The 284,175-nt window shown below is 49.2% G+C and overlaps 6 protein-coding genes and 1 non-coding gene across 26 annotated transcripts in view; 2 read left to right on the forward strand and 5 right to left on the reverse strand.

Annotated features, from left to right (window-relative positions):
• Nucleotides 1-203: 203 nt before the first annotated feature.
• On the forward strand, nt 204-41,046 carry PLA2G4E (phospholipase A2 group IVE). The gene is given in 20 exon segments (XM_059915569.1): nt 204-299; nt 6,651-6,723; nt 12,305-12,441; nt 16,036-16,167; nt 17,206-17,246; nt 19,178-19,220; nt 19,725-19,785; nt 20,777-20,937; nt 21,028-21,114; nt 21,536-21,573; nt 23,444-23,579; nt 24,882-25,018; nt 27,381-27,603; nt 30,049-30,163; nt 30,707-30,844; nt 32,285-32,392; nt 32,939-33,142; nt 34,684-34,850; nt 40,968-41,017; nt 41,019-41,046. Coding segments are annotated over 20 exon segments (2,175 nt in total).
• A 12,473-nt stretch (nt 41,047-53,519) lies between these two features.
• EHD4 (EH domain containing 4) lies at nt 53,520-146,583 on the forward strand. 2 transcript variants are annotated; one of them, XM_059913531.1, is made up of 7 exons: nt 53,534-53,602; nt 53,734-53,864; nt 86,501-86,677; nt 96,924-97,021; nt 125,609-126,021; nt 135,321-135,485; nt 142,485-146,583. In XM_059913531.1, exons 2-7 carry the CDS (start codon nt 53,815-53,817, stop codon nt 143,019-143,021), a joined length of 1,440 nt encoding a protein of 479 aa, XP_059769514.1. In that variant the 5' UTR covers nt 53,534-53,602; nt 53,734-53,814; the 3' UTR covers nt 143,022-146,583. The 2 variants fall into 2 exon arrangements, with proteins under 2 accessions (XP_059769513.1, XP_059769514.1); XM_059913530.1 differs by having other exon boundaries at nt 53,520-53,864.
• LOC132361831 (U6 spliceosomal RNA) lies at nt 75,447-75,553 on the reverse strand. The gene has a single exon (XR_009502097.1). It is a non-coding gene; the product is annotated as a U6 spliceosomal RNA (small nuclear RNA).
• A 48,061-nt stretch (nt 146,584-194,644) lies between the features above and the next one.
• Nucleotides 194,645-205,639, reverse strand: PLA2G4B (phospholipase A2 group IVB). The gene is made up of 21 exons (XM_059913532.1): nt 205,569-205,639; nt 204,193-204,241; nt 202,911-202,983; nt 202,478-202,614; nt 202,257-202,388; nt 201,879-201,919; nt 201,654-201,696; nt 201,330-201,384; nt 200,879-201,009; nt 200,552-200,635; nt 200,212-200,249; nt 199,253-199,388; nt 198,537-198,673; nt 198,060-198,282; nt 197,778-197,895; nt 197,323-197,460; nt 197,038-197,142; nt 196,715-196,894; nt 196,197-196,363; nt 195,429-195,615; nt 194,645-195,308 (listed from the first exon to the last, which is right to left on the reverse strand). Exons 2-21 carry the CDS (start codon nt 204,199-204,201, stop codon nt 195,097-195,099), a joined length of 2,346 nt encoding a protein of 781 aa, XP_059769515.1. The 5' UTR covers nt 204,202-204,241; nt 205,569-205,639; the 3' UTR covers nt 194,645-195,096.
• Nucleotides 205,640-205,767: 128 nt separating this feature from the next.
• Nucleotides 205,768-212,527, reverse strand: JMJD7 (jumonji domain containing 7). 3 transcript variants are annotated; one of them, XM_059913536.1, is made up of 9 exons: nt 212,434-212,506; nt 208,702-208,771; nt 207,958-208,111; nt 207,629-207,882; nt 207,233-207,289; nt 206,633-206,728; nt 206,330-206,406; nt 205,947-206,106; nt 205,768-205,856 (listed from the first exon to the last, which is right to left on the reverse strand). In XM_059913536.1, exons 2-9 carry the CDS (start codon nt 208,715-208,717, stop codon nt 205,768-205,770), a joined length of 903 nt encoding a protein of 300 aa, XP_059769519.1. In that variant the 5' UTR covers nt 208,718-208,771; nt 212,434-212,506. The 3 variants fall into 3 exon arrangements, with proteins under 3 accessions (XP_059769519.1, XP_059769518.1, XP_059769520.1); XM_059913535.1 differs by lacking the exon at nt 208,702-208,771 and having other exon boundaries at nt 212,434-212,527; XM_059913537.1 differs by lacking the exon at nt 207,958-208,111 and having other exon boundaries at nt 212,434-212,527.
• Nucleotides 212,528-212,759: 232 nt separating this feature from the next.
• On the reverse strand, nt 212,760-265,357 carry MAPKBP1 (mitogen-activated protein kinase binding protein 1). Of its 2 annotated transcripts, none has more exons than XM_059913539.1 (31): nt 264,942-265,357; nt 264,184-264,406; nt 241,436-241,527; nt 229,712-229,774; nt 229,088-229,145; nt 228,175-228,345; nt 227,654-227,791; nt 227,213-227,395; nt 226,472-226,632; nt 225,493-225,682; nt 224,772-224,918; nt 224,380-224,555; nt 223,515-223,606; nt 223,123-223,248; nt 222,670-222,740; nt 222,377-222,498; nt 222,028-222,103; nt 221,806-221,917; nt 221,569-221,632; nt 221,177-221,311; nt 220,833-220,969; nt 220,573-220,628; nt 219,279-219,515; nt 218,642-218,808; nt 218,266-218,411; nt 217,947-218,099; nt 217,727-217,811; nt 217,147-217,430; nt 216,328-216,924; nt 215,803-215,888; nt 212,760-215,181 (listed from the first exon to the last, which is right to left on the reverse strand). In XM_059913539.1, exons 2-31 carry the CDS (start codon nt 264,298-264,300, stop codon nt 214,954-214,956), a joined length of 4,470 nt encoding a protein of 1,489 aa, XP_059769522.1. In that variant the 5' UTR covers nt 264,301-264,406; nt 264,942-265,357; the 3' UTR covers nt 212,760-214,953. The 2 variants fall into 2 exon arrangements, with proteins under 2 accessions (XP_059769522.1, XP_059769521.1); XM_059913538.1 differs by having other exon boundaries at nt 217,947-218,144; nt 264,942-265,356.
• A 3,313-nt stretch (nt 265,358-268,670) lies between these two features.
• The window catches only part of MGA (MAX dimerization protein MGA), a 161,372-nt gene continuing 145,867 nt past the window's right edge, over nt 268,671-284,175 (reverse strand). For 14 of the 16 annotated variants that reach the window (XM_059913543.1, XM_059913542.1, XM_059913541.1 and 11 more), the window contains 7 exons: nt 282,017-282,147; nt 279,224-279,275; nt 276,649-276,855; nt 275,346-275,457; nt 274,829-275,062; nt 273,522-273,698; nt 268,671-272,634 (listed from right to left, as the gene is read on the reverse strand). In XM_059913543.1, the coding sequence (XP_059769526.1) occupies nt 271,358-272,634; nt 273,522-273,698; nt 274,829-275,062; nt 275,346-275,457; nt 276,649-276,855; nt 279,224-279,275; nt 282,017-282,147 (2,190 nt within the window). In that variant the 3' untranslated portion in view covers nt 268,671-271,357. Of the gene's footprint in view, nt 272,635-273,521; nt 273,699-274,828; nt 275,063-275,345; nt 275,458-276,648; nt 276,856-279,223; nt 279,276-282,016; nt 282,148-284,175 lie in introns of those variants that run through there. The other 2 variants (XM_059913550.1, XM_059913557.1) reach the window with 2 other exon arrangements.

Raw genomic sequence — 284,175 nt, forward strand, 5'->3', positions numbered from 1 at the left:
ACCCTACTGGTCCCTGCATTTCCAGGATCTGAAGACCTGAGGGTCCCTTGATACTAAGAGGCCTGTGCCCAGGAACCCCATCTGTCTTCCCACCTAAACCCCTCCCCGGGCAATCCCAGACACTGCCAAGAGTCTTCCAGAGGGCGGAGCTCTGAGTCAGAGTATAAGTTCCCCATCTCACTACCCTACGGCAGAACCACACAATGCTCCAGACGCAGATGCTCGTCCCAGTCTCCCACTACCCGTCACACCCAAGCCAAATGGAAGATGGCAGGCCCTCCACCACCTGCACCTTGGAGGTGAGGGAGCAGGGCTGGGTGGGTCCGGAGCTGAGAGCAGGAGATGGGTTCCGGGAGGGCTCGGGGCACTGCAGACTCCAGAGACATGGAGCACCTCGGCTAGGGCAGCCCCTGCCTGGCACCAGGGGACACAGTCTGGCCCAGTTGGGGCTGGGTTCCTGGGTGGCTGGCCCAGCTGCGGGTACCCACGGTCTTGACAAGACTCTATGGAGTGGCTCAGGGACGTCCTGGGCCCAGCAGCACCCAGGAGGACAGTGCTCAGCACTGCTGGGCGTGGGTCACATTTGGCCTATCCTAACGGTGAGCAGGCATTTACCTTGTGGACGTCTTGAGCTGCCTGCTGTGAGAGTGTGTGGTGTGGTGTCCGGTGAGGATCGGTGCCATTGCCAACCTGTCTCCATTGGCCATGAAACACCGCTACTGGGTCTGTGGTCCAGACTCCTGGGTCTATGCAGCCCCTCACGGCCTTGCAGAGACACCCCAGGTTCATGGGTCAGGTTTCCAGGGCTCTAGACCAGCTCTGCCTTGGCTTTCCCATCGTCTCTGTCTTCCAATTTGCTGTAGGCATGCCATGGCAAGGGCTGTCAGCAGCAACATCTTCCTCCTTACCTTCCCCCGGCCCACACTAAATCATGGAATGAGATGAGTGATGCCCTGAAAGTGTCTTGTCCCTGTGGTGTGGGAGGTAGAGACCCTGCTCAGTCTCCAAGGAGCCCAGGAGGGAAGCCCCATGCTGTATGGTGCCTGGTGTCCCGCTGCCTGGGCCAGGATAGACGTCGCCTTCTGGGCTGTGTTTCTCCACAGCCCTCAGGGGGCTGAGATAGCCTCTGGTCCACACGTGCTCCTGCCTCTCCTGTCTCATTGAGTCTCCAGGAGCTTGGGCAAGGAGAAACCTCCACAGAGGGACAGGGCTTACCTTGAAGCGGGAATGAAGCAATTGAGAGCTGTGCCCATCCCTCTCAGGTCCTGGAGGGTCCATGACTCAGAGCTGGGATTTCTTGCCCTGACCTCTCACCTAGCCTGGGTGATAAAAAGGAAAACAGCCATAGTGGCTCCTCCCAGGTGACCCCTGGTCTGGGGTGCTGCTCAGACTAGCAGGGAAATACTCTGGGATCCCACAGAGTTCCCATCCCAGTGCTCTCCTTTTAGGGAGGGCCCTTGCCTCCTGGAAGCTATCGCCAGGCTGGTCTGAGGTCTGACACAGGTGTTGCAAGGAACTGATGGATACACCCAGCTCTCTAGGGAGGAGGAGGTGGCATCGCCAGCCGGGCCTGCCCTGAGAAGCCCCGTGGAGGGGAGTTCCCACAGGTTCCCCGGGAGTTGTCCTCCCTCGTCAGCACCCAGACCTCATGCACTGGTGTGGATAGGGTATGTCTGACCCTAACCACTTCTGAAACAGGGTTGTCAGACCCTCCTCCCAACCCTCACCCGCACCTGGGAGCCAGGCCCCGGGAGCCCATCTGTAACTAAATATTCTTCTAATTTGTGATGATAGCTAGATTCTTGGGGTGTGAGGACAGCCCCCAAAATGGGAGCTGAGGGTTTTACTCCTGCCTCTGCTATTAACTAGTCTAGTGCATGACCTGGAGCAAGCTTTTAACTGAGTTGGTTAATTCATGGTGAGAGCCAGCCTCCAGGTGGACGGAAAGGGCTCGGCCTTGCAATCAGGTGGATCTGCATCTGAGTCCTGGCCCCGCCCCTTCTGGGCTGCGTGACCCCATGTGAGATGCAAGCTCTCTAACCTCGGTCTTCTCCTCTGCAAAGCAGGATAATAGTACCTTCCTCAGAGTCTGGTTGGGATGGGGGGCGGTAGTTTAGAACAGATCCAGCAACCCCAGGTAGAGCAGAGCCCAGCGCACTGGAGGAGGGTAATGAGTTGTATTCCCAACTTCCCCGCCAAAGTCCTATCTCTAAAGTGAGGGTTTGGGAAGGGGTAATATTGGATTGCACAATAGCCAGTGCTGAGAGTCAAGCTCTTTTCCATATGAGCTGGCAAGATGCCCCTGTCCTGAGGAGTTTTCGGGGGAAGTGGAGTCCTGGCAAGTCCAGCCCCAGGGACCGAGGCGGGGGAGGAGGCTGGAGCCAGATGTGTCTGCAGCCTGAGCAGTGACTTCCCAGCAAACTGCCATCCAGCCACCCTCCCTGCACAGCTGTTCTGGTTATTAAAGTGTCTAAATACACTTCTCCACTGGTTGCCAAATAATCCCTGCCTTCAGTTCTAGCCCCCTGAGTGCTCCCTGGTCCTTATCCCAGGACCCTCCAATACCCCCATGAACTGGAGGATTACTGCCCATCCCAACTCCAGGGCCGCAGCCTGGCCATGCCTGTTGTTCAGCTTTCACCCTGATACCCAGCCAGGGCATCCTATTGGAGGGATGAGCTTGTCCAAGTCCCTGAAGTTCTTACCTGGATCCCGTAAGCTACCCCGTACACTTGGGTTCCGAAAGCTCACTGGTTTCAGGTTCCCATAGTCACAGACGCTGTACTTTGATCTATTATGTCTTTCTACTGTATTACGTCTTTCTACGTCTTTCTATTCGTTACCTCTGGGGCCATGAAGTTTTGCTTATGTCTAGCACCACTCCAACTGAGCTGATTATATCAGGAGCAAAATATGTACACTCATGTTAATCCCAGAAGGTCATTTTTCACAGACCTCATTTCTGGAATCATCTGGGCCCAAGATCTGAGTCCCATGTTCGCACGGCCCCTCTGGGCTCTCTCTCAAACCCTCCAGGCTCTGGCTCCCTGCTGGCAGATGTAGGAGTGCTTTGCAGAGTGCTTTGCAATTGGGTGTCTTCTGCAAATTTTTGGGCTAAAGATGTAATCTGAGGCTCCAGGCTGACCACAAAGGAGCCATCTGTGGCTGCTAGAAAGTGAGAACTTCTCCAAGTACCCTTACAGTTCTGATGTGCTCTGGCTGTTTAAAAAAGAGAGGTGATGAGATGTGTCAGAAGAGCACTGTAAATAGAAGGACTGCCAGAGTGTGGGGATTATTTGGGGGCTTTGGGGGAATGAAGGGTGAAAAGAAGACTCTGCCAGGAAAATAGATTTTCAGAGGACAAGACCAAGCACGAGGAGATCAGGGCAAGCAGCACCTGTCTTCGTGTTTCAAGTAAGGTGATAGTATAATTGTGGTTATGAACATGGGCTTAAGAATTAGAACTGGATTCAAACTCAGTTTCCTTTGATTCTAGCTGAGTGCCCGAAGTCAAAGGACTTAGGCTCAGATTCTCTATCTGTAAAGCAAGGCTAATAGGAAGATAAAATGTAGAGATTATATACACAACACTTAGCATTTGGAAGACACTCAGCAGATGGTCTCTGTGTTGTTAATGGGGCTGAGTTAGAGTAGAAAGAAATGGTCAGCCTCATCGGAAGGTATCGTGTTAGGTGACAGCAGAGAGCTTTTCCTGGAAGGCAGGGAGACCTCAAGTGAGGTCCTGCGGGAAGCTGTGGATGCTCTTTCTCTCCCAGCGAAGACACAAGGGAGCTGGACAGGGCCAAGGGCAGCCCCTCCTGGAGGCGGGAGAAGACCTGTGATGGCCAAGAGGGTCGTGACCCTGGGTTCAGAGACATGAGGAGTGACCCCTGCCTGGGCTGAGGCCTCAGGCAGCTCCCCACTTGTAGCCCTCTAGCTGCCTTCTGAGAAAGTGGGCCAGGGGGAACAGGTTTCACCAGAATTGCTCTCCTGGACGAAAGCTGACTCCTGCCTCCTCACCAGATCAAACCAGGACACATGCTCTGCCCAGGTGGGGAGTGAGAATGAGGAGCCCACGTGCCCAGAGACTGGCCAAAGGCTGAGCCGTATTTCCAGAACCAGAAGAGAAACAGTGTGTGCGACCTTCGGCCCAGTTACAAAGCTCAAAAGGCAATCCCATTAGAGCAAGTTATTGACCATGAATATATTCAACATTTCAGAGTTAATCTCACAGAAGGAATCCTCAGACCTGTATGTGTCTGCCAGTGTGGCTTTTGTTCCGATTTTGAGGCAGCTGCTGGGGAGAGAGGAGGAAGAAGCCCTAAAACTGACGTATGTATCTATCTCAGGGACTAAACAACTGTCTTCCCAGCCATCGTCCTATTGTTCCTGGTCAGAATTAAGCCCCAGAAGAGGCTGGAAGGACAGCCATCAAAATAACAGTTCTCATGACAAGGAAAAAAAAAATTTTAACTATGTGTGATGATGGATAACTAAACTTCTTGTGGTAATCATATGGCAATACTAAATACATATATCAAATCATTATGTTGTATACCTCAACCTTATACAATGTTATATGTCAATTAGTTCTTAACTTTTAAAAAGGTGGCAATACCTCTATTATAAAGGTTTTATGAGGATTAGAAACTATAAGAGAAGTGTCTAGCAAATAGTAATGTTACCAAACGCAAGTCCGTGTACCCGATGCACAAACAATACCAAAACGTCGGAGTTTGGAGCAGAGGAAAGTTTATTGCAGGGCCATGCAAGGAGACTGGTGGCTCATGCCTTCAAAATTCCCAAACTCCCTGAAAGCTTTCAGCAAAGCCCTTTTATAGGAAAGGTGAAGGAGGGGCACAGTTAGTTGTTACAGACTTCTTGGTGTCCGATCCTTTGTTCTTGAGGTCAGGTCACAGTCAGGTCACGATGTTCCTGTAAACCTCCACCAAAACAAATGTTATTCTCTCTTCTGACAAGAAAGGGCAAGGTCCCAAGGTTCAACTTTTGCCCTCCGAGGTCCAGGCTCCAGTAAGAAGAGGGGGGTCCCTATGTGGGCTGGTTCCCTGCCTGGGAGCGTTGGACCAGCCTCCAGTCTAGGTCCTCCCGCCAGTGCCCAGGCCCGGCTGAGGAGGCAGATCTCAGCTGGCGGCGCCCTCAGGGCCAGATCCCCAGACCCTGCCCAGCTCTCATCACTGAGGAAGCCAGGTACCCAGGAGCCAGCTGGCCCTCGGGCTCCTCAGGCCACCCAAACAGGGGTGGGTCCCGCGGACTGTGACCCATGGAGACCCCGCCGCCATTAGGTCGCAGAGGCGGGGACTGGGGAGAGGTTCGCTGCTGCTTCGAGGCCAGGGCCCGGCCAGTGGGCAGCCATGGCGAGGGTTCTGGAGCTCTGCAGGACCCAGCCCTCAGCCTGTCCCCCAGGCGCCCAGCTCACCCGCTGGCCTGAGGCTGGAGGGCCCTGGGGAGAAGGCCGCTGTCCGCCTCCACTGCACTCTCTGCCCCAGGACCCCTGCGAGGCTGACTGAGTGGGACCTCTAACCCCTGAGCTCAGGGTCTCGCGCTAAGGGTCGGTGCCTGCCCCGCCCCGCCCCTACTGCAGTAAGTGTTCAGTAGATGCTATTACAAATAGTATTATCTCTGATAACAGCCAAGGCAGATGAACTATCTGTGGACAGTCTGAGTTGAAAATTAAAATAATTATAAATAGTGACCTTCTCTGAGTGGTGGCATTATGGGGACATTTTCCCTTCATACTCTCATGTTTTTCCCTAAATGCCAACGTTATATTTTTTTAAATTTTTATTTACTTATTTATTTGGCTGCGTTGGGTCTTCGTTGCTGCGCACGGGCTTTTTCTAGTTGCGGCGAGCAGGGGCTGCTCTTCGTTGAGGTGCACGGGCTTCTCATTGCCGTGGCTTCTCTTGTTGTGGAGCACGAGCTCTAGGCGCCCGGGCTTCAGTAGTTGTGGCACGCAGGCTCAGTAGTTGTGGCTCGCAGGCTCTAGAGCGCAGGCTCAGTAGTTGTGGCGCATGAGCTTAGTTGCTCCGCAGCATGTGGGATCTTCCCGGACCGGGGCTCGAACCCATGTCCCCTGCATTGGCAGGCGGATATTTAACCACTGTGCTACCAGGAAAGTCCCCCAATATTATTTTAAATAGAGAAGAATTGCATCTTCTTTGAAGGGTAGAAAGTGATTCTAGTAACATGGAGTGGACGATGTGGAGAGTAAAGGGTTCCAGTTCAGAGGCCTCTATAAATGTTGGTGGGTGGGTTGGAGGAGTCCGATGGTGTCCGCCATGAGCGTGGGCTGGGAGTGGACAGTAAAAAGACTTGTCTAAGCCTGGGTAAAATGCTCAGGAAAAGGGCTTCCAATTCCAAGATCCAAGCAAGCGAGACAGGGACGGAACAGGCATGAAGCTGTCTCTCTTCCCGGGTGTGCTGGCTCAGAGTGGGGTGAGGACAAAGCCCCTCACGTCCACAGCCTCGGGCCCCCTGGGGACCAGAAGCATCCTCCAGAGCCCAGAAACACCGATGGACAGTGGGGAGGTTACTTGAGCCTGGGCAGTGGGGGCCTGTGCTGCTTTCTCCGTCAAGGCCACCTGCCACGATCGCCCAAAGAGTGAGTCCACTGTCCTCTCAATCCACAGGAGGAGCTGTCTCCATGCCACCTGCTGACAGTGAGGGTCATCCGGATGAAAAACGTCCGACAGGCTGACGTGGGTAAGTATCCCCCTCCCTCTTCCCTCCTTCTCTGCGTCTGGGACCAGGATGGAGACAGGCCCCGGGGGAGAAAAGGTCAGGTGTGGCTGTGTGTGTGCGCATGCGTGTGTGTGCGTGCACTCTATTTTCAAGTTGTATTTCAGACTTCGGGGTTTGTATCATTTTCCCAGGCCCCTCCCTCTAGCTGCACCCTTGGCACGACCGGCCTCTGCAGTCGGTCTCCTCCAACGGCTCACTTCGCTCTCTCCTCCCCACTCTCCCCTCCCTGGGATCCGTTCCAGGAGTAGCTTCTCCCGCACTGGGCACTCCTTGCCTCTGCATGAGTTTAGGGGCTGTTAGGGGTGGCGGGGAAGGAAGGGCCCTTGAGTACCATGGCGCCGGCTGCCGGCCAGCCCCAGTGCCCTTCTCAGGACCTGGATCTCAAACGGGTTCTACAGTGCATGCCAGGTGCCCCATAGCGCCGAGTTCCTCAGTTCAGGCCATGGATGTGGTTTGACTCACCAGGGCTCTTTGTGCAGTGTCTTCTTGCAGCTTTGATGTCCCTTTCATCCCAGCCCCTGCTGCATTCCCAGACCATGGGGGCCCAGGGAAGTCTTTGGCTTCAGGAAGAAATGAAGGCATCTGGGTGGGCAGAACAAAATCCCCTCCCTATGCTGCCCTCATCTCCCCCCACCCCATTCAGGGAGGAAGCTTGGCCCTCAAGGAGGAGAAAGCTCTGTGTCAAGGCCCATGGCTGAGGGGGTCCCCACTCACTGGCGACCACACAGGAATCGCCCAAGGGCTCCAGTTTCCCCAAAGCTCTGTTATACTGCCCTCACCCCAGGATTCAATTAGCCTGGGAGAGACTTGACACACGGGGAGGTGTCTATGCCCAAAGCAATTATAGAGTAGTAATAGAGGATGGCATTCTCATCTTGTCACCGCAGAATTTAGAACTGGAGGAGGACACTGAAAGCTGGGAGTAGCTGAGGAGAGCTGCTTTGAGGGGACAGGATGTGAGCATCCAGAGGCCTGGGAGCCCAGTCTGAGGGAGAGGAGCTGCGTCCCCTCAAGCCCCTGCTGGGGGCCACCTGGGGCCAGACATCCAAACACCATTCATCCTCCGCACAATCTGAGGGCAGGGCTGTGGGGCCCATTTCGCACATTGAGGATTAACTGCCGAAAGCAGAATCAGTATTTGATGCCAGGTCTGGACTGCTGGGGGTTAGGGGATACAAGCCAGGAGGAGGAGGCCAGGGCCATTCAGAGGGTGGGCAGGAATCTAAGTGATGGGCACCTGAGCTCTTGAGGCAGGGATTGCATGACTTCCCGAGGGCTTATATGCAGATTGTGCAGGAGCACAGGTGGGAGAGGCTGACAAACCTTCTGGGAAGCTGCCGCTGCAACACTGCAATGTAAGGATGAGTGTGGAGGGCGGAGGAAGGAGGGCCCTGGAGCCCCAGAGAGAACAAAGGGATCAGGCAGCATTCAGACTGGGCCCCTGGGAGGGTGAGTGTCCAGAGCCCATGCCAGGGAAGCAATTGCAGCCAGCATCACTTTGGGCCTGGCTCTGTCACATGGCCAGCCAGAGGGCCACGGACTTCTTGGGCTTCTCGGGACCTCTCAGGCCACCAGTGAGTGATCTGAGGAGCCTGGAAGTGTCCGCTGGACCCAGGACCTGGCTGCCTCTTTTGCCTTTCTTGCCGTGCCAACGTGGGTCATCAGACACCTCACCCCATTTCCCTCAGGGACGGCCACAGCTCTCACATGCCCGCAGCTGCCTCGCCTGCCTCAGCTCCTCTGGAGGCGTGTCTGTCCCAGCCCTGTGTGTCATGCGGGCCTCACACTCTCATGGCATGCCTACACCTGTGCGCTCAGACCTTCCCCCCCACATCCAGTCCCCTTCCTTTTGTCTTCTCCCTGCTACACCCGTCACCTACAAGCCCTAGAGGTGGGGGTGGGATGGGGAGCAGGAACCAGAGAAACAGGCTGAGGTCTGCTCCACCACCCTCCTCTCCCCCTTCCCCACGCATGCCTCTGGCACACAGGCTGCCCTTTGGGGACACCCTGGCCCCTTTGGGAACCCCTTTTTATGTTTTCCTCATTTCCCTAAAGAACAGCATCCTGGGGCAGCCATGGTATCTGGGGGTGTCAGCAGCCCAGGTCACGTGTCTGGATCCACAGTTGTCACAGGCTGGGCTCTGTTGCTGCCTCACCTGGGTTGAGTCTATCCGAACCTCTTGCAGGTCCTGGGTTACCCTCGCCCCACATTGTGCCTTCCAGCTTGGATCAAAAACAAGTTCCTCTCTGGTTCAGTCCTGTAATGGGTGCCTGAGTTTCTAAGATTTCCAGGAGACTGAAAGGGATGAGATTCAGGGATGAGATTCAGGGGTGACTGCCCCATCAAGGAGCACACCACCCAGCCCTGGGCCAGGGCTGGGAGAAAATCGGCCCGGAAATCTCCCCACTGTCAAGAGTTTTTATTCCTCTTGGGAAAATAAACTCAAACCAGCACTCCCAGGGGGTGTGAGGCAGGTGTCTCTAAGGTATTAGGAAGATAATGTTCTTGACATCTGTAGAGATCATTGAGTCATTTTGGCCACCCACATTCTGGGAAAAGAGACATGTCATTCTGATGACCAAGCCCTCTGTCACTTCATGAAGAACAAGGGTTAGAACCTATCTGTGCTTAGGAAATTCCCTGAAGTCCCTGAAGTTCTTAGAATTGGGTCATCCTTGCTTAACCACTCTTCATTGGCAGCTCAAGGGTCACTGCCTTACAGTCAGCTAATGATGCCCCAGATCGTCATCTGGGCCCGGCAGCTACCTCATCATCCCTCCCTCCCCAGGATTATCCCCTCTTGGGCTGCACTCTCCTTCCCAGCCTTGTGGGGGAGGAGGTAGAACGGCTCCCTGCAAAAGAACTGGGAAATAAATTAATGCTTGACATGTGGGTGTCTGATCAATCCTGGCTCTTCCAGGAGTCTTTTTATCTTAATTAGACATTTAAGCCTTAGGCCAAAAATCCTGAAACTTTATTTAGTGGATTTAATGGGACAATTTTAGGCATGGACTGATGATAGGAAAGGGATGTTAGAGGGAAAGGGGCCTTTACAGGGCCCTTCAAATCATGCTAAGCAAGTGGGTGTAGGGCTGGTGGGTCCCTGCCTGCAGGCTCCTTGTGCACAGGAGGCAGACCAGCAGGAGGTGCCCCAGAGCCCAGGAAAAGCCAAGGAAGGGGTCCAGGAGGACTACGCAGGTCCCCAGGGAGTCTCCCTCAGCAGAGCCATTAAACATGCCAACTTGCCTATCTATATCTGTGGTGACTCAGCCCAGAATTTCTTGGGTACTGATACAGCCCAATAGCAGGAAGTTGGGCTTTTCTATCATTCATTTATTCAACAAATAACTAGCGGTGCCAACATGGGTCTCCTGAGCTTCCCAGGGTGCAGTGGGCGGTGGAGACAGATGCACCGACCTGCCATTGCAGTGAACTGTAGCCAGTGCTCCAACGGGAGGAGAGCAGAGGGCCCTGGGCTACAAGGGACACCTGGCCCAGACTTGGAGGTTCAGACGAGGCTTCCAGAGGAGGTCTCTTCTGCAACCTGAAGGGGCTAACCAAGGAAGGGTGGCGTGAAAGAGGAAGAGAAGGGTGTTCATTGCAAGATGGCATGGCCTTTGAGACCTACAAGGGACTGGGTTTGGCTGGAGTCTGGAGTGTGAGTGGTGGCACATGTGTGTGAGTGTTTACGTGCGTGCATGTGTGCACGCACCTCTGTGTGTGTGTGTGTGTGTGTGCGTGTGTGTGTGTGTGCGTGTTTGGGGGCAGGGCAGGGGCTGGGGTGATAGGGAAGCTGGAAAGATGAAGCTGAGGCTGGGGAAGTGGGAGGGGCAGGCATGCTGAATGGGTGGGACTCCTTCCTGAAGGCATATGGGAGCCACTAAAGGATCTTAAACTGGAGAGTGACATGGTCAGATGGGAAAAGAGCCCTCTGGTTTCTCTAAAGGGAAAAGTGTAGGGTGGGGCAGGACAGAAGACAGGGCACCCATTGGGGTGGTGGCAGCAGAGATGAAGGTGGCTTGCACCAAGGCAGTGGCCATGCGAGTAGGGAGAAGTGGATAGGCTGGAGAGCTCCAAGGAGTTAAGTCGACTCAAGGTGAGAGCCAAGGGCGATATTTGGTGTCTAGTCAGGACACCTGAGTTGCGGGTGAGGTAGAACAGGTTGGGTGTGGAAGGAAAGATAGGGATGATGTCATCATTTTCTTTTGATTCTGTTGGGTTTGGGTCATTCTTTGTGTTTGGATTAATGATGATTATGACATCTGAAGGACAGTGTCATCTCACCTCTATTCAATGGGAGGAAGGCCATGAATTCCAATTCATTGAATGGTGAGCCCTCACACATTAACCTGACAGCGGGGATGAAATCAGAAACTAGGGATGCTTGTGATGCAAACCATGGTTATTAAGTCTGATAAAGTTCTCAGTATAGAGACGATATAGGACTAAGTCAGTCTGGGGAGGGGGGTCACCTCTGGTTCCACTCTCACAGGACATTATTAATTATAATTAGGAGGTAGTTTGGATGAGTCTTATCAGTACAGAACTCTCATCCCTGCCCAGCTTTACTATCTAGAAGACTCTCTGACACTGGAAACTGTATTGACTGTTCCCGTTCTCTACGAATTGGGTGGGTACCCTGGGAATGACCAAAGCAGAGTGCCAGAAGAGTGACAAGGGCAATCGTGGCACCTCTTCCTCCCTCCTCCCAGGTAGAATGGAGGGAAGGAGCTGGGCTGGGCTGCCACTTTTCACCATATGCCTTCTGCTGCTCCAAACAGAAGACCCAGGAGGCCTTCTTTCACTTTAGGAGGGCCTGTTGAGGTCACAGCCTTTGTCCTTCTCCAGAGTACTTACAGCAGCATCAGTTGGGTTGTTCTTTCAAATGAAAAATAAAGTATGTGGTCTTAGATGTGAGGGCTTCTTGGGTCACACACCGCATGTGGGGAGACCAGTAGAGATATGAAAAGCCCGTTGTGGTGTATCTGAGACGTTAGTCATGTGTGGATGGTAGTCCCTACCCCTAGATCCTGCTGAATAGCTTGTTCCACTCAGGCCCTTCCCCGCTGGGGCCCTCTACGCTGACTCCCAGCCGATGGTGTCCCTTCTAATCCTTGCTGCTCCTCAGCCCAGAGGAAGAGCTGGGCCCTACTGTGGTTTCCCTGGTGCCCTGGGCTAAGGCAAGAGATAAACTGGACCCCTGGGGGCTAGTCCTCCAGATCTTCCCCTGGCAGAGGGAAAATTGTGCAGCTGTACCTTGTCCCAAACCAACAGGTGTTTGCTCAGAGAGCCATGGTGCTGCTGAGAAGAGCCAGAGGCCATCTGTGTCCACGAGAACAGTCAGTGGGACCTGGGTCCCCTCTGTGAAACCTCTAGCCTGCAGTCCGTGACCTTCTCAGGGTTCTGGGACAAAGGTCTCTGGAGAGTCAGAGCCATGAGTCAGGAGGGGACCAGAAGCTGGCTTCTGCCTCCACACTCTTTCCTCTCTGGACCTGGGTTGGCTCCTCACGCTCCCCTTCCACCCTTGTCTTCCTCGGACAGCAAGCCAGACAGACTGCTTTGTGAGCCTCTGGCTGCCCACCACCTCTCATAAGAGGCTGAGGACTAGGACCATCTCCAACTGCCGAAACCCAGAGTGGAATGAAACCTTCAAGTTCCAGATCCAGACCCAAGTGAAGGTGAGACGTGGGGGACAGCACCTGCCTGCCCTGCTTGCTATTCCCCTCCTTGCCGGCTTGTCCTTCTCTTTGATCATGTGCCCTTCTTATGACTATTTGTCTTTCTTTCTTTTTTTAAATTAATTTTTATTGGAGTACAGTTGCTTTACAATGTTGTGTTAGTTTCTTGCTTTACAGCAAAGTGAATCAGTTATACGTATACATATATCCCCTCTTTTTTAGATTTCCTTCCCATTTAGGTCACCACAGAGCACTGAGTAGAGTTCCCCGTGCTATACAGTAGGTTCTCATTAATTATCTATTTTATCTATAGTAGTGTATATATGTCAGTCCCAATCTCCCATTTCATCCCACCCACCTTCCCCCCTTAGTAACCATAAGTTTGTCCTCTACATCTGTGACTCTATTTCTTCTTTGCAAATAAGTTCATCTCTACTGTTTTTCTAGATTCCACGTATAAGTGATATTATACGATATTTGTTTTTCTCTTTCTGACTTCACTCTGTTTGACAGTCTCTAGGTCCATCCACGTCTCTGCATATGACACTATTTCATTCCTTTTTATGGCTGAGTAATATTCCATTGTCTATATGTACCACTTCTTCTTTATCCATTCCTCTGTCGATGGACATTTAGGTTGTTTCCATGTCCTGGCTATCGTAAATAGTGCTGCAATGAACATTGGGGTGCATGCATCCTTTCGAATTATGGCTTTCTCTGGATATATACCTAGGAATGGGATTGCTAGGTCATATAGTAGCTCTATTTTTAGTTTTTTAAAGAACCTCCATACTGTTCTCTATAGTGGCTATAGCAATTTACATTCCCACCAACAGTGTAGGAGGGTTCCCCTTTCTCCACACCTTCTCCAGCATTTATTGTTTGTAGATTTTTTGATGATGGCCATTCTGACGGGTGTGAAATGATACCTCACTGCAGTTTTGATTTGCATTTCTCTAATAATTAGCGATGTTGAGCACTTTTTCGTGTGCTTTTTGACCATCTCTATGTCTTCTTTGGAGAAATGTCTATTTAGATCTTCTGCCCATTTGTTGATTGGGTTGTTTAGTTTTTTAGTTGTTTTTGGTTTTTTTCTTTCTTTTTCTTTTATTGAGCTGCATGAGCAGTTGGTATATTTGGGAGATTAATCCCTTGTCAGTTGCTTCATTTGCAAATACTTTCTCCCGATCTGAAGGTTGTCTTTTCGTTTTGTTTATGGTTTCCTTTGCTGTGCAAAAGGTTTTAAGTTTAATTAGGTCCCATTTGTTTATTTTTGTTTTTATTTTCATTACTCTAGGTGGTGGATTGAAAAAGATCTTGCTATGATTTATATCAGAGAATGTTCTGCCTACATTTTCCTCCAAGAGTTTTATAGTATCCAGCCTTAGGTCTTTAATCCATTTTGAGTTTATTTTTGTGTATGGTGTTAGGGAGTGTTCTAATTTCATTCTTTTACATGTAGCTGTCCAGTTGTCCCAGCCCCAGTTATTGAAGAGACTGTCTTTCTCCATTGTATATTCTTGCCTCTTTTGTCATAGATTAGGTGGCCATAAGTGCATGGGTTTATCTCTGGACTTTCTATCCTGTTCCATTGATCTATATTTCTGTTTTTGTGCCAGTACCATACTGTTTTGATTACTGTGACTTTGTAGTATAATGACTATTTGCCTTTTTTTTAAAATAAATTTATTTATTTATTTATTATTTTGGCTGCATTCGGTCCTCGTTGCTGTGTGCAGGCTTTCTCTAGTTGCGGTGAGTGGGGGCTACTCTTCATTACGGTGTGCAGGCTTCTCACTGCGGTGGTTTCTCTTGTTGCGGAGCATGGGCTCTAGGCACGTAGACTTCAGTAGTTGTGGCACGCGGGCTCAGTAGTCGTGGCTTGCGGGCTCTAGAGCGCAGGCTCAGTAGTTGCAGCACACGGGCTTAACTGCTCCATGGCGTGTGGGATCTTCTCAGACCAGGGATCGAACCTGTGTCCCCTGCATCGGCAGGCAGATTCTTAACCACTGCATCACCAGGGAAGTCCCTATTTGTCTTTCTTTCTACCAACTTCTTGTCCTCTTATCGACCTGTCTCCCCACTCACCCACTCCTTCCTTCTGCCTGTCTCACGCTTGTCCCTCTAGGCATACTTATCCTTCTACCCTCTTTCCTGTCTCTCTTGTCCTTCTACCTAATTGTCACTGGAACTGGATGTCTCCTGCCCCAAAATAGAGTGTGTTTCCAGTATCTTCCAGAACATACTCCAAACAGGAGAATGTAGAGAAGAGCCATTCTACTCACTAGGTCTGAGACCAGTCTAATTCCGGCCAGAGGGCTTTCTCTATCTTAAATCCTTTTTAGATGGCTTTATTATTTCTAATTCCGTGGGTGTGTGTTCTTCATTTGCTGAGTTGCTGTTTCATGGTATTTGTCTTCTTCAGATATATGGTGACTCTAAGTTGAGCTCATATCTCCTGAGGGAGAATCCTCTCTTGAACATCCTGAGTTGTGACAGCGTCAGCAGGGTGCCCTTAAGACAAGCTTGGCCTCATCATGGAGGCATCAAACCCAGTCTTGAGGCATTTGAGGCTTGACAGCTCCATCAAGCTTACTGCTTTCATTTTTAGGGATGCTTCTCCATTCCGAGTTAATGACATATCCTTTTTGTTTTCAAGAAGGGCTTTATATTTATTGTTTTAAAAATATCTTTTCTATCATATATATGGTTTTTGGTGAGAAAGGGGGATTTCAGTTTGGGCTCAGCCTACCATCTTGAAACCAGAATTTGTGTTTCTTTTGTCTGAAGATCTATGGGGCTGCTGGGTTGGTTCAGGGACACACCTGGTTTCTAGTCATTACAAAGTCAACAGGTCTCATTCAGCTGGGAACCCCCAGAACCACCTCATGTCCACTAGATAGGGACCAAAGAGGCAAACCCAGCCCCAACCTACATCTCCCAGGATCCTTGGAAAAAGTGGCCTCAGAGGCCAATCCATGTCACCTAAAATCATTGACCTTAGAGTTCAGCCAGATGACAGGGCAGCTGCTCCATCCTTGACATACTGCTTTGGGACCATCCATGAGACCTCTTTAGGGGCTGATGAGCCAAAGGATAGAGTTCCAATATGTCATCCCAACCCAGTCAAACCCTCTATAATCTTTGCCACATCACTCCCCTGGAGTGTGAAGATGTTAGCTTCCCTTGGCTCGGTTTTCTAGTGCCAAAGGAACTGTCTTCAGCTCCTGGGTCCAATGCTGGATACATTCTATGTCTTGACAGGGTTCTTGTCTGCTGTGCCCTTCCATCTCTCCCCCAGGTGAAATGAAATCCCTCACACTTCACAAGCCCCTGCCAAGCTTGCAAAAGAGCAAGATTCCCCAGTAGGAGAATCAGAGAAGAAGGGCAGGAAGGCTTCAGAGAGTTGCAAAGAAGGGAATAGACACTTTCCTCTCTTAATTCATGTCCCTACAGATGTCCCTCACACCTGAGCTGTGCTGGTCCCCATCCCTCAGACCCACCTCCTCACTAGGACTGAGGTCAGGGCCATCATCCTGGGAATGGGTTGATGCAACCTTGTTAACCAGACTTGCACCCTCCGTTCTCCCCTAGAACGTGCTAGAGCTGAGCGTCTGTGATGAAGACACAGTGACACCAGATGACCATTTCTTGACAGTTCTCTATGACCTCACCAAGCTCTGCTTCCGAGAGAAAACGCACGTGAAGTTCCCACTCAACACAGAGGTGGGTGCAGGTGCCCCAGCCCTCAGCCTCCTGCTTCACGAGGGGCAGCTGGTTATTCCTATGATGCTGTTCTAAGGGATCCTCTCTCTGTAGCCAGGTCAGGAGAAGACAGCACTGCTGTTCAAATCCCAGCGCTTTGGCTTACTATCAATAGCTCTGTGACCCTGCAGAAATTACTTAATTCCTCTGAGTTCTGTTTCCTCGTCTATGCAATAGTGATAATAATACCTACCACACAGGGTCACTGCGAGGCTTAAATGAGAATACATAATTAAGGCATCTAGCACTGTTCACAGTACAAAATGGAGACAGAATAAGTGTTGATTCCCTTTCTTCCCTCAGAGTCCTGCTTCTGGGACGGTCCCAGGGGACAGAGGACAGATAAGGATAAAGGAGTGCAAATCTGCAAATCAGAAAAAGTCAGAGCTGAAAAGACCCAGGATGTTATCAATTCATTCAACAAGTATTTGAATGCCCTATGGGCCAGGCACTGTTCTGTGCACTGGGGACACCTCAGGGACAAGCATCCCTGCCCTCACCTGGCTTATACTCTGTGGGGAAATTAAGGTCCAGTGAGGGAGGTCATGACTTCCTGAGGTTACACAGCAAGAGATGCAAAGCAGTAGCTGAAGGAAGGGGCTCCTAGCCTTCAGAGTTGAGCTTGCTGGGGGCAATATCTCCCTTGCCCCAGGCCCTGAGCCCCTTGGGGAAGAAGGAGAGCAATGGAAGCTGGAGGGAGAAGATGAAAGGAAAATGTTCTGGGGCGGAGAGAGTTACCTGCTGGGGCTAGGGGTCACCTCCACACCCTGACCCTCCCCTGGGTGGTCAGTGATGTTCCTGATATGAAAGACTTGGGGACAGAGGGAGGCAGAGGGGACAAAAAGAGCCAGGAGCAGCTGCCCCCACTCCAAGACAGCAGGACAGCCGTGTGCGAAGGACAGGGGCAGGTCCACAGGGTCTCCTGGGATGGCACAGGATCCTGGTCTGCAGAGAGGTGTAGACACAGCTCACAACTGCAGTCTCTTCCTCCCCCTGCAGGGCATGGAGGAACTGGAGGTGGAGTTCCTGCTGGAGGAGAGGTGAGTAGGACCCAACCCCCCAGGATTCCACCAAGGTCCTGACCCCAAAGCAGTTTCTGGGCACAGGCACTGTACAGCTGGGTCCTCCTTTCTGCAGTTCCCCACCCCCACTTCTACGCCCACCCCTGACGCTCCTCACTGTGCATCAGAATCACTTGGGAACTTCTAAATTCCGTAGGTGCCTGGGCCCCACCCCTTCTCATCCAGGTCTACCGATGTCAGTATTGCTTTAAAGATCTAGTACTCTGGCCAAATCACCTGCCTCAGCTCCCCAGCATTTCTGAGAGTGGCCTCTGGGAAGACTTCCTGCCACCATGGGGATAGGGCCTTCTTGAGGCCATGCTGAGAAAGAGGTCAGGACCAAGGCGTCTCCTCCTGGACCCAGGACTGTTAGAACAAACTCCCCCAAACCCTGGCCTGAAGCAGAGGCCATGCCCCTCTGCAGCCAACTCTGGAACCGAGTCAAGGGGAGGCTCAGGACAGAGATGTGGGGTTATTTCTCATCATGTCCAATTAAGAAAAAGATCCAGGGTCCTGGAGATATGACTATGCCGTGGACTCAAGTGGAATTGGGTCACAGAGCTGGAGTTTGGGGAGAAGAGGACACAGAGAGAGAAAGGAAAGGAAAGGGTGGTGAGAGAGGGGAGTAGGGCCCCTGCCGGGAGGGGACAAGCCTGCCCTGGGGCAGCAGTGTGCCTTGTGATTGGGCAACCAGCTTCTTAACCCTGGCAGAACTGAGTCCCCTGGACTTATGATCAGCCCAGGGACAGGGGGACAATGAGAGGCAGGAACTAGAACAAGAGCGCTTGTCAAATTCCACCCAGAGAATCCTCTGCATAGGGGGTCTTGGAACTATTGGAGGTGCCTCATTAAAATCAACTTAAATTAAAATTTAAATTAAATTTGACAAATTAAAATCAACTTTATTTGTTTCACATTAAAGAAAATCTGGGCTCTCTCCTTCAGTTCTTGGTTTGACAGGACTTTTAGGGGGAAAAACATTCCTTGGGTGAATTAGAAAGTGGCTTACAAAATGAAATATGTCAGCACTGGTAATCGGAGTTGATCTGGAAACACAGTCATCTTGGGCTTAATTTTGACAAGGGAGGCTGTGGACTCCCCTAGGTGAATTGCAACCTTGGAGGTTTTCTCAGCTTTGTAACACAAGGACATATCACGCTCACCAGGCCCCTCTCTAGCTGGGTCAAAACTATTTGTTAAATGCACAAATTAAATAAAGCACAGAAGGGAGGATGAGTCCGTTTTGCTACCAGAACTGTTACATCTGCTCGAGATGGTGGGCTCTGGCCTTTTCTTGCAACCTGTTTATCCTCTTAACTCCATGCAGTTGCATCTGGTTGGACATAAAGAACAGCTACCCTTTAAGGAAGAAAAAGAAAAGAAACTCTTCTACTCCCTCTAACCTATAAATCTTTTTTTTTTCCTGGACATTCTATTTAAAATGTATGCCAGTTTTCCCCTTGACAATCTGCAGATCTAAGGTTTCTTAAGCCAGTATTTTTCACAAGGATTAAGAAGGCTCTGCTATCTCCTTATTGACCCTACGTAGGCTGTTTGTCACCTTTGTGAGAAATCAGTCAAGAATGATATGACTTAGAGAATAGACTTGTGGTTGCCAAGGGGAAGAGGGGGTAGGGGAGGGTTGGATTGGGAATTTGGAATTAGCAGGTGCAAACTATTGTATATAGGATGGATAAACAACAAGGTCCTACTGTATAGCACAGGGAACTATATTCAATATCCTGTGATAAACCATAATGGAAAAGAATATGAAAAAGAATGTATATAACTGAGTCACTTTGCTGCACAGTAGAAATTAACACAATGTTGTAAATCAACTCTACTGCAATAAAATAAATTTTTAGAAAGAACGATATGACTTGACCAGGAGTTCTCATTTTATTTTTCAGCCCCTCTCCACCTGAAAGTCTCATCACCAATGGCGTGCTGGTGGTAATTGTCCTTCCAGGCTCCTGTGGCTCCAGAGGCCACCTGTGGCTGCTGCTCTTGGGAACAGAACTGTGGGAGGGAAAACCAGGCCCAACTTGGGCCCTTGTCCCAGAGCCCGCTAGGAGTCAGACTAACTGAAGCCAGACAAAGGGGTTGCAGGCAGTGGTGGGGGCAGCAGCTGGGCTCCTGCTCCTGGGGAGGAAACACCTGGACCAGCATCCCATCTCCCAAAACGACGACCTCAGGAACCTCCCTAATAAAAGCACCCACTCTCAGAATCAGTCCCGCCCCATTTTCCCCCAACTCCAATCTCTCTATAAGCACAAGTTCAGAATTAAAAAGATTTTCATAATTAGGCTGTTGGTACAGCCATTTCAATTAGATGCATCTAAAGCCTCAGGATTCAAGGAAATCTCTCCCCCGAAAATCAGTCTTTGGGAGTTTGTGGCCTGGTAGATCATCCCGGGCAGCTTGTGCTCAAAATGACCTCCCCTTCCTTTGTTTCAGTCTCGACAAGTGTCCTGCCTGGAGGTTCATGCAGAATCCAGGAGACAGAAGAATAGGAAAAGTGAGCCCTTTTACTACCTCTGCCTGCTGGGGGGTGGCAGTGCCACTTCCCAACCCTGTCAACACCAGAGTTGGCTGCTCTATGGCTGCCCTGGGCTCCATGGGAAACCAAAAGCTTGGTTGACACTCCTTGGGATCACTTCACCCTCAGGGGTCATTAACCACTGTCCTCCCCCTGCTCTAAGAAGGGCCTGCTCTTCAGGTCCCCACAAGACCCTCAGAGCTTCCCGGGCTTGATGAACGCCCTGGACCACGGGTCAGTGACACAGTACTGCTCATCTGTCCACACCAGTCTTCGCCACACGCCTGCCAGATGGGGGGTTCCCTGGGTCTAGAGCAGTGGTCAGCACCCAGGGCAGGAGGGCCCCGACAACACCCAAGTCCCCTCTAGCTGCACCCTTTCCTCTAGTCAGACTGCAATTAATGGAATCCTAGCATTTTATAGCTGGCAGGGACCTAAGAGATCCGCAAATACACGACTCTCCTTCTCACCACTCCACCCCATCCCCCCCATGCAAGGCTTCCAGCCCTGTCTGCAGAGAGGAGAGCGGCACAGAGCCCCACTGGCATGGGGGAGGGAGGCGGAAGGAAGAGGCTCTGCCCCCAAACTGGCAGCAAGGAGAGGGCCTGCTTTCAGTGCAGTGGGAAGGTAACTTTGGGGCACCTTGTGGAGGAGCAGAACCTAGGAGGGCTAGTCCAGAAAACTCAGCCTCTCAGACCTCACACACACACACACACACACACACACACACACACACACATACATACACACACACACACACACACACACACACAAAGCCTTGTAAAAACGCAGATTCCTGGGCCCCGCCTGGCCCTTCAGAATGAGACTCTCTGGGGCATTTTAACCAGTGCCCTCGGTAATTCTAAACCCCTGTCCTGGGTGCCTCCCCTAAGCCTTTTACTGGGCTGAGTTGGGGTGGGAAGTGGGAGGCTTCCCAGGGGTCTCAGCTCTCTCGTGTCCTCTCTTCCAGTGAAGGGCCTCCTGGTGACAGTGACGGAGTCCTTCGAGCACACCCAGCACATCTCACACTGCCTGGAGCCCTGCCGCCCAAACCCTGCCTGCTTCCACTTCCCCAAGTACTTCCAGCCCCAGGTCCAGGTGGAGGTGCCCAAGAGCCAACGGAGCTCTGAGGTAGGAGGCTGCGGCAGTAGGGGGTTAGGGGCTGGTTCAGGCGGGCGGCGGGAGGAGCCCCTCCCCTCACAAAACGGCCCATCCTTCCAGCTTTCCTGCTGCGGTGCGGGCAAGAATGGCCCTGTGTGCCAGCCCCTGGATTGCCTCCGTGACGGCCAGGCGGTGACCCTGCCTGTGGTGAGGGCCTGGGTCTGGGAAGGGATCCCTGAGCAGCATAGCCTGGAGTGCCTGTGGAAGGGAGACGGGGCGAGCCTGGGGGGCCGGGGTGGGGGCATGGCTCGTGGTGGGTCTGTCAGGCAGGGTAGAGGAGTCTTGGGGGGTAGGAGACTGCTGAGCTGCAGTGTGGAGCCAAAGACAAGGTGTGGAAGGTGAGCCAGGTTGGGGGCGAGGGACTTCCAGAAGAGAACATGTGTGCGCATGCGCGGGCGGGGGCGCTGCATGCGCTAAGTCAAGTGCCGGCGGCGGGGGGCGGCGGGGGGCGGCGGGGGGCGGCGGGGGGGGGCGGGGGGCACCGTGTGGTGAGTCTCCTCTTACTTGGTTGGGAGCACTTGGCTCTAACCTGTCATCCCTGACAAACTTTTCATCTTTCAATTCCCAGAACAAGAATTGTGAATTACACATGAAGTCTACACCCTGGTAAAGTGCCCTCTTTCGGTCTGTCCCTCTGACTTATTTATCTTTAGGGACTTAAAGTGGTATCTTGTTGTGGTGTTGATTTGCATTTCCCTGATGGCCAGGGATGTTGAGCATCTTTTCACAGGCTTATGGGCCATTTGTATATCTTCTTCGGAGAAATATCTATTCAAATCCTTTACCCATTTTTAAAGTGGGTGATTTGCCTTTTATGGTTAAGTTGTAAAAGTTCTTTGTATATTCTAGATACAAGCCCCTTGTCAGATATATGATTTCTAAACATCTTTCCTGTTCTGGAGACTGTCTTTCACATTCTTAATGGTGTTCTTTGAAGCACAGAAGTTTTCAATTTTGGTGAACTTCAGTGTATGTATATTTTTTCTTTTGTCACTTGTGCTTCTGGTGACATATTTAAAAAACCATTGCCTAATCCAAGGTCATGAAGATTTACTCCCATGTTTTCTTTTCAGAGTTTTATAGTTTTAGCTCTCAATTTGGGTCTATGATCAATTTTGAGTTAATTTGTATATACAGTGTGAAATAGGGGTCCAACTTCATTCTTTTGCATGTGGATATCCAGTTGTCACAGCATCTTTTGGTGAAAAGACTGTTCTTTCCCCCTTTGCATTGTCTTGGCACCCTTGTTGAAGATCAAGTGACTGTAGTTTCCATTTACAATTTGATAGCTGTTTGTCCTTGGTCAAGTTATTAAGCCTCTCTAAATCTCAGTTTTTCTCATCTGTAAATTAGAGCAATACCAAGAGTACTGTCTATCACTGGGTTGCTTTGAGGATCCAGTGAGATAACACATGTGAAGAAATCAGTGATCTGCGAAGTGGGAAACTCAGAAAATATCAACAAATGTTATTATTATTGCTGTTTTATTATTCATTCCTTTTGAGGCCAAGGGAAGATTTCCTCACAGCTGTGTCTTCAGGCCTATACCAGACATGAAGGAAACATAACGGGAGAGCTCCCAGGCTCTGCCTTCAAGAAGATGTGACCTTTATAGTTACTCGGGTCACTAAGACTCAGGCTGGAAATTGTCAAGGTCCATTCTCCTGGAGTCACTGGGGAGCAGGGCCTTGGAGGATGCAAGGGATGTTGGTGGGCAGAGGGAGGAGGCTCAGAACCCAGACTACTCCTGGGCTCTGAGAGCCGATGGACCCTTCCAGGAAGTAGCAGGAGGTAAGGCTGGACAGATCAGGTCGGGGCTTTGATGCCAGGCCAGAAGCCTGGACTTGCTCACATCAGGGATGTGATAAAAAGAGAGCAAGTGTTGGGCATGCTCTTCCTGCCCCACCCACCTTGCAGACCTGTGGGGGTGACAGGGTGAGATCAGGGATGTGAAGGGTTTTTGTCACACAGGGTGATTTTTACTCTGGGAGCAGGAAAAGCTCACCAAGGAATATGAGCTCCATGAGAACAGGACCTTGTTTATCCAGCTCAGAAGAGCCCTACTGTAGAGCCTTATTCAGAGGGACTGGCCAAAAGGATCTCAGGGCCTCTTGTCACCCATGTCTGGCCTTGGGCTCTAGAAGGTGCCTGGGGGAAGCCTTTCAAGACTTTCCAGATCTCGTTGAGGAGGCAGAGGGTTCAGTGCGTCCCTAATTGTGTTAAGTACCTGCTTACAGTGCACCAGCTAAGGCTTTGGGGCTTTACATTTGTTATCTCATTAAGTGCTGAAGACAGTGCCAGGAGTTAAGCACGATTAGCCCCATTTTACAGATGAGAAAGCAGGGGCCCAAGGTCACAAAGGTGATTCCTGGCAGAACCAGCCTTCGAGCCTAGGTCCAACTGACCCTAAAGCCATGTCTTCTCCATGGAGGTGGCATCTACAGACCCGCTCAGCCAAGGTCCTCTGTCCCCACAGCTCCCAGGCACTGGACGTGCGGCTGGGCTTCAGCCTGTGCCAGGCAGAGCTGGAGTTCCTGCAGAAGCGGAGGGTGGTGGTGGCTGAGGCGCTGAAGGAGGTGTTGCAGCTGGAGGAGGACCTGCAGGCAGACGAGGTGGGTGAGCAGAGGTCCGCTCAGAGCCAGGCTTGTCCTTCGAACACTGTGCCTGCCAGCTGCCCCCTGCAGTCCCTCCCTTGGCCCAGGGCAGCCTCAGCACTGCCTTTCCTGGTGGCCCTTACTGCTGAGGTTCCAGGTGCCCAGGTGAGGGCTGTGCTGGATGTGATTCAGTTGTGCGTTCGCAAGGGGCAGGAAGGGCAGAGTAGAGAGAAAGGAAGGAGCCCCAGCTGCTGCTCCCCGTGCACTAACAGATCCTGAGATGATGAATGATGTCTTACCTACACGGGACAATGTGGCATCCTTTCCCCAGCCACGAAAACACTGGAAGCTCCACCACCTCCCACATTCTGCACACCTCCACCCAAAAGGCCCAGGGCCTTTCATTCTTCAATTCTCCCTTCCCCCAAATATATGCGCACGCGCGTGCACACACACGGACACACACACACACACACCCACCCCAGAATGAACAGCACTGGGGGGCTGGAGAGAAGCAGCTTCCTCACGCAGGGCCAGCTTCTGCGCACAGCGTAGATGATGGTACCTTTGCCAGAGCCCTCTGTCACCTCCCTGCTAGGGGCTGAGGCTCACACTCCCCTGAGCAGCAGGTCAGCCCTCGGAGAGCCCGCGCTTCAGAGGCCGACCACAGGTGTAGACAGAGACCTCGTCCCTGAGGAGGGCTGTGATGGGGGCTTCGGCCGACAGTAGGTCTTACAGTCCCCACTCAGATGAAAACAGAGTGAGTCTTGGCAAAGACTCCACGCGTCGCTCTCCCGTCTATAGGGAAACACACTGAGGACACCTTAAACCTAAGTAAACCCAGAGGGGACAACTGTGCTTCCCACATCAAAAATCCATTTACTCCTGCTTTTACACATATGGTCTCTAGGGACCACATATCATGTGCCCTGACATCAAATCCCTCTACAGCAGGTGTTGATTTGCAGCCATTAGGGAATCACACACTTAGCTGGGTTCTTGAGCGAGCCACCCAGCCCTCTGGCCCCAGTTCATCATCTGTTAACTGAGAGCTCGATTAATAGTGCCAAGAACTCTTCCAGCCACGGCTTTCTAATTTACCAAGCCCGACACCGACCATTGGGTTTGGAACTAAGGTCCAGTTCTAGACCTACCAGGCGGCTTGACACTCTGTGAAAGGCAGTTTTCAGGTCACTCAGTCCCCACTCTCTGCTCTCTGTAGCCAGCGCTTCCTCTTCCACTGTTCCTTCTAAGCGCCTGTCACTCCAAGTCTTCCCCTACCCAGCATTGCCCCAACAGTCTGCCTCCATGTGCCCCCAGGTCCCACTGATAGCCATCATGGCCACTGGGGGTGGAATAAGATCCATGACTGCCATGTATGGCCACCTGCTGGGGCTGCAGAAGCTGAACATCCTGAACTGTGCCAGCTACATCACTGGCCTGTCGGGGGCCACCTGGTAAGGAGCCGGGGGCCACTGTCTGGTGAAGCCCAGAGCAAGCAGCCAACAGACTGGCCGGTGGGTGGGGGTGGGGTCTCTGGTAAAGCTCATCCGCCCCAAGTTAGAGTGACTCATGACACCTGGGCAGCTCTACCCCTCACAGCTGTGTGACCTTGGGAATGCAGCTGAACTTCTCTGAGTCTCATTTTCTGTATCTGTCAAGTGGGGATCGTAATAGCCCTGACCTCATGGGGTTGTCGTGAGATGCTCTTCCAGTACTGGGTACACCAGGGACACGTGTTGGTCATTACTCCATTACTATGGCAGGGTCCCAGGAGCGTGGCAGCCAGTTATGAGTGAACCACTGGTGCCACTGGCGCATCTCCCCAGCAGCTGCCCTCTCTCAGACTGTGCCAAGTCTCCTGGGGTGGGTGCAGCTGGCCCGCTGCTCTGGCTGCCACGTTCCAGCCCACCCCCATCCCTGCGTGCTCCCTCTGCCCTGCAGGCATCCTCGGGCTCCCCGTCCTCACTCTTGGCTGGTGAGCAGGGAGAGTGAGCCCTCAGCTCCCCCGACAGGTGAGGCCAGCGCGAGGCCGGCTTCTCCACAGGAGCCACGGCGCCTGGGATTCACGATGCCGGTGGCGGCCCACAAAGATGTTGTAATTTCTTTTAAGTTCTTTAAAAAAAACCTTCTAGGTTGAAGAGAATGTTTTAATATATAGTAATAGATCACTATATTTGTCTTTATACAACAGTCATAGAAGATCATTTTTAATATTTTTATGGTGGAAGGGGCCCACCAAAGTCATAATGCAGCCCTGGTCTAGGGTGACCCAGGCCTTGTGACCACCCACATCCTCTCAGCCAGGGCTGCATCTTATTCTGTGTGTAACTAGTGGGCCTCAGAGCCCTCAACGTCCCAAGCTGTGTCCCTCATCCTGGAGGGGCTCTGGGTAACTTTCATTTGAGGGGGTGGATGTGAGGAAAACCAAGGGTTCCTGGTGCACCAGAGGCCCCAGGGCTTCAGCCCAGGTGGGACAGAAGGATAGCTGACAATTACCGGCATTGCCTCTGCACCAAGCACTGGGGTGACTGCTTCCAATGGACTATCTCATTTCTTCTTCACAAGAAGACTATGAGGAAGATGCTGTCATTATGCTCATTTTACAGCTGGAGAAAGAAAGGAATTTGCCCAGGGTCACTCAGCTAATGAGCGGTAGAGCTGGGATTTCAACCCAGGCTGTCTGAGTCCAGGGCCCACATTCTTTTTTTGGGGGTGGGGTGGGGTGGGGGAGGGGCCCACATTCTTAATCTCACCGATAAACCGCTGCCCATGGGAAGTAGGTTAAGGAGATAAACCTGCTTGCATCAGGGTAGAGGGGCACCTGCATCCTCCTGGCCTACCTCTGGGCCAGGCAGGAAACTGGGAGGAACTCAGACCCAGCTAGGGTGTGGGTAGGGTGTCTCCTGGCCTGGGGAAGCACTGGGAAGGAGTTTTGTAAAATCAAAATCAATCATTTGTAATGTTTTTTTAAAGCTTTTTAAAGGTATGAAAGTAACAGCGTGAACCTTATGCAGAACAGGGTACTTTTTGTTGAAGAAATCTCCTGAAGGAAGAGGCCGCTGCTCAGACAGCTGTGCAGCTGTAGACTGGGTCCACTGTGGGGAGGGGGATTCCTGGGTGCTGTCCTGACCTAGACTGAGAAAAGCCGGGTCCAGGCCAAGCAGAGGCAGACAGAGGGAAAGACCCAGGGCTAGGGGGATCTCTATCTTTGTTTTACTCCTCCCCACTGCCCACATAGAAGTTAAGAAGAAGAAGGGGAAGTAAGTCTTTAGCTGGCATCACAATTATGGGAATTAATGTGGCAGAGTGGGAAGAGTCCAGGATTTGGAATCAGCAAAGCCTGGGGTCAAGTGCTGGCCCCAGCACTTACTTCGGGCCGGGTACTGTCCTAATCCTTTTACATTGACTCACGCCATCTTCACAATAACGCTGTGAGGTAGGTACAGTTATCATCCTTCTCCCCATTCCACAGATGGGAAAACTGAGGTGAGGAGCAGTTAGGTACCTTGCCCAGATCACATGGCTGGTGCGTGGCAGAGTCTGGTTTTGAACCCAGGAAGATCTGGGTCCAGAATCTTCACTGTTAAGCAATGTACTCCACCTGGCACACGGCAGGCAGTCAAGAAACGGCAGCAATTGTGACTTTGAGTAAGAATGTTCTCCCCTCCCCGACCAGGCCTCACCCCATTTGCTCCAGGCTCCTCTCCTGGCGGGTGAGGGTTTCCCATGACCTGCCCACCTCCTTTCCTGCCAAGGTCCAGGGTCGATCAGACCAGGGCTGGCTCAGCTCTCTCAGCCACGCCTGTCTCTCTCCAGGACCATGGCTACCTTGTACCGTGACCCTGACTGGTCCTCCAAAAACCTGGAGCTTGCCATCCACGAGGCGCGGAGGCACGTAGTCAAGGACAAGATGCCCGCTCTGTTCCCAGATCAGCTCCTCAGATTCCAGGAGGAGCTGCAGCAGCGCAGGCAGGAAGGCTACAAAGTCACCTTCACAGACTTCTGGGGCCTGCTGGTCGAGGCCTGTCTGGCGGACGAGGTAGGTGCTCAGCTTCCCCTGGGGCCCAAGCCGCCCAGGGCTGATGCCCAGCCCTCTGCCTTCACTGGGGCCTCGGGAGGTACATCACAGCAGGAGGGAGTTAGGTTAGACCTGCAGATGCACCCTTGGGCCGTAAGAAGCATGAGGCATCAGAACGCATGATGCAGGCAGATGGTGGGATTGTCTTCCCGAGTCCCTTTAGATTATGACTGAGACCCTCACATCAGGGGTGGCTTAGGTGCAACCTTTCGGAGAGGCAGCGGGCCCTCTGAGAACCTGTGAGAGAAAATGGGGAGGGAGCCATCAGACTGTGATGTAAGCCTGACCCCAAGTGGAGGAGAGAGGGAAGGAAAGGCCGGGTGGAAGCATCCTAGCCCACTGTGCGGTCTGAAAGGTCAGCACAGTGACCCTTGGAGAGTCCCCCAGCCAAGTTGGCCATCAGAGGAGTCTGGCACCGCCCCCTCCCCTCCACCACAGTGGGCCAGCCTCAGGATCCCTGCCACGCTCAGTCATGGGCTGGGACCAGCCCAGCGGGAAGTGTGGCCTTAGAACAAACTCAGCCATGGATTTCGGAGCATGGTAGCTGGGCTGTCAGCCAATTACACTCCTGTAGTTGGAGGTCGGCTGGGCCCCTTCTCATGGCCACCACACGGAGGATGAGCCCAGTGAGGTTCCTTCCAGCTCTGATATCCAATGATCTGAGCAGCGTCTGCCCAAGAAGAGAGGCAGCCTGTGTTGGGACCCAGCTGCTGTGAGAGCCATGTGGGCCGTGGTAGGGCAGTGGGATCCCCATGGGATGCTGCCATCCCAGACATCAGGGTGAGCTCAGATAACACCCGGACCCTTCCGACTGCCCACGCCCCAGGGAGGAACCAACTTTGGCTGTTGCTTGACCCCAAAGCAGGGCTTCCCATCTAATTTCTATCCAGGCCTATGGCTATCTGCCCCACTCCCAAAGGTGTCCGAAGAGTTCTGAATTCAAATCAGAACTTACCAGAAGGAAGAGGGACAGCAAATTATTTTCTAGTAGATCTCCTCTTCCAGAAAACACAGACAATTTGAGCAACCAAGGATGGACCAAACCTCATCTTCAACATTCATTCATTCCCTCATTCATTCTTTCAACAAAATTAAGTAACTCCTGCATGCCAGGAACTGTGCTAGACAGTGGGGATTCAAACGCGGGCACGCACAGCCTTTGATGGATCCCTGCCCCTTCTGATAACCCACTGTCTACTCTGTCCACATGATGGAGCAGGGCAGGGAGAGGCTGAGGGTGTTGGCTTTTGGATTCAGGCAGGACAGGGTTTGAATTCTGGCTCTGCTCTGTGCTATTCCTTAAATGGGAATTTCGTCAACTATTTCGTCAACAGTTAATATTTCTAACAGTAGTTAGTGCTCCATGTGGTGAGGAGGAAAGCTTTTTTTAACATTAGAGTCTGAGCATTGCCCAGGGTTTGGTGTGGGAAGGAGCCTAGGTTCCTGGGAAAGCAAGTCTAGGATTGATGGAAGGAGGCCTCTGCTCTTCCACTCTGGCCAAGGCAGGAGCTCCTTTGCCTCAGGCCCCCTTGACAATGAGTGTGGATTGGGCTCTTCCCTGAGTCTGCAACTTCCTCTCCTTCCATGACGGTCATTGCTGTGGTGCCCATATCTCTGGGCCCAGTTCTGACAGGCATCCTGTTGGCCTTTCAAGGGAGGCCTAAGAGTTGTTTGACCCACACGTGTTTACCATCCCACACAGGTTCTGTGGCCTTTACATGCTCGGGCACTCATGGATGTCACCCACCAGGCAGCTGCTTGGCCTAGAGTCAGAGCCTGGTCCTCTGAAACCTCCACTGGCCTTGTCTACACTGTCTGATTCACTTTGGGAGGTGGCCTGTGGTCCAGGCTGATCTGCAGGACTCCCACTTTGATTACACCACTTAGTGCTCTGGGGACTTAGAGGGAATTTGACTGCCATCTGGTGCCAAGTTTCCAAATCTTTTGTTAAAAAAGAAGAATCTTTTTTTTTCCTCCCAAATGAATTTATGAGAGAGCCCAACATGCAAAGCAGATTTTTTTAAAATGGAGCTGCTCTGGTTTGATTAGGGGGGAAGATGATGAGGATGAAGAGGGGGCAGTGGTGGCCTCCTCCACCCCCGCCTTTTCGTTCTCTGGTCCCTGGGACTCGAGGAGAACCCCAGGACTCTGAAGGACAGCCCTAAACTGCAGATCCAGTCCCCACCCTGTCCATGTGTCTGGGGTGATGAACGGCCCAAGGATGAGTGAACATTTTCTGGGTACATTTTAAGAGCAGCTTTGCCTGGTGTCAGGTGAGACCTCCAGAGCAGCCTGGTGGGCTCAGGAGCCTGGTGGGCTGCCAGAGGTCCAGACTGTCCTCTTATTCTGCACCGCTTCCTGGCTGCTTGTCTGCTGCTTCTCCTTAACCATTATTTTTCCACACAGAGAAATGAATGCAAACTGTCAGATCAGAGTGCTGCTTTGTGCCAGGGCCAGAACCCCCTGCCCATCTACCTCACCATCAATGTCAAGGATGATGTAAGCAACCAGGATTTCAGAGGTAACACTGGTGGCTAGAAATTTACCCAGGGCGGGGTGGGTCCCTTCTCAGCAGGCAAGGGCACTCAGTACCCCAGCGCACGAATCCCGCCACCATACCTTTGCCAGCAAGAGTGTGCTGACAGCCGAAGAAATCCACTTGGCTACCCCCTTCTGCCCAGATGTGTGTAGCCGGTGGGCAGCAGGGGTCCTGTGGCTCCCCTGAGCAGAGACTTGATGGGACAGAGGAAATAAAGCTCGTGAAGGGAAAGAGTCCTAGACATTTCTTAAGCTGCCAGGATGGAAGGACTCTAGAGACCTGCCCTGCTTTGGGGTCTGGTTTTGGTCCGGGTTTATGAGGCGCAAACGAGCCTGTGCAGCTTGCAAAACTGTCTTGCCGGGCCAGCAGAAGCCGGTCACGGGCGCCCCCCAGTGCCCTGCGGGGGAACTGCGGCCTCCCCATCCCAGGCTCCTCGCGGCCGGGGAGACAGCGCCAGCAGGGAGAAGGGTGGGCGGGGCCGTCCCGGCCTGAGACTGATACCCTGCCCTGCTGCTTCGTGTGCAGAGTGGTTCGAGTTCTCCCCCTACGAGGTGGGCCTGCCGAAGTATGGAGGCTTCATTCCCACCGAGCTCTTCGGCTCCGAGTTCTTCATGGGGCGGCTTATGAGGAGGATCCCAGAGTCGCGGATATGCTACATGCTAGGTGATTCCTGGTTGGGGGAGGCCCCTGGGAGCCCCGCCCCATGCGGAACAGGCTCCGCGTTTGATTAGAGGAATGACGAGGAGACACGGTCTGTTCCCCCAGGATCATGTGCCAGGTGCTGGCGCTGGTTTGGGTTATCCCTTGGGCATGTGACCCTCCTGGCATTTGTCAGCGTACCCTCATTCCAGGAGAGGCTCCTGCGCCTCCCAGCCTCCCAGACTGCCCTGATCTCCCTGTGACCCTGTGGGCCCAGAAGGACCTGACAGGGGCTCCTGGGTCACTGGGGAACAAAGGGGACCCTCCCAATGTCCTGGTCTCCAGTCGTCTCCCTGGTGTCCATTCAGAACCTGACTGGGAGTTGCAGGCTGAGATGGAAGCTTCTGGAACTTCTACCCCCTTCCCCCTGGTTCCAGGAAGCAACATGCCTGTCTCCGGGGGTTGAACCAGCCCCTGGGATCCAAGGGGCCAGAGGGGACCTCAGGGTGAAGACAGAGTCTCTGGGGAAGCCTGGCCCAGCTCCCAACACTATGTTCCCTGGTCCTCCAGAAGCCAGGCCCACTGAGTGCAGGGGCCTGACTGTGATGTCCACTCGTAGAGTTTTCCCCTTCAGAGCCCGAAGTACATCTGTCAAAGGGCAACCGCAAAAAACGGACCCATCTTTACAGCCTCAAAAACAGTTATGCCCTTATTTAAACCAGTTGTCTGCCTCCCCCTCCCATCCATCTATCCCAAATCCAACCCATCCCAGAAAGTCCCACTTAAGCCCTATTTCTTCTGGGAAGTCAGCCCCGAAGCCCACAGCCCCCAGCAGCCTCTCCTTCCTCTGAACACGTATGCTGTTGAGCATGTGGCTCAGAGATCTATAGGTGAGACACTCGGACTTGAACTCTGGCTCCTCATTTATTAGCTGTGCAAAGTAGGCCAAATTACCTAACCTTCCTGAGCTTCAGTGTTCTCATCTGTAAATTGGGCTTAAGAGTAAAACCAACCTTATGGAGGATTCAAATGGGTCAATGTATGTGAAAGATTTCACATGAGTATTATTATTACTGTGTTGCATTTTTTAAATCATAATAAGAGATGGTGTTACATTTATCAAGTGCTCACCATGTGCCAGGCACTGTCCTAAACTAGTGTATTAACTGATGCAAGGGGTGATTTCTGGACTTGAACTTGAAGCCTGCACTTGTCAGCATTAAGTCTCTCCTGGGGCTGTGCCTTATATGCCTTCATACCCTCTCCCAGTTCCAAGAGGAAGGCGGAGAAGAGCTGAGTCACTTATGTCGAGCTGCACCGTGGGGAGAGGGAAATGAAAACCTGTCCCACTCCCTGAGCAGCTCGACTTGGAGGGGGCATCAAGTCCAAGGCAGAATCAATCAGTGTTTGGGTGGGCCTGGAGGCTCTTGGGCAGAGCCACTCACCACTGGTCCTGCTCCCTAGGTTTGTGGAGCAGCATCTTCTCCCTGAACCTGCTCGATGCCTGGAATTTGTCCCACACCTCGGAGGAGTTTTTCCACAGGTGGACAAGGGAGAGAGTGCATGATATCGGTGGGTGACCCACCGGCTTCCCCTCCTGGCTGGGAGATAGGGGGGTGGGGAAGGTGGATCAGTAACTGAGGACCGGTCGACCTGCCACGTGTTTCAACATCATCCCTATGGCCCACAGAAACAGGAAGGCAACTAGGGGGTCTTCCCTGCCTGGAAAGGAGGGTGATTGTAGTTGGACACGCCTTTGCCAGCTCTGGCCTGGCCGGGGGGAGTGGATGCACCGTGTGGTAGGCTTGGAAGAGCTGCACGGCGCCCAGGAGAGCTGCAGAGGGTGGGGATCTATGAATGCAGTTAAAGGTCACCCTTGTGGACTCTCTGTTTTCTCTGGAACCCCTCCTTGCCTGTCACCCCACTCCTTCTCCTCTACCCTGCCCCTGTTCTGTGTCTCTCCCCTGGGTCCTCCTGGCTCCGAGAACTAGACAAGGAAGGTGTGCACTGCACTTACAGGCTGACCCCTGGGTGCAGGGCAACCATGCGGTGCTTCACCTGGGCCATCTGGGGACTCCAGCTCTGTGACCTGTCCTCCATGCCCCCCCTCCCCTGCAGAAGACGAGCCACTCCTACCTGAAATCCCCAAATGTGATGCCAACATCCTGGATACCACCGTGGTGAAGCCAGGGTCATGGCTGTCCAAGACTTTCCGCAACATCCTCACCTACCGGGGCTTTGTGTCTGAGTTCCACAACTTCCTGCTGGGGCTGCAGCTGCACACCGACTACCACCAGAATGGCCAGTTCTCCACATGGAAAGGTAACCCTACCTGCTGCCCCTTGAGGCCTACCTCTGTTTAGAGGAAGGGGAAGTGGATGTGGAGGGAGAAAGGATGAGAAAACTCCTCTGCCCATGTTCATTGGGCCAAGTGGCAGACTCTCCCCACAGTGTATTCTACATCTGGTGAAGCCTTGAACAGCGGGTGGAGTGGTGGTGTATTTAATTAATTGAATCTGTACAATGACTCTATACAGCATCTGTATAACAATCCCAGCAGGTAGAAGTTGGCCCCATTTTACAGTTGGGGAAATGTGGGCCCTGACTTTCTACAGTTGTGTTCTGGGGACACCTTTTTTTTTTTTTTTATTCTTCATTTAAAAAAAAAATGGGGCTTCCCTGGTGGCGCAGTGGTTGAGAGTCTGCCTGCCAATGCAGGGGACACGGGTTCGAGCCCTGGTCTGGGAAGATCCCACATGCCTCGGAGTAACTAAGCCCGTGTGCCACAACTACTGAGCCTGCACGTCTGGAGCTTGTGCTCCGCAACAAGAGGGGCAACGACGGTGAGGGGCCCACGCACCGCGATGAGGGGTGGCCCCTGCTCGCCGCGACTAGAGGAAGCCCTCGCATAGAAAGTGAAGACCCAACACAGGCCAAAATAAATAAATAAATACATTTTTTAAAAATGTATTTATTTTATTTTATTTATTTTTGGCTGCGTCGGGTCTTCGTTGCTGTGCGCGGGTTTTCTCTAGTTGCGGCAAGTGGGGGCTACTCTTCGTTGCAGTGCGTGGGCCTCTCGTTGCGGTGGCTTCTCTTGTGGCAGAGCACAGGCTCTAGGCATGCGGGCTTCAGCAGTTATGGCGTGTGGGCTCAGTAGTTGTGGGGCAAAGGCTTAGTTGCTCCGCGGCATGTGGGATCTTCCCGGACCAGAGCTCGAACCCATGTCCCCTGCATTGGCAGGCGGATTCTTAACCACTGCACCACCAGGGAAGCCCCTGGGGACACCTTTTAATGTAAGTGCTGCCCCCGGAGTTGGGCAGGGATGGCCCAGCCCAAGCTCCTCCAAATGGTGAGTGGCAGACCTGGCTCTTAAACTGTGGTCTTGCAGTTTCAACTCAGGACTTCGTCCCCACCCTGCTGAGGCTCTAAATTTGACTTTCCACCATCTTTGGTATTTTACTTGGCCACAGCCTGCAACGGCTGCTTGAGCCTGGGCTAATAATCTTTGTCCTCACTCTCTGGGGCAGAAAAGGCAGCTGGCTCTGGGCCCACGGTTTGCACTAATTTATAGGATAGTCTTAAGCCCCTGCTACACCACAAATTCTGTGGCTGAGCGTTAGTGGGCTTTCTGTGCATGTTCCATAAAAGACTTGCTAAACCCCCCAGGTAACGCAGTTCTTCTTCAGCCTACCCAGGGGTACACTGGGACTCACCGGGCACCCTGACCAAGGGGCAGGCTGGAGGCCAGGCTGAAGTGGATGAGCTCCGGGCAGAGCATCCCATCCCCACCAGGTGCCTCTGACCATCTGCTGAGATCAGGGCGCCAAGGAGTAAGGATAACCACAAGCCTTGACTTTCAGACACGGTGCTGGATGGCTTCCCAAACCAGCTGACAGGGTCCGTGAAACACTTGTGCCTGCTGGACACTGCATTCTTCGTCAACTCCAGCTACCCGCCCATCCTCAGGCCGGAGAGAAAAGCTGACCTCATCATCCACCTCAATTACTGTGCTGGGTCCCAGACAAAGGCAAGTTTGGCAAAGAAAGGCTCCCGCCCCACTCCCCACAGGCTCCTAGACTTAGCATCAGAGAAGCTCAAGCCACTATCCCTGATGGAGGTTAGACGTCCAAACCTCAGGGGCGTAGCCCGCTGGCCCTCACGCAATGGGTTTACTAGATTTACTGAGCTAATTCCAATTTTATTCTTACATTTGAGCATTTCCCATATTTGGCAATTCTTTAGCTGCAAAGAAAAAAAGAGTTTAAAAAGTAACCTTAGGGCTTCCCTGGTGGCACAGTGGTTGAGAATCCACCTGCCAATTCAGGGGACACGGGTTCGAGCCCTGGTCTGGGAAGAACCCACATGCCGTGGAGCAACTAAGCCCGTGTGCTACAACTACCGAGCCTGTGCTCTAGAGCCCGCGAGCCATAACTGCTGAGCCCGCAAGCCACAACTACTGAAGCCTGCGTGCCTAGAGCCCGTGCTCTGCAACAAAAGAAGCCACCGCAGTGAGAAGCCCACACACAACAATGAAGACCCAATGCAGCCAAAAATAAATAAATACATAAATTTATTTAAAAAATAATAATAATAACCTTAATAGAGCCCAGTCAATTGTAAAGTTTTGTACCACTTCAGGAGCTTGTAATCCTATTTTCAAAGTGATCACATGGTCTCCCCACTTCCAGGAAGTATGAGCCTCCATGTAATTACACCGAAGAGTTAGAACCAGAGATTTTTATTTATTTTTATTTATTTCCTTTTGAAAAGTTCTGGATTTTCAAGGGAAAGAAATTGGTTTTTGGTCTACTTTATTTATTTATTTTATTATTATTATTTTTTATACAGCAGGTTCTTATTAGTCTTCAATTTTATACACATCAGTGTATACATGTCAATCCCAGTCGCCCAATTCAGCACACCACCATCCCCACCCCACCGCGGTTTTCCCCCCTTGGTGTCCATACGTTTGTTCTCTACATCTGTGTCTCAACTTCTGCCCTGCAAACCGGTTCATCTGTACCATTTTTCTAAGTTCCACATACATGCGTTAATATACGGTATTTGTTTTTCTCTTTCTGACTTACTTCACTCTGTATGACAGTCTCTAGATCCATCCACATCTCAACAAATGACTCAATTTCATTCCTTTTTATGGCTGAGTAATATTCCATTGTATATATGTACCACAACTTCTTTATCCATTCGTCTGTCGATGGGCATTTAGGTTGCTTCCATGACCTGGCTATTGTAAATAGTGCTGCAATGAACATTGGGGTGCATGTGTCTTTTTGAATTATGGTTTTCTCTGGATATATGCCCCATAGTGGGATTGCTGGATCATATGGTAATTCTATTTTTAGTTTTTTAAAGAACCTCCATACTGTTCTCCATAGTGGCTGTATCAATTTACATTCCCACTGACAGTGCAAGAGGGTTCTCTTTTCTCCACACCCTCTCCAGCATTTGTTGTTTGTAGATTTTCTGATGATGCCCATTCTAACTGGTGTGAGGTGATACCTCATTGTAGTTTTGATTTGCATTTCTCTAATAATTAGCGATGTTGAGCAGCTTTTCATGTGCTTCTTGGCCATCTGTATGTCTTCTTTGGAGAAATGTCTGTTTAGGTCTTCTGCCCATTTTTGGATGGGGTTGTTTGTTTCTTTAATATTGAGCTGCATGAGCTGTTTATATATTTTGGAGATTAATCCTTTGTCCTTTGATTCATTTGCAAATATTTTCTCCCATTCTGAGGGTTGTCTTTTCGTCTTGTTTATGGTTTCCTTTGCTGTGCAAAAGGTTTGAAGTTTCATTAGGTCCCATTTGTTTACTTTTGTTTTTATTTCCAGTACTGTAGGAGGTGGATCAAAAAAGATCTTGCTGTGATTTATGTCAAAGAGTGTTCTTCCTATGTTTTCCTCTAAGAGTTTTTTAGTGTCCGGTCTTACATTTAGGTCTCGAATCCATTTTGAGTTTATTTTTGTGTATGGTGTTAGGGAGTGTTCTAATTTCATTCTTTTACATGTAGCTGTCCAGTTTTCCCAGAACCACTTACTGAAGAGACTGTCTTTTCTCCATTGTATATCTTTGCCTCCTTTGTCATAGATTAGTTGACCATAGGTGCGTGGGTTAATCTCTGGGCTTTCTATCTTGTTCCATTGATCTATGTTTCTGTTTTTGTGCCAGTACCATATTGTCTTGATTACTGTAGCTTTGTGGTATAGTCTGAAGTCAGGGAGTCTGATTCCTCCAGCTCTGTTTTTTTCCCTTAAGACTGCTTTGGCTATTCGGGTTCTTTTGTGTCTCCATACAAATTTTAAGATTATTTGTTCTAGTTCCATAAAAAATGCCATTGGTAATTTGATAGGGATTGCATTGAATCTGTAGATTGCTTTGGGTTGTATAGTCATTTTCACAATATTGATTCTTCCAATCCAAGAACATGGTATATCTCTCCATCTGTTGGTGTCATCTTTAATTTCTTTCATCAGTGTCTTATAGTTTTCTGCATACAGGTCTTTTGTCTCCCTAGATAGGTTTATTCCTAGGTATTTTATTCTTTTTGTTGCAATGGTAAATGGGAGTGTTTCCTTAATTTCTCTTTCAGATTTTTCATCATTAGTGTATAGGAATGCAAGAGATTTCTGTGCATTAATTTTGTATCCTGCAACTTTACCATATTCATTGATTAGCTCTAGTAGTTTTCTGGTGGCATCTTTAGGATTCTCTATGTATAGTATCATGTCATCTGCAAACAGTGACAGTTTTACTTCTTCTTTTCCAATTTGGATTCCTTTTATTTCTTTTTCTTCTCTGATTGCCGTGGCTAGGACTTCCAAGACTATGTTGAATAATAGTGGTGAGAGTGGACATCCTTGTCTTGTTCCTGATCTTAGAGGAAATGCTTTCAGTTTTTCACCATTGAGAATGATGTTTGCTGTGGCTTTGTCGTATATGGCCTTTATTATGTTGAGGTAGGTTCCCTCTATGCCCACTTTCTGGAGAGTTTTTATCATAAATGGGTGTTGAATTTTGTCAAAAGATTTTTCTTCATCTATTCAGATGATCATATGGTTTTTATTCTTCAATTTGTTAATATGGTATATCACATTGATTGATTTGCGTATATTGAAGAATCCTTGCATCCCTGGGATAAATCCCACTTGGTCATGGTGTATGATCCTTTTAATGTGTTGTTGAATTCTATTTGCTAGTATTTTGTTGAGGATTTTTGCATCTATATTCATCAGTGATATTGGCCTGTAATTTTCTTTTTCTGTAGTATCTTTGTCTGGTTTTGGTATCAGGGTGATGGTGGCCTCATAGAATGAGTTTGGGAGTGTTCCTTCCTCTGCAATTTTTTGGAAGAGTTTGAGAAGGATGGGTGTTAGCTCTTCTCTAAATGTTTGATAGAATTCACCTGTGAATCCATCTGGTCCTGGACTTTTGTTTGTTGGAAGATTTTTAATCACAGTTTCAATTTCATTGCTTGTGATTGGTCTGTTCATATTTTCTATTTCTTCCTGGTTCAGTCTTGGAAGTTTATACCTTTCTAAGAATTTGTCCATTTCTTCCAGGTTGTCCATTTTATTGGCATAGGGTTGCTTGTAGCAGTCTCTTAGGATGCTTTGTATTTCTGTGGTGTCTGTTGTAACTTTTCCTTTTTCATTTCTAATTTTATTGGTTTGAGTCCTCTCCCTCTTTTTCTTGATGAGTCTGGCTAATGGTTTATCAATTTTGTTTATCTTCTCAGAGAACCAGCTTTTAGTTTTATTGATCTTTGCTCTTGTTTTCTTTGTTTCTATTTCATTTATTTCTGCTCTTGTCTTTATGATTTCTTTCCTTCTGCTAACTTTGGGTTTTATTTGTTCTTCTTTCTCTAGTGCCTTTAGGTGTAAGGTTAGATTGTTTACTTGAGATTTTTCTGTTTCTTGAGGTAGGCTTGTATAGCTATAAACTTCCCTCTTAGAACTGCTTTTGCTGCATCCCATAGGTTTTGGATCGTCAGGTTTTCATTGTCATTTGTCTCTAGGTATTTTTTGATTTCCTCTTTGATTTCTTCTGTGATGTCTTGGTTATTTAGTAACGTATTGTTTAGCCTCCATGTGTTTGTTTTTTACGTTTTTTTCCCTGTAATTCATTTCTACTCTCATAGCGTTGTTGTCAGAAAAGATGCTTGGTATGATTTAAATTTTCTTAAATTTACTGAGGCTTGATTTGTGACCCAAGATATGATCTATCCTGGAGAATGTTCCGTGCGCACTTGAGAAGAAAGTGTAATCTGCGGTTTATGGATGGAATGTCCTATAAATATCAATTAAATCTCTCTGGTCTATTGTGTCATTTAAAGCTTCTGTTTCCTTATTTATTTTCATTTTAGATGATCTATCCATTGGTGTAAGTGAGGTGTTAAAGTCCCCCACTATTATTGTGTTACTGTCGATTTCCTCTTTTATAGCTGTTAGCAGTTGCCTTATGTATTGAGGTGCTTCTATGTTGGGTGCATATATGTTTATAATTGTTATATCTTCTTCTTGGATTGATCCCTTGATCATTATGTAGTGTCCTTCCTTGTCTCTTGTAACAGTCTTTATTTTAAAGTCTATTTTATCTGATATGCGTATAACTACTCCAGCTTTCTTTTGATTTCCATTTTCATGGAATATCTTTTTCCATCCCCTCACTTCCAGTCTGTATGTGTCCCTAGGTCTGAAGTGGGTCTCTTGTTGACAGCATATATATGGGTGTTGTTTTTGTATCCATTCAACAAGCTTGTGTCTTTTGGTTGGAGCATTTAATCCATTCACATTTAAGGTAATTATCGATATGTATGTTCCTATGACCATTTTCTTAATTGTTTTGGGTTTGTTTTTGTAGGTCCTTTTCTTCTCTTGTGTTTCCCACTTAGAGAAGTTCCTTTAGCATTTGTTGTGGAGCTGGTTTGGTGGTGCTGAATTCTCTTAGCTTTTGCTTGTCTGTAAAGCTTTTGATTTCTCTGTCGAATCTGAATGAGATCCTGGCTGGGTAGAGTGATCTTGGTTGTAGGTTCTTCCCTTTCATCACTTTAAGTATATCATGCCACTCCCTTCTGGCTTGTAGAGTTTCTGCTGAGAAATCAGCTGTTAACCTTATGGGAGTTCCCTTGTATGTTATTTGTCGTTTTTCCCTTGCTGCTTTCAATAATTTTTCTTTGTCTTTAATTTTTGCCAATTTGATTACTATGCGTCTCGACGTGTTTCTCCTTGGGTTTATCCTGTATGGGACTCGCTGCGCTTCCTGGACTTGGGTGGCTATTTCCTTTCCCACATTAGGGAAGTTTTCGACTATAATCTCTTCAAATATTTTCTTGGGTCCTTTCTCTCTCTCTTCTCCTTCTGGGACCCCTATAATGCGAATGTTGTTGCGTTTAATGTTGTCCCAGAGGTCTCTTAGGCTGTCTTCATTTCCTTTCATTCTTTTTTCTTTATTCTGTTCCACAGCAGTGAATTCCACCATTCTGTCTTCCAGGTCGCTTTTCCGTTCTTCTGCCTCAGTTATTCTGCTTTTGATTCCTTCTAGTGTAATTTTCATTTCAGTTATTGTATTGTTCATCTCTGTTTGTTTGTTCTTTAATTCTTCTAGGTCTTTGTTAAACATTTCTTGCATCTTCTCGATCTTTGCCTCCATTCTTTTTCCGAGGTCCCTGATCATCTTTACTATCATTATTCTGAATTCCTTTTCTGGAAGGTTGCCTATCTCTGCTTCATTTAGTTGTTTTTCTGGGGTTTTATCTTGTTCCTTCATCTGGTACATAGCCCTCTGCCTTTTCATCTTGTCTATCTTTCTGTGAATGTGGTTTTTGTTCTACAGGCTGCAGGACTGTAGTTCTTCTTGCTTCTGCTGTCTGCCCTTTGCTGGATGAGGCTATGTAAGGGGCTTGTGTAAGTTTCCTGATAGGAGGGACTGGTGGTGGGTAGAGCTGACTGTTGATTTGGTGGGCAGAGCTCAGTAAAACTGTAATCCTCTTGAATGTTGATGGGTGGGGCTGGGTTCCCTCCCTGTTGGTTGTTTGGCCTGAGGCGACCCAACACTGGAGCCTACCTGGGCTCTTTGGTGGGGCTAATGACAGACTCTGGGAGGGCTCATGCCAAGGAGTATTTCCCAGAACTTCTGCTGCCAGTGTCCTTGTCCCCACAGTGAGCCACAGCCACCCCCTGCCTCTGCAGGAGACCCTCCAACACTAGCAGGTAGGTCTGGTTCAGTCTCCCCTGGGGTCACTGCTCCTTCCCCTGGGGTCCCGATGCACACACTACTTTATGTGCGCCCTCCAAGAGTGGAGTCTCTGTTTCCCCCAGTCCTGTCAAAGTCCTGCAATCAATTCCCACTGCCCTTCAAAGTCTGATTGTCTAGGAATTCCTCCTCCCATTGCCAGACCCCCAGGTTGGGAAGCCTGACGTGGGGCTCAGAACCTTCACTCCAGTGGGTGGACTTCTGTGGTATAAGTGTTCTCCAGTCTGTGAGTCACCCACCCAGCAGTTAAGGGATTTGATTTTACTGTGATTGCACCCCTCCTACCGTCTCATTGTGGCTTCTCCTTTGTCTTTGGATGTGGGGTATCTTTTTTGGTGAGTTCCAGTGTCTTCCTGTCAATGATTGTCCAGCAGCTAGTTGTGATTCTGGTGTTCTCGCAAGAGGGAGTGAGAGCACGTCCTTCTACTCCTCCATCTTGGTTCCTCTCCCTGGTCTACTTTAATACAGTCCTATCCTGAGGCCAGGGAAAGGGGAGTGTAGACAGATGACAAGGATGACACCAATGATAATGGCCTATGTTTGTAAACAAGGGACAGCATACTTTCCTACACATGATCTCACTTGATCCTTATGCCATGTCTTTGAGGTAGATGGCACAACTGCTATTATTCCTATGTTATAGTTGAGGAAGGTGAGGCACAGAGAGGGTAAATGGCTTGCTTAAGATTGCACAGCTAGTGAGCTTAGAACGGGGAAGAACTTAGGGGATTCTGATACTCCAAGTCTGCTGCTTTTTGTGTTACATCATGTTTATAAAGATGCCCTTTCAGAGTCCTTTCTGGCCCTGTCACTTTCCAAAGCCCATGCATGTCCCGCAGGAGCCTGGCCAGCCATGGCTGTCACCCTCTTAGGGAGCCACCCACATCTCCAGGTCTGTGGGTGAAGCATCATCAGAAGGGCTTCTGTCCAGTTTACTTGGGGAAGGAGCTTGCGGTTGGACACACACCAGCCTACTGACTCAGGCTCTTCATCCTGATCCAGCTTTGTCCTAAAAATAGCACAAATAGGCAAAGCAGTTGGAGACCCGAGTTGTTAGCTGGGGAAATCAGAAAGCTGGACCTAAGAATTCTGTGTTTCTTGCCCACCCTCACCCCTCCTGATACTCAAACATGTCCTCCTGTGATGTTCCAGCCCATGAAACAAACCTGCAAGTACTGCACCGAGCAGAACATCCCCTTCCCCAAATACGAGGTGCAGGAGGAGGATGATAAGCTCAAGGAGTGCTACCTGCTGGAGAACTCCCAGGAATCCGATGCCCCCATTGTGATTTTCTTCCCACTCATCAACGACACCTTCCAAAAGTACAAGGCCCCAGGTAAGTCGCCGTGAGCTCGGGTCCCACCCCAACTGGCCTTGGATGGAGAGCTCCTGTTCTTAGATGTGTGCAGTCTTCCGACAGCACTAATGGGGAAGCCTGGCATAGCTCCTGTCTGAGCCAAACTTGGCTTCGGTGAGAAAGAACAGCCCCCCCATGCCCCTGTGCACCGCCGATGTCAAGCTCTCCTCTTTCAGTCATTCACAGCCTGGCGCTGTGCGGTGCCACGGAGGTCCTGAGATGGGCAAGCTATGTCCCTGCCCTGGGGGGCTAGGAGGTGTGCGTGCGCATCTGCATGTGTGAGTGTGCACATGGGCACGTTTTCTTGTGGGTGTGCAGGGGTGGGCCTCGGGGAGAGGGACAGAAACAAACCATTACAACCTCACGTGATAAGGGGCTACAGCAAGTCCTTCTGCTCCTCCAGGTGTGGAGCGAAGCCCCGAGGAGCTGGAGCAGGGCCAGATTGACATCTGTGGTCCCAAAAGTCCCTACGCCACCAAGGAGCTGACGTACACGGAGGCCGCCTTCGACAAGCTGGTGAAGCTCTCCGAATATAACATCCTGAATAACAAGGACAAGCTCCTTCAGGCCTTGCGAAAGGCAGTAGAGAAGAAGAAACGCCTGAAGAGCCAGTGTCCCCCTAAAGTCCCAGGACACCCCTAAAGAGTCCCCCTAAAGTCCCAGGACAATCCTGTGTCTGCTTCTAGCATCAGAGGCGCAGAACCCAGGGCTGACTGGCCCTCACAGCCAGCTCCGCTCTCTAACAAGGGCTGCAGGCAGGCTGGCCTGGGCTTTCTATCAAAAAATTAAAATTAAAAAAAAAAAGTTGAGGGAGAAAGAGAAACAGACAAAGGAAAATAACAAGGGGATGTATTTGGGGCTTTATACCCACTGGAATTTTTTTTTTAAACATCTTTATTGGAGTATAATTGCTTTACACTGTTGTGTTAGTTGCTGCTGTATAACAGTGAATCAGCTATACGTATACATATATCCCCATATCCCCTCCCTCTTGCACCTCCCTCCCACCCTCCCTATCCCCCCCTCTAGGTGGTCACAAAGCACCGAGCTGATCTCCCTGTGCTATGCAGCTGCTTCCCACTAGCTATCTATTTTACGTTTGGTAGTGTATATATGTCCATGCCACTCTCTCACTTCGTCCCAGCTCCCCCTTCCCCCTCCCCGTGTCCTCAAGTCCATTCTCTATGTCTGCATCTTTATTCCTGTCCTGCCCCTAGGTACATCAGAACCTTTTTTTTTTTTTTTTTTTTTTTTTTAGATTCCATATATATGTGTTAGCCTACACGTATATTTTGTTTTTCTCCTTCTGACTTACTTCACTCTGTATGACAGACTCTAGGTCCATCCACCTCACTACAAATAGTTCAATTTCATTTCTTTTTATGGCTGAGTAATATTCCATTGTGTATATGTGCCACATCTTCTTTATCCATTTGTCTGTTGATGGACACTTAGGTTGCTTCCGTGTCCTGGCTATTGTACATAGTGCTGCAATGAACGTTGTGGTACATGTCTCTTTGAATTATGGTTTTCTCAGGGTATATGCCCAGTAGTATACCCACTGGAATTTTTTTAAACCTTCCCTGCAGGGAAGGGGATCCAATAGCCACAGGCTCCCACACATGCCTGAAGTGTGGAGAATAATAGCACGGCCCAATTTTATTTATATAAGAGGCTGGTTCTCCAGAAACCTCGGACTCAGAGCTGGAACTCAAAGCCCTCCCCTCACTACTCCTCTCTGCTCGGGAAATGCACAAGAGGACCTGAGAAGCATTCTGGGTTCTCTGGAAAAATGCTTTTTAATTTTTTTTATTTCTGAAGGTGGTCTTTATTTTTTTTTATTTTTTTTAACATCTTTATTGGAGTATAATTGCTTTACAATGGTGTGTTAGTTTCCGCTTTATAACAAGGTGAATCAGCTGTACATATACATATATCCCCATATCCCCTCCCTCTTGCACCTCCCTCCCACCCTCCTTATCCCACCCCTCTAGGTGGTCACAAACCACCAAGCTGATCTCCCTGTGCTATGCGGCTGCTTCCCACTAGCTATCTGTTTTACATTTGGCATTTGGTAATGTATATATGTCCATGCCACTCTCTCACTTCGTCCCAGCTCCCCCTTCCCCCTCCCCGTGTCCTCAAGTCCATTCTCTATGTCTGCGTTTTTATTCCTGCCCTGCCCCTAGGTTCTTCGTAACCATGTTTTTTTGTTTGTTTGTTTGTTTTTAGATTCCATGTATATGTGTTAGCATACGGTGTTTTTCTCTTTCTGACTTACTTCAAATGCTTTTTAAATTTAAGGCAATTGTATTCTTGTGATTTTTATAGGCAATTTTTTTATTTTTATGAATCAGCTTATTAATAGGAAGCATAATGCTTGAGGATCTAGATGGAGCACTAGAGACATCCTGGTCTCTTCAACAACAAACACAAACAGGTGATGGGGTTTCAGCAGCCCCTCTGCAGCCACTCAAAGGCCCAGGACAAGTGATTCCTTTGATCCCCACTGGGCAGCCTCGACTGAGCATCCAGCTCCGGCGAAATGCCAGGCGAAGCCCAAGTCTGCAGCTCCGGTTCACCGAACAAGGATCTGGGATGCAGCTCTGGGACGTCTGGGCAGGTACATCGGGCATCAGGTGAGTGATGCTGCCTGGTGCCGCCACTCAACGGGGCCACCGCTCGCTGACCACCCTGCTCCAGGAGCACTTCTCCATCCTCTTACCACCTCCTCTCTGGTTTCCAGATGGTATTACTTATTTCTAAGCAGCATTTCTCTTATTTATTATGTAAACACTGTGGCCAGAACATCCCAACTCTTGAAGAGTCACCCTGAGATAACACAACTGGAAAGGATCAACCCAGAAAGGACTAGGTTAACCCTGAGGAAAATGCTCATCTTTGGAGATGGTTTCCAGATGAATCTCTGGGAAAGCCCTGGGACACAAAAGCTCAAAGTATCCACATCTCCCATCAGGCTGGGAACTTAACTAAAGAAATGTGTAGGACTTCCCACTGTGGCGCAGTGGTTAAGAATCCGCCTGCCAATGCAGGGGACACAGGTTCGAGCCCTGGTCTGGGAAGATCCCACATGCCGCGGAGCAACTAAGCTCGTGTGCCACAACTACTGAGCCTGCACTCTGGAGCCTGCAAGCCACAACTACTGAGCCCGCGTGCCACAACTACCGAAGCCCACGCGCCTAGAGCCCATGCTCCACAACAAGAGAAGCCACCGCAATGAGAAGCCCACACACTGCAACGAAGAGTAGCCCCCAGCTCTCCACAACTAGACAAAGCCCTTGCACAGCAACGAAGACCCAATGCAGCCAAAAATAAATAAATAAATTTATTTAAAAAAAAAAGAAGAGGGCTTCCCTGGTGGCGCAGTGGTTGGGAGTCCGCCTGTCAATGCAGGGGACACAGGTTTGAGCCCTGGTCCGGGAAGATCCCACATGCCGCAGAGCGGCTAGGCCTGTGTGCCACAACTACTTAAGCCCGAGCACCTAGAGCCCGTGCTCTGCAGCGGGAGAGGCCACCGCAGTGAGAAGCCCACACACCACGCAGCAATGAAGACCCAATGCAACCAAAAATAAATAAATTAAAAAAAAAAAAAAAAGAGGAAAGAAATGTGTAACCTGAGCCATTGAGATGCCTGTGCTGATGAAAGGTGTGACCAGAAAGGCATGTGGTCTACATGAAGCCCAGCAAACCTGGAAGACATGACCCTCTGTCTGGGCCACCATGCTCCCTAAGCAGTCCTTTGGATGTTAGGAGATGTGCAGTGACAGGTGTCAAAAGTTTACCAAAATTGTCCTCTGATTTACATCCTTGCTACCCAAAGTGTGGTGTGGAACTAGTTAGAAATGCAGAATCTCAGGCCCCACCCCAGCCATACTGAGTTCAGAATCTGCATTTTAAGGAGATTTTCACCTCCTCTCCACTGCCTTCAGGTGACGCTTATGCATATTAAAGTCTGAGAGGAGAGGGTGTATGCCATGCTCACTCATAAGCTGGAAAGCATGAAACCATCACTTCCCCTGAGCCACTGATAAACTGGACTCCTGGACCTGCAAAGCTGGTCCCCACCCAGAGAATGCTGACTTGGGACCCCACCCTGCTCCAACACCAGAGCAGCCAGCTGCCTCCACTTTGCCATCTTTTCTTTCCATCTGCAAGAAACAGGTTCTCCTTAAAATGATCAGAGTGAGCCACTGGGCAAGACCTGGGTGTTTATTGTAAGGTGAAGGCAGCCCTGCCTTGGATTCATCAAAGCATGTAAAACGAGTTTTATAAAATCATTGTATTATTTGAGCACAGAATAAACTGGCCATGTCGGTAAATGCTGTCGACTCATCAGCTTTCATTATCTGGTGCTGCAAAACCTGCATAACTCCTGCCCTCATCCCTGCCTGGGCTTCCCACATGCACTGCCAGAGGTGTGAGAAGGCTGTTTTCGTCCCAGCCCTCCTCTCCTCCTGCAGGGGTTCCCCCTTTCTTGTGTGGCAGGGTGCCCCTCTGTTTTTATGAAGCCGTGTCAGCGACTAGTGGAGCACCAGCCCTTGCTGACTTATGCTGTTTGAAGCTCGGATGGTTTTCACGAAGCACCGATTGATGGAGAGGAAAGAAGGGCGGCCAGCATCAGCCTAGCGCCTACCTGATATATAGCAGTCTGTGAACAGCCTCTGCTTTCCAGGAACTTGGATTTGGGTTGGGGGGTAAAACGTGAAAAGATTTGTATACAGACTCGAGAAGTTAAATAGTGACTTAGCTTCTGAAACAATGCTGGCAATGTCACAGAGCAGGAGATGAGTAAGGGCCACACGAGGGATAAGGACAAAGTGTCATCAGCTCCGAGAGGGGCAAGAGCATAGGGTCCGGGGGAGGACAGGGATTCTCCCTCCTCAGGTTCCCTGCTCTCCGCCTATAACATGATTTAATAGAAAAATTAAATAAAACTCCTTTCTCCCCCGATGTCCCTCCCTCCCTGTCTCCCCTTTCCTTCCTGAGAGCAGCCAGCACACCACACTGCCGCACAGCCCCATCACCCTGCCCCACAGTGGATGTTTTCTGCCCCTATGTCTCCATGAAAACACTTCTCCCCGAGGTCACCAATGCCCTCCTAATTGCCAGTACACTGAGCCAAACGGCACCAGCCCTTTACAGGCCTTATCTTACTCGATTGTTCACTGCATTTGGCCCTGCAAACCACTCCCTCCTTCCTGAAACCCTCCCTTCCCATGACTTCCATGCCAACAGCAAGCAGTTCAATTCAGTTCCGCTTGCAAATATTTATTGCCTTCCCACTACGTGCCAGTCACTGCTGTAGGCACTGGGACAACAAAAAAAGGATGAACAATTGACCCCACACTTCAAGGAGCTTCCTTCTGGTCCCACGCAGGAGACCTCCATGGAAACAGAGGCTTGCAATCCGAAGAGGAAGTTCCATATTAGCTGTGTACACAGGGGCACACATTAGGGACTGCCAACCCAGCCCTAGAGGGAAGGGGCCAGATGTGCTTGGACATTTTCAAGCCCCTTCCCTGGCCTCACCTCCCCTCTCTCCTTTAACTGCTAGTATTCCTTGAGGCTCTTTTCTTAGCTCTCCCTGCTTCTCACTCTATACTCTCCTTAAGCAATCTCATCTACACCCAAGTCTTCTACTACTGCTTCTATTTTGAAAACTCACAACCCTTTAGTTCTAGCCAAGGTAATGTCCTAAGTTCTTGATTCATGTATTCAAATTCTATATCAGTTAACATTGCTTTTGCTACATAACCAAAAAGGATCTAAAGAGGCTTAAACAAGACAGAAGAAGTTTATTTTTCTATTTCTTATCAGAGACCCAGTCTCCTTTCAGCTCTTGCTTCTGCCATCCTCAAGTTTTCCTTCTGGTCCAATGTGGCTGTTGGAGCTCCACCCATCATGCCCACATTCCAGGCAGCAGGAAGGATAAAGGGGTTTCAGCATATTTCATGTAGCATAATGTTTTCAAGTTTCATTCAGATTGTGACATAAGACAGGATTTCCTTCCTTTTTAAGGCTGAATAATATTTCATTGTATGTATATACACATATTTTGTTAATCCATTCATCCATCAATCGACACTTAGGTTGCTTCCACCTCTTGACTATTGTGAGTGGAGCTGCTATGAACATGAGTGTGCAAATATGTCTTAGAGACCCTACCTTCAATTCTTTTGGATATATACCCAGAAATGGGATTGCTGGATAATATGGTACTTCTATCTTTAATTGTTTGAGGAACTGCCATACGGTTTGCCATAGCAATTACATGGATTCACTTCTGTAATCTGCTTTTTTCCACTTAAAAATATATTCTGAGCATTTTCTCAGGTCATTAATACTCTACTTATATAACAATTTTCAGAGACTGCATAGGAAGCCATCATCTGCTTAACTAGTCCTTCATGGGGGGACAACTAGTCACAGCTTTTCACTATTATAAATGATATGCTGATAGACATTCCTTTGATAAATCTTTACATTCATTATTCCCTCAGGATAAAATTCCTGAGAAGTGTGAGCATTTCTAACAACTAGTAAAGGTATAATTGACATACAATAAACTGCACATATTTAAGGTACACAACTTGATGAGTTTCAACAGATATATCCAGCTGTCAACCATAACCACAATCAAGGTAATGAGTAAATCCTTCATGCCAACAAAGGTCTTCTCATGCCCTTTGTAATCCTTCCCTCTGCTCCTCCCCTGCTGGGTCACGTGGTAGGTGTATGCTTCACTTTTTAAGACACTGCCAAACTGTTTTCCAAAGTGGTTGTACCATTTTACATTCCACTGGCAAATGAATGAGGGTTCCAGTTGTTCCACATCCTCACCAACAACTGATATGATCAGACTTAATTTCAGACATTTTAATAGGTATATAACAGTATCTTGGTGTGTTTCTTTTTCTTCCCCCTGCGCCGCCTGGCTTGCGGAATCTTAGTTCCCTGACCAGGGGTTGAAGCCGGGCCATGGCAGTGAAAGCGCTGAGTCCTAAACACTGGACTGCCAGGGAACTCCCTGTCTTCTTGATATTGAGATTTAAGAGGTCTTTATATATTCTGGATACAAGTCCTTTATCAGATATGTAATTTGCAAATATATTCTCCTAGTCTGTGATTTGTCTTTTCATTCTCTTTACAATATCTTTCAAAGGCCAGGAGTTCTTAATTTTGATCAAGTCCAATTTATCAATTTTTTTCTTTTATGGGTCATGCTTTTAGTATCATCTAAGAAGCCTTTCCCTACATAAGGTCACAAAGGTTTTCTGCTATGTTTTTGTCTAGAACTTTAAGTCTTTCATTTATGTTTATAATCATTTTGAGATAATTTTTACATATAGTGCAAGGTATAGATCAAAGTTCATTTTTTCACATATGGATGTCCAACTGTTCTAGCATTATTGGTTGAAAAGACTTTCCTTTATCCATTGAATTGTCTTTGCACTTTGTCAAAAATCAATTGATCATATATGTGTGGGTCTCTTTCTAGACTCCATTTTGTTCTTTTGATATATTAGTCTATCTCTATACCAATACCATGCTGTCCTGATTTCTGTAGCTTTACAATGAGTTTTGAAATTAGGTAGTATGTTTTCCAACTTTGTTATTTTTCAAAGTTGTTCTGGCTATTTTAGGTCCTCTGCATTTATATGTGAATTTAGAATCAGCTTGTCAATTAACAAAAATAAAAGCCTGCTGGGATTGTACTAAATCTATATATCAGTCTGGAGAAAACTGACATCTTAACAATATTGAGTCTTGTGATCCACAAGCATGGTATATATCTCCATTTATTTAGACCTTCTTTATTTGTTCCAGAAATGCTTTGTAGTTCTCAGTGTATAGACCTTGTACATTTTTTAAATTAGATTTATCCCTAAGTATTTAATATTTTCAATGCTATTGCAAATGATATTGATTCTTTTTTACTTCATTGTCCAGTTATTCATTTCTAGTATATAAAAATACAGCAGGTTCTTGTCCTATACCCAGAAACCTTGCTAGGTTCACTTAGTTCTACTAGCTTTTTTTGTAGATTCCATAGAATTTTCTACATAGATGATCATATTTTCTGCAAATAGAGTTTTACTTCTTCTTATCCAATCTAGATACCTTTTCTTTTACGTGCCTTATTGTAGTGACTAGAACCTCTAGTAGGATATTAAATAGAAGTGGTAAAATCAGACATCTTTACCCTGTTCCTGATTGTAGAGGGAAAGCTTTCAGTCATTTCACCTTAAGTATGATGTTGAGAAGCAGAAGTTTTGAATGTGCATTTTCAAGATTTTGATAAGTATGGACTCCAGAGAAGTTCCAATTTACACCATCTCCAGCAATGTATGAAAAGGTGCCTTTTCCTACACCCTTGCCAATATTAGGCATCATCTTAGAAAAATAAAAGTCTGCCATTCTTAATGTTATCTGTTCATTTTAAATTTGTTTCTTTGATTATTAATGGAGATCAGCATCATTTAATGTTTACTAGCCAGTTGTATTAGATTTTTTAGTTGTCTGTGTCCTTTGCTCATTTGTCTAATGTGGTGTTCAATTTATTCATTTCTTTCTTAATAACTTCATAGTAGCTTTTTAAAGTTCTAATGTCCTTAATTAAATGTGTATTTCATATATGTCTGTAATATTTTACCCAATTTGTCTTTTGCCCTTTACTTTTGTTTATGGATTTGTTTGGTTTTTTATATATACTATTTTTAATAGAATTTTTTAGAGCAGTCTTAAATTCACAGCAAAATTGAGTATAAAGTACAGAGAGTTCCCATGTATCCCTTATCCTTGCAACACAGCCTTCCCACTATCAACATCCCACACTATCAACATCCTACACCAGAGTGTTACATATGTTACAATCAATGAACCTAACCTACACTGACACATGATTATCACCCCAAATCCACAGTTTACATTAGGGTTTCCTCTTGGTGTTATAGATTCTATGGATTTGGACAAATGTATAATGATATGTACCCACAATTACATTATCACACAGAATAGTTTCACTGCCCTACAAACCTTCTGTGCTCTTCCTACTCATCTTTCCCTCCTCTCTAACCCCTGGCAACCACTGATCTTTTTACAGTCTCCATAGTTTTGCCTTTTCCAGAATGTCATACAGTTGCAATCATATAGTATGTAGGCTTTTTAGACTGGCTTCTTTCACTTAGTAATATAGTTTTAAGTTTCCTCCATGTCTTTTTCTGGCTTGATAACTCATTTCTTTTTAGCTGAATAATATTTCATTGTCTACACGTACCACAGTTTACTTACCCATTCACCTTGTTAAGGACATCTTAGTTGCTTCCAAGTTTTGGCAATTATCAATAAAGCTGCTATAAACACTTGTGTGCAGTTCTCCTGTGGACATAAGTTTTCAACTCATTTGGGTAAATACCAAGGAGAGCAAATTCTGGATCACATGGCAAGAGTATGTTTATATGGGTTTGTTTGTATGTATTAAAAAAAAATTGAAGCCTTTACTTTTTTGTTGATAAATCTATCAACTTTTTTTTTCATAATTTCTATCTTTGATTTTGATTAGAAAAGCTTTTCCCTTCCAAATTTTACAAATCTTCGGTAGCTTCTGAAGTAGTAGTTCTTCTTCTAGTAGGTCTATGGTTTCATTTTATTTTTACATTTCAATCTTTATTTTGACATGAGGCAGATATCTAACTACATTTTCCCTTGGCTTTCTTTTCACTTCCTTAGTCACACATAGCTCCCTCTAAATACTTTATCCACACAACTGCAAAGGAATTCCCAATTTACAAACAAGAAAACTGAGGCAGAGAGACAACTCATTGCATTTAAGATCACACAGCCATTAATTTATATAGTCAGAATTCAAACCCAGGTCTTTTGATGCCAAATCCTGTTCTCCCCACCACAGCCTTGGTACTCAAATTATGATCCATGAACAAGCAGATCCATCACCTGGGGGCTTGTTAGAAATGCAGTCTTGGGTCCCATCCCATACCCACTGAATCAGACTCTGCATTGCTATCAAATGTGAGAATTCTGTTGTGATCCTATTACCTCACATTTAGGATACATCAGAATCACCTGGGGGTAGTTGTTGAGCTCCATCCCTCTTCAATATTTTAATTCAGTAGGTCTGGGGTGATGAACAGAAATCTGCATTTTTAACAAGTATCCCAGGTTATTCTTATGCAGGTGCCCCCCTCCACCACACGTGAGAAATGCTCTGAAACAACTGAGACATTTTAAAACTGTAACCTAGGACACCAAAAGTGATGGCTGATTATTTCTCCCAATCTCAATTTAGATGTATCCTTTTCACCTGAAAAAGAGACAGCTAGGAGGTAACAGTCTTTTTATGTTACTCTGTGGCAATGAGGTTGTAATAATGAGGATTTAAACTAAATCTTCAAATTTACAGAATATCAAATAAAGAAAACTAAGGGCAAAAGGTCTTCAATCGACCCAGAATTTAGTGGAGGCAGTGTGTAGAAACATATACCCAAGTAGATTGAAGTCTACTTCCCCTACTTCAAATGTTGTCAATTGTGTCCGTGAGTCAGGGTCTCTTCACCAATAAAATGAGTGTAATAACCTGCCAGTAGGTAGAAAGAACCTGCCTGTCAACTTTCTGAACATTTGTCCCCAGCATCGACGTCCATTGGGCTGGAACGAGTAAACGTTCCCGGAGACTAAGCAGCCTCCGGAGGCTCTTTTATTACCAGCTCAGATTTGCCCGGAAGCCGACGCCACCTGGCCAGAGGTGCGGCCGGTTAGACCAAACAGGGCCCCTCCGTTGGCCGGTCTACGCTGGTGGGTTCGAGAAACACCCTCTTCCCCGCCCAGTCCTCCAGAAGGGCTCCGTCATCAATAATTCATTAAGAACCTCCTCTCCATTGGTTGGCGCCTCCACCAGCGCTGGCAGCAGCCCAATGAGGAAGGCCTTGAGAGAGCCCTTCTGAATAGTGAACGAGCTCCCGTGACGTAGCGACTGGGGATTGGCTGAGACGGCGAGAGGCGGGGCCAGCTCGGGCGGTGGCTAGGGCGGCCTGGGCGGCTCAGTGCCAGCTGGGGAGGGTCGAGCCTGGAGTGGGGACGGTTCGCTGGACCTGCACTGAGAGGGCGAACGCGGGGTGCGGACGGGCGGACCGGTGGCAGGATGTTTAGCTGGCTGGGGCGGCAGGCGGGCGGGCGCGAACGCGCGGGCGGCGCGGACGCCGTGCAGACGGTGACTGGCGGCCTGCGCTCGCTCTACCTGCGTAAGGTGCTGCCGCTGGAGGAGGCGTACCGCTTCCACGAGTTCCACTCGCCCGCGCTGGAGGACGCCGACTTTGAGAACAAGCCCATGATCCTGCTGGTGGGCCAGTACAGCACGGGCAAGACCACGTTCATCAGGTAACCCTCCCCGCCCGCTCCTCACCCCTGCCTGCGCACCTGTCCCCACCACCTAGGTGGAGGCGGTCCTCCCCACGTGTGTGCGTGTTGTCACTAGCCTCCCGCCCTCCTCGGACTTCCTGCAGCGCCCACTTCCCCTTGGAGGAACCCCGTCTCCGCTGCTTCCTCCTCCAGTATCGGCGTGACCTCTGGTTCCCCGTCCGAGCGCGGTGCCGGGGTGTCTGAAGCCCCACCCGGGGCGCGGCCGACAAAGTAGGGGCTGGCTCTCCCTACGCGGCCAGGAGGGTCCTCGAAACCGCCCCCCGCCCCTGTCTGCGTACTCCGAGCCCTCCTTCCTTGCTTTTGGAAAGGCACTCCTCTGGCTGGCATTATCTTGTCACCCTAGCCTGCGAACCCGGGGAAGGGAGGGGAAGCGAGGTTATAATAAGCACCTTCTTGATGAGCGAGTGAGGGCTACGGCTGGAAATGGGGACAGAGGTGTGGGGTATCAAAATGGGTTATTGAGTCAAAGTTGCAAAGTTAAGCCCCTAGCACAGTGCCCCGCGTATAACTATTTGTTGAATGAATGAAAGAAAGAAAGAGTGAATGAATGAATGGCAACAGTAGAGGGTATTGCCCACTCCCCCTTCCCTTGCGGTCCTTGCACGCCGCCTCCACCTCTGTGTTCGGGGGACAGGGTAGAGAGGCCGCCTTCATTCAGTTCTTGCACAGCCTCCCTTTACCCTGCGTTAGGAAGTTAGCTGTGTGTAGCCGCCGCACCAGCGGAAGCCCAGTGGAACTAAGGGGGAGTATCATATTGCTTTTCGTTAGTTTCCATTTCTTAGTTGGGTCAGCCCCTCCTCCCTCACCCATGACAGATGAAAATATTGTCATGCTCGCTGTGTCTCCAAAAGCAAACAATTACTGTGCATGCCTTGACATTCGTATAGCTCCTTCCTAGTGATTTTTTTTTTAAAGACTATTTTTCGAGGGGATGATTTTTTTTTTTTATAGCTACTTTATTATTTATTTATTTATTTATTTTTGGCTGTGTTTGGGTCTTCGGTTCGTGCGAGGGTTTTCTCTAGTTGCGGCAAGCGGGGGCCACTCTTCATCGCGGTGCGGGGACCGCTCTTCATTGCGGTGCGCGGGCCTTTTCACTATCGGGGCCCCTCCCGTTGCGGGGCACCGGCTCCAGACGCGCAGGCTCAGTAGTTGTGGCTCACGGGTCCAGCTGCTCCGTGGCATGTGGGATCTTCCCAGACCAGGGCTCGAACCCGTGTCCCCTGCATTAGCAAGCAGATTCTCAACCACTGCGCCACCAGGGAAGCCCCTTCCTAGTGATTTTTGATGGGAAATCATTTACATTGTAACAGCTTTTTGAAGAAGCTATTTTACTTTTAAAGCAGCTGGCATATTAAGACTCACTTTCTTTGGTTAGGAGACTTGTTTTCCTGGGTTAAACTGTGTCAGTTGAAACAAAGTAATCATTTAAGGTTTTGATCCAGGGTTTTGGAAATTGTAACAGTCTCTTCATCATTGATGTTCAACAGGTGTTCAGGAAACTGCATCGGTATTTGGATCAATGCCATTTCTATTAAGTAGTGACCTCTTTTTCTCCCTTCCAGTGACCTAAATAGTTCCCACAAATAGAGTAGTTGCCACTACAGAAAGTACAGGCCTGCAGATACTCTATGAATGAATTCAACAAAACAAATATACTATATTGAAATATAGTTCTAGGCAGTAAATTGAATGTGAAGGAAGATGGAAGAAAATAATTTTAAATTGCTCTATTTGGTGCTTATTAGTAAGCTGAAAACAGTATTAAATATGTCACCTAAGACACTCAAAATGAACCATAGAAATATTACAGTAACTGATACCTTGAAAGATGAGGCACAATACATTTAAGGTCTCAGTAATACTAACCAGTTTTTAAGTATATGGGACAATGAAGCATTATGACCAAGTGGTACAAGAGTGGTAGGTGGACTTTTTTTTTTTTTTTTTGAAATATGCAAATAAAGGATAAGAGGGTAAGCATTGTTATAATAGTCTCAGACATTAGCGGTGGCATGTTCACAGCACCCTGGGTAGTTCCTCCCATCTGTCCTTGCCATGAGAGCTTTATTGTGTGATTAGGGAGCCACGGTTGATACTATGGCAACCCGGATGTGATGTGGCCCTCTCTCTGCTCCCACAGCCTGGATAGTAAGCAAGCCAAAGGCAGGAGAACAAACCCACAGGAACATGAATTGATCTTTTTTTCAGTTTACTGTTTTTCTGTTTCATCATTTGGGGGGAGCTTTGTGGAATAGCTAAGCATAGTTTAAAGAAGGATTTTGAGGTCTGGCAACTCCATCCAACTGAACTACTTCTCAGGAGGCACTGGAGCCCCATGTGCAACACCAGGGTGAGGAAGGAGTCACCTTATCAGGAAGTCACTTGCTCTTGAGACCTTCCCTAACGACAAAGTGACTTTGTCGTTAGGCAGCAGGCACAAAAGTGGACCTGTGAGGTCAGAAGAAAATCAGGGTAGACAGGAAGGTTGGTGAGCACCGGAGACCTGAGTTTGGTTTCAGAGTGGAGCTAGGAGGAAAAGATGTAGCTTCTGGGAGGAAAGCCCCAAACAAAAGGGCAGCTGCCCTCTAGAGTCCTGCACTGGAACTGGGGGCCAGAAGTGTTGGCCCAGGGTGCTGACAGTCCTGGAACATGCCTGCATCCGTGGCTGTCTTTTCTCAGTGCCTGGGTGGTTTGCTTCTAGCCAGTGAGCACTGGAAGCTCATACTTGGCTATGGGGTGCACCTATCTGCATAGTCAGAGATTCTTATCTACCTGGCTTCCTGCATATCCCAAGAGGTCACTGGTAACACAGAACCTGCACTGATATGGAGGGAAACTTCTCTCCTTGTAAAGCCACTCAGCAAGACCTTTGGTGTACATTCCACAGCTTTGATGAAACCTTATTCTTTCTTCCTTTTGTCCCATAACTGGGAAGAACTAAGAGCCCCACTGAAACATGGTGAGCCAGGACATTCACCAAGAGTGAAGAAATTGTGTACCATGTTCTAATGAAGAGGTCTCCTAAATGGGGTGGATGGAGAACCTGAGTGTCAAGAAGTTGTGCTCACTCCTGCATGGAAGATCACCATGAAGGACTCAAGTGTGAGGAGGAGGACAGATAGAAGGAGAGTCTTGGTGGACTCTCCTCACATGGGTCACAAAGCTGGCCCAGAACTTCCGGAGATGTTTGTCAAAGTCTTTTGGGGGTAGAAACAAACAGCCTATTGTCTCGTTGACAGTTTTATTTCTCAGAAGACAGAGGATGCAATGGGAGGAAATGTTGGTGGTCTGCCTCTGACCAGCAAGAAAGAACTGGCCAGAGAAGGAGAAGAGATGGGCATGGGGGAGGTGGCCATATCATGGTAGACTCTTTAACAGCCAAGGAAGGCTGGATATTGGGTTCAGCCAGGCTTATGTCCAAAACCTGAGGAAAACAGATTTCAGAGATTCCCACAGAAAGTCCCTGGGCCCAGGTGCTATGAAGGAAGACATTTCCACTGAAAGGATGTGAGGTTCACCAAAAATCCATTCAAACCACACAACTGCAACTTCTGATTTTTAAGAGCTCCACTTTCTCTCTTCCTCCTACACCCTGTCCTGTTCTCTCAAAAAGTTTATTATAATGAGGAAAAAAAAAGGAAGTCACTCAAGAAGCTATATAGGCTTTTAAAGGGTAGAAACCAAGGAAATTAGGCAAGAAAAAGAAGTAGAAGGCATGTAGATTGGAAAGGAAGAAGTAAAACCATCTCTATTCACAGAGGACATGATCCTGTATATAGAAAAATCCTAAGGATTTAGGAAAAGCCTTAAAAAACTCTTAAAACTAACAAACAAGTTCAGCAAGATGTCAGGATATAAGATTAATATACAGAATCAATTATATTTCTATACACTAGCAATGAACAATCTGAAAATGAAATTAAGAAAATTCCATTTATAATAGCACCTTAAAAATTAAAATACTAAGGAATAAATTTAACAAAAGTAATGTAAAACTTATGCACTGAAAACTATAAAACTTTGTTGAAAGAAATTAAAGAAAGCCTTAAAAAAAAAGAAAAGGAAAGACATTCCATGTTCATGGATTGGAAAACTTAATATTTTTAGAATGGCAGTAGTACTCAAAGTGACCTGCAGATTCACGGCAATCCCTAGCAAAATCCCAGTTGCCTTCTTTACAGAAATTGACAAGTTGATCCTAAAATTCACATGGAAATGTAAGGGATCCAGAATGGCCAAAACAATCTTGAAAAAAAAAAATTGCATTTCTCATACTTCTGATTTCAAAACTTACCACAAAGCTACAGTAAACAAGACAGTGTGATACTAGCTAAAGATAAACATGTAGATCAACTGAATAGAATTGAGAGTCCAGAAATAAACCCATACATCTGTGATAAATTTGTTTTTACAAGGGTTCTAAGACAATTCAATGGGGGAAAATATTCTTTTTAACAAATGATGGTGGGACAACTGGACATCCACATTGCAAAAAAGAATAGGAAGTGACTTCTAATGGGTACAGCGTTTCTTTTTGGGTGATAAAAATGTTCTGAAATTAGATAGAGGTATTAGTTGCACAACTTTGTGAGTATACTAAAAACCACAGAATTGTGCCTTTTAAAAGTGTGAATTTTATGGTATATGAATTATATCTTGATAAAAAATATAAAACAATTCAGTCTTTCAGTATTAAGCATCCTATGATTTATTTACTTTCTATAAATTCTGCAGTTAGTGCTAGTCAAGTAATTTCTGCATTTGTGTACAATAATTTAAAATAAAAATGGATGCCAGAAAGAAAACAAATGAAAAAAAAAGTGGAAGTAAGCTGAAAGAACACAAGGACAGAAGGAACTAAGGAGTAGACCTGAGAAAAAAGGGAGTACAAATAGCCATCACACAATCCCTATGTTTTTTCCCTTGTATGGTCTTGTCAGTGTATACACGTGCATTCTTCATAACACTCAAGTTAGTAAAATCAAGGTATGATGTTTTCCTATAAAATGCTTGATAAAGTAATTATGTTTTAAAACTTTAAATATTAAATATAGCATTAATAGGGGAAAAGGGAGCAGGGGTTCCACACACAAGGGTGAAAACAAGGTTTATGGACAGTACAAAGCACTAAGAAGCTGGAGTGAGTGGGCTGAGAGGGCAAAAATGCCTCAGACAATAAAAAAGCCTTTTTAGGTATGATTAGAACAAGAAAAAGAATCAGGAAGTGATAGGCTCACTGTTTGGAACTCTTGCTGTAACATTAACAGAAAGCAGAACTACTCAGCTATTATTTTGCTTCCTCCTTTTCTCTCAAAGAAAATGCTCCAGGGATGGTAAAGGGAGCCCAGCCATGTTTGAGAGGGACTCAAACCCAGACCGAGAGGAGCTCTCCAGGGCCTGGCACAGGCAAGACCGAGTAAATACCCGGGTGGATAGATAGATGGGAAGCCCTTATAGGACGAACTTGCAGTTGTGCTCAAAGAACTGTGTTTGGTGATTTGTAAGAAATTATGAAGAATGTGCAAAGTATCAGAAAATTGGAAGCAGACAAATGTCCCAGTTTTCAAAAATGGGGGGAAATAGATTTTGTTTAAGGACAAAGCTCTGCTCCGTTCCTTTGATAAGCTCTAGACTCAGTTATTAAAGAGAAGCGAAGGCACTCACTAGGAGGCAGTCTGGTTGGCGGTCCGGTGGTTAAGACTTCGCCTTCCAATGCAGGGGGTGCAGGTTCGATCCCTGGTCAGGAGCTAAGATCCCACATGCCTTGGGGCCAAAAAAACAAAACATAAGACAGAAGCGATATTGTAACAAATTCAATAAAGACTTTAAATGGTCTACATCAAAAATAATCTTAAAAAAAAAGTTGCTTTAGGGAAACACTGTGGGTCCAGTTGAGTGGTTCTCACCCCCATTCAAGTGCTGGACCCCTGAAAATCATAGTCTTGTGTGTCAAGTACCATACCTTTTACAGATCTCGTCAAAATACTGAAATATTTAATTTTCACCAAAGAATAGACTTTATTTACAATATACAATATAAGATCATACCTACACAGCCTAGTGTTTCTTTACTCAAATAATACTGATTTCAGGGATGGGCCCAGCTATCACAGACTATGGAAAAGAATCAAGCCGTGAGAGTTCTGGGTGGTAAGAGCCGTGACACTAAAGCACAGTGTGGGATGGGAGTATAGGAGGGACCCTTCCTGCAGGTTTGGACATTGGAAAAGGCCTCCCTAAGGATACAACCTAAAAGGTGAACCCTACGGAATGAGCCAGATTTCACTGCCCCAAGGAGACGGGGAAGGGAAGGTGAGAAAGTGTCGATGATGAGGCCCAGGTTTAGGTAACCGGGTGGGTGGTTGAGCTATCCGCTGAGATGGAGACACAAGAGGAGGAAGAGTAGGGGCATACTTAAGAGTTTAGATTTAAGCCTGTGCGTAAGTGGACACCCAGGTGTAGAGTCCGTGAGGGGTCAGACATATGGGTCTGGAATGAGAGGAAGAGGAGCTTGTGGAGACGCTGGGGAAAATGTCACCAGGTAGGTGGAGTAATGCTAGGGAAGGATGATGGTTCAGAGCCATCTTAGGGCTCATTTGGTTGCAAGTGACAGCAATTCAACTAAAAAAATCTTAAGTAAAAAGGTATACCTTAGCCCATAGAATGTACATCACCAAGAGTGAACCCTAATGTAAACTGTGGACTCTCGGTGATAATGCTGTGTCAGCGTGGGTTCATCAGTTGTAATAAGCGCACCACTCTACTGGGGGATGTTGATAATGGGGGAGGTGATGCATATGTCAAGGCAGGGGGTGTATGGGAAACCTCTGTATTTTCCACTCAATTTTGCTATGAATGTAAAACCGCTCTAAAAAATAAAATCTATTTTTTTATAAAAAAGGGTATACCTTTTCTCACAAAACCGTTTGAACCAGGGTGTGCTGGCTTCAGGCCTGGCCTAGGACCCCACGTGGTGCCATCAGGACTCGGTCTCTCAGCTCTGCTGCCTTCCTCACGCTGGCTTCCTTCTCAGGCAGTAGCTCGTGGGGTGGGCACACCCTCTCTAATTCCAGACTCACATTCTGCCAGCTCAGCAACCCCAGTAGGAAAAAAGAGAACCCCTTTCCCCATAGTTTCACGGAAAAGTCTCAGGTTTGAGTTTCATTAACTCAACTTTGGCCGTCTGCCCATCCTTGCACCAGTCTCTTGAGCCAGGGGAATGAAGTACCCGTGCCTGGAGTGGGGTGGTCAGCCCCCAGACCTCATGGACTAAGGGTGGGGAGAGGCAGCTCCTCAGGGCACGGCTATCAAATAGGGGAAGTGGACGCTAGACAGGTGAAACAGCAGACGACCCCCACAAAAGCCAGGGAAAGAGGGCGGGGTGGTCAGCAGCATCGGCTGCCTCGGGGAAACGGAACCAGTGGATTAGCCACCAGGAGCCAGGGTGACCTTGGTAAGAGTCAGTAAGTGGTGGTGATGGAAGCCAGGTGGCAGAGGGTTGAGGGATGAGTGGGAGGTGAAGCGTCAAATATAGAAAACTCTCAGCAGCTGGGCACTGAAGGCGAGCAATCGTGCCCTGGTCACAGGCATTCCAGAGGTTTGGTTGATGAGCATGACCTCAGCAGAGTTAGAAGTTGATGGAAGGGGCCCGTGGAGGGGGAGCAGCTGGCATTTCAGAAGCCCAAGAGGAGGCAGGACTTGGAGCAAGGATTCTGAGGGGTGGGGGGCCGTACTGGCCAGGTTGAGTGTGGCATTGCCGGCATCAGTCAGCTCGGCGAGACACCGTAGGTTGGCCTCTCATCCACTCATTACATCGTCTACCTGACAAAGGGCAGCGGTACCCGAGGATTAGGAGAAGTGACATCTAGAAGCTTACTTCTAAAAGGCATTCAATATACTTTTCAAAACCTTGGAAAATTGTGAACTAGAAAGCTGTGGTTCCTGGATCTGTCTGCGGGTCAGGATCACCAGGACACCTTCTGAAACAGATTCCAGGGCTTCATCCCAGACCTTATGAATTGGAATATCTGTGGATGAGACTGAGAAATCTGTTTTTGTTTTTACAAACTACGTCTCAAGATGATTCTTAGGCAACCTCCCCCAGGAAACATTAGAGAGCCGCTGCTACATGAAGATTCAGTTGATGGAATCATGACACTAGAACCATCAAGCCTGAAGAGAGAGGCTCACTGTGGTGGACCTTCCATGGCATATGGTCCAAGCTCCATCTGTTCACATTTTAGCAGATGACGTAGAAGAGGACATAGAAGTCATGACTACAAAACTGGGGATTATGCAATAAATGCAATTTAATAAACAGCCTTTTTCACTTAATACAATATGATGAATTTTTTCTCGTGTCATTAAGTAATCTTCAAAAATAACTAATGTTTGCATCATATTCTATCGTAAAGCTTGGAACGTTGTTTTTAATATTTTTCCCATTTTTTAATTGAAATATAGTTGATTTACAATGTGTTAATTTCTTTTTATTTTGATATGTTTTTATTTCAATCCCAATATTCAAGTTGGAAAATCCAGTGAGTTTTTTTTCTTTTAATATTTATTTATTTATTTATGGCTGTGTTGGGTCTTTTTTTTAATTCAAACAGAAAGTCACAAAAATTATAATCATCCTCATCAGTTCACTCAGTCCCATGTAATTAATTTTTTTAATCTTGATCTTTTGTTAGCACTTTTATGAATTCATCAGTTTTCCATTAGAGTTCTGAAAATGCTTATTCATTCAGTTCAGCAGTATAGTCAGTTACCAGAAACCTGTACTTGTCAGAGTCTTTTCCATGAATCCCTTGAAGATGAAACCCTTTTATAGGAACATTTTTGCAAAAGCATCAGAGTACACCCAGAACTGTCCGTAAATGACAAAAGACTTAAAAATGACCATGGTTAAAGATTTGATGAAAGTTCATAATAATGCAGTTGACAAGGAAATTTAGTTATTTCTGAGATACACATTTTAAAGTAATAGCTAGAATTATGACTTATAACATTATACCAGAACATATAAGATTTTTAGAAATTTCATGTAATGTCTGAAACAGTTATATTAACATATTTCCATACAAATAACCCAAAGAAAGTTTAGTATTAGTTGGTGTTTTGTTTGTTTGTTTTTTTATACTGCAGGTTCTTATTAGTCATCAATTTTATACACATCAGTGTATAAAATCCCAGTCGCCCAATTCAGCACACCACCATCCCCACCCCACCGTGGTTTTCCCCCCTTGGTGTCCATACGTTTGTTCTCTACATCTGTGTCTCAACTTCTGCCCTGCAAACCGGTTCATCTGTACCATTTTTCTAGGTTCCACATACGTGCGTTAATATACGGTATTTGTTTTTCTCTTTCTGACTTACTTCACTCTGTATGACAGTCTCTAGATCCATCCACATCTCAACAAATGACTCAATTTCGTTCCTTTTTATGGCTGAGTAATATTTCATTGCATACATGTACCACATCTTCTTTATCCATTCGTCTGTCAGTGGGCAGTTAGGTTGCTTCCATGACCTGACTATTGTAAATAGTGCTGCAATGAACATTGGGGTGCAAGTGTCTTTTTGAATTATGGTTTTCTCTGGGTATATGCCCAGCAGTGGGATTGCTGGGTCATATGGTAATTCTATTTTTAGGGTTTTTTTTTTGTTTTTTGTTTTAAATTAATTAATTAATTAATTTATTTATTTATTTTTGGCTGTGTTGGGTCTTCGTTTCTGTCTGAGGGCTTTCTCTAGTTGTGGCGAGCGGGGGCCACTCTTCATCGCGGTGCGCAGGCCTCTCACTGTCAAGGCCTCTCGTTGCGGAGCACAAGCTCCAGACGCGCAGGCTCAGTAGTTGTGGCTCACGGGCTTAGTTGCTCCGCGGCATGTGGGATCTTCCCAGACCAGGGCTCGAACCCGTGTCCCCTGCATTGGCAGGCAGATTCTCAACCACTGCGCCACCAGGGAAGCCCTATTTTTAGTTTTTTAAGGAACCTCCATACTGTTCTCCACAGTGGCCGTATCAGTTTACATTCCCACCAACAGTGCAAGAGGGTTCCCTTTTCTCCACACCCTCTCCAGCATTTGTTGTTTGTAGATTTTCTGATGATGCCCATTCTAACTGGTGTGAGGTGATACCTCATTGTAGTTTTGATTTGCATTTCTCTAATAATTAGTGATGTTGAGCAGCTTTTCATGTGCTTCTTGGCCATCTGTATGTCTTCCTTGGAGAAATGTCTATTTAGGTTTTCTGCCCATTTTTGGATAGGGTTGTTTGTTTCTTTAATATTGAGCTGCATGAGCTGTTTATATATTTTGGAGATTAATCCTTTGTCCTTTGATTTGTTTGCAAATATTTTCTCCCATTCTGAGGGTTGTCTTTTCGTCTTGTTTTTTTTTAAACATCTTTATTGAAGTATAATTGCTTTACAGTGGTGTGTTAGTTTCTGCTTTATAACAAAATGAATCAGTTATACATATACATACGTTCCCATATCTCTTCCCTCTTGCATCTCCCTCCCTCCCACCCTCCCCATCCCACCCCTCTAGATGGTCACAAAGCACCGAGCTGATCTCCCTGTGCTATGCGGCTGCTTCCCACTAGCTATCTATTTTACATTTGGTAGTGTATATATGTCCATGACACTCTCTCACCCTGTCACATCTCACCCCTCCCCCTCCCCATATCCTCAAGTCCATTCTCTAGTAGGTCTGTGTCTTTATTCCCGTCTTGCCACTAAGTTCTTCATGGCCTTTTTTTTTTTTTCTTAGATTCCATATATATGTGTTAGCATACTGTATTTGTTTTTCTCTTTCTGACTTACTTCACTCTGTATGACAGACTCTAACTCCATCCACCTCATTACAAATACCTCCATTTCATTTCTTTTTATGGCTGAGTAATATTCCATTGTATATATGTGCCACATCTTCTTTATCCATTCATCCGATGATGGACACTTAGGTTGCTTCCATGTCCTGGCTATTGTAAATAGAGCTGCAATGAACATTTTGGTACATGACTCTTTTTGAACTATGGTTTTCTCAGGGTATATGCCCAGTAGTGGGATTGCTGGATCGTATGGTAGTTCTATTTGTAGTTTTTTAAGGAACCTCCATACTGTTCTCTATAGTGGCTGTATCAATTTACATTCCCACCAACAGTGCAAGAGTGTTCCCTTTCCTCCACATCCTCTCCAGCATTTATTGTTTCTAGATTTTTTGATGATGGCCATTCTGACCGGTGTGAGATAATATCTCATTGTAGTTTTGATTTGCATTTCTCTAATGATTAATGATGTTGAGCTCGTCTTGTTGATGGTTTCCTTTGCTGTGCAAAAGCTTTGAAGTTTCATTAGGTCCCATTTGTTTATTTTTGTTTTTATTTCCATTACTCTAGGAGGTGGATCAAAAAAGATCTTGCTGTGACTTATGTCAAAGAGTGTTCTTCCTATGCTTTCCTCTAAGAGTTTATAGTGTCCAGTCTTACATTTAGGTCTCGAATCCATTTTGAGTTTACTTTTGTAGGGAGTGTTCTAATTTCATTCCTTTACATGTAGCTGTCCAGTTTTCCCAGCACCACTTGTTGAAGAGACTGTCTTCTCCATTGTATATCTTTGCCTCCTTTGCCATAGATTAGTTGACCATAGGTGCGTGGGTTTATCTCTGGGCTTTCTATCTTGTTCCATTGATCTATGTTTCTGTTTTTGTGCCAGTACCATATTGTCTTGATTACTGTAGCTTTGTAGTATAGTCTGAAGTCAGGGAGTCTGATTCCTCCAGCTCCGTTTTTTTCCCTCAAGAATGCTTTGGCTGTTCAGGGTCTTTTGTGTCTCCATACAAATTTTAAGATGATTTGTTCTAGTTCCGTAAAAAATGCCATTGGTAATTTGATAGGGATTGCATTGAATCTGTAGATTGCTTTGGGTAGTATAGTCATTTTCACAATATTGATTTTTCCAATCCAAGAACATGGTATATCTCTCCATCTGTTGGTACCATCTTTATTTTCTTTCATCAGTGTCTTATAGTTTTCTGCATACAGGTCTTTTGTCTCCCTAGGTAGGTTTATTCCTAGGTATTTTATTCTTTTTGTTGCAATGGTAAATGGGAGTGTTTCCTTAATTTCTCTTTCAGATTTTTCATCATTAGTGTATAGGAATGCAAGAGATTTCTGTGCATTAATTTTGTATCCTGCAACTTTACCAAATTCATTGATTAGCTCTAGTAGTTTTCTGGTGGCATTTTTAGGATTCTCTGTGTATAGTATCATGTCATCTGCAAACAGTGACAGTTTTACTTCTTCTTTTCCAATTTGTATTCCTTTTATTTCTTTTTCTTCTCTGATTGCCGTGGCTAGGACTTCCAAAACTATGTTGAATAATAGTGGTGAGAGTGGACATCCTTGTCTTGTTCCTGATCTTAGAGGAAATGCTTTCACTTTTTCACCATTGAGAATGATGTTTGCTGTGGCTTTGTCGTATATGGCCTTTATTATGTTGAGGTAGGTTCCCTCTATGCCCACTTTCTGGAGAGTTTTTATCAGAAATGGGTGTTGAATTTTGTAAAAAGCTTTTTCTTCATCTATTGAGATGATCATATGGTTTTTATTCTTCAGTTTGTTAATATGGTATATCACATTGATTGATTTGCGTATACTGAAGAATCCTTGCATCCCTGGGATAAATCCCACTTGATCATGGTGTATGATCCTTTTAATGTGTTGTTGGATTCTGTTTGCTAGTATTTTGTTGAGGATTTTTGCATCTATATTCATCAGTGATATTGGCCTGTAATTTTCTTTTTTTGTAGTATCTTTGTCTGGTTTTGGTATCAGGGTGATGGTGGCCTCATAGAATGAGTTTGGGAGTGTTCCTCCCTCTGCAGTTTTTTGGAAGAGTTTGAGAAGGGTGGGTGTTAGCTCTTCTCTAAATGTTTGATAGAATTCACCTGTGAAGCCATCTGGTCCTGGGTTTTTGTTTGTTGGAAGATTTTTAATCACAGTTTCAATTTCATTACTTGTGAATAGTCTGTTCATATTTTCTGTTTCTTCCTGGTTCAGTCTTGGAAGGTTATACCTTTCTAAGAATTTGTCCATTTCTTCCAGGTTGTCCATTTTATTGGCATAGAGCTGCTTGTAGTAATCTCTTAGGATGCTTTGTATTTCTGTGGTGTCTGTTGTAACTTCTCCTTTTTCATTTCTAATTTTATTGATTTGAGTCCTCTGCCTCTTTTTCTTGATGAGTCTGGCTAATGGTTTATCAATTTTGTTTATCTTCTCAAAGAACCAGCTTTTAGTTTTATTGATCTTTGCTCTTGTTTTCTTTGTTTCTATTTCATTTATTTCTGCTCTTGTCTTTATGATTTCTTTCTTTCTGCTAACTTTGGGTTTTGTTTGTTCTTCTTTCTCTAGTTCCTTTAGGTGTAAGGTTAGATTGCTTACTTGAGATTTATCTTGTTTCTTGAGGTAGGCTTGTATAGCTATAAACCTCCCTCTTAGAACTGCTTTTGCTGCATCCCATAGGTTTTGGATCGTCATGTTTTCATTGTCATTTGTCTCTAGGTATTTTTTGATTTCCTCTTTGATTTCTTAAGTGATCTCTTGGTTATTTAGTAATGTATTTTTAGCCTACATGTGTTTGTGTTTTTTATGTTTTTTACCCTGTAATTCATTTCTAATCTCATAGCATTGTGGTCAGAAAAGATGCTTGATATGATTTCAATTTTCTTAAATTTACTGAGGCTTGATTTGTGACCCAAGATGTGATCTATCCTGGAGAATGTTCTGCGTGCCCTTGAGAAGAAAGTGTAATCTGCTGTTTATGGATGGAATGTCCTATAAATATCAATTAAATCTCTCTGGTCTATTGTGTCATTTAAAGCTTCTGTTTCCTTATTTATTTTCATTTTGGATGATCTGTCCATTGGTATAAGTGAGGTGTTAAAGTCCCCTGCTATTATTGTGTTACTGTTGATTTCCTCTTTTATAGCTGTTAGCAGTTGCCTTATGTATTGAGGTGCTCCTATGTTGGGTGCATATATATTTATAATTGTTATATCTTCTTCTTGGATTGATCCCTTGATCATTATGGAGTGTCCTTCCTTGTCTCTTGTAACAGTCTTTATTTTAAAGTCTATTTTATCTGATATGAGTATAGCTACTCCAGCTTTCTTTTGATTTCCATTTGCATGGAATATCTTTTTCCATCCCCTCACTTCCAGTCTGTATGTGTCCCTAGGTCTGAAGTGGGTCTCTTGTTGACAGCATATATATGGGTCTTGTTTTTGTATCCATTCAACAAGCTTGTGTCTTTTGTTTGGAGCATTTAATCCATTCACGTTTAAGGTAATTATCGATATGTATGTTCCTACGACCATTTTCTTAATTGTTTTGGGTTTGTTTTTGTAGGTCCTTTTCTTCTCTTGTGTTTCCCACTTAGAGAAGTTCCTTTAGCATTTGTTGTAGAGCTGGTTTGGTGGTGCTGAATTCTCTTAGCTTTTGCTTGTATGTAAACCTTTTGATTTCTCCATCGAATCTGAATGAGATCCTTGCCGGGTAGAGTAATCTTGGTTGTAGGTTCTTCCCTTTCATCACTTTAAGTATATCATGCCACTCCCTTCTGGCTTGTAGAGTTTCTGCTGAGAAATCAGCTGTTAACCTTATGGGAGTTCCCTTGTATGTTATTTGTCATTTTTCCCTTGCTGCTTTCCATAATTTTTCTTTGTCTTTAATTTTTGCCAATTTGATTACTATGCGTCTCGACGTGTTTCTCCTTGGGTTTATCCTGTATGGGACTTGCTGAGCTTCCTGGACTTGGGTGGCTATTTCCTTTCCCATGTTAGGGAAGTTTTCGACTATAATCTCTTCAAATATTTTCTCTGGTCCTTTCTCTCTCTCTTCTCCTTCTGGGACCCCTATAATGCGAATGTTGTTGCATTTAACGTTGTCCCAGAGGTCTCTTAGGCTGTCTTCATTTCTTTTCATTCTTTTTTCTTTATTCTGTTCCGCAGTAGTGAATTCCACCATTCTGTCTTCTAGGTCACTTATCCGTTCTTCTGCCTCAGTTATTCTGCTATTGATTCCTTCTAGTGTAGTTTTCATTTCAGTTACAATGTGTTAATTTCTGCTGTACAGCAAATTGATTCAGTTATACATATGTATACATTCTTTTTTATTTTCTTTTCCATTATGGTTTATCGTAGGATACTCAGTATAGTTCTCTGTGCTGTACAGTAGGACCTTGTTGTTTATCCGTTCCGTATATAATACCTTACGTCTGCTAACCCCAACCTCCCACTACATCCCTCCCCCAGCCCCCTCCCCGTTGGCAACCACAAGTCTGTTCTCTATGTCTGTGAGTCTCTTTCTGTTTCGAATATAGGTTCATTTGTGTCATATTTTAGATTCCACATATAAGTGATATCATACAGTATCTGCCTTTCTCTGACTTCACTTAGTATGATAATCTCTAGCTGCCTCATGTTGCTGCAAATAGCGTTATTTCATTTTGGCTGAGTAGTATTCCATTGTATATATGTACCACATCTTCTTTATCCATTCATCTGTCGATGGACATTTAGGTTGTTTCGTGTCTTGGCTGTTGTGAATAGTGGTGCTGTGACCATGGGAGTGCGTGTATCTTTTTGGATTAAAGTCTTGTCTGGGAATATGCCCAGGAGAGGGATTGCTGGATCATATGGTAATTCTATTTTTAGTTTTCTAAGGAACCACCATACTGTTTTCCACAGTGGCTGTACCAACTTACATTCCCACCAACAGTGTAGAAGTGTTCCCTTTTCTCAGCATCCTGTCCAGCATTTGTTATTTGTAGAGTTTTTAATGATGGCCATTCTGACCGGTGTGAGGTGGTACCTCATGTAGTTTTGATTTGCATTTCTCTAATAATTAGTGATGTTGAGAATCTTTTCATGTGCCTCCTGGCCATTTGTATTTCTTCTTTGGAGAAATGTCTATTTAGGTGTTCTGCCCATTTTTCAATTGGGTTGTTTGTTTATTGTTGTTGAGTTGTATGAGCTGTTTGTATATTTTGGAAATTAAGCCTTTGTCAGTTGCATCATTTGGAAATATTTTCTCCTGTTCCGTAGGTTGTCTTTTTGTTTTTTTATGGTTACCTTTGTTGTGCAGAAGCTTATAAATTTGATTAGGTCCCATTTGTTTATTTTTGTTTTTATTTCTGTGGCCTTGGGAGACGGACCTAAGAAAACACTGGTACAATTTATGTCAGAGAATTTTTGCCTATGCTCTCTTTTAGGAGTTTTATGGTGTCATGTCTTATGTTTAAGTCTTTAAGTCATTTTGAGTTTATTTTTGTGTTTGGTGAGAGGGTGTGTTCTAACTTCATCAGATTTACATGCGGCTGTCCAATTTTACCAACAGCACTTGCTGAAGAGACTGTCTTTTTCCCGTTTTATATTCTTGCCTCCTTTGTCAAAGATTAATTGACTGTAGGTGTTTGGATTTATTTCTGGGCTCTCTATTCTGTTCCATTGACCCCTAAGTCTGTTTTTGTTCTAATACCATGCTGTTTTGATTACTGTAGCTTTGTAGTGTTGTCTGAAGTCTAGGAGGGTTATGACTCCTGCTTTGTTCTTTTTCTTCAAGATTGCTTTTGGCAATTCAAGATTGCTTTGGCAATTCTGGGTCTTTTATGGTTCCATATAAATTTTAGGATTTGTTCTAGTTCTGTGAAAAATGTCATGGGTAATTTGACAGGGATCACATTAAATCTGCATGGGTAGTATGTCCATTTTAACAATATTTGTTCTTCCAATCCAAGAGCATTGTATATCTTTCCATTTCTTTGAATCATCTTCAATTTCCTTTATTAATGTTTTATAGTTCTCAGCGTATAAGTCTTTCACCTCCTTGGTCCAGTTTATTCCTAAGTATTTTATTTTGGGGGACACGATTTTGAAAGGTATTTTTTTTTACATTCCCTTTCTGATATTTCATTGCTATTGTAAAGAAATGCAATTGATTTTTATAGGAACATTGTTTTTAATTTTATGCTGTCATGCCTAATATTGCAATGAATATTCTTGGCTATAAATCTTAGTATATCTAGCTTTTTTCTTAGAATAGCTGTCTGAGCATGAATTACTGCATCAAAAGTTATGAATATTTTTCAAGTTTATATATACTCTTTTTTATATAAATTTATTTATTTTTGGTTGCATTAGGTCTTGGTTGTGGCACACAGGCTTTTTCTCTAGTTGCAGCGAGCAGGGGCTACTTTTCGTTGCAGTGCAAGGGCTTCTCATTGTGGTGGCTTCTCTTGTTGTGGAGCACGGGCTCTAGGCACGTGGGCTTCAGTAGTTGTGGTGCACAAGCTCAGTAGTTGTGGCTTGTGGGCTCTAGAGTGCAGGCTCAGTTGTTGTGGCACACAGGCTTAGGTGCTCTGTAGCATGTGGGATCTTCCCAGACCAGGGCTCGAACCCGTGACCCCTGCATTGGCAGGCGGATTCTTAACCACTGCGCCACCAGGGAAGTCCCTATATATACTCTTGACAAATGTACGTGTGTGTGTGTGTGTGTGTGTGTGTGTGTGTGTGTGTGTGTGTGTATATATGCTGTATATATTAAATATATATATAGATATATATACACACACACAAAGGAGTGTATGTGTGTGTATATATATTCCTATTCAGAAAAGTTATTTCAAATTAGACTCCCATTAGGGAGTCTAATATAAGGATTATTATTTCATTAAACCATTGATAAAACTAAGTATTACTATTAAAAACAAATAAATATGATAGGAAAAAGTTTCTTTTCTTTTTTTTTTAAACTAGTGAAGCTGAACTCATAAACTATATAGCCAACATCTATATTTCTTTTTGAATTGTAATATGAACTTGGACCAATTTTCATTTGGAGTATTAGTCTTTATCTTGCAGATATTTAAATATTTTATTCAATAATGGCTGTCAGTACTTTGTCATAGTTATTTAAGTTTTTTTTCCAGTTTGAGGTTTGCCTTTTTAATTTTTATGACAGTTTTTGACGTGCAGAAATATGTAACATTTGTGGTCAAATCTAGCATTTTTTTCCTCCATAAAATATGTCTTTTATCTCTCTTATGCCTAGAAAATCCTTGTTTATCCTAAGATTTAGAAAATATTCACCTGTATTTTCTTTTTTTAAATAGATTTTTAAAAATATTTAACTCTTTAATCCACTTGGAAGTAAAATCTGTTTTGAAAGTATTCTTTTTTTGGTTTTTTATTTTTTAACCCTATTTATGGAATAATCCTATATATTCTTTTCCATTTTGGTTTATCCCAGGAGATTGGTTATAGTTCCCTGTGCTATACAGTAGGACCTTGTTGTTTATCCATTCTAAATGTAATAGTTTGCATCTACCAATCCCAGACTCCCAGTCCATCCCTCTCCCTCCCCCCCACCGCCCCCTTGGCAACCACAAGTCTGATCTCTATGTCTATGAGTCTGTTTCTGTTTTGTAGATAAGTTCATTTGTGCCATATTTTAGACTCCACATATAAGTCATATCATATGGTATTTGTCTTTCTCTTTCTGACATACTTCACTTAGTATAATAATGTCTAGTTGCATCCACGTTGCTGCAAATGACATTATTTCATTCTTTTTATGGCTGAGTAGTATTCCATTATATATATGTACCATATCTTCTTTATTCATTCATCTGTCAATGGACATTTAGGTTGTTTCCATGTTTTGGCTATTGTGAATAGTGGTGCTATTAACATAGGGGTGCATGTATCTTTTTGAATTATAATTTTGTCCAGGAATATGCCCAGGAGTAGGATTGCTGGATCATATGGTAATTCTACTTTTAGTTTTCTGAGTAACCACCATACTGTTTTCCATAGTGGCTGTACCAACTTACGTTCCCACCAACAGTATAGGAGGGTTCCCTTTTCTCCATACCCTCTCCAGCGTTTGTTATTTGTAGACTTTTTAATGATGGCCATTCTGACTGGTGTGAGGTGATACCTCATTGTAGTTTTAATTTGCATTTCTCTAATAATTAGTGATGTTGAGCATCTTTTCATGTGCCTGTTGGCCATCTGTATGTTTTCTTTGGAGAAATGTCGTTAAGGTCTTCTGCCCATCTTTCAATTGGGTTGGGTGTTTTTTTGTTGTTGAGTTGTATGAGCTGTTTGTGTATTTTGGAGATTAAGCCCCTGTCAGTCACATCATTTGCAAATGTTTTCTCCCATTCCTAGGTTGTCTTTTCGTTTTCATTTTTGTTTTAATGATTTCCTTTGTCGTGCAAAAGCTTGTAAGTTTGATTAGGTCCCATTTGTTTATTTTTGTTTTTATTTCTATTGCCTTGGGAAACTGACCTAAGAAAACATTGGTACAATTTATGTCAGAAAATGTTTTGCCTGTATTCTCTTCTAGGAGTTTTATGGTGTCATGTCTTATGTTTAAATCTATAGTTTATTTTTGTGCATGCTGTGAGGTTGTGTTCTAACTTCATCAAATTTACATGCAGCTGTCCAACTTTCCCAGCAACACTTGCTGAAGAGACTTTTTCCCGTTTTATATTCTTGCCTCCTTTTTTGAAGATTAATTGACTGTAGGTGTGTGGGTTTATTTCTGGGCTCTCTATTCTGTTCCATTGATCCGTATGTCTATTTTTGTACCAATACCACACTGTTTTGTTTATTGTAGCTTTGTAGTATTGTCTAAAGTCTGGGAGAGTTATGCCTCCTGCTTTGTTCCCACCCCCCCAGGATTGCTTTGACAATATGGTTTATATGGTTCCATATAAATTTTTTGATTATTTGTTCTAGTTTTGTGAAAAATGTCATGGATAATTTGATAAGGATTGCATTAAATCTGTAGATTCCTTTGGGTAGCATAGCCATTTTAACAATATTAATTCTTCCAATCCAAGAGCATGGTATATCTTTCCATTTCTTTGAATCCTCTTTAATTTCCTTTATTAATGTTTTATAGTTCTCAGCGTATAAGTCTTTCACCTCCTTGGTCAGGTTTATTCTCCTAGGTATTGTGTGTGTGTGTGTGTGTGTGTGTGTGTGTGTGTGTGTGTGTGTGTGTTTGTGATTTTAAAAGGTATTGTTTTTTTGCATTCCCTTTTTGATATTTCATTGTTAGTGTAAAGAAATGCAACCAATTTCTGAATGTTAATCTTGTATCCTGCTACTTGACTAAATTCATTTATTAGATCTAGTAGTTTTTGGGTGGAGTCCTTAGGGTTTTCTATATACAGTATCATGTCATCTGCATATAGTGACAATTTCACCTCTTCCCTTCCAATTTGGATACCTTTTATTTCTTTTTCTTGTCTAACTGTTGTGGCTAGGACTTCCAATACTATGTCAAATAGAAGTGGTGAGGGTGGGCATCCTTGTCTTGTTTCAGATTTTAGCGGGAAGACTTTCGGCTTTTCACCATTGAGTATTATATTGGCTGTGGGTTTGTCATAAATGGCTTTTATTATGTGAGATGTGTTCCCTCTTTACCCACTTTGGTGAGAGTTTTTAATCATGAATGGATGTGGAGTTTTGTCAAATGCTTTTTCTGCATCTATTGAGATGATCATGTGGTTTTTGACTTTTATTTATGTGGTGTATCACATTGATAGATTTGTGTATGTTGAGCCATCCTTGTGAACTTGGGATGAATCCCACTTGGTTGTGGTGTATGACCTTTTTTATGTGTTGTTGGATTTGTTTTGCTAATATTTTGTTGAGAATTTTTGCATCTATATTCATCAAAGATATTGGCATGTAATTTTCTTTTTTGGTGTTATCTTTGTCTGGTTTTGGTATCACGGTGATGGTGGCTTCATAGAATGTCTTTGGGAGTGTTCCCTCCTCTTCAGTCTTTTGGAAGAGTTTGAAAAGAATCTATATAAGTTCTTTGTGTGTTTGGTAGAATTCGCTCATGAAGCCATCTGGTCTTGGACTTTTTTTTTAATATAAATTTATTTATTTATTTATTTATTTATTTATTTATTTTTGGCTGCCTTGGGTCTTCGTTGCTACACACGGGCTTTCTCTAGTTGTGGCGAGTGGGGGCTACTCTTCATCTCAGCGCGTGGGCTTCTCATTGTGGTGGCTTCTCTTGTTGTGGAGCATAAGCTCTAGGCACATGGGCTTCCGTAGTTGTGGCACGCGGGCTCTAGAGCACAGGCCCAGTAGTTGTGGCACACAGGCTTAGTTGCTCTGCGGCATGTGAGATCTTCCTGGACCAGGGCTTGAACCCATGTCCCATGCATTAGCAGGTGGATCCTTAACCACTGCGCCACCAGGGAAGTCCCTGGTCTTGGACTTTTGTTTGTAGGGAGTTTTTTTAAATTACAGATTCGATTTTACTTTTAGTGATCAGTCTATTCAAATCATCTATTTCTTCTTGATTCACTTTTGATGGGCTGTATATTTCTAGATAGTTGTCCATTTCTTCTAGGTTGTCAAATTTGTTGGCATATAATTGTGCATGGTATTCTCTTATGGTGTTTTGTATTTCTTTTTTTTTTTTTCACACTTAATTTTTTTTTTTTAAATATGGAACGCTTCACGAATTTGCGTGTCATCCTTGCGCAGGGGCCATGCTAATCTTCTCTGTATCGTTCCAATTTTAGTGTATGTGCTGCTGAAGCGAGCACTGGTGTTTTGTATTTCTTCGGTATCAGTTGAGATTTCTCCTTTTTCATTTCTTATTTTGTTTATTTGGGTTCTCTCTCTTTTCTTGGTGAGCCTGGCCAGAGGTTTATCAATTTTGTTTACCCTTTCAAAGAACCAGCTCTTGGTTTATTGGCTTTTTCTATTGTTTTTTAAATCTCAATTTTATTTATTTCTTCCCTGATTTTTATTATTTCCTTCCTTCTGCTGACTTTAGGTTTTGTTTGTTCTTCTTTTTCTAATTCTTTTAGGTGGTAGTTTAGGTTGTTTATTTGAGATTTTTCTTTTTTTTTGAGGAAGGCCTGTATCACTATGAACTTCCCTCTAAGAACTGCTTTTGCAGTATCCCATAGATTTTGTATAGCTGTGTTTTCATTATCATTTGTCTCAAGGTATTTTTTTAATTTCCTTTTTGATTTCTTTGTTGACCCATTTTTTTTTTAGTAACATGTTGTTCAGTCTCCATGTAGTCATCTTTTTCTCATTTCTTTTCCCATGGTTGATTCCTAGTTTCTTGTCATTGTGGTCAGAGAAGATGCTTGAAATAATTTCTGTACTCTTAAATTCGTTGAGGTTAGTTTTGTGCCTTAGTATGTGGTCAGTCCTAGAGAATGTTCCATGTGCACTTGAAAAGAATGTGTATTCTGTTTTTTGGGGACGTAATGTGCTGAAAATATCAATTAAGTCTAACTGTTCTATTGTATCATTTAGGATCTCTGTTGCCTTATTGATTTTCTTCTAGATGATCTGTCCATTGATGTGAGTGAGGTGTTAAAGTTTCCTACTATTACTGTATTCCCATCAATTTATGTCTGTTAGTATTTGTTTTATGTATTTGGGTGCTCCTATATTACATGCATATATGTTGACAAGTATATAATCCTCTTCTTGTATTGATCTTTTTATCATTACATAGTGCCCTTCTTTATCTTTCTTTATAGCCTTTGTTTTAAAGTCTTTGTTTTCTGATATGAGTATTGCAACTCCTGTTTTTTTTCATTTCTATTTGCATGAAATATCTTTTTCCATTCCCTCACTTTCAATCTGTGTGTGCCCTTTGCCCTAGGGTGGGTCTCTTATAGGCAGCATATTGTAGGCTCTTGTTTTTTTAATCCAGTCTGCCATTTTATGTCTTTTGATTGGAGTATTCAGTCCATTGACATTTAAGGTAATTATTGATACACACATACTTATTGCCGTTTTCCGGTTGATTGTTTCTTCTTCTTTTCTTTTTGTTTTTCTTTTTGTGGTTTGATTATTTCCTTTTATTTTATGGTTGTGTTCTCTTCTTTTTGGTTTTTGTGTATCTGTTGTGTGTTTTTGATTTGCAGTTGCCCTGTTTTTCAAGTATGTTAACCCCTTCCTATATCTGCTTGCTTTAGACTGATAGTCATATGGGCTCAAACACATTTTAAAAAAAAAAAAAAATCTGCATTTTCTTACTCCTTCCCCACATTTTATGATTTTGATGCCCTTTTTTACATCTTCATGTTTCTCCTTTTGATGTTCCTTGTGTTTATCATCGTTTTCACAAATAGGTTTTTTTTTTCCTTTTTGATCTGTATACTGGCTAATTTAAGTGATTTACTTTCCAGTTGTGATTTCCTCCTTCCTATATCTTCCTGCTCCTTTTCTGTTTAGAGAAGACCTTTCAATATTTCTTTTAGGATAGGCTTAGTATTGCTGTATTCTTTTAATTTTTGCTTGTCTGAAAAATTCTTTATTTCTCCTCCTATTTTAAATGATAATCTTGCTGGGTAGAGTATTCTAGGTCACATATTTTTCCCTTTCAAGACTTTGAATATATTTTGCCACTCCCTTCTGGCCTGCAGTGTTTCTGTAGAGAAATCAGCTGATAGCCATATGGGTGTTCCCTTGTAATTAACTCTTTGTTTTTCTCTTGCTGCCTTTAGAATCCTCTCTTTAATTTTTGCCATTTTTATTATAATATGTCTTAGTGTAGGTCTGTTTGGGTTCCTCTTGTTTGGGACCCTCTGTGCTTCCTGTATCTGGATATCTGTTTCCTTCTTTAGATTTGGGAAGTTTTCAGCCATAATTTCTTCAAATACATTTTCAATCCCCTTTTCTCTTTCTTCTCCTTCTGGAATCCCTATTATGCATAGACTGACCCACTTTATATTAGCCCATAGGTCTCTTGTATTGCTTTCATTTTTTTTTTAATTAGGCTTTTTGTCTGCTGTTTTGATTGGGTAGTTTCCATTATTCTATCTTCCAGATCACTTATCCTTTCTTCTGCATTATTCATTCTGCTATTCAGTGCCTTTAGCTCAGCTTTCATCTCAGCAAATTAATTTTCTAATTTTTCTTGGCTCCTCCTTTTAGTTTCTAGTTCCTTTTTACAGTAATCTGCATTTTTGTCGATAGCCTTTCTTAATTTCTTCAGTATTTTCATTGCTTCCTTTTTGAACTCAGTGTCTATTAGACTGAAGAGGTCTGTTTCATTGTTTGTTCCTTCAGGGGAATTCTCTTGGTCTTTTAACTGGGAGTGGTTCCTCTGCTTCTTCATTTTGCTTTTATTTCTCTTACTCTGTGAGTTTAGGAGAAACAATTATCTACTGTAGTCTTGGAGGGCTATTTATATGAGGGAGCATCCCTGAATAGCTTGTAGGGGTTTAATATATTTTTGTGCGAGGGCTGTTTTTGGTTTGGATGCTTGCTATCTCTTTCCTCAGCATGTGCTGGCCATTTCCCCTTGATAGCAGGTGTGCAGGTGTGGGGCCTGCCCACGGAAGCATGCTGCTTTTGATTCCTGTAAACTTCCTCTCCCTTTGTTCTCCTTTCCTTCCTTTCCCTTTCTTCCACCCTCCTTCCAGAGCAGCGTGGAAGGTGGAGAGGAGCAGCTCCAGATGATGACATAGGTTAGACAGCACTGTGCCTTCAGCATATCCCAGCCCGATGTAGTTTAAATTCCACTCATAGCTGGAAAAATAGAGATATGAAAGGCTTTACCCAGCAAATTCCAAATACTTGGTCCAACAGGCCATTCCAGTTTTTCTTGGTCCACTCCCTTAGTACGCAGAGCAGTTACAAGGATGATGTCATCTGAACAAACAGTCCTGGTGATAATATGTCAATGATTTAACTAAGGGAAAACAAAAATGAAAAGAAAAGTTAGATTTCACACTTGAGGAAGACATAGAGTTTTAAAATGGAAGTGAAGCTTGGCCTGACTTAGTTTTTCAATAACTCAAAGAAGATTAAATATTTAAAGTAATCTTTTAATAACTTTTAATAGAATATAATATGTAAAAATACTAGATCACTATGCTGTATACCTGAAACTAATATAATGTTGTAAATCAACTATAATTCAATAAAAATAAATAAATAAGCTAAAAGTTTTTTAAAGTAGATGTTTGCTCAGAGATATTTATCTCAGCATTATTTATTTATTTGAAGTATAGTTGATGTACAATGTTGTGTTAGTTTCTAGTGTACAGCAGAGTGAGTCAGATATATATATATATATATATATATATATATATATATATATATATATATATACACATACATATATATAAATTCTTTTCCAGATTCTTTTCCATTATGGGTTAATACAAGATATCAACTATAGTTCCCTGTGCTGTACTGTAGGTCCTTGTTTATCTATTTTATATATAGTAGTGTGTATCTGTTAATCCCAGGCTCCCAACTTACCCTCCCCCCTGCCCTTTCCCCTTTGGTAACCAGAAGTTTGTTTTCTATCAGCATTATTTTTCATAGCAAGAAACGGGAAGCTATTTCAATGCCCAACAGTAAGGACATGGCAAGCTAAATTGATGCATACTCACCTCAGAATAGTATGCAGCCGTTAAAACTTGTGTTTTCAAATAATTTTTAATGGTGTGAGGAAAAACTAATGGTGAAAAGGCTAGATGCAAAATTGTTTAAATGCTTTGATCCCAATTGTATAAAGAAAAAATTATACCTGCAGAAAATGACTGGATGGAAGTATATCAAAATGTTCACATTAGTCATTGTCCTGTATTAATGTGGTCCTGTACAAGCTGCTTAACTTGTCATAAGCGCAGTTTTCTCTTCTATAAGCTAGGGATAAAAATACCTGCTCCAGCAACAGGGAGGGTGAAAGGATAAAGCCTATATGTGAAATGCCTTATAAACTGTTGTTTGTAAGATTATTATCATTATTATTAGTATTTCATCATAATCTGTTGTTTGGTGGTGTCTACAAGCAGTGGTGGTAGTGGTGGTGGTACTCATTGCTAGGAAATAATTATATATTCTGGACCATTTTTATAAGACTTTTGTGATAATAAATGTTTGATTCTTCTGGCATTTCCATTTCTTGGTATTAAACATGAGGATAAACAAAAGAAACTGCTTTAAAAACATCATTTCCAGATTTAGGACAAATCAGAGTTGAAAGACTAACACTTTCTTTTCAGTCCCTTTCCTAGTGAAATGGTGGGTCAGGTATTATCAATCAAAAATACATTATGTAAAACCATCCAACACATTATAAATTGAAATGTATTTAAACTCATAGCCCTGGATTTAAAAATCAGGAAATAAAACTGTTTCTCTTGCTGAGCTCAAAATTTGTACTTTAGATACTTTTTTCACATCTCTATGGTTTAAAACTTTAGTAATGCTCAAAGGAACAAAATGACCGTTGGAGTTAAATGCTCTTTTAAAAAATGTCCCAGACCACAGCAATGAATTAAACCTCTAAACTCTCTGCACAGATGCCAGTGTATGCACAAATATTTAAAAATCTCATTTAGCATTACACAAGCCATTTCTCTTTCTCATTTCTGGCTTGAGAATTTAAAAAATAATGCTCATAAAACACCCCAGATAGATGTGCCATATTGCTTTTTAGAGTGCTTACTTAATGATTGAATACCAACTAAAAAGTCTTAGATTTGTATATTTGTTATGATTCACAAAACCCATTCCTGTAAACACGCCTGTTGGAGGTTGATAGCCTCCTAAGCTCTGATTTAGGGCAGGTAGTGCTCTCACAGGACTAATAGAAATCCTACGTTCTAATAAACAATTTAATCTATTTGAACCTTTGTTTTCTCATCTGTAAAATGGGGGATAAAAATAGTACCTACCCCATAAGGAACTTAGGATGAAATAAGTTTATTCATATAAAGACTTCAGTACATAACAAGTTCTCAAACGTTAGGTGTATTACTAAAATAATTAATGCCTTTTCCATTATTCCAAGCACAAGTGTGACAGACAAAACCCAGACAGAACGCATGGGTGGATACCCAAGGGAGACGAGGTTTGCAGCTGGAATTTTGGATGTCTATCATTGAGTAATGTGCCTTTTCTAGTTTGTTTGTTTGCTTGTTTTTTAGTTATTCTTAAGCTCGTCTTTGAGAGGATGGTGCTTGGGTATGTTGAGGGACTTTTCATTGTCTTGAAGATTTTTGTTCTCCCCCTGTCACAAATGACAATTTTTTTTTTTAGCATCTTTATTGGAGTATAATTGCTTTACAGTGGTGTGTTAGTTTCTGCTTTATAACAAGGTGAATCAGCTATACATATACATATATCCCCATATCTCCTCCCTCTTGCATCTCTCTCCCACCCTCCCTATCCCACCCCTCTAGGTGGTCACAAAGCACCGAGCTGATCTACCTATGCTATGCAGCTGCTTCCTACTAGCTATCTATTTTACATTTGGTAGTGTATATATGTCCATGCCACTCTCTCACTTCATCCCAGCTTACCCTTCCCCCTCCCCGTGTCCTCAAGTCCATTCTCTACATCTACATCTTTATTCCTGTCCTGCCCCTAGGTTCTTCAGAACCTTTTTTTTTTTTTTAGATTCCACATATATGTGTTAGCATATGGCATTTGTTTTTCTCTTTCTGACTTACTTCACTCTGTATGACAGACTCTAGGTCCATCCACCTCACTACAAATAACTCAATTTTGTTTCCGTTTATGGCTGAGTAATATTCCATTGTATATATGTGCCACATCTTTTTTATCCATTCATCTGTCGTTGGGCACTTAGGTTGCTTCCACGTCCTGGCTATTGTAAAGAGCTGCAGTGAACATTGTGGTACATGACTCTTTTTTTGAATTATGGTTTTCTCTGGGTATATGTCCAGTAGTGGGATTGCTGGGTCGTATGGTAGTTCTATTTTTAGTTTTTTAAGGAACCTCCATACTGTTCTCCATAGTGGCTGTATCATTTTACATTCCCACCAACAGTGCAAGAGGGTTCCCTTTTCTCCACATCCTCTCCAGCATTTATTGTTTGTAGATTTTTTGATGATGGCCATTCTGACCGGTGTGAGGTGATACCCCACTGTGGTTTTGATTTGCATTTCTCTAATGATTAGTGATGTTGAGCATCCTTTCATGTGTTTGTGGGCAATCTGTGTATCTTCTTTGGAGAAATGTCTAGGTCTTCTGCCTATTTTTGGATTGGGTTGTTTGTTTTTTTGATCTTGAGCTGCTTGTATATTTTAGAGATTAATCCTTTGTCAGTTGCTTCATTTGCAAATATTTTCTCCCATTCTGAGGGTTATCTTTTTGTCTTGTTTATGGTTTCCTTTGCTGTGCAAAAGCTTTTAAGTTTCATTAGGTCCCATGACAAATGACAGTTTTTTCTATGAAGTCAAAAAAGAAATTTTCTAACCTAAGCAATGGAAGAAGAAAGACGCTGTCTACATATAGCCTTGCATGAAAGCAGCTCCTTGACCTGGGCTGAGCACAGCAGCCAGGGTCCCAGGAGCCACTTGGATGCAACCGAACCATGGCCCTCAGCGGACAGGGACAAAGCAATGTCAGGTCCCACCACCCCCTCTGTCCAGCTGCTTGGAGTCCAAATGTCTGTCCCTTTTTTCATTGATGACTTGGCTGGAGACTCTTGGGAGCAGTCGCCACTGGAGTTAGCAGCCCTCTCTGAGAACACAGGAAAAGGAGAGTGAGGTGGAGCCGGGGACAAAACCCAGCCCAATGCACAGGATGCTCGTGCAGTGGGCTCGCCGACTCTGAACTGCAGGGGAGTCTTTTTTGCAGTCTTCCTATGGCCTCTTGTTCCTTTGAATTCTTGTTATTGCAGATAACACCACAAAGTCTCTGGAACTTGTAGCTTTGGGAAAGCCTCTGAGGTGTCCAAAAAAAAAAAAAAAATAGTATCACAGTTGATCAGTCTCATGCATGTGGCTGGGTGGGTAGCCCGTTTTGGTGCATCACACCTCAGGATCCACTCAGACTCTTCCTTTCAACGTTGCTGGGTTTGAACCTTATCTCTTCATTCTCACTTTGTTCACATCAGATAGTTTGTGTCCTGGCTGTTCTTAGTTCCCTCACCGCATGTGACACATGCCTGCCTGCCCAGGGGTGTGACTGAAGTATATCTGAGTTTCACAATCCCCCAACGTAGCAATGCATTTGTTTTTCATTTTGGGGGTGTCTTTTTGGCTGCTCCACGCAGCTGGGATCTTAGTTCCCAGACCAGGGACTGAACCTGAGCCCTGGCAGTGAAAGCGCTGAGTCCTAACCACTGGACCGCCAGGCAAGTCCCTCAATCCCCCAGTGTAAAGACTCTCTGGGCAATCAGCTGAGAGTGTCATGTATTAACTCATGTATCTGACAGGTCCTATTTGGGGTCCCAGAAGCTGGGCGCTGTGTGGAACCCCACGGCTATGGGGCTGAGCCTGGTATAAAAGCAAAAGCCTCCGGCCAGGAGGGAGGAGCTCCAGGCTCCCAGTCCTGCATGGCCACTCATGAGTTTGACCAGCAACAAGCCCCTTTTTTGGCTATCTTGGCAAGCCAGCCATTGCTGTTAACATTGACTCTATGGGAAAGTGCCTGTCAGGTTTCAAACCAACACTTGGACCTAACCTTTTTGTGAGGCGTGCTCTGCAGGAAGCCTGGTGACATTGGCTGCTGACATTGGCACCTCTCCCCAGTCGTCCCCCTTCCTCCGTGTCTCCCACAGGCCTCCTGGCACTGCCTCATCCAGGCAACGGGGTATGGAAATCTAACTGCACGTGGGATGGGTGTGATCTGGACTTGACTTCTAGCTTTGCTGTTGAATGGTTTCAGACTTAAGATCTCAGAGTGGCTGTAAAACTTAAATTCCTAAATTCATACGTGTATGTGAAATCCACACGTTCTGCATACGCTCTATAAGTGCTGGAGTTTCACAAAATGTGTGATGCTCTCACTGTAGCTTTTATCAGTATTTCTAAGATTTGTGTGGAATTTCATAAGAGATTATAAACATGGACCTTTCTGCTCCTAAGAATATTTACTAGTCTACTAGGTGCCTGAAAAAGTTTTGAGATTTTTTAAAAATTAAGTTTGAATATGTTTTGAAAAATAGCATCTTCTCTCCCCAGCTTTTCTCCAGGGAGAATGGGGAGAGCTGGCCCCTTGTTGTTAGGGCAGCCCAGGGACCATGCAGGAGGACGGTTTGGAGAGCTCTTTTCCCTCACTTTGGAGGAAATAATTGGGCCATAGTGCCTTATGGAGGCACCCTGAAACTCCCCTTGTGCTCCTCATCTCTGAACAAACTACCAACTGAAGCCCAGGTTTAAACATATCTGGAGACAGCACAAGACCTAGAGTCTGACTGCCTGCATTCCATCTCCACTGAAACACTTACTGTGTGACCTTGGGCACGTTGCTTAGCCTTTCTGGTGCCTCAGTTTTCCCACCTGTAAAGTGGGGATAATGTTAGTATACACCAGGTAGATAGTGTATACTACCCCAGAGTACTGTACTACACCAGGTAAATAGTGAGAACAGTTGACCCTTGAACAACACAGGTTAGGAGTGCCAACCCTCTGAGGAGTCAAAAATCCACATATAGCTTATGGTTAGCCCTCCATACCCACGTTTCCTCTGTTTCCTCAGTACTTCCACATCCACAGATTCAACCACCTGTGGACCATGTAGTACTGTAGTATTTACTACCAAAAAAAAAATCCACATGTAAGTGGACCTGTGCAGTTCAAACCCATGTTGTTCAAGGGTCGACTGGACTTGGTGAATGCTGGGTGCTGTTATCTGATTTTTTTCACATTTACTCTAAATGTAAGGGACATATTTAAATGCTGTGTCTATTCCGGTGCTCTACAAGTTCATAGAAATGTAGAAACTTTAGATTTAAAAAAAAAAAAAATCAAACATTTAGAGTACAGCCTGCTAAGAGTGCTAAACAATTTCAGTTTTATTTACAGAGAAAAAAATGAGTCTAAAGGGTGGCTTAACTTCTTATTCTTAGAAAAATGGCAAAATGGTGTTGGATGGTTGGTAGTTCGTTCTTTCCCTCTAACCCTGGAAATAAAATCATAGGTTCTGGGCTTCAATTTGATCAGTCAAGACATTTTAGAAACAAAAGAAATGGTTTAGGACCAAACAGACTGTAAGCTGCAGGAATGGGGAGTTGCAGAAAGTTGTGCATGTTTCTGCCCTGAGCCTCCTCCCAGGGCAAAGGATCATCTCCCTGGCAGGGCTGGGACAAGGCTCTGTCACCTCAAACAAGCATTCTCTTCCACCGCCCCCCTCCCCCAGTTGCCGTTCACTGTCCCTGCCAAGTGTTCTCTGAAGGTGCTGCGTTTCCACCTGTTGCTTGGTAATTAGTGAAAAGTATTCCAAAATACTCCCTCCTTATGTTCCCCTTGGTTGCAAAGGAAGGAGGGAGTTGTCTTTGCATCCCCCATCCTATTCCATCCATATAGGCCTACATATACCTAAGTGTGTCCCTACATCCTGGAAAGGAAATCTTGGTGGGGAGGAAGGGAGGGGCTCTGAGTGGCTTCAGCTGAATGATGTGCTGGTGGAGGTAAGGGGGAGCTAATGTTAGGACACAGCCATTTCCCACAGAGAGCAGACTTTCCCCATAGCTCTACCTCTGGCTCCCTTGCCCCATGCCAGCCATGCCACTGAGCCAGTCCTATGCCCTGTAGCACATCAGTTGGTCTCCTCAGCCCCCTGGATGAACATCCTCAATGACATCTGCTAGGGCCACTGTATGCAGGTTAAACTACATGAGGGCACCTGGGCAACGGGGCACGTGGGGGTAAAACCCAGCGAGAGTCCTGCTCACTAAGCTGTGAGCCCTGGCACAGGGCTGGGTCTGCCTAGAGGAAGGGACATCTTTTTCCAGTTTGCACAGAAAGCTAGGGATGGCCCTGGTGATATCTAATCCGAGCCCTCCCCTTAGCAGTCTCCGTTGCTGCTCAATTCTTTGGCAATCATCTTCCATGGCCATGACTTCCAGGATCCCAAGGGAGCTGTAAAATGCTCAAGGGAGGCTTTTGGGGCCACATTGACTGCCAGTGATCAGGAAGGAGATGGTTCATCATTTCATTCACTACACTGGGTGCCCTCTGTGGGCAGGCATGGTGCTGGGTCCTGGGAATATACATCTGGCCATAGATATGGGCCTGCCTTCAAGGCCCACAAACAGAGAAGTGCAGCACCCACGGTGAGCACCACGATGGCTGCAGGCACAGGGTGCCTGGGGCCCACAGAGCAGGTGTCCCCAACATGCTGGAGGGACGGGGACACTTCCCTAAAGGAGGTGGGCCTGAGCAGGGTCTTCCAGGATGCATAGGAGCTGGCTGAGTACTCTTCTCTGGGGTAGTGTCTATTGTGCCAGTGGAACCGTGACCGGGAATGGCTGTGCTGAGCTAAGGTCCACTTTGAGAAGGCCCAGCAGGTCTGCAAGATGTCTGCCTCTTTCACTAGGCTCCTTACACTGGGGGGAAAAAATAGGTCTATAGATTCTAAGCTTTGAAAATTCGTTATTAGCAAAAGAGTACAATGCCAATCATTCTCTTTTTCTTGGGGGTTATATTCTAGGTTTTCAAATGATTATGTTACAAATTGGTAGCCCCAGGAAGCTTTCTGGCCTCTTGCTTTGTGACCACATGCTAAGTTTCTTTTCTTTTCCCCTCTCCCAGATACTTACTGGAGCAAGATTTCCCAGGCATGAGGATTGGTCCAGAACCCACCACCGACTCCTTCATCGCCGTGATGTATGGGGAGACCGAGGGCAGCACCCCAGGGAACGCTTTAGTCGTGGACCCCAAAAAGCCATTTCGAAAGCTTAGTCGCTTTGGAAATGCTTTCCTCAATCGGTAAGGACCAGCAAACTGCAATCTTTGGTCAGGTTGTTTAAACCTGTTCTTGGAATTCTTGCCCATTACATGTAAAGGTCCAAAACCAGAAGAGCAGAGCATGTGTGTTCTGAAAGAGAGAAGTTATGAGAAAAGTTGCTATCATATTCAAATACTAGAAAATTCTCTTAGGAAGTGATCATTTATACTTACTCTGGGTGACTTCAGAGGGCAAAGCTAAGGCCCTGGTTTGGACATTATAAGGCCACACAGTATACGGAACAAATTTCTAATAATTTGAGTCTCACAGAAATAGATCAAGTTGCCTTGCGACGTAGTGAGCTCCCTGTGGCTGGCAATGTTACATGGTAGCTGGATGACCGCATCTCAGGCATCGTGTGCTGGGGCCTCCTGCACAGAGAGCTGAGCCCAAAGGACCACTGAAGTTCTCCTGACACCCAGACTTAGTCTTGGTTTTTCCAGGACTTGTCACCCCACCTCCCTGGCTGTCCCTTTTGCTTCTCAGTCCCATGCTTTGAGCTGCTTCCTCATTCATTAGAGCAAGGCAGTGGAGATAGAGTCAGAATACACAAAACGTTAATTTTGTTGCATAGTCATTATTTCACAGATGTGAAGTTGTAGGATAGCTGAGGTTCTGTCTTGATTGGAGATGTGTTTTATTTGTACTACCTTTCACCAGAGTTCCCAATGACACAGTGGGGTACAGGACAGAGGACAAGCTAGGTTGTCCTGGATGCAGCTCTGCACTTTCAGGCACCACCTGCTCTTACCTTCCCTTCCCTCTTCTTCTTTGACACTCCTAGCCTATTTTTTTAAAATTAACTAATTAATTTATTTGTTTATTTTTGGCTGCATTGGGTCTTCGTTGCTGCGCGCGGGCTTTCTCTAGTTGTGGCGAGCAGCGGCTATTCTTCGTTGCGGTGTGCGGGCTTCTCATTGTGGTGGCTTCTCTTGTTGCGGAGCATGGGCTCTAGGCGCGTGGGCTTGAGTAGTTGTGGCACGCAGCCTCAGTAGTTGTGGCTAACGGGCTCTAGAGCACAGGCTCAGTAGTTGTGGTGCACAGGCTTAGTTGCTCCGCGGCATGTGGGATCTTCCCGGACCAGGGCTCAAACCTGTGTCCCCTGCATGGGCCGGCGGATTCTTAACCACTGCACCATCAGGGAAGCCCCTAGCCTATTTTTAAAAACGCTTTTCCCTTTCTTCTTTCTTGTGTTCCCCTCAGCCCTCCCTTCCCCTCTTGTAGGAGTCTACTGCTTTAGACTGGTTGGTTGTGGGGAGTGGGCTATGGGAGTGCAGAGCCAGGGAGGGGTCCTCCAAACCCCTTTAAGGAGGCATGGAACTAGAGCTGACAGATAAGAGACTTGAACTGCACTTCTACTTTTTAGATTAAAAAAAAAAAAAGGAACAGATCCTCCCCGCTGACTGCTGTCCTCCCAGAGGCTGAGGTGCCTGATCGCACAACTCCAGGGTGCGCCATTCACAAGGACTGTGGAATGAATGACGTGCCCGGGTGCTGTGCAGTGGCTCTGATAAGAGTGGCCCAGGCGACCTCCACAGGTGCCTCTCTAGGAATCTGTACTCTCCTCTAAGAGCTTGTTTATGCTCCCAGAGCAAATCAAAGAAGGCATCCAAGGGGCACCAAGGGAACTTGGCCACGGGATAAATAGAAATGTACAGATGATGTAGATGGAGTCGCAGAGAAATTCCATCTTGTTGCTGACGGTGATTGGCAGAATACTGTCCAGATGAGTTTTTTCCACCTGCAGAGTCTCTCCTCTAGCAGAAGTATCCTCCTCAACTCCAGGGCAGCCTTGGTTGGCACCAGCGTGCCTCCTTGTAGGAGAAGTAAGGGTTGAGCCCAGGAGGGAGAACACCAGAGGGTCTCTCGGGACAAGTGGACCACAGCTGAGGGGAAGTGGGACAAGAAGCTCCCCCAGCAGGGCCTCCCAGGAGCCGTGGTCCTGGGGCAGGCAACAGCCGGGCTTCCTGTCCCAAGACTGGCCCTGGAAGGTTCCGGAGGCCCTGGAAAGTGCAGGGCACAGGATCCTCCTCCATGAAAGGCTGCCTGGAGTCCCTCGATTTCATTACCACTGTCCTTAGTCTTATTTTCTTTTTGCCTGACAAAAGCTTAAAAAAGAAATAAGCTGCCACCTTTTTCGAATTCCCATGTTATAAAGTCTGTATTCACAAGGGAAAAACTAGAGAGAGTGGCTATTGGCTTCTTTTATTTTGGCAGATGATTTACTTCCCTAACAAATTTATTTTTTCTCAAATCCCAAGCATACAGCAGATGAGAGTGGAGAAGGAGCATTCAGGAAAGACTTTGTTTTTTGTTTTTTGGGGTTTTTTTGATGTGGACCATTTTTAAAGTCTTTATTGAATTTGTTACAATACTGCTTCTGTTTTATGTTTTGGTTTTTTGGTCACAAGGCTTGTGGGATCTTAGCTCCCGGACCAGGGATTGAACCCGCGCCCCCTGCATTAGAAGGCAAAGTCTTAACCACTGGACTGCCAGGGAAGTCCCTCAGGAAAGATTTTGAATGGCAAGGTTCTTTATCTCAGAATTTAAAACTTGCTGAAAATAACCCATGCTTTATATAATCGTGTTAATTGAATTCAGAATACATAGAAAAGTAATAGCAAATATTTATATGGCATTTACTATGTGTCTAAACTTTACTTGTAAATTGGCTCTAAATTCTCACAAAAACCCTGTGACATAGGTGCTACTATTATCCCCAACGTAGAGAGGAGGAATTGATGCAGAGAGAGGTTCACTTAACTTCCACAGGGCCACTCGGCTGATAAATGGCAGTGCTGGGATTGGAACCCAGGCCATCTGGCTAGAGTCCTGCTAGTGAGTGCTGTACTGAGCTGCCCAATGGGAGGACGTTTGGACTGAGAATCACTGCCTGCTGCCCTCTATCTAACATTTAAGGCTGTCCTCAATCTAGCCTGCCAACAATGATGATGAAGATGATAATGATTATGTCCTAAATTATAGATTAATAATTTCACATACACCCTCTTTTCAGGGCTAATAAGACAGATGATACTAGGGCCATTTTACAGGTGAGAAAACTGAGAGCAAATAAGTAAAATGACTTGCCCAGGAAGATGCAGAGACAGGGCTAGAATTCAGGCTCCCTCTTCCCTTTTACCTATTGCCCTGCACCTCACGAAGCACCAGCAAAGAAGAGTTCCTATCCTTCTAGCCACCTGGTGGCCATGTATACCTGAAGCTCACATGTTAGGGATGTACCACCTGGAAATCGATAGCGTACTTAAGAGTAAACAGCCTGCTTAAGTTGTATCTACACGGCAGTGCTGCCGTTTCACCCAGCACTAACACAAGGAAGAGGGTCAGTTAGCGTGGAGTGCTCAAATGTGTGTATGTAATTATAGCATCCCTGTGGGAACAGCAGCAGGCTTAGCTCTAAAGGCAGGCAAACTTCTTTCTACATAGCATACTTTCTGGGAATTAGGTCAAAATACAATACTTAGTAGGGAGGAGAACTGGTTGTCCGCTGTGGAGAACTTCCACCCCCCACCCTACTGAGCAACCTGTCCCCCCCTACCAGTACGGGATAGGTCTCATTATTCTGCCCTTCCCGTTACAGGGTGTGGGCTTGGGCATCTGCCCCCTGGGGCGTCTTTAAAAGAGTTTAGTACTTCGCAAGATGGTACCAGCCTCAAAGCATTAAACAAACCAGTGGAGCTTAAGCCTCAATCTCTAAGGCTGGTTTCTAAGAAGGTAACCGGGAGGTTTACAGTGCACTTCTGAGGAACGAAGACAAATTCACAAAAAGACAGCTTTGAATGATAGAAACTCCACACCTGAACAATCGAAAAAGAAAAGGAGTTGAGTCTGGAACAAAGAGTTCTATGGAAAATACCTTACTGCGACATTCTGAGACTCCACCGTGCTGCTCTACTTTCTAGAGGAATCCCACAGGCAAGCCTGTCTCGGAGTTGCTCCATGGGAATGTGGTTATTGAGGTTCCAAAGTCTGTTGTCAGGAGGCAGTTCCACCTCACAGAGGGGAGGGGCAACCCAGCAGCACACTGAGGGCACACACTGAGGGCACACACTGAGGGCACACACTGAGGGCACAAGCCCTGGGGGACACCAGCGTGTTTTGGTCAGTTCAAGAAACGTCAGGAGTTGGCCTCGCACACTTCCCCCTGCAGCCTGCATTTGGATCGGACGTTAAATTTTTCCCTCAATCTACTTTTCTGAAAATGGTAATCTTTTTTTTAAAATCCAGATAGCTACAGACATCATTTTCAGTTTAGGGTCTACAATTTAGGATTAAATAGTAGACTTCCACAGAAGAAATTATTAATCTCATTTACTTCTCTGTTTCTCTTTGAAAGATAACTTTAATTGCTGGCCCTAGGGCTTGACATTTTGAAACTTCCTTTTGAGCTGAAGGAATCTAAACAGTACTTCCAATGCTCCTGTCATTTTAGCCAGGCCTGATGGTGGTGATGGTGTGATAAAAACAAACCAATGAAAACAACAACACAAAAAAACTCCACTGTCTTAAATTTGCATAATGATTTAGCAATAATAGAATATATATATGTATTTTTGGACTTATACTCTATTCGTTACCTCTGTGTTTGTAACTGAATGAGGCTTCATTCAATAGACTTTTTTTAGACTGTGAATATTACGTAGTCACTTAGTACCATTGGGATTTTTTAAAGAACTGATTTTTTTTTTTAATTATTTTTATTTTTATTTATTTATTTATTTATGGCTGTGTTGGGTCTTCGTTTCTGTGCGAGGGCTTTCCTCTAGTTGCAGCAAGCGGGGGCCACTCTTCATCGCGTTGCGTGGGCCTCTCACTATCACGGCCTCTCTTGTTGCGGAGCACAGGCTCCAGACACGCAGGCTCAGTAATTGTGGCTCACGGGCCCAGTTGCTCCGCGGCATGTGGGATCCTCCCAGACCAGGGCTCGAACCCGTGTCCCCTGCACTGGCATGCAGATTCTCAACCACTGCGCCACCAGGGAAGCCCCTAAAGAACTGATTTAATGCAAGTAAACAGCATCGGTCCACACACATGCTGGCTCCACCAGATAATTTAGCCGCAGAAATTAAGGAAAAATAGGCTCTTGCCAAGAATCACTCTTGATTCACTAGCAAAACTAATTTTTTTTTTTTAAACATGAGAGATTAACTGGTTAGGGTGGAGGGTGGTTTGTTTTGGGTTTTGTGGTGTGCTTATCCATAATAAACTCCCTGAAGCCCTTCCCGTTAATCTTTAACCTCAGGATTTGTGGTGGCTCCTGGATCATCAAGCCATTGTTCTTTGTTGGCAGCTGCCTGCACAGCCCTGGTCCTGTCATCCCAGAAAACCAGCTTTTTTCCCTGTGGTGGCTGGGAGAGGGAGGTTTGATTTAGAAAAGTCTATGTTTAGGTCGAACTGCATGGAATTGCCAATATTCAACCATCTTTTTGCTTGTAAAAGTGGTAGTTCCAACTAAGACTCAGTCTAAGGGATAACCATGGACTTTTCATAGTCTGGATGTGAAATTAAATTCCTGTTGGGCAGTAGAAGTTTAGATCAGGTCTTTGTGGTAGGACCATGTAATAACAATTGGTTATTAGAGGTTAGTTGTCAAAGTCTTTTTGCATATTGGATGCTATTCACTCTGCCAATTTAGGAAGTCGTGTAATCTCTCTGATCTTACTCTTATCAGTAAAGTGAACTGGGGCAAAAACAGCTCCATACTCTCTTCCATTGTAAGCTTAGGTTTATTTGAACCTAAAGACAACCTGGGAGTCCTCAGGCTGGTAGAATTGCTCAGAGACCTGACCAAGGCCAAGAGGTGAGTGAGAAGGAAGACGGCCAGAACCAGATCTGCTTCCCTGTCACTGCTCCGCCCTCCACCAATGGATTGAGAGCAGGTCACACAGAGGGGCCTCTTTGGTGGGGAATTCCAGGGCTATGGCATGTCACTCCTTTATTTTAGAATGTTGCCTTCTGTTGATAAAGATAAACAGCGGTGATTCAAATGCATGAAATGGCAGTAGCAGCCTAACAGTTAAGAGCCGGACTGGGGTCAGAACTGCCAGGTTTGCATCCAGCTCCATCACCTCCCAGCTATGTGACTTGGCAAGTTATGGCATGTGACCCTTCTGTGCCCTTGTTGGGGAGGAAGAGATTTTCCTCTACCCTTCTAGGTTCTTCTGGCTGGTCCAAGAGTTAAGTTGACATGAGCCAGATTACCAGGAGAAAATCAAACAAAAATTTAATTACGTGTATACATGGGAGAGATCCAGGAAAACCGAGTAACTAACTCCCCCAGACGGCTGAAGCCCTCACCTTAAATACCATCTTCAGTTAAAGACAAAAGAGGATGTTGGAGGTAGTGCTTTGGAACCTGTAAGGGGAAGAAGGCAATTGACACAGAGCTGGAAAGTAATGTTCGGTAAACAAATGTTCGCTGGGCCATGCAGAGACAATGGGACACAGAGAGGAGTTTTAACAAACGGACTTTGCGAGGTTCCCCCCATATACGCAGCTAGTTCATACTGTGTTTATCTCTGGTGACAGCTCCCTTCCTGGAACAGGTCCTCTGTCTACATTCCTTAGGCAGTGAGAGGGGAGGTCAAAGATTCTTACTGAGTCTTTCTGGGCCTTAAAAATAATCAGCCTAAATTAATCCTCATGCCAATGAGACACATTTTCGGGGTGGCCAGATTTGCTCCCCTCCACCCCAGTCTCATCCTTTGTAGAATGGAGGCACACAGCCCCACTGCTGAAGGTTGTGGCCATGATTGAGTGCGTTAATGGAAAGTGCTTAGGACAGTGCCTGGCACACAGTAAGTGGTCAGTGGATGCTTGTGCCGTTTGATTATTGCTGCAACTACTGGGTATCACTGCACTGGAGATCACATCACTATTAAGCTACTGCCTGGCTCTTTTAAAATATTGATCATTGAATTGGAATGTTAGTGTTTGGAGGTGATTTTAGGAACTGAAATCCCCTTACCTCCTTGTCTTACTGTGCCGCAGGACTTCTAGCCACCGGCCTGAGACCTTATAGCCCAGACCATTCCTTTACTCACCCCCTCTCTGCTACCCCTAAGCCTTCCTTGGTTGTGGGGTGACAGGGAGTTCGGGTCCAATGTAGGGTTTGATCCCCTCCTCCTCTCCTTTTATCAAAAATAAAATATATCAAGCCAGCCCTGGGTGAGGGACATATTTCATAAAGCTTACGTGAGGCTCCTGGGCTTAACTGGCACATGTGCGTATTTCGCGTGAAATGTAGAAGGCAACGCATGGGTACACTTTGTGCTTGTTAGTCCCTCTGAAAGAAGTAGGAAATCCATCTTGGGACAGCAAATCTGTGCTTGGAAACATTGCAGCAGTCATATCAGTGGGAAAGGCCTGACCCAAGGCTGACTGTGTTATATCCGATAAATAACCCACTTTTCACCTTCCTTTCATGGAACATCAAAGGAAGACAAGATTGCTCTAACAGCATCGCATTAGGGTTTTTTCTGATTATAGTACAACCATTTAAGAAAACACATGCGTGGTTCTAACCCCTAGAGTGTGGGCCATGCCCCCACACAGGGGTCTGAAAGCTGACTGTGCCCTGTGCTCCTTTGCCCACCTCCCCACCTCCCCCACACACATGCTGGGCAGGCTGTGCAAAGTCCAGCTCTGCACATACAACCCCTGTCACCCTCTCTCGGGGTGCCCCTGGAGAGCTCCCCTCCCCTCCCCCTCCCCTCCTCCCCCCTCCTCCTCTCCCCCTCCCCTCCTCCCCCTCCTCCCCTCCCCCTCCCCCTCACCTCCCCTCCTCCCCCTCCCCGACCCTCCTCCCCCTCCTCCCCTCCCCTCCCATCCCCCTCCTCCCCCTCCCCTCCCCTCCCCCCCTCCTCCCCCACTCCTCCCCCCTCCCCCATCCTCCTTCCCCTCCCTCTTCTTTTCTCCCCCCTCCCCCTTCCCCTCCCCCCTTTTGTCTGCAGTCATCCCTCCTGGCCTTGGGCCTGCTTCCTGTATGTTGCGTGGCGATGTCACCACATCAGACCATCTTGTTTTGTGGCTCACACATTTTGTCTCTGCTGTCACGTCAGGAGGCATGGGAGTTGTTGAAACCTTGTCTCTTTGTACGGAGGGAGTGGATGGTTTCTAAATTTTGAATCCCTCTGTTAACTTCACATTAGAATCCAGGGGTTCTGTGTTTTGGAAAAATTGGTATCAAGTGTGAGCTTGTGGTTCTGGAAAAAGGTCTGCCTCTCACAGGAATACTTTATGTGAAAAAGTTTCACATATGTGCAGTTTTCTTATCATTGCCAGATGTCTTGAGCCGTCTGATAAAAAGGATGGGACTATGATAAGAGACCGAATTACCACAGGAAATGCAGTCCACCACAGATGTGCTCAGAACTCTGTTCCTACCCCAGTTCTAGAGACTTGAATATGGCATTTTTGCTCTGTGAACTTACAGAGAATGTGTAGTGACCCCGGTGCACTTTATTCTCACAGATCTGCTGTCTGAGTGTTGGGCAGTGAGGTTTATAGAGGTGGAGGGGCAGGAGAAAATCAGAAATGAGGGGCTTCTCATAAATTAACTTGACCCCTTATTTTTAATGTTATGAGGTTTTTAACTTTACAGGTTGAGTTCTACTCACCTGACATCAGAAATTTCAGGCTGCAGTCCCCAGCCAGCCACGCATTAGCGGCATGGCCTCGCATGTCGTAACTGCTCTGTGCTTCAACTTTTCCAGCTGCAAAATGATCATAGTTATCATTCCTACATCTTCCTGGGCTGACTTGAAAATGTGGGAAACAACGTCTGAGAAACTTGTCCCAAGCACCTTCAATGAAAGTTCATTTGCAATGTCAGTAATTGCATGTTTCTCTCAGGGCTGCCCACGCATGCCCACGCCTGCCCACGCCTGCCCGGGGGCTGTGCTGTCCACGTGTGCGCTGTGAGGGCTGGGCAGGCCTCCCTCTCCTGCATTCCCAGCATATTTACTTTCTGAGTAATCCCACCTTCTCCACTGAATGGAAGAACTGAGCTTTCCCCAAGGATTTTCAAGCCTTCTGCTCACACAGATACCAAAGCTAGCCATTTACAATATAGGAGAAGGAGAGACACTCTAGTTTCTGCCTTAAAACATACACAGTGCCTAACGGAGATCCCCCCAGGTTGCCTGGGGTGGAAGTAACAAAGCATTTCCCTCTGGTCCTCTAGAGTTACACCGTGTTAAAGCTAAAAGAATCTCGCCAGCCCCTGGTCCAAGTGTCTCCATTGACACATGAGAAAACTGAGGCCCAGAATGGGGAAGCCCTTGCCCAGGGTCCCAGGCAAGTTATTGGCAAAGGATGAGCTGAACCTGAACCCAGGTCTGCTGACACACAGCCCACAATTTTCCTGCCACTTCACTCTGCTTCCAAGGCCAACACCAGGGCAGCCGACTGGAACCACAGCAGAGGGATGGGGATGAGAAGGAGGAGGTGGTATCGGGAAGGTGATGGACAAGGAAGGAGGCTGGGAGATGCTTGGCCAGGGCCCTGCCCACCCCTGCCCCTTCGTCCACTCTTAGGGCACCGAAGCACCTGGAGGATTTGGGGTGTTGCCCACAGGTGCTTGCCCCACCCTGAGCCTGGAGCCGTAGCATGTCCCTGGGGCATCAGGCAGTGAAAACAGGCCCTAGCACCTCTGCTGTCACATTTGGGAGTGAGCAGGGGCTGGACAGAGCTTGGGATACTCCAGCCTAGTGGGGCAGTGACCCTGAAGGAAGCATGGGATTCCCGGGGAGGAAAAGCCTGGGACGTTTGTCTAAGGAGCAGGATAGAGGAGGGGTGGGTGGGGCTGGTGGCCTTTGGAGTCACACCGACCTGGGTTTAAAGCTTAGCTCTGAGTGACCCTGAGCAAGTTACATAACCTCCCGGAGGTAAATGGTAATGTCTTCCTCATGAGATTAATATGAGGAACAAATGAGATGATGTTTGTAAAATACCTGTGTTCAATAAACGTTAGCTAAAATAAAATTAACAGTAAGGGATCTGGTGGTAGGGAGCAGCCGGTGCCAGGCCACCCTCCGATAGCTGCCCTGTGGACCAGCATCTAGTCTCCAGTGGAGGGGCCATCAATCTCCTCCAAGCCCCCGCTTTTCAGAAGATGTCAGTAGCCAGGAGAGGCCAAGGAGCTCCGAGGACAGAGCACTCTGCAACGTGCAGGTTCTGATCCCACCTTTGATCCCTTTCTTCCAGATTCATGTGCTCCCAGCTGCCCAATCAGGTCCTGAAGAGCATCAGCATCATCGACAGCCCCGGCATCCTGTCTGGGGAGAAGCAGCGCATCAGCCGAGGTCAGTGCCCACCCTGCCCTTCCGTGCCCCCCACTCCCCACCTGGGGCTGGCTGAGTCTTTCTCTGATGTTGGCAGAGGATTTCTGCCCCTGTTGTATTCTATCCATCCTCCAGGGCACCCCCAGCATCCCTGGGCAGCCCCAGGGTCCAGAGCTGAAGAGGTCCCAGGAAATAACCAGTAAGTCATATGGTCAAAGGTTCTGCTCTTTCAACTGTGGAACTTTCTGGAGCCTTAGCCATAACCTCTTAATTCCTTTAAACACTGTCATGTAATACTAGTACCCACCTCACATAAATCTTCAGACTTTAAGAGGGGACCACTTGCTGACCACTCACTTGGACACATGACAAAAAATAAAGAAGGCCAGCTAGTGACAGCAAGGGAGAGAGCCCTCCCAGCTGCTCTTCCTCCCTCTACCATTGCCGTGTATTCCACCCCAGTCACCTCTGCAGAAGGCTTCTATTTTTTTTTTTAATTAATTAATTAATTTATTTTTTGGCTGTGTTGGGTCTTCGTTTCTGTACGAGGGCTTTCTCTAGTTGCGGCGAGCGGGGGCCACTCTTCATCGCGGTGCGCGGGCCTCTCACTGTCGCGGCCTCTCTTGTTGCGGAGCACACGCTCCAGACGCGCAGGCTCAGTAGTAGTGGCTCATGGGCCTAGTTGCTCCGCGGCATGTGGGATCTTCCCAGACCAGGGCTCGAACCCTTGTCCCCTGCATTGGCAGGCAGATTCTCAACCACTGCGCCACCAGGGAAGCCCAGCAGCCTTCTATTGAGTGAGCCTTTATTGCTATCTGCTTGGTGCCAGACGCTGTACTGCACACTGGGGATGCAGAAAGAACAGGTGCAGTTTCTGCCCTGGAGGAGCTTGTGTTCTAACAAGGAAGATGGACATTAGTTTCGTTATCACAGAAATAAATAGAGAACAAGAGCTGGGATACTCACTCTTCGATGGGGACTGTCTATCAGAGTGTAAGGAGGATATCTGGCCTTGGCATGTTGGGAAGGGCTCTCCAGAGGAAGAGACATTGGAGCCGGAATCTGGAGGATGAATAGGAATTACCTAAGGGAAGCTCTGGGGTGGGAAAGGAGAGACAATAAGGCGCTCAGAGGAGATTTGTGGAGAACGGAAAACGCTTGTGAAGAACAGTGACGTCTGGGCTTCTTCAGCCTTCACAACACAAGGCTGAGGCAGTACTGTTTCCAGACCCGTGCACTGTGGTTAAACAGACGGGCCTGCGGTCTCCCCCCACCCTCCCGGTAAAGGGGCTATCGGAAGCAGACCAGAGGACTGTTTACTTACAGAGAGGAAATTCCTGACAGGGAGGGCACTAGGATGGATTCCTGTGGTCCCAGAGGCAGGTCAAGTTCCCTCGCCCTGGCCCTTGAAACAGAGGACAGTTCCTGGAGGCTTTGCTGGGAGGGAGAGGCTGGAGTGGATGCGTTGCTGCTGTTACTTCTCACTGGTAACTCTTTACAGCCCGTGAACAGGAGCAGTGGGGTTATGGCCAGCCAGTGAACTGCCCCACTCCCGAAGCTGAAGAACGTTACACAGGCCCTGGGACACACCTGGGAGCTAGAAAGCGAGGGTCCCGTGACAGGGTTAAAGAAAGGGCTCCCCATGTCTATAAGCCCTCTCTTCTCATGCCGTTTGAGAAATGCTGATTTTGCAGCCTCCGACTGCCTTGCTGTGCCTTCACCCGTTCTTTCAGGGACTTAGTGGGCCTCCCTGAGGCCTCCAAGAACATTGCACTTGTAGAAAAAGCCGCAAATAACAGTTGTTAATGGTTTTCTCCAGCTCCTTAGTGACTTTTTCTTCTGCATATACAAACATACCTTTTTTAACAGAAATGTGATTGCCATGCACATTTGCTACAACTTGATTTTTTGCCATAACAGCTATCGCGGATCATTCTATGCCAGTATATTTAAATTACTTTATTCCTTTTGACAGCTGCTTAGGTTCTATCAAAGGGACATACGTCATTTATTTAACTGATTTGTGGATGTCGTGTGGTTAATAATTTTTCCCTCTTGCAGACAGCACTCCAGAGAGACATCTTTTTTGTATCTTTACACCTCGGTGCCAATAGATTTTTTTTAAAAACCAATTTAGGACCATTAATTTGGCCCCATTAAACATTGCTCTGCAAATACAATGTCTTGTTTTAAAAGGAAAGTAAAGCAAACCCACGTCCCACAGCTTTTTCAAGCTGCCTATGTTTCCACTGCTTCTGCGTGTCTGACGGAAGTATGCCAGAGATATATGTGGTCCTGGAAATTTTCTTTTTGCCTCTACATTTTAGGACCTCTGGATTTTAGCTTCAGCCTTATCCATTCCTTTTCATTGGCAGGACTTTGACCAATGCTAATCATCCATGTTCTTCAGGGTTTCTCCTGGGCTTAGTGATTCTAAGTGTCTTTCAACCTATAGCTCCTAAAGAGTAGTTAGCGTGGTGTAATGCTTTCAGGATGCTTTGAAGACAGTTCTTTTTAGCACTTTATAATAACTGACTCATATCCTGACTTACTGTGGCTTGTCCTTCTTCACATCCTATGCCCAGAAATAGCACGTGTGGTTCCAACCAGTCAGCTGGTCCCTGCCACCCTGACAGACAGCAGCTGATGGGGAAGGACCCAGAGCGGCAAACCGGGCACTGTGGCCAGGGTCCCCAGGCTTAGGTGCCATACCGTGTTCGGGCACCGTGGCTGGTTGGAGTCACTTAGCTGACAGTTTCAACCCCAAAGAATGTGTACTGTTTTAAAGCTGCTTCAGCTTAAACTATTGCAAACAGCGCTGCCTTCTCACACACGCTCCTGTCTGCTTCCATCCCTCCAGCTCCTAAATCACAGCACCACCTTCGCCGGTCATCTGTGTCAACACTGGATGAGGCACGGGGACAAACTGCGACCCCACAGAACATTTGAAACATCCGCCATTGACCTTATTGGTGGGGCTTTGCCTCCCTGATGGGTGTTTCGTCTGTGAGAGAGGAAGGGGGCAGCTGCTGTCCCTCCTCCTCGTCCCTTAGTGCAGTTGATGGATTAACCCTCAGCAGGCAGAGTCTCATCGAGCAGGTCCCTCTTACACGTGTAGTGTCTCCTTCAAGTGTGTATTCACAGTAGCAGTATGAGATCAGCCGCCAGGTATTGAGCCCTTGCTGGGTGTCTACAGTGTGCTCTTCATTTGGGACTTGCTGAGTTAAACCTGCACACGGTCCTGCACAGACAGGAGCCCAGCCCTGACTGGGGAACCCGTCGCCCTCGCTCCTCTGGGAAAGCGGAGCCTAACAGCGACTGTAAGAATTCTTTCCCCAGCTGCTGGGCAGATGGGCAACCAGGCTTGACATCCGGGGAGCGGACAGAGTAAAAGCTGTTAACGAGGTGCCGCGTTTGGAGAACAAGCTGAGGGGATGTGGGCTGCAGGCTGACGCTGCTGTGTGGACCCAGTCCACCCTCTAGCCTTCAGGGTTGTGCAGCCCTGGCTGAGCACACACTGAGCAGACAGTGCAGCCGCAGGAGGAGGTGATGAGCATGGGGTGACTGCAGAGCACCCCCAAGAAGACCTGCTGACTGCATCACACTCAGAGTTCTCCCCATCCGCACGGGATGAGGCAGATGGCAGGTGGGGCAGTGGAGCGTCGTGCTACTTTGCTGGTGGTCGAACAGGGAAGGAGGGACCTAAGCTGGGGAGCTGGCCTCGTCATCACTGGCAGCCCTTGGGCACCCCCAGGGAACTGCCCAGGTACCCCGAGCTCTGGGAACCAGATGGCCTAGTGAGGGTATATCTCCAGGAAGGAGTCCTGAACCCGGCTTCAGTCACGTGCCTCCCCTTACCCGTGGCTCCCTTCTTCCTTGTTCATTCTTCTCTCTCGTGACGTCATAAGCCTGCTTCCTTTTTACTCTGTGCTGAGTAGAGGGGGCAAGTGTGATCACACAGAGGACATTGCTCTTCTCTTGGCCAAAGTCATAGGTGACCAGAAGAAAGAGTTGACATTTCTACATGACGATTCGTATTTTGGGGTGTTCAGTTTGAGGCAAAACATGGCAAACCCACTCTTACGTGAGAAGTGACCTTTATCAATTAGAATGTGTCTTAGCATAGCTTCTCATCAGCAGAAGGACCCTAGAAGTCAGGTCCCTGCTCTGTGCTCCAGAGTGAAACAAGAATGCATAGTCAGCATTGGAGGGGAGTAAACGTTGTCTAAATCTCTTCTTTGGATACATAAAACCCACTAGAGTAATTGATTTTGAAGCAATTTTTAGTATACTACTCCATATGGAAACCCATTACCCTTCTGATGTTCCTTAGTTTAATTATAGTTAACAGAAAATCTTTAGGAACAAAAGGGTGAGCTTAGATACTAACTTTTAGTTTTCTTGCCTGACATAGAGAATTCCCATCAAGCAGGAATTAAAATATTCTGATATATTTTTAATAATAACTTTATTCTACTGAAGTAAGAACTACCTAAAATTCCTACAAACTTTTCTTGATGCTTTTCTTGTAGCCAATAAAGAAATGTTTGAGTTCTTAAGATTTTCTAAGTTATTTTCTTGAAGTGGGTGGGTGAAATCTGACCAGGTTCAGTCTTGAGAACATCCTTTGCCCTGATGATGGCATCCAGAGTTTTGACTCTATGTGATAAGAAAAGAGCACATTTATCCACACATCCTTATTTTCATTCCCAATCTCTTATTATTCCGGCTCCTGAACTGTTTGCTTCCTAAAATACTGTTTATGTCGTGCTGAACCTAAACATCATCTAGGATTTATTTCTGGACTTGGCATGAACACAAGTGTGTTCCCAATTGCGTGGTACAAACCTCTGGGTTCTGGCTGCAATTATAACGTCCCTGTCTGACAAAGAGAAGTCTGTGAAAAATTCTAATGTGGCAGCTGGTGTACTTGTCCATCTACTTAGCACATAAGCATTTGGAAGGTGCTATTTTAGCAGCAAGTAATTATTCCTGTGGTTTCCTGAGAGCATGAGGTTTTGTGTAGCCTTCAATAGACTTGACATTGATAACAAAAATAGTACAATTTTTCCCTTTAAAAAATTTATATAACTCTAGAACAAAAAAACTCTTCATCTGAATTTTCTAACGGATCTACCAGCAGGTCGGACCTAGGACCTAGGACCAGCAGCTTGTCAAATGAAAGTCTAAGGATCCTAAGTCCTAGGTCAGACCTAGGACCTAGGACCTAGGACCTAGGACCAAGGACCAGCAGCTTGTCAAATGAAAGTCTAAGGATCCTAAGTCCTAGGTCAGACCTAGGACCTAGGACCAAGGACCAGCAGCTTGTCAAATGAAAGTCTAAGGGCGCCTTCTTCTGATGTTTAAGCCCTTGTCTCTATAAGCCTTTCTCATTATAAATCAGTGAATAGAACTGAGAAGACAGTGAAAAATAGAAGGGCAGAAAATGTCCTGCTAGTAAAAGCAATCAATGATGATAATGCATGAAACAGAAGAGATCTAACTGTGCTTCAAATAACGTAACAGGCCATAACATTAGCTTCAAAATCATTGATTAATGTCTTAACATTTACATGTAGACATCCTTATGTCCTCCTGATTTTGGCAGCATTAAGGAAAGCACTCAAGAATAAAAAAGGCATCTGAGTACTGACAGGTACACGTGAGCAGGTCATTTCAAGGATATGCCAACACAGTGGAGGTGCCCAAACATAACATCACAAAAGAATTGACAGAACAGGAAACAGGGAATGGAAATCCAACTGGTAATCATTAAAGATGCTAAAAAAAATAGCGATGACGAAAACTGTAATCAGGGAAGTCCAAACACACCTCCTTGACACATTTTTTGAGCTTGAAAGACAAAAGACCGATTTTGAAGGCTGCGCAAGACAGGAGAGAGAACATTTAGAAATGTCCAGATAAGAATGACTTCCCCTCTTGTGCTTTGGGAACAGGGAGGACTAGAGCGGAAAACACACACATACACGGAGGAATGAGTCTTCTTCCCTAGAAGAGCAAGAAGGCTTGGAGCGAGATATTAGCCAGGTTCAACAGCAGCAGAGGCTCTTCTGAGAAGCACCTGGAGAGCTGAGAGCTGGAGGCTGAAGAGGCCAGCGGCTCCCAGGGCCAGGCGGTTACGGCAGGTGCTTCCTGTGCTTCAGGTGGACCACACAGCCCAAGGCTGGACTTCACAGAGAGTTTCTGAGGGGGGCCTGCCATGCCTGCCGAGTACCCCAGGAGAAGAAGTTCAGACCTTACTTGGGTAGTATTATAAATAAGAGTAGAAATAATCATTAAATAAAGGGAGAGTCGAGGCAGCACTATCCCCTCCTTCATTCTGTTCACCACCACCCAATACAGACACGGCTCAGGACCATCCCAGCATCTCAGACTGCGGTCACCTGAGCTCACTGGACGTGTGACCCTCATTACAGGTGCTACTCCTGTCCCTGCCTTCCCATCCTGTGGTTGGTACAGGGTTGTTGTTGGTTTTTTTTTCAGTTTTATTGAGATAGAATTGACATATGGCACTGTATAAGCTTAAGGGGTACCACATAAGGATCTGACTTATATACATCATGAAATGGTTACACAATAGGTTTAATGAACATCCATCATCTTACACCGATACAACATTAAAGAAATAGAAAAAATTCTTTTCCTTGTGATGAGAACTCAACTTTCATTTATAACATACAGCAGTGTTAATTATCTCTATCATGTTGTACATTATATCACTAGTAGTTATTTGTCTTATAACTGGAATTTTTTACCTTTTGACTACCTTCATCTAATTCTCCCTCCTCCCACCCTGGTACAGGGTTTCTTAATTTTTTGTCTTGTTTCTGGGGTTTTGGGTTTACGACTGTTGAGGCTCTCTTAGCTCCTCTCCCTGTCCACTGCAGCTCCTTCCAGCTCTAAGGCATCCCCAAGCTTCATCAACATGCCCTTATACCTTCGCGCTTGGATCCAGAAGTTGAGCGGACAAGACCCAAGGTGGAGCCTTGAGGTACTCCAATAGAGACTGCCCTCCACGTTGACAGCAGTTCATTAATGAACAAGTTCAGTTGAGATGCAGTGAGCTCCTGTGTGCCAGGTACTAAGCTAGGAGCTGGGAGCATAAAGATGAACAAGGTACCGCCCCTGCCTTGGAGTTGCTCCAGCCTAGTGTGGTCATCCAGCCAGTCACTGATGCACCAGATTGTTCTGAAAGAAAGCCGTCACCTACATAGAGAATTATTATTCATTCAACAAACACTAGGCAAAAAAGATGGACATGGTCACTGCCCTTATGGAATTTACATTCTGATGGGAGAGTCAGACAAGAAAAGCAGGTAAACAAATGAATAAAATCATTGTAAATAGTGGTGAGTGCCAGGAAGGAAACAGATAAGGCATTGAGCTCAATGAGAAGGGGTGACGTGGGAGAGCCACAGTCTCGGAAGGTGACAGAGGCCTGTGGCTGAAAGTTCAGAAGGCGGCGGCCTTGCAGAGGGGGGCAGGTCAAGGTTTTGCAGGTTTTGGCTGACCATGTTGTCTATTCAGATATTTTCCACCTGATATATAAAGGATATATAAAAGAATAGACTTTCAAGTATCAGATATTCACCCATGGATTTCAGTTCCTGCATATTCCTGGTTTTTTCTGAGGCCTTTTTTCAGAACCTACACTATTCAGTCTGTAAACCCAGAGTCAAACATGTTGCTTTCCTAGGTCCAGTCAAGGGACTGAAGTCCCTGTGGGCTGTCCTATGTCATATAGCGGGAAGCACGTGGGCAGGAGAATTGGACTTCCTGGGTTCCAGTTTAGCTCAGCCATCTACTTAGCCATGCAGCCTTGGGAAAGTTGTGAATCTCTATGGGAAATGAGGGTAATAATAGTACCTACCACATAATGCTGTTGTAACTGAGTTAATACCTAGAAAGCAGAAAATAATACCCAGCCTAGCACATAGTAAGTGCTCAATAAATGTTAGCTGTTATTACTCTCACCATCTCAATGTGGTGGTGGTGGTGTAGGCCGGAGTTTTCAAAGGCTGAATTTAATATTGGTTGGTACTGGTTTCTTGCCTCTTAAAGTCTTCTGTCTCAGAGTAGGGGATATTTTTGTCGGGTTATTTGAAATGTGGAATTTGTTGCTCAGGGACTGAATATGCTGTGTTTGGCTAAGCATTTTTACCTTTTTTCCCCGTACCTTGGTCATTTTATTGATAATTAGCTTTTAAATTTTGAAATCACATGTCTCTCTGGAAGTGGAAAAGGGACAACACTAATTGATCATCCGGTTTAAAAAGTATTTGGTGGAAAAAGAATTTTAAAATAATGGACAGATATTGTGTGTGTGATCTTTTTGGCACTCCTTTATTTTAGAAGTGATGGTCTAAAAAGCAATGGGTAGTAGTAGGGGCATGCTAGAGACTATTCATTCAACACACATTTATATTGATTGCCTGCTGGGTGCCAAGCACTGTCCTGGATTCAAAAGGAATGAGGCACAGCCCCTGGCCCTGGTGCGCACACTTGGCTGGGGTGGTTGGACCTGCAAACAAGCCACTCTGACCCTGTGCATTACAGGAGTTCTGAACAAGAAGTGGGGTATGGGAAGTAGGCTGTCAGCAAAGCTGCTAAGGGAAGGGACTCTTCTTCCCCTTTTTAAAAAAAATCTGCATTTTCTCTCTCTCTCTCTGAACAATTCAGTGGGGTTTTTGGTTTTTTGGTATATTTACAGAGTTGTGCAACCAGCACCACAATGAATTTTAGAAAATTTTCATCACCCCAAAAAGAAACATTGTCCTCATTAGCAACCGCTACCCATTCTCCTCCCCTCAGACCCTGGCAACCACTAATCTACCTTCTGTCTCTGGATTTACCTACTCTGGACATTTCATATAAATGGAATCATACAGCATATGGCCCTTGTGTCTGGCTCCTTTCACTTAGCATAATGTTTTCAAGGTTCATCTGAGTCAAACAGTGCTTCATTCCTTTTTATGGTTGAATAAAAATTCCATTGTACAGCTGTACCACGTTTTATTCATTCATAAGTTGGTGAACATTCGGGTTGTTTGCACTTTTTTGGCTATTTTGAATAATGCTGCTATGATCATTCATGTATGAGTTTTTGTGAAAATGTGCATTCTTGGGACTTCCCTGACGGTCCAGTGGTTAAGACTCTGCACTTCTACTGCAGGGGGCATGGGTGGGTTTGATCCCTGGTCAGGGAACTAAGATCCCACATGGCACAGGGCACAGGCAAAAAAAAAAAGAGAGTGAGAAAACGTATGTTCTTGATTCTCTTGGGTATAAATCTAGGAGCACAATTGCTGAATCATATGGTAACTCAGTATTTAGTGTTTTGAGAAACTGCCAGACTGTTTTCCAAAGTGACTGCATCATTTTATATTTTCATACACCAGTAGTGTATGAGGGTTCCAGTTTCTCCACATTCTTATCAACACTATCATTTTGCTTAGAGCCATCCTTATAGGTATGAAGGGGTATTTCACTGTGGTTTCAATTTGCATTTCTCTAATGGTTAATGATGTTGAGCATCTTTTCATGTGCTTTGTGGCCACTTCTATATTTTCTTTGAAGAAATGTATATATAGAGGCTTTGCCCGTTTTTGATTGGCTTATTTGTCTTTTAATTGTTGAGTTTTAACATTCTTTTTTTTTAATTAATTAATTTATTTTCATTTTTGACTACGTTGGGTCTTCGTTGCTGTGTGCCGGCTTTCTCTAGTTGTGGCAAGCAGGGGCTACTGTTCGTTGCGGTGTGCGGGCTTCCTATTGCGGTAGCTTCTCCTGTTGCGGAGCACGGGCTCTAGGCATGTGGGCTTCAGTAGCTGTGGCATGCGGGCTCAGTAGTTGTGGCTCGCGGGCTCTAGAGCACAGGCTCCGTTGTAGCACACGGGCTTAGTTGCTCTACGGCATGTGGGATCTTCCCGGACCAGGGCTAGAACCCGTGTCCCCTGCGTTGGCAGGCGGATTCTTAACCACTGCGCCACCCGGGAAGCCCGAGTTTTAACATTCTTTATATGTTCTATGTACTAGTCAAATATATGACTTGCAAATATTTTGTCTCATTTTCTGGGTTGTCTTTTCACTTTCTTTATGGTCTAGCTTGAAGCATTAAAAGTTCTTAATTTTAATGAAGTCTAATTTATCTGCTTAAATTTTTGCCACTTGTGCTTTTGTCCTAACCCAAGCTCATGAAAATTTACTCCTATATTTTTCTAAGAGGTTTATAGTTTTAGCACTTACATTTAGGTCATTGATCCATTTTAAGTTAATTTTTGTATATGGTGTGACTTTAGGGCCCACCTTCATTCTTTCACATGTGTGTATCTAGTTGTCCTGGCACCATTTGTTGAAAAGACAGTACTTTCCCCATTGTATTGTCTTGGCACCCTTATTGAAAATCAGTTGGCTATAAATGTGGAGGTTTATTTCTGGACTCTCAATTCTATTTCATTGATCTGTATGTCTGACCTTATTATGCAGCTCTTCTTGATCAGTGACTCCAGGTAAATGCGTGAGTTCATCAACCTGCAAGGTCAGGGCCGTATAGGATGAGGTGAGGATAAAGTGAGTTGATGTGACATCTTGTCACAGTACCTGTCTGGTGCACAGTCAAGGGAAAGATAACCTGGCTGCCCTAACTATTGTTATTCTCCTCGAGACAATGGAAAGAGGTTGCAAGAACGGGAAGATGTGTGAGCTCAGAGCCCTTTGGAGGAATGTGAGTCATGCCTGTGGCTGGAGTGTGTGCATGTGGCGGGTGGACGCACACGTCAGGAGACTGGATTTATCCTGGAGGCTGCGTGGAATACTGAGGAGTATGAGGTAGAGGATGACATGGTAGAGAATTCTGTAGGAATTCTGTAGGGTAGAACTTATGTCCATAGGCTCGGATCATGAAGCCATTTTTATATTTAGAGCTTGAGCTCAATGACTTGTCTCTGAGCTTTGTTTGAATTTGGCAACAACAGAAAAGGGTGCATCCCCAGCGCCTGGGGCTGACTGCTGATGAATTTGTTGGCAGACCCTGTTTTCTGGCCAGAGCTAAGGCCAGTCTGAGGTTGGGTTGTGAGGTCCTGGACATCACTCGCTTCTTGGGCCTCCAACAGGAAATCCTGGTTTCTTTTTGTTTCGGGGAAGTTTGCTGACAAACACATTCAGGCTCCTTTTCCGCCGGTGCCACAGGAAATTCCACACCATGAGTGTGTCTGCTTCTGCCCCTCCTGTGAGCGCGTCATGACCGTGACTCAGAATGGCATTTGCCAAGCCCTGGAAGATGTTTTTAGTTGTTAATACCTTAAATGCATACTCGATCGTGAGAAATGACTGCTTCTACCCAAACTTTAAACCTACCTGGACTTTTAAATGAAAAACGATTTTTTTTTTTTTTTAATTGGAGAAAGAGTCCTTCTCTTACTTCCCATAGAGAGCAGCTTATGATCATAAAACATTTCATAGACATTGGGATACAGAGATTAATCAGAGAAAAGTTTTGCTCCTTACTCTTTTTAGTACTAATAATATAGCTGACACTTACACGGTGCATTGTTAAGTGTTTTCCATATATTATTAACTCATTTGCTCCTTACAAAAGCTGTGTGAGGTAGGAACTGCTCTCCCATTCTATAGGAGAGAAGACTGAGACACAAATAAGTTAAGTCCACAGTCCTATAGCTAGCGTGGTAGCCAGTCTCCAAAGATGCCTCTTGCTTCCACCACTGCCAACCATGAACCATGCCTTCCAGTATTCATGCCCTTGAATCTGGGATGGCCTCTGGCTCACTTTTTGATCAGTAGAATTCAGCAGAAGTGATGCTATATAACTTCCCACGTCTAAGTCATAAGAAGCCCTGAAGGTTCCACCTGGAGCTTTTGGCATGTTTATTCTTGGGAAGCCAACCACTATTTTAAAAGTCCAGCTGCCCTGAGACCACCATACTGTGAGGGAAGCCCAAGCTAGTCACATGGGGCAACCGAGAGGCTCAGGCAGCCTCCGACTGGCCCAGCTGAGATAGGAGCAAAGCTATGGAGGACCAGCTCAGTTGAGCCTTAAGATGATTCCAGCCCCAACTGCCACCTGACTTTCACCTCATGGCAGACCCCAATCGAGACCCACCCAGCTGAGCCCAGGCAACCCTCAGACGGGATGTTAACCACAAGAGGCAATGACATAAACACCCCTGCCCGTCTGTCTGTCTGTCTGTCTGTCTGTCTGTCTGTCTGTCTCTCTGTCTCTCTCACACACACACACACACACACACTGAGAAGACAACACTGGGGAAAGGTACCACGTGGGGCACATTTCCACATAACTGACACTTCTCCCCTACACACACCAAACCTCCTGGGTTTTTTTCCTTTAGTGGTTTTTGGTAGTAGTCTTTGGGAAAGATAGTACACGCTGCCTGCATTCTCATTCCAAGGGTAGTGGGGGACTTCCCTGGTGGCGCAGTAGTTAAGAATCCGCCTGCCAATGCAGGGGACACGGGTTCGATCCCTGGTCCGGGAAGATCCCACATGCCGCGGAGCAACTAAGCCCGTGAGCCACAACTCCTCAGCCTGCACTCTAGAGCCCGCGAGCCACAACTACTGAGCCCATGTGCCACAGCTACTAAAGCCCGTGCACCTAGAGCTTGTGCTCTGCGACAAGAGAAGCCACCACAATGAGAAGCACGCGCACCGCAATGAAAGAGTAGCCCTGCTCGCCGCAACTAGAGAAAGTCCGCGTGCAGCAACGAAGACCCAACACAGCCAAATAAATAAATAAAATCCTTTTAAAAAAAAAAAAGGTAGTGGGAAGAGGAAGAAGCTTCCTTACGTTGAATGTCCACCCTGCACCGTGCTCTGCTAAGTCCTCTTGGTCCATTGCTCATGCACATACCATGTGTCAGGTAACAGGCGCTTTAGTGTTAACAGCACCAAGATAGACCCTGTTGCTGCTTTCTGAAACATACGGCAGGTGGGGGGCGGTGAGGTAGATGGATGAGCTAAAATGCAGAACAAATGAAGTTGACACAAAAACTTGAAGGAAACAATTGCAGAGTCCCACAGAAAGTGTAGTCTTCCTTCTGTTTTTTTTTTTTTTTTTTGGATCCTAGTTCGCCAACCAGGGATCGACCCCGTGCACCCTCTGCAGTGGAAGCACTGCGTAGCCTTAACCACTGGACCGCCAGGGAAGTCCTGGGTGGTCCTACTTTAGATGGGTAGTGAGAGGAGTTCTCTCCGAGGAGGTGGCATTTAACCTCAGACCTGCAGAATGGAGGGGCTAGCCTGGCAGAGAGTTGGGGGAAGGGCATTGCAGGCAAAGGCCAGAGGGAGCGGGCAGGTCAGGGAAGGCTGGAGGCTGGGGAGTGGCCGGGAGGTGGTGAGCAGTGAGGTCAGGAGGGGCTGCTGGTGGGAGCTGTTGGCTTTAGGGAAGCACGTAGATTTTATTCTGAGAGGAACAGAAGGATTATCTTTTTTAACCTTCTCTTGATTGCCCAGAATTATCTCTGTGAACAGCCAGGTGTTCTCATACTGGACAGTCACAGATCCAGCCCGGCTCTGCCACTCAGTTTCTTTGTGTTCGTTTGGTTGGTGGATGGTTGGCTTTCTCCTCTCTTGATGCCAGGCTGTCACTGTCATTTCTTCTCCTGTCATACCTGTTCTCAGTTACCGTCTCCCCTCTGCTCCCCTTCTACCCTGTGAATGCTGGACTGAAGCCCTAGAGCCCTAGGCAAGATACAAAATGATTAATGATAACAACCATATTCTACCAGCCAAGTGTCACTTGGCACTATGATAACATCCTATGGGACATCCCTCGTTTCACATTCCCTAATGGGCTACCTGAAGAAATGACCCCTCAAATCAAGACCCAAACATTCTCAGGCTCCAGGGAACTTGTTAATATGCTACTTCCTGGCCTCAAGCACAATTTGGGGGATCTGGAGTGAGACGCAGAAAACTGCGTGTCCAGGGGTTCTGGTGCAGGAGGTCCCCACTTTGAGGAATCTGGGGTAGCGCTGAGCCTGCCCCCTCCTATGCTCTCTGCCACCTCCAAACCAAGTGAAAGAAGAGATGATCACAAACTTGGAAAACCTACCAAAATGGACTTGAGCTGTGTCCCACGTCCCTCTCACCAGTGTGAAAGGATAGGGCGGAGGGTGTAAGTGGTCGGGGGTGGTCTTTGGGTGGGGTGAGAGGCAGTGCAGCACTGGGCCGGGATCTGTGACTGACCAACATCCTCCCAGGTGAGGGCTTTGACAGGGAGCGGAGGTAACTTTACCCCACAGTGGTGACCAGGTAATCAGGTGACTCTAGCCTCGTGAGCATCTGACAGGGACCCCTGGCCTGACGCTGCTGTCCTCTGCCTGTGCCTTCACTCCATATAGGAGCACCCCCAAACCATTCTAGACTTCTTTGGAAGTTAGGGTTTTTAGAACCTCTAGAGAAAAATAAAGAGATTTTTTTAAAGATTCTCATTTATATTTTCAAATGTTTAATAACTTCACTGCTATAATGGGGACATTCTTGTTATATAACCTCCATCCCTAATGTTATGTATGGCAAAAGCTCTCTGCCCCACCATCACTGTGCACCCATGGGGGGGCCCCCCCCCAGACTGGAGGGTGGGAGTGACCGATTGTAAATGCAGGATTCTAGGCGGGAGAAGAGCAGTATCATCTGAGAAACACTGGCCTGGGACATTTTTCCTTTCCCTGGCTCTTGCACTGACCAGCTGGGTGACCCGGGCAAGTTATTCCACCTTTGTGAGCCTTAGTTTCCTCCGCTGTAAAATGGGAGGAAAAACGCTTTCCCTCACAGAGTTAGATCTGAATAATCGTGTCAATACCTAAGTGGTCCATAGGCATTAGCTCTGAAACATGCTCAGAGTGAGAGGACCCAGAGTGGACAGAGGGCAAGTTCAGGCGCCCGTGCTGGTGGAGAGGCATCTCCAGCTAGTGGACGTAGAAACGTGCTGAAAATAGCGGCGCTTTCAGGGCATCTTTGTTTTCCATCATTGTGGGCCCTGGAAGAGGCTGACCTGAGCTCAAATCTCAGCACCCCTACCTTACTGTGGGACCCTCTGAGCCTCAGTTTACACTTTTATAAAGTGAGGAAACCCCCCACCCCAGTTGTTGGAAGATAAAGTGACATAACAGGTACAAGCCATTTGGCATACGGTCATATTGAAGAACTGTTGGTGATGGTAGTCTTGTTCACTTCCTGGAACTGGGGTGGTCCCTGAAAGACCCACCAGGATCGCAGGGTCAGCTCGACCAAGTGCCCCAGAATTACCCCGGAGAGTAGATCTCACCCCCCACCACTTACATCCTCCGCCCTATCCTTTCACACTGGTGAAAGGGACGTGAAACACAGCTCAAGTCCATTTTGGTAGGTTTTCCAAGTTTGTGATCATCTCTTCCTTCACTTGATTTGGAGGTGGCAGAGAGCATAGTAGACTTGACGGTAGATCTGTAGAAAGAATGCTGAGAGAATGCAACCACGGAATGCCATTGGGGAACCTGCTTCAGAGAATGACCCAGAGGAGGTGTCCTCTTGTGGCGAGGGCCCCGGCTCTTGTCACGTTTTTCAGTTCTTTTTGCCATAATCCTCTTTCTGGTATCTGGGGGTATTTCTCACATGTGCCGTGACACTTTCCTCTAGAAACCTCCAATTCACCTGGATTCCTTTCATCTCTTTCTCAAAACCATCCCCTGTTCGAATCCAAATCATGATGCAAAGCACAAGTCAGACCATTTATTCAGCGTTTCGCCTGTCTCAAGTACTCTTCGGAAGTACCCCCATTTTGTGCGGATGTGTGTACATGCTGGGATGAAAAATTCAAGTGACAGAAAGTTAAATGGTGAAGAACATTTGTCCCATCCACATTCCCAGTTCCCCTCCTAGAGCAAAACCCAGCAGCAGCCTCTTGGGCTTCCTCTGAGTAAGAAGGTCCTCTGCTCACTGCTCTGCACCAAGATTTTTCCACTTAGTAAATCTTGGAGCGCAGCCAGGTCGGGACTTTAGAGCTGCCTCCTTCATATTCCATCATATAGCTGTGCCAGAATTAATAGCTGGTGTCCTTTGGATGGATGACATTCAGGCGGTTTCTAATCTTTTACTGTTACAGACAGTGCCACAGAATACAGACAGTTTTGCACATACAGTGCAAGTATATACAGTCTGCACAGTCGTGTAACTGTAAGATACACTCCTAGCAGTGGCATTGCTGGATCAAAAGGAACTGTGGTCTTTTTACTGTGTTAACTGATGCCAGAATGCCCTCTCTAGAAGGTGTGCCTGTTTACATTCTCACCAACAGTACAGAAGTGCCTGTTTCCACACATCCTCCGCAATTTAGGGCATTACCGATTTTGTTTTCATCTTCGCTTTATCTTTGCATCGTCTGATAGGTGAATGGCATCTCATTATAATTCTAATTTCACTTCTCACTGTTCTTGTGGTTGAGCATCTTTTCATATTTACAAATCTTCTCAAAGCAGTTCCTTTCCGGAGATATTTGACCATTTTGAAATACTGTTGGTAACTACATGGACTTTTGTTTAATTAAATGAGTCTTTTTTTAAAATAAAGACCCCAGTGTGGGCTTACATGGTCCCCCCTGATTTGATCTGTCTTTCTATCTGTGACATAAACTCAGAAATAACTATCTTTGAGTAATGGTTCAGCTTTCGGAGTGGGTTAGCTGATAACTTGGTTGCTGGAGCTGGTGTTCATGACTGGCTATTGTCCAAATGCTCACAGAACACTCACTCAACGCTGGGAGTGTTTAAAAGGAGGAACAGGGCAGGGCAGGGGGTCGGGGTCAGAGGTCGCTTGCAAGTCATTTGTTGATCCAAAGTTGTCACCCTCTGGGTTTAACATTTCTCTGCGGAAAATTATGACTTGAAGAAACATTGTCTGTTTGCCCTTCTGAACCACGAAATGACGAGATGCATTGTCAAAGTTGAAGCCTTGTTTGTAAATATTTGGCCTCATCACACTTGGGTGGAGTGTATATACCATTGTCGTTTTGCCTCAAGAAAATCCAAGTACAAACTGCCTTTGCCTGATTTATAGACATACTGTATGAGACCTTCTTACCTGAGGTACACAAAGCCCACTTGAAAATGAGGAAGAGGCAATTTCCATGTGTGTGACACTTGATTCCTGGATTCTATTAATTATAGTATTAGAAGGTTGAATCTGATGATTTCTTCAGCATCGTTGAAAGCCTCAAATTCTGTGACTTTTTCTCTGGTAATTTCTTTCAGCATAGGGAGTTTGGAATTAAATGACAAGGAAATTAATCTTGCAGGGCAACTAACTGCCACTATGGAAACATGCAAGGACCTTCAGATCAGCCCAAAATGCCATAGCACATGAGTCCAGTGGAACGAATATAATAAAATGAAATGTGTTCCTTGCTAATCTTATCCCCTAGAGTTAGTCACTGAATATTCCTGTAACCATCCAGATGGTTTTACATTCTTATGCTGGTAATGGAACTTGATGGTGTCTACTATACAGGCACTAAATGGATTTTCCTGAGAATTTGACTTTTTGTTTCAGAAAAGCTTGATATTCAGAACCACCATATATATCTTTAAGATCTGAAGGAATCCATATTGATCATCTGACCCATCTGATAGATGTAGAAACTGAGGCCATGTAAAGTGAAGTGGCTGAACCAGGCTCCAGGACATGTAGGTTTTTCCTAGTAGATTTTCACCAACTTCTCTCTCCAGCAAAGAGCCTCAAATGCCGTGTACTGTTGCTGTCTGTTTCTAGGGCTCAGACCTGCTTCTTAACCTAATTTTTAACCTGAAATGGAAAATGAAATATGAAACCCAATTTTCCCTTTGGCTTGGTCACATGACCAGAAGCAGCCACGTTCGCCGTGCTAAATGTTCAGGTAGAGCCTTTCTCAGTTCCCCATCTGTCCATGGTATGCTGTGATTTCGTGATGTGTGGGCTCTTCGGGGTCACGTGGCACCATCTGCCCCATTGTTATCTTCACAACATCCCCCAGAGGAAGGAGAGACAGGCTGTGGGGCTAGCTTGTTTATTTTAGGAGGAAACAGGCACAGAAAAGTTAATTCACAAGGTCTTGGACTGAATTCCTAAGGGAGAGGAGTGGGAAGAGGAGCTAGAGGATAAACAACACCAAGCCCATCCCAGGACAGGCTCGGTCCTTGGTTTAATTTCAAATGTGTTGTGTTCAGTGGCCAGACCACCCTCAGGCCAGGCACAGGGAGGCAGGGAACTCTGTAACTGCGGGGATATTCTTGTAGCCAGTTACATTCATCAAGCGGTGACCATCACCGTCTGAAAACTTTGAGGGGAACACACATTGAACCTCCACCGAAAGAGGCGACCACTGTGCAGATGTGGAGGCCGCGGTGTCCGTCCTCTCTGAGAGTCTCGTTGGATCCGGGAAGGGGCTTAGTATCAGCTCACCCCCACGCCACCCACCCCAACTGTGTGTCTGGTCAGCTGCGAGGAGGAGAAAGCCGGCTGGAGAAGAGAGGGGAGGTGGCGGGGGGGGGGAGGCAGGAGCAGTGTCTGTACTCATTGCACACCTGCATGTTCCCGCTGCTCTTCGGGCACAGCTGAAGGGGGGCTGCCTCTGTCCACAGCGGGGTGTGTAGCAAAGACACCACTTCACCTGCAGGGTTTCTTGAGATGGCAGTAAGCTGGAAAGCACTAGAAATCCAGACCCTAGCTGTAAACACCAGTACAGAAGGAAGGGTATGCCACCTCAATAATATTTGCTAGCCCAGTCCTGTAATGGGCCAATGATTTTTTCCATGTTTATTTTTTTTATTACAAAAATAATATATGTTCATCGTAAAACACTTAAAAACTACTTTGTAAAAGACGAAAAAGAAGAAAATAAAAATCACCTCTAATCTCACCGCCGTGGTGTACACACAGTGCAGTGCAGTGGATAAAATTGCAGGCTCTGGGATCAGCGTCCCTGGGTTTGAATTCTGGCTCCCCTGGGAAATAGCTGTGTGGCCTTGGGTTAAGTTTATTTTTTTTTTTGAGGAATAAGTCAAATTTATTGAGCATCTACTATGTTCAATGGTAGATCCTGGGTGTAAGGTGGTAAACGGAATGAGGGGTGGTGTTTGCCCTCAGAATTTCTGTCGTATAGTCACCAAATAAATATTATAGAGAATAAGTGTTATGAAAGAAACATCACTGATGCTGGAAGAATATGTCCCAGGGAAGCTGACTTAGTGTACAGTGTTCTGCGATAGGCTTTTGGGTTCTAGACATGATGACAGTCTCATCTAGAGGACGGGCTGTGGCAGAGAACAGACCCTCTCAGGAGGTGGGGAGGTCCAGCTCCACTCGGGTGGGGGAAGGCCTCCTGGGGGGAAGTGCCCCGGAGGGATGGGTAACTGGAGATGGGAAAGAGGGAAGACGTCCCAGGCAGAAGGAAAAGTCAGAGGCAGGGAACTGCAGGACGCTTTGGAGGAGCAGCAAAGAGCCCAGTGTGGTTTCTGGGGTGGGGAGGGCAGTTTAGTATGAGAACTGTGAGAAAAGGCTGGGGAGGTAAGCTGGGGCTAGTCGCCAAGACTCTGTAGACATTTATTCTAGAAGTAATCAGGGACTCACAGTTGGGGAGACTATCTGAGTTCTGAGAAGGCGCGGGGATCATTTGAGGGCTGGATGGCAGAGGACGGAGCCCAGGGACAGGAAGGGCAGTTAAGGTCACTGCCAGCACTCTCAATGCCTGTCTGGACAGTCTGTGCTGGACAGCTGACTAGGTGCTGGAGGGACACAAAGATGGACATGACACCTCGGGGAACTCTGGGAGAGGGGCCAGTGTTACACAAACCAACACCGTAGGTGCTGGGGAAGGGGTATGAATGCCCTACATGCAACGGAGCTGCTAGCTCTGGGAGGGGCAGGCCAGGGCCCCGCTGAAGAGGAGGAGAGGTCTGAGCAGAGTCCTGGGCTGTGGCCGGCTGGGCGAGTGGCCTTGCCCACCCCAAGAAGGGCACTAGGGGCAAGGGCAGGGAGAACCTGGCCTCGGTCTGACTGTCCTCCATTATCTTGCATCCTTTTATTGACACACATTTTGTTTAAAACTCACGTACTTGGCTTTGGGAAGAAACTGAAGCATTTTTTTCTGCTGTTCTATTAAAAATATCCTGCCAAATTTGCTTCCTCAGGGTCCCCGCCCTGTGTTTACCTGAGCCAGGCGGCCACTGCTGAAACCTCAGATGCCATTTCCTGGTGGGTCTTTTCAGCAGGGATGGTGACCATGGTCTCCACAGGGCTGTGACGGAAGCCCCTGATTGGGTGGAAAGGGCCCCTTCCTTCCTGCCTCCCCCCCTTGTTCCCAGAATGTGGAGCCAGGAATGCCAAGCTGGGATCTTCCACAGGACAAAGTCTCTTTCCCAGCTCGCAAAGCTATATAGCTTTGGGGTCCTTTTGCAAAGGTAGAAAGTGTATTTTTAAACAACTGGACTGATTACATCTCTGTTTTGTTCCAGACCGTTAAAAGTTCCATTGGAAAGTCTTATAGAATTGAAATGTCTATAATTGAATGATGAATTTTTAACATATATCGAGCATCACAGGGACAGTTCTATTATTGTGTCGACTCCTGTGCCCTCCACGGACACTCTTACCTGCACACATACATACACTACACCCACATGCAAGCTCACCTGCATGCGTGCACACACACACACACACACACACCCAGATCTGTGTGCACCCTGGGCCTTGTTGTATTCTGCCCAGCTGGAACTGATTCTCATAAACTCAGAACGTTCTCTTCCCTGAGCTGTCAGCATGAAAGGCTCTTTAATCACCTTGCCCACGAGGCAAGGCACTGTGAAATTACACGACTCTCAAAGTTTCAGTGGACAAGCCGAATTTTACATTAACCTCTGTGGTTAAGACTGTTTCGACTGTTGCTAAATCCAGCTCCGTACATGGCCAGATTTGTGACATAGTTCCCTGATGAACAGATTTCAACTTCCTGATCTACTCAGCAGTTTGTGGAGATGTATATCTTCAAACAAGTTTAGCAGCCTTGGATTTTTTCCTTTCTTTCCTTCTCCCTTTCTTTCTCCTTTTCCTTCTTCTTTCCAGCCTTCTGTCCATCCTTTCTTCCTTTCTTCTTTTCTTCTCTTTTCCTTTCTTTCTTATTTATTTGTTTTTACTTTTAAAGTCAGTTTTATTATTATTATTTATAGTATAGTACATTATAATGCACTCACTTTAATTGTACAGCTTGTTGATTTTTGACAAATTTGCAAATTTACTCATGTACTCGTGTTTCTTGTGTAACCACCACCATCTTCAAGAAATAGAAACTTTCTGTCACCCTGAGAAGTTCCTTCTTCATTTGTGCCACTTTGCAGTCAGTCCCAGCCCCATCCTCAGCCACAGGCAACTCCTGATCTGCTCTCTGTCACTGTAGCTTAGCTTTGCCTGTCCTAGAATTTAATATAAATAGAATCATACAGTATTTGCTCTTTAGCACCTGGCTTCTCCCACTCGGCATGTTTCTGAGATTCACTCGTGTGGCTGCATGTGTCAGTAGCTCATTCCATTTATCACTGAGTAGTAATCCACTGCATAGAGGCACCGCAGTTTATCCGTTCACCTGCCAAAGGACGTTTGGATTATTTCCAGTTTGGGGCTATTCTGGGTAAAGCTAGCAGCCTCATTTTTATGGCAGTATGTCCCTCAGCAACAGTCCCAAGCACATCCTAGGCACTTGATAATTATTAATTAATCCATTAAAAAAATTTTGTATTTGAAATGTCTTGTTAAATTCCAAGATGTTTAGTGTATTTTCGATTTCCGGAGAGACATGTTCAAAAAGATTGTTTCAAGCAGGGAAGTTTAGGGGAATTTCCTGGTGGTCCAGTGGTTAGGACTCTGCGCTTTCACGTCCGAGGGCCTGGGTTCGATCCCTGGTCGGGGAACTAAGATCCTGTAAGGCGCGAGGCGCAGCCCAAAAAAAGAAAAGGGATTTTGAACATCTTCCCACAGAAAACATTGAGTCAGTGTAGGAAGCAGGGTAGGAAGGGCCCCCCCCCCACCTCAGACATTCCCGGCCCAGTTGGGAGGCACCTGTGGACTAACGGAGTACAGTTCTCTGGGGGGCTAGGGGCACGCTGCGGGAGCCCAGGAGGGCTGGAGGGCACAGTTGGGTCTCTAAGGCTGAGTCAGAGCTGTAGTGTTTCCACTCAGAAGTAGGCTCCAGGTAGACAGTGCTGTCCAGACCAAAGGCAGTCAGCTCAAAATGTAAGGACACTATGTAGGCCAAAAAAAACAGCAGCCAAGGGCACGTTCAGTCTGAGGGCCACTGGTTTTCAATGTTGTTTTAAGTGGTAGCTTCATCACAGACCTACTTAGCATAGTGTGCTGACTAGGGGTGACAGGGCTCTGACCGCCCTCTGTAACAGAACCTCTGGGGCACTTCATTGCTCTCCGCCCGTTGAGTACGAGTGTTTGCCCTGAGCTGTCCCAGCCAGCGCAGGTGTGCACAGGCCTTTCCTAAGCCAGGGGGGAATCCTGTGGTTGGAACCATCGCTCTGTTTCAGGAATAACCCAGGGTCTTTAAGGCCAACTGGTAGAACTCCCTCTGTTTCACAAGCAAGGAAAGAAAGGCCACTAGCTCTATTCGTAAAATATGAATGGTTTGTGCTCAGTAGGTATATTCTATTAGCTATTTTCTGAGCACTGATTCTCTCACTTGGCTCAAGCATCACTGCATTGTCACCTTTACCCTAATTAATTTTGTTTTCTCTATGACTGCAGACTATACCTCACCCCAGCCAGGCATCCTTCAACAAATATTTTTTGTGCCCCCGCCATGCATTGGGGACTAGATACGAGGGTTTTTTAAATAACCAGCAGATAACATCTTGGAGAGCTTTCTAGGTGCCAAGATGATTCTAAATGCTTCACATATATTAACTCCACAGCCCCATGAAGTATATGGATACTATTATTAGCCCCATTTTACAGATGAGGAAATGAGGCACAGAGAGGTTAAGTAACATGCCCAAGGTCACAGAATTAGTAAGTGATGGAGACAGATTAGATCCCAGGCAGCCTGAGTCCAAAGCCCACACTGATAATCACTGTCTTGTGCCGCCATGAGGAAGATGTGGTCCCTACGGTTAAAGAATTTATGATCTAATGAGAGAGCCCTGTATATCCATTGGATTATAATCCACTGTGTAAAGTTGTTTAGTAGGAGAATAAGCAAAGGGCTCCGGGAGCTCAGAAGAGGGAGTAACTGAGTCCACCTTTGTGAGGGAGGGGGGCAGAATTAATAATGAAAGTTTATATTTATTGAAAGTTTACTAAGTCTCAGCACTGTACTGAGCATGTTAAAAGCATTTTCTTATGCAGTCATTCAACAACCTGGTTTTACAGATGAGAAAATTGGAGCTTATAGAAGTTAAGTAACATGTCACTTAAGTTTCCCCCAGGTGTTTTGAAGAATGACGAGGATTTGGGCTAGATTTCTAGGTCCTAAGCCAGAGGAGAAGGGCTTGCCAGGGCCTAGGCCCAGCGTGAGCAAAGATGGGGGAGCTTTCATGAATTTTAAAATCCGTCTTCAAATAAGCAGATTTAAATTCTGTGTTTCCTCAGTTCTGTGCTGTACCATCTAACCATGTATTGGTAACTTTTTAGAATAAAAAGAAACTATTTTAAATGTGTTTTGTTTTACCGACCAGCAATAACACAGACACATCTTTGCCATCCCATGCCTTGGTCTTCATTCTAAGGCAGTGATCCTCAAACTTTACTGGGCATTACAATTGTCTGAGGAGCTTATAAAATGCCGGTCACCCTTCTCTACTTTGAAATGAAAGTGTCAGATGACAAGAGAGCAAACTCAAGTTTACTGAAGAACTGCATACATAAATATTTCTAATATTATATTTTGAAGTTACTACATAGTTCATTTCCCTTGTGCCTAAAATACAATCTTTTCTATTCAGAATGATGACCAATCCTCAGTGGAAACCATATATCATTGCAGGCTTCAGTTTCATTCACCATCCTATGCTTACTAAAGCCAGAATAATGTATAAATATGTTGTAGAGGCTTTGTAAACAACTCTCATTTAGCCAAAAATAAAATTAAATCTGTATACTCTAAAAAGTAATAATAAAGTAAAATAAAATGCAAGTCACCAAGCCCAGCCCCAGGGATTCTGATTCCATGGTTCTAGGGAGAGGCTAGGAGTCTAAATTTTAACAAACCCCATACTTGATTCTGATGCAAGACCAGGCTTTGAGAATCAGTGGTCTCTAGGTCCTTCTGAATAATTTTCCTTCAGCAGGCAAACTAAATAACATATCATTAAACTAGATCCTTTCTTTAAAATCAGCTGGAACAGGCTTCCCTGGGGGCGCAGTGGATAAGAATCTGCCTGCCAGTGCAGGGGACACAGGTTCGTTCCCTGGTCCGGGAAGATCCCACATGCCGCGGAGCAGCTAAGCCCATGCGCCACAACTACCGAGCCTGCGCTCTAGAGCCCGTGAGCCACAACTACTGAAGCCCATGCGCCTAGAGCCCATGCTCTGCAACAAGAGAAGCCACCGCAATGAGAAGCCCGTGCACCGCAATCATGAGTAGCCCCCGCTCGCTGCAACTAGAGAATGCCCACACGCAGCATCGAAGACCCAACGCAGCCAAAGATAAATAAATAAATAAATAAATAATTTTTAAATTAAAAAAAAAATCAGCTGACACTTTTTGGTAGACAGATATTTGGTGCCTTTCTTATATCATGAAGATATAAGAATTGAGAAGACCTATTCAGCCTTAAAATGGAAGGAAATTCTGATTCACGCTATAACATGGATGAACCTTGAGGACATTATGTTAAGTGAAATCAACCAGTCACAAAAAGACAAGTACTGTATGATTCCACTTATATGACGTATTTAGGGTAGTCAAATTCATAAAGGCATAAAATAGAATAGTGGTTGCCGGGGGCTGGGGGAGGAGGAGATGGACACATTGTTTGGTGGGTACAGTTTCAGTTTGGGAAGATGAAAAGAGTTCTGGAGATGGATGATGGTGATAGTTGCACGACAATATGAATGCACTTAATGCCACTAAACTGTACAGTTAAAAATGATAAAATAATAACAATAACAACAACTGTATGTGGGGAAAAAATTGTGCAGACCAACCTCTCCTGGCTTTGATAATTCTTTGCTTTCTTCTGAGACACTTGATTTTTTTCACCTTTGAATATGTTGCCTAATGTGTAACAAGCAATCCTTTTTACACCTGCTTAATGCCAAACAAAACAGTTCTACTTCCCTATACTACTTAATCTTATTAAGCTTTCAACATTACTTTAAAACAGAAGAATACAGACATGCAGCCATTCCTCCCGAGATGAGTACTGGCTTCACTTATAGTAAACTTACATCTGGCAGTTCCGTTTACAGTAACTTTTTATTTCACTGAAGCATTAGAATGACGTCTTTTTTAAAATAACTATTAGGAACCCAAATTTAAGTTAAAGTTTAAACACATGAGGTACTATTGAGGTCAACTGCTGAACCCAGGTGGCCCTTGGAGGAGGAGAGACGTGTCTGCATGGCTGGATTTGCACGGTGCACGCACATGGGGGAGGTGACAGCTATTGGAGTGGCAAGTTTCTTTTGGCACTGATTGTAAGAGCATCTAGAGTTCGGAAATATTCAAATGTGGGGATAGATTATTTACCAGTCGTGGTCCTTGGTAGTGAACCAAAGAAGCTGATTCTGGCTAACTTAAGCAGAAAAGGAATTTTTCAGAAAATCAGGCTGTTCACAGAATTGATGGGAAAGTTGGAGAGCTGGGCTCAAAAACTAGGTTAGGAAACCACCATCACTGTCTAAACTCAGCCACCTCTGCCAGAAATAAATTCTCCTGTTCCCTGTGTCTTTGCATCATTCCCTCAAGATTCAACACCATCCTCTGGTAGGAGATGATTGTCTGATTCTAGATCACCTACCTGTACCCCAGCCTGCTAACGAGTGGGGCAAGGGTCTGTCTGCCACACCTTCAGCGTCTGTGGCCCCCGAGGGACCCTCCCGCAACCCCCACCGGACAGGAAGGGCGTTCAGCAAAATACAACTCGTGTCCTCTCCAGTGTGCACTCTGGACACAGCCTTTTCTTTCATCTGTTTGTGAACCTTCAGTTACCAAGTGAGAGAGGCTTTGGATCAGAGAGATAAGTCGATCATCCCTATTGGAAAAGTAAATCCACAAGCAGGGCCCTCAGTGGGTGGTTGCAAAATGTCCTCCTGGTGCCCAGGGAACAGCACCATCTTTCATCTGCTGAGGATCTGCTACCCGGGATCTGGGCTCTCTGGCACACAAGTCAGCTTCAAATGACAGAACCTGTGTTACCTTAGGAGAAGGTTTGTTCTGGCCTCAGAGGGACAGAACTCGAGTAGAATCTTGACTCTGAATAGTCACATACTACTCTGTGACCCGTTCAATAGGTCTTTGATTTTCCTCTGATCTAAACTGGCTGCTGCCAGCAATGAAAATAAACTCTGGCCCACGTTCCGGGAACTACCTTTGTCCTCCTTGTCCCCGGTGGAGTCAGGGAGTGATGCAGAGAGAAAGAGAAGTGAAAAGCCTGAGCTGGCAGCATACGCCCATGTGTGATGACATAAAGCCCCGCATCTGGGGGCTGTGGTTTCCTCTGGAGAGGAGGTTGAGGCTAGGGCTTGGGGAGGGGTGCACAGAGGGCTTGAGCATTTCTGAATGTTTTCTTTATTTAAATGTGTCTGAATCCAGTTTGCTTGTCCACCTACTCCCCTTATACCTGTTCTTCAATTCGTGGAAACTTTAGTCCATGGACCCCCTTTATTTCTGCCTAATAGCTCATTCTCCTTTAGACACTTTCTCGTCTACCTTAGATGCCTCACTCCCTCCATCCCCAGAGTCAACCAGAATCCCAAAACTGGTGTAACTTATTTTTTTCTGTGCTGTAGTATATATCCATAGGCTGTTGAGCGGTGCTTTGTTTTTTCCATTGTAAGTGAATGTTATCAAACTGTACATGTCCTTTTGAAACTGATTTTTTTTAATTAATTAATTTATTTATTTATTTATTTTTGGCTGTGTTGGGTCTTCGTTTCTGTGCGAGGGCTTTCTCTAGTTGCGGCGAGCGGGGGCCGCTCTTCATCGCGGTGCGCGGGCCTCTCACTGTCGCGGGCTCTCTTGTTGCGGAGCACAGGCTCCAGATGCGCAGGCTCAGTAGTTGTGGCTCACGGGCCCAGCTGCTCCGCGGCATGTGGGATCCTCCCAGACCCGGGCTCGAACCCGTGTCCCCTGCATTGGCAGGCAGATTCTCAACCACTGCGCCACCAGCGAAGCCCGAAACTGATTTTTTACTCACCAATTTGTGAGAGATTTGCCTGTGTTGACAAGTGAAGGTCTAGTTCATTCGCACTGCTATGTGGTATTTTGTTATATAAATAAACTAGACTTCAATTTTTTTAAGTATGTGAAGCAAACAAGACCAAGTGTCAAAATTTCTTAAAGGTACAAGGTGGGTATATCAGCATTCATCACATTATTCTCTAGACTGTTATATGTGTTTGGAAGTTTTCAAAATCTGAAAAAGAGGCAAGAGCACTAAAGTAGCGTCAGGAAGAATCCCATCTGGGTTCTGATTGGGCTGCACTGAGGCTCTGATTCCAGAGCTAATCAGACTGAGAATAAAAATAAACCTGTGGAACTGGCCCCTCTTGTTTGCTTCTCGCGGGACTTGCCTCCCTGGAGAAATGCCTGAAAATCTTGACCACAAGCGCAGAGGAGTGTTTATTTAGCTGCATGATTTGGAGTGCATTGGTACGTGGCCAAAGTGAACTAAACAGAATTGTCATGGGCCTAGTCGTTTTTAGAAAGAAATTGGCAAGAGACCGTTTCTCGGAATAGCTGTGAGACACAATTTTTTAAATATTTACAACATACTTAGGATATAAATAGTCCAAATGATAAATATAGGTCACAGTTTTGGCCAGGCCAACCTTTGATCTCCTTAACACTCTTAAAAACTTAAAGAGAAGGCGATTTCTCTTTTGTGGTACTTCCTGGACACCCCATGGGACTCCAAGTGGCCTCTAGGTTTTCTTCCCTCTCCAGCTCTGGAACTTTCAGAAAGGTGAGACTTTGACAGAAATTAAGAGCTTTTGACCCATGGCCTGCATTTTTACAGAGCCATTGATCAATTTTGCCATTGAGCAAAAAGACTGTACTAGGTGAAACAAGAGACTCCTGGGGGACTAAATGAAATTACATCTATGGAAGTAAGCATTGCCCAATCAAAGTGACCATGAGCTCCTCTATATCCCCTGTTTCATCCCATGGAACAGCTCCCAGGGTCCCCAGCATTAACTCGATGCATCCAGCCCAGAGGGCCCCATTTGAAATGATTTTCAGGTCATGAGGCCTCCCCTGCCTCCAGCTTGGAGCCGGGGCTCTCTCCTCGGCAGCTGCTGGAGACCCAGGTGGTTCCGAGCCCTCCCGGCAAGCGTGTCCCCCGCCGCAGCCGCCTGCACTAATGTGCCCTTCCCTCCCCACAGGGTATGACTTCTGCCAGGTCCTGCAGTGGTTTGCTGAGCGGGTGGACAGGATCATCCTGCTCTTCGATGCGCACAAACTGGACATCTCAGACGAGTTCTCAGAGGCCATCAAGGCCTTCCGGGGCCAGGACGACAAGATCCGCGTGGTGCTGAACAAGGCTGACCAAGTGGACACACAGCAGCTGATGCGCGTCTACGGGGCCCTCATGTGGTCCCTGGGCAAGGTCATCAACACTCCCGAGGTGCTGCGCGTCTACATCGGCTCCTTCTGGGCGCAGCCCCTGCAGAACACTGACAACCGCCGGCTCTTCGAGGCCGAGGCCCAGGACCTGTTCAGAGACATCCAGAGCCTTCCTCAGAAGGCGGCGGTGCGCAAACTCAATGACCTCATCAAGCGAGCGAGGCTGGCCAAGGTAAGCCGGAGACCCCCCGCGGCAGCCTCTGCAGGGGACCCTCCCCACACTCTCCTCTCTAAGGGAAAGTTTGAGGGAGGCTCCACTCCAGGAGCCTCGGGGGACAGGACGTGGAATGGGTTAGGAAGAGAGCCCCACGATCAGTATCCCTCTTTAGATTCTGGCTCCTAGCTCTGTGATCTTGGGCAAATGACTCAACCTTTCCAAACCTGTTTTCTAATCTGTAAAATGGAGCTAATAAGAGCACATCCCAGGGCGCTTGGGAGTGTTTAGTGCGACCTGGTTTGCAGAGTGCTTGGTGTAGTACGTGGCACACAGGGAGGAATCCGTGCCCTCACCACCTGGATGCTGCTGTTATGTTAGGATGGTGGGAACGTAACCGCTGAACCAGAGAGAGGTGGCGTCGATGGGACCAGTGGGGTGCCAAGATGCCACCGCCCGTCACCCTATGCCTGAGGCATAGAGCCCTGTGTCACACATAGACACAGAGGGGCCCCAGGAGGAAGGTTGGCTCAGCCTAGCCCACCAAGTGTGTCGGTTTGGGGGCAGGGGGCGCACCACATCCCCATTCCAGGCTGTGACTTCCGCTCCCTCACCTCGTGGCTGAGCCTTTCAGCAGCCCCCGGAGTCTGTGCCCGACAGGGGTGGGCAGTAATCTGCTGACCACCCTCAAGTAGTCGATTTTGTCATGTCTCTGAAGAGAGAGGAGGATGTGACTCCTCTAAGGAAAAGTATAGGAAAAAATGGTTCTTTAAAAACTATTTGTACATTTCATAAAATCATATTCCTCTAACGCTACAAGTGCCTCCAGAGTTTACCTAGTCCTGGTGATGATCAGAAGCACCCAGGAGCTTTAAGCAAAGAATCCCCAGGCCCTGCCCCAGAGCCTCTGATGCATTTGCGTGCGTGCGTATGTGCATGCGTGTGTGTGTGTGTGTGTGTGTAAAGCTCCCCACGTGATTCTGATGATCAGCCAAGTTTGGGAACCAGAGGTCTATCCTGACTCCCTAATTTTACAAGCACAAGGTAGGTTAAGTGATTTCTCCAGGGTTACCTAATCCATCAGTGACAAAGTTAGGACTGAAAGACAGCCCTCCTGCCTCTCAGTCTCGCCTTCTGCTTTGGCCCGTCCCTTCTGCTAGAACTGGTCCCCGGGCCTGCCTTTCCAAATCCACTGCTACCCTGGTCAGGAAGTGAGGTGGGCTCACTTCTCCTTCATCTGCTGGTGGCAGAGAACCCACGTCTCCTCCCACTTCCTCTTGCTGCACGGAGAGTGGCTTCTGCTGTGGCCTGGGGGCCCACAGGCCAGCCTTCCGGAGTCCACCATCACTTTGCCTCATTCAGTCGGCAGCTGCTCAGCGTCCCTGGGCCGGGGCTGGGCAACCTGGTCTGGGGGAGGAGGGGGCGCAGAACCCCCCCTTACAGAATGGGGAGCTGTGTGTGACTGGGGTGTGGACACTGTGCTCTGAGGAGGGGGCCTCGCCGGGGCGGGATGGGGAGCGGGGAGGGCTCCACGGAGGGTGACTTCCGGGCGGGTGACCAGCCGTCCAACCCCTCCTCATGGCTCGTCATCGCCGCCCTTATGCCAGCACGCTCACAGGGCAGCATCCCGCCTATGTCGAAAGAGACGCTTCCCTGGCTGCCCAGCCCCCCCCATAGTCCCTGGATCTGCTCTTTTCCTCTCTACTCAGCTCCCCACCCAGTGCGTGCTCACGCCCTCCTCCCACGCGGCCCAGCTAATCTGCAGTCACCTGTGCTCCCGTGAGTCACTGCTGTTTTAACTTTTCTTCTCAGTACCATCTGCTTCCTTCCCGAACTACAGCCACTTTTGTTCCAGTTCTGCAAGGCTTGTAAATCCACTGATTTGCAGCTCTCCTGAAATGATTTCCCTCCCCTGCTCGTCCCGGGCCTGATGCTTGGTGGCAGGAAGTCCGTTTTTGCCCATTTAGTGACGCCCGTCCCCCCACCCCGACCCCGGCGTGTGGTCTTTCTCTCCTCCAGCTGATACAGCTGAACTTAACCTTCAGTGTACGTAGTACCCAACGTGATCTTATAACCAAGGCTGGTAAATGACGTCATAGCCTTTGCAGACTTCAAGATCTTTTAAACTATTTTTAAATGCCCATGGACATTTTTAATTTACCAGTCGGTACTGAGGGCCTAGTGACTGAAGACGCAGCTGTCGTTAGTCATATAAATAAAGAGCAGAGAGCTCACTGGGGGTGCCAAGCACATGGGACTTCGCTGCCATCCTTGAGTGTTGGGCCCCATGAAGGGGCCAGCATGGCCTGGGTTTAGAGAGGCACAGAATGCTGCTGTGTACTGGCGCCGGGAATAATGAAAGCCCTTGTGTAGAGGCGGGGGGCAGGGGCAGGGGGCGGAAAACTTGCTGAGCTTACTTCTAGGAAAAAAGCTTGTCTTTTTTTTCCTAAGAATAGTATCTGGCTTGTTCCTTTTCATAAAGGAAAATGTTTGAAGTACGGATGTTTCCAGCCTGAGCTTCTCAGTGCCAGTGTGTTCCTGGGGCAGCACCACACTGCAAAAGGGGGCAGGAAACAGTCTTGGGTGGAGAAGAAGCCGAACTCAGCACAGTGGCCTTGGCCACTAACCAATGCCATCCACTTTATACACCATCTGCAGTTTTATGTTCCATTTGTGAACTTGTTGCTGAAATGGACAAGGAGTCACCTGAGTTCTTCTCTTTGCAGTGTTTCTATTTCGTAAAAAATGCTCTTTGGTTTTGGTATATTAATCTTCATCTCTCTTGATCCAGTTTTCCTTTTGTAAGCCAATCCTTCCTGAGGGTCTGATCCTGTCAATAAGTGCACAAAGTTGGGCATTCTCTTCATTTCTCACAAAAGGGAACTGAAGCTCAAAAAGGTGACATAACTTGCCCAAGGCTCCCCAGCCTGAAGTTACAAAATATAGATTCAAACTCCAGTGGGCCTGACTCCCTGGTCCGGAAGGCATTCACCTGAAATCCAGAGTGGACAACATCTGGTTGCTCCTTATTACACCCTTGCTTTCTGCATTAATCTGTCATTCTGTTTATTCTATAAAATTATCCATCCACGTAAACCCTACTGTAAGTTTAGAGGTTTGTCGAGCTGTCATTTTGAAAGCATGCAAAGGATAAGTTTTCAGATGTCACCTGACAGGTGACAGATCTGAGTTGGGGTATGGAGTGTGTCTATTTATAGACCACCATAATTAGGTAGAATTTGTGGCCCATGCAGAAATAAAGCCAGAAATGCGTTGTTAATGTCCTGCCGGGTTCTGCAGTAGTCAAACTTGAGGTATCATAAAGATGACATTTTTTTTTAATTTTATTTATTTATTTTTGGCTGCGTTGGGTCTTCATTGCTGTGTGCGGGCTTTCTCTAGTTGCAGTGAGCAGGGGCTACTCTTCGTTGCGGTGCACAGGCTTTTTATTGCAGTGGCTTCTCTTGTTGCAGAACACGGGCTCTAGGCACGCAGGCTTCAGTAGTTGTGGCACGAGGGCTCAGTAGTTGTGGCTCACGGGCTCTAGAGCGCAGGCTCAGTAGTTGTGGTGCACGGGCTTAATTGCTCCACGGCATGTGGGATCTTCCCGGACCAGGGCTCGAACCTGTGTCCCCTGCATTGGCAGGCGGATTCTTAACCACTGCGCCACCAGGGAAGCCCAAGATGACATTTTAATAATATGAAAAATGGCACTCTTACTAAAGATCTCTTGAAACTTAATGATTTCCCTGCTTTTTCTATTTATATTTTTTTCCCGACTGTCTATTTCAAAGAACAGGAAACCTTTAGAGTGGGTTTTTTGGTTAGCCTCAAAGATTATATCTTATGATATCCGTAGACATCCTTCTTTGAAGGATGTCACAATCTAAGATGCCAGTCAAGTTTCATTTCATGATTTTTTAGAGTAACCTATTTGGGGAAAGCCCAAAGTAAGTTTAGAAAATAAGAATTTAGTTTTATTCAGCTATAATTAAAATAGCCAAGTTAAAGAAATAAGGTTCACACTCCAAATCATAGTAGTTTATGGGATAAGTGCACAAAGGTAAATAGCGAGGCAAGTTTACTGTAGGACCCCACCCTTTATAAGCATGCTGCCCAAGGATAGGAAAGGCTCCCACCCACTTGGAAACCTTTATTCAGTAAAAAATGAGTCACCATTTGAGGAAGGAACAACTAAAAATGAGAAAGAAAAGGAGAGGTCAGTGATTTGGGGGGTTTACTATAGTTCTGTGCAATTTAGTTTCATCTTCAAAGTGTGTCCTCCTCTTAGTCACGTGTCGCGTGCAGGGGCAGCTTTCTGGTCTGTCTGCACCACCTATTCCATCTGGGGAGAAGTTAGACATTTTGAAATTCACCACATGGACCCAGGCTAAGTTATGTAAAAATCATTCTACAATGGCTGATGACTATCCCTTTGATGCTTAGTCCTCCAGGGGGCATTTAAAAATAGCTCAGTTGGCAGCCCCAATCTACTGGGGGTGTGTCAGTACTTGTGTCCACCCAGGGGAGCCTGTCTCTTTGAAGGCCAACATCAGATGACTGGGTAGACCCCCTCACATGCCCTTTAAGGCTCTTCAGAATCATATGTGCTGTTGGTGCCAGCTTTGATTTCAACAGAATAACAAACCTCTAAGTGGGAGCCAATCAGCTGCATCTTGAAGCCTCACACTCTTACTACCCCATGGGTTCATCTTCTGGGTCTTTAGTTCAGGAACTGAAATTTTTATATGATAATAAACCCAATTTTAAAATGTGCTGACCCCCAGGGACTTCCCTGGTGGCACAGTGCTTAAGAATCTGCCTGCCAATGCAGGGGACACAGGTTCAATCCCTGGTCTGGGAAGATGCCACATGCCACGGAACAACTAAGCCCGTGCACCACAACTACTGAGCCTGTGTGCCACAACTACTGAAGCCTGTACACCTAGAGCCCGTGCTCCGCAACAAGAGAAGCCCCCACTCACCACAACTAGATAAAGCCTGTGCGCAGCAACAAAGACCCAACGCAGCCATAAATAAATAAATAAGCAAACAAACAAATATATATATATATAAATGTGCTGATCCCCAGAGGTTAAATGTTCTATGCACGTTTCCAGCTGAGCCTGCAAAGATGCAGATCTCCATCAGGTCATATTAAACCTGGGCAACTCTAAGGTTGCCCAGTGCAGAACAATGTATCCCAGCCTGACTTCCCCCACACGGCTCCCCGGTATCCAAATTCCGTGGGCATTTCCATTCCTATTGTCCATGAGCACCTCAAGCTTCCAGCACTTGCTGCTGGGGGTTGCCCTCCAAGCCCACAGTGGAAATACCCAGTATTACTCTGTGTACATGCTTCTCAGCCTTGGATATGCAAACACTTGTCACTGGACACAGTTAATGAGGTTGTGGCAGAGTGTAGATGTGAGCTATAAATCCCTGTTCATTTAAAGGGGAGTACATCTTTTTCTGCTCATTGAGTTATTAGCCCAGAAAAAAATTGACATTTTGAGCCATTTGACTTACCCTTGGTCATCACCATTTGATGAGTTGGGGCTTTTCTAGTTTTTTTTTTTTTTTTTTTTTTTTAAATTAATTTATTTATTTATTTATTTATGGCTGTGTTGGGTCCTCGCTTCTGTGCTAGGGCTTTCCCCAGCTGCGGCAAGCGGGGACCACCCTTCACCGCGGCGCGCTGGCCTCCCACCATCACGGCCTCTCCCGTTGCGGAGCACAAGCTCCAGACGCACAGGCCCAGCAGCTGTGGCTCACGGGCCCAGCCGCTCCACGGCATGTGGGATCCTCCCAGACCAGGGCTCGAACCCGCGTCCCCTGCACTAGCAGGCAGACTCCCAACCACTGCGCCACCAGGGAAGCTCCTTTTCTAGTTTTATATAAGGGAAAGAGCGAATTGAACAAGACAACAATGTTCAAACGTTCCCCAGGGTTCAGTGTCATTCACTTGTGAATGAAGAACTTGGAACCCAAATTCATCATGTTCTATTTAAATATATAGAGTTTATTCATTATTCAGTAAGGACTAAATAGCCACAAGCCTCCTCTGGCATTACTACCCCTCCAGCTATAGGTCTTTGGCCATTAGTCAATGACAACATTTCTAGTCCGCTTTCTAGAGGACAAAGTGCATTCAAATACGTGCTCTCTCTCGATTCTCATAACCACAGCCCTGTGAGGTAAGGGCTGTAATCCCCAGGTTGTGGGTGAGCAAGCCGAGGCTGGGGAGGAGACAGCTTGCCCAGGGTTGCTCAGCGAGCGCGTGGGCAGCGGTGGCAGCGCCTGACCCGGCCTTCAAACACGCAGTCCCATCCTTCCCACCTCCTCTTTCTCCCCATCTTCTCCTTCCTGTTCCTCTTCCTCTCGATTAATTTTCTCTTATTATAAAGAACAAAAGATCAGACTGTTTCTACCTCCTTCCCTGGACCATCGCCAGATCTGGCCCCGGGTCCTGCATTTGTTTGGAGATACATCTTTGACACATAAGAGCAGACACGAGCTTTTCAAGTTGACTGGGGATTTCAGCCACCCAGGCTGCCCCTTGTTTACCAAGAGTCCTTAGAAAATCACAAGGCGCCGTCCCGCTAGAAGATTGCAGTCTTTACCCACATTCTGCGTGGTGTTCACAGTGTGTGTGCCATAACGTATCCATTTTTTATGTATGGGGAGGGAAGAGTACATGACCTTTCCAAAGCTCCCCTGTGAGTTAGGAACAATCAGAAGCCAAACCTCAAAGTTGTTCCATAGGACATAGTTCAGTTTGAATTCCAGATTTCAGCAGCTTCAGTACCATTTTTAGTTCATACCCACAAAAAGCAGTTAATTCTATAAGATAGGGAATGAGGCAGTAAGATAGTTAAATGCTAGTGCCAGCTTGGCATCTCCTAACTAGGTGCGTGACCTTGAGTAAGTCATATGAATTTCCTGGAACCAGGAATTCAATCAGATATAGGGAGCCCCTCCCAGATTTAATACTCTGTGATTCTAAGAATTATAATTTACCTTGTAACTTGATAAGCTTCTTAAAGGCAGGGCCCGTGCATAGAATCGGACCCTGGGTTATTGTCTTAGGATGCCCAGGGAAGGGCAGGAGGGGGCGGCCGTGCAGAGGCAGTACAACAGGGGACTTGCACGAAGCGGGCCCGTAGTTGCGGCTGAGAGCAGCCTGCAGCGTGAGCAGGTCACCTGAGGGGCATGACCCAGGTGGAGCCAGGCAGGTGGGAGGAGGAGGGAGTTGAGGCCTGGCACAGGAACCGCCCCAGTTATGTCAGGGTCCTGGAGGCCTGGCATCCAAGGTTGGCCCATTATCCAGCAGCCTCAGTCATCAGCGAGGAGCACCATGAGGGCAGGGATGAGGGAGCAGGTGCCAGGCGATGGGTGGAGGGCTGTGGCAGGGGCACATCACCTGCAGCCCAGCCCAGGGAAAGCAGGCCCCTGGGGACCAGGCAGTGTTCAAGAGCAGGGTGCCATTCCCAGGGGAGCTAGGGGCTGGGTGGGGAGTCAGCCTTACCTGCGCAGGGGCCTGGCAGTTCCGAGGTACCACACTGATAGGTGGGGAGGGGGCTTGGGGAGCTCTGCAGGGACCTGGCAGCTGCCCCAGGCCTGGGCTCTGGGAAGGGGTCTTGGAAAGACGCCCTCTTGGATGGGAAGCTGAGCAGGTAGTGGGACTTCCTGCTTCAGCTGGGGTGGGCTCCAGAGCAGGGCGGGCCAGAGCACGGAAGAGAGAGGGGTCCACAGGCCCAGTCCAGAGGATCCAGGAGGGCCGAGGCCAAGGAAATGATGCAAGGACAGCTGGTGACAGCTGGTTCTCCCCGATGGAATATGGCGGCCCCGCCAAGAGGCCTTCGGACCTACACAGGGCCGTCCCCAGCCCCATCCAAGCCAAGCCAGGCATTCACTAATCAAGGCAAGGAAATTACCAGTCTTACTAGTTTTACCACTTATTCATCATATCCTCAGGAATGCAGTTAAAGCCCATCATTCTAAATAAAAGGATTCCCAAACCTTGGATTTCTCTGGTTATCTTAAAGAATCGTGTAAATATTTTAAGCTGTTTTAATTTGAAAAGTAAATAAGTTTACTATTCACTTTGTTATAAAGCAGAAACTAACCATTGTAAAGCAATTATACTCCAATAAAGATGTTTTAAAATAAATAAGTAAATAAGTTTATTAGTGACAGGAAGGTTTAGACGCATCTCTCCCAACCTATACTTGTAGCAATAGTCAGGCAGCTCAGTGTGTGCTTATGTTAACATGACCTTTATGTAGATGGAGAAGTTAGCGTTGTCTGGTCCGAGCCTGTCAGCATTTGCATTATGCACTTATTTTTGTGTTTAAATCTTAGCAAAATGTTTTTGGCTGTGCCCAGTGTATGTCCATACACAGAGGCCCTCAGTTGAGCCATGGGATGTTAATGCTTACCACCTTTATTCAATTTCCATTCTTCCACAAGATTATAGTAGACGTCTGCTTTTTTAATAGGATTTTCCATAGCTACACAGTCATTTTCTTTTTGTAATCACTGCTCTGTTTTTCATCTTTTCTTATTTTAGTTATTTTCTTGACTTCTAAATTACTGTGTAGAATTCTAGATATACAAAGAGAACTTTTTTTTAAACATCTTTATTGCTTTTCAATGTTTTGTTAGTTTCTGCTGTACAAAGAGAACTTTTGTAATGAGCGTTTCTTAACATCCTAAAGTTGGAAATCAGTAGAAGGGTGGAAATGTTAGGGAAGAAAGTGACGCAAGCCAAGTAGAGCCCTCCCAGCAGGATTCACCACCCTTCGGGTAACAGTGCCGGGCCTGCTACCCCTGAGTGACCAAGGTTTCTGGGGCTCCCCCCTCCTGTACCAGGGGTCCCTCTCTAAGACGGAGCTTCTGCTGTCTGGCCTGGCCCTAGGCAGCTGGTCTTGTGCAGAAATGACCTCAGTGATCTCGGGGCCTAAACTGTCCACGGGGAGGTTATGGATGTTCTCATCTCACTGTTCACCAGGCACAGATTTCCATGCAGATCAGCCATTTCCATGAGCCTCCAGCTTCATTTGCTGGTGCTCCTGTGCACTGGCCCTGGTGAAACTTTCTCTTAGATCTTCTGAAGTTAATCACCAGAACCAAGGTCTTTCCCACTCAGGTGCCCCCATACCTTTCCCCCAGGTCCTTGCCCTCCTCCTGTCCTGAGCACCATGACTTTGCGGGGATGCCTGTTATGTGCTATGATGCATGTAAGATGCCATCTTGTTTGTCCTTCTCTGGTGCACTTCTAAATGGCCCGTCCTCACTGACATATACCCCTTCAGGTACATGCCTACATCATCAGCCACCTGAAAAAGGAGATGCCAAGTGTATTTGGAAAAGAAAACAAGAAGAGAGAGCTTATCAGCAGGTTGCCAGAAATCTACACTCAGCTGCAGCGAGAATACCAGATTTCTTCAGGGGACTTCCCCGAGGTCAAGGCAATGCAGGTACCGAGGCCCATCACAGTGTCACCAGTGGGGTTGGAGGGGCACTGCCACCTTGTCCGGCTGGTTGCTGGGTACACGTTTGGGTTTCATGGTTTAGAATGGAGGGGAACACGGTCAATTCGTCTTCCTAGTAATACATGATAATAGGCTCCTGTGAATAAAGCAGAAATTGCTTGCTTCCTGAAACATTTAAACAAAAAGGGAGACATTTCAAGAAGTAAATTAAGCTCACCTGAAAAAAATCCTGTGAACAGCTCCCTTAGGCTGCGTTCAAGGTTGTTTTGACACGGAAGTGACACCTGTTTTTCAGAATCCCAGAACCTTAAGGGAATTAGAGCTGAGAGTGACCTTGGAGGTCACTTCCAGGGGCCTCCTGAAGCCGGCCCTCCCCTGCGCTGCCCTGCGCTGTGGGATTACGCGCTCGGGCAGCGCTGCTGCTGCTGTGGGCTCAGTCAGAGGCCGTGGCGGGCTGTGGCCACGGCGGGAGTTCACTAGACACAGCGGCCTGTGCTTACTGAAGAGTGTGCTTAAAGGTCAGCTTCGGGCAGCCTTTGGCCTAATTTCAGAGTCTCCCTGAGATGTGTCTGGGCAGCCCCAGGTGACCCCGGGTGGGTGCTGCCACCCTGGCCTGACCCGTGTGTCCACCTCCCCGCCGTGGTGTTAGGTGACCGTTGATTTCTATGCTGACCATGTCCTCCCGAGCGAGGCCGCCTCACCTGGCTCCTCAGAGAGCCTGACCGACCATCTCCTTGTCCGGTGCGAGGCCCCGTCTGCCCTGGAGGCCACAGTCCTCTCTGGAAAGCAGGCAACACAACTCAGATGCCTGCGGCCACCAGCCAGAAGTAACTCAAACAAGTGAGGCAGGCGGGCCACGCCAAAGGAAACTGGGGTGCCCCCTCCGACCACCTCTTGTTTTCTCACATTTGGTAGAGATGTGGGTCCTGAGAAACATGTCTCTACCAGGAGGAAAACAATTCTGCAAGTGCAGTGAGTGAGAACTTGCGGGGCGCACGGTGGGGGCAGATTGGGGAGCGTGTGCCCTGCCCCCCTCGGTGGGGAGGCCCCGTCCTGCCCAGTGGTCGCTGCCCTGTGGGAGTGCAGGCCTGGATATTTCACGAGAAGCTGGAGATCTGGATTTGTATGTAAAGTCCCCTGGTTTTCAAATTTTGGCTCAGAATTTCAAAGAATCTACACGGGCCAAAGAGAGTGTACAGAATACTGGCTGCACCCTGGAGACTCTGGGCCTGTGAGCTGCCAGCCTGCCTGGGGTGGGGATGGGGGTGGGCTTGGGGGGGAGGGTCAGGGAGGAGGAAGGGCAAGCGCAGAGGCAAGATCAGGCCGCAGGAGGGGAAGCATCGATCCTAAGGGGTTTGTTAATGTAAACTCTCTGTATATAAAGTGCACACTGAAATAGGAGTGGGTTACACTTACTGCTGTGATGCCTGGGATCAGGGTGAATGCATCTGGTACATACGATCTAGTCAAATATGATTTAGTCGGCTTAAAAAAATACATAGAAACACTTTTTTTTTTAGAAGTAAAGTAAAGTTGTATTTTTTAGAAGTAAAGTACGATCTAGTCAAATATGATTTAGTCGGCTTAAAAAAATACATAGAAACACTTTTTTTTTTAGAAGTAAAGTTGATATTCCTGTACTCAGAGGATGAATTGGATTTTTCTCTGGTCACAAGATGGCTAATTTGAGGGCTCCTGGGGCCTCTTCCTGAGCAGGTTCTGCTTTCACACCCTTGGTGTGCAAACAGGGTCTGCCCTGCACCCCGTGACCAAACTGAAGGACAACTGTTTCCTGGCATCCTTCAGATACTTTGGAAGGGAAATTGGTTTCCTGACTGAAATGAAAGCTGTGAGTAAATACACAGTGCTCACGATGGCCTGATGGGACGTCTGTGGCTCATTGGCCTCCCTTGATGCCCGACCCACAAGGTGCGGCTCCCGAGACCTGAAGTCTCCCTGACAGGCCTCCCCTTCCCGTCTCCGGGGAGCTCCTGAACGGAGGGAGCAAACTCTGTGACCAGAGCTACTCCTGACCATGCTAGCCTGGGCCTGGCCGGTCAGAGGGCACCCAGGCCTCTCAGAGCTGGTCACAGGGGCAGTCCCTCACCTCAGGTCTCGGGAGCAGCCTTGGCCGATGTAGCCAGGCAGTACAGGAAGGGCCTGAACCTTCACTGGGAACCCTGTGGTTAGGCGCCGCACCAGGCACCTTGGCCCCTTCATTGGACTCCTGGGTGCCCTGAGACTGGGAACAGGAGTCCTACCTGATGGGTGTCTACCATCAACACAGTCCTACCGTCATCTGTGTTCATTTATGCATTCACCTAAGAATAGTAATCAGGTCTACTATGGCCAGGCACTGTTCTAGGCCCCTGGAATAAATCATTGAACAAGCAGCAAAAGTAAAACTCCTTGCCCCTACAGAGGTCCATTCTGGGTTACAGGCTTTGCTGCTATGACTGTAACTGGCAGTGACGTTTTGGCAGCAAAGCCCCTTGTTAGGACATGTGCTCCTTGTTACAGCGTAAGTGTCTCTGTGCTTTGGTATAATTAATTTACTCAGTGTCTTATTTAGTGTCTCCCGTACAAGGCTGTAATTCCATGAAGCCAGTGACCCATGTCCTGTTCTTGGCCATATCCCCAGCCCCTGGGGTGTAGCAGGCACTCAGTGAATACGTGTTGAGTAGGTTAATTAATAAGTTAGTGTATGTTTATATCGTAGCAGGCTCTAGGGTAATGAGTTTCTCAGACCCTGACCTAGGGCTGACTCCCACAGGGCTTATAGACCAGTGGTTTCTGGAGCAAACCCCTGGAAGCTGGCTGAGGATTCTTCCTTGGGAAGCCGGCCAGGCCCTGATCATACCACCCCAGTCCTTTCAGGGAATCCCCAGGGAGCAAGGCAGGCCTGGAGCCCAGAGGGTGTGCTTACTACTTCAAGCTAGTTTGCTGTCACCCAGGAAGCTCTGGGGGTTCCTGGTGTGGGTCAAGGCCTCCATCATCCCTGAGTCTGTTGAGCATCTGACATCTTCCCCAGCACAGGCATTCAGCCTTACTGTGTCTGGCACACCGGCAGGGGCAGAAGCTTGGAGATGACTTGATTATGATCTTTGCACATCCCAGGATCTCACGGAGAGCTCACCAGGGCCGGCTTTAAGTCTCTACTCTCCAAGCTGGTCAGGGTGACTCTTCACCGTAGCAAAGAGCCAGTTGTATTTTGCAGGCTTTTGCCTGGTGCTGGGGGAGGCCCATGACCTGGTGGTGCATCTGCCTGTGTCAGCCCTACACCACTGGGGAGGGAATCTGCTTTGCTGCACTGACGTGTCCGTGCTGCAGAATGAGGGGACACTAGCAAGGCCACCTTGATTGCTGACGCAGTCGTCCTCCTTGGAGAACTAGGCCGCCACAGCTGAGGAGCTGGCAACATTTCAACAGCAGGGGGCGGCAGAGCCATCCGCATCCGCTCAGGCCCTCCCAGTGGATTCAAAAACAGCTTCTGGTACAGGCTGGGAGTGAGCAGGCAAGGGAGAGCCCAGAAGAGGCTAAGCTGGGATTGACCTTTGTCTCTTGGTGGGGAATTCCAGGATCCCGGGCTTGGTGGCTTTGATGGATACAGTTGTTGATGGGTAACACTTTAAATTCTCCAGTGTGTGTTCATCCCAATAAAAAGTTTTGGAGCCACGCTGGTGGAGGGCAGGGATGGTGTGGTTTAACTTGGACCCCACCCCCCCGCCGGCCAGGGCTGGGCAGGCGGGCGCCACGCGGATGAGAGTGTAGGGCTTCCTTCCTATGTGCCCTCCGGGGCGGGAACGGCTGCTGCCGCTGCTTCCTGCCCACCCCTGCAAATATGTGGCCGTTTCCCCCTGGCCAGTTTTCCAGAGGTTTCCAGTCTGAATCCATGTCCCCCTGCAGGCGGGTGGAAAGTTTGGGTGGGCACCGCCCTCATTTGTCCACTTGGCCGGACACAGAGGCTCTGTGTGTGCCCAGAGCTCAGGCTCATTCATGAGGAAAGAGGGTAGGTGTTCATGCACCCAGCGGAATCCAGACTTGTTTACCCCAGCAGCACTGGGATTTTTGTGTGAGCTGCCTGCTCTCGTCCTCCTGGGCTTTCTCTTCTCAGTTCCCTTGGCTGACCGAGGTGCCGGCAGCAGGACCCCAAGGTGTTAGCAGCATTGTTTGGTGCTGATGTTGGGATGACGTGCAGGTGACTGTGGTCTGTCAGTGAGGATGGAGGACATGAAAACTGGAATGTACCTTAGAAACCAGGCCTGTGCTACCCCACCACTCTGAGCTGAGCTCAGGCCGAGTGCTAGGTGGCAGCCCAGGCCAGCCTGCTTTGACAGCCACAGAGCTGGCTACTGAGAAGAGTGGTGGGGGCACCTCTCCAAGATATGTCAGGCTGTTTTGCTTTCCGCTCTGTCCTCTCCACCATCTAAAGCTCAGGGCTCCACTTCAGAATAACAGCCTAGAATGTCTGCCCTGCCAGCACACCCTAGAGACCACAATTTTGATTCTCCATTGGAAACGACCTGAATTTCCAATTACATGGACAGGGTAAATGAGGAAAGGCCCAGCTATACAGTTCAATATCATGTAGTTATTGAGAATAAGTTTATTTATCTATTTTATATATATTAATGTGTATCTGTTAATCCCATTCTCCTAATTTATCCCTCTCCCTTCTTCCCCTTTGGTAATCATAAGTTTGTTTTCTGTATCTTGAGTCTGTTTCTGTTTTGCAAATAAGTTCATTTGTATTATTTTTTAGATTCCACATATAAGTGATATCATATGGTATTTGTCTTTCTCTGTCTGACTTACTTCATTTAGTATAATAATCTCGAGGTCCATCCATGTTGCTGCGAATAGCAATATTTCATTCCTTTCTGTGGCTGAGTAACAGGTTTTTACTGTAGAGCACAGGGAACGATATCATATCTTGTAATAACCTATAATGGAGAAGAAACTGAAAAAGTATATGTATATATACACCATTGTAAAGCAGTTATACTCCAATAAAGATGTTGAAAAAAAGTATATGTATATATAAAACCAAATCACTTTATATTTATATAAAACTGAATCAATGTGCTGTATACCTGAAACTAACACAATATTGTAAATCAACCATACTTCAATTTAAAAATTAAATCAAATATTAAAAAATTTTTAAAGGTTATGTAAAAATTGATATCATGGGAAGCTGTGATACATTATTTCTTTAAAATGCAAGTTGTTACATAGTGTGATCTTATTTCAGTTAAAGAGTGTGTGTGTGCACGTGTGTGTGTGTGTTTGTAAAAATGGCTATAAACGTATGCCCAAAAATGTTAGCAAGAGTCATTGCTGGGTGATGGTATTATAAGTGATTTAAGATTTTTATTTTTGTTTACTAGTTTTTCCCCCAACTTTTTACAAGCAAAGTGTAATATTTATGGTAGCACAAAGTTTTGTTTTTTCTTAACTCCCTGTCCCATTACTTCTGTCCAGAACAGTCAGGTCTGAGGGGAATGTGAAAGCTGTTTCCCTTGAGAGCTTCCCTGTCTCATCTCCAGAAAACTGCGCACCTGGCTGTCCCCTCTCTGGCCCTCTAGGATTGTCCAAACAGAAATACTTCATGTAGAGTCCATATAAAAACTGCCATACCTGGAATTCTCTGTGTTTGTTTGGCAAAACTACTATTGAAGACATTTTCACTAGATCTTTGAGGCCCCTTATAAAATTCCCTAAGTGACTTCTACAGTTCAGGGCCAGAGAAGGTTTGTCTTTCTTGTGATGAACAGGTGGTTTCTCCCCTCCGACAATGAGGTGTGACCCCACCGGCTCCCCAGCCAGGGCAGCTGAGGAGTGTAGCTTTTCTCAGCCTTCATTATCTGATGTGATGATTCCCCTCCTCTTCCTTTCAATTACTTGGCTTTTCCTTTTGTTAATGACTTTCTTCTATTTCATATTATCATTGTTTCACTGTAAACTAAGTCAAGCCCTTTTTGAAATTTAAGCTCCCTGAAGGCAGAGACTGTGGCTTTTCATATTTATATCCCAGAACAGGGCCTGGCACATAACAAATGGTCAGTAAATGTTGGATGGATGGATGGAAGGAAGAAAGGGTAACCAAGGCAGGAAGGACTATTTCTACAGAGCCATCCACAGAGCCTCTGTGGCATCTACAGTTGGCTCCCATCCCGGCCAGGCAATTGCCGCGTCCCCTAGGGCCGTCTGCAAACCCTGTGCTCTGTCTGCTCCTCCCAGCTCTCCTGGGAGATGCAGCCGAGACCTGCCCTGACCATGCTAGTACTACTCAGCTCTATTGGCTGCATTTATACTTGCCCTTCCCATCCCTACTCCTCTCTCTCTTTCCAGTTTCAACTTGTACCTATTTGTACCCTAAACTACATTTTTTTAACTGATCAGCATCATCTTTAAATAATCATTTTACCTAAATAAGTTCTACTGACAGCTCTGTCGCAGCTTCATGTTACAGCACAAAGAGGCTAGTCGAGCGGCAGGAGGCATGGGCTCTGGTCTTGACTCCGCCAGGACACCCCTTGTGCTCTCTGTAAAATGGGGTTATTAATACCTGCCCTTCCTGACTCCCAGCATTGTTGTGAAAATCAACTGAAGTATGTAAGGTATGTAACATACTTTAAAAGATAAAATAGTAGATCTCTAGAGTGCTTTTTTTAAAAAAGACAGGGTGAAGGAATTTTGTCTCAAAGCCCTAGGGGATCACCGTCCCTCATGCCACTGCCAGCCCAGATTAGCTACCGTAGGAAAATGTTGCATCTCATGCATCTTGTCTCTTGTTCCAAAAGCCACTCCTATGTCTGGTGGGTTCGGATGTGGGGACCCCACCAAAGAGAGAGAGCTCTGGACAGCCCAGAGCATGGGCTGCCTGCTTTAAGGGAGCATTCGTCCCCTCCAGCCATCCCTCTCCTCATTTGCTTCCTGCAGGGAGGACGTTAACCAAATCTGTGCTTTCTCCTTTTCCAGGAACAGCTTGAGAACTATGACTTCACCAAATTCCACTCGCTGAAGCCCAAGCTGATCGAGGCCGTGGACAACATGCTGAGCAACAAGATCTCGTCCCTGATGAGCCTCATCAGCCAGGAGGAGACGAGCATGCCCACGCAGCTGGTGCAGGGCGGTGCCTTCGACGGCACGGCCGAGGGCCCCTTCAACCAGGGCTACGGGGAGGGCGCCAAGGAGGGCGCCGATGAGGAGGAGTGGGTTGTGGCCAAAGACAAGCCTGTCTACGATGAGCTCTTCTACACTCTGTCGCCCATCAACGGCAAGATATCGGGCGTCAACGCCAAGAAGGAGATGGTGACCTCCAAGCTGCCCAACAGCGTCCTGGGCAAGATCTGGAAGCTGGCCGACTGTGACTGCGACGGCATGCTGGACGAGGAGGAGTTCGCACTGGCCAAGCACCTCATCAAGATCAAGCTCGATGGCTACGAGCTGCCCAACAGCCTGCCCCTGCACCTCGTGCCGCCCTCCCACAGGAAATCCTTGCCGAAGGCCGACTGAGGGGCAGGCCGCACACAGGGAGGGCGGTGTGGGGCTAGAATCGGGGGGCCTGGGCCGGAGGCCCACGCTGCCACTGACTCACTGAGCGACCCTGGGCGAGTCACTGCCCTCTCTGTGCCTCGGTTTCCCCATCTGTAGAACGGGGAGGGCAGACACTGGACACTAGATGAGATCCTTTCACCTTAAAATTCCCAGAGTTTCTATTAAAATATTGGGGGGAGGGGGTGGATACGGGGATGGAAGGGTTGAGAAGAAAGGGAAATCGTCCAAGGAGTCCTCCAAAGCCTGGAGAAGCCCAGATGTGGAATCCCAGGAGCCACGGGGTGTCAGCTGGGGGCTCTGCTGGGCTTCACTGGACTGTCCATCATTTTGAACCTGGCTGTCCCTCAGAGGGCACCGGGAAGCAGCAAAGACGAGCTTATTTATTTTGCCTCTTGCTCTATTTAGAGTGAAAAAAAAAAAAACACCTGAGAAGATTTCTGTTCTCTCCAAACTGTCTACCAAAGAGAAGACTGCTGCCCCAGCTTTGAGAGGAGGACGCACCGTGTCTGCACGTCCCCGTCCCTTCTGTAGGCCTGCAGAGCCCGCGGCCAGGCCGCAAGGAGCATCCATCCCAGCGCCTGCTGGCTGGCCCTCCCGGGGCTCCCCCAGCCTTGGAGCCTTCCCAGCAAAGTTGTATTTGGTTAGAAATTTGGAACTCACAACCTTTATTAACCCCTGGCAAGAGTTCTAGTATTCATTTCAAGTCACGTTGAAATCTGAAGATTAGCTTTACTTGTCTGGCAATAGGTTGCAGCAAAGTTTATCATACTTAAACTAGAGTAAGAAAAGAGGTGGTTCTCCCCAGTCGTCAGTTAGCGTGGTTACACGTCCTCAAGGCTCCTTGGTCAATGGCAGGATTTAAATCCAGAAAAAAACATGGCTTGGTGCGGGCAGTGTCCTGGCCCTGTGGCCACAGAGGGGATGGGGGGCCAGCCCAAGCTGGCTGTCAGATAGAAGAGGTCAGTCTACTAGCGTTAGACACTATTTTTATAAAAAAATAGGCATTTTTAATATGACTAGTTTTTTAAATATAGTTTCTATATAAAGGATAAAGGCCTTTATACAGAAACAAGATGCAATCTTTCACATAAAGCCTTTTCTTCAGAAGACTGTGTGGTTCATACCATGAATGCCTCACGAGGTAGGATTTGGGCCCTTACCTGTACATCAGCTCCTGATGTTCCCTCCCTGGGTGCCCTGTGTGAACCTCTCTGGACCACTTGCCCAAATGCCTGTGTCCAGTGGAGATCACCCTCCCAACTATGTGGGCTCCAGCTGGGGGATGCAGGTGCCTTTCACCATTATTTATGCAATAAGAGAGAGATGATATTTCATCACTGTTGTGATGGCTGCGTAGCCTGGGACCCTGCCGGCACCAAAAATGAATGAAATCCAAACAGTCACACCTAAGTCTTCCAAAAAACTCATTTGTTTTTTTTTTTCTCGTGTCACTTGCGACATCAGGGGCAGAAGAGCAGACTTAAGAAAATGTTTATTTTAGAGAAGCATTTATCCAGATGCCAGCCCTCACACTCCCTAGCTTACTTTCTACATAATTTAGTTTTAAGAGAAGTAAATACATAACATGGTTTTAGTCTTAATGAGTACTTTTAAATTAATTAGACACGTAGAAAAGAGACATTTGTAATCCCAGTACTGTAATCTGAGCAGATAGTTCTGTGAATGCACGAGGACCACACAGGCATGCAAGCACGGTGGATCCAGCAGAGGGCAAGATTGAGAGAGGAGGAGAGAGAGTTCATTTGTCCAAAGGTATAGAGATGCCGAGGTTAGATGATTTCCATTCACAATCATCTTGCTTCTTTAACTCTGCTCAGTTGTCATATATAAAGATAAATATATACACGTATGTCACAAGAGTATGTATTTTGGCCACTTGTTAATGTGTAGATATGTACATATGGCCAAGTTTTGTCTATATGTGGATGTAGAGGAATACTGTTTCAGAGGAGCCGCAGAGGAGGTTTCTGGTTCTACATGGATGGAAACACCTCACGGGTGATCCCCACCCCACCCGCCATGACCTCTGGTGAGAGAACATCTGGCAGCTGAATGCTGAGAAAAAAGGAAGAAAAAGGAAGTCACATGTCCATTTTTCTCAATATCGTCTCTTAAAACCTGAAGTCACCCATCGTAAATAGTCGATTGGAAAAAAAAATACTGGAAGACATTAGGGATGGCGGCCAAGCGAGGACCCATATCGTCCCAGGACCCACACAGAGTTCCTTGAGTCTGTGTCCAAAACACCCGTTATCCCCTGACTCCATGCAGCAGGGCCGGGAACACGGAGCCCTTGGGATCTGGGCACCTTGACCGACCGTATTGTCCTCCCTGCACCACCCCACTGTCCAAGTACCCCCTCCGCAAAGTGCTCACGGATGGGGCAGGGGGCGTGGAAGTAGATAAACTCCAGAACTCTAAAACTATCTTCATGCTCTCCATGATTTCACAGAAGAAAACCTAAGAATCTTGAATCTATTTTCTGTACAGCACATGGTATCGCACAACACAAACGTCTGCAGTCTTGAGTTTAGGGGAAAAAAAATGAAAACTTCTGCCTACTCCTCCCGAAGTCGACTTCCAAACTGTGAGCCTACTGGTGAGGCCCTCCTGAACCCGTCTGTACAGAAGCGTTGCACTGAGACCTGCCGAGAACCCCCAGCTCTGCGGCCACACGCTGATGTCCAACCCGCTTGGCGTCCTACGTGGATTCTTTCCTCGTCACACACACTTGGATGACCTGAGTTGGGGCTGCTCTTCTGTGGGGAGGACCAGGCATTCAGTCGGCTTTCACTTCTCCAGGGCTGGAGTGGCCCTTCCGGAACGCTTGTCATCGTGCAGCAATAATGCCTGGATTGGGGGCTGTGACTCCTCCCACAGAGCTGTGGGCCTTAAGGAGTTGGATTCTTATTCCATCTCATGGGACTGGTGTCCAGGTGGGTCAGAGAGCATGTGAGGAGAACCCAAATGCCTCGTGCTCTCCCCCAACCGCTGCCCGCCTTACAAGACCGCAGGAGAGGCTTCAGCAGAGCCCTGGCCCCACTGCCCCGACCACGGTCCTTTGCTATGTCTGCTGGGTCTCGGGGAGCCGCCCCTGCACCACACTGGGAATGTCTTGTACTGGAGCCTGCCGCCTAGGATGGGGTTTAACCACCAGAGTCATGGCCTGACAGCCACCACCAGAACCTTCCCGCTTTATGGCTACACTCCTTGATGCTCAGAACAATACCCTGGACAGATTGCCTTGGAGATAAGGAAAGCATTTAAGGAGGCACTGTTTATTTCCTCCATGGAATGTGGCGGAGAAATAACTTTCTTAGGACAGATAACCACTGAGTTTTTCCAGGTAAACACGGGCAGAATCTAAGAGTGTACCAGGCGATGTGTCAATTAGCCAATGCAATTAATACACAATGCTTCTGTTTTTTTGTAATCTTGTTTAGAAATGTCAAAAAAAGACACCGTCTACTGATCAATAAACTTCTGAAAAAAATCACTACTTTTTTCCCATTGGCTCTGGTTTTTCAGTTGACTGTGTGCCAGCTGTCTCGGGAATAAAGCAGGGATCCCTTGGATCCCTTCTGAAACGAGGCAGAGGAGTTAAGGGGAGGGTGTGCCCCTTTGCACGCCATCCCTGTGACCCTGACTCTTCCTGCATCTTCTCTGGGTGGTAGACTCGGGCTTCTTCAGCAGGAAAGCAGCTCCATCCACTGTGGGCAGAGACCAGGTCTGGGACCAGGCCCCAAGGGAGGCTCACACCCCAACTGAGAGTGACTGGAAACCAAGACTGGAGGGGACCATGGAGGAGATCCTTCCGAGGCTGAGGACAGGGCATCACTGAGCACTCACAGGAGACGGCCTCTGTCCGGTGCTGAGGCAGGCCCGAGCACCTGAGGGTGCAGTGGTGCTAGGGTGCAGCCCCTGGCTGGCTGGCAATGCTCTTGCCTCTTGCCATGCCTCACAGGTCTGGACCACCCATAGTAGACGTCTGGAGTTTTCACACTTGCACCCATCTACCCTTTTGGTGATCCAGACCTGGAATTTCCTTTGCAGGCCACTCTCCACTTCCCCACCCTCAATCTGAGGCATGAGGTTTGGGGAGATAGACCCCACCCCTTCTTTCCAGGGTGGGTCCTGATTGTCTTGAGCCAATTAGAGTATTTCATCTGCCTGGTCACAGAAATTGTTCAGGAATGGACATGTGTCTATGAGAGCCAGGCCCCTCAGACTTCTGTTCCAACTCTTGGGAGAGATGTTCTCTCTTTTCTGAACCATGCAGTGCAAAGAAGTGAGCCTATTGATGCGACAATATAAATAGCATTGAGAGAAGTGCCCAGAGGTGCTGGAAGCAGAGGAGTGAGGTTAGGCTGACAGCAACCACCCTGTGGAGCGTGAAGATGAAGAAGGCATTGAGAAAGACTAAGGGAATCCACACCTGTGGTGGCATCATTTGAGCTGCTGGATCAAACCTTACCTGAAGTCCTCCTCCTGCCAGACTTTTCAGTTATGTGGACCAGTACATTCCCTTTATATCATTTAAAGCCATTTGACTTGAAATTTCAGTTACTTGCAACACAGATATTCCAGAACTGTACTGACCAGCAGGGATTCTCATTTCAACAGGGGCTGCTATCAGCCAAGGCACAAGAGGAGCTGATCCTGGCAGCATGTGCAGTGGCTTTACTGCAGTTGAACTAGGGAGAAAGAAGAGCAGTTCCGTAGCCCTGCTCAACAACCTCAAATACAACCACCTCTGTTGAGATCTGTGTACAAAGTGTCATGCAGCTCCATCCTGTCCTCTGGTGGTCACATCACATGGGATGCCCTGGGCCAAGGCTCTTAACAGGAGGTGAAACAAGCTTACAGAGGTGGGAGGAGGGGGGACTTCCTAGAAGGAGCAGGATTTTAACTGGGGCTGATATGATTGGAGAATGTGGACGGTGGGGAGTAGAGGGGCATTCTCATTCTAAGCTGAGAGAACCACTGATGTTCAGATTTGGGCAGGAAACCTCTGGTCCCGACCAGGCAATGGGGAGTCTTGCTCTGGGAAGGCACATTGGGCCGGGCATCGGCTGACGTGCAGGCAGGGTGATGAGCTGGGGACAGTGACGAGGACCTGCAGGGTCAGTGGGAGTAACTGGATGGAGGGTGGGTGCACTGTGGAGTGCTCGCTGGGGGGCACAGTAGCAACAGCCATTGGTACCTGACTGGACCTGGGGCTGGGGCGAGGAAGCAGCTCAGGTTCATCCCTAGTGCCAGGAAGCCAGTCAGTGGCAGGAGGGACCCCACAGGGAGAGGACAGCAGGGGTGGAGGCTCCCGTCGGATACCGGGGAGATGCCCCCGCTCCAGAGCAGCGTGCTCCTCACTCCCAGCCACAGGTGTGATGGGTCCTGCCCAGCTGTCAAGGGCAGGCTGTGGCCACTGCTCCTCTCACCGGCCTGGCCTGCCAGGGACGCCTCCCTGAAGTGGTGCCGGGGCTGCTGGTGGATGAACCCAGACACACAGCCCAGCCCGGTGTCTGTAACCAGACTGTTCTGTGAAGCCACCTGAATTAGAACTCGCTCTCCTTCTAGCATGCAGTCCAAGGTTGCAGGGGAGGAGGGAGGGGAGGGAGAGGGAGGGAGAGGAGGGGAGGGAGGGGGAGGGGAGGAGGGGGAGGGGAGGAGGGGGAGGGGAGGGGGAGGGAGGGAAGGGAGGGGCTCCCCTACAGCCCCCACCTCTGAGCCTCAGGCCCAGCCAGTGCCGAGGGAGCACAGGTGCTGGTGCCTCACTGGGGCCCCAAAGAGTGAACACCGTGTCTCCAACTCTGGAGGAGGCTCTGTCGTTCCCACGGACTTTGCGGGTTACCCCTTCTCAGGGGGAGCCCCCTCCAGAAAGTGGCCCCAGGCCTGAGGGAGTACCGCCCTGCAGCCCTGGGCTGGGTTGGGTGCATTTCCGTCAGGGCCTGGAAAGCCCAGCCCTGGTCCGAGTCTGTGGTGTGTCTGTGGTGCGTCCCCCAGGAGAGGATGCGAGGGCCATGGCCCAGCGGGCTCGCTCCCATCCCCGCCCCTGTGGGTGCTCACGGAGAGGCTCTGCAGGGGTGCAGAAGGGCAGCCCCAGCCTGCCGGAAGTGGGTGCAGAAGCTCTGACCAGAGGCTCTGCCCTGCGGCACCTTGTACCTGGACTGCAGCACCCCCATGGTGCTCCCACCTGGAGCCGACTGGAGACCATCCCATGGGCCTCTGCCTCTTGGGAGCCAGGACCCCCACCTGATGCTGAAGGCATCTGCAGCGGGGGATGATGAAGGAGGAGACCCTGGAGCAACTGATCTGGAGCAATCTTGAGCCGCCCCCTCCCGGTCTGGGCCACGCCCTGCGGCAGGTGAGAGAACAATGCCGGCTGTGTGCTGTCACCCCTGCCCCGCTGGCCCAAGAGGAGGGCCATGGAGCGGCCCCAGCTCCAGCTTCAGCCTCTCCTGATGTCTCTCCCTTCCCGCCCAGCCCCTCCTATCTGCCATCTCCGACCGTCCATCCAGGTCTCCTCCCAGGGCCTGCACATCACCAAGGTAAGTAGTTTCCCGTTTTCCTTCCACCTGCCCTTTTCGTCCCAAGGAGCAGCAGCCAAACGCTGTAGCCCAGGAGGAACCTCTGGCAGCAGGAGTTCTAGAAGAAGAATTTAGAAGGTGGGATGGGACAAAAGGGGCCCTAGGCCATTCAAGCTCAGGACACCAGCCAGAAGGACCAGACCTTACCTGGCTAGGTTCCAAGCCGCAACCACCCACCAAATGTGGGGACTGTCTGGCAGGGAGGGGCCCCCTCTCCCAGGGAGTCATCAGTATCCATAGTCCTCCCCCAACCTCCATGCCCCCAACATCCCCAGCTTAGGAAATGTCCAGTGGCCCCTCATCCCCAGAGAGCTCCAGGCCTGATGGCTGGTCAGCCCCACAAGCCCCAGCCGTTCCTTGGGGCTACAGGCACGTGAAGCAGGTCAGTGGCAGAGCCTTGGACCGCTCTCCCAGTCCAGTCCCACCATGGACTCTGCGTATAAGATGGGTCACATTCGCAGACTGCAGGCACAGCACATACAGATGCAGGAGAAGACTTTCACCAAGCGGATCAACAATATCTTCCAGCACGGCCGGGTGAGTGTAGTTGGGCGTGCCCCACAGCCCATCTCTACTGTCCCCCCAGCTCCCTGGCCAGTGGACCCTGGGGGACCGACTATGAGGTCATCTGGCTGAGGCCACTTCTTTCGACCCCAAAGCACAGCTGAGGCCAATGCTCCTTCCTCAAGGCATGCCCTGGGCTGCATAGCCCAGGTCCAGGAATGGGGCAGACAGGTGAGGTTAGGCTGACCCTGTGCCTACTCCATCCCCTCCCATGCCTGCTCCATGCCCAGGTGGGCATCAAGATCCAGAACCTGTACACAGAGCTGGCTGATGGCACCCACCTGCTGCGGCTGCTGGAGCTCATCTCGGGGGAGGTCCTGCTACCCCCCAACCGGGACCACATGCGCATACACTTCCTAGAGAACAGCAGCCGAGCTCTGGCCTTCCTCAGGGCCAAGGTGGGCACTGGGGAGAGGGCTTCTGGGCGTGGTGGTGGGGTGTGCAGCGGGGACAGGCTGGATGACTAGATCATCCTTCCTGGGCCGGCCACAGGGCAGAGCAGAGGATCTGGAGCCGGGATCCAGGAGGAGCAGCTGCGATACAGAGGTCCAGGAAGCAAAGCCCTTCCTTGCCCAGTTCTCCCAGTTTAGAGAACACCCACCGGCTGAAGTGGAACAGCCATCGTCCCCAGTGGGTGGAAATGGAATATGCCATTGACTGTAATGAGAGATTGTGGAGTCTAAGCTGAAAGATTCAGTGCACTCTTAACCTTCTCTTTTCATAAATAAGGAAATTATTTACCAGGCAGACCCACAGTCAACTGGCCAGCAGATCCTGGATAGGGGGCCCTAAGGGTGAGGGAAGGTCAGACACAGGGGAAGAGCCTCGGACACTGAGCCAGGCAGTGGAGGGAGGAGATGCAGGGCTACCTTGGAGAAGCTGGACCAGACAGCAGGGAGGGACCCTAAGCAAACAGGAGGGACCCTGAGAGAAAGGGACAGGCCAAAGAAATAGTCTCTAAAAGGAGACAAGAGCTCCAGGGACACAAAGGGACCCTCATGGCCAGTGTCAGGGGGCTGTGCAGGGGTCATTTATATTGAGAAGCGGGAATTGGGAGGCCCAAGGGCTCCTGGCTTCAGGTACTAAAGCACGAGGTGGCCGCCCCTGGAGGCTACGAAGTCCCAGGTGGAACTGGCTGGGCTGAGCCTAAGTCCTGGAATGGAGGTCACAGCCAGCCCCCCTGCAAGCCTGGCGTGCCGAAGGGAGGCCGGGAAGGTGAGAAGCCAAAGCAACAGACAGGAGCACTGCCGTCCCTGGGTGCACAGAAGAGCGGAAAGCTGCCGGCCACACAATGCCAGGCCCTACTTGGTCCCAGGGACAATGGCCTGTGAGCCAGCCACCTCCTCTTGGGAACCTGGGGAGGATGCAAGCCCCGCAGCCCTTGTCAGAGGCTATGCGGCCCCCCTCAAGCTTAGAGACACAGCATGTCACTGATACGTAAACCTACGAAGGTGACAGCCTTGTCTCCACTATATATCTGAGGCAGCTATGGTCAAGCTATGGCCCCCAGCACACAGTTAATAAGTAGCAGAATGTGGGATGCACTCATTTCTGGAGCCCTTGCCCTGTGCTGGGTACTGCATGTCACAAAGCCCAGACCTGAGCATAGGGGCCCTACAGTTTCAGGGGAGACAGTTTATTTGAACCCAGATCAGCAATATGCTGGTAAATGTTTAACAACCAGCTATCTGGGCTGGGGAGTTGAGGGGAAGGGGGCAGATAAAATCCCTGGTTTGTAGTATTTGCTGATTTCCGAGGCCTTCATACCCGTACCATGACGTCACTAAACACAAAATCGGGAAGATTTTTTAAAAGGTGGCCAGGGTAGGCCTCATTGAGAGAGTAGCATTTGAGTAAAGACTTGAAGAGAAGGAAATAGCCATGGGACTCTCTGGGGGAATAATATTTTCAGACAGCAGGGATAGCCAGTACAAAAGCCCCAAGGCTTGAGCTTAGAATCTCAGGGAACTGCAAGAATCCCATGGGTCTTGGAGCCGTGGGGTCCGGAAGAGGAGGATGGAGCCAGAGGGCGAAGGGGCCCAAGACACATGCGACTTTCATGTTTATTCTGTTCCTTTCCCTCCTTGATTCAACCCTCCCTGTCCAAGTGGCAAAATCTAGGTCAGCAGGTTCTCAACTTTAGTGCACGTAAGAACCACCGAGGTGTTTGTCCAAATACAAATTCCTGGGCCCTGGTCCAAGAGAGTCTGATTGGGTGGAGCTTGGGAATCTGAATGTTTAACAGGAGATGGAACACTGATGAAGAAGGCTGACATTCAAGGGTGAGCCAGGGACCCAAGCACTCACTGGAGATCCCCAGATGCCCTGGGAGGTGGAGGCAGACAGTCAATGCTGTCTATTGAGCTCATACATTGAGTTTTACGACTCTTCTTTTCAACCTCCATAGCTGAACCACTGATCCTGGCCTGGGTTTACCTGTAGCCCATGTGTGGGGAGACCTCCTGCTCCTGTGGTCCAGCCCAGTTCACCATGTTGGGACTTTACCTAAGGGGGGCTTGGGAGCAAAGCCCCAACCACTTAGAAAGGCTTTACTTGCCTGGCCTTGTGCCTGCCTGCTTCTCCCCTGGGGTTTTCCTAGGGCAGGACAGACTCCAGAACCCTCCCATCCACCCTCCAACCCCCTGGACATTTGGTTACTATGAGTCTTCTCTGGTATCTGGACTTTGCAGCTGAGCCCAGTCAACTTTGCCCACAGGTGCCAGTACCCCTCATTGAGCCAGAGAACATCGTGGATGGAGACCAGACGCTCATCCTGGGACTCATCTGGGTCATCATTCTGTGTTTCCAGTTTTCCCACATCTCCCTGGACAGGGTATGTCTCAGCCCCCAGTGCCCAGCCCTGGCCTCACCTCAGGGCCCTGGGGACAGAGCAGTTGCACCCAACTGTTAGGATCCCCACAACGGATCCTTGGCATCCACACGACTACTATTCACTCTTCAACCACGGGCAAAGGATTCAGAACGTCAGAGAGACTGTAATATGCTGAAGTGAGAACTAGATTCACAGGCTTCAAGCCTGATCTGGGACGAGTCATTCACTAGTGAGGGGGTCAAGGTGCCAGCCCAGCACCCATCTTTCACCCCCAATTTGTTACAGGGCATTGAAATCCTGTAACTTTCATTACCCCTTAATGTATTGTTGGGGGAAATTAAACATATAGAGGGAGCCCCAGCCCTGGAGGTTTCCAAATCCCCAGGATCCTGAAAACCAAAGAGATGGTCCCCCATCTTCCTCCATTCTACCTCTTGTTTTCCCACAACTGGATCAGAAAGAGTAAACACATAAAGTCCTTATATTTATCAATTTTCATAGTTTCATGGTTTCTAAAACCCCATCTAAAACTTGATTCTAGTAGGTTAGGAAAGCAAACCTGGAGAATGAAATCCTAATGAAAAGAAGCCAGAGATCTGGCTCAAATCCAGGAGGATCCTTTACACTCATGAGGGGACTGTTAGCCCCAGGAGAGCAGGGGCCTTGCCCAGCTACATCCCCAGAGCCTAGCATGTATGTGGCGAATGAATGGATGGATGAATTTCTAACTGACCTCAAGCCCTTCCAGGAAGCCACACTCCCCTCCCCCGCCCCCAAGGCCAGTTCCAGGTGCCCCGGCCACCCTTTCCCTTGGGAGCAGCAAGTCCACATCATCCCCTGACCGGCCACCAACCAGCCAACTGGCTCTCTTGTCCGCCGCCAGCTCAGGCTCTGCTCCCTGCAAAACTCAGACATGTCTGGGACCAGGCTGACCCCACACCCGCACATGCTCACCCCAGAATCTCTCCTGGTTCATGTCTGCTAGCCTAGCCCAGCCACTCAGGATATCTGGCCCTGGCCTGGCTGTGGCAGAGCCCAGCTCCAGGCCCTGAAGCTCTTTCCCCCTCCCCTCCCCTGCGCTGCTGCTCACTTGTCCTTCCTACCCAAGCTCCGGGGCCCAAAGGGCAGGGAAGGAAATGCAGCCTGCTGTGCTTTGACATTCTGAGTTTATAAACAGGAATTGGTAGAGGGGAGGAAAGGAGAGGAAGAGTCAAGGGAAAAGGAGGTGGGGACTCTGGGGTGTGAGGGGCGAGGGAGGGAGTGGATGGAAGGGGAGGACCACTGAGGGCAGGACAGGGACGAGGAATGGAAGGCAGGGAAAGAAGTGGAGCCAGGAAGGAGAAGGGAAAGGAGCACCGAGTGGAAGAGGGATGGGGACGGGAGTGGGGGTAGGTGGAAGCCGAGAGTAGCAGAATAAAGGGAATTATCCAGGAGACTGAAACCAGTTATAGATGGTCATTTCCCAGTCTGAAGAAGCCGTCGCATGAGGCATTGTGGGGGCAGACAGGTGGGCTCCCCATGTCAGAGATGGGCTCTGTCAGATGTTTCTGGGTCAGGAGAGACCCTTCCCTATCAGCTGGGGAACCCAGGGCAGCTTCCTGATCTCTCTTATTGCACCTCATGTGCCATCCTTAGAATGTAACTACTAATAGCGCCTACCTCGGAGGGCTGTGCTGGGTGGAGAGCCACGTGTGCAGACCGGTGCCTGGTTGGCAGAAAACCCGTGTGGACCAGGAGCCGGTCTAATGAAGCCCAGACTCAATTCTGTGCAGCCCAGGGTAGGTTAGCAGAGTGCCTGGCCCATCAGAAAGGCTGGAGAAACAGGACTTAACTGCTGCTGTTGTCACCAATCGCGACTCAAAGCCAGCTGCTCAGAGGTGACCTATTTCAAGTACTCCACTTCTTTGTAAGGAGAATCTTTCTCTCGCACCCCCATTCCCTCCCCAGCACGAGTGAAAGTGAGTACAGTCAGATGCTCCAGGTGGGAGAGCAGGATCACAGCGTGCCCAGCCTGCCTCTCCCATGGCCTGCGGGCTCTGCTGCCCCACCCCACCTGTCCCTGCATGGTGACCCGCTGCCCTGTCCTTCCAGGAGGAGTTTGGGGCCAGCACAGCCCTGCTGTCTGCCAAGGAGGCTCTGCTGCTCTGGTGCCAGCGGAAGACGGCCGGCTACGCCAACGCCAACACCAACATCACTGACTTCTCCCGCAGCTGGAGTGATGGGCTTGACTTCCGTGCCCTCATCCACGCCCACAGGTATGCATGAGGGAGGGGCCCAGCGCCTCCAGACCCTGGCCTGGCCTGAGGCAGCCCTTGGCTTCCTTCTGGGAGGCCTCTACCCACTGAGCCAACTGCTCCAGGACTTGGGTCTTCAACCCACCCATTCTCCCATGTCCCTCCGGCCCCCGCGCTGGGCACAGAGATAAATACAGCTAACAGTTGAGGCCCCGGTCTGTGATACCCCTACCCCCTTCCACGGAATTGGCCAGGTTTGCCTTTGACCCTGCCTTCCTCCACTCTCTGTGCCCCTGATTCTCTTTTCTGTCCTCTCCCTGGCAAGCACCTGACCTTTTGGAGCTTCCTCCCCTACCCAGGAGCCTGACCCCTGAGCAAAATTAATCCTCCCCTCTCCCAGCCCTATTCCTTCAGCCGGGGTCTCAGATAATTGTCAGGGGAAAACTAATGCACTGCAAGGTATGAATGACCAATAGGAGCTGGTTTGCCTTTTTAACAAGTCCACTTAAAGCCAAGCAGTCACTGACTCTGGTAAAGAGCCCTGCCTGCTCTCTGCCCAGGCCAGATCTGCTTCACTACGGCTCCCTGCGTCCCGACCTCCCGCTGCACGACCTCCACTGTGCTTTCCGCGTGGTTGAGCAGGAGCTGGGCATCGCTCAGCTGCTGGACCCCGAGGACGTGGTGGCCCTACAGCCCGATGAGCGCTCCATCATAACTCACGTCTCCTTCTACTACCACCACTTCTCCCACCTGCACCAGGGGCAGACTGTCCAGAGGAGACTCGCGAAGGTTGGTAACAAAGGGAAGGTGGCATCGAGGAGAGGTGGGGTGAACACGGGCTCCGGAGTCAGACACACCCGAGTTTGAAGGCTGTCTCTGCCCCTTCCTCGCTGTGTGGCCTTGGCTGTGTCACCTAACTTTACTGCACTCCGTCTGTAGAGTGTAGATGACGATTCCTGGGCAATAGATAATTAATTCTGGGTAATAGAAGGCTGCTATGAGTGTGCAACGGAGCATAAGCACAGTGCCTGGCACACAGGAAAGCCAGGTGGGTGGTGCCCCTTCCTGCCCCTCCCCCTCCCCCTCTGCTCTTAGGTTGTTAAGCTCCTAATGGGATTAAAAGGCTCAGAGAGCTGGACTCTGCAAGGACAAGCGCAGCGCAGCTCTGCTGGGCTGAGTCCTTGTTTCTGGGGGCTCTCTTACCCTCTGGGCACGATGGCAGAGGCGGAGGCTTGGGAGGCCTGTTCTCAGGGTTGGTGTCTCAGCTGGGCATGGGGGAGATGATCCAGGCCAAGGGCTCTGAGCTGCTTTAGGGGTGTGGCGGCCTCAGGGAAGGGAAAGAAGGCTCAGAAATAGAACAGCCCCCCCCCAGAGTTGAGGCCAAATGGAGTAAAATAAGATAGAGGAAGGCAGGACGGGGCCCCACACTCCCAGGTCTGAGTGTAGAATGGTGGCAGACCCGCTTCTCTGGGGGCTGGGAGGAACCCCACTTTAGTGTGTCCTCAGCTGAGGGCAGGAGCTACTGCCCACCTGGGCAAGCCTGGCTGGCACTCAGCACCCAAAAGGGGAGGGCCTCCAGGGCCTGGATTTCAGGGCCTGCCCCCAGGTGCCGCCCTGACCCTTTCCCGTGCCCTCTGCCAGATCCTGCTTCAGCTCCAGGAGACAGAGGCGCTGCAGACCCAGTGCGAGCAGCTGGTGGCCGACCTCCTGTGGTGGATCGCAGAGAAGCCGGTGCAACTGGAGGCCCGGGATTTCCCAGACACCCTGCCAGGCATGCACCAGCTGCTGGTGGCCTTTGCCTCCTTCCGCACCCAGGAGAAGCCACCGAGGCTGCAGCAGCGAGGGGCCACGGAGGCCCTGCTCTTCCAGCTGCAGATGGCACTCCGAGCCCAGAATCGCAGGCACTTCCTGCCGCACGAGGGCCTGGGCCCTGCAGAGCTGTCCCAGAGTTGGGCAGGCCTGGAGCAGGCAGAGACCTCGTGCAGCCAGGCCCTACAGCAGAGGTTCCTGCAACTAGAGAGGTTGGAAACCCTGTCCCGGCGCTTCCAGCGTAAGGTGGCCCTCCAGGAGAGCTTTCTGACAGACACAGAGCAGGTGCTGGACCGGGCCGCAGCCCCACCGGCCAGCCCAGCCACAGTGGAAGCGGCCATCCAGAGGCTGTGCATGCTGGAGGCCGGCATCCTGCCCCAGGAGGGGCGCTTCCAGGCCCTGGCCGAGATTGCAGACATCCTCCAGCAGGAGCACTACCATGGCTGGGCAGAGGTGGCCTGCAGGTGAGCCCCAGGCACGTGAACGGTCTTCAAAATAGGCTAGGGCCTTCCTACCGTGCCCCTATCTTTACACAGCCCATTCCTGGACACAGAGGCAGGGATGATTTATGGGTTTGGGGCTCCCTTTAAAAAGATCTAACTCCTGGGAATTCCCTGGCAATCCAGTGGTTAGGACTCAGCGCTTTCACTGCCGGGGCCCAGGTTCGATCCCTGGTCAGGGAACTGAGATCCCACCAGCTGCGAGGCGCGGCCTAAATAAATAAATAAATAAAAATAAAAAGATCTAGCTCCCACTGGTGTCTGAAATTCCACCATCCATAATTGATCCCTTTTGGTAAAGCACTGTTCTTTCTAGATAGCCTCTTATTAATTCATTCACTAAACATTTATTGAGTATCTACTGTGTCCCAAGTACTATTCTAGGTGTTAGAGATTTAGCAGTGAAGAGGACAAACAAAAATCCCTCCCTTCATAGAGCTTACATACTACTAAGGAAAACAGAAAAAATATATAGTATGTGAGATAGTGATTTTAAAAAATAATAAAGCAGAATAGAGGAATATGAGGTGCCAAGGTGGGGGGAGGGAATTATATTGGGTGGTCAGAGGGGGTTTACTTTTGAGCAAAGACCAGCAAGAAGTGAGAAGCCATACAGATATGAGGACAGACTCTACTAGTGCAGTGTCCCAAGGTGGGTACATGCCTGGCATATTTGTAAAACAGCACAGAAGCCAGTGCTGGCCAAGTGAACAAGTTGTAGTTGAGGTCAGGGAGGTATGGAGGCGAGAGGTGGTGGCAGAGATCCTGCTGGGCCCTGCAGGACACGGTAAAGGCTTGGTTTTTACTCAGCAAAAGATAAGCACTCATGACAGGGCTTGAGCAGAGGAGTGACACAATCTAACTTTTGTTTTACAGTGATCACTCTGGATGCCATGTCAGGAATAGACTGAAAGGGCAAAGTCAGAAGGAGATAATAATAATCCAGACCAGAGAAGCAGTGAAGGTGATGAGAAATTGGTGGGATCCTGCATATATTTTGAATCCAACAGGATCTGCACACAGATCAGATGTGGGGTGTGAGAAAGTGAGTTATCAAGGTTCTGGCCAGGGCACCTGGAAGGATAGAGTTGCTATCACCTGAGATGAGGACTGGAAAGAAGGCTTGGGGGTCCGTGAAGGCCTGAACCTCCCAAGCCCTCCTTCCAGCTTCTCTGCCTGTGTCTAAAAGGCGGGGACACTGCCCCAACTGGATGGATGCTCGCAGCTCCAGCCACGGTACTCAGGCTCCTCCAGGACAGCCAATCCCCACCCTGCAACTGTGGACCCCAAGGTAGCTTCCCTACCCCAGCCCAGTGGGTACCACCCTTATTCTCATATCCCCCAGGCAGTTGGCGATCACTCAGTGCTGGGAGCGGCTCCTTCCGCGGCTCCAAGGGCAGAGGAAGCAGATGGCAGGCATGCAGGCTGTGCCGAGCCTGCTGCAGGAAGTAGACTGCCTCCAACCAGCTCAACCAGCTGCAGGTGGGCCCTGGGCCAGCAGATCCCTGGGAAACACAGCAGGATGCGCCAGCCCTGGCGTTCACGGGGACCCAGCACGCTGGGACTTTAATGACCACTCGTCTGTCCCTGGCCAGGTGCTGGCCATCTCCATGGCCTGTGGGCAGCAGCTGGCAGAGGTAGTGGAGCTGCTTCAGGGGCATGACCTGCTGGAGGCCCAGATCTTGGCCCATGGCGCCCACGTGAGCCATCCTGCCCACCAGACAGCGGAGCTGGATTCTTCCCTGGGCACTAGTGTGGAAGTGCTGCAGGCCAAGGCCAGGGTGCTGGCCCAGCTCCACCAGAACCTGGTGTCTTTTGCCAGGTCCCGGTAAGAGCTCACCCGAACTCCCCTACCCTCTCCAGAACTTTTCTGTAACACAAATTACCCCCTGCCCAGCTTAAAACAGTGCTGCCTGGCAACTTCCTCTACGCTGACCCTCATCCCCAAGGCCTCTGTCTCCTCTGTTGAGTCATCCAGGAAAAGGAAAACTCCTGTCTAAGGGGGAGTGTCTGGGCCTCCTGGGGAACCCCCTCCCCAAGCCCCGTCACTCCCCGAGCCCCTCTGTGGCCCTTGCTGTCCCTCAGGTGGGCCTTGCTGGAGCAGACCCTGCAGCGGGCAGAGCTCCTGCACGACTGTGAGGAGGAGGACGCCTGGGTGAGGGAGCGGGGACAGCTGGTGGAGGATGCGGCCCTGCGCCCGGATCTCAGCCAGATCGCTGCGGCCCTGCAGCAACACAAGGTGCCCACTACCCTGCGCCCTGCCGGTTCCCCTCTCCCTGCCTTCCCGCCCTTCCCCTCGCCCAGCTCCCTGCTCTGCTATCTGCCAGGCCCTAGAAGCCAAGCTCCGCCGCCACCAGTCCGTGTGCACTGATCTCGTGCGGAGGGGACGCGACCTGGGTGCACGCGGGCCCCGATCACGGCGGTGTAGGGCGCGTGGCAGAGGCTCTGGGCCCGGGCGGCGGGGCGGGGCGCGCGGCTGCAGGTGGCCCTGCTTGTCCAGCAGGTCGCTGGGCGGCCGGGCGGGGAGTGCGGGATCGGCCCGTGCCCAGCCTGCCCTCCTCAGTACTTCGCCGACGTGGCGGAGGCAGCCTTGTGGCTCCAGGAGCGGCGGTCAGCGCTGGAGAGCACGTCCTTTGGGGCAGAACCAGGCAGCCGCTGAGGCCCTGCTGTGGTGCCACCTGCGGCTGGAGCGCGCAGTGCGCGCCTTTGGGGCCGAGCTGCGGCGATTGGACGAGCCCGCGGGGCGGCCGCAGCCCGGGCGTCATCGCTCCTGGTACGCGGGGACTGACCGGGCAGGGACCCAGACCCACGGGCCTCCGACATCAAATGTGCGTGCTGTGCCCGCTCTCCCATGGTCACACAGAGGGTGGAAATGGGAGGGCATTTGTGGCCCCTGACCTGGCCTTCTCCTGGGCTTGGAGGTGCCCACCCCTCCTCAGATCATCTCCCCTGCCGACCCACCCACAGTGGAGTCCTGTCTGCTCACGGTTGGAGGCCATCGAAGTGTAGTTTGGCGTTGCTCACTTCGCCCGCCAGTTCCCAGGCACTGATCAGTTTCCTCCAGGAGTGTCCCTTTACTTTCACCACCAGGCCTAAGGTGACCCTTCAGCCTTCAGCCCTATTTGGCTCTCTCTCCTGACCTGGCCTTTTTAGGTTTTGGGTGGCCTAATCACTACACCAGACTGCTTTCTGAACCCCCTCCCTCAGTTCATTGAGCCTCCAGTTTTAAAAGAAACACATAACTACCTGGTGGGCAGTTCGGTCCACCCTATGAGGGCTTGAAATTGTCTTCCAATAAGCCATACATGTAGCTCAAGATGCATAAATCACAGCCCTCAGACCCTGCACTCACATTTGGTCCCTCTACCCTCATCCCAAGGAAGCTCCATTTCCCAGATGCCCTCTCTCTGCCCAGCCACGTCCCATGCACCTGCAGAGCTGCAGCTCAGGTCCTCATATCTTGGGAGGGGGCCTGGTGGAGTAGTCGGTAGCTGACTAGGGTTCTGGTCCTGACCACCAGGACCAGACTAACCAGGTCTGAAAAGTCTATGGTTCTAACCTAGCCGAGGTCGAGCTATCTCTTTTCCTTTGCATTTATTCCCTGGACCACATAATTCACAATTTTTGAAAATAGATCCACAGTGTGTTAGCAGTTGTCTGGTTTCCTCTACAGATGAGGAAACCAAGGTTCACAGATGCCAAATTACTGCCCTCACACCTGCTGGAGAGGCCTCCCAACTCCTGGTCCAGGGCTGTATCCACCCCATCCCTCCCTGTGTGGCTATGATGTTTAACTCCAGCACTTAGTTATATTAACACACACTGCTTTTGGTATTGCCTTCCTCTTGTTCTGTGTGACCTCCTTCTCCAGTCTGAGCTAATTGTTTAAATGAATGAATGGGAGGTGCCTTATCCTTCTTTTGTGTCCTCTACTGCCCAGCCAGCCCTGGCATTGATAGAGAGGTTAGTCCTAGTCGCCGGCATTTCCAGACCCTTGCTTTGCCCAGTGGGGGTGGTTGATACAGAAATGCCCCCTCTCCTGGGGGTGGGGAACAACTTTGGCAGCTAAGCAGAGCCTTCCCTCCTCCATACAGAGGGAGCCCCCTGAAGGCTGGAGCAGAGTTGATGGAGATGCGACTGGGAGACCTCAGGATGGGACCCAAAGGGCCAGAGGCACAGAGGGACAGAGACCAGATGCTCGTCCACTCCCATCGGGAGGGCCAACCTGTGCTTCCCCCACCCCTCTCTGCCCCATCTCCTACCACCAGAGCCACTCTGCCTCCCCCTCTGCAAATCCTACTCCCCCAGCCAGGCCCACTGAGGCCCACCTTGTCCATGAAATCTTTCCCAACAGCCCCAGACTGTTCTGGCCATTTCCCCCCCCCTGGACACCCGTAGTATTTATTTCACACAATGTACATTCTGCTTCTCCGTGCACAGTCCCGGGAGGTGTCCCATCAGCTCTAGGTCTGTGGGCTTGCAAGCCTGAGAAGATCGTAAGGCCCTAAACAGGAAGCTCTGTCCCTCATCCTCTTCTCACCCCCAGGGCTCCTGGCACAGGCCTGAGTAATAAATAATCCCCCGCCCATCCCCACTGGCCAGCTCCTGGGTCAAGAAGAGGAGCAGGACCAGCATAGCCCTCAGAACCTGTGCTCCCACAGGGACGCACTTCACCCAGCTCCCGGGAGAGACCCGGCAGCCCCTGCACCAGACGAGCCCCGACACCTGGGAGCTGAAGGACTGGGGGTGCTGCCCGGCCAGGTGCCCGTCAGCCACATCATGGAACAAGAATCCCAGGTACAACCGCTGGCCCCACCCAGCCTAGCCTTCTGCTGCTTGCGGGGAGCCCCCTCCGGACATGCTGGCCTCTGTCCTGTCCGCACAGGTGGTGTCTGCGCTGAGCTCTCCGAAAGAAGGCCCAAGAAACCCAGGCGCCCCGCGTGAGGTTTCCTGCTACTCTGGCCCCCGGGGCATCCAGAAGATGGCCCCTCCCAGATGAGCCTGACCCTGACTTTGACCCCAACACCATCCTCCAGACACAGGACCACTTGAGCCAGGACTATGAGGGCCTGCGGACCCTGGCAGAGGTAACGCTCCTTGTTCAAGAAACGTTCACGGAGCACCCACTCGGGGCTAGACCCTGAGCCATGAGCCCAGGGACAGAGCAGTGACTGGACTTGCTCCCTGACCTTGGGGAGCTTACGTCATGGCAGAGAAGATGTGAAACAAGTCATTAGACAGACAGACGCGGGTGTGATGGGAGCGTGAGAGGGGAGCCCAGGTCAGGACGGGAGTCAGGGAAGGCGTCGCTGAGGGAAGGACATTTAGGCAGAGACTTGAACAATGAGAAGCTGAGAGCAGGTGAGCCAGGGGGAGGGCAGGGGGAAATGGCAGGGAGGAGCGTTCTAGGCAGGACCTGTGCAAAGGCAGGAAAGAGTCCCAATGGAGGAATGAGGGCCAGGGTGCCTGGAGCACAGCAGTGAGGCCCAGAAGCGGCTAGAGGAGAGCCCGGAGAGGAGGGGGCCCGGGAGCGGGGTCAGGTCCCATGCGAGAAGCGTGGACCAAAGGACGTGAGTAGGACAAGAGCAAAAGCACACATTCTGCCGGGGCCCTCTACCCTGTGCCACCTCTGACAGAGGGCACAGAGCCCAGCTGTGGGACAGGGACCATTTCTGGCCCTGGCCCTGGGCTCTGCTGGTTGGGAGGTGATGGGGGACCTGCTCTGAGCGCCCCGTGGCGGGCACTGACCCTCACCCCAGCCTCTGGGCCGGCCTCTCCTCAGCACCGCAGGGCCCGGCTGGAGGAGGTGGTGGCCCTGTTTGGCTTCTGTGGCTCCTGGGGGAGCTGCAGTCCTGGCTGGCAAACCAGACAGGGCTGTTCCGAACACTGCAGCCCCAGGCCACAACTTGGAGGTCATGCAGCTCAAGTATGAGGTACAGCCCCCTTGGAGCCATTGGGGGGGTCTTAGCTGCTTGGCCCTGCTGCCCCTCTTTATTCCTGCCCTGTTCCCTCCTCACCATGCTTCTGCCTCCCCCTTATCCACTCTCAGTGCTCCATGTTAGCCGTGGTCCTGTCTGGGAGGAGGGAGGGAGGGAGGGAGGGAGCTGGCCTTGAATGTTTTTAAATTGAGGTATAATTGGCATACAACACTATATTATTTCAGGTGTACAGCGTAATAATTAGATGTTTGTATATTATTGCAAAATGCCCACAACAATAAATCTAGGTAACAACCATCGCCATACGTACATAGTTACAGAATTATTTTTCTAGTGATGAGAACTTTTAAGACTTATTCTCTTAGCAACTTTCAAATATGCAATATAGTGTTATTAACTATAGTTGCCATGCTGTACATTACATCTCCATGACTTTTTATTTTATAACTGGAAGTTTGTACCTTTCGACTCCCTTCACCCTTTTCACCCATTCCACCCATTCGTTACTCCTCCCCTTTGGCAACCACCAATGAGTTCTGTGAATCTCTCTGAGCCTGTTGTTTTTTTCTTTTAGATCCCACATTTAAGTAAGATCATATGGTATTTGTCTTTCTCCATCTGACTTATTTCACTTAGCATAATGCTGTCAAGGTCCATCCATATTGTCCTGAATGGCAAGATTTCATTCCTTTTTTTATGGCTTAATAGTATTCCAGTGCAAGCGCGCACATGCGTGCACACGTGCGTGTGTGTATCACATTTTCTTTGTTCATTCATCCACTGATGGACACTTAGGTTGTTTCCATAATCTTGGCTATTATAAATAATGCTGCAATGAGGATAGGCGTGCATATATATTTTTGAGTTAGTATTTTCATTTTCTTCAGATAAATACCCAGAAGTGGAATTGCTGGATCATATGGTAGTTCTATCTTTAATTTTTTGAGGAACCTCCATACTATTTTTCATAGTGGTTGCACCAATTTACATTCACACCAACAATGCACAAGGGTTCCCTTTTCCCCACAACCTCGCCAACACTTGTTATTTCTTGTCTTTTTGATAATAGCTATTCTAACAGGTATGAGGTGATATTTCATTGTGGTTTTAATTTGCATTTCCCTTATGATGGTGATATTGAGCATCTTTTCATGTAGCTCTTGGCCATCTGTATGTCTTCTTTGGAAAAATGTCTATTCAGAGCCTCTGCCCAGTTTTAAATTATATTATTATTATTATTATTATTTTTGCAGTTGAGTTGTGTGAGTTCTTTATATATTTTGGATATTAACCCCTTATCAGATATATGATTCACAAATATTTTCTCCCATTCCATAGGTTGCCTTTTCATTTTGTTGATGGTTCCCTTTGCTAGGCAGAAGCTTTTTAGTTTGATGTAGTACCACTTGTTTATTTTGCTTCTGTTGCTTTGCTTTTGGTGTCAAATCCAAAAAATCATCATCTGACTGGTCATGGAGCTTACCCCACTATGTTTTCTTCTAGGAGTTTTATGATTTCAGGTCTTACATTCAAGACTTTAATCCATTTTGTGTTAATTTTTGTGTGTGGTGTAAGATAATGTTCCAGTTTCATTCTTTTGCAGGTGGCTGTCCAGTTTTCCCAGCACCATTTATGAAGAGACTGTCCTTTCCCCATTGTATAGTCTTGGCTCCTTTGTCATAAATTAATTGACCATATATGCATGAGTTTATTTCTGGGCTCTCTATCTGCTGCATTGAGCTATGTGTCTGTTTTTATGCCAGTACCATACTGTTTTGATTACTATGCCTTTGTAATATAGTTTGAAATCAAGGTACATGATACCTCCAGCTTTGTTCTTTCTCAAGATTGCTTTGAAAAAAAAAAAAAAAGATTGCTTTGGCTATTTGAGATCTTTTGTTGTTCCATACAAATTTTAGTCTTCTAATCTATGCACACAAAATATCTTTCAATTTATTTGTGTCTTCTTCAATTTTTTTCATCAATGTCTTATAGTTTTCAGTGTACAGATCTTTTGCCTCCTTGGTTAAATTTATTCCTAGGTATTTTATTCTTTTTGTTGTAATTGTAAATGGGACTGTTTTAATTTCTCTTTCTGATAGTTCATTATTAGTGTATAGAAAGTCAACAAATTTCTGTATATTGATTTTGTATGCTACTTTACTGAATTCATTTATTAGTTCTAAGAGTTTTTTGGTGGAGTCTTTAGTGTTTTCTATATGTAAAATCATATCTGAAAATAGTGACAGTTTTGCTTCTTCCTGTCCAATTTAGATGCCTGGTCTTGAATTTTTAAAGGGCCCTCCCAGCCCTTTAAGGACACAGATCCCTGTCCTTCCAGAGGGATGCAGCTCAAACGTCTCTGTAACAGCCCCTATCTGAGGTCATTCCTAGTCTTAAGAGAAGTGTGGGAAGAGAAAATTCCCCTCAAGGCCTGGAATCTCTTTCCCCCAGAAATTCTTCACTGCCCTGGCTGTGGGCAGAGGCCTCTGGGCTGAGGTTAGCAGCTCCACTGAGCAGCTGAAGCAGAGATGTCCTGGAGATTTCCCCAAAATCCAGCGACAGCAGGAGGAACTGAGCTGCAGGTGAGCATGAGGAGGGAGTGCAAGGTGAGGGGGGCAGCCTGGATGCAGTGCCCAGGCCTGAGTGCCAGCTCACCTGACCTCCAAGATGCCAGGAACAAAGACTGGACATGTCAGAGGCAGAGAGGAGAGGGCGTGGGGATGGCCAGCCTGGCAGCTTCTGTCATGCGAGCCTCTGGCCAAGACCCCAGGATGGACAGGGTGGTGTCCCTGTGACGTGACATCACTGAGACAGCCCTGCTCCCTCTGTCCAGGTGGGAGCAGCTGGAGGCCCTGAAGAAAGAGAAGGAAACACAGCTGGCATGCACCACGCATGTGTGCGGTTTTCTGCAGGAGTGTGGAACCACATGGGTCCAGCTGCAAGACATGATACTCCAGCTAGAAACCCTGGAGCCGGGGCACTTAGAAGACAGCCACCGCTGTCAAGTGAGCCAGCAGAAGATGCTGGCGCGGGAGAGAGGCAAAGGGCCGCTAGCGAGTACGGCCTGGGTTCGGCACCGTGAAGGCCTGAGCAGGGTTCTGGAATGGGGAAGAGGACAGAAATTGAGGTGGGGAGGACGGGCAGGATGTGCTGTCCGAAGGGCAGGGCACAGGTTGGGGAGCAGTATGAGAACGTGCTCATGGCGAAAGAGAGAGCCGCACGTGCTTGCTGCCCCTAGGTGGAGGGTGAGGGGCCAGTTCAGAGTCGCCACCACTGGCCCTGGGGAGCACAGGCCCGGGCACTGGGCCCAGGGCGGGGCCCGGACTAGGCGGTGGGCCCTGTCTCACAGGGTCGAGGACCTGGGCCCCACAGAGAGCCAGTCCCTGCAGGGACAGGTGGAGACGCCACAGGGGCTGCTGGAGCGAGTGCAGGAGCAAGTGACCCGACGGTCCCGGGCCCAGGCCGAGGCGCAGGCCCGCCAGGGCTTCCTGCAGGGGAGCCGGCGGCTGCTGCGGGCAGGCGGTGTCCGGGCTCAGCTGCACAGCGAGGAAGACGAGGTGGTGGACGTGGCCTCAGCCCAGCGGCTTCTGGCGGAGCACCAAGACCTGCTGGAGGAGATTCACCTAAAGCTGGAGAGGTCAGGATGGGGGCGGGTGGGGCGCCCTTCAGGCTGGCCTCGGCCGGTGGGGATGGGGTACCGGAAAGAGAGAGGCAGGAAGGGGCCAGTCACCCAGGGGAGTGGCCCAGGCTGGTGTCCGGCATGGTGCTTCAGGCAGGTTTACAAAGGCGGGGTGTAACCAAGGACTGGTCAGGCATCTTGCATACTTTGGGGAGGGACCTAGGGCAGAGTCTGAGCTTCCTGGAACGTTCTATCCAGTCCAGGCCTGGCCATACCCCATGCAGGTGAGCCTGGTAGATTGCTCCGTCAGGGTGGTCAAGCGTCCCCACCTATTCTGGGTAACGCAGACCCCACGGACCCCTGGAGTGAAATGGCTCAGCACCCCCATCCCCCGGGAATAAGACACCCACCTCCTTAGTATGGTGATACCTCCTCTCCTCCTACAGGGGTGGGTACAGTCTGCAGGCTGTGCCCCACGTGAAGGAGCCTGACAGGTGGCCAAGTGGGCACTGAAATCCAGCCCATCCCCTGCTCACTAGACTCCACTACCCACTTCTGGGCTGCATCAGCTCAGAGAAATGGAGCCTTTTCCTAATTCAGACAAACGTGTGGCCTGTTCCCAAGCTGTGAGCCTGGGGGCGAACCCGGCAGAGAGGGGTGGGTGCCTTCCTAATCGCTCCAGGCTCCACCCAGGCTTGCGGTGGCCCCGGTCAGGCATGTAGGCAGTCTGAGTGATTTTTCTGGGTGTGCTGCCCCAGCACAGCCACTTGCCTGGGCATCGTCATCAGCGTGGCCAGCTGGAGCAAAGGTGTGACATGCAGGGAGCACGGGAGCTAGTGAGTCCCAAATACTGGGCTGGGCTTGTTACATTCAATGTCTCACTAGTGGCCCAGGGCACAGCTGTCCCACAGGACAAGCGGACCCCTGGGCTCACCAGCCTCACACCCCTTCTGGTTACCCTTACATCAGAGCTCCAAGATGAACGATCCATGGAGGTGAGAGGGGAGGAAGGTTGCCAAGGGGAGCAGACAGGGTTTCACCCTCTGCCTGTCGTCCTGGACAGGCTGCAGCAGCTGGAGGCTCAGGGCCAGCCCATGGCAGCCTTGGACTCCCCGGACTCCCGAGAGGTGGCCAGTACCCTGAGGCTCCTGGGCCAGCAAGGCAGGGAGTTGAAGGCAGCCTGGGAGCAAAGACAGCAGCGGCTGCAGGAGGGGTTGAAGTTGCAGAGGTCTGGTCGAGAAGTGGATGTTTTCACTGCCACCTGTGCCAACCACGAGACCTTCCTACAGCTGGGCAGCCTCACGGTATGGAGCTCGGGGTGTGCAGCTGGGAAGCTCCTACCCCAGGAAGTAGGAGCTTAGAAGCCAGGCTGGGCGGGAGGCCACTGGGTCGGCGGTGGGTGAGATGGTGCTGACCCCCATCGTCCCGGCATGACCCCAGTCTCTGCATCTCCAGGAGGACGTGGGGGAGGCCCAGAGCCTGCTGCAGCGGCACCAGGAGTTTGAGCGGCTCCTGGATGCCCTGGGCCCTCGAGCAGAGGATCTGCGGGCACGTGGCAAGAAGCTGGCTCAGAGCAACACAAGCGAGCCTGGGCCTGACTGGGCAGTACCTGCAGAGCCCAGGTTTCTTTCTCAGCCTGCACAGACCTGAGGCTTGGAGAGTGCACGGGGAGTCGGGGGGACAGTGGGGTGCACCCTGGGCCGCGGTGTGTCCGACCTTCGGGGTGAGCCTCAGGCAGAGTGGAGCCTCCCCATATCCTCCCCCACTCTGCCTGCCCTCCCGGGTCCGAGAGCACCTGCCGCGTGTCCAGGCACAGTGGACCAGGCTCCAGGAGAGTGCGGCCTGGGTTCGGCAGCTGCTGGCTTCCCTCCAGCTCCAGGGGAGGGGCCGGCCCCGGTGCATGAGGCCTCCCTGGGAGGGATGCTTAAGAGTCCACTGCTGAACTAACAACTGTGTGCTATGTGGAGCACTTTAGTTTACAAAGCACTTTCCCACATGTTATGTCATTGACCTCCAAGCATCCCTTGTGAGATAGGCATTATGGCTCCGATTTTTCCAGATGAGGAAAACTGAGGCTCAGGCCACACTGCTCAAAGGCAGAGCTGGGCCCGAAGCCTTGGCCTCTTGAATAACCCTCTCACCCTCCCTCAGCCGGCTGCTCCCCGCCCTCACGGCCTCTGGCCACACTCCAGGCTCTTGCACGGGCCATGGGCTCCAGCTGCAGATCTTGACTCTGTCAGATATTTGTTCTGCCCACGATCGGGGCTCAGAGCCGGGCTAGTTCACAGGCCTCCCGGAGCTTAAGCCTGTTTGGAGACAGAGGACCGTCCATGATCTGATGCGGCTGGAGCAGTGGGGACCTGGCCAGATGCTTCTCCTATCTGGGCACAGGGCACCGTGAAGCCAGACCCTGATTCTCCAGGCCTCTTTCTGCTGTTTTCCCTGAGACATCTTTCTCCCCATCTTGGTTTCCCTGTCCATTCTTGGGAGCGGTAACCCCAGGCCCCACCTCTCCTGCACCCCGGGATTGGCTCTGCATCCTGCTCTTCCCCTCGGGGCGCCCTAAGACCCCTTTCCCTAGAGGTCCTCATACCAGCCCTCACCCCCACTCTGTGATACCCACTCTCCCCTGGTTCCTGGGCAGGAATGGAAGCAGGACGTGGCAGAGGTGACGCTGTGGATGGAGGAGAAGTGGCGGATGCTGGCGGACGAGCCATCCGAGCCTGGCAACATCCTGCAGAAACTCAGGTGGAACAAAACAGCTGAGCGTGAGCTGGTGGCCACCCAGGGGCACGTGGAGGGCCTGCAGCAGGTGCGGGACACTGGACAGAGGGTGCAGGGCCTGCTCAGCTTCACGTTTCCACTGCACAGCACGTTTGCATGGAGCACGGTCACTGAAGGAAGAATCAACCTCAGTCTCCATGGAATTAGGATCCCCCAGTTTCCCCCTTCACTCAGCAGGCACCCCCTGGTCTTGGCACCCAAACTAGCCCAGAACGCTTCTGTCACCCCTTCCCCTCAGGTCTAAGAGGCAGCCTGCTGCCTCTGCCTGAATGCAGCCCTCCCACCAGCCATCCGGTGCCTGCTCACCCCACACTGTTCGCAGGTGTCAGAGGAAAGCCCTCCCACCTCTGCCCACAGATTTAGGGCTACGCAGACAGCTCAAGCCCTTGTGGCGTGTGGCGTGCAGCTCGCAGCCAACCACCACCACTGCTGCACCCTGGGCCCAGCCCGCCACGGCCCCTCCTGGTACCAGCAGCTCAACAAGACGCCCACTGCAGGTTAAGAGAGAGCTGTTGAGCAGCAGGCCCCGTGCCCAGGAGGACGCGCAGGCCGGGCTTCAGGGCCTGAGCAGCAAGTGGGAAGAGTTGAACCGGGCTCGGCAGCAGGACCAGCTCCTGGGGCTGCTGCAGGTTGGCTGAAGAGAGGGGCAGGACACAGGAGGGAGACCAAAGCTGGGCTGGGCTGGGAACAGACAGGACGGGAAGGAGGGGGAGGAGTCGGGGTGTTCTGCTGACTCTGGAGCGGCCCTGGGAAGTCCTGCAGCCTTTGGAGGCCTCTGGCCTACGGCCCGTTGACCCTGGCTTTACCCACCACTGGCCAATCCAGGATTGCGTCCTGTGTACCCATGTGTGCTCGGCACAACTTGAGTCCCCCGGAGAGGAAGAAGTGTGAGGGGATAGGGCTGCTCATGAGGCTCTGGGAGAAGGTGTGGGTTAGGAGTGGGAGAGGTCCCCAGAAGGCCATTGGTGAACTTGGTATGCTACTAGCACTGCAGCCTTAGAGCCCAAGAAAGGCCACTTGCCAGCCTGTATGTGGAGAGCCTAATGCAGCACCCGGCATCCCTCCCCAGGAAGCCAAGGAGAAGATGGAGCAGCTAGAGGGGGCCCTGCAGAGTGCAGAAATGGGGCAGGACCTGGGCTCAAGCCGGGGGCTGCAGAAACAGCACCGTCAGCTGGAGGCCTAGAGCCAGGCACTGGCCAGCAAGATGGCTGCCCTCGTTCCCCAGGCCCCCCAGGTGGTCAATACCCTGACCATCGTGGAGGAGACCCAAAAGTACCTCCAGAGGTACTCGCCTGCTCGTTCCGTCTCCACTCCATTGTGTGTAATCGCCACCATGTGAACCTGAGTGTGGTTTCACCCAGGGAGCCCAGCAGGGTGGCAGCTACAGGCCCTGAGGTTGTCCAAGCCTCCTTCCCTTATGAGTAGAGTCATTCCCGTCAATAGAAATTGACTAGAGGCCAGATGAGAAATTCAGGCAAGGCTTTTTTGGGGCCCCTGCTGCAGCAGGCGGGGAGCGAGAACAAACAACAGGTTCCTTTGTTTGCCTGCTCACTCAGTAGGGACGAGCTTGTCGGGCTGGAGCGGTGGCTTAGGTGTTTTGCCCACCCCTCTGGTGGTGGTGAGTGCAAAGGGCATGAGCTGTACCCTACTTCTGTCCCGACACCCTGTTTTTTTTTTTAATTATTATTTATTTATTTTTGGCTGTGTTGGGTCTTCGTTTCTGTGCAAGGGCTTTCTCCAGTTGCGGCAAGCGGGGGCCACTCTTCATCGCGGTGCGCGGGCCTCTCACTATCGTGGCCTCTTTTGTTGCGGAGCACAGGCTCCAGACGCGCAGGCTCAGTAGTTGTGGCTCACGGGCCTAGTTGCTCCGCGGCATGTGGGATCTTCCCAGACCAGGGCTCGAACCCGTGTCCCCTGCATTGGCAGGCAGATTCTCAACCACTGCGCCACCAGGGAAGCCCCCGACACCCTGTTTTTGCTCTTGTTTTGGCTCTTCAGAAGTGGCAGTTGGGCTTTTTTGGTCTTTTTATATCTTCTGTCCAGAATTTGCCCCAGTGGGGCATGCACGCAGTTATTTTTAGTCCCTTATAGTTTCTTCGTATTCTGTTGCGCAAGGAGACGTTTGTCCAGGTGCCAGCACTGCAGCAAAGGGTCCCAGGTCCCAGCCTGTCTCAGCTGGGGTCTGGGCCCTCTCCAGCTGCCTCCCCATCATCAGATGAGGCTTCCCTAACCCCCACCTCTTTCTTCATGGGTCCCTGGCTGGGCCAAGAAAAGGACGGAGCGTGACCCCTCACCTGTCCCCAGCATCCCCCATGTGCTCCCTCCGCCCAGGTTCGAGTCCCTTCAGGGATGTCTGGCCGCCCAGTGACTGCAGCTGCAGGCCTCCGTTGAACTGTACCGGTTCCACCACCTGAGCTACATGGAGCTCACTTGGGTGGCAGAGCATATGCCTGCACCCAGCGCTGGCTCCGATAAATACTTGGATGGTGCCCACAGTCTTCTCCGCAAGCACGAGGTAACGGTCCTCATTTCTTCCCAGGATCCCTGATGTCCCATTCCCAGACCCTAGACGCCCTCCACCGCTACTCAAGGGTGCCTGATTGCCCCCAGCCCTTCTCTGCCAGCAAGTTTTGCCATGACTGAGCCCTGGAGCCGCATCCACGGCTCTGTTCTGGGCACCCCATGGCTAAGGGAAGCCCAGAGGCGACAGCCGCTTGTGCCGTTCTGGGGCAGGAGCTCCGCGCGGAGGTGGAAGCCCACCAGGGACAGGTGCGACGGGTGCTGGGTTCCGGCCGCAGTCTTGCAGCCTCAGGGCGCCCCCAGGCCCAGCACATCGTGGAGCAGTGCCAGAAGCTGGAAGGCCGCTGGGCGGAGCCGGAGCAGGCCTGTGAGGCGCGGTAGCATGCAGAGGGCACGGGGTCAGGGGAAGTAGCCAAAGTCGGGCAGCCTCTGCGAGTGAGGTCTGTGGGACCTGGAACTCTCAGGGAGCTGGGTCAGTGGTGAGAACTCTGGGCCCGGGGCTGCTGGGTCCCCATGGGCAAAGAAGCCTCTTTTTGCTGCCTGCTGGAGAGCAGTGGCATGATGTCCCCAAGGGGTGATGGAGGGTCCCATCTGAGATCATCAAGGTGAGTTGGCACCATTCTTGATAGTATTTCCTGGACGTATCAGAGCTGGAAGACTGAGTGGAGGAGAAGTGGCCTCTGGTGAGCAGTCAGGACTGTGGCGGGGATGAGACAGCCACGGTCAGGCTCGTCAAGAAGCACGAGGTAATGTGTCCTGAGCATCTCCCACATGGTCTGGACTGGGGTGATGATGGGCCATGAGGAAGGGGTCTGTCACACGCCCAAAGGGCACATCCTGCTTCTCGGAGGCACAGAGCCCCGCTCTTTCTTCCTGAAGACTGTCCAGCCCCTTCCCCACCCCCACCCAAATCCTGCAGGGCCCCCTGCTCACCCCCAGTTCCCCACCCCTTCTTCAGGCACCACCCCTTCGAAGAGCCCATCCCACTTCTTTCATCTCTGTAGTGGTCCACACTCCTGTGGCCTCAGGATTTCTCTGCCTTCTCTTCTTGCTTCTTCTCCTCCCCCTGGCACTTTTCTCCTCTCTTGGGGGTGTCACCTGTTCCAGCCCTCCCCACGTCTTCCACAGCCTTCTTCCTCCCACACGTTGAATACCATGCTTTGAGTTAACCAAACACCGTGCCTGAAACCTACCTCATGAGCATCCCTGATTAAAGCGCGGGAGGCCTAGAGCCCCCTCCTCCTTCCTGCAGTCTGTCTCTCAGAACCACAAGCCCTGACCCCACAGCAGTCCTGGTTCCTCTCGTCACTGAAGTGTCCTGCTGTCTGGGCGTTTTGTCTACGTAGCCCTAGTGGTCAGTGTTTCAGGGTCCTGACTGAGGACTCTCAGGGAGCCATTCCTAAGGGGCGTGCCTGTAGCCATGGCCTCATGGAGCTTCAGCGTCCGAGGTATCCTGGGCAGCTCGCTTAACTCCACCCATTTTTTATACTGCGATGCTGGGGCCAGTACCACGCCCCCTGTGGCCTCTCTTCCTTGGCCCAGATGACCCATCATTCACCCTTCCCTGCTAAACAGTGAGCCCTGTGTGGGCACAGACTGGGTCTTCACTTTCATGGAACAGTAAGGAACCCCATCACTGTTGGATAGGTGGATGACGGGTGCGTGAGTGAGCGGATGGGTTGGGGTGGGTGGATGAGTAGAAGGAGGAGAAGGATGGGCGTGCGATCAGTGGGTGAATGGACAGGAGGGTGGGTACATGAATAGATGAATGAGTCACCCAGTCTGAGCCTTGCGTGCTGGCAGGCCCTGCAACAGGAACTGGCTCTTACTGGAGCTCCATGGAGGAGCTTGACCAGAGAGCCCAAACCCTCACTGGCCCCGAGGCCCCTATGCAGCTGGGCGTGGTGCAGGAGAGGCTCCGGGAGCGGCTGTGGGCACTGCAGGAGTTGGCAACCACACGGTGAGGGGCGCTGTACCCCTCCCCAGGTTTAGGGGGCCTAGCCACGGTTGGCTGTTTCCATGCCATAACCCTGAGTTGGAAGGAGCCCGTGACCCCAGGCCCACGGAGATGGCAGATGGTTCCTTGCTGTGTGCTGCTCTCCTTTCTGTAAATTCCTCAGGGAGGGCCCACTGGGCAGGAACTTGGACCCCCAGCCCCTGGCTCCCCATCTCTTCCCCACATCCACACCCTCACCTGCCCTATTCTGGCCTTCTTATGTTTACTTCTCCCTGAATCCAGAGCCTCAAGCTGGGGCAGAGACCATGAATAACCTCCTCCTTCAGGTCACCTGTTTTGGCTGGGCCAGCTGTCCCCAGGGGGGTGGGCAGCTAACTTCTGGGGAACCACGGGCTATCCCCACAGGGAGCGGGAGCTGGAGGGGACCCTGAAGATGCACGAGTTCATGAGGGAGGCCGAGGACCTGCAGGGCCGGCCGGCCAGCTAGAAGCAGGCAGTCAGAGGAGGAGAGAGCCTTGGGGAGGACTGCCAGGATGCTCTGGTGAGAGGAGGCCGGGGCCAGGGAGGCAGCCCCGAGGCAGGGCGCTGGGGGCAGGCGGCTGGCTGGGCTGTGTGGAGAAGGGGGCCCTGGGTCATGAGCCCTGGCTGAGGACAGGCCCTCTGGGTAGAGTGGGCAGGCCCTGCGGCCATCCAACCCCCCATGGTCCAGATGTCACTGAGGTGCCTCACTCCCCAGGCTACTTGCTGTCTCGCCAGCTAGGGGCCACTCTGTCACCTACTCCCCTGTCCCCTCAGCGCTTCTGCACCAAGTTTGCAAAGTTTCAGCACCAAGTAGAGATGGGGGGCCAACGGGTGGCAACCCGCCAGCAGCTGGCAGAGAGCCTGCTAGAATGTGGGCACAGCGCTGCCCCCAAGGCCCGTCAGATGCAGCAGGATCTGCAGTGAGTGCCCAGCGGACCCAGGGCATGGGTTTGGGGAGGTGCTGGGCAGGCAGGTGCTGGGCAGGCAGGTGCTGGACAGGCAGGTGCTGGGCAGGCACGTGCTGGGCAGGCAGGTGCTGGGCAGGCACGTGCTGGGCAGGCACGTGCTGGGCAGGCAGGTGCTGGGCAGGCACGTGCTGGGCAGGCAGGTGCTGCGCAGGCAGGTGCTGGACAGGCAGGTGCTGGGCAGGCAGGTGCTGGGCAGGCACGTGCTGGGCAGGCAGGTGCTGGGCAGGCAGGTGCTGGGCAGGCACGTGCTGGGCAGGCACGTGCTGGGCAGGCAGGTGCTGGGCAGGCAGGTGCTGGGCAGGCACGTGCTGGGCAGGCAGGTGCTGGGCAGGCACGTGCTGGGCAGGCACGTGCTGGGCAGGCAGGTGCTGGGCAGGCACGTGCTGGGCAGGCAGGTGCTGCGCAGGCAGGTGCTGGACAGGCAGGTGCTGGGCAGGCAGGTGCTGGGCAGGCACGTGCTGGGCAGGCAGGTGCTGGGCAGGCAGGTGCTGGGCAGGCACGTGCTGGGCAGGCACGTGCTGGGCAGGCAGGTGCTGGGCAGGCAGGTGCTGGGCAGGCACGTGCTGGGCAGGCACGTGCTGGGCAGGCAGGTGCTGGGCAGGCACGTGCTGGGCAGGCAGGTGCTGGGCAGGCAGGTGCTGGGCAGGCACGTGCTGGGCAGGCAGGTGCTGGGCAGGCACGTGCTGGGCAGGCAGGTGCTGGGCAGGCAGGTGCTGGGCAGGCACGTGCTGGGCAGGCACGTGCTGGGCAGGCAGGTGCTGGGCAGGCAGGTGCTGGGCAGGCACGTGCTGGGCAGGCAGGTGCTGGGCAGGCACGTGCTGGGCAGGCAGGTGCTGGGCAGGCAGGTGCTGGGCAGGCACGTGCTGGGCAGGCAGGTGCTGGGCAGGCACGTGCTGGGCAGGCACGTGCTGGGCAGGCAGGTGCTCCCGGGGCCACACTGGCTCTGTTTGCACCTGAGGTGTCGGGAAAGCGGGATGCTTCCAGCGAAGCCGAGCCTGCCACGGGTGCAGGTCAGAGAGTCCTGCCCAGACCCCCAGGGACACTTGTCCAAACCTCTGGCTCCCAGGACTTGGAGGAGGGGCTGTGGGAACACTGCCTAGCTGCCCACTGGCTGGTTTGGCTCCTCCCCCAACCTGTGAGCTTTGAGGCAAGGTCATCCTCGTTCATAACCCCTAGCGCAGAGCCTGACCCAGCCTTGGGAGCTCAGGGAGAGTTTACTGAGTTAAATGAGGAATGGAGAGGAACGATTGTAATCTGGTTGACTTATTGAGACTCGAAGGCACAAGATGTAAGGAGTATCAAAGAGCACAGGAATCAGTTAAGTGCTGAGCGTGACAACAGCAAAGGACTGAATTCAAAGCAAAGCTAGAAAGAGAGGCTCCAGGGCCAGGGCCAGACAGGAGAGGGGGTTAAGAAGGGGAGATCTGGGCCAGTCCTGGATGCAGCCCAGAGAGCAGGAGGGCTGACCAGCCTAGCAGAGGGGGCGGAACGAGGTGCTGGGTGAATAGCTGATCTGCTGCCCGTCTCCCGCACGCCTGTGCGCAGCGCTGCCCGGTTGGAGCTGTGGGCGCTGACCCAGGCCCGCGGCCGCCTGCTCCGAGATGCTGAGATCACCCTCAAAGTTCACAGAGGTCTGTTGGAAGCCCTCAACTGGAGGAACGGTGCAGGAGCTGCTGGAGACTGGAGGAACGGTGCAGGAGCTGCTGGAGACTGGAGGAACGGTGCAGAAGCTGGGGCCCGGGCTGCAGGCCCAAGCGGTGCAGCAGAGGCAGCGGGCCCTGGTGCAGGCTTGGGAGGCCCTGAAGCTGCACGTGGAGCAGCGCCAGGCACGGCTCCTGGCCCGCTTCCATGCAGCGGTGAGGGCTCTTCCCTCCCCGGGCTCTGTGTGTGTGTGTGTGTTGTACCGTGAGTGTGCATGCACTAATGAGACCCTCCAACCCTGGAGGGAAGACGAGCGGGGACACGAGGAGGAAGAGCACTGGGCAAGTGTGGGTGTCTGTCTGGCCAGGCAGAGGGCTGAGCGCGGGGGACGCAGCGGTGACTCCTTAGGTTTGGGTCAACACCAGCCCAGGTGAGTGACAGTGCAGTTAGGAGGCAGAGGTCCCAGCCAGAGCTCAGGAGGAGAAACAGCCCAGGAAAGCCCAGAACTGGAGATTTGAATGTCCTAGACAGTGACCTCTGGATCAGCCGGCATCTTTTTAACATCTGTGTTTAGCTCTCTGCTAGGAGCTGTGAGTGGGGAGAGGAGGTGATATAGAGCCTGTGAAAGATGGAATCACTGCCGTCAGGGAGCCTATCTAGCTGGGGGGGGGATGAGCCTAATACCCCAGAGAGTTAGATTGGGACAGTGGGCCCTGGCTGTGGGTGTCCTAGGAGTCCCCTTATCCCAGTGCCTGATAGACAGGGAGACCCAAACTATAACACAGCAAAAAGGCTTGAGTTTAGAGACCCAACTCTGCCACTTTCTAGCAGCATGGGCTCGAGCAAGGCACTTACCCCTAGCTTGTTACCCACTGTGTGTGAGCGTCTGAAGGTTACAAAACTCCCTCACACACGATGTACAATTTACCTTTCTTCATCTGTGCAATGAGGTGTTGGGACAAGGATCCAAGGCCGCTCCAGCTCTAACATGTGTTTGTACACAAATCAACAGAAGAGTGTTTGTAAGTATTAAACTGGAGATTCAGAGGACAAGGCAAGCAGTGAGATGTCAGGAGGTCAGGTGGGCAGGGAAGGCTTCACAAGGCAAAGAAGGCCTTGGCCCTTGATGAACACGTGAGCTTGGAAGGGATGGAAGGAAGGAGAAGAACTTCTAAGCAAGAGGGGCAAGGGAAAGCCTAGGGTGGAGAGAAGTCATGGGCAGGGCGAGGAGGAGGCTGGTCTGGCACCTCTGGAAGTTTAGTAGACCTGGGGGGATTGGGTTGGACAACAACGGAGCAACAAGGTGACCACAGGCCTCATGAACCTCACCTGGGCTCTGAGCTGGGGCAGCTTGGGACCGCTTCAGTGTGTGAGTGGATCCAGGCAGGCTGCGGTTGTGCCTCAGAGGCTGGTTCTCTGCCGCCCAGCCCAGCCCTCACCCAACTCCCTCCCTCCGTCTCCTTGGGATCCAGGTGCGGGACTGCACCTCCTGGGCGCCTGTGTGTGACAGGAGCTGCAGGTGGAGGAGATCTCCCAGGAGCCCGGCAGTGGCCCGCTGAAGCTCAGCGCCCACCGACAGCTTCGGGCAGTGCCGGAGGCCCAGGAGGAGCTGCACCAGCAGGCTGCCCAGGTGGGCCAGCAGGCACTTTCGGCTGCAGGGACATCCATCAAGGAGGTGGGCCCCCCTTTCCTGGTGCCGCCCCCCCCTCCAGCCTACCCCGACTGAGCCTGTGCCTACCCCACTGCACCACGCCGGCCTCTCCTCAGACGCTTCCCTTGGGACCCGCTTCCGTCTCGTCCATGCGGCTCTCCCGAGTGCAGGCTCTCCACATGCTCATGCCCAGGTCCAGGAAGGGCTGCAAGTCCTGCGGGACAAACAGGAGCAGGTGTTCCAGGCCTGGGAGCAGAAACAGGAGAGGCTGCAGGCCAGGCACCCGGAGCAGCTCTTCCTCAGAAAGTGCGGCCACCTGGACGAGACCCTCACGGCCCGGGAGGCAGGTGCCCTCACCCCGTAGCCTCCTAGCGCTCCCTCTTCTCCTCTCTGCCCTCTCCCCCACTTGCTCTCTTGCTCCCTGGGGCTCTGGCCCTTTCCCTGATGTGGAGCCCAGAGGCTGTGCACTGCCTCGACCCAGACGGCTGCAAATGGGGGTGGGGGGCTGGCTGTCTGGACAGTCCCTGATGGCCTCTTTGACTTTTCCGTGGGCTGAGCCAGGTTTTCCGGAGAACCAGTGCCCTGGGGAGCTCCGTGGAACAGGTGGAGCAGGTGATTCGCAAGCATGAGACATTCCAGAAGGTGCTGACTGCCCAGGACGAGAAGGGAATGGGTTTGGGGGATGCTGGGCGTGGTCAAGGTCGGGTGGTCGGAGTCTGGGAACTTGGAGAGTTCTCAATGGGGGACGTGGGTGCTCGGTGTGTACCCGCAGGTAATGCTGATGTACGGGGGTGGCCTGGGGGGCTAGGGGCACCTGGCTGGGGCTCACTGAGCAGAGTAAGACGCGTGGCTCAGGAGGGCCTGGGATGGGGTGGGCCACACTGCAGGGACACAGGGGCCACATGGCTGCAGATCACATAGTCCCAGGGCAGTGGAGCGGGGGCAGTGGGGGGAGAGCTGGGGGCTGGTTCTGGCTTGCTGGGAGGACCGGCCAGCCTTGGGCCATGCAGGGCTGAAGGCGGGGCTCCCCTGTGGGCCAGCCCCTGCTCCAGCCTCCCCAAATGAGGAACCGAGAGCTGAGTTCCCCCCAGCCCCACCCCACCCACCGGAGGCGGCTCTGTGTGAGCAGGTGAAGATGCTCGGGGGCCCCAGGGCGCAGGACCTGCTCCGCACCGTGCTAGGGCGCCGGGCTCGGGTGAAGGAGCTGGCGGAGAGCCGGGGACACACCCTGCACGCCTCCCTGCTGGTGACTGCCTTCATCAGGGCCGCCATCCAGGTCAGAGGGCCTCTCCAGCCCAGTACCTTCCACTTGGGCCACATTTGCCAGTTTACAGATGACGTCCACCTTCACGGGCTCGTTCAGGCCTCGCCACAGCCCTGTGATGAGGATACTAAAGTTTGGAGAGTTAAATGGCTTTCCCAGAGGCCATGCTGGAGCCCAGACATTTGATTTGAAGACCTTGTATGTGGAGACCCCGCTGCTTCCTAAGCTCTCACAGAGCCAGGGCAAAGAGAGGCACTGGGAGGGAGCAGAGAAGTCCAGGGCCCCGGGGCAGGCGAGCCTCACCTCCAAAATGAGGTCCCACCCAAGCCAACCCCTGGCCAGCCCCTTTGTGTGGCCGAGGGACCATCTGGGCCTGGGGCTGTCTTCCTGGGCTCAGATCACTGGATCTTATTTCCCAGGCACTGCCCAGCCCCACCCTTGGGCCAGCACTCAGCTACCTGGGCACAGCTGAGGGCAGGCGTGTGGGACGTCTCTGTGGACGAGGCAGCATCAGCATCATGAGATTCATGTCCCCACCCCCCCCCCACACCAGGCCGAGGACGGGATCCAGGAGTGACTCCAGCAGCTGAAAGAACCAGTCCCTCCTGGGGACCTGAAAGATAAGTTGAGGCACGTGCAGAAACACCAGGCCTTCGAGGCTGAGGTCCAGGCCCATGAGGAGATTATAACCTGTGTTGCCAAGGTAACAGCCAGGCCCTCAGCCCCCACCCTGCCCCAAAGTGAGGACACCAGGATGGCCAAGGGGAAAGGTCTGAGGCAGGGGGAGCCTGTGATGGAGAAAAAGCAGGAGAGAGAGCGACAGGCACCATGTCCTGGTGTCCCCTCTCTCCCCAGGGGGCGAGGCTCTCCTCGCACAGAGCCACCCTCTGGTGGGAGAGGTCTCCCAGAGGCCGCAGGCACTGGGAGAAGCTGAAGCAGGGCTGGCTCTCCGGGGCCAGGACCTGGAGGACAAGCGGAACTTCCTGGAGTTCCTGCAGACAGCGGACATTGCAGAGGCCTGGATCCAGGAGATGGTGAGACCCAGCTGGGCAGGGACAGAGCTGGGGGTGGGACTGCGGGACTGACGGATGCGGGAGGGAGCCCCGGCAGGAAGTTCCCAAAGTCGCCACCTGCCCCAACACTGCCCCAGCAGCTGGGTGCCTGGGGGCTGGGTGCACCCAGGGCTGGGCGCTCAGAGCGCAGCCTTCTTGACCCGCAGCCTCCACAGGAGGTGATGGTGAACATCGGCGACCTGGGCCAGGACCTTGAGCACCGCCTGCAGCTCCACAGGCGGCTCCGCAAGCTCCGAGGAGTCTGGGCCGGGGTAAGGGGGCCCTGCCAGTGCATCCCACATCGGGAAGCAGTGACCGCGCATGGGCTCTGGAGCCAGATGTGGGCCCTCATGTCAGCTCCGCGCTTAAGACCGGAACTCGCTTAGGCAGGCTCCCTCGCCTCACCAAGCCTTAGTTTCTTCATCTTTAAAATGAGGATACGGCTTACCTCATAGGTAAGAGAGCATATACGTATGGTGGTGGTTACAGGAATCTACACATGTGATAAAACTGCCTAGAACTATACCTTCCCACACACACACAGGTGCATGCATGTAAAAGCTGCTGAACTCTGAATAAAGTCTGTAGTCTAGTTAACAGTTATACCAAAGTCAATGTCCTGGTTTTCATATTGCACTATAGTTATGTAAGATGTTACCATCAGGGGAAGCTGGGGGAAGGGTACATGGGCCTTCATTACACACTTGTGCAATTTCCTGTGCATCTATGATTATTTCAAAAATTTTTTTTAAAAATGCATGTATGCCTGGGTGTAGTAGATAATCAATAAACTGCAGTTGCTCAGAACTCTGCATCTCCTCCCCACCCCCTACTCATACACACACCAAAATCAATTTCTCTTATACGGTATAGAGGAAAGAAATTAGCCATGTGCATTCACAATCATGTATTAAGAGCCCAGACATGCTAACCTCACCCCCCTGAAGTAAGTATATGACTTTTTTAAAAGGCTGCAGTGCTCCAATGCTCTAAGATGGTCTTTACTAACGGTGGAATTTCACAGCCACTGTGCCAGATGCTGTAGGAGAAAGAGTGTTAGATAGACTTGAGGAGTTGGGTTTGAGTCCTGGCTCTGCCATAAATTCACCAGGTTAGTCTCTGAGCTCTGCTCCAGCTTCTATAAAAGAGAGAAACCCCCTTCCCTGCGCACCTATGAGACACCTATTGGGAAGCGCTTTGGAAATGTAGACCAGTGCAAGGCTCTTCTACTGGGGCAGGACACCTGCAGTCCATCCACTGTCAGGGACCCCAGCCCCGTGTAGCCGTGAACCCCACCCAGTGTCTAAGCAGTGGCAGCCTCAGCCCAGTGACTCCCAGGGACAGGGACACCCAAACCTAAGGAGGCTGGCACTCACCATTTCATTCAACCCCTTACTTTGCTTTTCTTATCCTGAGAAGCTGCATTTTAACTTTAAAAGCTTCTGTTCATCAGTGCGTGCCTGCCCTCCCTCTCCTGCCTGGTCCCGACCTGGGGAGCAGATTTCCTAGCCTTAGAGATGACCCTGGGCTACAGGCCCCAGGTGCATCTCGCTCAGTGCACCTGGCATGGGATGGGATGGCCACAGCAGAGGAAGCAGCTGCCTCCACTCCCCAAACGTGCAGTTCCTCGAGCTCTCTCAGGCCCGAGCACACTCTCCAGGTGTTGATGCAGTGCAGAGAAGGGGCTCGGAGCAGGTGCCACAGATGCCCTCCCCCTGCACCCCCACAGGACACGGTGTATGATGCCCACATCACGAGCATCAATGACTTGTCCCTGCAGTTCAAGAACCAGGACCCTGAGCAACTCAAGACCACCTGCCAGCGGTGACAGCAGCTCAACAACAGGCCAGTCCCAGAGCCGGGAGCAGTGGAGCTGGGAGAGGGAGCTGGAGGGTCACCTCAGACTCAGCCTTACACCCTCTCCATCAGGTGGAACAGTTTCCATGGCAACCTGCTCTGGTACCAACGGCAGCTTGAAGGGGCCCTGGAGATACACACGTTGTCCCAAAAGCTGGATGACCTCACTCAGCAGATCGGGGAGAAGGTGAGCAGTGGAACTGCTGATGCAGCCAGGGAACCAGTGCGTCCCACCCCTCACCCGCCTCTCCTCTTCAGCTGGGTACCTGGAAGCAGGTCCCATCAGGGGGCCGTCCGAGGGTCTGCCAGCGGTTCTCATGGTCAACTCCAGACCTAGAAGCCCCCATCTGCTTCTAGGAGGCTGGCCCACCTGCCGCCTTTCTCTCCCAGAAGCACTGTGAGTCCAGAGGCCAGAGCATCCCCCTCCCCACCGTTTCCTCTGTTGTCCCCGAGCAAGGCCAGGTTTGCCCCAGGAGGTTTGCCCCGGGATTGGAGGTTTGCCCCAGGATTGTGTCAGCAGCCACAGAGAAACCTGGCCTAGACGCTGGCAGAGGTGGGAGCGGGGAAGTTGTACGCAGCCTGAGAAGCCTCCTGTGAAGCACGCGGCGCCCTGTTCTGAGCATGCACAGGGCTCTGTTCTTACTGCCCCTCTGGTTCCCGCCTCACCCAGGCCAGCCCACCTCAGTTCCCTGCAAAGGAACGAGGGTCAAGTGAGACCATGCACGTGGAAGCAGGACACCCGTGGAGGTTGCTACCGCCAGCGAAACTCCAGCCCCAAGTCTCTCCTGGGAACCTTCCTCCCTCACAGAAGGAAGGGACCTGTGGTCAGGGCCAGCGGCCTGCTCCAGGCCGTGGAGGGCCCTGGGAAGGGAATCAGGCTGGGTGCTTGCTTCCCACACGGAAACCCTGTGGCCAGCGACCCCTCTGCAGTGAGGGAGGAGCTGGAGAAAAGGCTGATAATAACGCCCCCTTTCTCCCCAGGCCACCCTGGTCCAGGCCCTGGACTGTGGGAAAGATCTGGCGAGCATGCAGAGGCTGAGGCAGAAACGCGAGGAGTTGGAGCAGGAAATAGGCCTCATCCAGGCCCAGGTGGAGGTGTGCAGCTGGGTGTGGAGGTGGCCCCAGGCCCAGGGCACCTCCTCCGTGGGACCCTGGGCAGGCACGCGGCGGGGCGGGGGCGTGCTCAGGACCAAGAGCCAGCCAGGTCCACTCCCTGAGCACCACCGGCCTCCCTGCCCCAGCCGCTGACGCTGGCTTCCCGCACAGCCTGTAGAGCATGAGGTAGGCCGCTTCCGCCAGAGAAGCCCTGAGGCCGCCCACAGCCTGGGCCGCAAGCAGCAGGCGCTGATGGGCAGCTGGTGGCAGCTCCGGAGTGGGGCCCAGAAGCGGTACAAACCCCCAGGCCTCTTTCCCTCACTGCTCTCGCTGACCCATCCCCTGCAGCGTCTCAATCCCCACCCTTCCCTAAGAGTCTGTCTCCATCCTTCTAATAACCATCTGTATCGCCACCCTATTAATTCCCAGCCCATGGGCCCTTCTTTGGCTGAGGGGATTCAGGAACAGAAGGCACTGGTGGGGGAAAGGGGCTCAGAGGCCCTAGGACTAGCTGATGAACCCCGTGGCAGGAAGGAGTCGCTGGACGCCTTGCACCAAGCTCAGAAGCGGCAGGCAACGCTGCAGGAATTGCTGGTCTGGGCCCAGAGGCTACGAGCTGAGATGGACGCCCAGAGCACCTCCAGCAGCCTTGCGGATGTCCAGAGCATGTTGGAGGAACACCAGGAGCGCAAGGTGAGCGGCCCAGACCCTGAGGCCTTTCCTGGGATCTCGCCTCCTCTCTGGCCTCCCCCTTACTGGGATCCCACTTTTCTCTTGGGTTCTTTCTGCATCGGCTACCTCTGCCTTTCTCCTCTTCCCTCTAACTCCCTCAGTTGTCTTCCTCACCTCTCCTCCTTCCCACTGGGCCTCTTCCTTCCCACTCAGGAAGCCTCAGTCTCTGGGATCTGAGCCCAGTCCTCTTACAGGCCGAGCTGGATGCCCGAACAGACAGCATCAGCCTGGCCCGAAGCACTGGGCAACGACTGCTTGCCGCCTGGCACCCATCCACCCCCCGACATCCGCCAGGCCCCGGCTGGTTTAGACCAGGAGCTGAACAGCCTGGAAGGGGCCTGGCAGGAGCACCAGCTCCAGCTGCATCAGGCCTTGGAGCTACAGGTAGCAGCCTCCATCCTGCACCCGCCCCTGGGGCCTGTACTAAGCCCGCTGCCCCTCGTCAAAGCCAAAGCCAGAGCCAGAGAGGCTGCCGTGCCAGGGGCTTTTCCCACCACTCACCGCCCACCGCCTACCACTCACCTCACCCACGGCAAATCTTGCCTGCTGTGGACTCCTTCTGTGGGGCCAGGCCCCAGGTCCCTGGTTTCCCACTGGGCCACCAACAGGGTCACTCCACCTGCTGTGACTGGACCCTCTGCTCACTTCCTCTTGCCTTTTCCTTTCTCAACAGCTGGTTCTGAGCTCTGTGGAGCAGGTGGAAGGTTGGCTCTGCAGCCTGGAAGCCTGCCCAGCCAGTGAGGGTCTGGGGGTAGGTGCCCAGCAGGAGTGAGGGAGTGTTTGCCAGGGCAGCACTAGAGATCAAACCAGCCAGTGCTGCCAGAGCTCCCCAGGCCAAGGGCATCTCCCGACCCTCAAGCACGTCGGTCACTGAGCGGTGGCTTACCTGTCCATCGCTGGTAGTTCTTATGCATCTGGGGCTGGGCCCTCTGTGGGAGCTCAGAGGGTGAGCCTGTGGCCCTTGACGCGTTCTTGCCTCCTTCCCAAAGCCCTTCTCTCCTCTGCCCTCCTCACTTCCTTACACCCAGAGGTCTGCTTTTCCCACAACTGTCCCAACCCCTGTGGCAGGCAAGCCTGACTCATGGGGGTCCTCAGAGAATGATCAGGGGCCGTTTCCTGTGCTGACATAGCCTTACTGGGAGGGCAGAGGAGAGGGTGTCCCTGTTATGTGGAGGAGCTCCACCTGCCCTGGAAATTCTAACACTTGACCCTTATCCCCCATGCCTTTCCTGGTTGAGAATCGCTGCCCTAAAGCCAGATACAGCCTTGAGGGATTGGGGGGATGTGTTTGGTAGGAAAGTAAATAGCTTGGGACTGGGAGGGGGCAGCCCTGTAGACAGTATCGCTTCCCAGGACTCCTTGCTTGACGTGGAAACCCTGCTGTGGAAGCAGAAGATGCATGAGCGAGACCTGGAGGCACAGGCGGAGAAGATCAGCGTGCTGGAAGCCTCCACCCGCAGCCTGCACCAGGGTGGACAGCCCGAGGCCCAGGGTGTCCTGGGCCGGTGCCAGGCCATGCTCCTGAGGTACCTCTGGCTCTGGCTGCGGGAGCCGTGGGTGGGCTGGCACAGGCGTCAGGCTCTTCCCTTGCCCTTGTATCCCTTAGCCTGGGCTCACCAGGCTTGTCCAAGGGCTGAGTTCAGATGCCAGGGCCCCAGCGCTCCTGACCCTGCAGTGTGTCAACCTGTTATGGAGTCAAACAGCACACAGTCACTCAGCTGAGATAAAGGGGACTTTTAAAAAGAAGCACATGCTTAAGAAACTAAAAGAGAGACGACCCCATGAAATGGCAATACCAGAGCACAGCAGTTAGCCAGACAGCGCTGAGTTTCTGCGCTGCCCTCTCACAGCGGGACTTGGGGCAGATTCCTCACAGAGTCTCATGTCTACAGTGAGGGGATAAAAATACCTGCCTCTTAGGGTTGTGGTCAGGATGAGAAAGGAATCCTTGATGTCCCGGTGTCGTGCCTGGCACTCAGGGGTGTCGGCATATTTCTTATGCTCATTTAACTGAAGCCGGCACAGCTATGAGACTCCAGTCTCTGCCTTTTTTTCTCGTAAAAGCCCATCTGGTTCAGCTGCCTCGTCCAGCCCCTCAGACGTTTAGATCAAGGCAGATTTGGCCAAAATCTGGATCCCAGATTGGCGGGGGTCTCCGTCCTTCCCAGAGAGCCCACCAGGGCCCTCTGTGTTTGTGGCTCCTGGGCTGGTGCCCTGGCGGCCGTCCCCTCCTCTTCCCTGCAGGTGGACCCCACCTGGGTACCCGAGGTCTTTGATTGACAGATGGAAAATGTTGGTTTGCTGGTCTCTGTCAACACTCCCTGCCCCCCACCCAGTCCCCTTAGGTGGTTCCTGGCAGGCCCAGCTGTCCCCCAGGACAGTGCCATCTTGACCCCCTCCCTCGCAGGCTTCTGGCATCCTCTAGGGGGCTGTTTTCATTCCATCAAGACTCTCTGCATCTCCTCTGCCCTCCACACCCTTTAGCAGCCCCAGCAGGAGGAGACAGACTCAGGGTATATTGATACACAAGAAAGGCTGTCCTGGGCTGGAAGGGCACACCTATGCACATGTGTGTGCATACGTGTGCGCACACACACACCCGTAGCAGCTCCAGGTCCCAGCGAGCAGACCTGAGGCCCCTGACACCCTCCTTCCGGCAGGAAAGAGGCACTCCTGGAGCAAGCCAGGACCCGTCACCGCCAGCTGGAGGAGCAGCTGGAGGAGCAGCTGGAGGAGCTCAGGCAGCTGCAGGCTTCCCTGCAGGGTTCCTACAAGGTTAGCAGGCGTGGGGAGTGGTTGTGGTGAGAGGAGGGGCTGCCCCCGGGACAAGCCACTCTTCCTCGGGGCAGCCCAGAGGTTAGTGGGAAGGAGAGCCCTAGGCAGCAGAGCCTGTTCCTCCCAGTGTGCCCAGGTGGCCGCATGGCTGAGGGAGAAGAACCTGGTGGTCCTGGAAGAGGGCTGGCAGGCCCCAGCCGGGCTGCAGGCACAGTCGTGGTGGCAGCAGAATCTCCAGGCCGAGCAGGACACGAGTGTACACCACCAGCAAAGGCTGCAGACGGTGAGGTCTTGGGGACCAGGGATGGGCTTACAGGCCAGAGCAGGGGGTGACCCCATAGAGCCCTGGCAGCTGGCTCTGAATCACAGCCGTGGATGGCCGACCTTCGAGTGCTTTCTGCATACAGACGCCGCGCTAAACACCAAAGGGCCGTGAGGCACAGTGGCTTCCCTTGGTACCCTCCCCAAAAATAGTGCCTTTTCAAGAATTTTAAAGATGGTGTTTCGGCGTGATGGTTTTAACAGCTCTCTTGGAAAGACATCAGAGGACAGAGTCAGGGTATGTAGCCAGCAGTCCTGTGCGTGTAGGAGTCAAAGTATAGCACCTTTTAAATTTACCCTCTTCCACCTGCAAAGGGCAGGCCCAGACCCCAGGCTGCCTCTCTCTGATATAAAGTACCCTGCTAAGTATTTGAAATGTTTGATCTCATTTAAACAAAATACCCATTGTTATCTCCATTACATGGATAAGGAAAATGAGCTCAGAGAGGTTAAGGAACTTGCCCAAGATCACACAGCTAGCACACAGACTCTGCAGCTGTGGGGCTGGTGGTTGGAGCCAACACAAGAGCCCTGACACCAGCAGTCCTGAGTCCACGAGGTGTGTGCCATGTTGTGGCTGTAGGAGGGGCAGAGGCTGCTGCGGGATGGCCTCACATCCTCAGAGACCATCCAGGAGCGGCTGCAGGAGCTGAGAGAACTCTGAGAGGAGCTACAGGCCAACTGCCAGAGGAAGGCAGCCAAGCTACAGGAGGCCCTTGAGCAGGCTGGGTGCAGCTCTAGACTCTCCCCCTCGTGCCCACCTCACATTCTGCCCCAGACCCTGCGTCTCCGGCAGAGCGTGGAGGAACTGGAGAAGTGGCTGGAGCCCGTGGAGCTCAAACTGAGAGCCCCCATCGGGGGCCCAGAGCAGCCTGGGCTGGACGAGCTCCTGGGGGCTCAGGGAGAGCTGGACAGGCAGGCCGGACCCGCACAGGCCTTTGTCCGGGAAGGCCACTGCCTGGCCCAAGACGTGGAAGAGCAGGCCCAGCGGCTGCTTCAGAGGTAAACCTGTCCCTCCCCTCTGCCCCCTGGCTCGGCTCCTCGGGGCCCTCCCTGCCCACGGTGAGTGGCACCGAGCGGGCGAGCTGGTGTGCGGGTCACAGTGTGGCCCTGATCCTGACGACCAGGGTGCCCCCTGCCCCGGGCCCACCCTCCGCTGCTGCAGGTTCGAGAGCCAGCGGGTGCCCCTGCGGGAGCGCAGGACAGCCCTGGAGGCCCGGAGCCTCCTCCTGCAGTTCTTCAGGGACGCCGACGAGGAGATGGCCTGGGTGCTGGAGAAGCTGCCCCTGATGGCCGCCCGGGACTGCGGCCAGAGCCCTAGCGTCCTGCGGCGCCTGCAGGAGAAGTGCCAGGTGTGGGCCCAGCAGGAGGGGCGGGGCTGTCGTCAGTTGCCTCTGGGGCTGGAAGCTTCTGCCTGCAGGAGGCTCTGGGGGCCCCTGGATTCTTTGCTGGTCGCAGGGGCAGGGTTCTCTCTGGGGGCAGCTGTGGGATCCCACCGGGCTTGAGAGGCGACTCTGGGTCCCCCAAGGAGCACCCAGGAGCATCCCCTGTCTTCCTCCAGCTCTGCAGAACCTGGAGACTGAGATGAGCAGCCACGAGGCTCTGACCCGGGCGGCGGTGGGCACAGAGCGGGCGAGCTGGTGCAGGCTGGGCACTTTGCGGCCCGCGACGCGGCTGCCCGGGCGCGGCAGCTGGAGGATGCCGTGGGCCACCTGCTGGCAGAGGCTGCGCAGAGGCGACAGCGGCTGCAGCAGGCTCAGGAGGCCCAGCAGTTCCTGATGGAGGTGAGAGGGTGTGATGGGGCACGAAAGGGCGGGGTTGGTCATGAGGACACCCAGAGGGTAGGCAGGGCTGGAAGGTAACCCCCAGGTGGGGGTCCGGGCTCTCTGTGCATCTTCTGTCACCTCCACTAAGTTGTCTCCTGCCCCCAAGATCTTCCTTCAGCATGTTTCCCAGGAAACAGCCCACTGGGTTTGGTTTGGTTTTGCTGTTTTTTCTAAAGCAATGATTCTCAATCAGTGCTTCACATCAGTATCACCTGGAACTTTTAAGAAGTGCTGACACTCAGCTCTATTCCAGACCAAATCCAAATCTTAAGGGGTGAGAGCCAGGCATAGCGGGTTGTTAGAACTCTCAGGTGATCCCCATCAGCCAAGTTGAGAACTTGCTGCTCTAAATCTTGAGGCCATGAACTCAAAAGTTGGGAGCCCTGGAGGGCATCGCCCAGGGAAACCTGTCCTCTATGTCACCTCAGCTCCCAGAGGCAGAATCCTGGCTGGAAGAACAGGGCTGTGTTCAAGAACGGGACATCGAGGATATGGGCCAGAGTGCCGAGTCCACGCAGGCCCTTCTGTGGTGGCTGGAGGCCACCAGGAGAGACCTGGAGGGGTTCAGCATGCGCATCGAGAGGCTGCAGCAGACAGCAGCCCTCCTCGAGAGCGGGCAGAACCCAGAAACATGAGTTGGAGCCAGGCCCAAATAGGGAGGAGCAGGGAGGGGCAGGGAGGGGCTCTCCCTACAGAGGCGCGGGGCCGGTCCAGCCTGGAGAGGAAGGGCTCCAGGCGGATTGTCCTTCCTGCCGCAGCCCCAGGTTGCTCGCCCTGATGCTCACGGTGAGGGACACCCACTCGGGGCTGTTGCAGAGAGCGGAGGGCAGGGAGCAAGGCCTTCGGGAGCAGCTGCAGCTCCACCAACTGGAGCAGGAGGCCCTGCTCCTGGACGCCTGGCTGGCGAGCAAGGTGGCCACTGCCGAGTCCCAGGACTACAGGCAGGACCTGGAGGCCGTCAAGGTGAGTCACTCCTGAGCAAACCTGGAGGAGAGTAGATTGAGTGGCCCGCAAGGGTAGAGAAGGGGGAGGGGGCCACACAGGAAGTGGGGGGCTCTGGGAGGATCCCTGTGGTCCTAGAGGCAGGGCCAAGGGACGTCAGAAATGGCAGGTACTGCCGAGCCCTTCATTAGCTTTGAGAGCTGCTGGACGCCACCTGCAGAGTGACCTCCCTGGCCCTACACCCTGCAGGTGCTGGAAGAGAAGTTCGATGCTTTCAGAAAGGAAGTCCAGAGCCTGGGACAGGCCAAGGTGCAGGCCCCGCGGAAGCAGGCAGGCTCCTTGGAATGGGCGGCACCCAGGTGCTCTCCCCAGATTCAAGGGCAGCGGAGTCACATCGAGGCCGCTTGGGAGAGACTGGACCGGGCAGTGAAAGCCTGCACACAGGTAGGTGCGCCCAGTCTCAGCCAGGGGCAGCCAAGGGGCTGGGACAGCTGTGTCTTCTGCCTGGGCCAGGGACAGGCAGTGCCGCCGTGTGTGTATGTGTGTATGTGTGTATGTGTCTGTGTGTCTGTGTGTCTGTGTGTGGAGCAAGGTGGCTGCCTCCAACTCCCAGTGCCAAGCAGACCAAAAGTCGCAAAGTCCTCCACCTCCAGCCCTCTCCGAGTCTCTCCACCGATTTGGGTTCCCCCTGGTGCAGCTCACACCTCCAGGGAGAAACAGGAAGCATGTCTGGCCAGCTCCTGACGCCCCCCCCCCCCAAAAGCCCCCTCCAAACATAGGCTTCAGGTTTATTAAGACACAGGCCCCGCTGGTCTCTTGTCCTTCACCACACACACTAACTGGGCAAGATCGCTCCAGCCACTCACTCTTCTCATCTAAATGCTCTGTGTAGATCTGTGTGCTGAGGACATCCTCAGTGTTTCTCCACGGCCTTCGCTGTCAGCCACAGCTGGCAGTTTCTAGAAAAGCAGTCCAGGTCCCCGAGCCCCTGACAGAGCCTGCAGCCCAGGGCTGGCCAGGCAGCCTCCTGAGGCGACCCCCTTCATCTCGGCCAGATGCCCCCAAAGCAACCTCCTCCCTCCGGTGGACTCATTCCCACCTGCTTCCGAGCCCCCACCTCTGCTCCTCTCATGAGTTGGGCACTGAAGACCCTCTCCTCACAGAATCCCCCAGGGCCCTACCCCGTCATCAGTAACATCACACATTCACAGAGCAGCTGCCACATCTGAGACATTTCCTGTACCCGGTGGTCATGAACGAGTCACCAAGCCCCATGGACCTCCTTGTTTAAAAGGAAGTGGCCCGGGAGGCTACATCTCCAGGGAGAGAGGACCCTAGCCGGAGCAGGCCCTCCCTCCTCTCTCAGAACCTGGCCATGGCCCGTGAGGTCTGCGGCTTTGAGCAGGCGGCAGCCGAGCTCCGGGGCTGGATGCAGGAGGCGGCAGCCCTGGTGGCAAGAGATGCCTGTGGCCGCAGCCCGGCGCCGGTGCAGACCCTGCAGCAACAGCACAGATGCCTGGAGGTAAGGGTCCACGCCCCGTGGCCTGCCCGGCTGCCCTCCTCCCCTGGGTAAGGGGACCCCAGAGGTGGGAAGGGAGGGCCTGCATGCCCAGGCTGTGGAGGTGGACTTCTCAAGAGGATGGGTGCTCCCTGAAGAGGAGCAGGCATCGGGCTGCCAGGAGGTAAGGCCTGATCCTGTGTTCTGGCGGCAGAGGGAACTGGCAGCGATGGAAAAGGAGGTGGCCCAGGTGCAGATGGAGGCCTGCCAGCTGGGCCAGCTACACCCTGTGGCTCAGGAGGACCTGGCCAAGCAACTGGCTGAGGTGCAGGAGGCCTGGGCCACCCTGAATGTGAAGGTCCAGGAGCGGGGTCACAGCTGGAGGAGGCTGCCCAGGGCCACGCCTTCCTCGGACGCTGTCGGGAACTGCTGTAGGTGGCATCCTGCCCCGGCTGTTGACTCAGCTCTGCCCCGCAGGGCGGGGGTCACCCCAGCTCTTTGGGGGGCTATATAGTCCCCATCTCCCTATGCAGCTCATGCCCTGCCCCCCACCCCAGTCTGCCCTCCTGGCCCTGACAGCAGCTTCCCCTCCCTGCCCCGCAGAGCATGGGCTCAGGAGAAGCAGGGGCTGCTGTCCTCAGAGGAGCTGGCTGGGGATGTGGCTGGGACCGAGCGGCTCCTGGAGCTGCTTGAGGAGCTGGGGCAACAAGTCAAGGGGCACTGCCATCAAGCCCAGAATGTACAGCAGGAAGGGCAGCAGCTGGTGGACAATGGCCACTTCATGTCCCTGGAGAGGTACGAGCACAGAGATGGGTCTGGGGCTGGGCACACAGCCCAGTTACCCAAGGCCTCGGAACCCTGAGCGGGAGGAGAAGGCCAGGCAGGGGGCGGAGAGGGGGGCAGAGACGGGGAGGGTCCAGGCCTCACGGTCTTCCCTCGACACCTCTGCTGGGCACTCCAGCCCTGCCCTACCCCATGGCTCTGCCTGAGCCTCTCACCCACAGCGCCCCGTCCCCCCAGATGACAGAGTGCCTGCAGGAGCTGGACGGTCGGCCGCGGGCACTCAGGGAGGCCTGGGCCCTGCACCGGGAGCGCTGTGAGGGGAGCTGGCAATTGCAGAAGCTGCAGCAGGCGCTGGACCAGGCCGAGGCCTGGCTGGCCTGCCGGGAGGACCTCCTGCTGGACCCCAACGGCGGGGTGAGCTGAGGCCCTGCCCCTTAGCCGCTGCACCGTCTGGCAGCTACAGCCAAGGGCAGGTCTTGCTGCTCCCCTGCGCCCTGGGCCCCGGGCCAGGTTGCAGAGGGTGAGGGAATGGCTCTCTGCTCCCCCGAGGGGTGGGCCGCACCCTGGCTTGCTTCTCCCCAGCGCTCGGTGTCAGATGTGGAGTGGCAAGCCAGGTCCCTGCTCCAGGGGGGAAGGGGAGGAGCCTCACTATCCCGGAGAGGCCGGAAGTCAGGATGTCACCCAGACACACACCCACAGACCCCAAGACCCACACACAGGTTCACACACAGAACAGACCTACACACAATGACACAGTACACAGACTCCACACACAGCCTGTGCCTGAGCAATCACTCACATCACAGCAGGGGGTGGCAGCCAGTTGTGGTGTCTGGTATAATTATCCACTCCTGCAGGGCCTACAGCTTCCAATTTATGATTCAGATGAGGTGCTGCTGAGTCAACAGGCCTTATCCAGGACACAGTGGCTTCTAAGGTCATCAGAGCAGCCATTTCTTCTGCTCTGTGCCTCCAGCCACATGCCCAGGGCAGACAGAGGTAGTGAGTTGGATCATGGGAACCAGTCATCTCCCATCCCCCCCCCACATCACGGTCCCTCCCGCAGCTGCCTCCCAGTAGCCACATCCCACATCAATGTTAGGAGGAGGTGCAGAGGCCGGGGGCACCAGTGCTTGGAAAAGACTCTGGGGAAGCTAGGCCCTAAATTCACTCCACCTCCCTGTTCTCCCAACAGGTCTGGGCCCTGAAGTGAACCTGCAGGTGGCACCAAACCTCAGGGCTACAAGCGAGGACACCCTCAAGGGGACAAGGAGACCCAGCTATCAGGCCCCTGGGACCAACTTCTGGAATAGATGGTTAGGAGACAGGCCCCACCAAGGTCACAGCTTGCTGAAGTCACGCCGTTAGCACTGGTCTGTCTTTGGCTCATCTGATCCTGGGTCTGGCCCACCCCCTATTAATCATGCGACAGGAAGCAGCCCTTTGCCTGAGTCCCTGGGTGAGGAAGACAGGGGTGCTGGCTGTCACTGCCTGCGAGTCACCTGGGCAGGACCAGGGCTGCAGCAGCAAGACCCGCCCCCCAGGCTAAACTGGCCACCTCTCTGCTTGGAGCAAGTGGGCCGGAGTGGAGTAGACACTGCCATGAGCTCACAGCCTGCTCTTCAGGGGAAGCCCAAGCTGACTTGCCAGCTCTATAAGGTGCCTGAGGAGAGGTTTTGTTTCCTAAACCAGTCCTTGCCATGGGTAACCAAGAGGTGGGATGACCTGTCCCTTCTTGGAAGCAATGACAGTAATCTCCATAATGCCTCACGTTTGTATGGGCCTCTGTAATACATAAAATGCTCTATTTATTTCACTCTGTACAGCTACTCAAGGTAGCAAGGAAGGGAAAGGACACCCAGGTCACGGGGCTTTGTGTGCGCACACAAATCTGGCCCAGACTGCCCCACTTACCCCGCTGCCACAGAACCTCTGAATCTTCTCCAGCCACATCATGGAGACGAGGTCCCAGCCCCTGTTTAAAACCCTCAACCTACCCCAGGGTGTCCGTGGCAGGGGTGCTGGTGGCTTCAGTGCCACGTCTGGGTGGTGCTGGGCGCCTTCGTGAGCCCCTCAGAGGGCTGGCGACCACAACTGGGCCGTCCAAACCGCCAGAGGCTCTGAACTTGGTGATGACGGTCTCCACCCCAACTCAACCGGAGCAGCAAGGCGGCCAAGAAGGGAGCCTGAAAGAGTCAGGGGCCGTGGGGCTGGGGCGTGGCATGGCATCCTCCTGCCCATCACTCGGCCCGGCGCTGCTTGCGCCGCCGCACGGCCTCACGCAGGGCCTCCAGCAGCTGCTCCTGGTTGTTGCAGATGTTGTAGTGCGTCAGGCGGAGCAGCTTGTCCATGTCCTCCTGGCTGTAGGTCACCTTCAAGTAGTGGTAGGGGGAGTCGGATGAAGACAGGTTCACCTCCCCGGCCTCCTGCGCCTCGGCCGTCCGCCGGACCCCTGTGGAGAGAGTGCAGGCCGGCCATGGGAGGAGACCTCGCTGGGGATGGAGGGCGGGTTTGGGGTCACGTGGGTGGAGGCCTAGAGGATAGAGGAGGGCTCCAGAGGATGGTGGCTCACCTGGGGCTGAGTGCTCCCGGAAGGAGGCGTTTACCAGCGGGAAGTGCAGCACGGCAGGGGCGTCAGGGCGGGAAGGGTCTGAGAAGAGGTGGCACTCTCGGGGCTGGCGCTGCTCCTCGGGGCTGGGTGAGATGGACGGGAACGGGATGCCCTGCTTCTGGCAGAACCGATCCAGGAGCTGCAGCTGCTGCAGGGTGGGCAGAAGAGGCATCAGCGGGATGGGTCCATGGGCTCCCAGTGTCCTCCACGCTGGGCTGCCTGAACGTGGAGGTCTGCTAAGACGTGGGACTGAGTGCCCAGATGCCAAGCCAGACGCTAGTGGACCCAGCAGGCCAGGCTGGGGTAAATGTTCTAAACCTGGCAGCCCTTCTATGGCAGCCCCTTTGGTGTCAATAGAGCCGGGCCGCTAACAACAACGCCCAGGTTCTGCAACTGGGAGACAAAACCCTTCACGGGACCAACACGGAAACTCAGAGCAAGGAGTCCCAGGGGTTCAGGACCAAACAGGGTGCAGGTACGTTCAAAATAAAATACATTTTAAAACACTGCCAGCTTCCCACCACGCCAGCTTCCTGAGCAGAGTAAGCTCCCCTGGGGGAGAGCTCATAGAATCCACAGCCTTTCATTCACAGCGTCGCTGTCACAGCCCCAAAGGGAAGCTGTCCCAGAAACCAGACTCCAAAGCAGATCTCTCCAGAGTCAGGATGTCGGGTCAGCTGAGGCCAGGCCTGGCGTTGCCCCCGTCTCCCAAGCCTGCCCACTGCCCACCTGAAAGGCTCCATGGAGGTTGTAATCCAGCGACAGGATAAGGTCCACGTCCCGTGTGGGCCGCAGGAGGGGTGGGCAGCTGGTGTTGACAAGGTAGCCAACATCCAACAGGCAAAGGAAGGGCTCTGCAGGTGTCAGCTGGTTGGGGAGGCCATCCAGTTTGGTGGCTGGAAAGTTAGGGGGTGGGGATCGGGTGGAGAGCAGCTGTCACTGGTGCTAAAGGCACCAGCCCCTTCAGCCTAATGCCAGCTCCTTGCTGCTTTAGAAGGAGGCTCTACCATCCGGCTCCTGCCCTCTCCTGCCAAAGCAGCACCTCAACTCCCGAGGCTCCACAGATGGGCCCTGACCCCAACGTAAGGAGAGGAAAAGGGGCTCCCGCTCCAAGCCACCCAGAGAACTGAACTGAAACGAATTGGGGCCAAGGGATTGGACAGTGCAGATGTCTGGACCAGGGACCCAAGGCTCAGGTGGCCATGGGAAGAGTTTGGGGAGCTAGGAGCAGGGGAGAAAAGCAATACCTTTCCAGGCAGAGAAGTGAGGATGCTGGAAATAGTCCTTGTGGAAACAGAGGCCACGGAGGAAATTGTGGGTGGCCTGGGCAAGTGGACGCCATGTCAGAAGGTCAGTGAAGAACTCAGCTATCCTGCTGGCCGCTGTGGGAGGCTCTCCTATATTCAGAAGGGGGACCTGCTCCTTGTCTGCAGTCAAGAATGGGGTAAACGGGGACCCTTTATTCCAGCCTCTGTGGACTCACAAAGGAGGAGAGAGCCACCCCACACTCCCCAAATACAGGCCCACTGGCTGCCTCTCCCATCCTGCGGGGAAGAGCCCAGGCACCTACCCAGGCTGGCCTGAGCCTGTGCCCAGCGGTCCCAGAACTGGCTGGGCTCGGAGGACGAATACAAGCTGTCCTGGAGGCTGGCTGCGTACAGGTTGCTCCAGATGCCTGAGGAGGAGATCCGAGTGGGAGAGAGTCCCCCACCTCACCAAACCCAGACCATTCCCCACAGCCCGTCCGGGACCAGGAAACGTCCCAGTGACTGAGCTGGGACAGTCGAGCCCGCCACCTCGCCCAGGCCCCTTCTCCCCACAACTCTAGCTTCTCCCGCCTCCCAGACCCGCTCACCTTCCAGGAAGCAGATGCGGGACTCAGGAAGCCGCTTTGTCAGGCGCCCCATGAAGAACTCGGAGCCAAAGAGCTCAGAGGGGATGAAGGCGCCGTACTTGGGAAAGCCGACCTCATAGGGGGAGAACTCACACCACTCTGTGAAGAGCCACACAGCCTCACCATGGGGCCCAGAGCCTGAGGCCCCTCGGGCACCAAGGCACCCACCATGGGCCCCGCGTCAGGCAGCCTCGTGATCAGGAGGCCCAGCCTTGCTGCTGGCACCCTGAGCGTGGGACCCACGGCCCTTGCCCCCATCCCAAAGCCTGAGTGACTCAGATAGGATGACAGGCTCTGGAAAGCAAGGGACCTGGCCCAGAAGAGGGGGGAGTTAACACCCACCTTCACAGACAGGCCTGGCTACCTCTCACCCCGACAACTGTGAGAGCACAGGTCACGGTTCTGGAGCTACTCACCCCCAAATTCAAAGGTAGTCAGGTTCCGTTCTTTGGTGTTGAGAGCACAGTAGATGGGCAGAGGGTTCTGGCCACGGCTCAGGGCCTCCCGCTGGTCTGAGAGTTTGTGGTCGTGAGGCTGAGGGAAGGTAGTGTGAGCCTAAAGCCAGGGCTTCCTGGGGCCTTTCCCAGACCCTGCGGCCCAGGGCCGCTCCCCACCTCTGGACCTTGCCCTGGCTTTGGCTGCCCCCATCCCCCGGCAACAGCCCCACTCCGCCCCCCAGGCCGCGCCCCTCCCCACACCTCGTCATGCAACAGCGCCTCGTTGATGAGGGCCCACAGGTTGGTGAAGCAGGGCGGGTGGCCCAGGCGCGCACGCTCAGCCAGCTCCTGCTGGTACCGCCACAGCTGGCTGGGGGCCAGCACGCCCAGCTTGCTCTTGGTCACCTGCGTCTTCAGTGACTCGATGGGCCCTGCCAGGTCCTTCTGAGACCACTCTGGGTCCTCGTAGAGGTTGGCCAAAGCCCTGGGAAAAGCCAAAGCCAGGGGATTGTCACTCAAGGACCCCCATCACGCGCCTTGGGCTCATTCTCTATGCTAGGACAACGGCCCAAAAGACACCTTCCAGGGTCCCCTTGAGCACCTTTCTTTCTGGCACGTGCATTCTCCCACCCCTTCCAGTTTGGTCAGAGAGGCCGGTGGAGTCTGAGAGAGCCTTACCACCACACCCTCCTATCACAACCCAACTAGCCACCCCCAGGCTCCTACACTCAAGCTCACCAGGTGGAGCCCGAGGCCCCTGTGATGCAGGAGATGCAATCCAAGAGGCCCAGCTCCTTTAGGCCAGCCAGCTGCCCATACAGGGAAGTCATGGCCCGGATCCCACCACCAGTGGCCATAACAGCTACCACTGGGATCTGGAAGAGAGAATAGCCAGGCTTGGAGAGGCCTTAGGGAAGGGGAAGGCCAAGCCACAGGAAGAAGAGGTAGCAAGCCAAGTGCCCACTCAGCTCACCCACAGCTAAGGCTGGTCAAGATCTGATCAGGGCTCTTGGGACCAGTTCTAGTCAGGTCTGCTGAGGAAGGTCTACTCGGAAGTAGCCTTGCAAGCGTCAGGCTTGTCTGGTTTTAAGAACTCCAAGAGAAATGGACAAGTTCCAGGCCTCATCTCCTCACCTCTAGCCCCTAAGGAGTCTGGTGACTGCTTTCTTGAAGCCCCAGGGTCACCTCAAAAGTCTCCCACATGGCTACCTCTCTCCCTCTTTCTAGGAGAGGTCAAATCCCTAGGAGATGCCCCAGGCTGATCTGATGCCCCAGGCCTCATGCACTGCTCTGCATTTGATGTGATCAAGCTCCTGACAACAGCAAGGGAGAGGGAAGCAGAGCAGGGTCCAAGGCTGGCTCGGCACCAGTTCTGGTCTGGTTAGGGCACAACCAGTCCCAGCATCCAGCACTGAACCCGAGGACGCCCACCTAATCCAGCCCAGTCCCCAGACCTCATCCTCCTGCAGGTCTCCATCCAGCTGCAGGGCCTGCTTCAGGGCCTTGGCCACCACCTGCTTCCTCCTGCTCAGGAAGGCCCGCTCCTCAGCACAGGGCCCGCAGTCCAGCCGCACCGCCAGCTCCCTCGGTCTGGGTGGGAAGGAAGGCACCATGAGGCAGCTCCCGGCCTCGTCAGAGAAAGAGAAGCTGGGCTGGCCTGCCTGCCCCGGAAAGCCAGCCGCCACCCTTCTCTCCTCTCCTCTCCTCTCTCCAACCCTCGCCCCTGCTCCTGCGTCCTCACTGACGTGTGTCGTGTGGATATGAGGGGGAGAAGGTGAACCCAGACCCTGGCGGGGACACCCTTGGGGAAGCAGCACAGCGGATTCACAGGACCAGGAAAGCGGTGACTGAAGAGGCTCCGGGGAGGACCCAATGCCATTGATCCACTTCCTCCTCTCAGCCTCTCTCCCTCACCCACCCAAAAATGACTCTAAAGGGGACAGGAATGGTGCTCCCACCTCTTCATGGTGGGGAGCTAGCGCCCCCCCAGGCATGTGCAGGGCCAGTGTAGGCGGCTCCTCCCATCTCCTGAGGGTTAACTGAGGCCCCGAAGGGGCGCGACTGCACTCCTCTTGGTTTCCTTGCCCCCTCTGTGCCTCTAACCACTGTCCCACCTGCCATCTGCTTTTCCAGCCAAACATTTATCAAGTGCCTCCCAAGTGCCAGGCACTGGGCTAGACACACACCCCTCTGACTGAACCAGGAATGCATGTAGAACGTTAACAGGAAGAGCCTTCATCTGCCAAGGCCCCCGCACCTCAGGCCCCACCGTGGGAGCAAACCCCTGAGCATCTCAGAGAGGATTCACGGTGGTCGGGCCTGCTAGGGGCCGCCCCGTGCCTGCTCGTTCCTCCAGGCTGAGTGCCCGCTGCTGTCCCCCGTGACCTTTCCCAGTGCCCAGCCGGCCTCTCACCCTTCTTCTTTTTTCAGCTCCACCTTCATCAGGGGCTCCTGAAAACCATGAAGCCTCCAGTCACAAAGATGGGACACCCCGTTGCCTTCAACCCAGCCCAAGCCACGTCCCATGACAGCCCCATGCTCCCTTGGGCGCCAGCCATCTCCACAGGGGCCAGGTCTGAGGCCTGAAGACAGGGATACTCAGAGAACTCCTCTCCCAGAGCCTGGCCTGGCATTTGTCCAGGGCCTGGCCCAAGGACAGAAGCCGCTACAGAAGCAGGCCCGCCCTTCAAGGCCTGGGGCCTGGGCCCAGCCCCGCCCGTGCATCTGGCTTTCTTCCTCTGGGTGACCAGTACCTGGGATGTAGGGAAGACAAGTCTCACCACTTGGTCAGAGGGCAGTGCCCTCAGAGGCACCTTCAGCTGCTCTTGGGGCGCATCCTGCAGGAAGGATGAAGAGGACCTAAGAATCTCCACCCTTCCATTCCAGCAAAGCCTCATCAATTGCCCCGGGAGTGACAGAGAAGTAGCTGGAAGGGGGACAGGAGGCTGAGGTCAACCCCACACTTCCCAGGATGCCTCCTGGGAAACCTCGGGGTGAGCAGAGGAACAGGCTGGCAGGAGGTGCCGAGGGAAGGAGGGGGTAGGGCTCTGCAGGCCTCAGCGCCCGGGACGTCCCACTACCTGCAAGTGAATACTCAGCTCCTGCTCCCAGCAGGCCGGCCAATGGAAGCGGAAGGAGCCGGCGCCCACGGAGGCCTCCTGTGGACCCTCACAGGACCCGGGAACCACAAGCTGAACTCCGCCCTCTGACCCTGGAAACAGGAACCAGAGCAGAGAGGCTGGGAATGGGATCTCAGCCCACAGAGGCCCCTGTCTCGCCTAAGGGGCCTGGGGGCGGGGCACTCCCCCCCACTGAGATGGAGGTCTGGCTCAGACCTGGGCTGGGAGATGGGGTCGCACCACAGCCCCTCTGAGGACTAAAGGGAAAAGCCCCAGCATGGATTCGTCCCCTCACCCCTGCTCCTGGCTGAGAGCTGGGGGCAGCTAGTGCAAGGTTCCCTCCAGGGTCCCCTTAGAAAGGGGAAGACAAGGGCTGAGAGACGGCAGCTCTCCCAGTGGTTTGGGGACTCACCCTGCTGGCCCCCGGCCTTCTCCAGTCGAACGTGCAAGCAGGAGAGCTCCCGGGCCTGGGTCATTAAGAGAGCCCCTCAGACTCGAGCCCCTCCCCTGCTGGAGACGCCACCCTCCCAACACCCTGGTTCCTGCTCCTCAGCACCTTTTTACCTTGGCCCTGAGTCACCAAACATTTGCTTGGGGTTGTAGCCTCTGGAACTAAAATCCCAGCCGGCTCCGCCACCCCCCAGCAACAACGGTAACCGACCCCCGTGGTGGGCCCAAGCTTCAGGCCCGGGGAGAAGGGTGCGCAGAGGGCACGAGGGAGGGGCTCTAGACTCACCACCAGGATGCCATTACTGACGAGGCGCTCAGCACAGTCGGTCCTGGAAAGAGCCCCCAGTGACCCTTAGCGAGAACCCAGGTTCCCATCCCCCAAGGAGGTCTGGGCTTTCCTCCTCCACCCCTGATGCCTCCCAGGGAAGGGTGTCAGCTCTGGGTGCGCTGGGCTCTGTCCTTCCCGGAAGGAATCACTCCCACCCGGGAACTGCCCCATGGCCCGACTTACAGATTCTGCAGCCGAAATTCAACTTCCAGCTGCTCCTTGCCCTGGAGAGAGAAAGAAGCAAGTTAGAAACGGTGAGGAGTACGTGTGTGTGTAGGTCCCAACCCAGACACCTGGGCTGCTGCGGTCCCAGTGGTGAGGAGAGCCACTGGCCACCTTCCCTGGACTGCTCCAAGAAAGCTGCCCTTGGCCTAGGGGACAAGACAGAGGGTCGGGGACAGGACTGCTCTTTGGTGGACAGGAGCTCCTCGCTGACAGAGGCCTCTGGGATGCCAGGGAAGCCTGGACCACTCACTGGGGAAGAAAGCCATGTACCTGGCTACCCTCCAAAGCATCCCGTCCCCAGGGCTGAAGCCCTCCGCTGCCTGCACACAGCCTTGCCTGAGGGTTCAGCGAGAAGCTCTCACGCCGGGACTCCCCAGCCCGCAAAGTCCCCACGTCAAACAGCACTGACAACAGAGGGTCATCCTTGGTCAGAAGGTCCTGGTCAAAGACTCTGAGTTGCACGATGTTCTGAAAGGGGAACAGAGTGAGGGGGCTGCAGGAAGAAGGGGTGGGACAGGGGTGGGTCAGGGAGCAGGGCCAGGCTGATGCCTGCCCACCTTGAGCTGGCTGTGGATTCGGAAGTGAAAGCTCTGATTCCAGATGGGGTTTCTGCTGTTCTTGACCATGCACGTCTGGAGCTGCTGGCTGGAGGCCGAGGGCAGCCACAGAGTCACGTAGCAGTCAGAGGGAGTCACTGTGGGAAGGAAGAAGGAGTGCCCGGTGCTGGCCAAGAGCCCTTCCCAGCCCAGCCGCCCAGAGCCCACGTCCTTCCGTCACAGGCAGCCCCAGGAGACCTAGAGACCCAGGAAATGGGGCTGGGTCGGGAGGCAGGAGGTGCAGGCCTGACCTCGATGTTCCATCCACTACCTCCTATCAGCACCCTCTCTGGGACCCGCTGCACGCCCAGCCCTACTCGCATCTCTTCCCACTGTCCTGCCCCACTCTGAAGCCAGCTGCAGAACCACTGCCCTCTCTGGGCCCAGCACTCACCTAGGTCCTTGGAGGGCAGACCATGGGCCTGCAGGACATGAATGGTGAGCAAGCAGGTCCCAGGCACCTTTGCCTGCATAGGAGAGAGAGAGAAACAGGCTTACTACAGGCTGATGGGCCCAAAGGGGAGGCTGGGGTGACACCTTGAGGCCTAATCCTGAACCAGAAGGACCAGCCCTGCCCAGCCACAGGCCTGTCCTCCACCCACCAGAGTCCTGAGCCAACAGGCGGCTACGGTATCTCCTGATGAGGCCTGCCTACACTTACACAACACTTTGCACCAGCTCTGGTCCAAGGGTCATGTAGATTAACTCGATTTAATCATACAACCACCCTATGCACGAGGACTACTTATTATAACCAACCCCACAAGGAAACAGAGGCACAGAAAGGCTAAGTAGTTGCTTGCCCGAGACCCAGGGCCAGGACTGGAGCAGGCTAGCTTGACTTCTGCTCTCAACTCCCACACTTACCTGCTTCCAGTTCCTGGTACAGTATCCTTACTCTTTCCACCCCACAACCCTGGCTCCCCTTTACTAAGCAGCCTTGAGGCTGGTCTTGGGTGGCGGGGGGCCCCCAGGGCAGCAAAGCGGGGTGTGGATATAAGGCTACAGAGGGAAGGGAAGAGGTATGTCAGGGCCCCGGTTGTCCTTGGTCCCCCTGGTTGAGCTGCTTCCCATACTCTGCATCCCTGGCCAAAAGACAATTCTGGAAATGGGCTCTCCACTAGGCTAGGGACAGCAATTATCAGCTCAGACCACCCATAGGTTGTCCAGTCTTCCAGGTCCTACAAGGTCAGGCTAAAGATGGTCCCCAGGTGGCCCCATCCAAACCCACGACCCTGGGTATGGGGATGTAGACCCTGTGCTAATCGAGTCTTCCTTTTGGCCATCAGCCCTGCTTCAGAAGGGCCCTGATGGAACGGAGTCCAGGGGCAGAGCTGGAAGAGCTCATCCAGCACCGTCAGCCCTGGGGCCCCCATGACCCAAGCAACTGAGTCAGAAAGAACACCAGAGCGGCCATTTCCTCTGGGGCCCCAGGACGGCAGCTGGGAGCCTGAGTTCTCAGGGCCCAAATCCACGGTGCCAGGGAGCTCCGCCTGGAGCCCATTTCTAGGGCAGGAAAAACACAGAATGATCCTCCTTCCCAAGACCCTGCCTCTTCCCTGGCCTCTGCTCCCTGGCCCTGTCCAAGGCCGGCAAACACCTGGAGAAGCCCATAGCCCCCTCGAGAAACAGCATTAACCAGGCCGCGCAGGGACCAGTGCCCTAGCAGGTCTTACCAGAGCCATGAGGCAGAGTGTCCTCGGGAGGAAGGAATGACGGCAGCACCTGCAGGACTAAGGACTGTCAGCTTTCTCACCCAGCGCCAGGGATGTCCCAGCAGGCCCCGAGCTCCTCCCTGGTTCCTGCCCACTGCCTCCGCTCCACCCAAGGCCCACGCCCACTCCCGGACCAGCCACCCGTCCAGGAGATGAGACACCTTAAGCCCACACAGAGCCACTGACACCCTCGCGATGGGGGCTCAGCACCCCCAGAGACCCATCCTCTCCAGCCACCGCCCTCTGGGCCCCACAGCCCTGCTCTCCCTGCCTGGACCTCAAGGAGGGACCCCCAGGAGAGCTCGCCGTCAGCAGCTGAGCAAGAGGCCGCAGGGGTCTGGCTGGGGGCGCGGCTGAAGGGGCTGCTGAGGTCTGGAAGGCAGGGAGCGGGCCCCAGAGCGGCAGCAAACCCACGAGCCGCATTCCCCCACCCCAGGGCCTTCCACAGCCTCCTGGTGCCAACGTGACAGAACCGCCCCGTCTTCACTGAAGCGCTTGGCCAACCTGAGGGGAGCGCCCCGGGCCCCAGCGTGAGCCGGCAGGGCTGTGGCTTGTTCTGTGAAACAGCCCTTCAAAGCCGCGTGCTGGGCTGCCTCCACCTTGGAGCTGGGTGCTGGGTGGCGGCCGGGGAAGGGGGCTCTTCCGTCCCCAGGGCCAGGTTGGGGCAAGGGGGCGGGATGGGGACAGCGAGTGTAGAGACCCGCTCCTTCCTCAGGGCGACAGCCTCAGGAGGGACAGGGGTTTCTGTCCCCTCCTATCTGTGCCTGCTGTGAGGGAAACAAGGGCGACCTTTAGGGAACAAGACCGCACCAGCTGCCATGGAGCTGGAGGAGGAGAGCAAACAAGGCCAGAGCGAAGCTAACGAGAGCTTTACAGGCCCTGAGTCAACGAGTTCTGTGCCACAGAGTGACAGCAAGGCTGAGGTTGGCCTGCTTGCCCCAAAGAGGCTGTGACGGCGGCCGGGGACAGAGAGGTCTCGGCCGCAGAGAGCTCCTCAGGCCCCGGCCTGGACCCAGCCTTCACCCCCAATCAGGGTCACCCTGAAATGTTCACCTGAACCTTCCAGCCCTCACCAGACCACGGAAGGCAACCGCGAGGGAGCCTTAGCACACGTGAATCATAGCCGCCTTTTATTGAACGCTTCCTCCGTGCCAGGCCGTTGCCATCCTTACAGATACCGTCCCCAACACGCCATGAGATAGGAACCATCGTTATCTCTGTTTTACAGACAGCACACTGATGCTGTGAGGCAGTCACTCGCCCAAGGTCACGGCGCCGGTGAGAGGCGGTGCCGCACCTGAACCCCACTCCTCTTCCAGAACAGGCTGTTGCCTCACCTGTGCGCCAGCTTCCTGGGGGCCCACACCCAGACCTGCCTGGCACCTCCTGGTCCTCCCGATCCTCTGAAGCTGACCCTAAGCCCAGCTGGGCCAGCAGCCAGCACCTCTGACTCCAGGTTGCCTCTCGAGGTGACTGGCTCAGGAGGGGCACGGCCTTTTCCATGAGTTGTCCTTGGTGATGTTCACCAGGGCTCGGTCAGTTGAGGCCTGAGGCCTTAGTGAGGGAGTCGAGCAGCTGGAAGTAACTGTACTTGAGGTCATATTCCATGTCGTACCAGAAATTCACTGTGGAGAGAATGGAGACCGGAGCACGAGGGTCCCCCTTCTAACCTAAGCTTCCCCACCCACCCCCCGGTGAGCTGGGCAGCCCCTCACCGGCCATGCAGCCGTGGGACTGCTGGACGTGGTGGAACCACAGGGCGGGCAGGTAGAGCATCTCGCCAGTCTGCACTGTGCAGTGAAGGGCCTGGGCCTGACTGTAACTGGGGTACTGGGCCAGATCTGGAGCCAAGGGGTCCAGTGGGATCCAAGGCACCTGGGAACACAACAGATTCCAGGGAGTAGGCCCAAAGCCCTCAGGCCCTCCAGCTCTGTCCCTGGAGGTAAACACCATGGGCCCTGCCCTGCTCGGCATTGGGAGGCCCAGACGTGGGGATTCTTCAGAGCAAAGCACCACCTCCCCATCTCTTTTGTGCCTGTTCCTCAGAGCCCAGGTTCCTTGCCTCCCCCCTCCCAGGGCCCAGGAACAAGGCAGACACCTTCTCCATGGCCTCTTCATCCACCATCTTGAATGAGCCCTCTTCGGTTAGCTGGTAGGTTGCCGGTGTGTACAGCTCTGAAGCCAAAGGGAGAAAGTTGTGGGCACCCTCAAAGGGCCTGGAGCTTGCCCACCACTCCCACTTGTTCCCTGGGTGCAGGGGCAAGAGGGCCAGGAGTCCTAGTGCAGTGGAGATGCTGTGTCCACACTTCAGGCCTGGGGCCCAGCCCGCCCAGGGCTACCCACTGCCCTCCCTCTACTTTGGGCCACCTGCTCCCCGGCCCCTCCAGGCTGCATCCCCTACCATAGGGGATGAAGGGCCGGTCGCTGGGTGGATGCAGCAGGAAGTGTTTCTCTCCCGAGACCACACAGTAGAGGTTCTCATAGTGGTCCTTATGCACTGCCGACACAGAGGGCCCGGTGGGCAGGGTTAGGAGGGGCAGGGCACAGGAGGGGGCAGACACTCGCACTTGGGGCCCTGCACCCCAAGACAGCTTACGGTGTGACAGAAGAGCACGCAAAGTCAGAGGAGGCTCAGGGGGATGCCAAGGAGAGGAGTCTGGCAGGCATTCGGGCATCTCAGATCTCTGCCTGTCAGGGACTTGACACTCGCCAAGAGGGGAATTTGCACAAACAGGGTTCTTCTGAGTCTACCCCCTGACTTAGCTGGCCTTCACTGCTTTCTAGGGACCTACAAGAAACAGCGTCCCCCGCGTCCAATGCCGCGGGCACCTTCGCCCACCTGAGCTGTTGGGGAAGGCCCTCTGTTATGTCTGAGCCCCAGAATCCCAGGAGAAATCTTAGAGATCAATCAGTCCGACTTCCCTTCAGGCCAGCCTTCTACTCTCCGCCTCGCCTTCCCTCCCCACAACCTCCTCCCCACCTTTGTATTCCCGACACCTACACGATGTCACTGCAGCTGCCTCCCCCAGCCAGAAGTTCACAGCATCAGGCATCTTTCCTGTGGGTCAGAGGAAAAGAGGGCGAGTTAGGAGAGGCCAGGCTGGGAACTACCACCACAGTGATGCTGGGCCAGAACCTGGGCGGGGAGCAGAGGGGCCCCAGGGAAACGGCAGGGAGAAGGGGCAGAGGTGGGTGAGCATGGCGAGGGGCCTCTGTCCCCTGGAGCAGAAGGAAGGGCAGCCATCTTCAGTAGTTCGTCGAAATGAAGTCAAGGCCGAGGGAGCTGACCCCGTGGAGCCAAGAGTGTGGGCCGTCACCAGCAAGGGGAGAGAAGTGGCAAGCGGGGCTGGCTCCCACCTTCCCACTTCTTCCCTGCCGGGGCCCCACCTCCACTCACCCAGCGCCTCAGAGGCCCAGGGCACGTGGGGCTCCAGATCAGGCAACAGCTGGGGCAGCTCGGTGAGCAGGTTGGAGCACTGCTTCTGCACGTAGAGGACCCCGGGGTGCTGGGCTCGGCCCTCCAGCACGTCCAGCACACAGCTCAGGGGCAGGCGGCGCTCGGCAGGCATCACAAAGCGGTCCCCTCGCACGGCATCCGCGTAACCATCTGGGGTCACCGCCACACTCACCTCCGCGGAGCCCGCTGTGGCTCTAGAGGAATGGATGTTCAGTCCAAGCCCAGATGCCCCAAAGCACCGCCCACACTCCGCCCAGGGCAGCCCCCACCTGAGGTAGGGGAGGGACCACTTCTGGAGGGCCGGCCAGTGCTGCAGGGCATTTCGGATGATGCAGGGCCTGTTGGGGCAGACCCAGTCGCGGTAGAAGTGGAGTGGACCGGGGGGCTTGTCCAGGTAGGGCACAGCAAGAGGCACGCTGAGCTCTGAGAGAAAGAGGCGGGGGAAGGGGGTTGAGGCCAACAGTACCCAGTTGCTGCCTGCATAAGAGATGCCCTCTCTGGGCAGTTCACTGTGTCACCAGGCAATGGCTATAGGTGACCAAGGGACCCTGGACAACCAGGAACAGAAGAATGAGGAGGGAAATTTAAAGGAGAAAGTGTGAAACACCCATGAACACACCAGGATGGGCCCTAAAGTCCACAGGGCCACGGGCTGCTGCTCAGCACACAATCCAAACCCTCCAGGGGGCCACGTCCAGCCCTGCACAATGAACCCCTGGCTTTCCTACTCCGGAGTGGCCAACCTCCTGGCGTCCATTAGGAAAGGCAGCCATGGAGGCAATGTCGGGAGCTCCAGCATGAGTAGAGCTGAGGCCCCAAGGCCAACGCTTGTATGCGTGGCCAAGGTTCTGGAGAGCACCTAAAATGTGCTGAGGACTTGGCTGGGCCATCGTGGAGGTATTAAGGGATGATCCGAGCATCATCTCAAGAAGCTTACAACCTAACTGGAGAGACAGGCTGCCACACAAAACCATCAGGAGAAAAGTAAGGGCTGAACTGTCTTTTGGTCTTACCGAACAGCATCACCATCCTCAGACACCCAGGGCTGCCATGTGCATTTGGGCAGATTGTGTGGTGCGCCACCTGTGCAGAGGTCAATAGGGGCCCTGTGTCACCCTTAACAAAAATCTCTTCTTTTTTATTTATTTATTCATTTATTTTTTGGCTGCGTTGGGTCTTCGTTGCTGCACGCGGGCTTTCTCTAGTTGCAGCGAGTGGGAGCTACTCTTTGCTGTGGTGCGCAGGCTTCTCATTGCGGTGGCTTCTCTTGTTGCAGGACACGGGCTCTAGCTGCGCGGGCTTCAGTAGTTGTGGCACAGGGGCTCCGTAGTTGTGGCTTGCGGGCTCAGTAGTTGTGGCTTGCGGGCTCTAGAGTGCAGGCTCAGTAGCTGTGGTGCACGGGCTTAGCTGCTCTGAGGCATGTGGGATCTTCCCGGACCAGGGCTCGAACCCGTGTCCCCTGCATTGGCAGGCGGATTCTTAACCACTGCGCCACCAGGGAAGCCCCCCAAATCTCTTCTTTTTGACTCTTTCTTCTCCCTCATTCCTGGTATCCTACTGATTACCTCTAAGTCCTGTTGATTCTACCGCCTATGTCTCTCAAGCCACACATATCCCTTTCCTCTGCTGGTAACCACATTCAAAGTTAGCTCATTTGGGTCCTCAAATGTCACTTTGATGAGGCTTCCCTCTCTGGCCACCCTTTTTAAAATTGTAATCTGCCCCCAACAATCTTTATACCCCTTCCCTTCTTATTCTATCATTTCTCACTAACACACTATATGTTTTACTTATTCCACTTGTTTATCGATCTCTCTTGCTAGAATGTATGCTCCATGAGGGCAGGGATGCTTGTCTTATTCACTGATGTACCCCCCAGGACCTAGCACACAGTAGGTGCTCAGTAAATATTTGCTTAATGGTTGAATATAAGTCTCCAAAATCTCCTGGCTGGATGATTGCTGCAGTGAACTAACTGGTTTCCTTGGCTTAATTCCCCTCCTTCTCAAAGCATCCCCCACCCTGGCCCCAGTCATCTTCCTAAAATACAATCTCATCTTGTCACACCTCTAGTAAAAAGTCCTTTGACGGCTTACCACTGCTCCTTACAAAATACAGTCAGCCTTGGCACACACATTCAAGACACTCCGTGATGAGGCCCAACCTACTTTTCCAGTCCGGTTTCCTCCTGTCTGGTGCCTGCCCATCAGCACACACTCTACTCAGGTGGTGCCAAACGTTGTTCCTGCTGCTCACTCACACTGGAATGCCTTCCTCCTGGCTTTTATACAGGGCATAGGCTTTGCTGTGTTATTTTCATCCTTGCGGTCTAGCCTGAATGTCTTGGTCCCCAGTGGGTGGTTACTACATCCTATCCCAACAGAAACTGCACTCATTTTCACCTCCGAGGTCACGCTCTCTCTCATGACCGCGTCTCCACACCGGTCATCTGGGCCTTGCAATCAGCTGGAAAGTGAAATGTCTTTAGATCAAAAATTGAAACTGAGCGGGAAGACCCTGGTGGACACCGGAAAACTGAAAAGGAAGTATGCTTCCTTCACTGGCTCGAGAGGCAAGATGGAACGTGCCAGATAGATAAGGGAGCAAGGGCGAGGAATCTGGCAAAGGGCCTTCCCAGTCATGCCAGCCCATCTAAGCAGTCACCTGGTGGGGCTCAATAAATCTCCCTGTTATTCTTACTAGGAGTCTTAAAATAAGTGGCCACTGCTTTTTTTTTTTTTTAACCCTTTGTACTTTCTGTAATTATTTCAGTTTTACTTTTTCACCGTTTAAGAGATTTCCTTTATTTCAGTTTTACTTTTTCACCGTTTTAATAGATTTCCTTTAGAGAATGGCCACTATTCCCTCCTGGGGCTTCCAAGTGAGAATTTCAAAAAGGATCCAAACAATTCCTCTGGTCCAACAATTCTTCTGCTAGGAATTTAACCAACAAAAACACACATGTGCACAAAGACTCTGCTCCAGGCATACCAGCCTCCTCACTGATCCCTGAACACACCTGGCACACTCCCACCATAGGGCATCTGACCCACGTGCCCTCTCCTGGAATGCTCTTGTTTCTCAGAGGTCTGCCCAGCTCCCCCGCTCCCCTCCTTCTTCAAGCCAGATGCTCAAATGTCGCCTTATCAAAGAGGCCTACCCTGACCTTCTCATTTCAACTTTAAACCTGCCCTCCACGCCACATCCCGAGCCTCCTCATTCTGCTTTACTTTTTTACCCCAAAGCACTTATCTTCTCACCCATTTTTTTCTACTATATAATTTACTCATTTAGTGTGCCTATGGTTGTCTCCTCACTTAGAATGTAAGTTCTACGAGGGTAGAGATTTGTTTTGTTCGCTGATGTATCCTAAACATACTGAATGGAGCCTGGCACACTGAAGAGCTTACTAAGTATTGGTTAAACGAACACTCAAAGTATTGGTTGCAGTACTGAAAACAATAGATTGGAAATGGCCTAAATGCCTACCAATAGTGGGCTGATTAAGTAAATTACAGCATTAGTACACAGGAGGGATGGAAAAGACTGAAAAAGACTGAAGTAGAGTGATATGGAACGATTTTCAAGATACACAGTACAGGGCTTCCCTGGTGGTGCAGTGGTTGAGAATCCGCCTGCCAATGCAGGGGACACAGGTTCGAGCCCTGGTCTGGGAAGATCCCACATGCCGCGGAGCAACTAGGCCCGTGAGCCACAACTACTGAGCCTGCGCGTCTGGAGCCTGTGCTCTGCAACAAGAGAGGTCGCAATAGTGAGAGGCCCGCGCACCGCGATGAAGAGTGGCCCCCGCTCGCCACAACTAGAGAAAGCCCTCGCACAGAAACACAGCCAAAAATAAATAAATGAATAAATAAATAAATAAATTTTAAAAATTGTCAAAAGACAAAGACATAATTAAAAAAAAAATAAAGATACAGAGTACAGAAAAGTGTGCCTAACAAGCTACCATTTGTATAAAAAGGGAGATATACAGTCATAGTTTGTGTGTAGATATTAACAGGGTATTTCTGGAAGGATGCATACTGGAGCCTGGAATGGGAGGGAAGCTTACTTTACATTGTAAGTCTGCTGTTTTTAAAACCATGTGCCCATGTCACTATTCAGTGATAAGATATTGCTTAAAAATAGAAAGAGAAAAGGAAGAGAATGAGAGAGAAAAGTAAAAAACCAAGCAGGGGAAGAGCCAGGGATCTCCAGTACAGCTGCCTCCAGTTCTCCCAAAGCTCTGCAATGCTCGCAGCTTGGAGGAGTCTTTTCCTGAAGGAAGCGATCCAGCAGGGGTTCAGAGAGGGAGAAACCTTAAAGATTTCACAACAGGGAAGGGTGGGAGGGTTAACAACAGAATGCCCCGAGTATTCGGTGCCAGCTGACGGTGGGAAACACAGAACGCCACCAGAGTAAAGACTGGGCCGGGTCTTGGGAATAATGTGAAGAGTCTCCCCAAGAAGCCACGAAAGTGCGGGAACACGGAAGGAGGGGAGCTGAGGGCCCACCGAGGGGGCTGGGGAACGGGGCTGCGACACAAGGGCGAGCACAGAGGGGCCGGCCACCAGTCACGTGCACGAGGTTCCGCGCCCCCTGAGGAAAAGAAACAGGGTGCACCCTGGTGCCAGTGGCCCAGGAAGAACCAGGGTGCACCCGGATCCGGGACCCGGTTCTCGGTAAGCCCAAGGCCCCTCCCGCATCTTGTGATTGCGCTGCGGTCGAGGAGCCACCCCACTCACCCCTTGCCGCAGCCGGGAACTCCCGTAACTCTCTTCGTACGGCGTCCAAAGCCGCGTCCGCCATGACGATGACCCCGCCGACGCCGACGCCGCCGCCCCTCCCTCCCTAAGACCCCGCCTCGGGCCCGAGGCCCCGCCCTTCCCTGCGGCCTCAAGCCCGGGCTCCCAGCCCCCTCCACGCCTCGTCCTCCCACACACTGCCGCTGAAGTCAGCAGCTTCCAACTGCCCACCCCATACCCCCCCAGGCGACCACAGATTTTGTATCCACGCGGCAAGCGAAAAGCCGCGCCTCCTCTCGCCTGCCCCACTCGCTGGCAACCCAGGGTTAGCAAATGATTGTGTTTATTGACGAGTTCATACATCAGTACAAACGGACATGTTAAAAACAGCCTCTGCCCTGTGAGACCTGGGGAGGAGGGAAGCGCCATGGCCTGGACAAAGTATAAAAGTTATAAATAAGGGGCTTTCAAAACTGGGTCAGGGCAGATCTGAACGGGGTCGGCAGTCGCCGGTGGCCTCAGACATGCAGAAGGGGACGGGCGCCGGCCACGAGACCCCCTCCCCCCACGCTGGGCTGGGGGTAGGGGAAGGGCGGCCACCTTCTCACAAACCTTGGCAGCAGTGTAGCTAGCTCCTTCCTCATGAAGGACAGACTGGCTAAGGATGGCCAAGAACCCAGCCCAGAGGGCCAGGCCTGAACCCCATTTGCGGTGGACTGCGGCTGGTGTGCGGATTAGGGGTACGGTGGGAGTGGATTTCTAACTCTGACAAGGGCAGCTGCAGCCCTCCCAGACTCCACTCTCAGCTGTGAGAGTTCTTGGGCCAGGATTTCTTTGCATGTTGGCCAAGCAGGTGGTGGTAGTAGAAAAGAGTGAGGGTGAAATAGGTTTCACCTGTTCAGGCCACTGATGCAAACAGAGCTGCGCACCCCTCAGAATCTAATTTCTTGCTATGCCTCCGCCTATAGAGCCAGCAGAGCCCATAGGGAAATGGACTTTTGTGGCCTGGAGCTGTGGTGCCCTGACTTACCTGAGGCAGAGGAAGCAGTAGGGCCTAGAGACACATGTTCTTCACCTCAACTCTTCAACAAGTGCTTCACTACCTGGTCCTACTCTACTTGCCCACTGTGCCCTAGCTCCTTCCCCTCACCCCTAAAACTGCCCTTCTAATTCTAATCTATCCCCTGACCTCTGCCACTTACCTGTCCCACCTACCACCTTTCCAGTGTGTCTCTTAGCCCCTGCTGCAGTCCCATGTGCCTCCTTCTCTTCAACCTCCAGTACCCAGTACCCCTGGGTCCCCAGCACTGCCTTTGAGGAGGCTCCTTCTACCCAAACCAGATACTCTGGGCCATCTCACATCAGCTAGGCTGTGTGGACACTAGGAATCCAGATTTCAGGCTTAGTGTGTTCCTTCCCTTTTCATGTTCTTTGATAAGAGCCAAGTTGGTGAAGCTAGGGCGGGACGTGAGAGGAAACCAGGTACACATCAGCTAGGCAAGTGCTCTAGCAATGAACACTCAGCTTGTGGCTGTGTGTGTGTGGGGGGGGGTGTGTGTGTGTTTAGATTTCACCTGTGGCCAAGGTCCTTAGAAGGTGGGCCAGCGCCCTGTAAACTATGAGGGAAGTTCCAACACAGGCTTCTGACTGAGCATCACTCAGGATGCAGGGAGAAGGTGGCCTCGGCTCCAGGAGCCTACTGGGGACCAGGGCTGGAGGACAGGGAAGGCCAAGGGGCTGAGGGAAGGAGGCCAGGGCTTCATGTTTGCCCAGCAGAGGGCTTTACTGTCCTGCAGCAATGTCCCACAGCTGGCTCCACAGTTCCGGCCAGGAGAGAGGGGGCACAGGAAGAGACAATGCTAGGGCCCTCTTGGAGGGGGCACGGGAGTGGAATGTGGCGGCTCGGGCCTTGATATCAACTCAAGCCTCCTGATGGCTGGGAGTGCTCCAGAGGGCCAGAGGGCTCTGCCTTTCTGAACTGCCAGCAAGTGGGGAAAACAACCCCTGCTCTGGCAGCCAGGGGAGTGCAGCTGGTAAGGGGAGGGGGGGAAGTGGAGGTAGAGGTGAGCCTCCGTTCTTGGCTAAAGGGCATGGATACCAGATCACCTCTCACCTCTACCCCACTGAATACCCTGTGTGTGCTCCACCCCAGGGAGCTGATCCCTGCAGTAATTTCAAATGGCTTCTAAGAAGAGAGGGCCAGCCTTTCCCGATTTCCCCCAGATGGGGCAGGCTGCCCTCCTACTCCTCACAGCACCAAGATGACAAAGGCCCAAGACCTACTCCTGCGTGAGCCACTGGAGGGGCTGTGGAGGCAGGAGTTCCAAGAAAGTGAGGCAACAGTCAGGGAAATAAATTAATAAATACAGGGACCCCATGAGGAACAGCTGGGAAAGCTGCTTCCCCTCTGAGCACTGATCCCTGCTATCCACTCCAAGCAACCCCACAGGTTTTGGTGAGTGGAGGAGGGGCTGCAGTTTGGAATCGGGGGAGCATTCACTTGGGACAGGCTTCTGGAACTCAGAGTCTGCGTTCCATGCGCCGCTCCACGGCTCGAAGCAGCAGCTCTGAGTATTGCTCCAGCAGGGCCTGTGTCTGCTCGGCGCCCGCGGCCCCAGGGCTCCCGCCTGGGCTGGACAACACAGCCCCGGCCAGGGCCTCTAGCTCCTGCCGCACGGAGGAGAAGGTGTTTCTGAGGAGCTGGGTGATGCGACTTTGTTCTGCTGAGGGTGTCTTGCAGCTGGCCACCTGCAACAGGACCCCAGAAGTGAGGCGGAGGAACAGTGGAGGGGACTGTCAATGGATGTAGAAAAGGGAGGGGCCCTGCCGGCGTCCAGCCTGCCCCAAAGAAGGGACTGCGTGCCCTGCTAGGTGTGGCTGGGAGTTCCACACTCCAAGACCAGCAAGTATGACCAGAGGCTAGGGGACAGAGGCAGACCCTGGGGGTGATTGTCAGATCTGGCACCATCTACATCTTGTTAGCAACTCCTCTTTCAAATCTTGGCCCCTGCTGGACTGTCCCCTATGTTTAGGGTGGCCAAGTCAGTTTTGAATATGGAAGGGGATACTATTAATAATTATACTTGGACAACAGGCATAAGCTGCATGGTCCTAAGCAAACTAGGACATGTGGGCTCTCTACACCCCACCCTCCTGTCTGAGGATGTCTCCAGCTGTTAGCCAGAAATGACCGATACGTGCTCAGTTCATGAGGCCTGGCCTGGCTTCTAACCCACTCACCTACTCAGAATGTTCTTAATTGCTCCACCCACCCATCGGTGGAAGAGCCTTATCATTATGTTCCGGATACTCAGCTAGCACTCCTGACCTGCTCTGTCTTCCCGCCGCGGGGGGGTACCCAACACGTACCAAGTGGTAGAGCTGCACGGCCTGGCGCACACTGCCCTGGAGCTCTGCCACAAGCTGTTCGCACTGCTCCAGGCTCACGGCTGGTTCTGGGAGGGACAGACAGCTCAGTAAGGCCCAGCAAAGCTGCCCCTTCAGGCCTCCCCACCCAGGGGTCACTCAGAGGAAGAGAGGCCTACCCCCACCCCACCCAGCATCGCACGCCCTCAGTCCCTTCCTCTTGCCTCCTTCCTTCCCGACACCCTCCCAACACCACCCAGGAAACAAGGTCCAGAGGAAAGGGCCAGCTCCAGCCCCAGTCCCAGGGGCCGGAAGGCACTGAAGGGGCAAGTGGGTCACAGGGAGATCATGAAGGTCGGCAGGAGTGTCTCACCATCAGGGGTGTGACTTAATGGACCGAAACAGGAGCAGACAGGACGAAGTACGCCAGAGGCTGGACGCACAGAAATGGGATAGAGCCAGAGACTGGCCAACAGACACGGGAGAGAGAGGACAGGGCAGGAGATGAGAGCTGGGAGCTGTGCACACCTGAGTCCCGGCTCCGGGCTGCCCCCGGCCTGGTGCGTTCCACAGGGCTGGGAGTCTTCTCAGGGGCTGGGGACTGCAGGTTCTCAGGGCCTCGGAGGAGGCTGCTGGCCGGCAGCTGCTGGGCACGGGGACTGTTGGGCCCAGGCTGAGCCTGGCCCTCGGTCCTAGGCTTGGGAGTGGCACCCTCCCCCAAGCAGGCCCGCCTCTCAGATGTACTGTGAGCCTTTGCTAGGCCCGCTGAGGGGCCAGGCTGTTCTGCCTCACCAGGGGCCCGGCCCTTGGTAGCAGGTGAGAATGTGGCCAGGGTAGGACGATCAGGCAGTGGCTTTGGGATATCCAGGACCAGGTGAGCCCGGCTGGGCAGGGCCAGCTTGCTGAGTGGCGAGACTCGGATGGGGGCAGGAGCTTGAGGTTCGGCAGCCAGGCCCAGGTTCTCCCCAACAGAGATGCTGCGGGCTATCTTGGCCATGGAACTGGTGGTGGGGTTCTGGTAGGAGTGGGGCTGAGACAGACGGCTGTCAGCTTGGGGCAGGGAGCACAGGCGCCCCTGGGCCTCCATCTCCTGTAAGAGCAACGGGCCTGGTGGAGGGGCCTCATCTGCAGGGGAGACAGAGACATACACAGGTCAGGCGGTGAGAAAGGCGTCCCGGGTGCTAAGGCTCAACTCTCTAGGAGCTGCTGTGCCCTGCGCATACCCACTAAGGGGCTCCCACCGGCAAGCACAGTGACACATCAGGGCCACGTGAGGCCACCTTCCTCTAGCACGCCCATGGGCTCCACACTCCCCACACCTAGAGCTGAGCCCCCCAGGCTCCTCACCCTGTGGCACCAGACTCTGCACCGACTGGGCTTTCTGGAGTCCACCTGAGGCGCTGGCTGTGGCCACTCTCTTGGGGGCCCAGCTACTGTCCGGGTTGAGACGGCGTCGTGGCAACAGCACAGGGGCTGCCTGCTGGGGGCCAGGGTTCCCAAGGGAAGGCCCCGCCTCCGGGGGTGCTCCTGGAGGATTGGCACCATTGCCTCTCAGCTGCTCGCCAGAAGCCTGCGGCACCTGGGCTGGCCTCGATGTCATTGCCAGGCTTGAGGAAGATGGGGATGGTTCCCTAGGGAGGAAATGTGGAAGAAGCCCCAGAGGAGGCTCAGGGCTCCTCCCTGCCAAGATGGGGAGAAGCTCGCACAGCACTAGAGAGGCACTAGGAGAGAAGGGCGGGCACAAAGCCAGCCAGGACAGCTGTCCCAAAACTTGGGGAGTGCACAGTGCTGCTGGGCATGGAAGACAGAGCCTTGGAGAGAAGAGGGCTGCAGGCTGCCCCAGGCGCAGGGCTGACCCTATTGGGAGCACTGCGAGGTTAGGAGAGCTGGAGCTCCTTGTAGGAAAGTGAGCTGCTGTGGACAGTACCTGAGTGCGGGGCTCTGCACTTGCAACAGGAATCGTGAGGAGATGCTCCGAGACTCTGTCCGCTCTGGTACCCGGACTGGGCCCCCTGCCAGGGTGACAGAAATCAGGGACTCTGCCTCCCCTAGAAGGCAGCCCCCGGGCATGGCCTGCCCTTGGACCCTCCCTCTCAGCGGGGCAAGGAGGAAAGAAGGGTAGATTGCGGTGACCAATGTGACCACACCTGGAGCAGCCCCATTGGCCAGAGTCTCAAAGTGCTGTTTTAGAAACTGCTCCTGGTCCGGGGTATGGGGGCTGCCTTCCTGCACCCCGTAGGGGCCAGTGCCTCCCTCCTCTTCCTCCTCTTCCTCATCACCCTCGACTGGCTCTTCAAGGTCTGAGGAAATGCCATCCACACTCAGGGGCTCCGTGCTCTCGGAGTCTGGATGTGGGGGAGGGGGAGAGAAGCATCACGCTGCACCCCTCTGTCACCAGAGCCTCCACTCCCACCTCAGTCCACTGACCCGCGTGGTCCCGGCCCTCCCTCAGGGCTGCAGCCTCACCTTCATTGGGATGCTCAGGGCTGGAAAGGCGACTGCTGCTGAAGTCCACGGAGCAGGCACTGTCAGGGCTGTGCTTCTCTGAGCCCCTGCTGCCGGCGTACACTCTTCCCAGGGTCCCTCGGGCTGGTGCCTGCACGTGGAACTCACTGCCAGAAAGGCCAAGAGGGGAAAGAGGAGGCAGTGAGCAATGGTAAGCAGCAGCCCCACTGGGCTCCTGCCTTCCTTCTGCCCGACCCATGAGCAGGACTGGGGATGAGGCAGTGGTGGGCAAGCCCTGAGTGCCTGGGGCCAGCCCCCCACCCAAATACAGAACCCTCGGAGGGAAGGGAAGACAAGGCGGGTGGTGCATGGCCCCAGAAGTCTGCAGGACCCTTGCCTGGTATCCAGGGTGGGGCTGTCACTCGGCTCTGGGTAGACAATACCGTCTTCGATGGGTGCAGGCTCCAGTTCTTGGGCAAAGACCCCTTCATCTTGGGACAACAATCGGATAATGTGGGGGCAGGAACAGGGTTGGGAAGCCTGAGGCCGGGGGCGCTTTTCATTCTGGAAACACACAAAGGGAAACACACATTCTGGAAACATCACTGGGGTTGCTGACGTGAGTGAGGGTCTGGGAGAGGAGGTGGAGGTGGGCAAGGATCCAGTGGGCACCAATTCTGGGGGAAGCTCCGACTCTGAGGACAGACACCAAAAAGCCAGGCTGGGTTCCAACTAGTGTTCTTGAGCTTCTGGAAGAACTACATTAGCACTCTGGCTGCCAACCTCCAGCCACCACTTCATATCATGAGCCCTCCAAGGAACCCAGCCCAGGACAAAGGCTACCCTTTGCTCCTGCACCCCAAGCACCGTACCGCACAGCCTAGCCAGCCCCACCTGACTTTGCAGCTCAGGTTACCCATGTCCCACAGAGTCAGAGCAAGCACAGCTGCACCAATGCTCAGGCCCCAGCTGTTGGCACAAGGCTGGCTAAAGCTGCTTGGAGATCTCTAGTTCGCGGGAGAAAGCGGGCTCACCTGGCTAGCATGTGAGGTCTCAGGGGCCTGCTGACCATGCTTCCCACGACCTGAAGCGCTCACAGCCAGAGAGTCCTGGCTAGGGCCCCGAGGACTTGGGGCCAGCGTCTCCAGCTGCCGCAGGTCCAGCATGGAGCGGACACTCAGCTCCACGCCTGGCTGAGCCCAGCGCCCCCTTCTTCTGGGTCCTTGGTTGGCTGCAGGAGCTGGATCCAGGAATTCCTCTGTCTCCTGTGCCTGGTGTGGGGAGGGAGTGGGAGAGGAGTAACAGTAACAATCACACAACAGTCTTAGCAAACACTCTCACGTCACCTACTGTGTACCAGGCACTTTACACGTATTAGTTCATTTAATCCTCACAACCACCTTATGAAGGAGGTACTACCATTCGCCTCACATGTACAGATGGGAAAACTGAAGCACAGAGGCCTTAAGTAACTTGTCCAAGTCCCACAGACAGTCTGCCTGCAGGTTACAGCTCAGGTAGTCTGGCTCCAGAGTTCAGGCTCTCAGCTTCACTCTGTGTCCTGTCCTAGAGGACCTTCTGGTCTTCGTCTTCACTGGTGTCATGGACACCTCAGAGCTGGGAGTCTCTAAAAGGCCCCCACTCTGAGGACAGCCCAAGTCCATTCACAGCACCAAGGACAAACCAATGGCCCTGGCTTGAGACACATGGCCCGGTCAGAAGGCACCAGACACCACACCACCATCATCCCATGAAACTGCTGCTGACAATGAAAGGTGCTGGAGCTTGAAACCCTGACGTGGGACAAGGGAAGGCTGGGCAGCCTCTGCAAGCCTTCATCCTCCTCCCGGCCACCCTGAAGTTGCTGCTCAGCTACTGGTCCTCTTAAAGCCTTTTCCCTCTAACTCTTCCAGAAGTTCTGAGCTTAGCTCTTCACCTGGGTCTTCAGAACTACAGTTTCTCCAGATTTCAGTTCTTTGGCCCTTTGACTTTCTTGAAATTTCCTTGTAACCATTCAGCTTAGACCCCTTTTCTACTCCCCACCTCAACATGTTCTTTGTTTACTCCCAGGCCCCCAGGAGGCTGAACAAGCAGAGTATTTCCCCTAGTGGTGACTAATCCTTGCAGGCCGCAGGGAGGAAATACCTGGACTTCGTCACCCCTCACCTGGAACCAGCCCAGGGGCTCGAGCTCCCCTTCCTTGGACACAAGGGGTGCAGACGTGGGCAGACCCCATGCCCAAATGCCTCCCCAGGTGCAGAGAGCCCTGCTTTCACCGTCCTTCACTTCTTGTAACCTTGGAAGGACATTTTAACGACGGTGACTCACCCGACTCATCTCCCAGTGGGACAGGCTTCGGGGCAGGGCCGTGCTGGGCACCGAGGCTAGACAGAGACCGGCAGTCAGAGAGGGTTTCGCGCCCACCCACCGTGCAGCACTGGTCCCACAGCAGCCCACACCCTACGAGGCTACGACAATGCTCCAGTTTCCTCGGCTCACACTGCTCTCACCCCCGCAGCCCCCGAAAGGGCACATCTAGCCACTGCACCAACTGGTGCGTGTCTGGCCCACATCAGACTTCCACAGACCTGGCTCTTTCTTGGTACCCTTGGCAAGGATGGGCAGAGCTGGAAGTTCTTCTTCTTCAGTGCCCTCGTCTTCTCCCTCCTTGTCACTGTCTGATGAGAGAGCTAGTCCAGGAGATAGCATCGATGGGGCCTCGTGCCTGAGTCCAAGACAACGAAGGTCAGGGGGAGGGGAGACTCAATAGGGGAAGAGGCCAACGTCTTGGGTCTTCGTGTGAGAAACAAGTGTTGGGAGATACAGAGTTTCTGAATGGCAGGTCCAGAGCAAGGAGGAGGAGCCGTGCCATCACAGCGAGCAGTCTGGATGCCCACCCACCGCTTGTCCATACCCCACACTCTGTTCTCACCGGTTGGGTCCAGCAGCCCTTTGGGGAGAGGATGGTCCTTGCTGCTTGCCCCCGCGCTGATGCTGGCGCAGCTCGGCCAGACGCTGCCTCATGCTGATGGTCATTTCAGAGCTCAGGCGCCACACAAATATGCAGCTGGGGTAGAGCCACAGAGTTGGGTGAGGGAGGAGTAGGTAGGTCTCTGTGGGTGGCAACACCTCTAGCACCCCTTTCTCCACAGGCTGGCAAGGAGACCAGAGCCACCCTCCAGTGCCAGGTCAGGCCCAGCCAAGAAATATTCCTGTTCAGCCCTACTTCCCAAGACATCACTGAGTTGAAGAGAGGGGAGGGACAGGGTGTGTTTGTGGCACAGAGGAAGAATCTGTGTCTCAGGGAAGCTGGCTTCTGCTCACCTGTCCCCTGACACGGAGATGAGATGTTTGCAGTCGTTACTAAATTTCATGCCAGTGACAATCTCTGTGAAGAACAAAGAGTATGGCCTATGAGCCCCACTGAAGTCCCAGCCAAGTGTCTGTCCCAACACACAGGGGGTTAGCTGGAGGGGAGGGACAGACAGCTCTGCTGGGACGCAGGAAACTAAAGGGAGAAAGAGGGAAGTTCCAGGGGGAGAGTATCAGGGCTACACTCACCTGAGTGGCCAAACATGGTAGCCACACACTCGCCTGAGGAGAAGTCAAAAATGGAAAGGTTCTTGTCGGAACAGCTGGTAGCAATGTAGATCCCTGAGGGGTCTGTCTGCACCTGAGGAGTGGGACACACAGCTGGACGAGGACAGGGAGCACCAGTGCCTCTCTGCCCAGCGCCCCGTTCTCCCGTTCTCCAGCCCAACGTCCATCCTGCTGGGCCCTTACCTTAATCAGAGTGCCATCCTCACCCTGCGACCCTTTATACAGCTTCTTCTGCTTCCCGCTGCTGATGTTAAAGATCCTGTGAAGAAACACACTCATTCATGAGGAGGAGGTCACGGTCACTTGGGTGGCAGCAAAGCCAGCATTCACCCGCAGCTCTGTTCTCTCTGGAAGCCACTTCCCAACACCAAAGGGGCTACCACCTCTTGGGTGACGCAAAGTGCTCATTCTGTAGGCTCAAGGGGGGCACAAAGTCCTGGACAAAAAGATAGACACAGGGCTGAGCTGCCTAGAGCTGACCCCCTTGGGCATGAAGGAATGTGGTCAGATGGTCTGAGAAAGGGATGCCCACCGAATATTTCGATCCTGGCAGCCGATGGCTGTGTACTTCCAGCTGGGCTCCACATCCATGTCGTAGAGGGTCGTCTTCCGTACCACGTGGTGTGTCCGTGTAAACTGTACTCCATCTCCAGACTGCAGGGGTGGAGCATGAGGGCAGATCCCATGCCCAAATGCCTCACCAGACCCAGAGAGCCTTGCTTTTGCCGCCCTTTACCTCTCGCAACCTCAGGTAGGGGAAGCGTAGCGACCCCACGCCCCACCCACAAACCCACTGCCCCATTCAGGGACACCCAGTAACCTCACCTTCTGTGCAGTGCGGAAGTAGATGCTCTTGTCTGCTCCACAGCTTATCATGCGGACTTGCCCATCGCTGGCTATGGAGGAAGGGGGCCTAGCTGTTCCCACTCCTCTCACCACAAGCAGGCCAGCCTTCCCTCCGCTTCCCTCCACATGTTCCCTCTATGGAGCTACTCTACAAGGCTGAGACAACCAATTAAATCAGGATGCTTCCCTCCAAACCTAGGCCTTCCTTTCTCCCCATTCTCAGCTAACCTGGTTGCTCAGGGTCCCCTGGACTAAGAGTCTATATTCCACCTGTCTTCCCATCCAGCCCCGGGCCGGCCAGCTAGCTGCTGTCCCACATGCCACTGTGACGGGCATACCCTTCCCATGGAGGCAGGACGCAGGTGGCAGTGGGGGGGCAGGGGAGATGTCGGTCATAGGTGGCAGAATGTATCTCAATTGCCCTGCCCCTACCTGCAAACTTGACAGCTGTGATGGAGGATGAGTGCTCGTCCAACGTCTGCTGTAGGCTGTACTCCCGTCCAGCATCCAACACGTGGATCAGCCGGTCCCGGCTCGCTGACGCGAGGAGCTTCAGACCTGGGATTGGAAGAACTCCATCAGCCCACGAGTGCCCAGAGCAGGCCCCTATCTGGGTCCAGCAAAAAGGAACTGAGCCCCATATCCCTAAGCCAAGAGAACCACAGAGAAGGGACAGAGCTGCCCTCCTCTAAACCTGCAATGACACCAAATGAGTCAAAGGATTTTCAGTCCCACATCCAACAGCCAGGACAGATGTAAGTGGCACTAGCAGGATTGGAGGAGCCCTGTGCCATTCTGGGCTGGGTACCAGGCATCCTCTTTACCTGTGTCCGGCTTAGAGTACTCCAGGCATAGAATTTCTGAGTCATGGGCCTCCACCTTCAGCATCTCATTTAGGGACTGTAGTTCGTGCACCCTGCAAAGATGAGGAGAGGAGGGAGGGGGTCACTGCCAGGCTGCAGGAAGAGAGACTCACTCTGCTTCCTCTGCTACACCCTCTCCCCTGATCTTTTTGAAAGCTTATTTTTATTTTTGAACTTTCAGGTTAGAGAAAAGTTGCAATGAGTACAGAGAGTTTCCGTATTTCCCTTACCCAGCTTTCCCTAATGTTAACGCCTTACATAACAACAGTCCAGTTGCCAGAACCAGGAAATTTACGTTGGTACAACACTATGAACTAAAGGCTTTATTTGAATTTCACCAGTTTTGCCACATCCTTTTTCTGGATCCAGGATCCTACCCAGAGCCCAAACTGCATTGAGTTGTTACTTCTCTTCAGTCTCCTGTCTGTAACAGTTCTTCAGTCTTTGCTTACCTTTCATAACCCTGATACTTTGGCAGAGTACTGATGCTCTGTCATACGTACCTCACTTTGAGTTGGTCTGTTGTTTTCTCATGACAGGACTGAGTTTTCTGCATTTTTGGCAAGAATACCACAGAAAAAATGCTATGTCCTTCTTAGTGCACCACTATGGACTTTGTGATGTTGATATGAGGATGCTAAGCCTGATTACTTGATTAGGATGGTTTCTGCTGGGCTTCTTCACTATAATTATCCTTCCCTTGTATATGAATATCTTTTCCCCAATCTTTTAGAGCCAAACTTTTCAAAAGCTCTATCCCTGGGGACTAACTCCCCCAGCCCAGACCATGAGAGGCAGGCAGTACCCATTCCAGACCTGGCATTACCTGAGTGTGCCCACACGGTCCCCTGAAGCGAGATGCTGTCCGTTGGGGCTGATACACACAGAGCGAATGCCCACTCGGGGATCCATCAGGGACCCATCAGCTTTGTCTCCCCCGGGCAGCTCAGTGTCCAGCAGGGCCTGAGTGTTCCCATCCACATAGATGATCTTAATGAGGTCCTAGTGGAGCAGGTCAGGAGAAGTAGATAAGGCAGGCCTGACCCAGTACAGAAGCAAGGGGAGAGGAATGCTGGACAAGACAAAAAAGCCTTGGCTCGCAGGGGCCGGCCAAATAAGAGCTGGGAGATCAAGGTCTGGGGACCCAGTTCCTGAGAAGGCGGTGTGAAGGCGAAGGAACGTGGGCACTAGGCATGGAGTGGGGGCCCCGTGGCTCACATTGCTGAGGATGTTTCGGTGCAGGGTGGAGCCATGTACCCCAGAGCTCTCTGTGTTCCACAGGCGGATAGTGTTGTCAGAGGAACAGGTGATAAAGGAACTGGGGGGCAGGCAGGCCTGGTTACTGTCCTTCACTTCCGGGTAGACCTGAAGGGGCAGAGGGAACAAAGTCAGAGCTCCAATTAGGGAGCAGTCCCTCGCCTGCCCACGGAGACGGAAGGGAATGACATTAAGGAGCTGACGCTGGCCAAGGCTTAGCCCGCTGTCTGTCACATGGTAAGCAAGCCGTAACTATTAGATACTCTTCAAATCACTGCGGGAAAGCACGTTAACCAAGCATCTACCATGTACCAGGCACTCTTCTATGTTTCCCACTCACATTATTTCACTTAATTCTTAAAACAATTAGATGAATCAGGTACATCATTTCACCACTGAGGAAATGAGGCTCGGTCAAGTTCAGTAACTCGTCCAAGATCACCCAGCCCAGGACAAGGCAAAGCTAAGGATGGACGGGGACACATTGGAAGAAGCCTGAGACATATAAGCACTAAAATTCAAGCTCAACCCTCAGGACCCATCTGAAGGTATGTGGACACACGGATGTTGCTGGAGAAATGAGGAGGCAGCGGGAACATGACGTTCTACCTGGGGATCCCCACTTTCTGTCCTCACAATACTGTCCCGGCAAACCGGGTCAGTCTCGAGTCAGCCCACCTACCTCCACACTCCAGACGCAGGAGGAATGATACAGAGCCGAGTACACCTTGCCCACTTTCTTGGGGTCCCTCACGTCCCAAACATAAATGCTGTGGTCGTTGTATACACAAGACAGCCACTGATTAGTAGGATCAAAGGTCAAGGCAATGGTGTCTGGATACCTGGCGTTCGCCACTCCAGAGAAGAGGCGACTGTGGGGAAGAGGACAGAGCAAACTGGTGAGTGAGGAGCTGACGAAATGAGGGATTGAGGGGAATGAAAACAGAAGCCCAACCACAAAGGAAGGAGCAGAGCATGGGAGCCCTCTCCAGACCCGCAGGTTTGGAAGCAGCTGCTTGAGAGGAAAAAGCTGCCTCTGACAGCTCTCAGCTAGGAGCTGACCCAGCACTAGCTGCTGGGCCATGGTGCTCTCCTGATGAACACAAACGAGGTCACAGAACACCAACGTGAGACAAGGTAACTCTGTGGTCATGACGGAGTGAAACAAAAACAAGACCACTCTGTAGTGGTGTCTGAGACAGATAAAAACAAGATCACTGTACAAACCACAAAAATGACCAAACATCACCGTTTTCCATCTTTCAGGACTGACTGAAACTTCTTTACCAATTACAGCTTTAGCTCCATACCTTTCCTTCCACCTTTCAAATAAAATTAAATGTCCAATTGTAGAACTGCCCCCACTTCCTCACAGCACCCAACCAGAGCAAAACTTCAGTCCCTGGATCCAATCCTAAAATCATCTAACACAAGCCCAAATCTGACACTAAGCCCCTCCTAACGCCTACATACTGAGACACTCCATGGTCCCCCACAGTGCGCCGTGTACCAATAAAGCCACATTTGTGTGTGTGCAGAGATGTTCCTGTAATCTTTGGGAGTATCGATACACCCTTCATCTTATTCTCTGAAGCACAGGCAAGGAAGGCTGGGTGCGGAGTAAGGCTCTGAAATGGAGGCAGGGGGCCCACACAGCTCACCTGGCCTCTGTGACACTGGCAATGTCTGTCCCCAGGGCATGGGGCCGGGGCAGGGTGCTGAGGAAGTGCAGATTAGAGGGGTTGAAGAGGCGCACGGTGCCATCAGCGCAGCCACAGAAGATGTAGTCCTGGCTCACAGAGATGCAGTGGGCCACGGTGGTCTACAGGCAGAGGGGCTCACGTCAGCATGGGCCACCAGCTCAACCCCTCCTCAACAGTCACCTGCCAGGAGGAGACACCAGCCAAGGCAGGGGGCGAGGGGAAAGCAGCCCAGCTGCTCTGGCCCAAGCCCCTCAGCTGTTATCTAGAGACGCCCCGCCCTCCAGCAGCAGGCGGCAGAGGGCTCACAGCAATGTGCAGATGGGGGATGGGAGTCCGGGAGCCTTCTAAGGCACTAGAGGTTTTGGCAAAGAGGACAAAATAGGAAAAGCCCAGCAAAGAGAAAGGAACAGCGTGAGAAAGAGAGGAGAGTCTAGCGCCACTTACTGTGAAGCTGTCTGTGTTCTGAGCAGAAGAGGAAAGCAGGGAAAGAAAGACAGAAAGAGCAGAGAGGAGGCAGTTACACAGCTCTGCTCGGGCTGGAACTGGGCCAAGCTCTGGCTCCCTCAAGCCTCTTCCCCCTGGGGTCCCCTCCTGCATGCAGGGCCCAGCCCCTGCACAGAGCCACAGGCGTCAGTCCTCCCCTGAGCTGAGACGCGGGCAGCCCCCACCCACCCCACCCACCGGGACAGAGGTACTTACTCTCAGCTCCACCCACTTATCCAAGAGCCTCCGATCACTGAACTCGCACAGTAGCCCTGAGGACGTGATGCAGAAGGTGCTGTCCGCCTTCCTGCCTCGGCCACAGGCCACGTCGGTGAACAGGTTGTTCCGCAGCTCCCCCAGCAGCCCGGAGCGGCCCAGCAGGGGCACGGTGGCATTCACCTGTGGAGACGCGACACTGTCGCCCACCCATCCGCCCCGGGGGCCGCCCTGGAAACCAGGCCCTGGGGAGCGGGAGGGAGGAGGCGCAGCAAGGCTCTCCTTGCCCTCTGAGACTACCCCTCGGCCCAGACAGCATCTGGCTCATCCAGAACTTCTGGATGGCTGTTGAGAAAGCAGAAGGGCCCAAGGGGAGCAGTCTCCTGGGGTGGGCTGAGTAGACCCTGGCCCTGGGGGCTACTTCCAGCCTGAGCACCTCACCTTTGAGGTCTTACTGTCATCAAGGTACCAGAATTTGATGTGCCGGTTGCCAGCAGTGACGAAGTAGCTACAATCTTCAGAGAAGGACACGGCGGTGACCCGACTGGACACCTTATTGGAGGCTACCACAATGTTTTTCTGGAAGGAAAGCCAAAGGAAGAATCGCAGTTCTGCCTCTCGGAGCTAAGACGGAAGAGGCTCAGAGGATGAAGGAGGGTTAGATAGGATTTGTACTTTAAAAATGTTTCTTTCCAGGATTTACTGGTCAGAAAAAGAGGGGAGGAAGGAGAATCCTTTTCCAGAGGCGTTGAAGAGATTCATTGCCTCTGGAGGTCCTCGGAGGCACAAAGCTAGCCTCTTTCTACCAACACGCTTGGCTACACAGTTGCTCTTTTCTGCTTCAGGTCATTTTCTAGAATAAAACTGAGATCAGCAGGGTGGAATGAAGGGGTTCATTCAGGTCCCCAACTGGCCCTTGGACCCCCATGAGGCTGCGAGGCCGGCCCACCCGGCCCACTCACCTTCCAGGCCCAGACGTTGACGATCATGTCATGCTGGTAGCCCACAGAGACAATGTACTTGGCACTAGGGGAGAAGGCCACACAAGCCACACCATACTTATGCTCCTGCAGCTCCGCCACCTGGCTATGCTCGGCCACGTCCCAAACCCGCACGGCAGGCATGTGCCCGCTCTGCAGGGAGGCAAGAACTGGAAGTGAGGGACAGAGGCACACAGCCTCCCCTAGCCTTTCAGGGTGGGGCCTACCTCTCCAGCTACTGGGCACAGTCTCTCTAATGAGCCCCTGGCCCAAAGCAGAGTGCTACACAGGGCAAAGGTGTAGAGGAAACATGATAAATATCTCAGGACAACAACGATTATCAGAGAGAAAACACCCCCAGATTTGGTTCAGTATCTCCAGGTGAGGGTCTGCGCCCCTGTGTTTGTTCAAAGCTCCTAGAGGGATCCTGATGGGCAGCCAGGGTTGAGAACCACCACCACCCACGCCTATGCCTCCCCGTAAGAGACTGAGAAGGGAGAGGTGTCCCTCATGCGCCCAGCAGGGGGCCCCCAGGCACAAGGAATATCTTACGGCAGTGGTTTTCAAAGTGTGCTTCCCAAACCAGCAGAATCAGCATGATCTGGGAACTTGCTAGAAATGCAAATTTTGGGGTTCCCCCCTCCCAAACCTATAGAACCAGAAACTCTGGAAGCAGGCCCAGCAATGTGCACTTTAACAAGCCCTCCAGCTGATTCTGATGCCCACTACGGCTTCAGAACCACTGTTTTAAGGTGCAGCCAAAACCGGGATTTGGCATCCGTTCAGGAAGCCAGAGCGGCAGCAGCCCTAACCAGGCCCAGGACTGTAGCTCTCTGCTGAGGCCAGGCCACCCACCACCGTCTTCAGAGTACTGCAGCCTCCTTTCCACACTCACCTCTCCAGTGACCAAGTACTTGCCATCAGGGGAGAAGGCAAGGGCAGTGATGGTCTTCCTGCAAGAAATGAGGCAGGCTCAAAGGGGCACTGGCAGCCCGGCCTAAGCCCGGCTCCCTCACAGTCCCCTCAAAAGGCAAGACCAGGGCTTCCCTGGTGGCGCAGTGGTTGAGAATCTGCCTGCTAATGCAGGGGACACGGGTTCGAGCCCTGGTCTGGGAAGATCCCACATGCCACGGAGCAGCTGAGCCCGTGAGCCACAACTACTGAGCCTGCGCGTCTGGAGCCTGTGCCCCGCAACGGGAAGGGGCCGCGATGGTGAAAGGCCCGCGCACCGCGATGAAGAGTGGTCCCCGAACCGCGATGAAGAGTGGCCCCCACTTGCCGCAACTGGAGAAAGCCCTCGCGCGAACTGAAGACCCAACACAGCCAAAAATAAATAAATAAATAAATAAATAAAGTAGCTATAAAATTAAAAAAAAGGCAAGACCAGCAGACACCAGTGGCACATGCGGCATTTCCCTAGCTGGCCCTGGGGCCCAGTCCCAGTCCCCAGAGCCACAGAGACCTCAGACCCTTCTCACAGACCCCAGGAGATGCTCCCTGAGGGCCCAGACCCACTTACCTGGAACTGTTGAGGATGTGGTGCTGTTTGTGTTTCCGGGGATTGAACAGCACGACCACACACCTGGGGAGATGAGTGAGACAACTGACTTCAGCACCAAACCACAGCTCCCCCAGGAGCTCCAGGTCCCCAGGCCAGGGAGCTGGGGCGAGCCAGCTCAAGGGGGCTCCACTTGCCACTGAGGGCAACTGACTGTTTTCTTCTGGCAATTTGCTCTTCCCACTTCCTTTCCCACCCATAAGGGCCCATCTCTGCAGCCTCGTGAGGGTGAAAGGCCTCTCTGCAAGCCTAGCCCCACCAGGTCCCTAAGCACCAGCGCCATCTCTGCCACAAAGGGCAGCAGGGACCCAGGCCTTCCCACAATCCTTGCGCAGCCCAGGAAGGGGGGCAGGAGGGAAGAACTCACGTGCTTTGGGCAAAGCAGGCCACAGGTATACATACAGCCAGTGTGACGTGGAGCCACACGTGTGTCAAGTATTTGAGCTCCAAGGAGTGAGGCCTCTCACGTGTGTGCCCACCTGGGTACTTGGCAGAAGCCAACCCACCCCCAGCCCACACACACACCCTCTACGCGTCAGGTGATGGAGCGGGTGGGAGGCAGGGGACCAGAACCGCTCGGAGGCTCGGTACTACTGGCGGGAGGGGCAGAGAGAGCCTGAGAGGGCCTGGGGAAGCCCAGCCCTGAGAACCCCTGGCCCCGAGGAACCTGAGACGGACCCTCCAGACTGTCGGAAGACAGTGGGAGAAGGCTGGGAGCACCCTCTGCAGCCAGAAGGCGAGGCTGGATGGGATCAGGCTCAGACTGACTTTCCAGAGGCAGCTCCAGAGGGGAGGCCAGGTGCTAGGACTTGGGGGCAAGAAGCGGGCAGCTATGGCCAGCAGTGTTCTCCCTCAGGCTCCCCGGCTATCAGCATGCCTGCGCCCACAGCCCTTCTGCCTCATCGCTTCATCAGAACTGTAACTAGTTGACAGGTGCAAACGTGGAGGCTGCTACACTAGGTAAGGGGATGGGGAGAGAAGGACGAGAGGGCTACGTCCTCCAGACTCAGCCTGGTTTAGTGGGAAGGCACTGCAGACCCCACATCCGAAACCCACCGCTTGCCAGAAACTTGAAACGAAGGCAGGTACAAGCCGCTAGTGAGGGCTCAGCATCTCAGGCTCAATAAACCACTTCCATATGCAAACGCCACAGGTAATCACTGGGGACACTGGGATCTCGGAGGGACACCAGCTCTGCCCAGAACTGCCAGGCTGACGGACAGCCTTGGAATTCCAGAGTCACATCATCTTTTCCTCTAATCCCCTCCCCCAAATCCCTCCTCACTGTTTTCTTTCTTCTTCTCTCTCCATCTCCTAATCTTTGTTTCCTTTTCCTCATTCCTTTCTCCTTCTCTCTTTATACCAACTTCCAGTCTCCCACTTCCCTTCTAGAATGCCACGTCAGGAGAGTTTTTAAAGATATGACCCAAATCAGATGGCTTTGGAAACTCTGTGCCCCATCACTCTCCCTCCCGCATCCCCAAACACACACACACAAGCACACTTGTCCAGCTTCTGTGAGGGGCAGTCCAGGATACAGGGGGCCTACTTCCTCCAAAACAGGTAAGATTCATAAAACCTTAGAGTTGGAAGGAAGGATGGAAGGAATTAAACGCACTGTGCTAGGTGACTTTAAAGATCACCTGGTCCAACCCTCCAGAATTTTGAGGTGAGGAAACCTAGGCTCCTATAAAGAGCAGAGCCAGGACTCATAGCTCTTCCAGCGTCCAGGCCTCTTTACATCAAACACGCGCAACTCTGATCTGTGTCACCCCTTGCTGAACATCCCTGGGGGGCTTCTAAGACCCAACCCCTTAAGTACCATGAAGGCCCTGGGTGGTGCGGCCCCTGCCCACCCTCCAGCCTCACCCTGCACCATGCTCCAACCACATCCTTTCACTCCCTTTAACTTGCTGTGCTCCTCCGACTCCAGGCCTTTGCTAGAGCGCCTTCCCTCGTCCGGAGCATTCTTCTCTCCCTTTTCCAACTAGTTGACACATAGTCCTCTTTCAGATCTCAGGTCAGAAGGCCTCAGTATATGCTCTCACAACACAGTTGTATCAATCTTTTGTGACATTTATCACAACTGCAATTTTACAATTTTTTAATTTTAAAATGTATTTTATTGAAGTGTACTTGATTTACAGTGTTGTGTTTAATTTCTGCTGTACAGTAAAATGACTCATTATACATATATATACATTCTCTTTCATATTCTTTTCCATTATGGTTTATCACAGGACGTTGAATATAGTTCCCTGTGCTATACAGTAGGATATTTATTGTTGACTGCCTCCCCCACCAGACTGTGTCTTCCATGATGGTGGGAACTGAGCCTGGTTTTGCTCACTGTTTTGTCTCCTGTGCCTAGCAGAGTCTGGCCCATCACAGTTGTTCAAGAACCGTTTATTGAATGGATGAATGCCTCCCTTGGTCCACTAGCTTGGTCTACTGGGGTATCCGTAGGCCCAGCTCTCCTCCCTACTGCATGCCCCACCTGTCTTCTATGGAAGGCGGCACCGAGGATCTCCAAATCCTCAGAGGCAGTGTGGGACAGTGGGGACACTGTGAGCTTTGGAGTCAGAGACCAGGGTTTGAGTCCTTGTTCTGCCATGTACAGCTTTGTGACCCTGGGTAAGTCACAAGCCTATTTCATTATCTGTTAAAAAGGAGCCACTAGATGGAGTTAGAGTCTGTCATACAGAGTGAAGTAAGTCAGAAAGAGAAAAACAAATACAGTATGCTAACACATATATATGGAATCTAAGGAGAAAAAAAAAAAAAAAAAGGTCATGAAGAACCTAGTGGCAAGACGGGAATAAAGACACAGACCTTGGACTTCCCTGGTGGCACAGTGGTTGAGAATCCTCCTGCCAACGCAGGGGACGTGGGTTCGAGCCCTGGTCCAGGGGGAGCCCACATGCGGCGGAGCAACTAAGCCCGTGCGCCACTACTGAGCCTGCGTTCTAGGGTCTGTGAGCCACAACTACTGAGCTCACATGCCACAGCTACTGAAGCCCACATGCCTAGAGCCCGTGCTCTGCAACAAGAGAAGCCACTGCAATGAGAAGCCCGTGCACCACAACAAAGTAGCCCCCGCTCGACACAACTAGAGAAAGCCTGTGCGCAGCAACAAAGACCCAACACAGCCAACAATAAATAAATAAATTTATTAAAAAATAAAAAGACACAGACCTACTAGAGAATGGACTTGGGGATATGGGGAGGGGGAAGGGTAAGATGTGACAGGGTGAGAGAGTGGCATGGACATATATACACTACCAAATGTAAAATAGATAGCTAGTGGGAAGCAGCCGCATAGCACAGGGAGATCAGCTCGGTGCTTTGTGACCACCTAGAGGGGTGGGATAGGGAGGGTGGGAGGGAGGGAGACGCAAGAGGGAAGAGATATGGGAACATATGTATATGTATAACTGATTCACTTTGTTATAAAGCAGAAACTAACACACCATTGTAAAGCAATTATACTCCAATAAAGATGTTAAAAAAAAAAGGAGCCACTAGGATCAAGCTCTCAGGACTTCTGTGAAGATCAAATAATTTTTTTTGGACGCACAGTGGGAGCCAAACAAACGGCAAATCTTACGATTACTCCCCCTGGAGCACGGACAGGGAGCCAAAAGGGGCTCCTGGCAGTGGGAACAAGGTGCTCAGGGACTGCGTCAGGTTTTTCCTTCAGAAAAACGGAGGTGAGTCCTGTTAGGGTCTGAGTAATGATAAAAACTCTCAAGGAGGCTTCCTTTAAAGTTCTGGGAAGGCAGCCAAGGAAGGAGAGCTGGGTGAAGCCTGGGGAAAGAAACTATCTACATCTTCATCCACTTAGGAGATGATAAGCTTGGAAGGTAGCAAGGAGGGGATGGGGGAAATGCTGAGGGAGAAACTACCTCAAGTGACTAGGACAGCAGCACAGAAGCACAGAAAGAGAATGGAAGTGACACCTCCTGGCTAAGTTCAAAAGCACCACGCGAGAGTTTCAATGAACTCTAAGCACGAAGGCCTTCACTTCCTTTCATAACCGGTCTACTGCTCTTCACACAGTGGGCCCAATAATAAGAGTTACCATTTATCCAGCACTTTCTGTGTAGCAGGCACTCTGCTAAGCACCTTAGAGGTCTGGTCTTGGCTAATCCTTACGACAAGCTTGTGATGCTGGTACAGAATCAGCCTCACTTCAGTGTGGAGAAACGAGTTCAGAGGTCTTATTCAAGGCCTCTCAGCTAAAGCAAAACAGAGTCAGGATTCCAGAAGCTGTGCTCTCAGAAAAGGAGAGTGGAGTGAGTGGGAGAAAGGAGAGAAAACTGAAGCTGAAAAGGAGAGACAAACACAGAAAGCACACTGACCTAACGCACAGAGCACCAGGGCAGGAGCCTCTGAGAAGAGGCAGAGAAGACTGGGGCGCTTGGAGGGAAAAAGGATTCTGGCTACAGAATCTTTGGAAATCATAACAGGGCACATGAAAATTATAGCAGTTATCGTTCAAAGTTCATAGATCTAGATATTTAGATTTTAATATTTTATTCAGTGTGTGAAAAATGATAACCCCCAGGCCTGCCACCATCACGCAAAGCCCACCAAGTTTTCGGGAGAGCTGACGTTTTCTTGCTATCTGTGCCGCCCGGCTAAGGCGGCCCTCTGCAGGCTCATCCTCTCTGGTGATGGCCTCCAGTCTGAATGGTGCTGGGTTACCTAGCTTTCGGATCAGCTCCAGATAAACCACAGCAGAGGGGTTCAGCTCAGAGCTGATCTGACTTGAAATGAACTGATGCAGATTCCGACAGCCACATTCCAAATCCAGAAAAAGTAGGTGATGAGGGTTCCTTTAAACCTGAAGCAGCATGGTGGCCTTTCAAGGGCGGCTGAGAACACTCCCCAAGTCACCGCACATAAATTCTGAGTCTTGCTGGGCCATAGCATCCTCTGTTTCCTGTCTCCCCTAGGTTGGACTCCATGGCGGAAGAAGGAGGGAGAGCAGCAGGTGTGTGTAAAAAGACAATGCAGACAGAGGATGACTGGCTTTGAGGCAACCTCTCCCTTCTCTAACACCTCCCAACCCCCACCCCCAGTGTAGCCTGGAAATTCTCATGTGTGGCATGGGAGAGTTAAGCAGAGGAGGGAAACACACACAGGTAGGCCAAGCTGAAATTTTTACTTCTAATTATTCAAATTTGGAAACCTTCCAACACAGAGAAAGAGGAAAAAAGAGACCAACCCTCGGTCACAGCTCCACTTGTGAGGACAATAATGCAGATGGTGAAGACAGAACTTGGCAAAGACCTCCAAGGTCCCCCTGTGCCCAGCTTGCTGAGGTCCTCCCAAGAGAAGAGACCTCAAAAACACTGATGTGGGAGCCTCGTCAGTCTTCTCTGACCTTTGAGCAAGTTTCTCAGTCTGCTAGGGAGGGAAGGGTGGGGTGCAGTTTGCGTCAATCTTTGGCCCTTGGTCTCCACATCCCTTGACCCTGGCCAGCACAGCAGGCAGTCACTGGCACGTGCCCTTGCAGCAGTACTGGCTGCAATCCTCCACATGACAGGTCTGGGCGGGCCCAACCGGCTGAGTCCCGTAATTCAGAACCCCAGGGTACAGGTACAGGGACTCTGCTCACTCTCATAGGGAAGCAGTGAGGCCTCAGTCTCTCGGGGCCTCAGCCCCAGAGTCATGTGGTGGAGCACCCGTACCAGGTGCTGGGCCCACTGCCCAGGAACTTCTCTGAACCAGGAAGGGCCAAGCCCTCAACAGCCCCCGTCCCTGGACAGGTCCAGGCCTGCTTTCATCACCAAGAGCCCAGCATTCCCACAGGATCCACCTCCTATGACTCTCCATCCTCCAGAAGGCAGAAGCAAATGAACCCTGGGATGAGCAAAGAATGCAGAAACACACACAGGGAGCAGGACACAGAAGGTCTGAGCAGGGACCCTGCACCTTAGAATTTCCTCTTTCAGACCAAGAAAAATCAGAAGGTGACTCACAGAGGCACACCAAAGGTCCTTCAAGCCTTGCTCATACATCACCCTGTACGCCTACTTAACATTATAACCCCACACCCCCACATTCTCTATCCCCTTTCACTGCTTCTTGCTTATACTTTCTCCAAAGCACACATCAATCTATAATATTCCATATAATTTACTTTGGGGGAGGGGAGAAGATCTATATTCATCACTAAGACTGCCAGCTCTGTGACAGTAGTGTTTGTTTATTTTGTTTACTGTTACATCCCAAAGGCCTAGAAAATTGGCACTCAATACATATTTGTGAATAAATCTTTAAATCATTAGCTACCAGATCTCAAAGCCCTAACTCCCAAGGAACCTCCTGAGTAGCAGGCCCCACGGCAGGTCCACAGTTCTGTCCAACCTTAGACTTCTAGGACTCACTGATGCTCGAGGACACTGTGATGATAGAAAGAATAAGAAAACTGGGGTCAGGCAGACCTGTCTGCTAACGTACTGTGTGATCTTGGGCATATTCCTTAACTTCTCTGAACCTCAGTTTCCTCATCTATAAAGCAGGAATAATAGTATCTATGCCTCAGAATTGTTGTGAGAACTGAAAAAAATAATATGCAAAGTAACCAGCAGGATGCTCCTAGCCATCTTCTTGAAGGGTTCTCTGGGGCACCAATAACAAGGAAAGGGCTATCGAGGGGTTCAGCAGTTGCAACAGGAACCCCAACTACGGTATCCCATATAGGACTTGCAGGATACTAGTGACTCATTAGGGTCCTCCTCCAGGTGTGGAATTACCAACTGTCCCTCCAGATTCACTCCCAAAGGGGAAATCTTACAGCTTTATTCTAAGAGATAATGAGTCTAGGACGTTTCCTAGGGCATCCTTGGTTGTGGTCCTCTTCAGGACCCACATGGAACCCAATGCCTTCCAAATAAGTAACCCTCTTAGGCCAGCCCATGAGACCCACTGGCATCTCTGTTTCTGGGATGCTCTATGAGACACACACACCCCTCCCCCCCATCAAAGGCATGAGAAAAGACTTGGCAGTAATAACCCAGTGAATAACGTGGTCACTGGTGTAGAGCTACCAGTACACCTCTCTCTGTCCAGAGGACTCTGAACATATTCCCTTCTGGGACAAGAGGTAGATGTCTGTGAGCTGCAAGACTCACAAGCCAGGTCCAAAAGCAGTGTCTGAGCCCCCTTTCTCTCACTCACTATGGTCTAGCCACCATGGCTGCTGTTTAGCTACTCAAACAAGTGAATTGATTCCTCCTTTCTTTGGGACCTTTGTAGTTGAGGTCTCCTCCACCTGGAAGCGCAGATCTTCACACATAGATTCCTCTTTGTCACTCAGACACCAGCTCAAATGTTACCTCCCACTGAGCCCTGACCAGCCAGTCTTAAAGTAGCCCCACCCCACCCCGCTCCCAGGTATTCACTTTCTCTCCTTTTCCATCACCCCGGTTTACTTCTTCAGAACACTTACCACTCTCTGATATCACCTTGCTCATTTATTTGTTCACATGCTTACTGTCTGCTTGCCCCTCCTTAAACTCCACAGAGGCAGTGACACTGTCTTATTCACTGCTGTATATATAGAATCTGCGGCTGGAACAGTGCCTGGTCCAAAGTATATTTTCAACAAGTATCTGCTGAACAAATGAATGACTGTATCGATGAACAAGCTGTCTTGGGAAGAACTACAGGGCCCCACTTTTAGGTGTGAGATCTGTAGGGAAAGCAGGAGAAAAGGCACTGAGGGGACTGGTGCCTGTGAGTACCCTTGCATGTGATTCACAGCCATCAGGGCACCAAGTGCAAGCATCCTCTTCCCTTAGGTCCACCGGACCTCTCCACCACTCCACGTACTCCCCGGCAACCCCCCCACCCCCCACCCACAGTGCTTACCACAGAGAGGAAGAAGGGAGCTGTATGCTCCTTCAGCTCAGATGCCACTAGAACACAGTCCAGGAGGAGACTCTGTGCTTTCACGTGCAGTCCAAAGCTTTGAAGCTGGATCTCAGCATAAATTCCAATATGCGCTGAGTAAATGGAGGGCCTTCTCAGGAGAGCTGGGTTTCACCTCCTCCTCCCTGCTTAAACCACCAAGAGGTCTCCTCTTGGCTGTTGCATAGGGCACCTCTCACGCCAGTAGCTGCTCTGCACAGAGGCTCTGCACTCAGGCCAGGCCCTGCACCCTGGCATTAGGGGTCAAGAGAAACCCATTCTCCAAACTGACTGACTCCACAGTGGCAACAGGGGCTGTGCTGGACTCTAAAGGCCCTGAACCTGCTACCGAGCCAGCCAGGGAAGGGGCCCAAGTCAATTATGGGTGTTCAACTAAACTGAGTGCCTCAAAGCTATCTGGGGACCAGCTTGGCCTCCTGGGGCAGTGGGCTTAAAATGCGACAGGTGAGGGTGGGCTTCCTGTGGGAAAACAACAGCAAAGGGAGAGCTCTGGAGAAGAAATGCAGGGGGTGCTAAAACCGAGGGGGTCTCTACCCAGAGACTTCAACCCACCTCTGCCTGACACACATCCTCCTCCACCCCCACCCTCCCTGAGCTGTTTCATTTCCTTTCAGAAAACTTTGTTTTGGTTTGATATTTGCCTCTAGGCCTCTGGGAGAATTTTCTGAGCTTTGTTTCTCTTCTTGTTTCTAGGATACCTGAACTGCTCCTAGAGCAACAAGCGAAGTAGGAACTAGAGAGTGGGGGATGGGCGGTGGGGTTGGGATCACCAGATAGGAAGAGAAGGAAGACAGAGGGGAGGGAAAGAGCCTGCTTCGCTCACACAGACTTTGGTGGCCCCCAGATACCGCAGAAGCACATCAGGGAGCTCTAGCACAGAGCAAAACTAAAACACTCAGAAAAGGGCCATTTGCAAAGAGAGAACTCCAAGTTCTAGGAAATCAAAAGGTCAGGAAGTGGATCAGGGCACTGCCCAGGGCTGGCCCAAGCCAAACACATTCAGGAAACCTACTAGAGGTGACAGCAGGGAAGCTTCCGTACACCACCTGGAAGGATAATGACCCCCAAGGCACAAACGCCAGGCTGGGACCTGCCCAAAAACAGAAGCACACACCCTTAAAGGCGCCCGGCCTGGGGTCTGGGGCGGATGGGGAAGAGAGGGACCAGGGCTCCACACTCCCCAGAGCAGGGACACAGGACTCAGCACGCACAGAGCAGCAGCCCAGGCCTTTCCGGCCCGTCCCACATCCAGCCCCAGTCCCACCTCCAACAAGAAGGAACCTGGCTTTCCCAGGGCCGAGGCAGGCATGAGTGGAATTCCCCGGAGGCAGACTGCACAGGGTATCCAGCAATAGAGATCATTCATCAACTTGCTTCTGGAGGGGGAGAAGGAGGCCAGCTCAGCCTCTGCAGGGTAAAGTCAGTGCAGCTCCCACAGTCCCCTACCACAGACGTCAAATGCCAAAGGGCCACTCAGAAGAGACAGACCCCCAGAACCTAGGGGCAGAAGGGTCCCTGGCATAGACTGAGCTGCCCATAAATTGGCTCTTCTCATTCGAAGAGCAGGTAAACAGCTTAGGGGAAAGCAGCTTTTAAAAATAAGCAGCAAGTCTGGTCTCCCTCCACCTCGTGCCATTTTAGAGTAAGAGCTCTGCAGTCAGACTCCTTGGGTTGGAGTCCCAATACAGACACGTGCTAGCTGTGTGACCAAGAGCAAACTGCTTACCCTCTTTGAATCTTAGTTTCCCTCCTCTAAAATATGGGATGAAAACAGCTCCAACCTCATAGGGTTGCTCTGAGTATTAAATAAAATAATTCCTGTAAATGGTTAACAAAGTGCCTGACACAGAAAACGTTCTTGATAAAGGTAGGGATGATAAAACTAAAAAGAAATCATATATCTGATACAAAAACTACAGGAGTTGCTGTGAAAATCACACTAGGGAACTCGGCATTCCCAAGTTGATGGTGGGGAAAGAGGCAGAGCAGTGGCCTTCCCATTTTCACGTCCCTGTGCCCAGCAGCAAGGAACAGGGAACCAGAGAGAACAGAGAGAGAGAGAGAGAACCAGAAGCAGGAAAAGCCCCAAGCCTCCAAAAGAAACACTTCTGCAGAAGCTTCAAGCAGCTATGGTTGGGGGTTTCTCATCAGTAGGAGCAGAGGAGTGAAAAGGCTGCAAGGGAAAGAAGAACACCAGCGCTGGAACCCTTCCTCTCTTCCATGGCACTGACACCTCTTAACGTGATAAGAGTAGTCAAATGTTCTGAGAAGCATTATTCATAACAGCCAAAAAGTGGAAACAACCTGAATGCCCATCAACTGATTAACAGAGAAAATGTGGTATATCCATACAATGGAATGTTACTCGGTCATAAAAAGGAATGAAGTACTGATACCCAGTACGACATGTATGAACCTTGAAAACACTATGCTAAGTGAAAAAAGCCACTCACAAAAAATATGATTCCATTTATATAAAATGTTCAGAACAGGCAAATATATAGAGACAGAAAATAGATTAGTGGCTGCCTAAAAGCTGGCAGCCTTGGGGGGAAACAGAGAGTGACTGTTAATGGGTGTAGGGTTTCCTTTTGGGGTGATGAAAATGTTCTAAAATTGACTGTAGTGATGGCTGCACAACTCTGTGGATACACTAAAAACCACTGAATTGTACATATTACAGTATTGCTTCTTTTTTTTTATGTTTTGGTTTTTTGGCCATGAGGCACGTGGGATCTTAGCTCCCCGACCAGGTATCAAACCCGTACCCCCTGCATTGGTAGGCGAAGTCTTAACCACTGGACCACCAGGGAAGTCCCTGAATTGTGCATACTAAATGGGTGAATTGTACGGTATGTGACTTACATCTCAATAAAGCTGTTTTTAAAAACAAATAAAAGGTAGATATTAAAGATATTGAAGATGGTGTTGGGAGCTGTGTGCATATATACAATGGAATATTACATAGCCATTAAAAAGAATGAAATAATGCCATTTGCAGCAACATGGATGGACCTAGAGATTATTATACTAAGTGAAATAAGTCAGACAGAGAAAGACAAATATCATATGACATGACTTATACGTGGAATCTAAAAAACGATACAAATGAACTTGTTTACAAAGCAGAAACAGACTCACAGACTTAGAAAACCAACTTACGGTTACCAAAGGGGAAAAGTGGGGGAGGAATAGATTAGGAGGTTGGGATTAACATACGAACACTACTATATATAAAATAGATAATCAACAAGGACCTACTGTATAGCACAGGGAACTCTACTCAATACACTGTAATAACTTATATGGGGAAAGAATCTGAAAAAGAATAGATATATGTATAACTAAATCACTTTGCTGTACACCTGAAACTAACACAACATTGTAAATCGACTATATTCCAATATAAAATAAATTTTTCTTTTAATTTTAAAAAATAAAATAAAAATGACTAAAAGGTAGATATTAAAGATATTGAAGATGGTGTTGGGAGCTGTGTGAATACAAAGTGTGAATCTGTATGCGTGGGTGGGTGTGGGTGGCCAAAAAAGCAGGACAGGATGGCAACAAAGACAACAGTCAACAAAGAGCCTTTATGTGGCCCCGTATCTCATTTAGAAAAATGGCACCAAAACATTAACCTGGATGTATCTCCCAGAAGATACCAGAAAACCCCTGCCCACTCCAACTGGTTTAGCATAGCTATAAACTTCCATGCAATAAGACCACTTCCAAGACACTTACCCAGCGGGGTAGGCAACTAAACCCGATCGGGGGTCACAGGCAAGTCCTCTGCCTCCAGACACTGTTATTCCAAGCACCTTCTCCAAGGTCACCTGTTGGAGCAAGACAGAGAAGTGTTATATTATGGATGGAGTGGGGTTGGGAAGGAGGAGTTGAAGGTAGCCAGGACCTTCTTCCACGCTGACTGTTTCCTGATGGTCCTGTCTTCTGACTTATCCAGGTCCTGATCTGGCCATAGGCCCCCTGATCACATGGGAAAAAGCCAGTGTACATCGCCAGCTTTTAACAGTGATCAAACTGCTAGGCCCATGGAAAAGAAAATGAAGTGGTTAAAACTCAGCTCATGGCCACAGAGGGACAAGAACTCTCCCAATCCAGGAAGGCTCCATTTACAAGATAAAGTCTTGGGTCCCCAGACTGGCCTCTTGGGTCTATGAGACTCAGGAGAGGTCACTGATCTTCGTACCTTGGCAGGCATGAAACAAAGGCCACTCTGATCTCCAAGAGCCAGAAGAATGTTAGGTATCAATTAGGTGACTCATAATATCCCTGATCTGTGCATTCCATCACACTCTTCCCCTCCATCAGATGTCTGCCAGTTCAAACAGACTCCAAGCCTAGGAGGCAGAGACATGGCTTAATGCCGTGTTTTGCAAAGCACAGACGCTCAGAGTACTCTAATTATTATTAAGCCACAACTCCCACAGAGATGAAAGGGAAACATACGTAAAAGTGCTCAGAGATTCTGAGAGGACATGGCCATGGGAGACATTCACCATCACTCTCTTCATCACTGTTGTTACCCCACACTGTGTGCAGGCCCTGGAACACACCGGACTAATCTCAAATTAGTTCCCTGATCTTTCTGCTAGATGATCCCATGTAAGATTCAGACTGCCCTGTAACCTCGTCACTTCCTCACCCACTGCTACAAAACGTCTTGCATGTCACTCCAGGTCGAGTCTCCTCTAGCACTGTCCGGACTGCCTGCGCTGGCCCTCCTCAGGGATGTCCTCGGTCCTCGTTGGCTCAGACAGAGGGGCTTCTGAATGCAGAATGGCCATGTAAACAGGCTAGAGTGTACTCTGCTAAGAGAGTGTTGGGGGCCTTAAGAGGGCGATGTGAACCAGAAACCCTTCAGGGGTGTTCGTATCAGCGGCACTGTGGTCTGCTCCTAGCCCAGGCCAGTATCTAGAGAGGGGAAGCCCAGAGTCAATTACAGTAGTTTTAGGATCTCTCCTTCTCTCTTACTCTCCCAACTGGAGAATTCCAAGTGCTCCTAGAGGGCCTGTTTAAATTCTTATCTCCAAGGACCATTTTAGTTTGAATTAGGTTGGAAAGAAATGCCCTGAGGTGGCCAGAGACCAAAATAAGTCCCCTGGGATGTTGTAGTTAAAGCTATTACCCTGGAAGGTCCCCAAGAGTCTTCTGTGCTTCTTGGGGACGTGGACCAGGAATTCCAACATGTGTCTACTCACTGACAGAGGCAGTTTAGTTCAAGGGCACCACACCTACCCACAACCACCTGGCAAGCACCAAACGTGCCAGCTACCCTTGGGCCTTTCTGAGGCACTAAACCTAGCGGGGGGGCTAAACTAACTTTAGCCTTACTCTATACATTCTTGATATTCTGCCCTAACTTATGCCTCTTTCCTCACTTTTTCTCAGCTTAATGACCCCCTCCCCCTTCTCCGGCACCCAGTCACCTTTCTGAAAGGGCTGAGCACTGCACACTAACTGGAGAGCACAAAATAACCCTGGGGAAGTCCGGGAGATACTCAGTTCAGGGCACCACACCCTATCCTGGCACTGTGCCTCTGGCTATCCCCGAGGGAGGGGTACTCAGGAACATTCCTGCTGCACCAACTGCCTACTGCAGAGAAGAGAGAAAGAGGAGCCTGAGGCCAGCATTACTCACATAGATGAGAAAGGTCACCAAAGCAAGCACTGAGCTAAAAGGCCAACTCAACTCCTATTCTCTTCAAGCTAATCTGATTTCAGGCAAATCCTCTGGATTCATATTTGCATCAATCCCTCCCTTATGCTTCAGCTTTGGTCCCAAAGAATCAGACTAGTCTGTGGGTTCTCAGTTTGCCTTCTCTCTGACAGGAATTTGGGTAGGTGTTCTGTGGGTAGATGATCCAGTTCCACAGAGAATTAATTCTGGAACTAACTTGGAGTTTTCAACAGCAATCTAAAGCAGGAAGGAGATGTGAGTTACGCAGACCCGAAAGACCAGTGTTTATCAAACGTTTTTGACCACAGCCCATGTAAGAGACACATTTTATATCTTGATCCAGTATAAACATACATGCTCATAAAACTGAAATAAAAGTTTCACAGACAAATACGTACTCTCATTGCATGTGATAAACTCCAATTTCTATTATATTCTATTTCATTAAAAAAATAATTCTGATCATGGTCCACTTTATTGACTTCATGACCTACAAGTGGCCTGGAAGCTGCAGTTTGAGAAACCCTGCTAAGGACCATCTCTCCCCGCTGGGCATGGGATTCATCTCTGGTCCCTGGCATCTTTGTGTTCTGTCACTTTCCTCCTAGGACTCTCCACAGTGGAGCAGACATCCGGGCTAGGAAACCCCACGGACAGGAGTTTGCCTGGGCTCAAAACTTGGATGATTTTCAAAGGATTTACGGTTTTGGGCTTCCTCTGGATTTCTGAGCAGCTATCCAAGGGAAAAAAAGGCAGTTTCCTTTGACTCTGTGGAGGGGGAAGAGCAGGGGAAAAACATTCAGGGGCATCAGCTGGGTTTTATTTTATGTTCTAACTCAAACCAGCTTCCTGTTTGCAGGGAGGTTTGGGGCTGAGCTCCACGTTCAAAGGATCTGAGAGTCCAGAGCTCCTGCAAGGCCTCCAATGTCTAGGCTTGTCCTGCAAGGCTCCTGCACGATGGACTTTATAAACTGACTCTCTCCCTTTCATAACCCTCTCCATATTCCTTCTTTCCAAAAAGGTGGTACAGCCTCCATCTACCCTAAGAAATGGATACAAACCTGGACACCCCCTTGCAAACCCACCCCGGGCTAAAAGTGCCCAAGTTCAAGTAGCGGTGTGCTGTAGCTGGCTCACGCTGGCTCAGGAGAGCTGACTGTGCACCTCTTTTCCCAGCTCCACATTCAACGAGAGCACATTGGTAGCTTGAAATCACCATGGCGGGAGCACTTATGCCATGAAATCAGACAACGTTACAAATCAGGGCCCTTCTTCCCCCTCAGAGAGCATGTAAACATTTACCAATGCACCGCTAAGCTCAAGCAACTTTTATCTCTGCCTCGGACTATGGCTGTAACTCCCATGTGTTCCCTCTGCTTCAGGCCTTGTTTCCTATAGTCTTTTCTTTTTCTTAACATGGCAGGCCACAGTGATTCTTTCAAGAAATATAGGAGATCATGTCATTATGCTGCTCAAAAGTCTCCAATGGCTCCCCATCCAGATTCTTCACCCCGGTTTAGAAGGCCCTAAGTCACCTGGCCTCTGGCTGCCTCTCTGACCTCGTTTCCTACACTTCTCCCTCACTTACCTCCACCTCAACCACCCTGGCGCCTGAAGCACCTCAAGTAGATTCTAGCCTCAGGTCCTCTGCGTATGCTTTTTATTCCTTCCACTAAAACTCCCTTGCCTCAACTACTCACACAGCTAATTCACTCAGGTCTTTGCTCAAAGGTCTTCTCCACAGGGAAGGCTTTCCAGACTGGCTTTACTGCTATCACTCTATACCCAACTTATCCTGCTTTATTCTTCTTCATTATACTTAGAGTCAGATAGTGACCCAACATTGATTATATCTTTGTCCACATACTTACTATCTCCTCTACCAGAATATGAGCTCCTCGAGGGCAAGGCCTAAGTTGTTACCCCTCACTGATGCATCCCTAGCACTTTAAACAGTGCCTGGCACAAAATGGGCACTTGATAAATATTTGATGAATAAATGAATGCATGGCAGAGGCTTCAGGAACAGTGAAAGGACAGAGATGGGAAGCACAAGAAAACTGGGGTATTTCAGGCCAGTAAAGTTGCTCTCTACAAAGTATCTAAAACTGGTTGTGTGGGAGTTCCCTGGCGGCTCAGTGGTTAGGACTCTTAGGTCCAGAGGTTAGGCGTTTTCACTGCCGTGGCCCGGGTTCAATCCCTGGTCAGGGAACTAAGATCTCTCAAGCCATGTGGCCAAAAATAATAATAATAAAATGAAATAAAACTGGTTGTGACAGAAGGACCACGTCCAGATGAGGACAAGCATAAAGGGAGGTTAATGGTACAGGTAACATTTTGTTTCTTAAGCTGATGGTGGGCACACAATGGTTCACTCTATTATTCCACATGTCTTTACTGTATGCCTTAAATATTGCACAGTAAACGTTTAAAAGAGAGAAAAAATATGGTCCAGGATGTGGTGTGGGGCTCAGCACCTCATGAGCAACATCCTTCTATAGTTCACATCCCTGACTTCTCTTTATCCCAAAGCCACTTCGTTGACACTCGTTGACCCAGCAATGTGAGGGGAAGGGGTACAGAGAGCTCAAGAATCTGTGTTTTTATTTGATTTAGGTTTCTCACTTAAGAGCTTATAAGGCTGCACATGTTTATGATGCTCTGACACGCTGCTTCCAGCAGAAGTCTTCAAGGACCACTGCACACATCCCTTCTCCTGACTGCTAAGTGTGGCAGCAGGTGATGAGATAGGGCTCCCTCAGCCTGGGTCCCTGAGTAACTCTGATGAACGGAGCGCCCGCACTGACCCACACTGCAACAAAAGTATGAGCAAGAAATAAACTATCCGTTAAGTCATGGAGTTGTTGAGGTGATTTGTTACCACAGCATGACCTAGCCCAGCAATTTTCACACTTTTTGGTCTCTTACACTCTTTGGTTTCTTAACACTGTTAGAATTTATCAAGGACCTCAAAGAGCTTTCATTTATACAAGTTATATCTGTCAATATTTACTATGTTAGAAATTACAATGGAAATACTTAAATAAATGTAATTCATTCAAAACTAAGAATAAATCCATTACATGTTAACACTTTTATTAAAAGTAACTCTAGTTTCCAAAACAAAACCAAACAAATTTAGTGAGAAGAGTGGCACTGTTTAACATTTTCGCAAATCTCTTTAATGTCTGGCTTAACAGAAAACGGCTGGATTCTCATAACTGCATCTGCATTCAATCTGTTGTGATATGTTATTCTAGGTGAAGATAAAAAAAAAGTTGGCCTCATTTGGATATGTAATTGGAAAAGAGGGGATCGCAGAGATCACCTAAAAGGGTTTTGGGGACCCCAGGGATTTTGTGACTACACCTTGGCAACCAATAACCTAGCCCCTCCTCTATACTACAGCATCTCTCTTCATAAGGAAGCAAGCCCACTAGTATGAGAGTTCTGGCCTCAAGCATCATTTGAGGAAAATGAGGCAGGGAAGAGGCCCTATAAGAAAATAGCTGTCCTCAAAGTCAGGGATGGGGCCCCAAGTTCTGACAGGAACTTCGGTTCCAAATCCTCATGGCCCAAATGCCAATGAAATATAGCCCAAAAGACACACCAGTCCAGGTAAATGATTCTGGCTGGTGAGTTGGGACACAACTGCTACAGGCAGCTGGCAGCCTGATACATCCACAGTTCTAGGAACATCATGCACAATGAAAACTCAGAATTAAGAAGAGGGTACCCACTTTGTACTCTGCAGTGATCTCCTCCACATCTGCAACACAGCCTAGAAGCAGGGAGAATACTCGAGTTGTGACCCAGCCTTTCCTTGGACAGGTGGAGAGTGTTGAGATGGGGGAAAGCCTACACCAACCTGAAAGAGAGTGTCATCTTTCCCCAGAAGCAAGGCTGCAGGAGGGCAGAATTACTACAGACACACTGCAAAGGAAGGCTTGAATACCCACCCCTCCCAACATGCACTAGGTAGGGCAGTACTGTATCCTCCTAAGAGAAAGAAGGAAAGCAAAATCATCCCTCACTGTAATGAGATAAAGGGATAACTTCATAATAGCCTATTCCCAAGAGAGAAGGAAAGAATAAAGCCAACTGTTTAAGAGCTCTTCTGGCTCTCTTTAAAGTAGATGGAAAAAACAGGTGGCTCAGAGGCGACAGACGGGACTACTCATTCATACTAGATAGAACAGTATTTTCCAACACGCAGATTGCAGCCTATTAATGGGATTTGAAATTGATTTAATGGGTTATGAATAACTAAAATAGAACAAAAAATAGATCTCATGGCATGTAGTGATGGTAAGTACGGAACGTGGAACTTTATTTCAGGGGTGTGTGTGTGTGTGTGTGTGTGTGCCCTGGGTCACAATGTAAAGTGTATTCCTTAATGTGAGTTGTTCTCAAAAATGTTTGAAAGTCACTGGGATGCTATGGGGGTCCTCAAAATCCATTAGGGAAGATGAATGACATACTACAAAGTAATCCAGTACGTGATGAGGGTCATAAGAAAGATACGAAGTGCTCAAAAAGGAGGAAGAGAGATGATTTCTGAACAGGATCAGGAAAGGGAAACAATGAAGCTTTCCTGGAAGACTAGATGGAATGTGGCCTGGTCCTTGCAGTGAGGATAGGATTTTGACAGATGGAAATACAGAGAAAGGAATTCTCAGTAGAAGAAGTTGCATGAATGAGTTCGACAGAAGGAAACAACAGAGTAGGTGAGCAACAGTGAAAGCAAGGATCTTTTGTAGGAGACTTAGGTCAGGAGAGGTAGACTATAACCAGACCAGGAAGGGCCTTGATTGCCAAACTAAGTGGGGTCAACTGGAGGCTCTGGGAAGCCAATGAAGGGTTTCAAACCAGGGGCACAATCAAAGCTATGTTTGGTGATGATGTATAAAAGACACATAGCACAGGCAGGGAGCCCAATTAGGAGGCTATTACAACAGTTCAGGTGAGAGGTAATAAGGATCTAGACCAGCATGAAGATAGTGAGAGTAGAAAAGAAATAATGACAAAGAAAAAAGTGACAAAGCAAACAGAATTGGCAAGACGGGGCACTGTACAACTCTGGAGGAAAAAGACAGAAGACTCAAATTTTGAACTTCAGAGATAGGGAACAAGGTGGTGCTATGAAAAGAAATGTTGCCATGATCAGAAAGAGGAGCTGGGTCTGGACAAAGCGTGTAAGGATGGGAACCGATGATGTCGGTTTTAGACATGTTGAATCTAAGGCGCTTCAGGAATATTTAGTAGGAACCACAGAACATTCAACTTAGCAACATACACATGGAATTGATGCTTGGGAGAGAGGTGAGGACTAGAAATAGATATTTAAGAATTATTCATGGGGGCTTCCCTGGTGGCACAGTGGTTAACGATCCGCCTGCCAATGCAGGGGACACAGGCTCGAGCCCTGGTCCGGGAAGATCCCACATGCCGCAGAGCAACTAAGCCAGGGCGCTACCACTACTGAGCCTGCGCTCTAGAGCCCATGAGCCACAACTACTGAGCCCACGTGCCACAACTACTGAGCCCACGTGCCACAACTACTGAAGCCCGCGCGCCTAGAGCCCGTGCTCCGCGACAAGAGAAGCCGCAGCAATGAGAAGCCCGCGCACCACAACAAACAGCAGCCCCCGCTCTCCGCAACTAGAGAAAAGCCCGAGTGCAGCAAATGAATACCCAACACAGCCAAAAATAAAATAAATAATGAAATGAATAAATTCTTAAAAATCTATGGAAAGAAAAAGAATTATTCACAGAACTTCCCTGGTGGTCCAGTGGTTAAGAGTCCACCTTCCAATGCAGGGGACATGGGTTCAACCCCTGGTTGGGGAACTAAGACCCCACATGCCGTGGGGCAACTAAGCCTGCGTGCCGCAACTACTGAGCCTGCGCACCACAACCTGAGAGCCTGCGTGCCACAACGACAGAGCCCACGTGCTCTGGAGCCCACGCACCATAACTAGGGAGCCCGCGTGCCACAACTAGGGAGCCCGCACACTCTGAAGCCTGCGCGCCACAATGAAAGATCCCCCATGCCGCAAAAAGACCTGATGCAGCCAAAACAATAATAATAATAAAAATAAATAAAATATTTTTTTAAAAAAAGAATTATTCACATGGAGGTGAAAACCACCACTGAGAGTACAATGAGGCAGGAGAAGACAGAGGGACGAGAGAGTGAGGCTGAGGACAGAAATGGGGCTGTAGCTATTTTTAGAGTACGGAGAAGATGAGGGCTCAGGCAGTTAGAAAGGGAGAAGGAGAACCAGGAAGCCAGTGAAGGGGAGAGTTCCCAGAAGGATGGGGTAGTCAATGTAAGTGCTAAAAAGAAGTGAAGAAGCCAAGAAATGGACTCTCCAGAGTCCAAAGCCATCTGCAACATAGCACAGGGTCCCCAGCAGTCCCAACCCCCTAAACACATGATCTCAGGAACTCCAAGCAAGGCCTTCTAAACTCTTCTGGTATCTGTCTCTCCAGTCCCTAGATCTGACCAGCCCACAGGCTAGAGGAGAGGCACCAGCCAATGAGAGATCCAGTGGGTGGAGCCAAGACAATAGCACTGCCAGAGAAGGGTTTCTTGTTGAGCCCACAGCATACACGATTCGAATCTGTTCTTGCTTTCTTAGTGCGAGGGACTACTACAGGGAGTCTGCAGTGGCAAGAAAGCAGCTGCTCCCTCGAGACAGAAAACTAAGGGGCCAGAGCCACAAAAGGCCAGGGTCATCTAGGATTTAGCTGACCTCAAACTGGTAAAGAAACCCCAGCAACTGTGAGGAAGCTGATCTCTGTTTTGGTTGCCATGTTTTGTTGCCACCAATTTCTTTCTTCCCCCTTCTCCCCTTCTCTACTTCTTAATCCCACTCAATACAAGTTATAAATACCTGAGTTATAAGTCATTCCAGCCAAACTATGGGCTTGCTATTTCTATAAACAAGCATGTCACAGACCTGTCCGAGGCAGAGCCCTCTCTGCCTTTCCCTCCCTTCCTGCAGGTTAAGAATAACTATGCCTGTCTCTTGCCCACACACTACACTCTAATCTCACAAAGCAGATTCTCCACCAGATTCTGAGAATTGCCACTTATGCAAAAGCCACAGAGGAAGCCAAGGCCAGGAGGCTTTGTGCAGAGACTTAGCCAGCTGGGCAAAGACCCAGTGACCAGCCCTGGGAGGGGGAAGGGGGAAGCGGGTATCATGCCCAAGCTCACTCACTCCTGCTCCTTCAGAGACCAAAGTGCCATCTGGTCAGAGGCAGGAAGAGACACAATGGCCACTCCAAAACTGTAGAACAGACCTTGCCTCTCTACTCTGCTCCTGGTTTCTGTGGCTGATTTATGGTTCTACTTTCTATACCATGAAGTCTCCCAGAAACAACTTCCAGTATGACAGAAAAACCAAGTTCCCTCACTAGAGATCAAGATTTGTTGGAGCTGAGCCAATTCTGCTGTGCTGCGATTAAAACAGCCTTAGCTTCTAAGGAAGATGAGTCTGCCACTGCTTGGGAAGAGGTGACCTTAGAGATCCTTTAGCATAAGCCCCTGGAGACTGGAGAACAGAGGTTCCCAATTCCGGCTGATCAATAGAATCACTCAGAGGGCTTAACAAGTTTTTTTTTCAGATAGCAGTCCCCACCCTATACCCATCCCCTGCCTCTGCAAGATTCTTGATCAACAGCTATGGAGTGGGGTTCAAGAATCTGCATATTAAAGCTCTCCAGGTGGTTCCAGTGATTAATCAGGTGGGGAACTATTCAATTAAAGCATTTTGCCTTTTTATTTCCAAATTTCAACCCCTCCTGGGACTAGGGAGAAAACAATGCTCTGAGTATTCTTACAAGAATACCCACACCTATGGGGTGCAAAAGGTCTTGGGCAGAGAGAGGATCTACAGTCATAATAGATACCATTTATTGAATGTGTACTCTGCGCCAAGAACTGTGCTAAACGCTTTGTAAGACCATCTCATTGAATACTCTTGACAACTTTATGAAGGACTAGTATTATTTCCATTTTAGTTATGAAGGAGTCAAGTAAATAGTCAGTGGAAGAACCAGGATTCAAACCTAGGTCTGTCTGGTTCCAGAAACCATGGTGACCAAGGAGGGAGTTCAGGTTCTCCAAAACCACCAGCATGTTACAGTTTCTGAAAGAGAACAAAGGGAAGTCACCATGCCATCAGGGAGGCATCAGGGACAGGTCTGAGAACCAAGGTAGAAGGCAAAGGGCACAGGATGAAGTAGAGGGGCAACAGGGTCCTCTCCTCCTAGCGTTAATGTTTTTTAAAAAGTAGCAGGTCTTATCAGTAGCTTAAATGGGTCTAAAAATGTGTTCTGACCTCTCCTCACAGAGATGGTTGCAGAGAAAAGAGTAACAGAGGGTCTTCCAATGTCAGAGTACCCCACCTGGTCAGAGCATGCTCACATCCAGCTGGCATTAGAACCTACAGTCAACACAGGCAGCTGACACCCATTTCCAAGGCAACTAAAATTACAGTGTTAGAAGCAGGGGATTATGATTTCATGTGCAGATGGAGGAAGAGGTAAGGATGGCATCAGACCTCAAACCAGAAGGGAGCGAATGAGAGGCCTCTCGCCAAAGGACTCAATTATAATACAGCCAACAGCGGGCACCCAAGTCCAAACAGCAGCTTGAATAACACAGTGCCTGGTATAGAGCAGGTACTCCTACCCTCTCTTTCTCTTCCAGTTATCAGAAAGGCAAGGATAGGAGACATCTCAATTTAAGCAACCAGAATAAAGGAAAAAAAAATTTTTTTCCTCTCTAAGGTCAGTCCTTGCTATACCAAGACCAGAACCACAAACAAAGCTTTATGACCTAAAAATCTGATCATCAAGAAAGGTCTAATTCTTCCTCATTCACCACCTCTACATGCCTGAGTTTTCTTAATCTCTTGGTTTCCAAACTTTGTAACCAGGGAGAATACTAACTGTTCCTTATCTGGACTAAGTGTGCAAAGTGAACGAGTGTTCTGGGACAAGGGGAGTGGAGAGGACTCTCAGTGTCCCTGCAATCATGCCAACTTGTTCCATGAGACTCTCCTAGAAGAAGGAAGGTCTCTTCAATGTGTTATTCTCTATAAAATTCTCATTTCCTTTCCATTCCTAACGCTAACACCCTGGTTGAGGCCTTCGGCACCATATTCCTGGATACAGCAATGGTTTTCTAATCAAGCTCCTTACTGTAGACCCTGCCCTCCCCTCCGCAACCCATTAGAATAATCTTTCCATAGTACAGCTATGATCATGTCCCTCACCTGCTCAAAAACTTTCAATGGCTCCTTAATGCCAACTAAATAAATTATAAATGTCTTAACCTAGCATCCATCTGTCAATGGGCCCTATCATTCTTCTAATTCTATTTCCTTCTACTCACCATATGAATGATGTGCTTTTGGCAATCTGGATTACTCATTATTCTGGAAAGGAGCTCTGGGGCTTTTGTTTATATTCTTCTGCCTGGAATGCCCTTCCCTTCCACCATCCCATACTGAAACCCTACCCTTCCTTCAAGAACCAGCTCAAATATCACATCCCCTATGATTCTTTCCATGATCAACCTGGCCAGAAGTGACTCCTCCCTCCTTGGTATTCTTACAGCAGCACTTAATTTTCATCATTCACATGACATGTGTTACTTAGTACCTTGTAGTACAGAAGTTCTTTAAGGATCTGTCTGATCTCTCCTGCTACTCTATAATCTCCTGTAAGGCAGAGGCTGTATCTCATACAACTCTATGCTTATAGCACAGCACACAATGTTTAATATAGTATATTTGTTGAATCCATTTTTAATACTTTAAAAATATTTGTGAATATTCTTTGGTGCATCTTACTTAGTAAATTCTTTAACCTCCTAGAGAATTCTCCATCTATCATAGCCAAACCTAGAAGTTGGAGCAGGAAGCAGGATTCTGATGCCTTTCCAGAAAGATTGGGGAAGGTCTGAATGGAATAATCCATGTGCCTTGCATGATTACAAACCAAACAGTTTTACCCCTGACTTTAGTAAATACATGCATGGCATGGCTCTTCATAAATCTGACTTAAATTATAATTAACGAGTAAGTCCAAAAAGATTGAGATAATTTTTGTTTAATAAAAGTAACAATACTATTATTTAAAAAGAGCTTTACCTGTCCTTTTTAATCAGAAATGAATGGAGCTATAAGTAGTTATTCTGGCTGTTAGAATTATGAATGACCTGTTTTCTTCTTTACGTTTCTCTATATGGTGTAAAAAAATATTTTCAGAAAGCACATGTACTTCAGAAAGTATAAAAAGACATTTTATTTACCAAAGCTAACCAAGGAAATATTTTTGAGTATCAGAAATGAATTATCTCGGGACTTCCTGAGTAGCTAAGACTCCACGCTCCCAATGCAGGGGGCCCAGGTTCGTTCCCTGGTCGGGGAACTAGAATCCCACATGCATGCCACAACTAAAGGTTCCTCATGCCGCAACTAAAGAGCCCGCATGCAGCAACGAAGATCCCAGGTGCAGCAATGAAGATCCCACGTGCCGCAACTAAGACCTGGCACAGCCTAAATAAATAAATATTTTTTTTAAAAAAGAAATGAATTATTTCAAATTCAAGAAGTTAATGATGAATTTGTGAGAAAATATTTTTATGTCCTATTATTACTAAAAAAACAAAGTTTATTATACCAGATATATTTTCCAACATTTGTACATAACTTCTTTAATAAAATGAGTATACAGATTTTTAAATTTAAACATTTTAAATACGAAATACACATGTTTAAATTGGAGAGACTTTTATCTTTACTGTTTTTTTCTACTTACAAAAATAACACACACTCATTGTAAAAAATTCCAACATTACAGAAATATAGAAATGTAGATAGTGAATGTCCACCATAATCTACTATCCCTCCCTGAGGTAACCAATTTTAACAACAGTTTGGTATTTATAGCCTCACAATTTTTTCTATGCATATACTAACATACATGTTTTAACAAAATATAAATAATCATTAACTTAAAAACTGTTATACAGTTTGCTTTTTGTCACTTAATAGATCTTGTATATCCTCTCATATCAGTATATATAGATTGAACTCATTCTTTTCAACAAGTACAAGGTATTTCATTTATGGATGTACACCAATCTCCTATTGATGGTTACTTGGATTACTTCAAAGATTTCACTACTGTGAATAACGCCCCCCAACAACAAAAAAATTCAGTTATATACACTTTTGTGTGGTGTAAATGTTTGCATAGAATAAAATCCCAGAATTATAACTGTTAAATCAAATGATATGAATATGTAAATTTTTTTTCTAATGGATATTACCAAGTTGTCCTCTAAAAAAGGTTAGATCAGTGTCTGCTTTCACCAACAGCAGAAGGGTATGAGTGCACTTGTTTCCCCACATCTTCATATATTTTCTTTAAGCAAAAATTATTTAAATAGAATATTTCACTCTCGTCCCAACATTAGAAACGTAAAACAATGGGTCATAAAATTAATGCGTTTTCACTCTGCCTTTTAAATTCTTAGTCTGAAAGGAAGCTCTAAGACTAATTCACTTCCCAAATTATTTCCCAGTATAAATGAATTAGCCCCAAAAGAAGAAAAAAGTTATATTTATTTCTACAGAAGCTACTGCTGTTAAAGAGCATGCTTACTACTCCACTGATTTCCAATCAGACACAGTAAATTAGGACTCCCCCCACTCCTGGTTCACTAGCTTGCCTTTTTTAATTCCCCAAAATCATATCCATAGCCCTGAAATAAACTACACAGTAGTTAGTATCAAAAAGAATATTTGCTAAGCCTTTCTTTTGGTCAGTAGTTAAAGTATAGTTGATACAAGTTAATATTGGCAAGAAAAAGGGGCTGAAGATAGGTCACAATAAAAAGCTGCACAGGGAGGATGATTCAGTGCTGGAACAGAAGAGGTTGAACCTGCAAAAAAGGACTTCTCACAAATGGAAACTTGAAGGAATAAAATCTTGCCAGAAAATTAGAAGAAAATTCCTGGATATTCTAGAAATCTGTGGACCCTGATAATATTAGCAACCCCGTAATAGATAGCTGTAAACTTATTTAGATCTTACAATGTGCTTTCACATTCATTAAATCTCATTGAATCCTCACAACAGCCCTGGGAGAAAGCCATTAGTATTCCAATTTTACAAATGAGAGAGAATCCAGTTCCCTCAGAAGTGAGGAAGCTGTCCCACCAGCCCCCACTACACACACACACACACACACACACACACACACCCAGCATGTGGCTACTTAAAGTATGGCCCAAGGAAGAGCAGCATGGGCGTCACTTGGGAGCCTGGTAGTAATGCAGTCTTGGGGTGGGTCTGAATCTCAATCTGCATTTTAACAGGACCACTGGCCTCTTGCCCCCACCCATTAATCTGTCTACACCTCAACTCAGAGAAGCCCTGTTCACCAGCCAACTATGAGGGAAAGTCTCTACCACAGCTGCTGTGGAGGCCTCAAAAGGGAGACCAAAGCAGCCTGGGGAAGGAAGGACATCATAAGGAGAAAGGGCATGTTCAGAAAAGTCAGCAGCAGGTTATTATGGCATATGAAAACCATCATGGTGTGCAATGATACTGTGCTTTTCCAAATAGAAGCTGACCAATAGTGTCAGGGTACCAGAGGCAAGCCTGCAGCCTGCCCATTGCATGTTTAGTCCTGACAAGCAGCTGATTGCTTTTCTCTAGGCAGTAGCTGAGTGATGGCAAGAGTCAAGATTTCTGAGCATGCTCCGAGCTCCTCCCCCATGATCACAAACGAGCTTGGGGCTTCCTCTCCTCAGGACTAACTGGGGCAGCTGCAGGAAAGCATGCATTAAAAGCCCATGCTTTTGCACCCATAATGTTATCACTGTTGCCTATTTGAGGAAATAAATCAAAATAATACAAGTTTGAGATCAGGTGAGGCAAGGCACTTGCTCAAGGAACTTAGCAACCCTGGAGCCCACCCAGCCAAACAGAGTCAGGTGGGCAAATGACCTCATTTTTGCTCATTTTGATGTTCACTGAGCCCCAACTGTCATCATCCAGATCAGCCCTGGCACAGGGTATTTTAGATCCAGCTTCTTTCACAGAAAACAGGCATTTCAACTCAGCGACTCTCCACGGCTTCAAAGATAAGGTCCGTTGTGCGCAGGGACAGCCACAGAGGTAACAAAGAGGTGGAGAATGGGGATGAAGAAGGAGAGATTTGGGGTAGGGGGCACTAACAAGCAGTCAGGAGTGTGAGCTACAGAATCAACCGCCAACTAAGAGCAGAACAGTTTAAAGCCTCATGATACCCACACACAAAAACAACCGAGGCATCTGTTGGTCTCCACTTCACTGCCCCACCTCACTCCAACCCCGAGAGAGAAGCAGCAACTGTTTGTGGCTTATGGTCATCTGGAACCACACAGCTGTGCCCTGTCAACTTAACATTCACGTACCCACAGAACCACGAGCTGTACAGTTCCTAACGGTACCACAGAATGAGAAGTTGGGATACAGTTCACGAAATCTGGAGTTGGGAGTGGGAAGAGGAGCAAGGATGCAAGGGACAAGGGTTACTGAATGATGGTTCTAAAATAACATCCTAAGAAGTTCATTAAATTAACTTTTATGGGGAATGTTGGGGGAAAAGTATATTTTTTAAAGTACTGCCCTTTTCCAAGCTGATCGCAGATGTGACTCTTGGCTATAGCAATACTGGGCATACTTCTGTGCTCAGTGTCATGTTTTGCACATGAAGACTCCCTGGGAGGAGTACAGGATAAAGATTAAGAGCAGGCTTTGGAGTTAAGATAGCCAAGATCTGAATCCCAGCTCAGTCATCTACTGGCTACATAACCACCTCTCTGAGCATCAGTTTCCTCATTTACAAAATGGGGATAGTAATAGTACTTATAGTAGGGTGGTGGGAAACTTAAATGAGATAATATACATACATGCTTAAGCACAGTACACAGCAAAAAACGCAATAAATGTTAGCCATTATTACCACTACAAATATTATTATTTCTAGTATTATTATTGTAAGATAAAGACAGGAAGCACTGACAACAAAGGCTGGAAAGGGGTGGTTCCAATAAGCATACTACCTGGAAATGTTGAATAGCACAAATCTATAATGGATAGAGAAGAAGAAACTTGAAAAGAACAAAGAGTCAAGATCAAGTCCTTGAGTATTTTGATTTTTAACAATAAAATCATCTTAATTACATAAGAGAAAAATCTCATCTCACCTTAATGACACCATTAGCATCACATCCTTCAGAAACTTGGCAGTGTTCTACTTCTTGACTTGGGTGGTGGTTACGTGAGCAATCATTTTATAATTATTCACAATACAAGGTTATATTATTATATTTCATAAACTTTCAATGTCTGTTATATTTCACAATTTTTTTAAGTTTCGTTTTTAAGTGCAAGCACCTTTAATGGGTCAGCTGAACTCACGGGGAAATGACCAGAAGCACCACTAAAGGAACAAAGAAAGCAAAGACAGAGGAGCGGTATGATGGGAAGTCAGAAACTTAGTGAGCTCAGCACAAGTGAGAGGCAATGTTCAAACCCAGAAGAACCTGAGGAATTCCTTCTCAGGATTCCTCCAAAAGAGAATGTGACAAAGTGGGGGAAAAAAACAAAATAAAACAGCCATGTGGTCTCACAAAGTGTCGTTCCAAGATCTTCCAGTACATTTAAATCTCAACTACGAATGAAGGGGCAGGGAAGGGAAAGTATCTTTAGCTCCATTCCAGGTTTAGGGGGAGAGATAAAGTGTATAAATTTAAAAATCTAACCTAAAAAGAGATTGTTTTATAGACTAGGGAATCAACACACAGAGCATTACAAACATTCTCTGTGATAAAATGAGAGAGCGTGGAATTCACTCCCTAGAAGTCTTAGAGGAGATATCCATAATATGAACTCATTCTTCTGTAAGCGTCCTTCAAAACCAGAGGAAAATGCTGTGGCCAATTAAGAAGCACTGTGAACTTGCTGATACAACAGTTAGGAGGAAGGAAACCAAGATTTGGAAAATCTGAACAACCAAAAGTACCAACCCTAAAGATCTACACTGCCCAATCTGTCTGCCACACTCACTTTATTTCTTGCCCTCCCCCTACCCCCCATTTTTAAAAAAGAGGTAACAGAAGTTAAAGTAAAATCCACAATGTGGATTATTCAGTAAACTTCCAAACAGGTGGGCAGCTCTCACTCCACACCTCTACTGAGAACTGATGTGAAAGAAAGCTGACAGAAACCTGGCCCTGTCCTGCATTAAACAACAGAGCCCAGAGGAGAGGCTTAGCTTGTAGCAGTGGGAATGTGATTCATAATATAACAAATCCTACTGAAAACACTGTAGCTCTTTTTCCTACCAACAGGGCAGTCTGGACATGAAGTAAAAACCAACAGATACTCTGAGAACAACAGTGGGACAGACCATGTTCCCAGAGAAGCTTAGTTTGAATAAACATAGTCCCAAATTTCAAGCCCTAGACTGTTTTCCAAACAAAGAGGCAGTGATAACAGCCACAAGTCCAACTTGAGACTCAGGAGGTTGACAGAGAGGTTATAGAGGTCAGGCTGAAGCCTCATTTCTATGAATGCTTTTTCATTAGTCAAGAAATGAAAACACACGGACAACAAACGGAAGAGAGAAGTGAAGTCAGAGAAATACCAATGGCCCCAAAGACAGTCAAAATACTAGCAAGAAAGAAGACAGTGACTCAAACAGATCCAACAGGGGAAACTTGCCCTAAATTACAAGCTGAGAGACGGAAAAGAAACTTGGAAAGCAGCAGAACTGTTAGACTCCGAAATAAGTGAGGCCAAACAGACGAGGGGAGGCTTTGCAAGACAACTTAAAGCCTGAAGAGGCTGGGCTATTTTAGACAGCAAAGCAAGAGGTGTTGGGCTGCAGAGAGAAGAATCCTCTCTCTCCAGTGAGACTTACTTTGAAGGCTGAGGGCAGCTGCAGGCACCGGAAGGAAAAGGAAATGGAGATCAAAGGAACAAGACCAGAACACCTCACACTTTTCCCTGTACACCACCTGTTCTGAGGAGCTCAAGACACTTCACAAGCCTTAACTGAAAACTGTATCATAGACAGAAAACGCAACAAGAACTTGCCCAAGTTCACTCACAAAGACAGGTGAGGGGCAGGGCTGCTTGCCAGAGGCCTCTACCCTCGGTCATCTATTCTAGGTGAGGAGCCCAGAGTATGTATTAAACACTAAAAACTCTTGGTTGCTATGAGTCCCAAGGGCAGTGGGTAGTGGAATGGTGACAAAAAAACTGGCTAGGACTCAGGGATATTATCATAAAGTTTTCCTATTTCTGCCCCCAAGGGAAATTCCTGCTGATCTAAGTAAGGCAATGACCAGCTCCTTACATCTTACCCTACAACAGGGCACTTCTCTCAGATCTATCCCTGATACCGCAGTTTAACAGAGCAATCAGTCCAGAAGATACAATGGAGATTAAAAAAACTACTCAAGGAGAAGAGTATACTTACTGGGCTAGCTTTATATATTCTCAAGAAGCCTCAATGAGGACTTGGGTATGAAGCCAACAGATTTCAGGGTGGGCTGAAACCAGCAGTGAGCTTCTGGTGGAACTTAATATATACACAACTAACAAACTGTACCCCCAGAGGTTCTGATTCCATATAGATAGGATGGGGCCCAGGAATGCGTATTTTTTTAAAAGCTGCACAGGTATTCTGATGTCTTACTGCCCTCCTGACCTCTCCCCCAAGTTGAGCGCCATCAAGCTAGAGCCAGCCAGTGATCCATAAATGCTTTGAAAAAAGGATTTCCCTGGTGGCGCAGTGGTTGAGAATCCGCCTGCCAATGCAGGGGACACAGGTTCGAGCCCTGGTCCGGGAAGATCATACATGCGGCGGAGCAAATAAGCCCAAGCACCACGACTACTGAGCCTGCACTCTAGAGCCCGTGAGTCACAGCTACTGAAGCCTGCACACCTAGAGTCCATGCTCCGCAACACGAGAACCACTGCGATGAGAAGCCCGTGCACCGAAGAGTAGCCCCGGCTCGCCACAGCTAGAGAAAGCCCGCGTGCAGCAACGAAGACCCAACGCAGCCAAAAATAAATAAGTAAATAAATAAATTTATATTAAAAAAATGAATATGACTCCTCACTGCCAAATAGGCATAATAAAGAGTCTCAGTACTAATACCTGGGCTCAAACACTAATCCAAAACTGAAATTAGATTACTGCCAGTTTCTTCTTCTCTATGAAACTCACCTACACAAATTCTTCTTACAGCCACATATTAAAAGGCTCAAAGCACTACCATACAATCAGGCAGGAGAAACACTGGGGGAAGAAATGGTGGGGGGGGGAGGATATGAATTAGACTTTTATTCATAAAAACTGAGAACTAGAAGAAAGTTGCAGTCACCTTGCCCATTGTTTCCAAAGGGATAATATATAACTCGGATTGTATTAATGGCTATTAATAAGGAAGAAGATTTCAAAATCTCCCTCACTCACTTTTTCAAAACCTAACAACCCTCCAGCACAGGCAATCCTTTTGTATCCCTAATTTAAATCTTGCCTGCTTGGCTTCAGTCCATTTCTGTCCTTTGTTAAAATGAAAAACCACCCAGCTCCTTCCACATAAAAATCTTTCAGAAACTTTAAGAAAAGAGGGGGAGGGTTAGCCACCAAGAGCACACACATTTGCTTCTTAAGGAAAACACAGTTCAACTGAGATGAGAGAAAGAACTGACAATTGCACAGGATTTGAAGTTGAAGAGTGTTTACAACTGATAACTTTGAGTTACACTTCATCAAGACTCAGCAGATCTGGCATAAAACCTCAAATTACTCTTTTCCAATTCTATTACACTGCAGAGACTTCCTTCCCTCCCTTAGAGAAAGTTTAATACAAATCTCAGCTCTCATCTACTCTCTCTAATAACCTAAATCCCCATCTCTACTGGCTCTCACTTTGGCTTTTAACCATATTTTAACCATATTTTTAACTAGGTCTCTCCTGAATTAAAAAGCCTTTAATGAGCACTACTTTCCCTTCTCTCTAATGCTCTTCACACCTAAATAGGCTGCATCTCTATTTCTTTTTTTCACATTTTATTCTTCCTAATTTTCTCTTCTAAAGAGGTCACAAACTCCTCCTGATCATTTTTGCTATTCTTCTGGAATTTCAAGTTTATCCCCACTATATTTGACATCTTTAAATTGTTCTCATTCATTTATTCATTTAGTATTTAGTGCATTCCTTACACTATACTACACAGTGTGACGTAAAGGAAATAAAAAAGAACATGGCCCTGACTTAGGAAATGAAGACATACATAAAAGAACAATTAGAGATTGGTTCCAAGGTAGTAGGGTTAGTTAGAGAAGGCCCCGTGGCTCCAGTAAATATAGAGTTGGATCTAAAAATAAGTGGAGAATTTGGTGAAAAGCCTACTTTAGATAGCAGGAACAGTTATGATTCAAAACAGCAGGCCATATGAGGTAAGAGCTGCAGAAAGGCCCTCTGTCGCTTCCTTCTTTGTCCCCACCCCACACAAAAGGCATATGTCTTTTGGTCTTCAAATTTTGTTTCAGAGTTATTTATCCATGAAGCACAAGCTCTCTGACTGTTACCACAGCTACCACATACTAGAGCAGCTCACAAAGCCTTGTACACCAGGTCTTAATGTTGGTTACCACAAGGCAGGCTTTTAGAATCATCTCAGGTAGAGTCTTCAGTAAGGAGTGTGGGGAGTCAGGCATCTGCAAGGTCCGAGGCACACAAAGGCAGCTACTACTTTGGGTGCTAAAGATATGCACCAGCACTCTTGCTCTGTCAGACTGTTCAAGAGTCATTCAACTTCAGCTAAGTATTTCCTTCATTCACAGCTCTAGGACAAACAAAGCCATTTAAAGCAGTCTGAAGCACTGAATTCCTATTTGAAGCAGGGATGTTTAATGGTGATGCCAAGGATTCCCTTTTTCACTGTTTTCCTTAAGAGCTTCTCCTCTTCTCTTGCCTCAGGACTCACAGTTCAAGCATCCCTTCCTCTGTGAAGTTTTTTTCTAATCCCCCTAAACTGATTTAGGTTCCCTCCCCTGTGCTGCCGTTAACACCTTTATACATACTTCTAGGACAGCACTTACCACACCATGTTGTAATTATTTGTTTACATGTCTGACCAGCCACAAGCTCTTTGATGGCAAGGATATAATGTTTTATTCATCGCTGATTCTACACATAATAGGCACACAATAAACGTTTGTAGAATGCATTAATGATGAACGACATGGTAAATTTTAAAGAATGGTAACCGTACCATCCAGATTCCAGACCAAAATTACAATAAGTATTAATACTGAAGACTAAACTCCCATCATACATTTCTATTACCTATACCATTCTTGGTCAGAAAAAGAGGCCAAAGATAAAGAAGATGGCTCTAATAGTGCTGGTCATTGCCAAGTTACCAGCCAAGAATACGAGAGCTTACAGTACTAAGAATGATCCAACACAACAAATGAGTGAACGGAGCCAAATCTAAGACAGTGTCTATGTTTCAGGCTCATTCTCCTGCCTCTGGAGACTATGAACAATGATTAATAAGAGCCCTTGGAAAAGTCACTATCTCCACAGCCATGGAACCTTGTGCCCAATTTTGATTCCTGTTGAATGAAATATACAGCAAAGGTGTTCACCTTCTGACCAAATCCAAGTAAGGTTTTGCTAAGGGACAGGGATCTGAGTTAAGTCCTCCCAGAACTCTGCCATGCTGTACATTAGCATTCTAAATCATTCCTCACTGGGTTTACTCATCTCTGAAGAGATACAGGCAAGGCAATAAAACGCTGCGGTCTCAAATGCCTCTCCCTGTAGCAATCCTGCACTACACAAGGCTACTGTGTTTACAGGCTGCTTATAAGACACAAAAGCCTAATCTGATCCTGTGGGAACAAGGCCCCAGGTTCCCTCAGGGATTAAATAAATTTGTCTACTTTTGTATTCCCAAACTTGTGGGGCTCTACAAAGTTGAAGAAAGCATAAACACCTACACCCAGACATGGGAGGAGATGGGAAGGGACTTGGTCTCTGATGAACTTCTGCAGCAGGGTGGGATATAGTGAATGAGATAAGCAATGTTCAAGGGCAAACCAGAATTGCTTGGCTGGCAGATATTTGGCCCCTCGCATGTTATCATTCCTAAAAAGCCAAGAAACTCCACTTAAATTAATTCAGGTCCCTTGAATAGATAAGTAAATTTGTTTTGACACCAGGGAAGAGCATTTACCTAGCCGATTCCTCCAACTAGGTGTTTTAGCATATTTCTTTCTGCTACCACTGTCTTACATAACCCCAGCTGTGACACTAACACTTGCGGCTACATTAGTGGCAGCTTAGCCCTTCACAGGATATGTGGTCCCACTACCCCCTTCCAAGAAGGAAAACTGAGTTACAGCATATCAACTGGCTTCCCCAAGCACAGACTTAGTTTGTAGTGAGGCCACAACTGAACCCAGGTTGCCTTCCTCATGTTCTTCCCTTTTCATAGATGAATCTCAGCATGCTCATCCCTGCTTGCTCATTGCTTTCTTGAGGGGCAGAGATGGGCACACTTGGTCCTTTAGAGCCAAAGTGAGCTTCTAGTTCTCCTCTTTCCCAAGAAAGAGTAAGGTAAAAGACGTACATGGAGCAGAGGAGGGGAGAGGAGGAAAGGGGTGGCTCCCAATACTAGGACTCACCTTGGAGCTGAGGTCCTCTCGCCGGTTTCCTGCCTTACTCCTGCGTAATTTGATGGATGGGGATCGCAGAAGGTTCTTGATCCGGCTGGTAATGGTTGACCCTTCCACAGCCATCATGATGAGGAGCCCCCCGGGACACTTCCTGGCGCAATCTTAGGACTTGTCTCAACAGCGGCACTGCTTTCCCACTCCACAGGGCCTTCCAGTATGCCCTCTCACTGACCTGAGATGGCAGAAGCCACCTTACCTTCCGCCTAGCCGTGTCTGCAGCTCTTATCTCTAGGTACTGCCCTCTCCCTTCGCCTCATCCCCACCTTCAAGCCCAGTGCGGTTTCTTACAACGCCTGAAGGACAGACTCATGTAAAGGGGGGCTAAAAAGCCTGAGCTGCGAAGAAACGCCAGGGCCACACCTGCCAGAAAGGATGGGATGGGCCCTAGAAGGGCTAGTGGCCGGTCTGATTCCCGTTAATTCCCAACTGTTCTCATGGCATCTGCAGTGTCCAAAGTAGGAGACCGCCGAGGCCACCGAGGAGTCCCACGGGGTCCTTGAGCACCTGCGCTGGCGGCCGCAGGGACACTCAGCGTGGCGGGGCTCGCTGTGGCCCTGCAACCCGTTCTGCCACGGGAGCCTCCCTCCCCCACCCACGACCCTCCTGAGCTCGCTCTCGGCCAGCCGCAGGAGCCCTAAACCTTTCACTTTCCGCTCCCTCAGAAGCCCCTGCTACTCGCCGGCGCCCCCACTCGAGCCCAGCCTCACCAGCCCCGTGCCGCGCGGGCCGCCCGGCTCGCAGCACCCTCAGGCATCGCGCTCAGCGATTTCAGCTCCGCGGCGGCAGCAGCAGCACAGCTATGGTGGCACGAGCGGCTCAAAACGCGAACTACCGCCTGGGCTCAGCTACGAGCTGGGTAGGAGGAGCGGAGGCGAGGGGGAGCGGTCTCTACGCAGGAGGGCGTTCCCAGAGTGGACAAGTACTGCTCATAGGGGCGGAGCCAATGAAATGGTCTAGGAAGTAGAGGACAGGGGACTTGCGAAGCAAGGATTCCGCACAAGGCAGTCACAAGTACGGTTCCTAGAGGAAGGTCGGCAGAACACGGCTTCAGAACTGAGAAAACCAAGCCTTTTATGGTATCATCAGGCCCGGTCCCCCAGATACGTGCACTTCCCAGAGCCCCAACAAAACGGTAACCACGCCCCCAGGGTGCTACGGTTGGCATTTGATAGACCCGAAGGACCAGAGCTGAAACTAACTCCTAGCTCAGAATTACAAGACTGGGGTACAGCCATAAGGTCTGTTCCCAAGCGCTGGGATTTAAAACGGATATAAGTTTCTGCTCGCCGCCCGTCCGGCGCGTTGACCTACGTGGAAATGACTCTCCTGAGTAACTCTTTAGATCGCTGAGAAGTGTATTGAACTAGGCAACCTGATTGGCCGTGATGGAAGAAAGGGGAGGGAGCTTAGGCGGGAAGGGAGGCGGGGTGTCAGGTCAATGTGCCTATGGATCTGTTTCATGGATTCCTTAGCCTCCAATGTTCCATTGTGTTCTCATCCAGAGTTAACCAGGACTTTGTTGCTCCAGATATTTTCCATGTTCCTGTCAAAATTTACTCGTGAAACCTTTTCCCTAGTACAGTTACTTTGGCGAGATCACTGCCAAGCTTGCTGTCACTAGATTCCGTGGTATAGTTTTTCTAGCTCATGGGCAGGGTGTGGGGGATGGCAGAGCGTGCACAGAAATACCTTTACATATTTCATACGTGTTTCAGCCTAAGCTTATTTTCTAGGAGCCTTTCTGCCTCATTGCTATTTAGAGAAATTACCTTACAAAAAGGTTAACCTATGCCAAAACACTTGGGCTCCAGAGAAATAGTACACTGATACATCTCTCATCTGACCCAAACAGATCCTTGGAACCCCTGGGGGAGATGACCTGTTAGCAAGAGGGAAGGACTCCTAAACCCACTGCTGTGAGTGGGTCTTGTACAGCCAAGTGGCAAAACAGGTATATACTTGTGTGTATTGTAGCAGGTATTAAAAATGAGAACTGTAAAGCTAACAAGTTGACAAAAAGATCAGGGAAGTCACCTCCTGGGAAGACCAACTGGTAATAGCTACCAGATGCATGAAGCTTCCTTCCCTTCAACCATGTATTGCAGACATAATGAAATATAAAATGGGATTTTCACATTTTCTAATCTGGAGAAGGAGCCAAGGGTCATTAGCCACAACAGTAAGAAATAGGGGGTTGGTTCCTTCAACTCCTTGCTAGTCTGTGATTTTACCTCCATGGGGGGGGGGGGCGGGGGGAGAGAAGGAACCAATATAACACTGTTAATAAAGGGTGCCACCTGGTGTCCTTACTTGTGTGCTGCATTCCCTAGCAACTGCCATCTCCACCCACTAGAGTTGTCCCTAATTCTCTCCAGACAATTTTTGTGTCCACTAGTGGTTTTCTCACTTACATAACCACTCATGGCCAGGAAATGGGCTTACAGAATGTCATTGGTCATTTCCTGTACAAAGCTACCTTGGTTTATCCTCCTAGAGAAAATGTTCCCCAAATTACTCCCATCTGAAGCTGAAATTGCAGAGACAATACAAGCTCCTGCTTTCATTGTCGAAGATGATCTAGGCGAAAAGCAACTGAGAACAGTGTAATTAAGAGATTTCTTAAGTCTAGAATCTGGATACTTCCAGTATAGGATCAAAATCACGTATTTTTAATTCTTCACAATTTAGTCCAACCTTCACCATCTAGGATACATAGCATGTAGCCTTTTAAGTGCCAATATGGGAATACGCTGTAAGATGAGAAAATAATAATCCCAGGTCCAATATGAACAGGATTATTCCCTTTTATCCAAATTAAATAATTGCTATCCCACCCTCCAAAATGCAGCTGACCCTTACATACGTTATTTCACTGTTTGTGTGCTATTTCACTTTTTATTCTGCTTGTCTATGTCCTCAATATGTATACATGGTTATCAGATTCTAAAATTCTAGATGTCTAGGAAAGGTGTATACCATTGTCTGTTTTCATGATGCTCATTAGATAAGATTTTTAAATTCACCCTAGACTTAACATACAAATAAGTGCAATTATAAGATCCTGGAAAACTAACAGGCTAAACATTTGCTCATCAATTCAAATATTTATTGAGCACCTTTACATGCAAGGCACTGTGGGACAGCTGAGACCAGTGTTCGCAGTTGGAAACAGGATGGATCTCAAAACAATGCTTCCAATACTGCTTTCCTATTTAACAAAATCTATCAGCAGAGTTTACAATGATAGAATTTAGTAGAGCTTAGATTTGTCTCAAAATTTCCAACTCATCCCATGGTTTAGCCTTCTCACCCTCCATACATACCTCCATCACTATCACTCAACACTTAACATATCTTTGTAGAGCAGTTCAGTCATATTTAATATACTACAATTATGCCTCAGTTCAAAAGTTGTATATATCAAATTATTTCCCTCTAAATTTCAAAAACACTTTTTTGGCTGTTTTTTTTTTCTCCAAATGGCAGTAAGTCTATTTTCTCTGCACCCAGCAATTCATGTTCATGTAAAATTTCACTAGAGATAACACAATAACATGAAGTACTGATGCCCTTACAAACATTTTCTTAAAAATCAACAATTCTGTGCAAGAAATCTATTCTGATTCTTGATTATAAAAGTATCTGAAAATGTTCCTACTCTGTGCCTCTGTGCATTTTTTTTTTAATCTCCTGGGAGTGAGGAATAAGGGTCATCATTTTTCAGACCCATCTTCAAAGTGCATTTACCTCTCAATTCACCTGATATCATTCCATTTCAATATCTCAACTAGTATAATTAGGGGGAAAAAACTATACTACTAAACCCTGCTCCAAATAATATATGGATTGTCTGCTTTACTTCCATGTTCAAAACATTTTCCAACTTGTTATAGAAAGGCCTGTTGTTAAGTATTTCATCATAATTCTGGGGAAAAAAATTACACACAGTAATTTGTATGAAGTTTATATAACTGGACTTGATCTGTTAGTGACTCTAGAGTAGTTCAATGTCTAAAAGGACTCCTTTAATAAAGAATTTTTGTAAACTGTTATACTAGTTAACATATGGCTTGCTTTAAGAATATCTATTGTCCTTAGCCACTACGACTATGTTTATGTCCTGTTATTCACCAGGGGAACAGGTATGTTACACCCTGAACACCCTGGTACTATGAGGCTAGCCATTCTTCACTGTAGAATGACTCCTTAAGCCAAATACTTGCCATCAAGTTGTACAAAATTTCAAAGTCTCCATGTAAAACACGCTGCAAAGATGAGAACACCAAAAACCTCCTCCAAATGGCATGTCCGAAACTTTGAAAACAGTAAGGAATACCTATTATTATCTCCTTCAGTGGCACTTCTCCCAAATATGTCTCAGGGCATTAGAATTCTCTACTCCAACTCAGCACAAACCTCCCAACACCAAGTCCTGCTTTAATTACTGTAACTGATTTATTTCAAGTTTATACATTCTTCCTTCCACTTGCCAAATTTCTTCTGTTCTTAGGTTTCTAAAAAAATAGTCATTTTTCAAAAGCAGAAAAAGAAAGATATATATATTTAATATATAAAAGAAAAAGCTAAATCTGACATAATTATATTCTTAAAAACATTCCATTTATTTACAGATGTATAAAAAGGCAAATTATTGGCCTACTGAGATCATGCTTCTTATAGAGTTAGGGTGAGAGCTCACTATCCTCCCAATTCCTCAACTCCTCACTCAACTACATCTTTCATAATCACACATGTAATTTTCATAGATCAGTTTCTCCTGGGGTAAGGTTAAAAGGTAGGAGTTTTTGGAGATTTTAGATTTCTATCAAGACTGCAGGATTGTTCTGAAGATTGAGCCCTCCTAAAATTAGCCCTAACAACCTTCTAGTTCTAAGAAGGTCTTGAAAACACCATTATCTTGGGGGTTTTGTAATGGTATCTGCAGCTTTCCTTGAACACCTGGGATCATCTCTCATTTCTATCTTTGTACATCTCTCATAAACAGAGTTAAATATCTTCCCATCAAGTAATGAATATTACTTATTTGTCTATTTTCTTCTAAAAAAAAAAAGAACAGTGTTCAGAAGCAGAATGGTCCTTCTTTTCCTGAGGATTACTCGCTCACTTGCCCGCTCCTTGGCTGACCCTCAGAAGCTACAAGAGCCTTGGGAAGTCAGGAGGAAATGCAAGGACAAGACAAGCAAAGAAATAATGGGAAACTGCTATACCTGGATTAAACTACTAGCATCTCCAAGGACAATTATTAGCAGGGAAGACAGGTGCTGGACTCCTTGGCTAAGGCATTGAATGAAATCTCCTGGGTAAAGAGAAGTGGGAGGGATAATGAGAAGCTGAGGGGTGCTCATTACCTACTTCAAGCTTCTTCAGTAACCTTTAGAGGTGGGAAGGTTGAATGCTGATGAGGAGGTCTAGAAAGGCAAGTAACACAAAACCAACAAAGAATTTGTTCCCACTGCAATTTGCAGAAGAAAATTTCCCACCCTTTTCAATCTGTTTATTACCAGAGTTACTAGAAAGGGAACCAACCACGGAGGTAATAATTCACTGGCTAGGACCATTCCAAAGTTGGTTTCACAACCTAGTTTTGAAGATATGCTGAGTGGGATTTGGGATAAAGAAGGCAGGGGATGTAGAAGAAACAGCATTACCTAGGCACAGCCCAGGCACTGGAAGATCTTGTGTTAGTGTTTCACAACACAAGCAAATCCTGTCAATGAAGACAGAACAGGGGTTACATTCCAAAATATAATTATTTAAGAAAGGCAAAATGCAGCAGCTAAATCCCAGTCTATACATTTTCAGAATAGTGATTCTTGCCCCCAGGAGTTTCCAAGAGACCCCTCAAGTGCACCATGATTATTTACAAACTAGATAGGAAACATCATTTCTATACTCAATACAAATCTCATCTCCTAGGTTGAAAACTTCAGCCTTTGAGAAATCTATGAAAACAACTATACAAAAATATAAATATCTTTATCTTTACAGGCTGTCAGTCCTTCATACCCTGACAGCTAATGAGTGAAAAAGCTCTACAGATCACTGAATCCATGGTAGCAGATAATAAAAAATATATCTTGTGATTCAAATACTGCCTTATTTCCCTGGTAAAGAATGCCTACTGTGACTTTTCTTTTCTTTACATCCTGTGCAGGTAACAGTGAATGAAACCTTCAAGCACCAGGAGGCTGGCTTGATTTGGGGAACATCCAGCCTCACAGATTTTTATTTTGGCCACTGTCTCTGGTATGGAGAGGGAATGCTTTTCATTTTAGCTGTCTCTTCAGTGATGTGATTTGTGAAAGGGGGAGGACTCCCTCTATGCCTACCTCCAAAATATGTAATCCAGGTAGAAATCCTTGGTACTATGAAATGGTCTTCTCAACACCCAAAGACAATAAGGGAGAACTAGTAATTTTAACATCTCAAAATGATTACCTTAGTAATAAAAAGTTTTTGTTTTTGTTCTAAAGCATTCCTACTTTACCAGAAGGCTTGGATTTATAATTCTGATTGAAAAGGTGAGGGAATGGAAGCTACTTGGGATATAAAAGAAGAGAAAATTTTGTTGAATGACACTAAGTCCTTCACTTTGGTATTCCATGGTACCCATCCTCTCTCCCCCTACTCTTGAAACACCAACTAAAAACTATCTCTTCTGGATCCCTCTGCACAAGTGCATCACATTCCTTGGACTTCAGATTTAAACAACTTAAGCAACAGCTATCAACTAAGGTTCAGTTCATAGCAACTCCAAAGTCTCAAGCAGCTTTTACTCTGGGAGGGAAGAACTAGGAACCACTATGGACCTAGAGTCTTGTTATGAATTCCTTGGGTAAGAGGGGCACCTCGTGTTCAGTAATGGATCGCATCTTCTTAGAGAGGATGAGGAGACCCAGCACCACAAGTGAGGTAACACATTTTAACATGATCAGAATTTCATAGTAGTAATTTCTTATACCGAGGTCAGCACCCTACCCCCTTTCTCTACCATTATCCACTGCATCAAAGTCAAGGATCACAGTTCCATGACACAAACAGGTGCCTGCAGAGAAAGGAGGTTTCCCCTCACAGCCTGGCTTCTGCCTGAGGACAAATAAGTTCATTTCCCTGCAGAACTTGGTGAGGCCCCAGAGTTGCCCAGTTTGGCCACAACAGGTGCCAATGTAGGCATCATCTTGCTGTCCCGGCATTCCTGGTCATTCCCTGTTAAGTTCATTTTGTGTCCAACTGACCCAGCTTTGGCAGCTACAGGTGCCAAACAAGGCATCACCTTGAGACTCTGACCATCTGCATCACTGGAAGGATTAGCTACTTTTAAACCTAGAGGTGCCAATTTTGGCATCGGCCTCCACAAAGTATCTGTGCTGCTGTTTTCTAGGCCAGCCTTCATGTGTAGGATGGGGGGTGAAGACACACTTTCAGGCTCTGCAGGGATGCCAGAAGTACTCTTCCCTTCATCACCGGCTTTCCTGCGGGAAACGAGGGAATCCTTTATCTCAGAGTCAATAACAATCTTAAGGACATCTGGCTCAGAGGCTGGTTCTGCAAGTTGTTTTTCATTCTCAGAAAAGTCATCATCTTCCAAGTGCAAGAGGAGGGGGCTGACAGAGTCACTCTCCCCTTGAACATCAGGCAATTCTTTCAAACCAGTTCCCAAGTGGCCAACCTGGAAAGTTGCTCTGTTCCCAGGAGGAAGCTTACTGATAAAAGCCCGCCGAGCATCCCCTGGGAACTCTGTATCCATAGAGCTGGGCAGTTCAGCCAGGCTAACAGAGTCATCATTTAACTGCTGATTAAGAAAGGCAATCTCATTGAGCAGAGATGTCAGTGTCTCATCAGTATCATCCTCATCTTCCATATTAGTTAGCAGTTCGCTGGGATCTAGTGCTGCTTCCTCTATAGCTGATGCTACCTTTCTCAATTCCATCTCTATGCTTGAGTCTTTGAGATCTTTCATCTTCAATTTATGAAATGGAGACTCCTTTGTCTTCAGTCTCTCCCGTCTTGATTCACTCTCTTTCCATTTATGCTGAATTCCTCTCATATCACTGGAAATCTTTTTGGGTAAGAACTCCTGTGCTTCTTGCATACTGGAAACATCAACTATTTGTGGAAAACCAGAATCCTTATTTGACAGATAAACCTGTGTTGTACCCAATGCCATTCTGACATCTCTGTGGTTGCCTCTGGAAGAGATTCTACCCAAATCTTCACAGGAGTTATCTTCATTCCTGACAGTGTTTTTCAGGTGGTCAGGCAGCTTGCCATCAGGAACTTCATGAGGGTATTTGCTGCCACCCATATCTACCAAACCTCCCTCCGTGGCCAATGATGTCACATTAACAATTCTTGGCATCATAAATAAGTCGTCGTTTTCTGGGGGGAAAAAAAAAACTCATTTATATCTACAGTGGTAAGTACTCTCTCTCATTCATACCCAATGACCATCTCATGGGAGTTGTAGTTAAAATTTCACCAGTCTACTTTTATCAAGAAGATGAAAGGAAATACCAGTTTTTCAAATTACAGACTTAGCCTAACAAGAAAGTAGGTAAAATCTAACCAAAAGACGCTTTGATATTCCATCATTAAGAAAAGTTCTGTTTAATTATTTTATAGAAATGCTCCCCAAGTTTATTTTTTTATCCTGAGGCAGACATGCACCTTGATTCTGTTCGTCCAATTAACTAACTGCTACTCTGAGGGAAAGATAAAGCCCTAGAGGCAGCACTGTAAGAAAGGATGACTCCTCCAGACTGGGTTTAGCAGTATTAGTACTGGTAAGGATACCCTTTTACCTTAATAGAAATTCAGGTGCCTAAAACCTAAAATTTCGTCAAAGTGAAATTTCCTTTTCACCTCAACTCCTTATCCCCAAAAGGGAGGGTGCTGAAACTGTATCAGGCTGGTAATGTAGGAGTGTACCATCTCTGAGTACAACACAAAATTGATAAATATTTATTAACACCAAAAACTAAAACAGTGACTCCTCAACCTCCTTTTACTTTCACATCTTTTCAATTCTTTTCCTACTCAGAAATTAGAGATAGCAAAATAGTTCCCATTCCCAGGTAAAAAAGACCATTCAATACCACAGATAGGGCGAAACATGTTCTAAAAAGAGAATCTTCTCTTACAAAGGCAAACTCGAATACAATAGCTCTTTATCATTACAGAACACATTCAAAGGCTTTCTCTGTCACTTTGAGATACCAGGGATAACTCTTTTTCACCACCCATGAAAGACAACACTTATGACATACCTGACTGAGCCACAGCACTGCTGGCAACTTGAGGTTTCAGATCTGCTTCTAGGAGAGCAGGAGAAACAGTAACCACTGGTCCTGAGAATAAGGGACCTTTTAAAGTGAGCAACTGCCCTTGTGGAGTCATCACAATGTTGGCAGAGGTGTGTGGAGTGTTAGAGGGTGAGGTATTTTCTGTAAGGAAGAGCAGAAATTAGTTAAGGATAAAAGATCTTCAATTAATGCTAGCGAATAGCCTAAGAGTGTAGGAGACATCCCTAAAAACCACACCTTGTCTTAAAAAGCAAGAAATAAAATTCAAATTTAGTTAGGGAACCTCAACTTGCAATTTACTTTTTGAACCATTTTTCACTGTAATGGTTACCTGTCCAGTGATTCTCTTAAGGGACAGAATTTCTTATTGTTGAAGAACAGAGCCATGGAACCACTTTTTCAATGGAATGCTTCTGATGGTCTTGATGGTGAATCGGGATGAAGGCACACACAATTTTATCCCTAGGTTTGCTTTCCTATATACCTCTAAGAAATTACTTCAAGTTTTTAGACCTCAGTTTTTCCACCTGTAAAATGAGGTGACTGGACTAAATCATCATTAAAATCCTTTCTTAGCAATAACATCATTTAAATGTGCAATGTTAAAACTAACTCATATTTTAGTATCTATCACTACTTTCTTAGTTGATATAATAAACCAGATCTCCTTGGTTCATACACTGTGCTATCCAAAGAGTAAAAAAGGATATATACCATTCTCAAAGGATATAAACAAGTAATATAAAATCAATATAGCCTCACTTCCAAAATCAAGATAGGAGAGAATAAAAAAATCAAAACCAATTTACTTTGTTCCTTAATAGCAATTCATTGACAGACTGCAATCTGATGAAAAGTAGAGCCTGATTAACAAAAATAAACTTTAAAAAAATTTTCCAATTTATTCGTCTCAGCTAGATCCAAACTTCCTCAACTCATGAGCAGAACTGCAGGGAAATCAAGAGTTCATTTATAAAGTCTGAAAAGATGGCAGCTTAAAAAAAAAAAATTGAAACACTAGAAGAAAAATACTTGTCTGGAGACTGCTATCAGAAGTAGGTCTTATATGTTACCATGACTAATAACTTACTAGGATTTGCTTGAGTGTGTGAAGCTAGAAACTGAAATCTAATGTAGTTAATATTCTACTTTTAATACAACCCATCTTTCATTTAATTAAAACTAAAATTATGGCCAAGAGAAGACATTCAGTTCTCTAAACTAAACTAATGTTCATCTACATTAAAGAAAGCAAAGAATGTCTCTCCTACCTGTGGCCTGGTCTTTTTTTCTGGAAAGAATCAAAGGTTTCCCCTTCCTGTTATTTATAAACATCTGTCCGAGATCTACAGATGATGCAGAAGATCCTTCCTGCTGTTTGCTAGTTCTGGGAGACACATCAAACTCATCTGATCCCATCTTCTTTTTTCTTTTTTGTGCCTCTAATGCTTGTTGTTTTGCATAAATATACTCTAGCTTCTTCAGGACCACTTCTTCTGTCTTACCTATAGGTTGATAGGGAATAAACTGTTACTCTCTATAAGACCCCATGTAATAATGAGAAATAGAGTCAACTGAAATCCAGTTGATTTAACTATATTCCCCTAAACTGTGGAAGGCAAGAGTAATTATAATCCAGAAGAAATGTCCCACCCAGTCAAACGATAATTCTGATGTTAACTCTGGGAACCAAGCCTCAAACTAAGTAGTATCTGAAAGATCTACTAAGGATTTTCCTCACTAAAGCTATATTTATACTCTTTATCAGAAATCATTCACTTATCTCACCTGAAAGAGATGATACTTTCCGTATCAAAATATTCCGTTTGCGAGTCAGGAGATTTTTCTGTCCTATCAACTTGTCTGCCTGATCTGTTAGTCCTTGAATTTCGCTGAATGCCTACGACAAGAAATAGTAATATCATGTCCATCAGTTTGCTTTTTCCGAAAAACAGGTGGGGCCTACACAATTTCTTAAATAAAAAAATTTTTACCTAATAATTTAGAGAACTTTATAATGCCATTTAAAACAATTGTTAATGTTTTACAAACTTATGATTACCGGGGGGAAATAGGAGGAGGGATGAACTGCGAGACTGAGATTGACATAAACATACTACTATATATAAAATAGATAACTAATAAGGACGTACTATATATAGCACAGGGAACTCTACTCAATACTCTGTAATGGCCTCTATGGGAAAATAATCTAAAAAAGAGTGGATATATGTATCTGTATAACAGATTCACTTTGCTGTACACCTGAAACTAACACAACATTGTAAATCAACTAAACTCCAATAAAAATTTTAAAAATAATAAATAGATAAAGTATACAAGTAAAAAAAAAAAACCCCAAAACAATTTTTAATGTTTCAGAATTTATTTTTTGTTAAACTTCAGGAGATTTTTCTGGCTTATACTTCTAGGGAAAGTGATTATTTACAAAGAGCACCACTGAGTGGTTAACAGGTATTTCCACTACTGCAAGGAGAAACAAAACGTTTTACTCTGCTTAGATATTAATAATCAACTTTAAAATCAACTCCTAATCTAAGCAAAATCTGGCTGAAATAACCTTGTTCTAGAGGGATATGACTGCTTGCCTTTTACTCTTCCAACTTCTACTTATAAGCAATTTAAACAAAATTACCTTAGATATTCTACATGCAAAATTAAAACTTCTGCTAGCTTGAACACTTCAGAGTTTCCTTTGAAGTGACTGTCAACTGTTAAGAAGTATGTCAAAATAGCAGTTGTGTTGGCCTTTCACAGTGATAAACTTTTCTAAGTGCTACGGAAAACACCAGTGTAAAGAAGTCATAGTAAACAGAGTTTACCAGAGTTTCTAACTTTTTTTGAAGGAAGGAAAATAACTCTGCTGGTTAAGAATCTGACTTTCAGTGAAAAGCTACTTTGACTCAACATAAGGACTTTTCTTCCTAAGGGATTTATTGGGCATTCATTAGTCCACCTTCAAATGTTAAACACAAGCTCTATTTCAATCTTCTTCTCTTTCTCATACATATCTCTAGAAGATTCTTTCAGTCAAGCTCTTACTTGTCTGTCATTTACACATAACACTTACCCTAGTAAGAATGAGACTTTTGGAAACCTTGGAAGAATGAAGTAACCCCAACGTGATCTTCAATTTCTCAAAGAGATCCCTCATTTCACCACGGCGGCGCCGCTCATTGGCAGTGTGTGTCCGGCGATAATAGGCAAAAGCCTCTGCTTCTTTCTGTAGTTTTTCACTCCAGTAATCAGGTTTTAGTTTTAGAGGAACTGGTGTAGCCTGTCCAAACAAAAGATCGCCACCTAAGTATTGTTCACATGTACCCGCCCTCTTCCTCCACCCCAAATGGCACTGCTCTATATCAGACACCTGCCACCTTCTGCCTGGAGTATCTTAACAGCCTCTCAATGGGTCAACTTATTACCAGTCTATCCTTCCTCCAAATCAACAGTGTAAATTCTAATACATGCAAACGTGATATCAGTTCTCAGCTCAAATTACAGTAGTTCTCAAATGAGGGAGAATTTGAGGGGATCTATAAAAAAGCTCACCTGTATAATTTATTATTAAAACTTGTTTTCATGACACAAATTATATGGAAAACTTTAACAAAATCTTGATTAGTGGAAAACGAGTTGAAAATTTTTTTTCGTAAATACTGTAAGACCCTTTACAATTTGGGAAAGGGTCAACTGCCTCTCTTCCTAAATCACTGTTCTCTCCAACCATTCCAAAGTGCTAGAAGTTTCCTAAACACACTACAATCCCACACCTCCATGCCATTACACAGGCTGTTGCCTGCACCTAACCCCTCCTACCCCACCTTCATAACTTAACATTTAAAACTCAGACTTTGCATTTTTTAGGAAAGTCTTTCTTGACCTCAGGATGCCTTAGGCTTCCTTTCTCTCTTGTTTATTCTACTTCCATTTTTAAAGTTATTTACTATAAAGAAGTAAAAGATGCATACAGGATTTAAAATATAAATATGTAAAGATCTTATAATGAAAAGCAATTGTATCTTGCACCTACAACTGGATCCTCAGAAACAACCACCTTTTGATTCTTTTAGTGGCTTTTTCTGGTTCTTAAGTCTATATCCTAAGTTAAAAATAGTAACATACGCTTATTCTTTTCATTTTTCAATACAACCTATTTACTTCCTGCTATGCAGAAAAGGATTTAGCTCACCACTCTCTTGCATCTCACCATCCATCTTCCTAATACAGATATACCATTAATTTTAGTTCTTCTATTGATCCCTTTGCAACTTGAATATAATTCTATCTCCGTTTCTCATTTCATCAACAATAGTGTCTCTTTGTAAAATGAGGATATCAGTACTCATATCCTTCCCTTCATTTCTTCTTCCCTCTTTTACCTTCCAACTTGTCATTTGTACTTACTCATTTTTCAAGACTGAAAATTAAGTCTTACATACTTTATTCATGGATTATAAAAGTTTTAAAAAATCATTAACAGTGACCAACCTATTATGACAATATGAATATTAATCATACCTAGTGAGTAATAATTACATTTCCTGTCTTTTACAGTTTCTTGGTTTTGTGTACGTGTGTCCCCCCCCAACCTTGATGTTTTTAATTGCCTTTATTTTTTTGACACTGTTTACCTTTATCATAGTAACAGTGGTACCATATCATGGGGTATGAAAGTACCCCCAAACTCTTCTACAAAATCATTGTCTTTCTGAAGTTAAAAACTCATTGTACATTAGTACAGTGTGGGAGAATCAAAGATACAACCAGATAGAAACAAAATTAATACTAAGTTTAAATACACCAATACACTAAAAATAATTTGCATGTAATAATAATGGTATAAAACAATGGACTGTGTAAATAGCTATTGTGAAAATTCTTATATCTCAAAAATGTTTTAGGATGTCCAATGAAAAAATAAAAATTGTGATATATGCAAAATAATTATGGCCCTGCAAATATGTACCATATGCTCCCCCAAATCAAACCAAACTCAAACTAATCACCCAGTAGTTTTTCAAAGGACCTGAATACCACCCTCCATCTCAACAGAATCTCATCATTTTTATCTCTTAAATTAAGAAGACAGAATAACAAGTGGAAAATGGTTAAACAACTGCACTCTCTTCCATTCTTAGTGTTAGTTAGGATAAAGAGAAAACCTTCTTTAATTATGGTACTATGATATCCTACGCTGAGTACATTAAGAAAATCAAAGAAGGTTTATAATTTCATGGCTCCCTGAATTGCTAGCCATTACTTCAGATAATAACTAATTTTTTAGATCACCAGCAAAATCAGGAGCCTAAATAAGAAAGAATGCTAGCCTGTTTCACATCATATCATTACATTATAGGATTAGTTTTCAGATAAGCACATCAGTTTTCATAAACTCCATACCCATTTTAATTCCTCTAAATTATTCTATCAACTGGGGGTGGAGGGCAGAAGACAACTGAGAAGGAAAAAAAAAAGCATTAATAGTATAATTTCATTAAGGGGAAAAAAGCTGATTATATTAACTCACTGGTAAAAATGGCCCTGAAAAAAGTCATAGCTAATACAGCTAATGTTGTTTTAACCCTAAGGACAAATGTTATCAATTTTATTAAATGAGTAATTATCATTAAACATACTGTAAATACCTTTCGACTCTTTTCAGCAGCTTTCTCATCTGCAGTGATATGTGTACGGCACCTAGATGAAGACAGTATTTTCCAGTTCTTATTGAAATTCAGTAATCTAATACCTATTTCATAGCTATATTAAACCAAACCATCCCAAATTGTCTAAATTGTAAGCAGCTTCTTTTCCCCATGGTCCGATATGTGGCAATATGATTTATTCAATAATATGCTTTTTTCTCAAATAAAAGTGTCCAAGTAGACCCTAAAACTGCAAACTACTTTTTTTCAATTGTGAAATATTTCAAACATATAAAACTGTACAAACAAAATACATAATCAACATCCAGGTATCTGTCACTAAGCTTGAGAAATAAAACATCACCAAAATATGGGCACGTTCATCACCTTCCTTCCTTCTCATAAGTAAATGCTCGCAAACTGAGTTTACCATGCACATCTTTACAGTTTTACTCTCCTAGGAATGTACTGATTCATCCCTAAACAGAAAATATTATGTAGCATTTTAAACTTATATGTAGTGCATCTTTCTTCAACTGATTTGTCTCATTCAGCACTGCATGTGAGATATGTTGATACATCTAGTTCAATCATTTTAACTGCTATATAGTATTCCAAACTGTTGAATTTTCCAAAATTTGTTTTAGAACGTTAGTAGTTATTTAGGTTGTATCCAGATTTTCACAATGGCAAATTTTCACAATGGCTGCAATGGACAATCCCACACATGACCCCTTGTACACGTGTGTGAGCCTTTCTAGGATGTATACCTAGGAGTAGAACTGCTGGATGGAAGAAATGCATGCACATCTTCAACTGTAGTCATGTCATACTGCTCTCCAAAGTGGTTATAACTTATACTCCCACCTGCAGTATGTTCCCATTGCTCCACACCTAGACAACAGTACTATCAGAAATCTCGATTTATACCAATCTTATGGGTATAAATTGGTAAAGTCACTGTGGTTTAATCTGCATTTCCCACTTCGCCTTCCAATGCCAGGGGTGGAGGTTCAATCCCTGGTTGGGGAGCTAAGATCCCACATGCCTCGAGGCCAGAAAACCAAAACATAAAACAGAAGCAATATTGTAACAAACTCAATGAAGACTTTAAAAATGATCCACATCAAAAAAAAAACCAAAAAAATCTTAAAAAAAAATTTTTTTGCATTTCTCTACTTGTGAGGTAGAACAAATTTGCATGTTTACTGGCAGTCTTTTGTGAATTGCCCATGATATCCATTACTTACTTTTCTACTGGATCATCTTTTTCTTACTGACTTGTAAGAATTATTTTATATGCTTGATACTAATCCTCTGTCAAACACATATTGCAAATATTTTCCTTACAGTCTGAAATTGCCTTTTCACTGACAGAAATTTTTAAAATTTTAACAATCTGCTCCTTTATGTGTTGGTTATTCTTGGCCCTTTATTATTCCAGTCCATTAAGATGGTATATCTCTGTTTACTGAATTCTTCTTTTTTTTTTTTTTAATAAATTTTATTTCTTTATTGGTTGATAGATTGCTGTGTTGGGTCTTCGTTGCTGCACGCAGGCTTTCTCTAGTTGCGGTGAGTGGGGGCTACTCTTCGTTGCGGTGGCTTCTCTTGTTGTGGAGCACGGGCTCTAGGCGCACGGGCTTCAGTAGTTGCAGCGCAGGGGCTTAGTTGCCCCGCAGCATGTGGGATCTTCCCGGACGAGGGATTGAACCTGTGTCCACTGCATTGGCAGGTGGATTCTTAACCACTGCGCCACCAGGGAAGTCCCTATTGAATTCTTCTTCAATGTCTTTCAATAACATTTTATAAAAGTCTTGCACAACTTGTGTTAATAATCCCAAACAGCTTTTTCGCATTTTTAATTACATTTTTTTGTTTGTTGCTATTGTTTAGGAACTCGATTTTAGTACACTGAACTTACATCCTGCAATGCTGCTGAACTTAGTCTAAGTTTTTAAGAGATTTAAATTCTTTCAATCTTAACCAGTAGGTAATTGAAGTACCTTCCAAATAGCCCTGGAGTGAAGAAAAATACTACCCTACAGCCCTCCTTAGACTTTCTCACTAGGAATGAAGAATTACTCTTTCTTAACTCATTGCTACTTTAGGTAGCTGATGACATAACAGGTTGAAAAGCACAATGTCTGGCACAAATTACAACTCTTACCTTCTTTCCTTCCCTTCTTTCTCTCACACCCCAGTTCCTAATCAACTTACTTAGAACATTTTTTCTAAGGCATCATGCTCTCTGTATTTTCATCTCATCAGCTGAACAGGTATGAAAATTTTTCTAACTGTATTGATCTATTCAACTGGCAAAGTAACCAAATTTAGAATTTAATGCCATATTCTTAAAAGAAAAAGAACTAACCTTTGTTGAATAGTCCACTTGTATCAGTTATGTTCGTTATCTCATACATTATCTCATTTAATACTTTAAATGGGGGCATTTTCCTCATTTCATAGGTAAAGAATCTAAGATTCAGGGAGATGACAGACTTGCCCAAGGTTAAACAGCCACAAACTAGCAAAACCAGTATTTTAATACCAATATATAAGGCTCCAAAAGCATATGTTATTCACATTTATATACTGCCTCCTAGCAATAACAAGGCAAGTTAACTACCTCTGAATTCCAGCTCCTCTCCTCATCTACTACTAAGAAAAAAGCTAGAGAAATAAAGGAACCATGTCAGTTACCCAGAACTCCTGAATAGAACATTTAGTTTTGCTTATGGTCATAAAACTACAACAACAAACAACAACAATCCAAAGAGAAGTAAGACTTACAGCTGTTTGAAAGTCTGTGTATGGGCAGCTGTGGCCTTCATGTGGACAACATTAACTTCCTCCGGGAGCTCTTCTACAGTCTCAATGTCCACCTGCTCTTCATCATCCTCAATGTATTCTACACAGTTATTCTGAAATAACAGCATTTCAACAGTAAATAAAGTATTGGGAAGCAAGCACACCTAAACTTTTCAACTGAATGCTCCCCTTATAAAGCCAACCAGTGCCAAACACTGATCTTAAACCATGAGTACTGATAATCCTAAACTTGTTAATCATAAAATGGAATTAAGTCATAAAGACAACATATGGTTAGAGCTAACTACCAAGAACTACATTATAAATCACAGATATATATTAAAAAGACATCATTAGACTGAAGAGACAAAGTCCCCAAAGGGCTGTACTGATGGTTCAGTGTTACTTCTAGTGGACAAAATTCAGGTACAGATATATTAAAGCTGCATAAATCTTAATATTAAATAGAAGTAAAACAGAATTTGGTGAGGGAGAAGGTAGAAAGAAGAAAAATTCAGATTCTAGTTTAAGAGTGCTTCATGGTTAATCCCATATTAAACACCCACAGAAACATATTCAAGGCAGATATGGAAACAGATTATAGCCCAGACAGTCTTCTAAGTCTCTCAACCCTACAGAATGAGAGCTTTTGAAGAATTTCAGATACCAAAAGAAGCCCAGGCTTGCTGTACTTATTATACCAAAATATGAGTCAATCAGTAAGCATTTATTGAGCACCCACCACAGAAACTCACTGTATATTTATAACAGTAGACTATATGGATTATGGGATATGCCGATACTTTTAAGTCCACCTTTAAAAGTAGTGTTTACTATGCCAGAAACCAAACAGAGAATACGTTATCTACAATTGTACTGTACCAGAGAGGCACAACTCAAAATGAAGCATCCCAATCACCTTATTAATTCTATGTTTAAACTTGCTGGAAAAACTACTTACCCCCAAATTACAGGCTCCCTAAGGCTAAAGGACATAAATGATGCAAGCCATCATTTATGATCCCCAATTTAAGCATCATCTAAATAATGTGTATTAAATGTAAACAATGGATATTAAAATTAACTTTAGGAAGCTAAATCAACAGAACCCCAAGGGTTTGAATAGTAATGTAGGTAGATGCTTTACCATATTTAAACTGAAGAATGTGTACTGCGTGGCTTTAATTGCAGGCTTTATAAATAATATCCAATAAATTTCATCAGGGAAGACTTAAAAAGGCTACTCACAACTCTCCTTACACTATTCCAATATAATGCTAATCAGAGGTATAAAGCTATCATAGGTGTCAGACATACACATAAATACAATGTAGAATTTAGATTTGAATGCCCTTACTTTTAAAAGGCCAGTGTACCTGTCAGATTCCCTATTAGGAAATTTAAGCAATGCCACGCTGTATGACTAAGACACACTAAAGGTTCCATTAAGTCAGTTCTACTGATAGCAATAGTTTTCACTGATTTTAAAGCTGGACTGTTTTTGACCTGTGGTTGCCAAGGGGGAGGAGGTGTGGGGAAGGGATGGATTGGGAGTTTGGGATTAGCAGATGCAAACTATTATATATAGAATGGATAAACAACAAGGTCCTACTGTATAGCACAGGGAACTATATTCAATATCCTGTAATAAACCATAATGGAAAATTTTTTTAAATTAAAATTAAAATAAAGTTGGACTGTTTTTGGTCTGATGCTTACCTAGGCTGACTTACAATGAAAGAGCCTGCAAAAAGTGCAAAAAGATCTGCAATCTAACTCCTAAACTACCTACAGATATAAGTCCTCAAAATGGATTAGGTTATAGATAGAATGTGAGGCAAATGCATATAGAATCATCCAACTGTAGAGCTAGAGCCTCATTTTATAAATGAGACAGGTGAGGTACAGAAATAACCAACATAGGAACGTTAGAATATTTAAACATTTTAGAGGTTTAAAATATGAATCTTTTTGCTATATTTTATCTCCGTAAGGCAGTTAGTTAGGCATTAACAGAGAAGGACCAGGTAACACAGAGAATGAATGAATCTCAAGGAAGTGAGATTCTAAAACTGCCATGTGTGACAATCATTGTATTATCTGCTCCTGAAGAGAGGGACACAATTTAGATTTCAAGGCAC

Source organism: Balaenoptera ricei, chromosome 2 (genome assembly GCF_028023285.1).
Source record: "Balaenoptera ricei isolate mBalRic1 chromosome 2, mBalRic1.hap2, whole genome shotgun sequence".
Taxonomy (NCBI): domain Eukaryota; kingdom Metazoa; phylum Chordata; class Mammalia; order Artiodactyla; family Balaenopteridae; genus Balaenoptera; species Balaenoptera ricei.

Coding starts and splice junctions, on each gene's coding strand:
- EHD4 (XM_059913530.1), top strand. CDS start 53,629: ATGTTTAGCTGGCTGGGGCGGCAGGCGGGCGGGCGCGAACGCGCGGGC. Junction 53,865..86,500: donor GGCAAGACCACGTTCATCAG/GTAACCCTCCCC, acceptor CCCCTCTCCCAG/ATACTTACTGGAGCAAGATT. Junction 126,022..135,320: donor AGCGAGCGAGGCTGGCCAAG/GTAAGCCGGAGA, acceptor ATACCCCTTCAG/GTACATGCCTACATCATCAG.
- PLA2G4B (XM_059913532.1), bottom strand. Junction 197,461..197,777: donor GACTACCTTTGAATTTGGGG/GTGAGTAGCTCC, acceptor GGCTCTTCACAG/AGTGGTGTGAGTTCTCCCCC. Junction 195,309..195,428: donor CCGGGAGCACTCAGCCCCAG/GTGAGCCACCAT, acceptor CTCTCTCCACAG/GGGTCCGGCGGACGGCCGAG.
- JMJD7 (XM_059913535.1), bottom strand. CDS start 212,497: ATGGCGGACGCGGCTTTGGACGCCGTACGAAGAGAGTTACGGGAGTTC. Junction 207,290..207,628: donor CTGGGCCTCTGAGGCGCTGG/GTGAGTGGAGGT, acceptor TCTGACCCACAG/GAAAGATGCCTGATGCTGTG. Junction 206,107..206,329: donor ATGAAGAGGCCATGGAGAAG/GTGTCTGCCTTG, acceptor TTGTGTTCCCAG/GTGCCTTGGATCCCACTGGA.
- MAPKBP1 (XM_059913538.1), bottom strand. CDS start 264,300: ATGATGGCTGTGGAAGGGTCAACCATTACCAGCCGGATCAAGAACCTT. Junction 221,312..221,568: donor ATCTCCGTGTCAGGGGACAG/GTGAGCAGAAGC, acceptor GCTCTACCCCAG/CTGCATATTTGTGTGGCGCC. Junction 220,970..221,176: donor AGGGCTGCTGGACCCAACCG/GTGAGAACAGAG, acceptor TCTTGGACTCAG/GCACGAGGCCCCATCGATGC.